We start from the raw sequence: 273,288 nt of genomic DNA, 5'->3' as shown, positions 1-273,288 counted from the left end.
ATGGGCTGTAAGGGTTTTTTTTTTCTTATTTTTAATTATTATTATCTTTTTTTGTATTATATATATATATATATATATATATATATTTATTTTTTTTTTAAATGGTTAGAGATCCTCCTAGGGACCTCTTGAACATGTTATTAATGCCAGTGATGTCACAATGACATCACCAGTGGCGGAACTACCGGGGTCGCGACTGCGACTGGGCCCTGGAGTTCTGCTAGTCACGGGGGCCCAAGGGGTGCCGAGCATTCGTTTTCAGCAACCGCACAGCGCCCTTCTGTCTCCTCTGCTCCCTGCCGTGCCACAGTGGTGGGAGCGTGAGGCGTCTGTCTCGAGTGCCGGAGCTTCACACTGAACGCCGGCATATGATGTAACAGGGTTTATTTTTGACCAGAAATTTAGAATTTATATTTTCATATAATTTGTCACTGCGTTTACTAATAGCAAGTAAAATGCCACTTACATGATGTGTCCCTGCCACTGCAAGAAGGGCAAGACGTACCGGTACGTCCGTAGGGGATTCTTGGGATGCATTTTTGGGATGTACCGGTACGTCCATAGGGGACTGAAGGGGTTAAAAGAAGATCTGTCACTTTTCCAAAATCTGCATGTTGTAGTTCTATACTCTAGTGGTGTTTACAGATTATATATAGTTCTGAAATCCCCTTTTTTTTGGGAGCAAAACCTTAACTAACTGTAATTTGGATTTGTATGATTAATCCATTATGTTATCTCACCGCTATGGTTAAGTTAAATGCGAAGGAGTGGGGTGAGGAGAAGGAAGATAACTTTGGGACAGAAAATTATTAATATCTCTCAGGGAAATCTGATAACTATCCTCAAAACAATTACACTACTTGATAAGCAAAACACTTATTGGTAGTTTTAATAACTGGGTTAAAAGTTGTGAAAGTGACAATTCCACTTCTAGACCACATTATCTTTTTGGTCCTTTACACACTCTAGAATATTGAGCCTACAAAAGAAAAAACATTTTATGTGTGTTGTATTAGGATACTCTAGGGACGTTTTTGTAAATGCAAAATTATGGTTAAACAAACATTTATGCTTAAAACCATAAAATGGTGTTGTGTTTAGCCTTTTACTCACTACACGTATTGGGCATAATGAGCATTATATAGAACGACTGAACCATTACTCTGTTTCAACAGAGCACAAATAATGTATAACATAACTATACACATCCAACAACCCATTGTTAATTTTATATATATATATATATATATATATATATATATCCCCTTTAAGACCCACACTCACTCCAAACCAGGAAAAAAAAAAAAAAAAAACCCTCCCAAAAAACAAAAGAGGATTGATATCCAATGATAGAGCACCAGCGTGACCTTCCGGTGCTCCTCCATAGAAGCCCCGGCAGATGTATCAGCCAGCACAGCGGAGGTGATCTGTGGCTTTGCGCAACGTTCGCCGGCTGCCAGAGAGGAAGATCCCCCGCAGCGCTGCAGAGGACCCGGATCATTCTCTCTGGCAGCCGGTGGGCATCTGTGCGATGCGCGGAGACAATCTCCGCTACTGCCGGCACTTCTACTGTGGCTTCTATGATGGAGCACTGGTGTCACATGACCTTCCGGTGCTCAGTCCTAGAAGCTCCAGCAAAAGTGCCAGCCAGAAGCAGAGGTTGCCTACGCACATCGCACAGACGTTCACCGCCCCTACTAGACACCAAGGAGTCGGGGGATAAGTCTGGGTGGGGGGCATATCAGGGGGGCAGAGTGGCATATGTGGGGGTATGTGGCATATGTGGGGAGAGCAGACTGGCATATGTGGGGGTATGTGGCACATCTGGGAGGCAGAGTGACAAGCCTGGGCTCAAATGTGCATAACTGGGGAGGGCAGGTTGGGAAATAAAAACAAGAAATGCATTTTTTCTAAGTTTTTTTTATTCTGCTGTTTGTTTTTTATGTCCTATGTTACTTTATTAAATTATTTTAAATAAATGAAAAATTTACATTTTTTTATCCGATTAATCGAAAAAATAATCGGCCAACTAATCGATTATGAAAATAATCGTTAGTTGCAGCCCTAGAGGAGAGACATTCCAGAGGTGGAATCCCTCTATGCTTGATTTAGTCTGAGCAAGCTGATTTGCTCAACTCCACGTGAGTGTAATATTATCCTGGGGGAACTTTAAACATATATTCATTACAAAATGGAAAGCACTATGATGTTTGTTTTTTAATTTTATTTTCACATGCCAATACGTTCACACTGTAAAACGGATGGACGTCAGATATACACAATTGGAAATATAAGTATATACCTTTTATTTTTTGTGGATTACACACTGTGTTCACATTTTTTGGTGGATTATATATCTTTTGGTGAAAATTATTCACATGGTTGATATATAATTTTAATATTGGTTCTTTTGGCAACACTTTATATATCTTCTATTCTGTTTCTTTGGTATAGGGGGTTATACATTTGCAGCATTTTTTCTGGAGCACTTTTTATGATATAATTTTTTGTTTGCACTAGCCAAAATATATTTTAGCGCCTGACCACTATTTAGATAATCATAAATTTCCACAGAAACACTCCGACTTTTGTGGAAAGCCTTCCAAGAAGTGTGGAGGCCATTTTAGCTGCAGAGGGGGGACCAACTACGTGTTAATATCTATGTATTTAGAATGGCCAGGTGTCCCAATGCATTTGTCCATATAGTGTACTTATCTAAGGTAATCCATGTATTAACCCCTTGATGACAATTGACAGTCCGGGCACGTCACGTGAAAACAAATGGTTACCGCAATTGACATGCCAGGACTGCCATGACTACGTTCTCTTTCTGCACCAAAATGTTGTTGCTGTAATGCCTCCATAGCGAGGCATTCAGCAACACCAAACACCGACCCCAGGACGTGCTGTGACCGCCCTGGAGAACAATCACAACTGCCACCGCAAGTGATTTTGCCACTGGCAAGATGGCAGCGTGTCCTGTAAACAAAATAAAGAAGTTGAAAAGAGTTCTCAGGAGGGTCTCTCCAGACCAAATGCTGGAAATGCTACTTGTACTTATTGCCCCATAACATGCAGAAAAAAGCAAAAAAACATAAATCTTTGGATATTTCTAAACTTAGGACAAATAGTAGAATCTACCGTATTGGCTCGGATATAGGCCGCCCCCGTATATAGGCCGCACCCTAAAAGTTTGGTGCTTTTTTAAAGAAAAAGTTTTTTTTCTTTAAAAAAGCACCAAAAAAAACATGCTGCCACTCTGTCCCCCCCCCCGAGATATGCTGCCGCTGTCCTCCCTCCCCGAGATACGCTGCCGCTGTCCTCCCTCCCCGCGATACGCTGCCGCTGTCCTCCCTCCCCGCGATCCGCTGCCGCTGTCCTCCCTCCCCGCGATCCGCTGCCGCTGTCCTCCCTCCCCGCGATCCGCTGCCGCTGTCCTCCCTCCCCGCGATACGCTGCCGCTGTCCTCCCTCCCCGCGATACGCTGCCGCTGTCCTCCTCTGCCCCCCCCTCCTCGACTTACCGGAGCAGACTCCCGGGTGTCTTGCGGGGCCGGCGAGGGACATCTACGCAATACGCGTATGCAACTTCCGGTACCGGTACCGGAAGTTGCATGCGCGTATTGCGTAAATGTCTCCCGCCGGCCCCGCAAGACACCCGGGAGTCTGCTCCGGTAAGTCGGGGGTGGGCAGAGGTAAAACGCTTAGATAACCTCCCGTGCCGGCACCCCCCCCCGTGGGAAGTGCTGGCAGGGGAGGCTGTCTGAGCATATCGGGGAGTAGGATGCAGGTCCCCTGCACCGCTGCGGGGGATCTGTATCTTAACCCCGTTGCCTGCCCGGCGCCCGGGACTGCATGTCCCGGGCGTCGGGCGCTAGAGCCCGAATATAGGCCGCACCCCCACTTTAAAAACTTAAAGTGGGGGAAAAAAGTGCGGCCTATATTCGAGCCAATACGGTATTTAGCAGGTTTTTTTATTAGCTTTTATAGATGAGTAAAAGATGTTTCAAGTAAAAGTCTGAAGAAGTCTCAATTTTTCACCATATTTTATTCTTTTTATAGTAAATGATATGCTATGATACAATCAAAATAATGACATCTAAAGAAAGCCATTCTTGTCCTGAAAAAAATATAACTTGGGTGGGTTCAGTAAACTGGAAAGAAGAAAATTCCACTAAATAGGAGCACCGAAATGTTAAAACAGCCATTGTCAAGAAGGGTACAAAAAATAAAGTCAGCCACTGTCACGAAGGGGTTAAAAAGGTTAAGTGGCACTAAATTGTGGATCAGGCGTTCTGTGTACGATGACTTATTTTGTGTGTACTGATGTGCTCCCAGTCAGGAAAAAATGGGCACGGATGGTGGGCTGATTTGGTGCTGCAATGGGCCACTTGACTAGACTTGCCCCCCCAGGTCTTAGGCTGCCAGCCCTCCACTTAAGGTGACCACATGTCCCAGATTGCCCGGTACAGTCCTGCAATGGGACTTTAAGTCCCGGGCAGCCTGAATCTGAGACAATGCCTTAAATCGCTGGATCTGTTGATGGCAGCTAAGGCGTAATGAGCAGTATGTATAGTTCAGAGTAGACAATAGCTCTCATAGCAGCAACCATGTGGCTTTTGGTTCTGCCCTACTGTGTGGGCCTGTTTGCGGTAAGGGGTCATTATGTAGACCATACAGTGTTGGTCATACATAGCTGGCACTTTAGGGGCTAATATGCCTTATGCTTTAGTAGGGGTGCCAGGGGCAGTAAAGTGTCCTTCTAAACGTATTCAGAAAACCCAGGTGTTTGAGGACAATAAAATTATGGATGTCTTGGAGCCAGCAATATACTATCTACATGTATTTTCAGACCCAAAATGGCCGCACTACTACATACCAAGCGATAAGCGGTTAACTCACGCTCTACGCCGGCATACCGTAATATTTACATGGGGAAACCAAAACAACGGCATGTGGACGATGTCACGTGAAGCCTTCGCTGTCATATCTCCTCCAATAGGAGAGGAATATTTGCGGTCGCTGGGTCAGTCATTTCTGTTCGACCAATCATGGAGCAGCAAGGCGTCCAGGTTAAGGCTCCATTTGCAAAAGTAAAATAAAACCTTTACTTCCGTCAACAAGAGACGAGCGGTTTCATGTAGCCTTGTAAGCTGACGGGTGACGCTCGTAGAGGAGGACTGGGGACGCGAGACGGACCGCACAAGTGGTTCCGAGAAAAGGCTGGGACGTATGCTGCCTTCTGTATAGTAGATATCAGTCGGGCCTGTGACAGGTATACGGAAAAGCGCGTCTAATGTTACGAAAACACTAAAAGGTTACGTAGCGCAAAAAAGCTTATGGAGTAAGCGGAAGGTTGGTATATGTTTAACCCTTTGAGTGTCAGGTTTCTTAACCCATATGCCCTGAAAGGTGAATAGGGCTAAGAGATGACATTACACAGCCCAGGGCAATACTGGAAAGATGGTTCAAAGAAGGCTTTTTGGTAAGACGTACAATACAGAATCCAGAGTGCCGCGCAGCCTTCTCTGTTTCTAAATGTCTTACAGTGAAAAATAAAGGCAAGTATGTTAACCCCTTGTACATTAAGGGTTTTTTTTAAGTGCATTTCAATCAAGTCGTTCTTTTTCTTCAGAGCGTACTGCAGTTACTTAAAGGGTTACTTGATATAGTTAATAGCATCTTATGTATAATGCATATAGTACATAATTCATGGAGTAGTCTGGGAAGGAATTATACAAATGTGCTGGCCTTTAGCCAGGTTTTTTGCAAAGGTGAAATTGTCTCTTATTAACTCCTCCAAGGGTAGAACATTTTTTTGTGTCTTTCTTCAACTGTACTTTCTGACAGATGTAAATTGTTCATATTAGTAAGGCATTATCTTTTATTGTGCAACATTTTTAAAAAGTGGGGAAAATGTATACCCCCCAGTGCATTTCACATCAATACTAATTATACACAGCTAGGGCAAATGAGAAATACCAAAAAAATACTAATTAGCTAGCCCTGATAAGCCTGTGATTTAACCACTTCAGTCCCGTATGGATGTACCTGTACGTCCTAAAAAGGCATTCAGGAAAGCTTGTTAGGATGTACAGGTACGTCGTGACTTTCTTGCAGAGACATCAGGCAGCCTGGACTCCCCTCTGTCATCAAAAGCCAGCATTGCTGGCTTCCCATTGACTGATCGGTTGTAATAGCTGCCTGCATGAGCACTGGTAGACAGTTACATAAGAAATGCCTGATGTTTATTTTGCTGCTTCTCCTGAGTGTAAAAAGTTCACACAGGTATTGAATTAAGCTTCTTATCACGACACACTAGCCACCGTTCGCCCTTGATCAATTTTTTTTGTTATATTTGAGAGAGAGCCTTTTAAATAGCTTATTCTTTACCAACGGAAACCTTTAACGCCCTTCAGAATTGTCTACACGAAGAAGTGTGTGCTAAATAGATTTTTTTTGTTACTTCAAGCTGAAAAGGCAAAAAAAAACAAAACAAAAAAAATATGTATTGTACGTGTTCCTGTTTTTGTCCGGCATGACTTACAGACAGTACAAACAGCGTAAGGTACTTTTTTGTGATTAGCCCTTGCCAGCTGTACTTTGAACAATATGGGGCAGTGCTACCTTAAGCTGATGGCAGTCACAGATATGGTGCCTTTTGCCATTCGTGCATAAGGTCGTCGTTTGTCGAAGTTTGAGGGTAATCAGTTATTTAGATTGTGCCTCTGTTTATGCGATCGTGTTGTGTGATGTGGCTTGCATGACTTAATTAAGTTCTGTGTTGGAATCTCCAGCATACTTTTAGATCCAAAAGATTAGCTTCTGAAAAACGTAAGAAGGTAAGTGAATATGCATGTGAAATGTAGTAACAGTTGAGTACCGCATTGCTAGTATACCACCTCCAGTGCGTCCCCCTTTTTTTTTTTTTCTTTCTTTCTTTCTCTAGAGGGCAACTGTGAGATTTATTAATGACCCCTGCATGTTAGCAGTGTTCAGGCTTCTGTTACCATAGTAGGCTGACTACTCCGTGTCCCAACCATTTGTATACTCACAGACAAGCTACAGATCACAGACCAATCATCAGATCTCTCTTCTTAAGAGTAAACACAAGATATTACTCTTTAAACCAGCAAGACTTCTGCTGACAAAGGTAGAAGAAGGCTGATCGTATCCGTAGCAGCTGACATATGGCTCAACTACACTTTTAGCAGTCACTGGGGCACTAAGTCAAGTTTACGTATTGCAAATTTTCTACATTATCGTAGAAGAGCCAGGGTTCCATTCTGAGCAGAGAAGGGCTGTAAAGCTCTGGAATCTGCTTTCTGTAGTACATAGGAGGTAAACACAGGTAATCTGGAGGCATTTGAGAATAATCTAGATTATTTTTTAGCATGAAAATAATTTTCACAAGTGCACCTTGTAATTTTAAAAGTTATTGATTCGGTGTTAAAGGGACACTTCAGCCATGTTATGCACATTATTGCATGTGATAGGTGCGTGGTCCGTTTTTAAATATTCACCCCCCTGCATTTGTCCCTTTGGTGATTTTTATTTTGGAAGAATCCTTTTGAAGCATTTGCTCTGAAAAAACCTTGACTTATATTTGATCCAGTACAGTAGTTTAATTTCCATTTCTACTATTATATTATTCTATAGTAGATGTATCAGGGACCATCTCTTTAATCTGGCTGCCCATTGAATCAATGCATTTAAGAGTTGCCTTCATTTGAATCAGTGCAGTTAGTGCTACTTAGGGTAGACTCAAGTCTGTTGACATGATTAATGGGTATAAGCTGTTTCAGCTAACATGAAATCATTAAGAAAATAAGTGCCATGATAACCGCACCGTCTCCTACCAGTGTGAAGGGGATGTGCCTTTTCACCATAAATGTGATTACCGTATTTATAGGAAAGCCATGCCGTTTCTGGGCCAGGACTGGCGTTCACCAGGCTGGAGCTGGATGAAAACAGAAGATGGGTGGAAAAGGTGTGAATTTGACTGTGAGGATCTTGAAAGAGATAACAACTTTAACCTTCAGGTGTAAGTATATTTTGATCTTGATACACCTTATTTTCATTATCACATTGACTGGACATATGTGAAAGCAAATGCAATAATTGAATGTAATGGGAAATCATCAATAATGGCCATGTTGCTGTTTGTACAGGTGATGTTCTTCAACATCAGTTTCCGCAATATTGATATTTACATGGCACTCCAATTAGCACATTCTGGGAGATAGCTCTGCCTATCCAGATGGAGCAGGAAAAAAAAAAAAAAACCCCGGAACACTACCCTTCAGTGTTTTTCTCCTGCCCTATGCTGGGTAGGGGGCAGTCATCTTCCTGTTTATTATTTTAACGCAAAAACATACACCCTACTAATTACCAGCACCAGTTTGCGGTGTGTACCTCGCCAAGTTCATTGTTATTATTTTTATTATATTTCTTACCATTTATAGTATATCCGGACCTTTTAGCCCTATTTTATTGTTATTTTATATAGGTGATACTTACAGTGGATATAAAAAGTCTACACACCCCTGTTAAAATGCCAGGTTCTTGTGATGTTAAAGAATGAGACAAAGATAAATCATTTTCCACCTTTAAACCCTTCCGGAACGGGACGTACCTGGTACGTCATCGCCAGTAAGCGGTCCTGCGTCGCACACAAAATACTGGGATCGCGAGGGGATGGCTGCTACTGACCGCTCGGAGACCCCAGCGATCGTGTAGCAGGCAATCTCCCGTCAATTCTGTGCACGTGATCGCTTTAAAAGCAAATCACGTGCATGCTGTTGAAAATTGACAGATACAATAAGAATGGGGAAGAAATAGCATTTAAGTGACTTCGAACATGGCATGTTTGTTGGTGCCAGACTGAGTATTTCAGAAACTGCTGGTCTTCTGGGATGGACCGAAAAAGAGAAAACATCCAGTTAGCGGATCTCTGAACGTACAACACGTCGAACATTGAAGCAGATGGGCTACAGCAGCAAAAGACCCCACCGGGTGCCACTCGTGTCAGCTAAGCACAGGAAACCAAGGCTACAATTTGCACAGGCTCACCAAAATTGGACAATGGAAGACCGGAAGAACGTTACCTGGTCTGATGAGTCTCAATTCCAGCTGCGTCATTCAGATGGCAGGGTCATACTTTTGCATAGCAGCATAAAAGCATGGATCCATCCTGCCTTGGCTGCACCCCCAGTTTAAAGATTTAAAGGGGGGCGTGCAGCCTATAATCGGGCCAATACAGTGATGCGCTACCTCAATAAAATGTTGAATGGATGGATATTTTTATGAAGGGAAGTTCCCAGCTCATCCTCACGATCCAAACATATATTTTTTTTCTTTTCTAGAATGAATGTTTGTAACCAAGAAGTATATACAGCTGAAAGGTGTGAATATCCAGCAAAAAAAAGTAAAAAAGAATACTTCAACAACACTACACGCTCACAATGTGAGTTCTTTTTTATTTAAATAAATACTGTACTTGACATTTCAGCTGCTGTTCACCTACAACTTCCATGAAGGCTATGGATCATATGAATTATTAATTATTAAGCAACAGCTGACAGTCTGCAATATAGCTCCTCTTTTAGCTGTACACCATGGTTAGAAACCATCATTAAGTTAGAGGATCTACTTTTTCTAGTAAGTATTTCCTCAAACCGTAGACTCCTTCCCATGCGAGTGCTTAACTAAACGCAGTGAACGTTTTTAATGTTTCTCTATGTATCTATATAGACTGGTATCGGGAAAAATGGATTTGTGTACAAAAAGAAAGTACAAGAGAAGTAAGTAAATCTTATTTTATGTTTCATACACTGATTGCAGTGTTGTGACACAAATAGATCTGTAGTGTGTCAGTAAAATCATAGTTGGCAGTGTATGTCCATTCTATGCATACTTGTATGATTCACAAATGTTAAGATATTATTTTTTTGCCTCCTACATTTGTTTTAAATAACAATCTTTTTTGGCTATGTTTCTCAGAGACATGGATATTGTACCTTGGGGGAAGCCTTTAATCGTTTAGACTTTTCAAGTGCAATTCAGGATGTCAGAAGATTCAATTATGTGGTGAAAGTAAGTCATTTTAAACCGTCAATGTTGATCTCGCTAAAAGTGTGTGTGCATACAAACAGGATCTTGTTCATTGATGACCAGACTCTGGGCTGTAGACATAGAGTTCACATTTGCTTAGCGACTGGTAGGAGAGATTTAGCGAAGAAGGGGCTAGCTACTTTTGGGAAACTATGCTTCTAAAGTTTGAATAATCCGGTTTAATAAACCTGCTCAGGGACCTCCCACAATTCCACCAAGGCGACCCAGGAAATAGCTTTCCCAGTCAATAAGAAATAATCAATTTAATGTAACCTACTCCTGGAACTGGGGCTGAGTGCCACCTTTAATTCTTTGATTCCTGGACTACTTTGCCATCTGCTATTACCGCACGAGTCAAATTACTCAGTCGTCCGAAACGTTTAGACGCCCTCCTCGAGACGATATGATCTGTATTCAAAGTTATAGCCAGTGATCGTAGCAATTATTATAGCAATCGCCCCATACCATGGGCTGAGGCCACATGTAGGAGTGCAAACCAGAAAATCAAGGACTCTTTATTACAGCCAGGGGTGGGCTATTTATTCCAGACAGCGGTCATTAAAATACAATAATATGAAGCGCATAAGATCACACACACAGGTGTATATACAGTATAAATGCGTTAGACATGCATGTTTAACTACGTAATATGTACTTATCTCTTTGTAAAGACTGTGATTGAAATATGATTTTAAAATAACAGCTGAACTGGCAGTTTCTTTAATATTAGCCCATGCTGCCAATATATATATTGGCATATCATGGGGCACAGTGGCATATAGAGGGTTAAAAGGCATATCATGGGGCACAGTGGCATATAGAGGGTTAAAAGGCATATCATGGGGCACAGTGGCATTTAGAGGGTTAAAAGGCATATCATGGGGCACAGTGGCATATAGGGGGTTTAAGGCATGTATGGGGCAGAGTGAAAAGCCTGGGGGCAGATGTGCATAATTGGGGGGGCAGGTTGGAAAATAAAAGGAATTAAAAACAAAACATAGCTTTTATTAAAAAAATAGTTTACATAAATTAACATTTACTGGTAAAACTATTTTCCTATAGGGTCGTCTTATATTCAGGTTTTTTTTTTTTTCCTAAATTAATATTCAGATTTTGGATGGGTCGTCTTATAATCAGGCAAACACGGAATATATATATATTAGTCCCTGCTGCCAGTACATTTTATACTGAAATAAATCGACCCTACGCAAGCATTTCCTTGGGCCCTGCTCCACGTTCCCTAGCATGCAATCACTCCCTCCGCTCCCGCACTAAACACAACAGCACTTGCATGTATAGATCAACTGAATAAGATATACAAACCAGGCATCATAGGATAATGACATTTGACCTGTATGGCTGTCAAAACTCCGTCCATCAGTTTAGCTTTTTGTCTTGTGCCCATAGATCCTTGTTAGTAATAGGTTTTCATCTTGCACCAGCAAAGCCCTCTTCTCCCTCTGTGCTAATTTATCTTAATGCCCCTTATTAATTGTTATTGTGACATGTCAATGTCTGCTTTCACTTCTTATTGAAGCGGTGTGTGCCTGTGTGTGAATCTGCCTATACGCTATAAGCACCATAGTATTTGCAGGTTTTAAGTGTTGTGTTCTAAAACAGCTTCTAGTGGTGTGGATGTAAATAGCTGGGTCGTGTAACATATCGTACATGTGAAAAACGAGTCCTTAAGCAATGTGGTTTTATTATGGAGCAAATTAAAGAAAAATGCAGATGATATGAACAACATTCACATACCTGGTGATAATTCTAGATGTCATTAGCAGCAGATGTCACAGGTGTGAGCTTTAAATGTCTATTTTGTGCATTGTAAAGGCAAGTATTATGCTCCTGTTTTTAGCCTTTTAAAGTACTTTTAAAGTACTTGTGGTACTGTTAAAAAACACAAATTTCTCTTTTATAGCTCTTGCAGTTGATTGCGACATCCCAACTCACATCACTGAGTGGAGCAGCACAGAAGAATTATTTTAATGTCCTCGAAAAGATTGTTAGAAAAGGTAACATACATTTGAACATGTGCAAAGACTGAAGCACTTTGTTACCAATAGAAAAGAATATTATTAATGGAGAACTAAGATGTCCACTGCATTTGAAGACATTTGCTTGCCAGGTCATGATACTATTATGTTGTCATATTGATCTTGACCACTGAATTCTACCTAGATCTCTCATGGGTTGAGATCTGCGCTAGATCTCCTGGTGCTTTTTGCTGGTTGTGAACTGAAGTGGAAGAAAATCATACTTTCTACTGACAAAAGTAGTATTCTACACTGAACACAGATGGTCACCCAAGACCATCGGAAAACACATATTTCACAATATATAATTACATAATTTTATGGTTGGGGGTCACCGCAACATGAGGAACTGTATAAAGGGTCGCAGCATTAGAAAGATTGAGAACCACTGCCTTAGATGGTCTGATAAGCCGTAACTAGTTTAAAAGAAAACATGTTATTTAAATGTAAATGATTCTTACTGGTAAAATGTCATTTTGTTTTATTTACCTGCTATGACTTACAATAATTCCCATTCAATTGTATTTTTTTCAGTTCTAGAGGATCAACATAACCCAAGGCTAATAAGAGAGCTTTTACAGGACCTGAGCTCTACTCTTTGCATTCTGATAAGGGAAGTTGGCAAATCTGTTTTGGTAGGCAATATCAATACTTGGATTTGTCGTTTAGACACTATCCTTTCATGGCAGCAACAACTGATGGACCTCCAGATAACCCAGGTATATGTTTTTGTCAGAAATGCACATGCATGCTTTATACCAGTGATTCAGAAAAAAATCCAGACCTTTACCCATTACCAGTGCTGTGGAATGACCCCCATAGAGCTGTTCACATCAGACATCCTAGGAATAAAGCTGAACTTAAGAAGCTCTGTCAGGAAGAATTGTGCTGGTCTGATCTGCGGCTACCGGAAAAAGGACATGAAAGATTAGCATCGTTTGTGTGTTATTAGCATAAGCACGTTCTGTCTGTCTGTCTGTCTATACTTGTGTCTTAGAAGTAGATCCGATCACATTTTATAAACAAGTAATTCAGAAAAACAGGTAATTTCATGAGTTGTTTACGTTTTCTTGCCAATGTATTTATATACAGTTGTGTGAAATAGAAAGTACATCCTCTTTGAATTCAATGGTTTTACTTACAAGGGCATAATAACATTGATCTGTTTCTTAGCATGTCTAAAAACTAGGTAAATTCAACCTTAGATGAACAACACATGATATATTACACCGTGCCATGATTTATTCAATAAATATAAAGCCATAATGGAGAAACCGAATGTGAAAAACACCTTATGATTCATACTATACCTTGTAGAACCACCTTAAGCAGCAATAACGTGAAGTAATCGGTTTCTGTATGACTTTATCAGTCTCTCGGATTGTTGTGGAGGAATTTTGGCCCACTCTTCTTCACAATGTTGCTTCAGTTCATTGAGGTTTGCAGGCATTTAGAACAGTGAATACACCAACATGTACATTTGTTTTTCACGTTCAGCTCAATCTTTTGTGAATATACACCACTTTAACTTGAACCTGTTATCTCTAATGAAATCAGCGGATCTGCATCAAACCACATTTTTTCCTGCTTCCCTTAACTGATTTTGTTTAATTTCAGGAATTTTGTGGGGACCTTTCCCTTTGTGATATCCCATTACAAATGCAAAACAATATACTGTACAGATTTTCAGATGCCTGGGATATAATCAACCTGGGCCAAGTAAGCCCAGCATTGCATGTGCTCAGTGAAGACCGCCACCTTTGGAAGAAGCTTTGCAAGTATCATTTTGCAGAAAAAATGGTAAACACGTGGGCCTCTTATGTTGGAGTATTTTTTTTTCCTTGCCTCATTAGCGTAAGCTATTGTAGAGATTACAATTCTTTAACATCTTTCCTTATTTCTAAACCATGTTATGGACCAAATATATTGCGATCTGTGGTTTTCCTAATTGATACTTAATCATTACTATAATGGATTTTTATTTTCTCTTTATCTAGTTCTGCCGACACTTGATCTTCTCTGAGAAAGGCCACATCGATTGGAAGTTGATGTTTTTTGCCCTTCAGAAATATTATCCAAAAAGGGAACAGTATGGTGATACACTGCATTTTTGTCGACATTGTAGCATTCTGTTTTGGAAGGTAAGGATGCCGTAACCCGGGAGTTCTATTTATTGGGCTCAAGTACATGAAAGGTGGCTACAAATGCAAAATTCCAGCTCACTAATCCACAAAATTCACTTGCATTTGCACTCTCAACTTGCATTTTGTTGACTCCAGGAGAGTCCAGTTGATACAAGGTTTAAAAAAAAATAATAATTAAGTGGACTTGTTTGCTCCCCTTCAGAACTCAGAGTGTAATCTTATGGGGAATAATTATTTTACATAACCTTTTCAGGGTCCATCTAACAATGATCAGCAATGCCATCAAGTCCTTGGGGGGGCAAAAGGGACCATCCAAAAAAATAAATACAAAGAACCCTGACACAAAAAAGAAAATAGCCCAAACAAAAAAAAATAAAAAAATGCAACTATTATGCACTATTTTCCATGCATCCATCAGCCATTTTACAATCCGCTGCCATAGGGCTTAAAATGGATTCATTTTATTTATTTATTTGCATTGGGCTTCTTTTTTGATGTGTTACGGTTTTGTCAGTGATTCAGTGTAATAATGTTCTCAATGCTTATGATACATTCTCACATGAAAACAGTGTACCAACAAATGCACCAAGTAATGCTCTGACTCCAAACTTTTAGAGCTCAACTGAATCAAAGAGTAAAATCAGACAACAGTATAATGGAAAATATACGTAGGAACCTATAAGTCGCTACTGTCCCTGTCTCCCTATTTATTGCCAATAAACAATAAAGGTACTAGCTGCCTGGTGTTTTTTTTTTTAAATGTGTATTCAGAGTCGATATGTTTATTATAGTGGACTTGATTGTATGTTCACCAGTGGATGTAACACATTTGCATTTAATATATTAGTGGTATGGTCAACAAGTTGAAGGACACTGAAATACATAGATAAATAGTTCAGAACAAGTGTAAAGAATAAAAGAATTAGTCTTGAATGTGAATTCGGGTTACTTCCGATGTACAAAAGGTGCCTTACTTTCACTATTCTGCTTTTCTGCTTCATTCTGTTTCCAAAGGACTACCAGCTTGCTCTTATATTTAAGGTATTTGATGCATGTTTAAATCCACAATCTGTCCTCTCTATAAGAATGTTATGTTTCTCTTTACAACGCATGCTATTCTGAATGGCACTTGCTATATTTCCCCAAATAACGCCTTTGTTTACATCTTCAATGTAGTTGTGTATCTTATCCATTGTTATCTAATACTGCGTGTACTTTTGAGAAGTGGTCTTATCACTTCAACAACTATTGGAAATGTAAAGTAGTGCTAAAACTACTTTTGAAATTTGGTACCAGCATAGCTCCCGACATTTGGGATGACCAGAGATAGTGTTTTTTATTAGTGGGTATGGTTTGAGATGTGGCTTATCGGTGACCAATTGATAGCTACATATGTAACTGAAAACAGCATTTAGAAGACAAATTAGTTTATCTCACACAATATGGTTTATAAGCTTGTTTTCTGCCATTTAAATGCAGATTATTTTGATTTCAGGACTAGAACACTGTAATGCACATACCCAGCAAGCATTCTGAAAAAAAAAAACATTAGAAAAAATTAATTGAAGCTGAAGTTAGAGTAAATGGCAATTTTTTTTTGGGGGGGGAAAGCTGTTTTTAAGCATTCTAGTAATAACATGTAACCTGGTTTCAATGGAGTCTGCTACCTTACCATTCAGTGGTCTTATAGCCCTTGTCATGTTTTATACAGCTAAAGTTTGAGTAATCTGAAAATAAAATCAAGTGCATGCTGGAAAATCTTCAGTGAGATGGTTTGTTTTTAAAACATTCACAATGTTCACATCTTATGCTGTAGAAAAAAAATCTTAGAACTCTTATGGAAGGACTCTGTGTTCTTATATACTAGTACAATATAACATCACTTCATGTCATTTTCTTTCTTCAGAAAATGTAAAAGATAGACTTTTTTTATACTAGACTTTTTGAATTAATTTATATTGTGTTCTTTAGCTGCTTGATTTTTTTTTTTTCTTTTGTATCACCGACTTAATTTTGATTTTCTTTCTCTTTTGTCAGGATTCAGGACATCCTTGCACAGCCAATGATCCATCAAGCTGCCTTGTCCCAGTGTCTCCTCAGCACTTTATTGACCTCTTCAGATTTTAAAAGCACTAAAGGCCATTTGTGGTGTTTTTTTTGTACTGTAGTATTGCCCCTTAAAATGTAGTGATTCATAAATAGTGTTGTGAACTTTTTTAAATTACATAATATTTATATATAAATTATATGTTGTGTTATTGGCTGAACTGCTGTTGTTTTTATTAACTTTTGCTCATTCCAAATGATTATCAATCTTGTGTGTTTTGAACCTTCAGCATATATTTCGTTTACAGCAGCAGGAAAGAAATTATTCCTAATGACTGCCTTGGTAGTCTTAAGACGTCCAAGTATAGTGCAAATCACTTAATACAATTTTGATGTCCAATGGTACAAGTTGGAGAGACCAAAATCCTTTTTTTTTTCTTCCTTTTTTTTCTTCCTTTTTTTTCTTCCTTTTTTTTCTAGGTAATCATTTCAACATATTTCATATTTTATGCTAAATTTATACATATATGTTGGTCAAAATAGTATATAATTTACATTCATTTGTTCTTCTTTTTCATGGTATTTCAGTATCACAATGGGGGTTATGTGTAAAAATAATTCTAGCGTGACGTTTTAATTATTTCATCGCCTTATCAACCAATGAAATTATCCAATTAGCAGGGACATTTCACGGGTTGCTGGGGTTTTAAGAGAGTTTCAAGTGGTCACTTTTTTATATATATTACTTTTAATGTCTTCACACAGCATCATTTTTATTGCATATGATTTTTTGTTTTATTCCACATAAACATACAGCCAGGTGGAAAGCATAAATGTTTTAGGAAACAACACATTTGCTGGTTCATATAGTGACACTGTGTATGATTTCCCCCCCCCCAATACTGACTATTATCGTGATTTCAGATATGAAAGTATGTATGCAAAAAACAGGTGATACTGTGAGAAGTTTGACTCCATATTACAACAGACCATTCTAGCGCTTGTCTAGTTTGGACCACAACTCCCATCTTGGGTGCCGCAATATGTCTTTCTATTCTATTCAACAATAAAACTCAATCTATTTTTAACTAATTTCGGTACGAAACAAGTGCACTTTAGCACTAAATGAGCTGCTAATACATTTGATGTATGTCTGATTTAGGTCTTCATTTGGTAATGTATTTAAAACCTGACAGCAGCTGAATCATTGATAATGGTAGGTGTGTGTGTGTGTGTGTGTATTAGGCATTTACAGAAAGATTGACCAAGCATTTTTTCATTTTTGTGTTAATCACCATGAAATGCATATTGTTTTGAAAGTAATGTCATCTTTTGCTGATAAATTGTACTGTTTAAGAACACTACATCACAGTATAAACGAGAATGCTTAACAACTTCAAAACTAATAGTAGCTTGTGAAACACATTTAAGAATGTATTGGGAATATAGATACTATAAGCTAAATTCTTGTCAACTGACAACCAAATGTAATTAAATAAGACATTAAATTTGACACTAAGAATTTCTGATTTCTTTGTTTCTTAAAGTTGGTTATTCTACTATATCATATGTCAAGAATGTGGAGCGAAGTTTTAATAGCAGTGTTTGAATAATGGTATTTTTTCCATAGCAACTAAATTCACTAAAGAAAAAAAAGAACTATAGGAATGTGTTTGCTAAGCTCAGTGACCCACCTTACATCAATCATTCTTTCTGTTGAAACCATTATTATAAACCGCATTGTATCTCATTAAAATCCCCAGATTCCCCAGAATAAAACACACAACACACCTGTTTGAAAGATTAGTGCAATGTCACCATTCTCATTACTCTAGTTTGGACCATCTAGTTCCCCCAAAACCCAATCAGTCATAAGTCCTGTCCCAGAGGCATGATAGCTTTATGCCTATTCCATGCATGTTCAAATTCCTTTACTGTATTAGCATCTTCTACTTCTACTGGGAAACTGTTTATCTACCACCATCTCTGTGAAGTAGAACTTCCTCATGTTACATATAAGCCTCTGAACCTCTAGTTTTTGACTATGACCTCTTGTTCTAACATTTCTCATCTTTTAAAATAAGGAAAGACCTAACCAGAGATCTGTAAAGTGGTAGAACCACCTCCCTCTAACTACTACTGCCTCTCGCTATACAACCCAGTGTCAGGGCTCTGGTAAGCGGGTCAGGTAGGAGCCCAGTTGCAGGGGATACCCCACTATGCATCATTACATGAAGGAAGGAACAAAGAAAATGAAAACACAAGAGCAGGCTGAATCTTAATATGAGATGGTCTGTATTGAAGAAGCTGGCAAGACAGGTAAGTACTGGCTGTAGACACGACCAAACAGGGCACAGGCACAAAGGCAGATGTACAGCACGAAAGCGCCCTAGTCAGGCACAAGATAGTACTAGAATGCTGGACTGGCGGGACCTGCTCTGTGCAACATGACTGAAAGCCCACAGACAGGTCACAGGGCTGGAACATGGCTGAAAGCCCTCAGGCAGGGCACATTGCTGGAACACGCTGGAAGTCCTCAGGCAGGGCACACGGCTGGAACCCCTCTGATCCTGCCCCTCCTCCTCTCTACCCCTTGTTCTCATCTAAAGCCTATCTCCTTGCTGTGCCATCTCTATTTTGTAGATTTCTGTATCCCCTCCAACCATCTAGCCATCCTGACCCCGAGCACAGCAGACCCCCTTCCACTTAGGTGCAGCCTATGACGGCTATGAAGATTGTACCCAAGGGCAAAATCAGCCCAGTGCTTCAAAAAGCCAAAACCCTCCTTCCTACAATATGACTTTAGCCACGCATTAACCTCACTAATCTCCTGCTGCCTTTCTACTGTCACATGCGGCATAGTATAATATTTCTGAGAATACTACCTTGAAGGCCCTTTTTCTTCCCTGAAATCATTCTTTAGGACCTTCCATTTTCCACTGATTTTGTCATTGATACCAATATGGACCATGACAGCTGGGTCATCCCCAGCCCATCCCAATAATCCATCCACTCTGTCAGTTACACGCCGGACCCAAGCCTTCCAAACCAGCTGCCACTGGCAAAGATTGTATTCATTTTAGTTTTTATTTTTTGGCATCACACACATACTTTGACAACCGTACACACAATTCAACACATATAATGTTACCTCATGTGGTGCCTGTCTTTATAGTAGACTGCACGCTGTGTGTGTGGTTGCACTATTACTGCTGGTTCATGTAACTGCTCTTAGCAGACTGGCACCTTACCTTCTCCAGGCAAAAGTATTGTGTTTCGTACAGTATAAACAACACTTTTGTTAAAGCGGTAATGCGCTCATTTATTGTTAAATGCGTTGGGTTTCTCTGACCAGAAGGGATAATTGTGGATTTGGAATACACAAATCGGCAACTTCTCTAACAACCTTTAGGCAGCAATCAGTCCATGAAGTCTAATATGGCTGCTTACTACCATGATAACCAATACAGACATCTTTTCAAAGTTAGATCACCTGGTTGCCATGATGGTAAAAAATCCAGATCCTGATTGTGGTGTTACAAGTGCCCCCCCAAAGAAAGAATTAGCCTTTGTGGATTATTATTCCTATCACCTCCAGCCACAATAATAACAAGGGTTATAGGAACTGAAGTCTTCACAGGTACACCAGCAAGTCTATGGGATTAAAGCTCTTCTTATGTGCGGCAAAACGTTTTTTTATTTTGTATTGCCACCTACTTGGGCAGCATCCAGGTGAGGGCTACCACCTTAAAGGCAAGTAAACCCCCCTATAATTAACAGATGCAATACCATTACATAAACTCACTCTGTTGGTCTGTTGGTGATATACATGATTAGACCACTGGATGATGGAGTTGACGGATGAGAACTAGATAAGCAATGACGTATGCTTTCCTAAGGCAGGATCCTACTTAATTTACCCACACACATCTATATTTCCCACTTGATATCGTTTAAGGGGACACTCCAGCCACCATATGCACTGGGACACCTGACTATTATACCAACATGGACTTTTATGACATCACATTCTAAAAACATAGACGATAATATGTAGTAGGTCCCCCCTTTGTAGCTTTAACAGCGTGCACTCTTCTCTGAAGGCTTTCCAAGAGGTTTTCAAATGTTTCCAAGGGAATTTTTGCTTATTCATAGAGCACAGCATTTGTGAGGTCAGGCAGTGATGTTGAACGAGAAGGCCTGGCTCGCAATCTCTGTTCCACTTCATCCCAAAGGTGTTCGATGGGGTTTAGGTCAGGGCTGTGTGCGGGTAGTCATGTTCTTCCACACCAAACTCATCCAATCATGTCTTTATGGACCTTGATCTGTGCACTGGCATACCAAGACATTTTGGACAATGATACACTTCCAACCTTGAGGGAACAGCTTGGGGAAGGCCCCTTTTTTATTACAGCATGACTGTGCCCCAACATGCATAAAAGTATGGAGCAGATCTTGCACTCACTTGTAAAATCTGGTGTGAGGTATGTTGTATGGGGAACAAACTTAAATACATTAATTTAAGGTGCTATGGCTTTGTAAATGATGTGGTCTGTTGACTTCTAAATCAATACCAGCAGAGGGCACTATTACATCAGAAACAAATTACCATGTGTTTGGGTAATGTGTGGTAGTTTTGTGTTTTGTTTAAATGTAGCTCAAATCCAAAGATCATTTAACATAAGTACCCACAAACTACAATAGGTTAAATTAACTAATGTAACCATGTTAAACAATATTGATGAAATGCTGCTTGAAAAGATTGTTACAGGAAAGGAAGGAGTAACAGGGTATATTTTGATTAGTATAAAAAGTAAAACATTACTAAAGAAGGCAAAAAAACCAGCAGTTTCTCTTTTTCTAATGTTACACAAACTAGGGGGAAAAATTCCTTCTTGACCACAGAATGGCAGTCAGATCTCTCATTGGATCAGCACAGATCAGAAATGAATTAACTATGATAAATGTCACTTTTTACATGGATTCAAATATAAATACTCTCAACAAAATGGTTTAGTAGCAGATTAATGCTTATATGTTGCAAAATATTTGACCCTATGTATTATTTGTCTCCTTGATCGGAAAGGGAATTATATTCCTGTATTCAATTTTCTCATCTCCATTCTGCTTTTATTCCACCCATCAATGTTCATTTGGTGATTTTTTTTTTTATCAAGGTATGTAGGTAAGAGATGAATGTTGATATTAGAAATTATTAGAAATTAATACAGGGCTGACTGAAGAGCTTGCTTTACAGGAATAATAATATAAATATATTGTTTTGTTTCTTGGCTACTCTATGTCCTCTGATGGCTAGAAACTATATGCCTGGCCCAGAGGTTTGGAACTCTTGGCATAAAGTTTAGGGCAGAATTCATCAATCTGCAGTCTATAAAAATATAATTGGTCTGAAGTACCTTTTCAAAGAGATCCCCGGAATCAGGGCCTTAACTTCCAAGATGGGCACCTATGCCATTTGCTCCTAGGTTAAAGCCATGCATGGGCGGCCAAAATACTAATCCATTCTCTTGTGATATTGCAACTCCTCACCAATCCCCCTCCCTCTCCTGCTTTCCACCACTCAAGTAATTTTCTTATTTCACCAAATAGATGGAATTCATCTCCTGCTCTACTATTGGCTACCCATACCCCCTAGAATAAAATATAAACTTCTGACTCTCCATAACCCAACACTTTGCTCTCTATATATATATATATCTTCTCTTGGTCCCCTTTTTTCTTCCCAAGACTTGGGTCTCTCTCTTGAACAGTCATTGTTTTTCCCACTTGCATTTCCAAAATTTTACAAAAGCTGTAGTTATTGTCGGGAATTCCTTATCCCATTCTGTAAGGCTCTCCCTGTTACTTACGTTAAATACTAATAATTCACCTATTCACAAAAATATACAACCTATTCTCCTAATACACACCACCTGTGTCATTAAGGAAACCGTCTGTTCTCCTTACGTTCAAGATCTCTGTGCCTCTTTATGCAGATATACTCTGTCAGCTATAATTTACATATAAATAACTATAACTGTTATATTTGCCGCTTGTAATACCAGGTTTAAGAAGAAACAAGCAAAGTAATGTGAGAGAGGATGTAGAAGGTGTGTTAATGCATACTAATTTACATTTAAAGTTATTGTACTCAATTAAACACCACTCACTAATTTAGAGAACATGGAAGATATTATGCCAAGCAGACAACTTAGGCTCCATATTGGCTAAGAAGTAACAAAATGTAAATTTAAATAAATGCAACGTTGATAGAAGAACATGTCACAGCAGAACCATCCATCCCTTGGAATGAGCTATAATGTGGAAGCCTGCAAACGGACTTGGCATGTAAAAAACAGATAAAAAAGCGATGAGTGAAATACCTATTGGTTTTCAGGGGTTAAACCGCACATTGCTTACATATCTGTGTGTTTCATAGACATCCTGGCACTGAAAGTGTTAAATCTGTAGATACAGCTATTGAGATTTGAAAACAAAAACACCAGAAAAAGGAAGCATAATGCATAGAAGGCATGCTACAAAAAAAAACATCATTTGACATCAGCATGGTTCACAGAGAAATGTTAACCCTAAAGCATTTCTTCTCACATCATTTTACATCTCAGCGTCTCGGACACAATAGGAACGCTCCATGGCAATGTTAAGTGAAAGAGAAATCTGCAGGCACATTGAGAAATGAACACTGTGTTTTTGTCTGCAATCTGAGCTGAAGTTAATGAGTTCCACTGGAAGAAAGTTATCATATCAGATTTGGCCTAACGTCCTTCAACTGGAAAATATAAATAAAGTCTCACAGTTAAAAAATCCAGTGATCTTTATGGGCCAAACCTTTGTGATAGAACAAACAATGAACATGTTTTATTGAAAAAAGTTTCTAAGATGAATCATACAAAATAAAAACCATGTCCCAAAGAATTTGTTTGCCTTACAAAGCTACTCACAAACTGTGGGCAAGGTGTGCCAATGACTATTCCTGGGGAAATATGTAACATGGCCAACATAATACCTGAAACAATATGCTGTGCTACTACAACACTAGAGTGTAAGATGGAGTAAAGAATACATTGGAGGGAATCTCACGGCACTACCAGTTAACAAATATCATTCAGATATGGCCAAATACTTATTGATACTGCGGCTCCAGAGAAAGGTCAGGTCACATGCTGGATACTAAAACTTCGTAGGAAACCCTGAAAACTAGGCCAGATCCCACATGAATCGGATGAAAACTAAGTAAAACGCTCAGAATTTTTGTCCAAAATTTACCCACACTCTCTCACACTCTCACTTACATTCTCTCTCATGGTCTTAATGTTTCCCTACCTTCTCTGCAGATCATTTCTACTTCTGCCGACCACCTCCGCTTCGCCATCTTCTGCATTTTCTTCTTCTTTTATCTTCTATCTGCTATATTCTGTCATTCTTTCATTGATGTCCTCTCCCTGATCCACCATATTGCATCAAGTTCAAGTAAGGTCAAAATGACAGCACTTTCAGTGACATCCTCTCCCCTGATTGGAGGATCAGGAAGAGGACATCATTGCAAGCACAACCATTTTGGTGGAAGTTCCAGTTAGGGCAAAATTACAATGCTTTCAGTGACATCTTCTTCCCCGAACTGAAGGATCCGGGAGAGGACATCACCACAAGCACCGCCATATTGCCCTCAGTTCATGTTAGGGCAAAATGATGGCACTTTCGGGGACCTCCTCTCCCCGATTGGAGGATCGTGGAGAGGATGTCACTGCAATCACCACCATTTTGGCATAAGTTCCTCACAGGCTATGCCCGCAGAGATGTGGACAAAGATAGAAAAAAGCAGATTGAAGATAGAAGAGAAAAGAGAAGGGAGAAGATAAAAGATAGAAGAACATTTAGAGAGTGTCAGAGGAGTGTGTAGAGTGTGAGAGAGTGAGTGAGAGTGAATGTGTGCACCAAATTAAAAAGGCCCCTGAATTGTTGGCCGCACCAAGTGGGCAGGGAACGAAATTTGTTGGGTTCATTGTTTTTGGCTGATTTGCACTTGTCTACTGGATATGTTTGCAAATTCACCATTTGCAGGTTGCTGGCCTTAAATAAGTGTCAGAGCCATTTAGTCATCTCCAATCTGATTTTTTTTTTAAAAAAAAAAACAGGACACAAAACACATTTCCATTTGTGTTTTAGTATGAGGAACATGTTTGTATACTTCATGGGGGAATTTCTACCTCTGTTTCCTGATATCTCAGTATATTCTTCTAATAGCTGTACAAATCTACAAAATTAATTTGACCATTCTGCTTGTTCACATAGCATTCGAAATCACTAGGTGTGAGGGGGGGGGCTGCATTGACAAAATAAAGTTGATTTTAACAGCATATACATGTGGAGGGTAAAATGTTATCTGTACTATGTGGAGATCTTCTTAAACCCAGACCAGCACAGGTTGGTGATGGAGCACAACTGAGAATAACCTTTACTCTTGTATACATCTTCCACCACCATCCACAATGTACCATTTCTTGACTAAAGAAAAGATCTTCAATTTATCTGAAGACCAGACGGTGGACAACAGCCAAAGCTGAGAACCAATCACTAAAACAGCCGTCCTGGGAATAGCAAAGTTTGCATGAATATAACAATATATTTCTTTCATTAAAAGACAGTCATACCTGGCTACAATAGAATGCATTGTGCTAATTCAACCATTCAAACATAATGGATACATTAATAAAAATTCGCATAATCAGAAAATGCCCTAGGGTTCTGGGTTTTTTTTTCTTGGGATTATATAGATGAGGATTTTCCTGTGTTAGTATAATTGTTGGCAGTCAAAGAAGATTTTGTTCTTGTATAAAATATTTTCCAGTTATTGTTACCAAAATGGTTTCATTACTTCAACAACCTTAACATTATCTTCTAGATGTGTATGAACATTACAGATACTTTTTTATATTTGCTGTTAAAAAGGAGGAATGGAATCATGTCTTTGTCCACCAGAAATTGGCATATGCAGTATTACAAGCTCATATCTTTTTATTTAATCAATACTGGAAACACTAACTATGGTACTGGCATAACTACAGGGTGCGACTCCTGTAGACTTCAAGATTGTTTAGAAAGGGACCTTCCTACCTGGACCTCACCGATCCAGGTCGGAAGGACTCTTTTTGAACTGTTGTGACCTGGCACGTGGAGACAAGAACAGCACGTGAACCCGTAGTGAAACTAAGTCTGCTTGCACACTGTGCGTGAGCAGCCAGAGAGAAAGCTGCAGGATCGGTGGATATGTACTTGTGTGTGTGTGCGAGCATGGATGTGTACTTGTGTGTGTGAGCATGGATGTGTAATTGTGTGTGAGCATGGATGTGTACTTGTGTGTGAGCATGGATCTGTAAGTCGGGTGAGATGGAGTGTGTGTAATTTGTGTGAGTGTGTTTACATATGTTGTATGTTGGGGGGCAAAGAAGGCACAGACATATTGTGTGGGGGCAATGCTGGCACAGACTAGCTGTTGAAGTGGGGGCCCTGGGGCAAGTTTCGACACCCGGCTCCTTGGTTTCTAGTTATGCCCCTGGTACTGTGGCTCACATAAAATATCGCACGTCTACTTTGTTCATCATAAGATGACTGGCATTTTTCATGAGCTACCTATGCTCTAGCGGAAATAATGAATGACTTTCTTGTTAATAACAGTGTACATTATGCTCACGGAAAAGAAAGAAAGAAAGAAAGAAAGACATAGAAAAGAGAGAGAGGAGATAGAGAAAAGGACTTAAGAAAGAAAGAGACAGAAAAGAAACAAAAAGAAAGAAGAAAAGAAGCGCATATCATTTTAATGATGAATATATACGCTGATATACATATTATATATATATACATTTTGAATATTTCAAAAAAAATATTTGCATTGAAGACCAAGCTAGGAAACACTGGCAGTCACATTAAATCTAAATCTCTAATCAGAGCCTCCTAAGAATTCAGTACATTGTAGTTCTTAATAACTTCCATTAACAACTGGGTAAGTATGAATAGGCAAGAAGGCTTCATTAACACAATAATGATCTCCTTTCAACTCATTAAAAATAGACAGAGATATGGAGCAGGAAAGGGTTTCAGAGCAGACCAGGAAAGCATAGAGTTGCTATTGATACAAAACAATATGTCTGCAGATCAACTTTAACAACTGGTTCATCCCAAATTGGTTACAAGAACTAAATTGCACCATTCATTAACCATGGAGATCTAAAGTAGGCCATTTAAAACTCACCAGTAGTAAAAGAATGAGCCTTTGAACTCATACAGTAGGAGGGCCAATTATACTCATTCATAAGCTACTGGGGAATGCTTTATTCCATATGCTGTACAAAGGCTCCTACCACATTAATGGAGGACAATATCCAAATTCAGTGCGTTGAGACATTCCACAAATGACAAGGAGGGGAAATATTCCAGTACCAGGGAATAAAGAAAACATCAAAAGTTCTTTTTTTATTTTTGATAGGGGAATAATAGTATTTTAACATCTGTTCTCTGCGCGCCTTCAGTTACTGCAAAGATGTCTTATTTCCACATGGGCTGGAAGCTATTACAAGGATACCGAAGTAATTAAATCTGTCAAGAACAAGGCTCGTGTGTTTAAACATCATTGGACGGGCAGTCTGCAAATAAAAAGTGAGGATGTGGTATAGACAGTTGTGCAATTAAAGTTTAAATGAGTTATATTGATGGGATGTATCCTGTACCGATCGTGTTGTTCATTAATATATAAAGGAGCTGGTTTAGAACTTTAATGCGGTAAAATGCACTTAACTGAAGTCAATATTTAGAATTATAGAGTTAATGGCTGAAGTGTTTCCTTAATTTTTCCGGTTTGTGTCATTGTCAATACATGACAAGAAGTGAAACAAATGGCATGCTTGCGTTGTCAAGGGAAATGTGCAATGTTGTATTTAGCTTATTTAGCACAGAGGTGATAATAACTATCATTATAGCTTATGAAGTTCCATAAAACCGATTTTTTTAAATCTAACAAAACCACCGGTAACTATGAACTGGTTTTAGTGCTTTGAGATAAACTGCTCAGTCATGAAAATGGAAGGCTGTTGGTGTCTACTGGCCTTGTTTCTTTATCTTTTCATTTACATGGGAGTTTATAGCTATATGTCACACCGATCAGAACTTTCGGATCCAAGCATTGCAATAATAATCAACTATCTCCAGAGCAGCGTACTACTTCTGTCATGGGTGTGCTCCGAAAGTTTTTCCGAGGGGGGGCAAAATACCAGCCCTGTGAAAGGGATGGGGCATAGGCAGGTCAAGGTGGAGCATGGGGGGGCATATGCCATACCCATTTCAATGCAGCATGGCATCATGATATGGAGTGTTGGCACAGCCAACATCGTTGATCGTCACAGTTGATGTACCGCACCTGTACAGTACACAGACGCAGTTTTACTTGTTATTCATGCCCAGGTTAGCCATGAGCGTGAATCCATCACTGCTCAGCGGTGATCTCCTTGAGCGGGACGTCCGTGCCCTATGGTTCTGCTCTGACTCTCAGCCGAACCGCACGATTCTGCAGGTGTGGACATGTGGCACTGGACCTGGTTTTTGAATGATTTTGAGGCAGGAGAGCTTGAAATACATTTATGCTTGCTGTTGTGCAGGTTGTTCATAAGGACAGACAATTTAATTATTCAAAGCGCCCTTGTCTTTTTTTAATAGATGGGTGAACTTGAAATCAGAAATTTCTTTGGGGGCTCATAATGATCATAATGTTATGGCTGATCCGTATATATATATATATATCTGGAAAGGCTTTCCACAATATTTTGGATTGTGTCTGTGGGGATTTATGTCCATTCATCTAAAAGAGCATTAACAAGGTCAGGCATTAATGTTGGACAAGAAGGCCTGGCTCGCAATCTGCATTACCCCAAAGGTGTACAATGGGGTTAAGGTCAGGGCTCTGTGCAGGCCACTAGAGTTCCTCCACACCAAACCCGTTGTCTTTTTATGCTGTAGCATTAAGTTTACCTTTCATTGGAATAAAGGGGCCTAGCACGAACCCTAACAAATAGCGACAGATCATTATCCTTCCTCTACCAAACGTTAGAGTAGGCACTATGCATTCCAGTAGATAATGTACTCTTCCAGACAGTGAAGCGTGATTCCTCACTCCAGAGAACATGTTTCCACTGCTCCAGAGTCCAGCTGCTCAGTCATGGAAATCCATTTCATGAAGTTCCTGACACCCAGTGCTTGCGCTCATGTTGCTTCCAAAGGCAGTTTGGTACTCTGTAGTGAGTGATACCACAGAGGACAGATTTGTACGTTTCAGCGCTCGGCAACCCCACTGTGAGTGTGTGCGGTCGAGTGATTCTTGGATGAGTTGCTGTTATATAACTCCACTTCACTCCACTTATTTGCTTCCACATCACAATAATATGACTTACAGTGGACTAGGTCAGATCTAGCAGGGCAGAATTTCATGACCTGACTCTCTTCAGTACGACCCAATGTTTGTCTATTCAGATGGCGTGACTTTATGCTTGATTTTATACAACATAAACGCAATAATTAGAAGGAGTGTCCACATAGTTTTGTTTGTATTGTGTATGTATGTACATACATGTGTGTGTGTGTGTGTATGTGTATATATATATAGATATATATATGTATAGTCTCTTTCTGACATTATACATTTTTTAGATTTAATTTTAGTGGTGTGCTTGAAAGCAATTATACAAGCATGATTCCATTTCACTACAGTTTGATCTCTATGTTATCTGATTAGCTGCTGCTCACAAAATAGAGAGATAAGGAAATAAGGCATTAGAAGATAAAATTAAATTTATCAGACACTGAGTTCAATCTCAATAATCTCTAATCTTATACAGAATTTATACACATGCTCTTGTAATGATTAATTGAAATATCTTCCTTATTTCTAAAATTTAATGTTGTAAAATGCAACGGTTTGTTCTTATCACAGTTCCTTAAAGAGAAAACCAGAACTGACATGCTACTTTACATTTATATCAGTTTTAATGTCTGATACAGATTCATTATTTACACAAATTGAGCCCCATGGATTAAGGAAATACTAAACGAGGTTCCTTTATGGGTGACTCGCCATCTATACAAATAAATTACTTATCTGGGTTGAACATGACCTATATTGGTATGATGGCAATGACTTCTAAAATTTTACTTTGACACCAAACCTTCTGTGTTCCTTTATATGAGAACCAAAGAAAAAGGAGTCCAAAAGAGATAATTTAAATATTTAAAAACATTAAATTTCAAGCATTAAAATAGGAATTGAGTCTAAAAAATACATTATAAACCAAAAAAATAAAAAACAATAACTAATTACTTGAGATAAATGAAAACTTGGGCAGATACCAGTAGACCATTCTAACCATTGTGATCTATTAACACTTCATTCCTCACATGTATATCTATTAATTAATTAATAGATAAAAGAACAGCCTCTCATCAGAAATGGTAAAGGCTAATACAGGAGTTTAATAGCATGGCGTGGGATAGACCCTGAATCTATTGATACAAAGATTTTCAAAATAGTAAATTGGCATCATTAGCAGACTATGAAAGTTTTATCCACACCACAATGTGCTAGTTGTGACACAGGTAAATCCTGTTTTAATTAGTCCATTAACCTTATAGCTTGCGAGCAGGGCTCTCTCCACCAAATGTATCGATTTGTCTCAGTCTGTCAATTCTCGTCTTGTCATATCCCTTGAATTTATGTATTGTATTAAGCGCTGCGTAAACTGTTGGCGCTATATAAATAAAATATAATAATAATATAATACCGTATTATTCCCTGTTCTCACGCATACATAATAAATCTTTATTCACACTATAAAGACATACATGATAATTGACACACACATCTTTATACTATAGTTTGTTGTTTGTAGAACAACCACTAAAATCAAGGCTTTATTTAATAATTAAATTAAAACATCACCAATGATGGGAAAAATATCTATGCCTAAAACACTAAGGTGATGGCAATCTCAGATAGGAGAAAGTCTCAAAACCTTTCTAAACTCCATATCGCTAGTAGAATAACATGGGGCTATTGATAGAATAACAAACAAACAAACAAAAAACAAAGAAGAAAGGAATACAGCATATTACCACGACCCAGTTCCAGTATGTATCACTACGCAGCAATTCCAGCATTATTGGATGTCAGTCAATTATTTCACTTGCGTTTACTCGTCTCAGTGGATCATGTAATTAAATCAAATCAAGATGCAAACATAAAATGTCAATCATGTATTTCACTTATATTTACACATCACAGTAAATCCTGGATATATCAATTCATGTCCTGTACTATGACAGCATCATCAAAATACAGAAAATACATATTTATGATTATTATTGTATGCATTAATTATTCCACTGTTTTAAAGGATTTTTTAATTTGAATTTTACTCAATTTGTTTGTTTATTGGTCTTGGAGATTATGTAATTTATTTATGTATTTATCATTATGGGAGAATATGCATAGTAGGGTAAAGTTATTTATCTGTTATCCCCAAGTGGGTATATTTTATTAGATTCAAGAGTGTATTCATTACTGGGAGGGTGCTCAGATATAAATGATTTTCTCCTATAAAGGGATTAAGCTGCAATAATAAAGGCAGTAATATTATTCACGTATTATTATTATTAGGTTTTGTTGAGGGCTATTTACCACAATAAAAAGGAGGTGTAATTAAATCGCTCATTTAGGCCCACAGGGGCTAATGTGTTTAGAATCTAGATCCAAAATGATTCTCTCTGAAGTAACCTAATATGCTAGTTAGCTCCCCTAGGGCCAGCTGTAACTGTTTCAATGCCTAGAAATGTTAAATACAGAGTGGAATGTTTAAATAAATAACATTTACTGAACAAATATGGTACAGCATAACTCCCATCACTACACTGAGCCAGGCATTGACAGTAGTGCAGCATAACCCCCATCAATATATAGCCAGACATTTATTTCGTAGGCCTCTGCCCTAAAAACAGCCTGCCTGTGCCAACTCTGCCCCTCAAGCAGCCTGCCTTTGCCCCATCTGCCCCCTCTAAACAGCCTGTCTGTGACACCTCTGCCCCCCCTAAACAGCCTGCCTGTGACACCTCTGCCCCCCCTGCCTGTCCTATTTCTGCCCTTAAACACTCACCCACTTATACATTTGCCCATTCAGCCTCCTGTGCCCCCTTACCTCTCTTGCAAAGTCCGGCTGAGCAGCACTGATGTTGCCGGGATGTCTTTGCGGCTCTACAAACACATCTTACTGCTGTGGCTCCTGAACACTGTATGAGGAAACTCTCTTTTCTCGCACAGAGGAAGCAGGAACCTGAGATGTGAGTGTACCTGCATGTCCCTGATATTACATCTCCTCTGTAAGATGATAACAGGTTTGTCCTGTAGTGTGTTGCTGAGTTCTGGGTCATATATTAATAAAGTTCCATGTTTCTCAAGAATCCTCTAAATCTGAGGCCATGCATTATCATATGTAACAATACATCTGGTTATTCGCTCTGAGGAATCTTTTTTGTGTCTTTAAAAAGGCTTTGTCTATCAGAGCGTTCTAGCTGTTTTTCTTATGAAACAGTGAAGTGTTCAGACTGCCAGACATGGTTTTTGTTATTATAAGGTCCAGAAATACCAACTAGTGGATGTCAATTACTGATGTCAGTTCGAGACCAATTGAATTAGAATTGAGAGTATTAAAAAAATCATAGATGGTTTCTACCGGACCTGTCAATACCAAAATTATATATATCAGTATATCTACCCCAAATGGGATATATTGTGTGAGATGTGAAAACAAGTGATTGTTCCCACCATCCCAGATATAAATTGGCATATATTGGACATGGCATGTACTCATTACCATCCTTTTCAGTTGGAGAAAGAACTAATTCATTGAACTGGGTATATCCCCCCCTTTCTGGTTCACAAAGTATGATACCCCTCCAAAGCCTTCTCCTAGGGAAGATTACTATAGAGGGAGACCACATCAAGGCTTGCCAGATATGCAGTGTGTGGGACAGTACATTTGCTCAAGATTGTTTCGTGTACCGAATATGTGAAGGTAATTGTAACACCAGAAGGTAAAGTATCTCATTTATACAGCGACTTAGGTTATCAGTTAGACTGTTTATCCTTGATATAATGAGTCTCCTCGGGGGTTGTCTTTATTCTTGTGCATCTTAAGTAGCTATTTGTGGGTTGCATGGTAGAAGAAATTTCTCTGGACAAGATGATCTTTTAGTTCCGACAGAAAGACATTTGTCGGATTCCCCTTAAGTTTCTTATAACGTCCTTCATTGTCTAAAATTTGATGACGCATCCTGATGTAATGGTCTTGTTCCATTAAGACCACATTGCTCCTTTTATCCACAGCTTTTATAACTATATCCTTTAGATAGTTCATTAAGGACTTTCCATTCTTTTTGGAATTGGTTAAAAGACATATTGTGATTATAAGGTGTGATCAGTTCTTCTCGATCTCTTGTTACTCGGTCCACAAAGAACTGTATTTTCGGAAAGTTTGAATAAGCATCGAGTAAAGGAACTTGGTGAATTAAGCCTTGTGGTTGGGGGGTAAAATTGGTCCACTTTTTTTTATCACCCCCTTCTCTGTTTCCTGCAGAGTTTTTAAGCATTCATGGTCTTCAGGAGATATGCCCCAGTCTCTAGTTTCTTTCATTTTTTTAGTTTCCTTGCAAATAGGTTAATATCCCCCACCCACGTAAAACAATTACGTTTGGGAGTAGGGACTAATGACAGGCCTTCTACTATTATTATTTCTACTTTCTTCATTGGAGGACAGACTGAAGTCTGATTCTCTCCTACTAAGGGAACTTGATTTTCTTCATTTGTAGATTATTTTCATTAATTTAAAAGAACAATTAAGTAGCACCTTATCCCATTTCTTCTGAAAATCAGGGGTAATTAGGTGATGAGCAGGACTTAATACTTAATTCTTAATACTCTAGTTTCTTATCAAGATATTGTTAGAGGCTAGTAATCTCCCACCAAAGTGTTATACATCTATTTAATTTGTTAATTTGTTTAAATTGTAATTTTATATTTTATGTAGTTTCTAATTCACCGTGGTCACTTTTATTACAAAAAATATATATTTTTTGTGGCTTTAAGCCACTAAACAGGGTTGCAAAAAACCCCAAAAAATAAAAATCGAACGCTAGCCCAGCTACCACCAAACCTATTCGTCAGGAAGCCGGCAGCAGGGTATTGTAACTGGGAACTAAATCCTTAGCACTAATAAACCTAAAGCACAACCACTAAAATTGAAGCTTTATTAAATAATTAAGTTAAAACATCACCAATGGTGGGAAAATATCGAAGAATTCAATCCTAGGGTGATCCCAATCTCAGATTGTCTCAGGTCTTAGACAAGCCTAGTAAATCTTCTGGTTTTTTTTTTAATAACTATTTCTTTGGCTTTCAGTGCATAAATTCAGTGCATCAGATTATTTTGACGCATTGTATGCCTAAAATAATACCGTAATATGACACCTATATCTTATAACCCAGCAATCCATGATTAATCTTCTCTATCCTGACACGAAGGGCAACATTTAGCTAGGAATCATGCTATATGACTTGACTTTTTCTTTCTATCACCAGTTGCCTCAAACATAATTCTTTCATGTAATAACAAACCTAAATGATCCTATTATCAGACAAGAGCAAGGAAAATATTTCATTTATGAAACATGACCTCACACTGCCAAGTTAATGAAATATTGATGGCTTCTGTGACAAAGGAGTAGTCCTTTGTCACAGCTTCTGACCTTTGTCAGGCTTCTGACATTTCCACTTTCTGCCTTCATCTTTATGAGATCATGTGAGGTTCTACTATAGAATATGACCTTTTGTTTGACATGTCAAATCACAACCATAGACCTCTTTGATTTTTGCAACAAAAAGAAGGTGAGTGAAACTCAGTCTGACATTGAAGACTAGGTGATGTCACCTGTACAAAAGTAAACTATAAAATATGACATATGTGCACTTTTATCATTGGTCTATATGCATGTAAATGTTCTGGCATACCCACACCTTCCAAAAATTAGAAACACTCAAAATGGTTAATGTTTAGCTAGAGTTTTATATGTAACATAATGCAGTGCTTTGAAAAAGTATCCCCCATCCCAATTTCTTTGATTTCTGCATATTTATCACACATATATGTTTTAGATCATTTAATTTTCATAATAGATAAAGACAACGGGAAGTCCCATGGTGCAGTATATGGTAATGAAAGGTAGCATTGATTAAAAAAAAAAAGCCAGGTTTTATCTAATTTTGTTGCAAGAAACTTTAATCTGACTTTTATCATTGTTATCAGGCATGTTATATTTTGGGTGACTTTTCCTACTCAAACACCACACGTTATCTGTGTTCTTAGAAATATATTTTCTCACCTCGTATGCTTTGATGTGACAGATGGACCTTTGTGCTTAAGGCAAAATACAGTTTTAAAGCCTAAAGCATAATTATTTAATGGATGTGTTGATTTGGTATTGGGTGTTGGTAATTTTTCTACTTGTTTGAGCATCATCCCTGTAACTGGAAGATCTGGGGCTTTGTTTATATTTTTTATTTTCTATTTGACAGAAATGCATTTCATAAATGTGCTTCTGTCTATATAGTCTAATAAATGATGCGCCATCTCTTTTTTTAAATAACGTAGCACTTAATACATTTCTGTGACTTCCATAAGCAATACATTTCCTTATAACCAATGCACTTAAACAAAATAACCTATGCTTGTGTATCTCTGAAATGAAAGACATGTGAAGGAAACACAGCAGCCCCTCTGATTGACCATTTGGTCTGCATGGTCCATCTACTGATTCCAAGAATGACTTGGGAGCTACTCCACTACATCAAAATTGAAAATATATTTAAATGTATTTACAGTATCGAAAAAATGGAGGTCAAATTCACCTCAGGTGAAAATTGATTTATCCTCCTCCCACACCTCATGCGGTAATGAAATAAAATCGGGGGTATGTTGCCCTATATAGCCCCTTCTCCTCATTCTTTGGTCAGGGTAATGGAAATTATATCTTAATAGCAAATATCCTATGGCTCCAAAGCCCCACCTCATGCCCCTTCCCCAATGACAGCCCATTGTACTTAGAGATGGAAATCAGTAGAACAACAGTTCAGATTTTTCTTATTAAAGTAATGATTACAGAAGTCTAAAGATAACCCAAATACTAAACTTTGTGATTTATTTGAGACCATAATGTAGTCTCTCAAAAGGCTTTTACTAAATCATGAAGTAGTTTGTTTTGTTTCTGATTATTTTATTTTACTGTTAGGTTTCTTGAATGTGATTCTTATAATTACTTCTTAAACATTGCTCCCACTCATGGAATCATCTTGAATGGACTAAAATAAATTAAATAAATGAATATTTTGTGTTACAATTGTACCTTAAAATTAATTTGTGTGACCTATATAAATAGGATGCTTACACTATTAACTATTTAAATGTTATTGTTTGATCACTAGGTGGCAGTAGTAAAGCAACACCACGAGTGCTTATCACTTTAACCAAGAAGTTTACCCTGATTAGCCAAGAATTTTAGCCTATAAATATTCTGAAGGCTAGCCCAAGTGAATATACACTTCCAGGGTTTGTATTTTAGAGGATTTGGATTTGGCATACTAGTCCTCCAACCCATAATTTAAAGTTGGCTGTTACATGACAGAAATGTGGATTCGGACCACTGGTCCTGGCCTCTGGTTACATGGAGTGCCTTCATTGTATATATTGTTGGGGCTCGCAATCCCAGCGCCACCAAGCCTCCCTCTGTGCTGGGCATACTGCAGGGACTTGTGAGTTGTGATCTCTCAGTCCCAGCATGCTGTATGAGCACCAGGATTTGATGTTATTTCCCGATGCTCAGACATAGGCAATGTGTGAGGACTGAAAAGGAACAGAAGACCCAACTTCCCTCCTAGGCCAACACAGATGGGTGTGTGTCTAAGTATGTTACTGAGTATGTGTGTAAGTATGGTAGTGTGTGTATGTGTGTAAGTATATTAGTATGTTAGTGATAACCCCTGATAGACAAAGTTGTTCAACGGGGTTGAGGTAAGGGCTCTGTGTGGGCCAAACTACACATTTATGTGAGTAAAACACTTGATAATAAAAATCTACACTGACCATTGTGTACACATTTCCATCTGAGAAACATCCAACATCCACAAGGATACTCACAGGATAAACATACAAAATCATACACAGAACAAAGATAGACTTTTGTATAGCAGATGAAATCACATAGAACTAAACACAAACAGCTCCATGCATTATGGACATTAACATAAAATGTGACTACTAAAAACAAAGTCTGTCTTTGTGACAGAGCAGTCGACAATCCTCTCAAAACTGATAGCTGACTACAGAAGGTGTCAGGGATCTCCCCCTTTGGGAACGGCCCCCGAATTTCATTCCAAATCAAAAAAGGCCCCTGAATTCTGTTGGAGCCAAACGCTCGGGAACCTAAATTCATTGCCCGAAAACAAATGCGACAAAAACTGATTGAAAATGTTTTCAGAATAAGTTTTGCCGTGCACATGTCTACTGCTTACTCAATGGGCCAGTTGGGGAGATATCAGATCTCCTTTACAACCAACTCATTTACTTTATGGGGGTCTGTGTCTAGACAGCAAAGCTTATGTAGTGTGTATCCACTGTGCTGCATTAGGGTCTAAGCAGAAGAGACAAATTATTTTTACTTAAATATGTCAAGTATCAATATAAAAATATAACACAAAAGTACATACGGTACCAAAAATGAGATCCCGCATTTAAGTAAATATAAGTTAAGCATATTTTTTCTTTCTCTCGCTCTCTTTTGGTGAGCATGCCTTAAACTTTATATGCTTATGATTTTGTTTGGTAGTTGGGGGGCAGCTACCCCTATTTCATTTCATGATTAAATGACCTGTCTGGTTTCAGGACTTTGGGGAAAAATAGATGAGTGCTAAATTGCTACCCACTTATCAGCGATTCAACTTCAAGTGCACGTACTCACGTAACATGCATTAATTACTCCACCTCATATTTACCAAATGTGAATTTGCTCACAATAAACACAGTTTTCAATTAGCAATCATTGCTTGTCTAAGCCAACCTCCAGGCAAACAATTCAGATGAGAGTAATTAAACTATTAGGTTCAAGTAATGGGGAACTCCCACCAATGTTTTATTACTAGTGTCAGATTTAAAATAGGTTTTCAAAAACATTACTTTTTTTTAGACATACATATTATGCCATATTTATCTAATAACTGTTTTGTATATATTTGTGAATGGGAAATGCTGTGTTTATAATTTAGTTTAGAAATAATAATAATTATAACAATAATAATAATAATAATAGTAAATTAATACCGGGGACAGGATCTATGAATAAGTAATGAAAGGGGCATTAAGTCAAAATCTTAATTTAATATTATAATCCACAATGCAAGTAGCTGTGCCTAGTGCTGGAGAAGCACATTGGAAAGCCTATCTTCAGTCGTGTACAGTTCTTGGTCAAACATCGTTACAGGCAAGAAGCTCCTTTGCCACCCCACAACATCATCTCCTACACATCTCCTACACAAGCTTCTACATTTTGGATGTGACTGTATGTGTCCCCTGGCCTTTAGTTTGATTTCCGATTTTTGCTTCTTTTAAAACTGTTTTACAGTGTTAGAATCTTTTTATCTTTCCATCTTCATTTCATTAATTTAAGAGTCTTTGAGGGTTGAAACATTGGTACCAAATTGTGGCATTTGGTTATTTAAAAGTATACATAATAGCAATGTTGGCACACAGAAAATAATAGACACTTCAAATAAGCTAAACCATACCCAGTTAATTATGCATATTAGATAGATAGATAGATAGATAGACAGATAGATAGATAGATAGATAGATAGATAGATAGATAGATAGATAGATAGATAGATCAATCGATCGATCGATCTAGAACTTAGTGCTTGTTCTGTACATTCTACCCCAGGGAATTTGATTTTGGACAAATCAATTATTTCTAAACCATGAGCTACTTGCTTTCAATAAAATCAATTAAGGGTTTTTCCATCAGGCCCAATATTTCCAATATTCATTGTGATTAAAAAATATTTGTAATGTAGTTGCAAAAATATAACTACATTTTTTTTTGTCTGTGAGAAAAATATATTTCATTTTTGTTAAATCTTGAAAGCATCGTGTCAGAATGTAAAGCAAGCAGAGAGCAGCCTAGTGAGTTTTCTGTTGTGAATTCCCTGTTGTATCAGTCTGGTCTCTTTCCTCTTGGCCACACTTGGCATAAGAAAGGGAAATTCCAGTGAGAAGATTTAACTAATTCACACGCTATACATTTCAAGAAAATAATATGTTCCTGTGAGGTATTAGAGCTGTCACCTTGATGTTCTACTTGCTCTGTTTTGTGTTTTTTAGTATAGCAGATATAATAGCTAAAAATAATGGCTTCCTCAGAAAAAAACACAGCTTTAGTAGAAGGCACTTGAAGGACTGTGATGACTGATCCTTCAAGTCAGAGCTTGCAGCCCGTCATGCCCTTGTTTGCGCCCTATGACAACGAGCAGGATAGGGAGCCGGGACGGGACAGTGCTGAGGGCAAACACCCCTGGGTGAGTCACTTACCCTGATTTCGCTGATGGTCACACATTGAGCAGCCATAGCAAAAGGCTCTGAACAAGTAGAGCTATGATGACAGAGTGAGGATATTTTAATATGAGTGTGTGTGAATGTGAGTATGGATTAGTGTGAGTGTATATGTTATATATACATAAGTGTGTTAATGTGGATTGCACAGCTTATATACAAAAAAGGAAATTATATATATATATATATATATATATATATATATATATATATATATATATATATATACTGATCAGCTGACCACTGACAGGTGAAGTGAATAACACTGGTAATCTTGTTATCATGGCACCTGTCAGTGGGTGAGATATATTTGCCAGCATGTAAACATTTCATCCTCAAAGATGATGTGATAGAAGCAGGAAAAATTGGGAAGCATAAGGATCTGAGCAAAAAGGGCAAAATTGTGATGGTCAGACGACTGGGTCTCCAAAATGCAGCTCTTGTGGGATGTTTCCGGTCTGCAGTGGACAGTACCTATCAAAGGTTGTGCAAGAAAGGGCTAGCGGTGAACCGGTGACAGGGTCATAAGCTGCCAAGGCTTGTGTAGGGGGAATGCTGGCCCATGTGGTCAAATCCAACAGACAAGCTACTGCAGCTCACATTGCTGAAAAAGCCAATGCTGGTTCTGATAGAAATGTGCAAAAGTACCTACAATGGGCACGTGAGCATGAGAACTGGAACACAGAGAAATGGAAGAAGGTAGCCTGGTCCAGGCATTTTCTTTTATATCACATGGATGGCTAGGTGTGTGTGTGTGTGTGTGTGTCGCTTACCTGGAGAACACATGGCACCAGGATGCATCCATGGAGGCCCCACCTTGCACCAGGACTTAAAGGACCTGCTGCTAATGTCAGATACCACAGCACACCTTCAGAGGTCTAGTGGAGTCCATGCCTAGAAGGCTCTGGGGTGTTCTGGTGGCAAAAGGTGTCATAGTAAGAATTAAAGTGTTACAATTCCAAAATATACATATAGGAATAATTTAATAAGAGCTAGACATAATCAACCTGATGTAGAAACCTTTGAGGTCTCAAAACTTATCTTGACACTTATGCTGACCTGCAGCTACAAAAAATCTTTATATCGCTCAATCCTAACAAAGGAAAGTGAGCTGAATGTCAGGCTCTGAAATGCATTTTAGCACACTTACTCAAGGACAGTGTTTTTTATCTTTCATTTTAATCACAAACTCAGGAACGGAAAATTGTATTTTTTTCTTTATGTTTAAACAGAACGTGTGATATATAATAAAGTGTATCTGTTTAAAATGATTAAACAGTGGCCAGACCACAACGCTGATAAGGAAGCATGGACTTCTGGTTATCTCAGATAAACTGCAGAGTAGATTATCATTTTACTCACACAGGCCTATTAAGCATCTCCAGATTGCAATCCTCGTGAGCGCACCCTATCTAACGATGCCAATTCCTGTTCTGTTAATTATGCTAAACTGATCGAAGATGTAAGATTTTAAATTAAATTTGTGGGGCCTTTATCAACAAAGAGGCAGTTTTTCACAGGCATGGACGTCAACCGGAGTATGTAAGGCTTTATAGTAATGTCGACAAAAATGTATTTGCGAGGCTTTGTTGTAATCGTTATTTTACACCGGTAAGGCAATGTGTTCCAACCAGGAGCGGCCCAGAAGGGCCAGAGTGAAAGGCCCATTTACTTAAAAACCTACGCCATTTTCTTTGGCTATTTCACTTCTCATTGCTCTATTTTAATTCCCGTGGTCGGACAAAGCCGCAGCTGTAAAGAAATGACACAACGTTTACCACAACTGAATTAATATATGAGAACTGACTGCAGCCTGTGCTTTTTTTTATTTAAGGTTCCATTAAAGGAGCTGTTATCGCTACCAAAAGGTGACACAGTTAGCATTTCTAATACGTTTCTCCCTCCTCTTAGCACCGCCCTTAAAAAGCTGCCCGACCAATCAACAACCATCAGTAACTTAACAAAGAGGGGCAGAAACTACATGGCGAATAATAATCATGATGGCTGGTCACATGATATGCATATAAGGTAGTTTTCTTATACACATATTGTATATTTTACCGTTCAAAGGTTTTGGGTCACTTTGCTGTTTAACAAGGACTTCACCTAACAATTTAATTTCTAGGGTTTTCGATCAGTGGGCCTTTGAAACTTAAACTTGGATGGGAGTGATACAGGGCTTCTGTACGTCTATGAATATATTTCATAAAAAAATTAGCCTTTTCCGGCTACAATAGTCATTTACAACATTAACAATGTCTGCGTTGTATTGCTGATCCATTTCATGTTACTTTAATGGAAAAAGAAGCACTTTTCTTTCAAAAGCAATGACATTTCTAAGTGACCCCAAACTTTTGAATGCTAGTGAACACTAGTGTGTATATACCGTATATATATATATATCGTATTTTCTCTTGTATGTGTTTGTTGTGTAAATAACTAAATGACGGCATTTTGCTGGTTAACCATAATCCTATTCTTCTAGTTGATGTCCATTCCAGCCTAAATGAAATACGGCCCGTTGACATATGTGTAAAACATCTGAAGACGCATAGCCATAAAATTAGACCAGTGCTGTTATTTGTTATTAGGAGGCAGACGTAGGTTCTCATTGCTGGGTGAATGATCAACTTTTTGTTTGGCCCCTTGCTTTGCATAAAATAAGAAAATTCACTCACATTTGTATGGCTCAGTTGAGATCTGTTTAAACAGCAGGGGCAGAGGTGCAGCATTTTTTTTTTTGTTGATTTACATTCTTTATCCTACTTATCTGGATTTGGCGTATTTCAATAATAGGTTAATCCCTTAATATACACGCAGAGTATATGAGCCTGTAACAAGCTTACCACCCTGAAATTTACTTTTTCTGTGCTTTTTTACCCCTGTTTTAGTATGATAGCAACGTTTGTGTTTTTCAGCTGAACTGAATTATGAGTTGAAACTTCAATATACTTAAACTGACTCAACATTATGGGTAGGTTTAAATCATGCTTAGGCCAAATAAAATAACCAAAACATAAAACACTTGTCCCCAGGCTCCGAGTGGCCATCTGGCACCCCGGCAAATGCATTCTGGGCCCCTGGCCGACAGCCACACACACTCACCCAATCTGCCTCTCCGGTAGTAGACCTTAAAGAGGTAGAGCCGTGGGCCATCATCGGTCCAGTCCTGCTTGTCCCTGTTTAGAAGGGATGATTCCTGTTTGGTACCCGAATACTTCTGTACCTGTAAGAATGTCAGAATATTTGGTGGACAATGTGGCGGAGTAAATATTAGTTTTACAGCTCTAAAAGTCACAATAATTTGCATAGAAACAGCAGAAACTTAAGTTTGTAAAATAAACCGTCAATAAAAGGCATGGACGGTGGATCACAAGGACAAAAACAGGGACCATGAAAAAAAAAAGAATGAAATAAATAATACTTTAATAGTGTGCTAATTTGTTTATAAATACACGACATTTAAATGTACTAATATACTCATAGCAATAAATGCACTAGGATATACTGCATATCATTTTGGGATTTTTTTGTTTTTTGAAATGTTTTTTATTTTCTGCAAAGCGACTAAACAGACGCATTGAAAAGCAAAGTGTCGCTGGTAGTTCAGATTCTTCACATCAGTGCACTCCTCAGGGGAAAATGTCCTTTCCCTTCTGTTAATAAGGGAAGCTTGCTACTGGATTTGGGACTAATGCATTATTAACAACTTCATGGTAATGCGTTTGCCAATAGTTCTCTTTGATGTGAAGTACAAAAAAAATATGAATATAGGGAAAACTCGAGAGAGTTTACCGTTTAGAGGAACTTTCATTGGGCTCTGTTGGCCACAACTTATTGGCCACATGAAATATTAAAATTTGCACCTAGAAAAGAAGGCTTTTTCACCTTTTTTCCAGGGAACTCCAGTTTCTACCGACCACATCCTGAAGTATTCTATGTGTAATGATGCCGTAGCCGATCACGTGACATATATGTCCTTATGCTTATGAAGTATACATCATCAGAAACTCATTGTCATTAGAAATGTTCATCGGCTGAAGGTTGAGTCCATGTATTGGTATCAATTCACACTAAAACACTAGATAACCTCTAAAACACTCGATTCACCAATTTATACATTGTATACTGCAATCTTCTATTCTTATATATTCCTGATCTCCTTGAATCGGGGCTGTCCACAATAGATTGAGAATTTCAGCCTCATTCGTCGTTCCCACCGTTCCAGAATACGCACTAATTGCCGGGAATCCAGTAAGTATTAATGTAACAGCACCTGCAGCTGCTGCGGCAACTTATTTAAAGAGACGACAGACAAAGCAATCTTCCTCTGGCCTGGAGCATGCATCAGACTTGCACGCAAGAAGCAAAAGAAAGAAGATGAGGTAACCTGGGAAACAAAGCATTTTTTAGGTGTTTCAGTATTTTCGCCTGAGGATTTGGGGTCCTACTCTCAGTGGAACGCCAGCGCAAGAAACCAGATAATTGCTTATTTCTGTCAGGGAAGTCTTTGGACATGTCCCATAAACATTTTAAAATCACCATATGGAAAAACGCGCGTGTGACTAAATCTATCACTGAAAGGGTCTAGGATTGATGCTCTTCTCAAAGGCAGTTATGCATCTTAGACTAGAAGATCTTAAATACTTCCTCAGGATATATGGGTGATGGATTTCTAAATTTAAATAAATTCCTTATAGATACAAGGAACTATTCTTGGCCAGAAAGTGCCCCAGGCCAGATGTCCTTCCGTCTCCCAAACTCATAGCCCATGCCTTATTTTAAATAGTTTTTTACATTTAGAATGTTAGTTTAGGGATACACCTTCCGCCATTGAGGACATTTTAGGAAGAGAAACCAGCGGCCCCTGCCCCTCGTCTAGCTGCCCCTACCCCTCCTCTAGCTGCCCTGCCCCTCGTCTAGCTGCCCCTGCCCCTCGTCTAGCTGCCCCTGACTCACTCGGCACTAAGACAGGCGCTGTATACTTGCATTAATTACACTCTGAAACACACAAATTATGTTTCTGTGTGTTTAATGCAATACTGAGAAAAGATAACAAAAACCTTCACTGTGCTGCATGGCATGTACAGCTGGGCCTTCCATGTCAAGGGTTGCAAAAGGGATTAGTAGCGCCAAATTAACACAGACGAACTTCATTCTGTCCCCTGTGTGCTTCTGTGCATTAAATTGGATTTTTTTCAATCTTCACTGTCTACATCAGCAAAGCTTTTCAGGCAAGTGTTTGATGCATGCCGTTCGGATTCGCCCGGTGCACAGATGCTTATGGGACGGATAAACTTCACTGGATGACATGATGCAAAATTTGAATTGAAAGTCAATCAAAATCATCCACCATCTCCAACTTGGCTAGGCTGGTTTTATTCACGGTAGAATGAATTCGTTATGTTATGGCATTGCTATTCAAAATGTAAGAAACCGCATAAGGAAATGTTTTGTGAACTGTATACTACTGTAAACTAATTATACCTGGAAATATTCAGCAATTTAAATAGATGCCTTTTTATTTTTTTTACATTGATTGGGGCAACGGAGGGCTGGGAGGTGGGTACTTACCCAAGGGCTTGCCTGGTTTGAAGATATGGGCCACTATTTTAATTTGTTTCTGTATTTGACTTATAATTAAAAATATAGTGACCAACATGGGATAGTAACCAAGTTTTCATGTACATTTATACAATTTTGTGTTCCTTTTACTGTATGTATTTGACGAGACAGGATATGTACATTGATTGTGTTGCCAGTCTATTGTGTGTTTGAGGTTGTTATGTTACATTTGGCTGGAATTGTTCCCTAATTCAATGGAGACCCTTTTTGGGACCGAAAACCTTCTGTCTCTCTTTTCTCCTTTGATGTCCCTCTTTTATCGGAGTTCAGTGGTGAGTATGAGTGTATCAAAGCGAACGCCAGAATAATATACATACAATGTACTGGTAAATACAGAAAATGTATATAAAATGTGTCAATTAAATGAATAATTCTTCTAAATCTCATACTCATATAATGGACATTGTCATAGAAAAGTTTTGGTAGAGCCCTATCCCCTAGCCTTGCCTCTGACAAAAAACAAAAGTGCCCTTCTTTGGTTACTGGTAATGTTGGGAGGAATAGTTATTATGTGATGAACAAATAAAAGGGTTTTACATAGAATAACATAATAGAATAACTTTGGTGCATATCTTCATCTCAATTACTGAGTCTGTTCATACTAAAAACCCTGTATATAAGGTATTTCATATATGAAGATAACATATTTAGAGTGGGACAAAGTGACAATACCTATTGGTGCATAAAACAACTGTGTTGCCTTAATTATATAGTTGGGAGAAGTTAAAGTAGCTGAAACCACACTCATGACCATCCCCTTGCTCAGCCCTGCTTGACCCGAGTGAACCATTTAGGAGGATCATCCTTTGGGCTTCGTTTGTTGTGAGCCTGTCTGGTTTGGCTCATGTGCAGTTAGATAAGTTGACATGAGCTCTGGTTCAATGGGCTTTGGAGAGATGGGCTCTGGGTCGATGGGCTCTGGGTCGATGGGCTCTGGGTCCATGGGCTCTGGTGAGCTGGGCTTTGGCGAGATGGGCTCTGGGTCGATGGGCTCATGCTACTGGCTGACACACCTATTCTATTTTTTTTCTAGAATTTTTATAAAATATCCAGCGATTTTGGTGATATTTACTAAAGGATTTTAAAATACCTGAAGTGGAGTTCAATATTAGAATTCGACAAATGCTTCTTTCCTCTGTGGAAATGTTGGTGTTTTAGGGGCCAGCTACCTTTTAATTACTAAATATAGACATTTTGCTTGTATGTATGTATGTATACAAAGAAAATTTTGCTTTTAATAATAATAAAGCATACAAAGGGTATTCATTTAACAACCGTTCTTCTTTTCGCTATTAGTTACGTAAACTTAAAAAGAGGAAAATAAACTGGTCAAATGAATGTTGGGAAATACTATGTTCTCGGCACAACCAGCTGCCATTGAACCAAATCGTGACCCAAATATCTTTGTATTATATTGATAACTGACCCTGAAATACAATGCAGGTTATCTATAAAGAGCAAATTCGAAATGAAGAGCAATCGCCATGGAATCCAATGCAATGTTTCCACTGAAAGTATAAAGTAGGATCCCTGGGCTTGATTTTGGTCTGGAATTTGGAATACAATAAATTCTGAGTGCAATCTGTTACTCAATTAAAGGTATGCAAGGGACACAATTACATTAACACACACAAACCTATTATGATACAAATCGGCAACCATAATGTAATTAGAATTTCAAATAGCATCTCGTTGCACTAACTCAGTTAAAACAAAACAAGCTGTGGTAAGTCTCCAACATAATAGACACAAACACACAACATTTATCCAAACAGAATTATAAGCAGCCGGACCTGATGTTCTTTGTGTTAAAACAAAACAAGTCTAGGTGACAATCTATTGTGACAAAGTTTACGGTAACATAAAATGGAGAGCTTCACATTGTTAGAATAATGTAACAAACAAGCATAGCTTAAGTAATTCGGTTTTAGAGTCGTACCTTCCTAGCGCAAAAGCACTGCAATCAAGGGAGGGATGGCACTATTTAGCCCAGGGGGCAAGTTGGGCTAATTGGCTTAATAATAAAGTGCCCCCAAAAAACAACTGATAGACATTATGGCATATGGTCATCATTTAGTCCTGCCACACACACATTTACAGAAGGACACAGAAGAGAGCACATAAATGATGCAGCCAATGCTTTAACAACCTCTAGAAACCATGTTGGCTTTATATGAAAACTCAAATCTTCAAGACAAAGCGGCCTGGGGGGCCATTGCCGACCCCCAACACAAGGCAAGAGAGCCTTGTGTTTGTTCACCGGTCAACTTGTCCATGGTGAGCCATACCAAAATAAAGCTCAGGTGGGGAGGGACAAATGAGCCTGTAGTCCAAAACATGGAATTTGTTGTTAAAAGGCAATACTGATATTGTAATTATATTATCAATATTAATAACAAGTAAATCATACAAAGATACATATTACAAGTGTGTGATATATATATATATATATATATATATATATTTTAAAACATTGTTTTGTAAAATTTCCTTATTTTAAAATATAATTGGGTTTCACAATTTATATGTTTTTCCTAGAGTTACCCTAAAAGGCTGTAGAATATTATTTAAGGAAATAAGAAAAAAAAATGTAAACCACCGCAACGTGATATTTAAGGGAATGTTTTGTACGTTAAACGTAGTGACGCGATTAAGCAGGTATCAGACTACAAGGCATACAAAAGAAAGAAAAAACTGCTGGGGCGGCCGATGGCAAACACAGAAATAAAAGAGCGAGCGAGTGTATGTAAATGGCATGTTGTAGTAGGAGCCGGCGCTGTGCATGCTGGGCTGTGATCATGGTGGTGTACGGACAGGAAGGAGGCTGGGAATCAGCCGGGAGCCCCAGATCTCTGTAGATCTCCTGGAGAACACAACTGGGAATAAATGGACGGCGGGTAAGGGGAAGCTGATCTCCGTGGGGACCTTGTTGTGAGAGAAGACCTGAATGATCCCCCGCTAGCTTCGTCTGTTCTCTCCTACCCTCCCTCTGCCTGCTGCATTGGCTACTTTGTAACCACCGGGAACACTTCGGGAGCCGATCGCATACGCTGCCCCTGGATCATAAGTCTGGGAACGCGTGAGCATTCGAGACGGTGGTTAATCGGTGGCCCCGCGCGCACCCACACCGACGGGAGGACTGCTGCCTGCTCGCCCTGGGAGATGGTGACATATGAAGTGTTTTGGAAGGACCATGGTTGAGAGGACCAGCAAATTTCTGCTGATCGTGGCTGGATCTGTGTTTTTCATGCTGATCTTGTACCAGTATGTGGGGCCAGTTATGAACTTTGGGTCACCCAGTAGATACTACCAGGAGGAACTAGATCTCTTCCCCACCCCAGATCCTCACTATGTCAAGAAGTACTTTTTCCCAGTGAGGGATCTTGATAGGACCCTCACCTTTGACATGAAGGGCGACGATGTGATCGTGTTTCTCCACATTCAGAAGACCGGGGGTACAACTTTTGGGAGGCATTTAGTCCAGAACGTGAGGCTCGAAGTGCCCTGCGATTGCAGACCTGGTCAGAAGAAGTGTACCTGCTATAGACCCAACAGGAAGGAGACCTGGCTCTTCTCTAGGTTCTCCACTGGCTGGAGCTGTGGACTACACGCCGACTGGACGGAGCTCACCAACTGTGTCCCAGGGGTCCTGGACAAGAAGGAGACATCAATGAAAATTAGAAGGTGGGTCATGTTACAATGTCATTAGAGCCAAGCTTTTTATTATTTATTGTTTTTATAGCGCCATCAAATTCTGTAGTGCTGTACAATGGGTGGACAGGACATAAGTAGTATGTAACATAACAATTTGACTTACAGGGACAACAGGTGAGGAGGGCCTTGCTCAAAGAACTCACAATCTAGTTTGTTTTCCAACATCCTTTCCCATAATTATTAAATATAATGACAACAATTTCTACTGCAATGTAACTATTTGTTGACTTATGTTGTAAAACTATCTTGTTGGATGTCTATAACAAGAGATACATAAGCTGAATATGTTGGCATTTACAATGACACCCACAAGCCCCTTTTGGAGAGCTCTCCACAGGTCCCATGCGTGTTGTCGGCATTCAAATCATGAATGTTTATTTGATCAGCAGGTATATGTAGAATGGGTGAAGTTTCTGGGACTGGGTACTTTCTCATCTCAATGTCATTTACAGGGTGCAAGTTATTGAGCATAGTTGGAATGAAAACAGGTGGCTTAAAAATCCTATTTATATTTCCCCATTAATAATAATAATTTAATCCTGAATTCCGACAGGCCTCCGCTCAATTCCTGCCAGCTATGTTCCACAGGAGAGTTCCACCAGTTAGACCATGTTGTGTAACCTTTGGTATGGAACCCTGCCACATGCATGTAAATTATCTTTGTGTCTGACTGACATGAGAAGTGGAGATAAAAAATGAAACATACTTTCGTTACCTCTTCTTGTTTCCTCCCATTGTGTAGCCTTTTTGTTAACAATGTATGCCTCTGTTTGCAGTAATAACTGAATATTGTGCACATGTATGACAAATGTCATATGTACTATATAACACATTGACGCAATGGGGGTCCTAGGGAACCACACTTCACTGACTGCTTTGTGTCTGTAAGTGAACACTAGATATGGTGAGTTGCTTCTAGCTGTCTGAATGTATTGGTTACCTCTATAGCAAAAACCCAGAAACTGCACCAGTTGAGAATGAATCAAAACCATCCACTATACAAAATAATCTATATTCATACCTATGTATGTGTGTGTGTATATGTATGTATGTATGTGTGTGTATGTGTATGTATGTATGTATATATATATATATATATATATATATGTGTGTGTATATATATATTTTAATGTATATAAATATTTCAGGTATGTTTTTATAATGAGTAATCTGATGTAAGTAACTGGGTAGATTTGTTTTATTATTTTCTTTAGAATACAGCATGCGCAAGAAGCCGGACAGAGCAAAAGTATTTTCCAGTACGTTAGGTGCCCGTTGCATAGAGATATTTCGAGTATTTCTGAATCTGATACCGATAGGTATAGCTTTGTGCAAATGATCTGGAAAGCACTGGTGTACATGTTGTGTGAGTTTTATCAATGGCTTGGGTGCAAACGTGCGTCTGACGCCGTCTCAGACCATACACTTCATAGGCGACCCATGGTGTGCTAGGATATGATATCTGCCTCCGGGATCGTAATATAGAAGTTCCAAGAAATGGCATGACGTCATGGCTAGCATAAAAATGTTAAGGGATGTGAGACTCCCCCAACAGGCTTATTAAGTCATTCTGATTAAGGTATACAGGTTTTCGGGTATATATACATGGACATCTATTATTAAGAACATTGGTTTTCGCCTGGGAAGGAGTACATAATGGTAGGGATGAATATAATTGGTAAGCAAGGTGATCTATTATTTATAAGTGTGCAGTTAGTATTCTCAGCGCAATGTAAAATGTATTCACTGGGAGTAAAGACATCATTAGAAATTGGAAGTGGAGATGTTGACGTTCTTGTTGACATGATATAGAAGTAAATTGGGCAGTAATGTATACTACGATCTGAAAAGTTTCAGTGATGCAGCTGAGATTCGCTGGTATTTTTGATCCTTGCAAAAACTCTGGCATTAAGTATTTCCTGATCCTGGATTACTAATTTTTATAAGGAAACAGGCACTACGTGAAGTATCTGGACACATGCTTATACATAAATTATGTTGATGGGGAGGTCAGCAGGTGTCGCTTACATAAAATGTCTTTTGCCATTATTTTTTAATCAAGCTGCTTGAGAATAATGGAAGTTATCGTTTAGCCACATCTGCTACCTGTTGACTTGGTGTCAAATAATTGATGTTGGGGCAAAATCACCCATATAGATATCAGCATTAATATGAAAAGCTCTTTTAATAATGAAAATATAAAGTATTTGACGCTAATAAGTGTTCTCACTATTTTTTTTTTAGTTTAAAAATATATTTTTTTTCTTTTGCCATGCTCCTATTTTGAAGCAGGCTCTTGTTACAAATGCCTGCATTAATTCTCCTGCCTTATTACCTTTTTTTACGAGTCCTTGGAGAACCCATTGACCTCTGTGCATTCACAGGACACTTTATCCCCGATGCTGTATGACGCCCCCAGGCCAATGTAATGAGAAGAGTGAAACTCTCCCTGATCTTTTGGGGCTGACCTCACGTACTACAGCTATGTATTCACACGCCGGGTTTCTAGAGATCACAATGTTATTTCAGTACTTCTAAATATGGTCTAATAATTTCATCCTACAAATGTTTATCGTACACGCGATTGTTTAGTCTGAGTGATGAAGACTTGTTGTCTCTTGGCGAGATGCTAAACCTAATCCACTTCTTAGGCTTCTGCTGTACATCAAATCCTTCTTGAAAGATGTAATCTCCAAATGTTACCACCAAAGAAACATTGGGCATGGTCTGAGCATCCCCTCTTAAAAAAGTAAAATATATATTTTTATATAGCAGTTTAAACAAAATCAAACAGTGTTATTTGTTCTGGTTTTTTTTTTAGCTAGCCAGAATCATACAGACCAAAATATCACTTAATAGATCTCCATATTTTTAATATACCTAAGTGCAGCTGAACATCTTGACTAAAATAATAATGAATTAAACTTTGTCGCAGGAGGCGTTTCAATATGTAATCATAAGATTTGGAAAAAGTCAAGCAAACTACTAGAAAGCAAATTGGGTTCATTAACACTGAATTGGCCTGAGTGCCCCAAGTAACCTGGACAGAGTCCAACAGAACCTTGGATGAAGCTGAAGTTGACGCAAAATGCAGTGGTTTGCTTAAGATAAACAAGTTGCTGACTTGTAAACTTTTCTTGTATTGTAAATCATTGTAAGCATCTCCGATATTATAAACTGGATACCTTTTTCAAGGCTTTAACTGTATAAAAACTCTTATTCTGCTGCCACCAAAAAAACTACGTCAGTGTACCTCACGATGATCAGCAAGAACTTGGCAGTGCATTTAAACCAGGAACTGAAATCCATGCAAAGTCCAATGGCTATTGAAGAGGTACATAAATAGTGCTCTATATCACATAACTAATCCAGGGCTTTTAGTCATGTAATTAGTAAACCTTCAATCTCGGTTTTCGGAACCTAAGGACCAGATTGTGTGTTTTTTTTTTTTTTTGTTTTTTTTTCTTTTCTTTTTTGTTTTTTCATTTTTACCAAATGTTTGTTTAAACCATGATTCACCCACTCAAATTAATTATACTTAATTTTGTTTAGGAGAAGTAAGGGCTTCTCTTAAAAGCATAGACGTACATAAAACATAGTTATTAGTGATTATTTGTTTTGTATTTATTTATTTATTTAAAAAACCCCTATACGTTCTAATGGATTTCTTGACTCGGGTCTTAAGGAGGTACTGCTACACCCTAAGTGGACTGAATGGCTTAAATGTGTAAGACAGAATTTTTTTTTTTTTTCTTTTTTTTACTTGTGTGTTTTCTTAACACTGATAAGAACCATTTGGTTTTCTTGGTAGAAACTTTTTATATGTATGCCGGCTGGAATATTAAATGGGTTAAAGGGGGTGATTAAATTAAGATGTACTTGATTTTATTTTTATTTGAGGCTTAATATTATTGTGCACAGATAATGTTTTGGTTTTTTTTTTCTTCTCCAAGAGGACTGCCTGGGCTCGACATTTCCACACCCATTAATATGCAGTCTCATAACATAATTGCTGTGTTTTGAGTCTTATGGGTTAGGTTTTCTAAGCAATGAATATTTACAGAGGTGTGTGAGCTTACAACCTCATATTCACTATTGACTAAGGTGATTAAAAAATCCAAGACGTGTATTACTTTTATAAATGTGTATCAAGCACCCACAATTTTAAAGTCAATACTTAAAAATTATTTTTTAGGAAAACATCCACAAATGTATCTTTTAATGCTTATGAATAAATCCAATATAAGCCCCCAACTGTGCTCATTGTCAGAAAAATGTAAAAAGTATTCAGCAAAGTGGAATACAATAACATTTATTTTTCATCAACCAAGATATTATTTTCATCATGCGCAGGAATTGACGGCAGATAAGAACCATTCCATTCACTGTAGATTACAAGCTCGTTTGAGCAGTGCCCTCCTCACCTGTTGTCACTGTTAGCAAGTAGTATATAACATAACAAATTGACTATGTCCTGTCTACTGTCTACCCATTGTACAGCGCTACGGAATTTGATGGCGCTATATAAAATAATAATAGTCTGCCCGCTTTGTCTTGGATTCGGGGTAGTTTGGTGCCTATCCCATGTATGTTTAAAATCTGTTGCTTTTTTGGCTGCTGGGATACTGTCCAATTATCTACCACCCTCTCAGTAAAGTGCATTTTTCATTTCTTCTTTTTAATGTTTTCTTTCTTTTTCTTCAACCTACTATACTCCACTAATAGTTACTCGCCCTCCAGTGCTGTGGTGTATTGCGGATTTGCTCAATACTCACATTATTGCTTCCCATGAGCATAACCGGCTTATCGGCCTGTGGCCTGATTCCGCATGCTTAAGGTGGGTCAAACTGCCAAAAGCCCTCCGCTCTACAGTGACTAGCAAATCAAATACTTATGTCAATATGTTCATGTATAACATTGAGACATGCACACCGTCTGTAGGTATTTCGCTTTTTGATTCTTTACCCATGGTTACATGGCCTCTCGTTTGAATATGCCGGCTGTGTTAGGGACACTGTCTTTAAGCACAGGTTAGGGCTGGAAATGCATGAGTTGAGCGTTCTGCCTACAGACAGACTGTTTCATCTTCTTAAATCCATAAATATGTGAATGTAAAAGTGTTCTTATCAACAGTGTTAATTAATCCTTGGAATATGCAAAGTCCCATCCCTTGCATGATTTTATGGGCTCCAAAGTCTATTGAAAGATTGTGAAACTGTAAATTACCAACAAACCCTTAACCCTTGATTAATGAGATGGGAGGTGGATATCCCTTTTCTTGAGAATGTGCTGGCATGTCGTTTTGCAACAGACTAAATTTATATGCTAATGGCGTCCTAATCTCTTACTGTAGAGATGTTCTTGTCTCAAGTAAACAAGTAGCTCTTTTGCACCTAATATTAAAAAAAAAAATCTATTAAATCAAATTATAATAAATTGCACAAAACAATTCCCTAGACTTCCAGGTTAAAAATATCATTGTGTTTATAGACACTTAGTAGGGCTGCCTATATATCTATCAACGGTAAATGTTTGCAAATAGTATAACTTCCAGCCATTTTGGAGGCTTTTTTATTTGGTTTTCCCTCTCTAAATCAGATTATGCCAAATGCCCAGACCTCTCGAAAATGTATCTTTTGCCCCTTCAGGTGTTTACAAAATATTGACCGCTTGATTGTCTCTGTAATTAAACATTGAATCGGCTTTGGCCTCGGAGTGTAAACCCCCCAAATACTACAGTTAAAGCAGGAATTGCAGGAACATAAAATTATTTAGAAAATAAGGTGGAAGTTCCACAGATGCTGATTCTTTAAGGCCTGTTCCTCCGTAGTTTATGGGTGGGTGTTTAGCACCGAGTCATTGTATTATTTACTACAGGCAGTATGATCGGATGTCGGGGTGTTTTGTCTAGTAGCTTGGGCTCAGATGACAGAATACGGTACATAGAAATCTGTTTTCCCTTTAAAGCTATTGAGCACCCCTGCTGTAATTACCATTAATGATGGGAGGCATTTCTGTAGCAAAATGATAGGAAGTTAAACATGTGCTTTGCACTTGATGTATGTTGTACTAAGCGATGTATATTACTCTAAATATTAGCATACAGTACACATGGCAGCAATCAACAGCCTTAGGCATAAATTAAAGCTTATAGTTCCCCTTTTATAGATTTCAATTGAGCTGAAAGGAGGTTTTTTTTTTTCTCGCTTCTGTCTGAACTTCGCAGTTTTGATGCGTAACACAAGTAATGTGTGTGTGATGGGAGCGTAAGGAGCATAGACTGTGGCTAAGAAGGAACTTGATATTTCCAAGGTCTTCTCAGGAACGCGTTTAGTTCTCATCCTTTTGAGAAGCTTAAACTTTTACAAGTAATGGAGCAGACCAGGCGCTCCGTGCCAACAACAAATCTCCGTCCAGACTGCAGGGCTCCTGCGCGTAACATGATTTTTACAGATACAGCCATAAGATAACTGTTGTTTGGCTTTCTTTATCTTCAAATGTCACTTATTTAAACAAAATCAAAATAATTCTGGAAATGATCCATACTCTGAGTAGATAGTTTACCTTCTGATCCACTAATAGAGCAGGGTTCTCTGTTTAGCTGATTAACAATGGTGTTTAATAAAATAAGTATAATAACAATACTAGCAAGAAGCTAACCGTGTCATTGAGATGTAATTCCACAACATGTTCCCGGCCTTGTTTCAGGAATTTGAGCTTCCTGTAGTTCTCTTACCTTTTATAATACCTTGTTGTATAGATGCGGTGATTTTGGCACCATTTGGCAGAACATGTCTCTATATGCTACGTTGAAATTATTTTTGAATGATGTATTTGGATATAGGGCACCATCAAATATCCAAAACAGTCCTAACCATCAAATATTACTATGGCGCTCGGGCAGGGTTGGTGAAACATGGTCTCTTAGAATGAAGCGAGCATTATGGTAAGTGTAGTCCACAGAATATTAATTGCGGGATATTTGCCACAACTACCTTTATGGCTTAACAAGTGCCAGTTAGAAATGTTGGGCATGTTAAGCGATATCCTAGATAATAAGTGTGGTTGCCGAGCACTCTTTAACCCAATGTATCGGTTTGCCTTAGTCTGTCCATTCTAGTTTTGTCGGATCCCTGGAATATATGTATTGTAAGAAGGCTGCGTAAATTGTTGGCTCTATATAAATAAAAGATGAGCAGCCTGGAAATCTAGTAATCAACTTTATGTATTCTTACTGTACTATCTTCAGCAATGAGGGAAGGGTTTGGATAATTCTTCTCTCAAAATACTCTCCTGATTATCTTTATTTGTTCATAGGATTTGGCTCGTTATCAGTCCTAAGGCAATAGGGATTTCGTTTCTGTAAAGGAATTTCAGACAGAATAAAAAAACAAACTGTTAATGGTGAGGAGAGGTTTCCTTTTTTCTGACAATGTAGATATTTGTTTTATATATATTCAAAATTTAAGAGCGTGAATATAATATATTACACACATAGTTTGGGCTGATGAGGTTGGACAGATGTAAGCTTGCCAGTTGTGCTGAGAAATGTCACTTGGGATCATCTTGTTACAGGGTGTTTTGGGTCTCTGTGCCATGGAAACTGGTTTATCAGAGCATTTACCAGATGGTTCCCAGTCTGTGGGGACAGCTCCATCTAAACGACTTAGATTTCAACTCCCTCTGCAGTACATTTTACCTTCCTGGAGGGGAATTTAATCTGCAGGCCTCAACAAGTCCTCTCACAAACATCGATTTCTCTTGTATTGTACTGAGGGTTCTAGAATGAACAAAGAAATTGCATCTCTCCCTCCAGAACCAGCAATGCCTACAATGTTAAGTGACCGCGCCAGCCTCCGTTTCCAGATGTCGGAGGAATATTCCACAGAGGGGTTCTGGGTCTGTGAACAAGGTGGATGACGTCCTTGGGGATATAAGGCCTGTAATGGAACATACGTTGTATGTAATAGAACATACATTGTGCCTCTGTGCTGTATTGTTCAGTTTTCTGTATGTTAATATGTTGGGGGTTAATGGGTCCAAGTGGAACAAGACTTGAAGTATCTGTTTGCTTCCTCATGAGAAGAAGGTTGTGTCTCTGCAGCTTTTATTCAATATACATTGCAAATATGTATGCGTGTGTATAATATATATATATATATATATATGTATTATTAATGCCCCAACATGCAGATTGATACCCAATCATCTTTCTGTGGCTTATATTTACTTTTAGCTTGAACAAACTGTGTTCTGCAGGCACCCTATGCGGTATTGTAAAGTAACAAAATGTATGTAGGGAAAATTGATATTGAATAAGTAAAAAGCTGAGAAAAGAATCGCTTGTATAAAAACAGGACACGTAGGGCTAGATTATTATTTTTTTTTTACATTTGGCCCTATGCCCTTTAGCAGTGTTTTTACACATTTTATCTGGATTCCACTAGGCAACACACGGAATGTCTAGGTCATTGGGCAGTTTTCATATATTTCCTGTGGCAACGTTACAATATCCCTTCATATCTGCTCTCCTTTTTGTGCATGCTACTTTATAGCATAAAGCGCCTACAATAATAGCAGAATCAAGGCATTGTTCTTAGCAATGAAAATAATGTGGGTTTACACATCTATGTGTATGTATACATTATATTTAACACACACATTTTAAAATGTATATTAGATACTTCTGATATATAGGGGTTCTCGTAAAATTATTGCTTCCCTACAGTTTGCTTGCATCCCATGGAGTGTAACCTCCAGCAGACGGATCACCTGTGGCCTTTTATGCTTTGCACCAGAAGAAGTAAACAATTATTTGACAACCAGAAGAACTCTGATAGGATGGCTTATTATAATATGGGACTCATGTCTGGATGACACAATAGTAGAGACAAATAAATCCTTTGGTTATTGTGCACTAGGTTATTTAGAGACATTACAAAAGACAGAAAATCATTTAAAAAAAAAAAAAAAAAAAATAGCAAACACATCCCGCTGCAGAAACGCTGCTTATCTCTACAAAGAGGAATTTTTGTTTTATGAAATCACCACAAATCTTTCCAAGCAATTCCACAAAAATAAGTTTACATTTTTTTTTAATTTTTTTTTTTTTGAATTTTGGGGGCTTCCAAAAGCACCAGATGCCCTAGTTGTGTGAATGACTTGTTCATTTGTTACTATACCTTAACGCATATAGTCGCTGAATGTTACAATGTAATTATTTCCACAGGTAACCTTTTCCCCTATGTTCTCTAATCTGGCATAATAACCTGTGAATGTCAGTAAAGTGGGTGCTAATAGATTAACTCTATATAGGTTTATGTGTTACAGAGGGAGGGAAGCAAGTCTACAATAATGAAATGTTACCAGGCTTTACCCATACTGGCATTTTATGAAAGACCTACTACTAGCCTCCTACTTGCTGCCTGTGATTATTTGAGGGCTACATTGTCTGCGGGTAACATCGTTCAAAAGAGGATAAGGAACTCCATCTTATAACGCTGCAGAATCCTTCCATATTCATTTGCCCCTTTTCCTACCCCATAGCTTTTTGCTGTGCAGGAAACGTGTTGGGCCAGACACATCTCCATGTACGTGATATGATGGCTCCGTTCAGCTCCAGTGCTGACTCAACGAGCATTGAGTTCAGACTCGCGTGCGCATGCATGGAGTGCACTCCTATTGATTTCACTTATCAGTGGCAAGAATCGCCTGACCATGGAGGAGGAGGCAGTTTCTATCTTCAGTGGTTTTGGGTCGCTTTCAAATTTTTTATTTTTTTCATGATGAAGGAGAGAGTGAGGAATAACATCTGTGTAATTAGAAAAGGCACATATTATTATTTCTTTTTCATAGAAATACTCGACAAGAGAATCCAAACAACTTTCCCCTTAAAGACTGGGTTCGGATTAACTAAAGCTTTGTACAACATGTGATGACTTAATATGTTGTGTGGTAGTTTACCTGTTTTGTTTTAACCAGGTAAAGTTGTGGTGTTTTTGGTTTTCTCGTACCTGTATGGGATTTTTTTATTATATGGTAATGTGATTCCTGTTCCCAAATGAGCCCATCTTGAAAACCTGAACATTTTGTGGTCACCAAGAATTATTTCCAGTTACTCTCCTAAAGAATACAATCCAATCCAGCAGTTTTAAATTGCATGGGAGAGGTTTTACTTGGGGTAAAAGAAACATGGCTTCTGGGCAGACATACTTGTTTGCACAGCCCATAATTAAATGCAGCTTGTCTAATACACAAGGTCAAAGTGTCAGGATGCTTGGGGCATCTCAGGGGTCCAAAGCTCCAAAGATCTGCATTTAATAAGATGCACAAAGCGCTATAGGTGAGTCTGCATCCAGCTCGAGAACCGCAACGTAACGAGATCCTGGTTAATCTCACAGCCGCCCTCTCCTGTCATGGTGCATAAAATTAAATGTTATAATTTTACTGCTTAAAATCTCCTCCACAATGTATTTTTAACTTACATTCCTAATGCTTATGTGTTGTGATTAAGCCAGCCATATATTATGCCGTTTTTAGGGGTGTCATCACTAATTATATAAAATTTCTTAAAAATTTTCCAACCACTTTAATGCGTATGTAATGCCCTGCATTTTCCCCTCCCCATTGCAAATGCAATCCCCCCCCTCCCCCATGAATTTTTCAGCTCACCCAGTTTATTGGCTTGCAAAACGCATATCTCTGCCTGTGTGCATGTACTCTATACTCTCCACTAGCCATCTCACACGAGAGGTCGTGGGGTTAATAAGTCCCCACATGCATACGCAGAAAGCACTCCATTTGATTTCAACAGGAGCACTATCTTGGCAGTCTATGGCTTTGACAGCAGTTTGGGCTGCCGCAGCAGATGGCGGCGGTGGGTTGTTGGGGCCCTGCACTATTTAAAGAAGGCGTTCTTCAAGTAAATAGTGCATATTAAAGAGCATACATTGGTACACCACTTTGGAATATTGGCTATGTTTTATGAAGGACATAAATCATAGGACTGCTATATTTATTCAATAAACTGGCTCCAAACTGGTACAGTGTTTGTGTTCGCAAGCAGAGGTAGAGGTTTGACCTCTGTAGAGATAGTGTAATCTGTATCACATAGACTTGGTGGCAGATGATAACGATCCAGGTCAAAAGTTGGGTCAAGACATGCAAATTAGAGTTGTTACCAAAGACACGCACACATGTAGGCACAAACCTTGGTTGTTCAAAGACCTAATGGAATGAAGCCCTTTACTAACTAACCCTGAGCACAGACTCCATCTATAGTTTCGGTAGTGTTGGCCTATGCCGGTATAAAATAAATCATTAATTTATCTGGTAAAACGGCGTCTCATGTTTGGTCAGAAGAAGCAATGCTGCATTATACTGTATAAAACTCACTTGGGAAACAATGCTGGATGTTAGCAATGCACAATGTTGTGTTTTGAGACATTTAAATGAGCATTTTCACTCAAAAGGTTATCTGGTTTTTAAGGCCCAAAATATTAACTTTGCTTATTACATTTGAAAAATTATCTGTAGTCTAAAACATGAATGTTGCTTTATGATAGAGTGAACTTTACATATACTAGATTTTTATCCTAATTATTTATATTCCAATTTTATTTTTTTAAATCTGTGGTGGAGACACTAATACTGTAAACCAATTTGATTGCCAACCTAAGCTTCTATCAGTAGACCTCCACCAGCCTTATCTCTCTGAAGAGATTGTTTCTTGTAGAGCGCAGAGAGCCTGATTTAATATCCACATCGTCTCTGTGTAGACGCAGTTTTCCTTATTGGTCTTGTTAAAGGGGAAATGTTGCCTGCGTTCTTTGGTTTTGTGTTTTTTATTTTTTACGTAGAGGTATTAAGGTCTTTTCGCTAAAGGGAGAGGTGGCTGAAGAGTTGTGGTTTCAACTGCCTCCTATTGCTATTTATTATGAAGTGCCAACAACAGCAACTTTCTAAAGAAAGATCAAGTCATAATTCAATGAATGAAGATCCTGAAATCCCACTGCCTTAGCTACACATTATATAGGGCCGGTCAAGCTCTTCTTGCATGAGAAGGTCCCTGGGGTTGTCCTTTTTATAATGAATAGTGAAGTAAAGGGGTTGAAACTAAACAACTCTTACATGAACTATAGCCTTGGTGAATGGCAGACCCATTTATTATAATTTTTAATGTAAATTATGTAAACGGCCCCAAAGATGGCTGCAAAAACCAGTATAGCACTTTCCTGAGCTCACACATCTCATCTCACAATTAAAATTGGATGCCAAAACCAGCTACCATCAACCGGACAGGAGTAAACATTCTGAGAAGAAAATCTCATGGCCTGAGAAACCCAAGATCGCATATCCTACTAGTGTTGACATATAAAATTGGTTGGATATGAATACATCATTCAATTTCTAATTACACGTACTAAACTGTAAAATGTAGGATTTGAGAGGGAAACATGGTTAAAAATAATAGCTGGTGTGATTTCAGGAAGAATCAAAGCATTTTTCCCCTGAATAAGCTGTATTGGTGAGGAGCAGATGCCAGCACTCCTGTCCCAGCTGCTGCCGAAACGAATGTATGGAAAATGTTCTCAGTTTGACACCTTGATGACAAATTGATGCAGCTGTCAGTGGTGTTATGATGATGCAGACTGCTATAAATCAGCTGCTCGATGGGAATTAATAAGTGCCAAAGTATACTGAGAGTTCAGGAGTCTGAACTATGTCCAGTTTATTGTTTTATGTTGAGGACAGGATCTACATTTTTCTTATTCTCACTTATCAACATTCTAAACCACTTACTCGAGTGTGTTAATGGTAGTAAGTTGCGTTTAAGGGGGCAAGAATTCCCCGAGAATAGCTGGATGTCCTAAAGTTCAAGGCAACTTGTCTCTCTCAACAATGATTGAATACATGTTCACAGTGAAGGATAATTTACTTGCCATACTCGGCTATGACCCCTATTTTAATTTCAGTGGCACTTTACATTATCCATACCAGTAAACCTTTCTAAAGGTCAAATAGGCCGAATCTACCCTGAGTTAGTTAGGAATTTGTATCCCTCTTTCATGCTTTCCCACAGGCCAAGTTTTGGCCATTGCTCGTGCGTAATTGGGCATTACATGGGTAGAGTATCTAGGCCAGAATTTCCATATGTTGGCAAGAAACTAAGTAGGGACAGCTGCTGGAAGCTGTAATCGTGGAATTTTTACCCTCTGTGCTCTGATAATGCACATTTAAAAAAAAAAATGCTAACCGGTCACGGGATTCTTGTTATATGGCTTCTAAGCAGAGCATAATGGCTACTTTCTTTCGATTAGTGTTCCTGCACCATGATGGATACCATTATTCTATGGGTGAGAATCCTCATATAGTTTGAGATTTACAATACATATGCTGTATAAACCAGAGCCTATTGTTTAAGGCTCTGGAGAATGTAAGTACAAGTCTTATGGGAATACAGGGGATATCTGCTTGTATTGTATGTTTTTTTATTTTTTATATGCTTTGAGAATTTCTCTGGAATTGCAACACAGGTTTTGTGGGAGACGAGTTCTAACAAATTGTTTTATGCGGAACACTTTTTGTCACTGTTTGCCCGGAAAAGGCTGCATTCCTATGCTGATTAGGTTCGTTTACCAGCCTGCAAACTTGGTATGGGAAACCATGCTAATGGAAGCTGAGATAGTTTTGTCTTTGAATTTAGAGATATATGGCCTTATCTTTTTTCACAGTGGTCCATGTTAATTTCTCCAATGTTCCAGATAACTTCCAAAATAGACACTTCTATCCCTGGCTCATAGCATGGTGACCTTGTAGAAGTAACTAAAAAGAATAGCATAATGTGTCCCTTTTTAAATATTGTTAGGCAGGCCACCATGTGGTAATATTATTGATTTCCTGGTTGCAGGGGTTCCTGGAAAATTGTGTCATTTGTGGATAACGTGGTTCACAGGATTTGCTTGATTATACCTCCTCATTACCTTATCTTATCCTTGTTGACTCCTTAAAACAGCTTTTGTAAGGACGAGGTGAAAAAAAGAGTAAGCTTAAGGGCGCGAAATCAGTTGCCTAATGCCAATACTGAAACCGAGAGCTCAGCCTCCATGAGGTTAGTTAGTTAGTTAGTCAGTTAGTGTCCTTTGGCCTAGACCGGCTCCCTGGTGCAACTCTAAAGGACCAGTTTGAGCTTCTTGCTGGCCCATTTACACTATGAAGGACTTCGCTTAACCATCATAGCTACCACAGCATGCTATATCATGATCTGCGTTTTCCTTTTGAGGTTGAGATCCGGAATATGATATCGGCGTTAGGATGGTAGCCATAAGGCTGGGTCAACCTAAACATTTCACCCATGGCTTTAACATCTAAACAGTATCTCCCAATCAATTTGGTCTGCTTGTTGCCAGCCTTCCGCTGCTTTATCAGGCATCGTCTCACCACCTATTTCTGGCTTCCTTCTCTGTAGGTCTTTGCAGAGAAGGAAGGTAAATAATTTGGTGTTTGCTGTAAATACCACAAGTATAATTATTTAACTGGCCAGGCTGAAGTATTCTTATAAATATATTGAAAACTTTTTTTTTTTTTTTTCTGGATTTTGGTGTCTGTAGAAATTGGATATCCTTTTTTAGCAGTGAAATACCTTTTTTTTTTTTTTAAATAGCCTATACATTTTAAAATGTCTTGCTGAATATAGCCTTAAACATAAAGCACCTTTTTAACGAAGTGCGCGATGTTCTCATACTGAAGTCATATTAATTATGCTGGAAATCATCTGCTATAACTTTATCATCATCCTGTACTTTTGGATAGATACTGGAGACTGTGTGACTGCAGCTTCAATTTAAACCACGATCCTGTCCCTTCAGGCACCTCTTCCCTATGAGCCACCTACCCTGACACTTGCAAAGCACCCCCCCAATGAGATACGCGATTGCTGCAAATGTTAAATTTAAAACATTGAATTAAAAAAGTAGCATTGAAGTGTAAAAAAAAAAAAAATCAAGGTGGAATGAAGTGTTTTTAGATATTGCCTGTGTTGCATGTTTTTTGGAATCGTTAATTTCATACTTTGCCTATAACACATAAGTGAAGTGTAAAGTCTCTTATAACAAAGGCTCCGTTTCTTGCCAAGACCTCAGGATTGATAGACATCCCCTTGAGGCCACTTCAGCCTTTGAAATTTCATCTTGTTCCATAATTCATGGAATTCCACCCCTCACAGCAACCTGTATTTGTAGCATTAGGAGATAGTGACACTTCCTAATTTTGTTTAAGAAAAAAAAAAGTTACACAATGAGTTGAGTAGAGTTGTTTTTAAATAATTATATTGGCCTGTTTTGACTGATTAAGTCTTTTACATCGGGAGAAACTAGCAGAATAGATGGCCCAATTGTTCTTATCTGCCTTCAAGTTCTATATTTCATAAGCTTCTTCAGTGAAATACAGAGGTGACATTTTCTAGAGCAGGCTAGTCTTTATATTCATTCCCACTTGTCTTGCTAGGCATCTGCCAATGTTTTCCATTCAAAAACGTAAAAATAAATACATCAGAAATCAAATTGTTTTTTTTTTTTTTTATTTTGGAGGATTGGACACTTTTCTTACAGTAATTATTTTGTTATATTAAAGTTTTTTTTTTTTTCGTTTTTTTTTTTTTCCTTCCCCATTTCCTTGCATTTTATTTCAATAAGGGATAATGTCATACATTCAGGTATGTTTTTGATACATTTTGTTGTTCTCTATAACATTACACAGTGTGTGGGTAAGAAAGGAATGAATAGAATAAGATTTAAATTTAAACACTTGTTTATTACATGTACCTTTTGGTCACTTGTTAGTCCTACCACTTCCATGCCGTTCCTTGACTACATATGTGCCTTTCTAATTACTAACCCGCTCCCCTGTACTGGACCCTTTTATATCTCATTTAATGCTTGCGCATACAGTATTTATTTTTCTGTCCGCAAGGGATATATTTAGTTTCCACCTCCATGGACTCTTGTGCACCCTGTCATGTCACACCATCTTTGAAGCATTGTTAATTGGTTTTGGCTTTTGGGCCCACTGTGGAATATATATATATACATATATATATATATATATATATATATATATATATATATATATATAATATAATATAATATAGGGTATGGTGTTTAGGAATCCATAATTTTAAATAAAAATCACCTAAAAGTCCTTTTGGCATGCAGTTCATTCATCATGTTACTCAGCAGAAACCGAGAGGGTACCAGGAAGATCAGAATAATAGGATATAAAGATGACAAGTCTGATTCATAGTTTCTAGCTGATGAGTTCTTGTGGATGAATGGCCATTTTTTTTTTTTTGTGCAGAACCATGTTTTTTGTGAAAGCTGCTTGTCCTTCCTTAAAACGTATTGAATGCACAGTTAAAAAAATTACATTTAGCACTGAAGCTTCTGGAAAGAGTACTACATGCTACGATCCTCTCTGCTTTTCCAATTTACACTTATCCCATGTGAATTTGCATTGAGATCCGTGTTCATTCGTTAATGGATATTTCATTTAGCCGAGCACTTAGAAGCTGGAAAGCTTCCTCTTTATATAAGAAGAGTTGATTAAACACCTTTTAGCAATCAGCTTTCACCTAAGGGGAGGAATAACTTAATGGGGAGAACTAATCGTGCAACTCCTGAAAACAAGAGATTAGGGTTACTGCTCCCATATTCATATCTGGTGGAGTTTTAATACATATTAATTATTTGCAAACTACAGTTTATTATTTCAGTTCCTCAGCTGCGATACATTTTTGGGGTCATCCCCCCACTATGCTATACAGTATTTGTGGTGTAAAGTGGCAAACGTGTAATATTGTGGACACATTATAACCTTGCCCCCCCTCCCGTCTCTGCTTTCGCCTTCACATTATGCACAGAATCCTTTTAACGGTCCCTCACTTTCATAATGCAGATTGAAAACTCCACTGATTAATTTAAACCTTGAGAATAAATCTAGTTTACTTTGTGTTGTTCGTATATAAAAGATCCAGCCTCTCTTTTGCTGAATGACGGCAAAATCAATGGAGCTGTTAAGGAGAGAGAATTAATTAGTCGTTTAGATTTTTTTTTCTTTCATCCCTCGTCGCCCTAAATTGAATTTTCATTCCGTATAACACTGACTTTCCACAGTTTATTGGAAAGAGATTTTAGCCTGACTTCCTAATCTGTCACTTGCTAATAGACCAGGCTCCCCGGATCCCCTTAGTAATTGATTCTGACACTACCTGCTAATGTGGGAAAAGTAATATGGTGATGCTCGGTGCACGTGTTTAGACCACCTGAAAATAACACAAAATATAGTGAGTATTGTTATCGGCACTATAGTTTATATAAACTTCTTCAGCAAAATTCAAAGATGACATTTCCTTGAGCAGGGGTTCCCAACCCAGTACATTGGACGCACCATTAGCCCAATAGTTTGGAATAACCATATTGAAGCAGACTGTGGTAATTAGGAAATCCTGCCTTGTTAGCGTGCTTTAAGGACTGGGATGGGAACCACTGCTATAGAGATCTACATTGGAGAAGGATGATCTTGGACTATACATCCCATGATGCTCAAGTTGTGTTTTAACCGCTTAGCATTCTGAGGGTTGCACTCCACGGATCTTTTGAAAATGTCGTCATTTAATGAAATCTTTATGGCTTGGTACATACCGAACTTTTTATTTATTTTTTTCCCTTCCTCGGGTGATGATCAACAAATGTACATGCTGCTGAGTTCGCAATATTAATGCTTCCAAGCTTTAGCCCCTTAATTCAAGTAATGTGATTCAGCCATTAATTGTTGAGTGGATAAGACTTCATAGCTTCGCACCATAGCATTACCCAGAAACCCCAATGTCTCAAAGCCAATAAAGGCAAATCCACCTTTTGGCACCCAGTGAAGCATAAACCAAAGCACTCGAGGGCCAGGATTACTTGAAGAGAAAACAAAAAAAAAAACATTTTTATCATGGTGTTAAAAGCATGCAGGGACACAAAAATCCAGGGAACAAATTGCATCACGAAGAAGCCTATTACTTCCCTCTGGACAAGTGCATCACGCTGTGTCCATAAAGTGCTTACTAGTTATTGGCATCTCTGTATGGTTTTAGTGTGCCTTAATAAATTAACGTTTTTTTTTTCAAGTAATCCTGGTTCACCTTCTCAGCGTGTTGAAGGTGGCTATTGTTTGTCCTCATCTTCCGTGATGTGGAGTTGCACAACTCCAGCGGGATTAATAAATAGTATGCTGTTTGAGACTTAGTGCATCGATTCTTTGATAAACCACTCAAACGCACCAATACTTCACATACGAAGTCAAGAAAAAGATCTCGCCTTTTGACCAGAGTTGGTGTAGGACATCTCCTGGAAATCGATTTATATCTTCTTTATGAGAAGCATTACACAACCTCTTTACTGCACTTCATTTTGGCGGGAAACGGCACATGAGGTCTATTAAGTGTACTTATCAAGGGTGCTCTGTTTTTATTACCGATTTCAATCCATATAGTTTCCTGTGAGACACTATTGCAGTCTTTGAAGGAGGTGTTTGAACAGAGGACAGACTTTTACATATGACTAGGTCTTGTTTTGAATCTCCAGATTATAAAATGCCAAGTACTATGCGGAATGATTATATAGAATGGCGTTTAAGTAGATCCGCCTAATAGATTTTTATACCACCTGTTTTTGGACAGTACCTATTTGGATTAAAAATTTTTATGAGAACGATACAGAACTGTACGATCCCAAGGAGGAAGTATAAAAGGACATTTAACCCCCCCCCTGGTTTAAATTGTCTGTTTTCTACCTGATTATTGGGTCAAGCCTTTATCTGTAATTATAATTCCCTGGAGATGATGTCCTTGGGGTACATGCTCACTAATACATATAGTTTTTTATTTTTCCATCTTCAGTTCAACCATATTCTGATCCCTAAAGTGGAATTGAGTGTCATGGGAGCCACTTAGGCATGTTGACACCTGTAGGCTCTTGAGATGCCTCATAGGCATTTGCGTCTTACTAATTCTCCCTTTGCCAAAATTTTGCAGATAGTTTGGCAGCGGGGCAAAGAAAGTGAAAACTTTACAAGGGAACTTTTTTTAAGAGGTTTTCATTCTCTGGCGGCTTTCTGCAGCTATTTTTCCCTGGCCATTGTTAAACATTTTATTCATATTTTTCTGTTTCATTTTCATTCCTCTATTCACTTCTTCTTACGTTTTTTTTTAAATTTTGTTCCATTTTACTTTGAATTTCACATGACGAAAGATAGATTAGTAATTCAATGCGTACTTCGTGTAGATAAAATCAGGAATGCTATTGAAATTCACTGAAATGAACTACCCCTCTTTCTGCCAGTATTCTAACAAGTTTCGGCATTGAGCGCTGGAAGTGTATTGATCTTTCATCGCAGACAAAAGGCATTGTCAGATGTTATTTATGACTCCAGTCTCTTAGTAGCCATGTAGACCCCTTCTGTAATATTTGCCTGTGGGGTTAGTCCACCATCTTGATCTGCTTTGCAAAGTTAATGATCCCACCTCGCTTAGTTCTTTTGCATCGCTCTCTAGAAGAAAGAAGTAAATTAATAACTCTTGCATCATATCTTGCATAAAAATATGACTTTGTATAGAAACCATTGGTTGTGTGTGTGTATAAATAAATTTTATATATATATATATATATATATATATATATATATATAAATATCACACAATTATTTGTTTCTCAACCACATTCTATGTGCAGAACTCTTATCAGGAGAAACAAGTTTCCACTTAAGTACTATGGATAGAGCTGAGTGGTTGAACGCTCCACACAAAGTAATCTCAGAAGTGCTCTTACGCCGATAAGAGGATGAGTGCAGAGTGTGTGATATGTTCAGTCAGTTGGCATAAAAAATAAATCCTCCATATAAAAATACATTTCGTATTTTAAATCGGGAAACATTCTTATGTAGAAAGGAAAAAAAATATCGAAATTCGGCGCACAGAAATATCTCTGAGTGGCTTGAGTATAAGGACAGCATCGGGAAGGAGGGAGGCATTTGGGTTGATGCAGAAACCAGTTATTGGATCATCTTCAACCTCTGCATGGAATATTTTACCAGTTAATGTCTTCGCTGATCCTAGAACTTCCAACAAGACACCGCCTCTTACTACACAAACTTGTTTTTTGTGTTATCTGTGGTTTGAGATTTTGTCAGGTATTTGGGGTTTCTAGTAATTTCACACAAAAAAAAATATTTAACCTTGTCCTGTGGATATGCAACAAAGTGAACACCCTACAGGCATACAAAGAAGGAAGGCCACAATAACCAGCAGGGTCCTCTTTACCTGATATATCCTTGTCCTCCTTTTTTCAAAACCATAATAAAGGATGGTAGTTTTAAAAGTGTAGAATTTGTTTAAAAACTTTGCAACGATACAGCTTTTATCTTGCTAATTTTTCATGGAGACTGAATGAAAGTAGTATGAATTAGCCTTGATCATAGATATCCCTAAATAGGAAATGTCATATATACTTATCAATTCTGTTGTAATGTTCCGGTTATTAAAACTTTATATTTTCCAGATGTCGTGGGGCATCCACTTGCATCGGTCATGCAAACTTTTTCCAGTTCTCATAAAAGTTAGATTAGTTTTGTGTCTTACTATCGGGTAATCGGCTAATTCAGGATGTTCTTGTGGTCTATGTGCATTATTCATGCATATTTTCACAAGCACCTCTAAAGTTAATTTACAAACTATTTCCGTATAATTCTAATAAGTGTCTGAGGGTCAGCTGTCTCGGCAAAACAGAAAATAATCAGATCTTTTTAAAACAAAACAAAAACTTTATGTAAAAAGAAAAACATGGTGGATATATTTGTAAAATTGGGATAATCTGGATAGTCGGGCGTGTATTTTTTTTTTTTTCTTTTTTTTTTAATTATGCCATCCAACAACCAAGTCTTGCCTCCCTGCGCATTTGCCACCTAAGCAGCACTCTCAGCACAAGCTTGTGTAGGAGGAGGGGCGTGAAAAGTAATAATCGTTAATGCTGTTACAGGATTTGAAGGTGAGAGAGTAGAATATCTACCTGTGGATGTTTTTCTGTATATTCAGTCCTGACCAGTTGGAAAATGTTTCTGGAAAGAATTTTCTCCCTTTATTGCAGTGAAATGTTTGGGCAGTCAAGGTCGCATTCCAGCTTTCTGAAAGTGCCAATCAGCATAACTTTACTATATGTGAAAGGGGACATAGTTCTAGCAAGCTGCCCGAATGCATGTGTGTTTCGAGGTTTTCGCAAAAGAAAACCTAAGTAAAAATGCTTATGAAGAATACGTTGCATGTGAAAGATAAGTCTAACCTTTGAATTTTCTTTTAATGCAAACTATAGGATTAATGAGAGTACTGTTTTTGCTCTTCTTTTGCATCCCCAGCTATTTATCTTGCTTAGCGATGTAGAGGCATGCTATACTCGGCGCTCGCTCACACACTGAGAATGCACTCCCCTTGGGAGCGCACTCCTGCTGGTCATTGGTAGCTTTAGGCACCCAAACTGGCATCAAATGGTGAATGCATTTTACCAAGGTACATCTATCCAAAGTTATAAAAATAGCTAAAATTTTTTTTTATTTAATAGCCAACCAAGTAAAGGTCCACTGAATGCAGAACTGTCTGGCTTGCATCATTGCTGAGGAAATTAACAGAACATAATGGGCCTATATACATACCTCTGCGTGCTTCATCAAGAAAATCAACCTGTAAACCAAACTAAAAACTGCTTTTTACTTTTCATTTTTAATGATTAATGTGATTTTGCTGTTAATTACTTGGTGATACATTCCCTTATTTTGCTCATGAATATAATTGAACCTCGTAAATAACTGGCCCTTAGGTTAAATCTTGAAGTTTTCCCTGCTATTCAGGAATCTTTCCAGCTCGTATATTATTCTGCCAAGCTTCTGAAAAGGTGACTTGAGTAGACTTCAAAGGACCTTCTCAGGGAAGCTTGGAGTGAGGCTCGGAACTCTTTGGACTGGGCAGAATCCTGCCCTAAATTTCGGGATTATTCCTCTTGGCTTGCTGCTCACTGAACCATGAATATACTCTTTTCTCCCTTCAGAATTCACAGCCAGCAGGTTAAGTGATATAATGAATCACCCATCTCCCCTTTCAGCCTCCAGGACTTGTAAATGCAGATTAGCAACCTCTAGTGGAATCGCCAGTTAAAGAAGCAAGCCATCGGGCACAGAATAGCCCCGGCTTTCTCCATTCATGAGCAGACTGTCTGCCATCCTTTAGTATGCATATGAGTTGGCTGTGAATAATGCAGTGTGCTACAGATGTCGGATCTCCCAATGGTCACATTCTAGACACCTCATTACACACTGGTTATAAAAAGTGCACCTCTTTTTGTCTCCCTCCCTTTTCACTAGAGAGGTGTGATGCCATTCTGTTTAGCGTGGTATGTGAACAGATTTAATAAATATGTATATATCACACTGTATATACTTGGAATACTTAAGGTGTCTTTGTATGTGAACTGCTTATTAGTTTTACCATTCAATTGCATATACATGTTAGTTTTTTTTTGTCTCGCTCTCTAACTCAACAGTTCTCGGCTACGTATGCTGGAACCACAGGTTCACCAAATCTAAGAAGTATTTAATATTAAGAAACTGTTAATTAAAATGTGCATATATGGTTTTATAATTATATAATAATGACTGTTCCATTAACCATATTTCTTCCATATTCCGAGACCTCGTCATATGACATCAGCTCCATAAAAGATGTCCTAACGCCTAGTTTACAACTGTGGTCATCTGGTAATGCTTATTTACTTAATAAACTGATGTCATGTATTGAAATGGTTAATATGTTAAATATGCAGTGAACATAACTACCTAATATGATGTCTCTCGTGGGCTGAACATCTCCTTTTTGTTATCCTAGAACCCACGGTTTATCCTTGGAAGGCTTACTGTTACGTTCGTGCCAAAGTCATGGTAATAGTTTGCTTTGGCCCATACTAATGATTTTTAGAATTTAATTTGACGTGATGCAATTCATTTTTTTTTCTCTTAAATTTTAGGTACATCTGTGAACAAGAGCTTTTTTTTATTTTTATTTATAGTAACACGATCCAAATATAATTCAAAGTATTATGCAGAATTATACGATCACCAAAAAATGCAGGAGGTTCAAACTTACCATTCAAACTTGCCGATCACAATTGTGGCTCTGTCAATCGGCATTCTAAACTGTGATTTGATAGTTTGATTTGATAGTTGGGTTGATGAAGGTCTGAACACCTTTTGATAGCACAACAAGAAGATATTGCTTGGTTTCAGGAGGTGAAACCTTTTTGAGGCAGAATTCATTGCTATTCATGGAAAGCATGCACAGATCTTGATGTCTAGTTCTTTTCTCCTGCTACACGAGAATAATGTTTTCAGATACCTTTTTGGCTCTGTTCCTGGGAAATACACACAAGTCTTTATTCTAGATACATTATTGTCCATTAATATTAAGCCCATTCTGACATCTGAAATGCTTATGTATTGATTCATTGGTGCTAAAGTTTATATGTGGATAACCAAAACACCTTCTAGTTATTCGAATCAATAGAAAACCTTTTACGTGATTCTTATTATGCTTTAAGTCATATATTTGGATATTATACATCATATAACTTGAGCAGCATTCATTGAAATCTTAAGGGATTTTCACTGTTTGCTAAACTCTTATTTCATATAGAAATATTTTTAACCCTTTACGAGGAGGTACTTTATAATAAATGTTATCATAAGGTTACGCTCAGATTTTGCACGTTTTTTGGGTTTTTTTTTGGCCGTGCAAATGTTTGGATTTGCCGGATCTCCTTATTTTACTACACTTTGCTCAGTTCTCCTACCCTCTCTATATAATGCATGATTTAGCATCAATAATTGAAATGAGAGGTGCACAGGGCTAAAATATAAATAGATACGGCGGTGAGGAGTAAACTGTTCTACATCCCTGTTAAATCTTCTATAGTGCAAGCCAGAGTTATCCTGTAAAGTGGTCGGAAATGAAACTAGATGGGTTCATTTTTTGGTCATGACCCACTTAGTATGAACGTGCGGTGCTGTCTTGGGAGCAATTAATGGAGTAAACCACAGGCCGGCTTTAAGATGTGTCGAAGCATCACTCTCTAAAAACACCGCAGATTATTTTCTTATAGTTTAACTTGGGTTAAAAAAACAGGTGGAAGTTGTTTTTTTTGTTTTTTATTTTGTTTTCTTGCGAAAGAGCGATGGGAACTTTTTTCTTTCTATCTTTCCTGTATTTGAGGTGTGTGTGTATGTGTATATGTAAATTTTTTATTGATGTTCCTTTATTCCAGTTTTCCCATTGTGATTTACATACAAATCTATTTTTACCAAAGTCAGCCAGGGTGGATTGTGTGCTAAACCAGGCCTCCACAAACCCTGGGTGCCTTATACTATTAAATGAATACACGGCATTGGACTAGTAAAGGCTGTTTAGTTGTGTGTGTGTGTGTGTGGAAAATATTTCACCGGACAGCTGGCAGAGATTAAAGAGTCTCTATCCAGTGGGGTTGTCTTTTTAATTCCAAACTCAATCCTATTTACACAAGAATATGTGAGAACAGGTGCAGTTTTAATTATAGTTGTATAGGATACTTGATAAAAATCCTCTATCCATGATGGGTGAGACCCGATTCTACTAGAATGTCAGTTCCATATAGGTCCATCTCTCCGAGTTGGTGTGGTTGTGGACATTAGTAATGTGGCTATGATGGTCCAAGGGAGAGTACGGGATTCATATGAACATGCCTACTCTGTACGGTCTGTGTCCTTAACACATGGGTTAGTCTAGAGAGAAGTAAGCGAGGGACATCTATCCCCATAATTACATAATTTCCTGCTCCCACACCCTCTGTAGACTGATGTTGCAGAGACCCGACATCCTTTGGTGGCAGCAACAGACTGGTGGCTGATGACCAGAACACAACCTGGATAAATTCATCCCTATCGAGAACCCAAGGCATTTAGGTCATGGGGAAATGGCTTCCTGTTTGTTATAAGCGTTTTACTATTGTATACTGACAGTTATTGACTTCTGTAGCTCCGCCATATTCCAGAGCACTGTACAATGGGTAAATAGGACATAGGAAGCAGGGCAGCACATAACATTTGATACCTACAGAAATAAAAGGACAGACGAGCCTTGCCCAAACGATCTTGTAGTTTAATGGATGTGGTTAGAGCGCTCTAAGTGAAACCACTGCCTGCATTTATTGGCTAAACAGCTTCCGTAATCATTTTTCAGATTGACTGGGTGAGAGTTCTGGGAGTTGTAGTCAAGCGACGGCTATAAGACTGCAGTTTGTCCAAACCAATGACATCATATAGCAGAGGGCAGCCAGAGGCCATCGCATCGTTCCAAGGTTCCACAGCAATGCTAAGTAACTACAGAACGTGAGGGGATGAGATTCTGGGTATTCTGAAAGAGCATTGCTTAGTATGTATGGACCACAGAGTGTGAGACTTTCCTTTACGTATGGGTGGTCCCTTTTCTCACTTTATATACACAAATCGGATAAAGCATCTTGGGCACTTTCCCATGATCGGAGCCTGAATTAAACAGAGAATAGTTGCACAATAAGACAGCAGGTGTCTCCATCTTGCTTCTGACACTTTAATGGGTTCAGTGCAGGATGCAAAATAAGTTCTGCTCAAAGCTGTTTATATCCGTGTTACTTGTTACACGTTGTCATTTTTCATGTGTTACACTTTTTTTTTTATTCTATGAAGAATGTCATCGCTTGCTATAAGCTATCTGCACATGCTTGTTTGCCCTTAAAAGCCTTAATAAACGTGTATATGATGGCATCGCTGTAATACTCATTCGGGCATGGGCTTATTTACTAAATAGTGAGAGAAGACATTTAAGCCCATGTTTCAACTCTTAACAGAATCACATTTTTCTCCATATAAACCACATTGGTTAAGATAATACGAGCAGACAGCGTGTAGACATTGTGACCATGTTCCTTTTTAATAGGATCGTGTTACTCCACCACAGCAATAGGAACTTAGACACTGGTTCAGGATTAATGAGATGAGTAATAATGTTTATGTTGTTGTCTTTTTGTGAGTTGTGATAGCCTTTAGAGGAAGCTTACCTGGATGCAGCTTTGAATTTAATACTGCAGAGGTCTTGTCATCTGCTGACATATCTGATATCTGAAACTTAAAAAGATGCCAATCAATGCTTGTTGTTCTAAAGTATATATTTGGCAGTTTATTATGTCTATTTTTTTCCCTTAAAATTCTAAAATGTTGTAGTTACAGCTCTGCCTTTTAAATCTTCACAGGGTCAAGCACATAAACAAGTTACCATATTATTAATGTCTTAGTAGAGCAGGGTTTTTTCTTTTTTTTTGGTTGCTTAAAGAAAGTGACCTTCAGCTTGCCCTTCTCAGCGTGAATCAGAGCTGTGAAAGCAGAGTCCCCGAGTAACTTTCTCTCTTTTCGCTTGCATTCTTCCCTTGATAAGCCTGGGCTTTCTCTGATCCTGACATTGTTCAAGATTCACTCCTGTGGCGTTCGATGGGGACTAAAGAGACATCCTGGTGATTTCACTCCTATGCAGGATGCTCAGTTTGCTGTGGCAACATGCTGATTACGCCATGGAAAAGCAACATTGTTCTATAGTCCTTCAGATGGGTTCTTCTAATTCCTGATTTCACATGCTTTACTTATTCTTTAGAGAAGTTGACCTTTTTATAGTTTTGGTCAATCCCATCATTATCACACTAGCGAATGTTTCCATCCTTGCCTCGCCGCAACCCATAGTTTCAAAAGCCGATTTCAGAATAACTGTTTCAGATGTCTCCAACCCAATTTTATAGCTCATTAGTGTAAGCCCACTGCCGCTTAGCAACTAGCGCTGGGCATCAGTGGGTGTTTGGCCAAAACATTCATCTGTAGTGCGCTGTTATGTGATGATCAGAGTGTCGCCACACACGGTAAGAAGTTGTGCTTTTTCAGGTGTGGCAACAAGATGTCCTTCGTGATGTATTCTAAAGTTGAAGGACATCTATTCGCTCTAAGAATCTCTGCCAAGTGTGTTATTCTTTCCAATGTTACTGTAGACGTAAGCAATGCAGTGCCCTCCTTTACGCTCACATCCTCCACTTCAGTCCTGCAGGGTTAAATCATAATTCTGTTGAATATATATCACCAGATGCCTCCTTGTGACCAATAAACCATAGAAACTTGATGGTAGTTAAGAACCATTTGACCCATCTAGTCTGCCCATTTTAAGGTCTTGTTTTATTTTCAGGATAGCCTTATGCCAATCCCATGTATCCACTATTTCTTTCAAGCTTGATCTTCTTCCGCCCCCCCAAATACTTTTTATCCTTAAAACCATTCACCATTTTAGTCGCCTTTCTCTGGACTCTCTCTAGGGAGTAATCCTGTGTGAAGCAGATAATAAAAAAAGCCCTGACCCCCGTGATCTGTTTCCATATACATATGCTGCATTGATTTGATTCTTTAAAGGCTGGTCTGTATGACAGCTGCATACATAGTGTCGAATTCCTGCCAGGGGACCCCTGGGAGGGTCATTCTTTTATTGGAACACATGCACTCTGTTCCTGCTGCTGCTGCTGCTTATACAGGTTTATTTTTACGGGGGTCTGTCTTGGAATTTCTGACTAATGCAAAGTGACATCTCATTGTGCGCTTTACTCTGAAGACTCCCAGCATCCCTGGCTGTAGCTCCGCCACCTGGACCAGATAGAACAGGTGTGGGATGTCCAATGACAATTCTTTTTTTTAATGGGCAACCAATTATGAAATAAGCCGCGTTTTGGGATATAGCACCTTCTTTTGTGGGAAACGTGAGAAAAGAATTTAATTGCAAATGTCTTATACCATATGGTGCGTTATCTACTGCCTAAAATGACTGCTAGTGCCGCACCAAAAAATATCTTCCCCTATAAAGGATATGCAAGAGCTCTATTTATTTTTAGTGAACCACAATGCAATATCAGAAGGCATGTCTGCCGCGGGCATCCTGGCTCTAGGTACTTTCTCCCATAGATGAAAACCCAACCCCGAGACCTGTAAACATCTGTCCAGTGAAGCGGCTATCTAGACCGGCTAACAGGCAATGATCAATCAAGTCACGGCATGTAAGATTCTGTGTGTATGTATATAGAATGTATATAAAAATATGAATGTGTTTAGAGTATCAGACTAATGTATGTTCTCCCAGTAAGCGTTAAGAGCCAGCTACCCCCTCAAACACCCTTTAAATCTCTTTGAATGTAATGTGGTTTGTGTCAAAATACATATCATACACATAGGCTACCTGCTATGACCCAAAGTACTCCTTCAGTCAGCTGCCGATTTCTTTTGCTGCTTTCACCATGGAGAAAACGGAGCTAGAAAATCAGCAGCAGGTTAATTACCATGGCTGTGTTTAGAAGAAGCCATCTGCTTGGTCATTAGTCCCGATCAGCAGTCATTAATTGAGTCATGTCTCATTAAGAATTCTCTATTATCTTTTCAGAGACCCCGATGGAAGAGTGGATTATTTTGCTGCCACAGTTGTGTTCTTTGAAATCTATAAGTCTACCGATATGTGGTTAATTGACTGAAGTTTAGGCATTCTTCATAATCTATTTTATATTGCCTTGCAGTTAAAAGAAAAATCTGCTTATGGCATCTTTATGACTAGGCGTGCGTGAAAATTTTTGAGAAATGTAAAATCTGGGTGCCAGAGATACCTAGTTTAAATAAGACATAAGATATAATATGACTACGGTGTCCATAATTTCCACGAGGAGGGGATGGCGTTCAGTCCAAGTGTATCCAACTTGTGTTGTATTAGGAAATCCAGCTCTTAAGTCGATGCCTTTTGCTGTAATTTAGTAGTGCGGTATGAGGCTGCCCGTGATGGAAGCTTCCAATCCATAATTCATATTCATGTGTTTGGTGCTCCCAGAGCTGACAATCTATAATGCGGAAGTGAAGAATAGGATTAAAGCAGTTGCATAAAACCGATTCAGATTAATCTGTAGAACCTTTAATATTGTCCGTGCGTATTACCAGACAAACTGCGTATATACGCACACTGGGGATACTTGCACGCTCTTGCTACTGCCTTTCCTTTATTGCTGTTGGGTTCATTAGGGAGTAGCAGGTGGGAATTTCCAACTAATTGAACAGGAACTAAATTGGGAAATAATTTTGTGGTAATTTTTTTTTTTTTTTTTTTTTTTATTCAAGAGCCAAATTTGTACTTCTCATTTCTTTGGAACCAAGTTTTTAATATTTTGTTGAAGCCTATGGTCACTTTTCTTAAATCCTAAACAACAAGTAAACGTACCCAATGGGCGTCTGTGCATACCATCGGGACATTCATCTTAATCTCCTTTTCTTAAGGTTTGCTGAATTATTGTTCCTTGTTGCTGGTTCTTCTGGACAGGACATTGATCAGATAGTGCTGGTCCTGCCGCTGTCTGCTGCAGCTTCCATGTGGTGAAATTTTAATCTAGATATCCCTGAAACAATTACATTGACTGCTAAACAAAAATGTCAGTCTGTACATCGTTTCATTAAATCAATTTATTTCAAAAGCGGTGGCACCGGCAGTTCCCCTTTTTAAGCTGTGGATCTTGAGTCTGGTAACATTCAGCAAAGGGTTAACCCGTGTAAAGTAGAGGAATGTACGCAGTAGTTTTTAAATGTTTGTTTTATTGTTGGCAAATACCTGCCCAAACATGCGACAGAGGGGGAAGGGGGGGGACATGTTTTGAATGTCTTTACAGGGTAAAAGGAAATGGGGTGAGCATGAGGAAAGGAAGGAAAGTCCGCGAGTCAAGCAGAGGTCAACGTAGATATCAAAGATTTGGTAGAATGGGTGTTGTCTGATTTCTAATTTCTTTTTGCCTGCTAAGGGTTGTACAGAATTTTGTTCTTCTAGGGGTCATGGTTTAGAAACCTCCTGTTATGTAGACTTATTTCCTCTGCAGTTGCACAGAGGTTAATTAATTGCAGACTAGTGTTTTTTCATCTGAACCGCTGACCTTCACAGATGACCTTGCAGAGAACTAATCCATTCAGGTTGTTAATAAGGTCAGTTGAAAGTTCGGCAGTAAAATGCCCACATTCCTGGCTGTTCATCACTCTGCTTGGGAGGAATTCTCATTGAGGAAATATGATCTCCAATGTGCTATAGCTTTGTACAAAGGAGTCCTGCTGATGTACAGTCTGGGGGGTGATGAAGAATTATTACAGGAATGCAGAGTCTCCTGATATAAAACTACAACTCCCAGAAGTCTCAGCGACACAAGTACAGGATTGAGTAGCCTCTAAAGCATTTGAGTGATGGAGATATTGTCTGACTTTGTTCTAAAGACTCTGCTGTCAGACAAACTGCGTCTCCATCCGTTTGCCATGTCGGCACAGTTATCCTCCTTAATCTATTTGTTTATATCTGGTTTTGTACAAATATTACTCTAGCTTCTATTCTGATACAAAATAGCCTAGAATTTGGCTAACTAAGAATATTGTCTACTATGTTCACTTCCAAGGGATGAAGTTATCTCCAAACAATAGGGTTTCTTTCTACTGAGGCTTGGCCAAGCTTTATTCCCCGTGTTTTCCCCTGCATCTAATGCATAGAGTGTATTGAAAGGCGTGCAGTCCGTTAAACATTGGCTAGGCCCGTCACACCTCAGACACAAACAGAAAGCACAATAGTCCTCTGCACTCACTGACAATAAGCATTGTTTGATCTGTAGGGAACTGAAGGCTGGACACAGAATCCGGGACTACGACGCTAATCTAAAAATAAAACTCTATGCATTCAATAAGTTGGTCTATAGGTGAGCGGAGGAGACGCGTATAGCCTGTTTAACCCTTTCAGTTTCAAAGGATAATACAATGCGCCTAAGCCCTCTTTGACCGGTTTTCGCATCCTTTCGTCTTCAACATCTTGTTACCTTAGCAGCCTTTGCCTTAAAGAAATCCCACGAAATTACACACTGGAACTGCAGACATGTGATCGCTTTAATATGATTATCTTTGGCACTAGGCCTGCTTACTTTAATCCCCAGTAAAAATACCAGCTAGGTAACAACCATGACTGTAAGCTGGTGTTACACAGGGCATCATGGGTAGTGTAGTCTGTAGAAGCTGGAGTACCAATAGAAGCCCATCACCTGTCTTCTCATTAAGGGAACCAGGTTCCCCACCGAAAAATCTCATATCGCTGTTCTTCTTTTCATGGTACCGTGGTGACATTCTCAAGTGATGATAAAGGTAATACCATGTGAAATAACTTCTGCAGGTACACATGCTTTAGCTTCAGAAGGTCCGTGGTTACTATAGCATATACACTTTAATGGAAGACAAGATTTATGTCTTCCCTCTAAACCAATACAGTCCTTTTTAACGGTGTCACCACCATCATTAAAGGGACTTCCCTCGTAAGTTTCTACTGTGTAAAAAGGAATTGTTGTTAATCGGTAAAGGAATATTGGGCTATAATGGCTTTTAACAAGCAGCAATAAAATCTTCCTCTGTAGTATATTTATGACTGTCCTTCTCAATGGTGAATAATTGATTGCTAGTGGAGAGGAGCGTTCATTAAGCTGGGTGCTCGGTTTTCGCATTGAGCAGCTGCATGCCATAAATACATATTTGAAATAAATAGGCATAAGGTCTGCATGCAAGTCATTCCAATGGCATTCAACATTAAAAGAATTTTAAAAACTTCTTTTTTTCTTTTTTTCTGTGATCGCTGAAACATCCAGTATATCAGAACGAGGAAAGAATGGCAGACATCACATGTTCTGGAGAATACCTTTCTCTTACTGCCTTGGTGTTCTGTTTGCAAACTAGGGTTGGAAAGATGAGCTGGAGTTCGGGAGAAATCATAGGGCCGGTACAGCTGGCCCAGTTATTATTTGTGGTATATTAATAAAAGAGCAAAAAATACTGAAAACAATTAAACCTGTCACCCTCGGGCACATCGGCGTGCTTCTCCGGGGAGGACTTACGATACAGACGGTCTGCATAGGATGCCAAGCCGCTGAGGAATGTGGCTGCAGATTCCATGCTAACAAGTGTAGACGTGCCGGACAAGGGGCAAATGCAAGGTCTCGCTAGGGTCCTGGTGCCACTGTTGTAAAGCACTACTACTTTCAATACTCCCAGATCTATGCTGTGTTACACACACACTATTGGAATGATTATGATTTCTGATGAACCATCTACGGTGCATTTAATTTCTTAAAATGCTATTTTCTAGCCATTCTCCCGTAACTATACTCTCCCTGCTTTGTTTTTTGAAACCGCAAACCTATATAAACAGCAGATATACATATATTGTAAATGCGCATTACCCTGGTTGTAATACATAGTACACGGCTGGGGTATTAAATCTATTCCTAATTCAGAGGTTGCAGTATATGAAACGGGAACATGTCCCAGTGAAAGGCTGAGCGTGAGGAAGGGGCAATAAATGGAGAAATACAATAAGTTACTTTAGTTTATCCAACAACTTACTATTTAAGTACTGAGTTATGTTTTGTTTAGTGGATAGCAATGTTAAACATCTTCTACACATGGCAGTAGCATTCTTTGTGTCTCTGTGGGTGGTATTTATATTATTCCACATCAGATGAAGCAAATTCTATATATGCGCTTGTGATGAAAAGGGTCATCATTCAGGAACACGGCTTTATGTGGAAAGAGCATGTAAGCAGAATCCATCATTAGCATTGCTGAATTAGTGTGTGTGTGTGTGTGTGTGTGTGTGTGTGTGTGTGTATATATAATATATATGTGTTTGTGTGTATAATTGTATGTATGTATGTATAAATTGTGACACTAATTCATTAACATATATACATATTTTTTCAATAAATCTCTGTATACGGATCCTTTACTTGACATGTTATGGTTGTTCTGATTTCACTATCCTAATGATCACTTTTCCCAAATTATACAGTTTTATAGACTAGTGATATGTGACCGTGTTTACAGGTTTAAATAGGCGGTATATGGATTGCAAACTTTGCATTATATGTATACCATGGGAACAGGCGTTTTAACGTACTGGTATTATGATCTGCGTGATTCTTCCACACTATTATGTTTTGTCTCGCCTATTAGGCTCCTGACTGTTGACTGGTACAGACAGTCTTTTGGCTTGTGGTGGGATTTTGATAATGCTACATATGCCACGTTAACACACAAATACTAGCTTCCCTAGGGAAAACCTTAAAAGGCAACTCATACCAAATGTTTTTAATAATTTCAAATTTTGTTTTTTAATTTTTGTTTTTTTTTGGTTACAATTCTAGTTTTTGCCTTATTTTTCCCCAGACAGCCACATGTTAGCCCTGTGTGTCTTCCAGTTGTTATTTTTAACCAAACCTACTAGACAAATACCCTGACCCCTTATTATACTGATTTGCAGAAAGCAATGGGATGGCTCAGTCTTAATCAACAAGCTGGTCACTCTGACTAATGAAGGTCTATAGAGGAACGGACTTCTATAAGCATTGCCATAAAGAATCAGCTCAGTGTGGTGCTGGAGCAAGGAAAGTCATGTGACTGATGGCAATGGCAGCCTCCACGTCTGCAGATAAAGGAATATATTGTAACAAAAGGAGATAAAATCAGTTTTTGTAGATGGTTTTTATGCTCGTTTCCATGGCATTTTAATACGGTTTCCGTTCCATTACAGTTCAGTTACTTACGGTTCTGTGCTGATACACTTTAAATAACAGTTGTACATTTTGCAGGGGGCAAGCTGCCAGAAGCTTTAGAAGAATTGCCACATTCCACTTGTTTTTCTTTTCGCTAACGTGCTCGGTTTATGCTTATAACCCAGGAGATATCCGCCGTAAATGCTTTTCATTGCGTAATACCCCCCCATGCTGTACGTTCGGAAAATGCAATGCTGGAACATTTATATTTGGAAAGTACTATTTCCACATTAATATCCAAGCATTGTTAATTAGCCAAAATATTTTATTTTAATTAGGAGGAAATTGTGTAGTGAAACGTTAATCTTTAATGGCAGAGCTTGCTTATTCTGGTTTCCTGTAAACACAGCTGTACATGGTATTAGATGGCTGCGGGGGATTATATGATGCTAATTTCAAGTGCAATATTTATTAACCCTTTCTGTGCTGAGGTTAATATGGTTTCCAAAGTGTGTGTGTGTGTGTGTGTGTATGCAGGTAGAACCTTTTGTTGAGCAAATCTAATTCAATTGTCAAAGCTGGTATTAAAGGTGCTGTTGCATTTGACGTGGTATCAATTGAGCTTCCCAAAAAAATGTTACACAAATAAACCTTAGCATAGCCATTTATTAGAACTTCTGCAAGCTTAACCACTTGAAACGAACACAAGACCTTTTAAGACTACTTGGTGTCTATGGCATCAAGATGTCACTGGCTAATTCTGTAAATAACCAGAATGAGGAATCTGCCTAATTTTATGTCATTCGAAAATTAAGCGTCCCCTGAAAATTGTGAATAAGCCCAATTTTACATGATTAAAAAGATATTTCTAGAAATAGTGTTGTCCCTAAATGCTTTAGTTGTAAGAGAGTAGAGCACATTTAAGCTGCTGTCATTTATTTCTTTATGGTGAAACGGCAAAACTTTTCAACTATTGCATACTTTAAAGATGTTTATTGATCGCAGCAAACTTCCTGAACACTTACCAAACACAGTCTAAGTACATAAAGCATTGCATTCTACTTGTTATGGGATGTTTAATAAGAGATGACTAAACTCGGGGCAGTTTCAATATGAGTAACCCTAAGAAATAATGCAAATATTTTGGACTGCGGCTATAAAACTAATCAATCGTGGTTAAATAAATGTTTTGCAATAGAAAGATATTTTGTAATGACTATTATAACACACTGATATTTTTTTGTTGAGGGTTGGGTAACCGCTGGCTCTTAAGCTTTCATCATAAATGTTCAGCTAAAACTTTAGATAATAGATTGTAGTTTTGCAAGAGCCAAGGCCTCTTCTTCTTCCATACCAGTCATGTTATATTTTGTATATTTGTTAGAATTGGTAGTATTTTTGTATTCTCCCTTATTGTAATGGCGGTTCTGAATCTGCCGGTGCTCTAAATATCCCCCCATGGATCCATTAATACCATTTGTCAGCATGGCCTATGTTGTGAATGAACAACTTAGTTCTCTTCGCATCCATGAGCATAACTAGAAACCACAGGGCTCAGATGTGAACCCCCCCACCAACTTCACCAAGCAACATGCCCCCCAGTGGTACCTTTTCCCCTCAAAAGCTTGTGAATGCCTTTGTACCCAAGCAGCTTATCAGTGCCATCCTAACCCCCAAACAGCTTGTCTGCCATCATTGTCCCCAAATAACTTGTCTGTGCCTTATTTGTTCCTTGCCTCCCCCTTTTGCAGCATACTCTCTGGCACACATACCGTATTGGCCCGAATATAGGCCGCACTTTTTTCCCCCACTTTAAGTCTTTAAAGTGGGGGTGCGGCCTATATTCGGGGTCTAGCGCCCGACGCCCGGGACATGCAGTCCCGGGCGCCGGGCAGGCAGCGGGGTTAGGATACAGATCCCCCGCAGCGGTGCAGGGGACCTGCATCCTACTGTCTGATACGCTCAGACAGCCTCCCCTGCCGGCACTTTCCACGGGGGGGAGTACCGGCACGGGAGGTTGTCTAAGCGCATCGCACGGACGTTCACCGGCAGCGGCGATGCGCCGTTGCCGGTGAACTGCGCACGATGCATTCTAACCCCCCGACATACCAGGGCAGACTCCCGGGTGTCTTGCAGGGCCGGCGGAAGACATCTACGCAATACGCGTATACAACTTCCGGTGCCGGCACTTCCGCTGAGTGCCGGCACCGGGAGTTGTATACACGATGTGCATAGATGTCCCCCTCCGGCCCCGTAAGACACCCGGGAGTCTGCTCTGGTAAGTCGGGGGGGGGGAGGACAGAGTGGCGGCGTATCTCGAGGGGGGGGGAGGACAGAGTGGCAGCGTATCTCGAGGGGGGGGGGGAGGACAGAGTGGCAGCGTATCTCGAGGGAGGGGGGGGACAGAGTGGCAGCGTATCTCGAGGGAGGGGGGGGACAGAGTGGCAGCGTATCTCGAGGGGGGGGGAGGACGGAGTGGCAGCGTATCTCGAGGGGGGGGGACAGAGTGGCAGCGTATCTCGGGGAGGGGGAGAGGACAGAGTGGCAGCATATCTCGGAGGGGGAGGACAGAGTGGCAGCATGTTTTTTGGTGCTTTTTTAAAGAAAAAAAATTTTTCTTTAAAAAAAGCACCAAACTTTTAGGGTGCGGCCTATATACGGGGGCGGCCTATATCCGAGCCAATACGGTATGTAAACACACATACACAAATTACACACACTTACTCATACTCGCTAACACACGTACACACACACACACGTACACACACACACGTACTCATTCATTCATACATTCATACATACATACATACATACATACATACTCCCCTACTTCCTGCCCTGCTTACGTTTCACCTCTCCTGCAGCTTGCTGTCCTGCTGCTCGACACTGCAGCCTAAGTTTCACCGCGGAGTCACGTGACACCATGTGACCCAGAGATGTTCCTGTCTCCTCGTGCCGGTTCAAAATAGTTTAGACCAGTGTGGTCCAGGTTGGAAGGGCCCTTTCAAAACTATTTTGAATCTGTATGAGGAGACCGGATTGAGGGGTTTCCCTGGGCCCCCTATAGGCTCGGGCCCTCTTGCAGTTACGCCACTGCTCTCATCATTAGAATATAGTCGGCACCCTTTGATTTTTGAGAATCGGAGGGTTTCACATCCTTTATTATAAATGTGCATCTTACGTTGTTTTTTAACTATATGATCTAGTGTATTTGCAAGAACTAATTGTCGAGCATTTGCTTCTGGTCTCCTGAAATGTAAATATGATCATCTGAGATTTGTGCTGAAGATGTTCAACAGTACAATACAGTATATGTGTGTGTGTGTGTATGTATATATATATATATGTATATATATATATATATATATATTAGAGCTGAAACAACGAATCGATAAAATCGATAATAATCGATAACGGAAATCATCGATAACGATTTCCGTTATCGATTAATCGAGTGATCAATTCGTTGTTGGAGCACTCGGCTCCTTTTACTTACCTCCGCGAGCGTTCCCCGCTTCTGCTACACGCTCTGCAGTCTCCGCCTTCTTTTAGCTACGTGACGGATGTGACGCGTTCCGGAGGTAAGTATTCTTCATGTCTATGTGCACGGATCGCACAGAGCCACTCGCACAGAGCGAATCGCTCTGTGCGAATGGAGCCACTCGCACAGAGCGGTTCGCTCTGTGCGAGTGGCTCCACTCGCACAGAGCGGTTCGCTCTGTGCGAGTGGCTCCATTCGCACAGAGCGGTTCGCTCTGTGCGAGTGGCTCCATTCGCACAGAGCGGTTCGCTCTGTGCGAGTGGCTCCATTCGCACAGAGCGGTTCGCTCTGTGCGAGTGGCTCCATTCGCACAGAGCGGTTCGCTCTGTGCGAGTGGCTCCATTCGCACAGAGCGGTTCGCTCTGTGCGAGTGGCTCCATTCGCACAGAGCGGTTCGCTCTGTGCGAGTGGCTCCATTCGCACAGAGCGGTTCGCTCTGTGCGAGTGGCTCCATTCGCACAGAGCGGTTCGCTCTGTGCGAGTGGCTCCATTCGCACAGAGCGGTTCGTGAGTGTGGGTGCAGGGCAGAGTGGGGGTGGGGGTGCAGGGCAGAGTGGGGGTGGGGGGTGCAGGGCAGGAGACTGGGTGCAGGGCAGAGTGGGGGTGGGGATGCAGGGTGTGAGTGTGGGTGCAGAGCAGAGTGGGAGACTGGGTGCAGGGCAGAGTGGGGGTGGGGATGCAGGGCAGAGTGGGGGTGGGGATGCAGGGCAGGGTGTGAGTGTGGGTGCAGGGCAGAGTGGGTGCAGGGCAGAGTGTGAGTGTGGGGGCAGGGCAGAATGTGGGGGCAGGGCTGGGTGCAGGGCAGAGTTAGAGACTGGGTGCAGGGGCACAGTGCAAAGTGCTGGGTGCAAAGTGCCAGTGCTGGGTGCAAAGTGCCAGGGCTGGGTGCAAAGTGCTGGGTGCAAAGTGCCAGGGCTGGGTGCAAAGTGCAAAGTGCTGGTGCAAAGTGCTGAATGCTGGGTGCAAAGTGCTGGATGCAAAGTGCCAGGGCTGGGGCAAAGTGCTGGGTGCAAAGTGCCAGGGCTGGGTGCAAAGTGCTGGGTGCAAAGTGCTGGGTGCAAAGTGCTGGGTGCAAAGTGCAAAGTGCTGGGGCAAAGTTTCTTGAACAGTAATAGTCCACCTCTTTTCAGAATGTTTGGGGTTATTTTGTTTCATAAATATTGTGTTTGGGTTCTTGTACTTTGAAAATATTGTTTTTTATTACATCATAACAAAATAAGAATGTTAATGTAAATTTTAAGTTGTTTTTTAACATCCAGTTCATTAAATTCTTTTAAATAAACGAAAAATTTGCATATTGTTTTTTTTTATCCGATTAATCGATTAATCGAAAAAATAATCGGCCGATTAATCGATTATTAAAATAATCGTTAGTTGCAGCCCTAATATATATATATATATATATATATATTTGCGTGCATGTATATAACCACTACAGTCATCATGCAGATTTTTTAAAAACATTATTTACTTGGATTTAAAACTTACCATGTGTACCTTCAACCCCTTGTTCAGCTGCACAAAAGGTCCTTGTATATTAACTTCTGTTTCATGTAGGTCATCCGTCAGTAAGTCTGTAATTCCAGATATAGAAACCTGTTTATTCATAGCTGTGATTTCCGTTTGCTCAATTTTGCACAATGCAATTATTGCGTTTGCCAGAATGCCTTTTCCACTATTGTTTATAGGACGGAGTGACTTTCACTTTTTACATTCATTAGCATAACTACACCTCTAATGCCCTTCACATGTTGATTCTTAGCTAACATTCAAAGTGAAAACGGATATTTTTTTTTTTTGGGGGGGGGCTGTATGTCTTTATTGATTTCCGGGAATTATCCATTGGCTATAAATAACATGGCCGTAAAGTGCTTCTGCATAAATATCCATTGTTGCTCAAGTCTTTCATAATCATCGTGCTTTTACGATTCAATGTCTTGTTAGGACATATTAACTAAATTATTTAAAATTATTTGCATTGTCTGCCTCATTAATGGAAAAGCTATCAAACAGTAAGGGTGTAAGTAGGATCTCTGAAATTTCTTAAGGTTTTTATTCTTGTCGTGTGTTTCAAGGGTCTCAATCTTCCCTTGACTTTGTCAATTTCATCATCCTATAATATAACGGCCCCACAACACGCTATGCATCAAACATTGTCCGGATCAATATTGTGCATTATATGCAGCTCATCAAACGCTGACTTGCCAAATCCTATAAGTCTTACAGGACTCTTCTAGTTCTATAAATATCACATTAGCTATGCAATGGATGACTAAAGGGATTTATTAAATGAAAATCCTAGGTAATGACCTTCATACAGGAAAACCCTATTTCATTTGTTTAATTTTTTTTTTTTCTCTGGTATTGACCCATTCTTTTAGTACTTTTAAACCACTCTGTCACCTCTGATATGGAAACTGCACAAGAGGAGGGCTACCGTTATTGTACACACCACAAACCTCCAACAACATCCATAGGTTCTTCTATTTTACATTATTAAATGACTTCCTAATCCCGTATATTTAGTCCTATATGTATCTAGCATCTATGAAGGTATTTATCACGGGAGGGATATGTGATGTTTGAATTTTTATTGTATACGCTTCAATAGCATTTTAATTAGATTAATTCAGTGTTAAGTTGTAGACATCACGCATTTAAGTATTTCCTCAACGACTAGTGCATCTCTCAGAACAATAGTTGCTATAATGTTACCGTATTTCAAATGGCAGTGTTTTACTTAAAAAAAAAAAATGTTTAAATAACTTCTGTGTCCTGCAGAGGATGTGGCTTGAATTCCAATGCTCTCAAAACCGAAACACTTAGTTCGATATAAAAACAAGGAGTGTTGTCCATTTAATTATGTAGCATGCGTGTGTTATGTGGGAGGTCGATGAGAGCGATCTGTAAATACATTCCAAAGCATGTTTCATCTCCAGCAAGTCTTAAAGTGCTGTCCTAGCGCTTTTCCAAAATGAACTAAATACAGAATTAGATGCGTTTCCTGAGAAAGGATCATGGGTACAGCTCTGCAGCCTTGAGTAGATGGAGTGGTTAGTTGAAGCTCATACCTTTCTGTAGGGCCAGCATAGAACGAGTCAGATAAGTGTCCAGGACCTCTGGATTCTGTCTAAAGAAGAAACCTCTGCGGTCCTGAACACTTAGATGGAATCCCAACGATTGCCATTGTGGTTCTGAATGCTTATTTAAGGTCTACATTTGTATTCCCTATGTTTCACCAATAAAAGATATCACCTTCAACTAAAGACTTCACAGGTGAACTGAATGGCCAAGCCATGTCCAGAAATAATTAGCAATTTTGTTGAACCTTGCCTCATTCCTATTTCTTTTCAGGAAAACTTAATTTGGTCTGTAGTCATGTGATCAAAGGGTGGCTTGGAAATGGTAACTTTTCTTAGTAACAACTTAAAAAAATGTTTTCAATATTATTGTGTGGTTTTCATACAATTACATACTAGTTCACGTACTGGTGTCTGTGCAGAAAATTACCTTTTTTAAAACGACTAGCATGTTGTAAGCACCGCCGGTTCATGCAGGTTAATAGTATTCTAGTGACGTTTAGCTCTTTAGTCTGTGGGAGAATAATAAGGCTGAAAGCATGCAAGAGTAATGTAATTATCATGCGATATGGCAATATAGGATGTATATGGTATAGCAGCGTTTCCAAAGCAGAATTAAAAACTGGAACCTTATTGAGATCAAATGACCAGAAAAAGGCAACTGGGTGTACTAAAAATTCTATTGGAACTTACAACTTGTGCAGAAAATTAGATGTAGAACTACAGTATGATGAAAAGAGAGAGGAAGAGAGATGTGGAGAAGGCATAGGAATGGTGTGTGTGTGTGTGTGTGTGTGTGTGTGTGTGTGTGTGTGGATTATTGGGAGTGAGGCAGGTAATGTGTGAGGAGGATGTAGTGCGTTTTCAGGATGAAATTGAGGTGGAAGGTATTTAATTTCTTGACGCAGAGCACTGGGAGACAGGGACCTTGGTAGATGAAGGTACTCTTCGTTAAAAACGCCAAGTCACTTATAACATCTCAGAAACAAACCAAGCAGTTACGCAGAAGGGTTTATGTATGCTTAATCATGTGAAATAAACTTCTTAATGTAAATGTTTCTTTTGTATGTGGTACTAGAATCCTCAGGAAGTCATACAAGCTTTAAATACAATAGGCATTCTCTGTTGTCCCCCATTCTCAGATATAATTTGGACACACAAAGCTACAATTTTATTGCACCCCAAATGGCCTCCAGCATTGACATGGCCTACTGCCTGGGCTCTGCAGTGGCGACCGTGTTTATTTCAGTGCATTCGTTCTCTTGCATTTGATATTTGGATTCTGAGTAGCAAGGGAGGCAATTCAGCATGGAGCTCAAGTGATACCGGAAAGCCTAACTTGTCATAAGCAGCTTTTTGTAGCAGTTCAATGTCTTGTGGAAACCATAAATAGTGACTTAATATCTTAGGTCAGGTAGGAATAAAACGGCTGCTCTGTGTTGAATGCATGTATACTCAATTCTCTGTAGTCAATACTCCATACACCGCTAAAAACTGGGCTTGAGTGACCTTGATCTGAGTTAGGCCGGTGGGAGTTGTGGTCCTGTCATACTGCAGCAGCAGATAGCTGAGGTTGGCAACTTTTTAGTTGTTTTTGTTTTTTTTTCTTCTATTGGAATGAGAAGCATTTGAAATATTTTTTGTCTAAATATGGATGTTTACACCTTTCCAGAACTGCCTGGCAATGCCAGCTCAGTGTGTCTCACATGGAGAATACTCCATACCTTATAATCAGATTAGAATGTCTGGGATTCCCTAAAGAAGATGGATGATACAATCATAGTTAGAATTCCTGAAGCTGCTAATTGATGGTGTGCATGCTTGGGCTTATTTACGCATATGCCTTAAGACCCCAATGTGCTCAGGATTAAGGAAAGCTTCTTGCGTTTCGGTATGTTCAGTTTGCATGTACACACAGACGGCAGACTGACTGTTCCTTTTGAGTCTTTGCACCCTGTCCACCATGTATATCTGCGAACATTCAAACATTCTTTTGAAGTGTGATCTAAGTTAATCCTTACTAGCGAAAAATATTTTCCCCGCAAAGGCTGCATAACAGTCTTCGTTGAAATTCTGTGTTCCTTCCTTATCTTGATACCACAGTAGCCGTGTATTTAACACTTTAATAGGTTAAGTCGTATAGCTGTCAGTTGGTATAACAGTAAAGACATGTTTTGTTCTTGTTACGCTATACTTTACAGGAGGTTAGGTGGCTTTTGGCAGCCACATCTTGGTCCCATGCATCATTTGCTGAATGTCATCTGCAGATCTTTGTTGGCCAAATAGCCCCTGGGATTATACTTTTAACACAATGGACTGAGATAAAGACTAGCAGGTTTTATTCTTCAGTTACTGAACGTAAGCACTATGTTAAGCTATGCAAATATGCAACTTAGTTTCTAAAAACAGTAGGACCAACTTGTATACAAAACTGCTGTCCCCTCTGCTTGGATTCCAACATGTGCTAACTGGGGATGGATTTACTCTGCAGACACATAACATGCACAAATCAAGCGAAGGAAGGACTAGGCAGGGTTAACTTGAAGCCTTTCTTATTTTTTCCTCCTGTGTCGCCCCTGAACACAAAAACGGGGTGCACTTGGCACATGCCTGAATCCCACCTTGTATGCTGAATATTCACCTTCCTCCAGAACCTCCTGTTCTCTATCGTTTTGTTCCTGTGTATGACAAACCTTTTCCTTCAAGCCATTTTGCCAACTGGCACAACATCAATTTATGTTAGAAAATATTTATTCCTGCTGAAATAATCTAATCTCAGAACTATGTTTGACATCTGGCTGCTGCTAAATCCATAATTAGGACTCTGGGTGTGAGCGTCTCCACGGGATCTTCCCCTATAAAACACTAAATGTCTTCTACTTGGCTGTGTTTCTGCTCATTCTTCATCATGTTTACACTTGCCCACATACGTGTATCTTTTTGCTTGACCACTTCATGCCACTGCCCAACCATTAATGCCTATGTTTGATGTGGTGTTGTACTATTAGGCACTGTAGGTGGTAAGCATGGTTTACTTATGCAGAGGGGCATCCTTTTTTTGTGTGGCTTGCTCGGTCTCTGTAACTAAGACAGACTCCCTTCTTGCCTCCTAGAAGGAGGGATCATTTCAGGGGCCAGCCCTAGGTCTTTCCATGGTATGTTCATAGTTTTGTGAATACTGTGCCAAGAACACTGCTGTCAGCCCAAGTTTTCATCAAGAGCTCCCTTGTCACTAAAATAAATGGTCTACTTTCTGTACAGAATCCACATGCTTCTCTACACGGGAAAAAAAGGGGAGAATGCCAATAATACACGTTTGGCTCCAAATTGAGCGGTCTTAGTCTTGTAAAGTGCAAGACTGTATGTTCCTATAAACCAAAGATCATTCAATTCTACTTTTAAACTTTTTTAGTTACGTCTACCCAGATGAATCTAAGACAAGGCTGTATGTATGATCAATGGAGGTGAAGATCTTGGCCTGCCTTTGCTTTTTTCATGTGGTGGTACATGTGATCTGTAGAACAAGAATATATGTGTCCCTTATTATGAAGTTCCTTATTTCTAAAACCAAAAAAAAGGAAAATTAAAATAGTGTATACACTAGGGCTGAAACAACGAATCGATAAAATCGATAATAATCGATAACGGAAATCGTTGTCGACGATTTCCGTTATCGATTAATCGAGTGATCGATTCGTTGTTGGAGCACTCGGCTCCTTTTACTTACCTCCGCGAGCGTTCCCCGCTTCTGCTACACGCTCTGCAGTCTCCGCCTTCTAGCTACGTGACGGATGTGACGCGTTCCGGAGGTAAGTATTCTTCATGTCTATGTGCACAGATCGCACAGAGCCACTCGCACAGAGCGGTTCGCTCTGTGCGAGTGGCTCCATTCGCACAGAGCGGTTCGCTCTGTGCGAGTGGCTCCATTCGCACAGAGCGGTTCGCGGGGGTGGGGGTCCACGGTGGGGTGGGGGTCCACGGTGGGGTGGGGGTGGGGTTTCAGGGGATGCAGGGTGTGAGTGTGGGTGCAGGGCAGAGTGGGGGTGCAGGGCAGAGTGGGGGTGGGGGGTGCAGGGCAGGAGACTGGGTGCAGGGCAGAGTGGGGGTGGGGATGCAGGGTGTGAGTGTGGGTGCAGGGCAGAGTGGGAGACTGGGTGCAGGGCAGAGTGGGGGTGGGGATGCAGGGCAGGGTGTGAGTGTGGGTGCAGGGCAGAGTGGGTGCAGGGCAGAGTGTGAGTGTGGGGGCAGGGCTGGGTGCAGGGCAGAGTTGGAGACTGGGTGCAGGGGCACAGTGCAAAGTGCTGGGTGCAAAGTGCCAGGGCTGGCTGCAAAGTGCCAGGGCTGGGTGCAAAGTGCTGGTGCAAAGTGCTGAGTGCTGTGTACAAAGTGCTTGCTGGGTGCAAAGTGCCAGGGCTGGGGCAAAGTGCTGGGTGCAAAGTGCCAGGGCTGGGGCAAAGTGCTGGGTGCAAAGTGCCAGGGCTGGGGCAAAGTGCTGGATACAAAGTGCTGGGTGCAAAGTGCCAGGGCTGGGTGCAAAGTGCTGAGTGCTGGGTGCAAAGTGCTGAGTGCTGGGTGCAAAGTGCCAGGGCTGGGTGCAAAGTGCCAGGGCTGGGTGCAAAGTGCTGGGTGCAAAGTGCTGGGTGCAAAGTGCCAGGGCTGGGGCAAAGTTTCTTGAACAGTAATAGTCCACCTCTTTTCAGAATGTTTGGGGTTATTTTGTTTCATAAATATTGTGTTTGGGTTCTTGTACTTTGAAAATATTGTTTTTTATTACATCATAACAAAATAAGAATGTTAATGTAAATTTTAAGTTGTTTTTTAACATCCAGTTCATTAAATTCTTTTAAATAAACAAAAAATTTGCATATTGTTTTTTTTTTATCCGATTAATCGATTAATCGAAAAAATAATCGGCCAACTAATCGATTATTAAAATAATCGTTAGTTGCAGCCCTAGTATACACTGATCAACCATAACAATATGAGCACTGACAGGTGACGTGAATAAGACCGAAAATCTTATCATGGCATGGTCAGCGGGTGGGATATATTGGGCATCAAGTAAACATTTCGGCCTCAAAGTTGATGTGTTAGAAGCAGGGAAAATGTGTAAGGCTCTGAGCGACTTTGACAAAGGACTGCAGCTCTCTCTGCAGTGGTCAGTACCTATCAAAAGTGGTCCAAGGAAGGAAAAGCAGTGTGGGGGGGGCTGGGGCACTTGAAGGCTGGCTTATGTGGTCAAATCCAACAGATGAGCTACCAAATCTCAGGTTGCTGAAAAAGTTAATGCTGGATCTGATAGAGTTCTGAACACACAGAGCAGTTTTTTGCATACGGGGCTGCATTGCCACAGACCAGTCAGGGTGGCAATGCTGACCCCTGTCCACTGCCGAAAGCGCCTACAATGAGCACCTGAGCATAAAAACTGGACCATGGAAGAAGGTGGCTCGTTTATCTGGAGAACACACTGCACCGGGATGCATGCATGGAGGCCCCACCTCGCAACATACATGACTTAATTAATTATCTGCTGCTAACGTTTTGGTGTCCGATAACACAGCACACCTTCAGACGTCTAGTTGAGTCTATGCCTTAACGGGTCAGGTTGTTTTGGTGGCAAAATGGGGACCTACTAAATATTAGGCATGTGGTGATGGCTGATCGTTGTATTTTAAGATGACTGGATGGACATCTAATGAATTTCATATATATATATAAAAGAAAAAATGAGAATTGAGACAAGTAAAAGGTCTAGTTCATGGTATTGTTACTATGGAATGAAGAGTGCTCAGCCCGGTAGCCTAAAAAGCGCCAATCTTCAAATTTATCAAGTAAAAGAACCAACTGACAAAAATGTAACAAAAACAATGTTTCAAAAGCTTGGCTGGACACGTTTAACGTGTAGTTAAGAACTGCAGTGTTGTCAACGGCTTTTCAGTTTTGTCTAAAAGATGATGAGATGATGATGCTAAAATATACAAACCGGGATAAGATCTCTAAGTGAGGAATAAAGCGCCTAATCTCTTCTGGCAAATTGAGTAAGCATAGTATCTTTATTGGCTAATGACATGCATTAGCTAGAGCGCTTCCAAGACTCGAGCTAAAATAGTTGTATAAAACAGAGCTTAAATACCAGGAGACAGGAAGCCGTGGCTCCTAGAACAGTTTCTCCCCGACGCCTGAATGTGTTGGTTGTTTTATATACAGATCAATAATCGCTCGTTACTTATATATACATTTACCAAGCCCGTGGTGAAACATGCCTTAAAAGAAGACCTTCATAGTCTAAAAGCTTGCACTTTAACGCCAGTTTACTAATAAACCTTTCATCTTTACTAGTTAGATAATTTTCATGTACTTTTATAAATTTTATTTTAAGTTAGAAAGTATTGAGCAACCAATTAGATGATATGCATGCGTTTGATGTTGCGATTCATACGATAGTATCACGTTCTAGAAGAACGACTTGCGGAAGTGAATCATATGAAGACAAACACACACACACACACGTTCTTAACGCCCTCTTTAACCCCTTAAGGACAATGGGCGGTCCCTAAACCCATTGAAAACAATGCGTTTTGAGCACGTACATGTACGGGCTTTGTCATTGAGGGGTTAAAGAAAATACAAAATCAATAGCATATAGTAAATATTTCAATTTTGGAAGTGGGTTTCAACATGCCTGAATGAAACATTGGGTGAGTCAGTCTGGGTGTGTATAGCTTGTTTTGAAACTGAATACAATTTGATCTTAAGAGAAAAAATGATAATGGGTTGTGGGAAAAAATAGTTTAGGAACCTGGGAAGTAGTGCTCCGTTTAATGACCGGAAATTCAGAAAATCAAAGAACAAGCGCTAAATTTATATATAGTTTCATCTCTATGAGTTCCATTTCAAATGTAGTATATATATCAACTGATTTGAGATGGATAACCTTCCTCATAATTTAACCTGGTAATCAATGAGGTTTTATTTCAGACTTGATAATGTGTATTTTTTGTATCCTATAGTTAGTTATGCATTATTGATCTCTTTAATGGGAGACGGCAGTAGAAAAAAAACACGTTAAAGAGCTTCACATCCATGTATTCCAATTGGATATCACAAGTGAAACATAATATGCTTCACCAATACCGGTAATTTAAAAACTCTTCTTTGCTGAATCCCTCAGAGACCTTATGGGTATCCTATGGCTTAAAGTGCACATGATGCCTGGAGAGTCCCAATGAGGTTTTTTTTTAATTTTTTTTTTTATTATTTTACAATTATAACATTTGAGAAGATTTTTTGTATAATTTCATTTTGAAGAGTATGGCAAGGACTGAGCCCTTCTACAGAATCATGTAACTTTAACCCCTTACGGACAATGGGTTGTCCTTAAACACATTGAAACCAATGCATTGTGAGCCCATACATGTATGGGCTTTGTCATCAAGGGGTTAATGAAATAAATCTCAGGGGTGTACAAATAACTAAAGCAGTTGTCTCCTCCCCTCCCCCCACACACGGTAACTTTGCAAAGAATTCAGGAGCAAAGTGTTATTAAAATGCCGTATGATAACAGTGTTTGAGTTCTTGGTCACTTCGGTTGGAACTTTCTGATGCCGTTTGTTCTTTACGCTTTTCGGTTATCATGTTTAATTTACTAAGTGCCAACAGATCTGTCTGCCAGATAAAATGATGCTTTTCATGCAGCTGGAAATCTCCGTGCCAAGTTCAGGGTGCTCTGACATTCTTTGTCAGAATGTTGACCTTGAATCTCTCCCAAGTCACCTTGCAGCTGTTTTCTGGCATGTGGAGAATAGTTTACTGGTTTTTATTCTGTTGAAGAGGACAGGTGTTCGCTAGGACCAGTTCCAAATGGCATTTGCAGGCTTTGGGAAATTCTAAGTCTGCCTATTTACTGCCCCCGTTAGTAACGATCATGGCATTTTTATTAAGAGATGCATTTCTAATTAAATGGACAGAAAGATATTTGTATATTGCCTACATTCTGTGTAACGCGAATGACCTTTGTGTATATACATGTGCAAGTCCCATTCCACGGTGAAACTTCTTAAGGGCAAAATAGGCCAATCGTGACTCTATCAGGATCCTCCAAATCCCCATTTTGAGCATACGGTCACCAAATTGGTACACTTAGTAGCTATATAAAATATTTATAAATATGCGCACGTATAAAATGGCACATTTGGGAAGTTCGGCTAAACGCTTAAAAGGGCTGGTTTTTATGTCATCATCTGAGTATTGTTCTGCCAAAAATGCCACGATGTTAATCTGCTTTACTAATCATGAAGTCTTTTCACACCCTGCTTACTCAATCTTACATGAAACGTTGTTTTTTTTTTTTTTTTTTGAGTGTTAAAAATAGTCATTTTTTGCCATCATACATTGGATGATTAAAAATGCGTGTGTCAGCGGTGCAGGACCGTGCCCTCCCTGATCCTAATGTTCCCTCCTCATAGGTTTCCTCCTGGAAGCCGATAAATGTGCGATCTCAGCCACTTATATGCTTTTTACCCCGGTCACACTTGAGGTAATGTGGAAATATGATAATTAACTCTTCAGTACTCCAGCATACTGTGCATTTGTATAAGTGGCATTTAGCTAGGCGACACTTATAGGCGATTGCTTTTCTTCATCTTCTTACTGAAGTGGCGTTTCTTGTTCAGTCTCCAGGCTAAAATAGTAGGTAGGTGCAGACGCAAACCTGACTCGTTTCTGGAGTTAACATAGAAACGTAATTTGAAGAACCATTTCGCCCACTTTGTCTTCCCGTTTGTTTATTGCTTTAAAACAATAAATAATATTGGGCATCAGGATAGCTTAATGCATATTCCATTCATTTCTAAATTCTCTGTTTTTAGCCTCTACCAGGTATTGAGATTTTTCATTATGTCCCCAGAAATCTGTACTTTTTGATATTCAAGTGTAATCTGGTATTTTGCTTTTTAATTCTTTAAACAGCAACTGCATTTACCAATAATTGTCATCAACCCCCCCCCCCCGAAGAGCTTGTTGTAGAAATACTGCCCCAAAGTGTCCTCCTATGCTATCCAAGAGGGGGTCCCAGGTATGGAAGGGTTTTTTGGGATGACTGTGCTCTAGATCTTTAGTCGCACATATAGAACGTTGTGCTTCACTTTCCTCTTGGATTCGGTTTGTGGAAATTTCCCATGTTGGCTAGATATGCGTTTGTTTTGGCGGCAGTAGATGCGTAAGGCTGTTTTTATTTTCGTTCATTTTGGTATACACACCCGCTTACGCTCAAACGTTTAGTTGTACAGAGACTGTGATTCACACAGAAACGAGCCGATACTGCATAGGCACAGAGACTCCGCAGTCACACACGCTAATAAATACACACGTTTATTCACTATGCTGTTTACAAATTGCCACAAATACTCTCGGAATCACTGAGACGCAAACATAGGCGTCCTGATCAAAATTGTAAATGCTTTGATAATCAAATGTATTACAAGAGATCAGCCTCCTTTGAAATAAAAACTATTGTTTTGCTTCAGATGTTTGCTGGGAGGAGATTTAAGAATAAGTTAAATATTTTTACTCAATGTATCTGGAAAGACCCTAAAACCTGTGTTCTAAAAGTACCAAAAACAGATGGAGCAGCAGAGATTTTTGTATTCCCACTGGGGTTTCATTACAGAATCCACAAAATCCTCACTGTATTTGTGTTCCATTGTTATGCTGTATTTCATGGCTCTTAAGAGGCAAGATGGTTCTGCTTATCATCACTAGGTAGTCATTTTGTATATTGTGTTTTTTCTTTTTTAAAAAAAAACAAACTTATTTTGTGTTTTTCCCCCTTATTTTTTAGGAAATTTTACTACATCACATTACTAAGAGATCCCGTCTCTCGGTACCTGAGTGAGTGGAGACATGTTCAGCGAGGTGCAACCTGGAAGACCTCGCTTCACATGTGTGATGGGAGGACACCTACACCCGATGAATTGCCCTCTTGTTATGAAGGCACTGACTGGTCTGGGTGCACATTGCAAGAATTTATGGAGTGTCCTTACAATTTGGCAAACAATCGGCAAGTTAGAATGTTGGCAGACCTCAGCCTGGTGGGATGCTACAATATGTCTTTTATCCAAGAGAAAAAGCGAGCTCAGGTCCTTCTGGAGAGTGCCAAGAAAAACTTAAAGGATATGGCCTTTTTTGGTCTCACAGAGTTCCAGAGAAAAACTCAGTATCTTTTTGAGCGGACTTTCCACCTCAAATTCATAAGACCTTTCATGCAATACAACAACACCAGGGCTGGTGGGGTTGACTTGGACAATGGCACTATCCAAAGGATTGAGGAGCTTAATGATTTGGACATGCAACTGTACGACTATGCAAAGGATCTTTTCCAACAGCGCTACCAATTTAAAAGGCAAATGGAAAGAATGGAGCAACGGAAGAAAAATCGCGAGGAAAGACTTCTTCAACGGTCCAATGAGGCATTTGCCAAAGAAGAGGCAGAGGACCAAGTGCGTTGGCCAACAGAAGACTACATGAGCCATATTATAGAGAAGTGGTGAAGCAAGATGGACTTTTATACTACTTTGGGAAACTGTGTTCACGTTTGTTTTTCTGTATTATATACAAAAATGAAATTTGACTTTTTTTATTTAAAGTTTGTAGCGCAGAGCTTTTAGTAACTTCATTCTTAAGTAGGATGAAAAGCTCTTATGTAAGATAGCGAGAAAGGGATTACAAACTTTACTGTGTAGAATGTTTTTGGCCTTCTTGAGTCAATGAGGGATATAAACTAGTGACAGTGGTATGCTTAATAATTAAAAACGACTATACATTCTATAGCAACACACGCCTAGAATAAAATTTTCACATAAATGTGTTTTTTATTTATTAGCGTTTTTTTTTTTTCTCAAAACATTTAACGGGTAAGCTATCACTTCAAACATGTGTAAATAATTTTGTAATATTCAATTCTATTTTGGTTAATCTAGTGTTAATAATATGTAGCTGTTTCCCTTTATATTATGAATGTCGATTCACTGTCTTATGGACCAAAACTCATGCTTGCTTAACCCATGTGTGATTTGGGGAGTTGTGAAAATTAGCTCCCCTGGTCCCACATACTGTTGCGTAATATAAACACACACACACACACACACACACACACACACACACACTACAATAAACCTAGTGAGAACATTACTGCTAGAGATCAAAGCCGGTTAATAACACGCATTTTGGTTCCTTTCCGTTTTTGAGGAAGCAGTTTTTCAGTGGGTAATCTGAGCACCTCTTGAGCAGGAGGTTGCTGTAAGGCTTGGCAAGAATTGGGGCAAAAAAAAATGTGAAGGAAAACTGCCTTCAACTGCATGGTAACAAAAGTGCATTTTAAGTCAGGTATCCGGTTTGGTTTAAGGAAGAATGCTTTTATGTATCATCTCTTTTAAGAAAGCATTTTGTTTTAAACATTTATGCTGTCATTGGTTTCACAGTAATATGTCACTTTTATTTTAAAGGAGAGTGAACTTGATATCTGTCTCTTTGCTTCATTTTGTTTTATTAAACATCTCACTGTTGCTAGTATTGCCTTAGCTGGTGCACACATTTATTTAAGCTGCATAGAAACTTGCAATGACTCCTAAACCTCAAGGGTGCAGCGCCTCCTAGTGGCATAGATTGGAATTGTAAAAGACTAAAGCACTTAATTTCTCTGGGATTTGGAAGTGTGTTTGCGTATTACTGTGCGTCTATCAAATACCGAACCAGCTGAACTCAGTTTAGCCAGACTAAACCAAAATCAATGGGCTTTGTTTAAAATCACATGCCTAATTTAATAGAAGGCTTAAATATTTGGCTCTATTTCATGTGATTTTGTTCATCTTGCTGTATTCAACAAGAAATGTGAGATTTGCTCATAATAAATAAAAATGTAATTTATTTAAATGAGCATGCAGAAATATTTAGATGTAGTTTAAGAACCTCGATTTCCATCAGCGTGTCTCCAAATGTTTTAGATTGTGTTTCTTTGGAGACACGTCAATCCTTTAACATCATGTCTTGTTCTGCTTCTCTGCCAACCCATTCCCACACCTACCCTGTACCTTATCCTCTTACCCTTCAACATTCAAAAGCAGTCTGCGGTGATTCGCTCTTCCCTACTTTTCTGATACCAAATTACCAATGACTCTGTCATACTCAGTACATTTTAAGCCATGTAAATCACTGTGAAACACTCTCCTCATATTGCTTTAATAAACTAAAACTTTATGCATATATGGTTTTAGTGTAGCTGAATTATTCATATTTTAGTGTTTTGTTTGGATGAATCCCTCCATTAATGGTGTATAAGTCCGGAAAGAGGAGGCACGGTACTAAGTACAGTAGTTATTATGAACTATGAATCCGTTGGGAATGGAGGTCCCTGTCCCACAGAAGGTATACATCTGTGTCTACAGGGATCCGTGTGCATGCTGTTCAACTACACATGTGAGTCTCAAAGCTATCATGATAGAATCCTTTTTATCGGGCCAACGTACCATGTCAAATGGTTAAATATACAACTTAACCTTTCAATGCCATTGCTGGGCAGGAACGCATGTAACGTATTTGTCATAGAAAAATGAATTAATGGGGTTTATTCATTATGAAGAGCCAACATTATCAATTTACTACAGGGTTAAGGGCTGAGCTGTCCCAAGGGGCCACCCCTTTGTGAAGACGAGACTTATTGGGGTCATTTACAATAGTCCTGTTGACAGGCCCACGCTCAAGGCGAGTAGTGTGTGTAAGTGTTTTGCGTGTGTGAATTCCTATGGGGATGAGGAGAGGACAGGGAGCCACTTGGATTTACATACCCTCCAGGCCAGAAGGTGCCAATTCAGTATAATTATCATCATCATGACAGACTAAGACCCTGCTTGCACACATACAATTTATTATGTATTATTCAGTGTTTTGCAACAAAATCATGCAGATTTAACTGTTTTACAGGATCAGCCAAGCTCTTTCTGAAACAGAAGCTCGCTGGTGTTGGCCCTTCTTAGTGAAGGAGCTGAAACGCAACACTCCTGTCACTTCCCCCTTCAGTGAATAAACTACAATGAGCCAAGAAGATATCTGCTCTCAAAATTCATTACCTATGGTTCAAATTTACTTTTTAGATCAAGCTGTGAATTAAAATTTTTTCCCTTTAATACAACAGTCTCTGTGCAGCCCCTTAAGGTTGTGAAGAGCCAAGCAGGTACAGAGCCGGGCAAACACACGTTATTAGTCTGAGCGGGGCTTCCAAAAATAAGCTCAATGTATTTATCCAGCCCAAAAGGGCAGAGGTGTGGGAAGCGCAAGAACAGCCGGCAGTCCAAGGGTTTGTTGCAACAGGGTTAGAATGCCTAGTTGCAATGGCTGGCCACATTCAAACTAAATGCAGTTTAAAAGGGGCATTCAGGCATAACCAGGGTCAAAACTGTGACTGCATGTTACATATCAGAGGACCGTAGGACATAATCACTACCCAGCATTGATAAATTAGGTGGGAGGTAATGGGACACCTGCCGCCAAGGTGCCAGATTATCCTAGATTTGTACATATCCCAATAACTTTTGTTATGTGGAAAGTAATGGAATTGATTTGACAATGCAGTCCCTTTTATACACAACAATTGCAGTACTCCCCAGAGTTTGCAAAAACAAGATTGTAATCACTTTTCAGTCTGTGATTTTGAAAGACAGTGAGTAGTAAATTCCCTGGGCATTGCATCTGGAGTTGGAAACGCATTCAGCTGGAATAAAAGGAAACAAGCAGAAAAACAGGGTCATTTCAAGAACTAGCAGAGCTGTTACGCTAAGGATTTCTATAGGGAGCTGCCATGCTGCTTATATCTTCATCCGAAAACAGCGGGTTTTTAGCCACATACCAAAGTAAATCTGGTGCTATAACCGTGCAAAGACCACAAGCAGACCAAGGACTTGTAAAACGGAATAATTACATAAAGGGCACGGATATTTGTATGGCACGATCCATTTACTAGCATTGTACACTAAATGGATTTTATGCTAGGGAGCATGGGGGGGCTTGAGAAAATGCAAGCCTAGGGTCCGATCAATATTAAAGACAGCCCTGCATTCTAATAGTTGAGTACTCCCATGATGCTTAGCATACCAGACTGACATCAGAAATGTAGTCTCAACAGCTGGAGTATTAACTAAGCTGCAATACATGTTTGAGATATACTACCTTGTGTCTGCAGCATGCAAACTGTGTCTCTTCCCAGGCGGTGGACTTTGTGTCTAGGAAGGAGACCAGCTAGAGGGTGAGGAAAAAAGCAGACCCAACCACTCTGTCAGCACTGGGGTGTACAGAATTAAAAGCTTATTTGCTACATTCCCATGACTACAAGGTGTTTTTTCTGCTCTATATGTCTAGTTAACCTACCCTTAAGAGCCTACTGTTTCTCCCTCCCCTGCTGCTACCCCACTGGGTAAGTGCCACTCCGGACATCATGGTTTTGAGATCTGTAAGTGCTATTGAAGTAAGGGACTCAAAATACCAAATTTTGAAAACATGGCAGTTTTGCCAACAAATATGTGCACCAATAACTGCCAAAATAAATTAAAATCCTAGACATATGAGGTATAACCAAACTCAGGACAAATATATCAATATTATTTTTCTTTGTTGTAAAAGAAAAAAACTTTTTCATATTAAGTTATTTTAAAGCATTATAAAGATAAATATGTTTAAAAAAGAAAAAACGCCCTATTTGTCCTGAAGAAGAAAAAAACCAACATTGAATTTGCGTGGGTTCATTAAATGAGGAAGAGGGAGATTAAAGTTGTACCAATGACATAGCCGAAATATAGGAGGGCGAATGATGCGGCAAGCTGTACCAAAAGTAGGTAGAAAACAATGCTGTGGAAGGGGACAAGCTTAGTATAGAGAGGCAGAACAGACTGATAGTGAAGAACATCTCTTATTGGGAGCAAGAGATTGGTGAGGACCAGACAGGAAAGGGTGGAAGGAGCTGGAGATGTGTATGGGGATTGAAATGTACGACTTGATGGCAAGAAACAGTGGGTAGGGAGTAGAATCACAAGACTGCTTGATACTACTCTATACCAGGCCTTAGAAACGGTTCTTCTTATTTCCAAAGATGTCTTCATGTTTATGTCACATCAAATTGTTGAACAGTTTTACCGGTCTGTCTTCAGCAGTTTCCTTCTGGTGTAACTTCTGTCTCTAAGGGCTTTTGCTTTTTCAGTACTGTGTTCTGCTGCATACCTTGATTTCTCTAGAGGAGCTTCCCTCCTGCTGATAAGTGCCTGTCTTTCCAACTCTTTATGCAGCACCGTCTAAGGACAAGAAGACTGAGCGGGTGCTACAGAAGGTGCAGAAACAATTTAGGGGCAATCTACAGCTTTAAGGGTGAATATGGGTGGTGGGGAAAACAAGGTGTTTTGTCTTCATTTGTATTTTGGTTTTCCTATAAATAAAAATGCAAAAGAGGCCGAGATCAGTAATTTAATCAGCATTCTGTAGTGGAAAAATACAATGTTTTATTTTAGAATAGCAGCTACAATTGATAGGAGTAGAGTAAAGTGAAAAGCAAAAGACTGGCAGGTGTTAGAGCTTTGTTGGGGAGATTATGGTGGGTAGGACAAGCCATCACTGTTGGCTTGTATTTCTACCTATGCACTACTCTTTTTCTTCCTTTCTGTCCCTATCTAAAACGTTACACTTTTCTGGTATATCTCTGCATCACTCTTCTGGTTAGCAGTTTTCTGGCAGCCCCCCAAAAATTTCCTCTCTCACTCCTGGTTTCATTCACCCCAATTTTTGTAGTATTTGGACCAGGCAAGAGGTATATCCACTGGGACTCCATGGCTGTCCATGTTACTAAACTTAAAGTGGACCCAGGAGCCCAGTGTCAAATTCTCTTATGGGGCAGTAATTAGAATTCTTTTTTAACTTGTAATCCACCTACCCCATATGTAAAATACATGTATAGTATGGTTGTTGTCTAGATATGTGTTCTTATTTTGGCACTTATGTTTACACCTGTGCACAGCCACTGAGCTGCAAGTTGTAAAGGATTTTCTTTATTTGTTACATAAAAGTTGTTTTTGGCAAGTACTTACAACTGCCACATAGTTTATACAACAACAAATCCATTACTTTTAGATTAAATAAAAGTAAGGAAAATGTGTAATGTGTTGGGGGAAATGAAAAGCTCCTTAAACTTTGTGTTGTTTTGACATTTAACCTTCATTAGAAATTAAGGATTAACATTCTGTAGAGTACAGTCCATGTTTAGTCTAAGTGGAACAACACCTTGAGCAGCAAAATTGTGTAAACTTAGACACATTAGGTATCTACTTCCTCCCCAATTTCCTTTTCTTCAATTTCCCTCCCACCCTTTCCTGATTTCCCATATTGTCCATTTCCTTCCGTAATGTCCTTCTGACCTTGCTTGTAAACGTCTGGGTCAAATATGAAATCACTCATATTTTGAAGCCAAAAAATAAAAACAGTTTGATAATTTTTCTTGGCAACTATATAAACCTACTTTTCAAATATATTAGTTAAGAATCTAGTAAATGAATGTGTATATGTACTTGTGTGGGCGTTTGTGTGTATTAGCAGGCCTGTGTAAGTGTTTGGGGGGCAAAGAAGGCACAGGCACGCTGTTTGGGAACAGAAATGGCACAAGCAGGCTTTTTGGTGGCAAAGATAGGCTGTTTGGTAGCAATGACAAGCTGTCAGGTGGCTCAGATGGCACAGGTAGGCTGTTTATGGGCAAAGACGGCGCAGGCAGGCTGTTTAGGGGCACTGACAAGTGGTTTGATGGTAACGATGGCACAGGTAGGCTGTTCGGGAGCAACAACAAGCTGTTGGGTGGCATAGATGGCACTGACAAGCTGTTGTCTGTGTTATCTTTACCACCCAACAGCTTGTCAGTGCCATCTTTGCCACCTAACAGCTTGCTGTTGCTCCCAAACAGCCTACCTGTGTCATTGTTGCATCCAAACCGCTTGTCAATGCCCCTAAGCAGCCTGCCTCTCATCAGGAGACCATTATGCTCCATCTAGTGAACTCATAGCCAAACACTGAAGAACACACATCCACTCCCCATACTCTCAAGAACACAACAAACAGAAATACACACACACACTCAAACCCTTACAAAACTCACAGCGCATGCAGACCCACAAGAACACAACTCACAGAGACAAGTACTCGCATAATTCACAGAACTTGCAAACACAACTCACAGGCCACCACTTGTACAACAACAGGCACTCACACAATTCACATACAGAAAGGAACACTCACTCTCAGAGACAGACACTAGCAACTCGGAGCAAATTGAACACCAGTCTATTTTCATAGTGCTATTATTGTGTAGCTCATATTTGTGGGTGACCACATTTTTTACAGCCCCCCATACTACATTAGATCCCCCAGTTACCACCAGCGTGCCCTTACTGTCTTCACCCCCCCATCTAGGGTGACCACATTGGTCATGTTTTCCAGATCATTTTCACATGTTGCTGACATGTAAAGTGCTGCACTGAAGCGTGTGGGATGTATAAACTCATGGAAAAGAAACAACGACTCGGTACTCATACATTTCACACGCAGACAAGTGGAACTTCACACATGCTGGTTAGCATCATGCTCAAATGATATATGTCCTGGAAAACATGTCCAGTGTGGCCACTCTACCCTAACCTTCCATAAACCTCACAACTTATTACAACGAACATTGATCACACTTCACCACACTGATGCAAACCCTCACCACCATCAACCACGTTTTCACAAATTCACACTGAGAACCACCCAAATACCGCATAAACACTCAGTATTGCATGCAGTATTCTCACTCACGCATCACACATCTCAGCGACATACACGCAGACTAAATTTGCATGTCATAGTGTGACTTCTCATCTCGCCGCCTTTCTGTAAATATTATATATATATTTGTTAATGTGATTCCTGTTGCAGTCAGTTTTGTGCTTTATAGTATGTGCTGTCAACTTCATGGACTGCATGTGCCATCTACACACATGTCATCTAATATTATTTATTCTTTTATATAGCGCCATACAATGGGTGAACACAACAAGTAGTATACAACATAACAATTTGACTCACAGAAACAACACAACGAGTATGCATGCGTCTGCACTAGATGATATGTAACATGGACTCCAAAAAAGATTTAAAATCAAGCTGGAATTTGTCTTTAATGGCTCGTTCTTCGGCTTTAGCAAACGCACCTCCACTTGGCTGTGCTGGTGTAACGCTGCATTGGTATGGCAATTAGGAGAAAACACTTTTGGAGAGCGCTTTCAGGAATGTAAGTCCTCCCCTTCTGTTGCTGCAGGTACTCGGAACAGAAGAAAATGAGCAAGAAACAGTGATGCTTTCAGTCAAAGATATTTTGGTTTATATACTAATGTAGTTAATGGTAACCCCCGGCCGTGAGCTGCATAAAATTCCCTACAGCAACTCTCGCTCGCAGCCAATTTCTGATTAGTGTCCAAAGGCACGATGTACGTTCAGATATACGCTGCCTACGGTACGGTGATGTGAGGGATAATGCTGAGCAGGGTGCGGCACAGGGAGACTTGTGAATCATACAGGTTCCTGTTAATTGAAGGACGGGCTTTATTGTACTTTATTGTCCTTCTGTTTGACCATTTTATATTTGCTCTTTATATGAATAGTCCGCATCCTTAAGAGCCATAAATGTAAGGGTGGGATATTTCTAAAATATATCTTCTGCCATTTCTCCCAAATCTTACATTTTACAATTAAATACACTAAATGAACCCATGGAATGACATTTAAAGATTGAAATACTATATATGGATTGGAAGCCCACTTTATCCTAATACTACAGGAGCAGTCACTTTACCTTCCTCTTCACATCATCATTATTTCTCTCCATAAAATTCTCTCTTCTCTGTTGTTGACTTTTTTCTGTGGGTGTCATATTTAAGTGGTCAGTGTTGTAAATACCGATTACGTAAATCAGAAAAGAATAAGCATACACGAGGTATTGGATTGTTGTCCTTAGTTTATGGTTTTCCTTTTGTGAATAACATGCAGTAAAGCCACTCTACACTTCAGTTGAATGTCACATTTCCAAGCACACTTATGCAACCAGGTTATTGTGAGGTTTTTTTGGCAATTAAATTGTTCACATTATAGGTCACATTAAAGGTGGAAAAAGTTCTGACATGATTTATCTTGGTCTCATTCTTTAACATCACAATAACCTGGCATTTTAACAAGGGTGTGTAGACTTTTTATATCCACTGTATCTTATTGGGGTACAAAGGATGTTTTAACTGTATAATGCTAAATGTATACATTTGATCATGATTGTTAGGTAAAGGAAAGGGAAGAAACATAATCATTATTTTCGACCCAAATTACAAGGTTTTCAATGTGAAACAGAGAAGGCAACATAGAGCATTATCATTATTATAAAATGAAATACTTGATCTCTATCGCCATCTGCTGATGAATTGCAAGTATTGCGTGCATTAATAGGATGCCCGGGACATTCCTAGTGTAAAGCAACTAAGACACAACACTCCTATCAACACTCACTTCACTGGGATGCGAACACTGCCACTGGATACACTCATGTTATCTGTAATATATTTCCTGGGAACAAAAAGTTTATTGGTTCAGATAATATCATGATTGGCACAAAGATATTCTTGGATAGCTCTGACTAGTCTTTGAATTTTCACAGTAAAGGGACACGTTATACATGTTTCCGTCCATCATTTATTATTCAAACTGTGTTCAAACTCACAAATAAAACTTTTGGGCCCCGTGGTCTCATCTGTCCTGCACCAAGGTTACTGAAGAGCCCAACGGGGTCAAGCAACCCACATTACATGACCCCACAGTCACAGATTCCGCAGCGCTGTACAAAGAAGAAAATGTTACAGGGCATTAAGCAAGTAAGATGGTTATGCAGGCATTGGAAACATTTCTTCTGCTTTTATTTTTGCCAGCTTCATTTTACATGAAAAATACCAATACAAAATGTACTAAATAATATGTCCAATTATATGCATATATACAAAAAAGAAATTGCATAAAAGGTTGGTCATTTTTTGGCATGAAGCAGTTAGTAGACTTGTATGAACCTTTAACACATTTTAAAGAAATTTGCGAATTTTATTAAAAATAGGAGGGGACGCCAACAAAACAAATGAAAATGAAGCAGAAAGCTCCAAATTTTTATTTGCTTTTTTCATTCACTCTCTGCCAGGCTCTCTCACTCACTCTCTTACTACCTTTTTTTTTCCCCATCTTGTTCTTCTTCAATTATTCTCCATCTTGTTCTGAGCTGCTTCTTTCATCTATGGTGATCTGCTGTGTTATCCTGGCCTCCTGGAGCACTTCCGCATTAGGACAGAACATCTGCGTGCACAACGGGCACAACGTCCCCTGATTGGGATAAGATTGCAGAAGTGCTCCAGGAGGCCACGATGTCTGTATTATTCTGGCCTCCTGGAGCACTTCTGCAACAGGGCGGAGCCCCGGCGCACACCGCAGCCTCTCCCCTTTTCTCCAATAGGGGAAAGGTTGTCCCCATAGTGAGCAGAAGCTCCTCACTGATGCAGAAGTGCTCCAGAAAGCCTGAGGTGACGCAGCGGATAACAGGAGGAGCGGATCACTGGAAAATAAATTACAATGAAGAAGAAAAAGAAGAGGAACAACAGCTGTGGAGATATTGAGAGAGATTGTGAGAGAGAGCGTGACAGAGCAGACATCCCAAGCTAAAAAAAAAATCATTTCAGGTGCCCCCACCGCCACCAAACATGTATTATGGTCCTCCGGCCCCTGGTACCTGTGCCCTGGTCAGTCTCTGTGGTAGACACCGGGAGAGCAAGTGGCACGGCATGCATCCTGATTGGTCTACTAACTAACCTATAAGTTTTTGGTAGGCGGGCTCTAAAGGGCCACAGAGGAGGACCAGAGCACAGACACGCCTGAGTGCAGATTTCCTCCTACCACCCCCCCCCCCCCCCCGAGTGAGTGTGAGAAAGAGTTCAATGGTCATAATGAACTCTCTCTCACACTCGCTCTATTTCCGGGATGTCTAATAACATGAGGGAGACTCCTGGAACTTCCAGAGAGTAAGTGTGAGCGAGCGACAATTAATTTCATTTGCGAGTGGAAAAAGCCCATAAAATCCCTTCTGAACCAAAAGGGCAGAAAAAAATTGTGCAAAAACGAATGGACCAAAAAGAAAATGAAAAATTTGTCTTAATCGTTTTTTGGCTACGTGCACAAGACTAGCAGTTACTAATGGGCTTTCGCCCAAGAGCTTTTCGGAACACAGGAACCCTGATTATTTCCTTCACAGCCTATAGGCATCACATCCATAACATAAATCATAGCAATAAGCATGATAAAAGCTAACACTACCCAGCAACAGATGACGCACTTAAACACGCCTTCTCCCGCTCATAGCCTAGTCACCATAACAGTATGTGTAGCACCATCTTAGATGTGGGCTGATGACGTGTCTCGTTTGTTTTAGACAATGACTAACAGACACATGACGGTACAATTCCATTGTTAAACTTGTCGCATCGTAAAGCGTTTGTTAAAGAAAGAACATTTTGCCCCGATCAAAAATGGCCGCTGCAGTATCGCGCGATAGCCTTCCGGCGCTAGCGGAAGCGGAACTGCTCAGTGGGAGGAGTGGTACGTGTTGGAGAAAAGAGCCGGTAGCCGTGAGTATTGTGTGTTTAGACAAGTAGCAGGTTAAAGTTCATAATGCTGGGGTTTGATAATGATGTAAGTGCGGTGTGCTCGTTCCCGGGCTGTACCGCTGGCAGCGTCTTACTGGGTTATACCGTGCAGGGCATTTCCGTGTAACGTCTGTCACTATCTGTGTAAAGAGAAAGTGCTTCTTGGTACAGTCATTATAGACCGGAAACCAAATGCTACTAGAAGCATCCTCTGCTTTGTAGGATATACATCCTTTCGGTTCAGTTACTCATTTAAGTGAGTAAATTCCAATCTGCACCTCATTTACGTGACTTTTTAAATTTTATTTATATGTTTGTTTTTGTGACCTTCAGTCTATTCCGCAGTTTTCACGGTACATTAAAGGCCTTCTGCATAGCATGTATTTTTCAATGAAGCGTGTCTGCGTTGTCGTGTTTTCCAAAACATTTTCGCTTGCTACTGACCAGAACATGTGCTTCTCTGCATTGTGCAAAAAGGGACACTCGTGTTCTACGCAGCCCCCCTGAGCATTTGTGCATTCAGATTCATTCGGTGGTTCTGCAAAAAGGAGGCCAGACACCCCCCGCCCCGGGCGCTGGTCCAATAAAAAAAATATAATAAAAATCACCAAAAGCTCCAGCTGCGTGCAATATGGTGGTTCGCGCATGAGGCAATGTCGTCTCCCAATCCTCTAATTGGGGGAGAGGATGTCACTGCAAGTGCCACCATATTGCCCTCTTCTGCTTGCTTTTGATGCAAATTATCTATTTTATATAGCACCATCAGATTCCACGGTGCTGTACAAAGGGTAGATAGGACATAACAATTAGTTTATAACATAACAAGATGACAGACAGAAACCGGTGAGGAGGCCCCTTACAATCCAGGGATCTGGTGCAGACAAGCCGTTTGGGCGTAAAGATGACATAGATAACCTGTTTGATCACCCAGACAAGCCATATGGGCTCAAAGATGGCACAGACAAGCCGTTAGGGGGAACTGACAAGCCATTTGGGGGCATAGACAAGCCATTTGCGTATAAGGATGGCACAGACTAGCCGTTTGGGGTCAAAGACGTTATCAAAGCTTTGCGGGAGGCTATTGACACCTCTACCAGAGAAGACGGGTGAACACATTTTATTTCTGCTATTCAGGGACACACTATGGAATGGATGAGATCACACACATATATATATATATATATATATATATATATATAATCACAATGATTCATAAATGCACACGCACCGTCACATACACATAACACACATGCTGATTTTAGATTTAATATATTTATCAGACATGAGCAGTCTCAATTAACCCCCTCCATTACTAAACATGAGCAGTTTTAGACAGTTAACCCCTTATCAGACTTTACACAAACAGTGGGTTTCTTACCTGAGTACCCCCTTGAAGAGAGTGTCAGCCAATCAGGAGAGTTAAGAAGTTTTTTGTTTGTTTTTTTTACTATTTTTAAACAGAAGGAGATTTTGTCTCCTTGAGCCGGACCTCCAGGGCAGATGGACCCCTTACAACTGTAATGGTTGTACCCCCCTAATGGCAGCCCTGCTTGTTAAGTCATGTTTACCCTTTGTATAGCCCTGTGGAATTCGATGATGCTATATAAAATAATAAAAAAAATATGTTTCAAGCATATGGTTGTTACATTTTCTCTATGGCTCGTAGGTGTTCCAAGCAAGACAGATTGTGCCCCTTCACTCTAATTCTCCTCTGTGTTTGTTTCCCATAGAAATGTCCTGGAAGATGGGAGCCATGACAGTTGTATACGTCTTGTGCCTGTACTTTGCCGTTGTATCTGCGGATTCGAAGGCTGTGACAATGTCTCTTACCACCAAGTGGCCCTCTACACCTTTATTACTGGAAGCCAGGTAGGACTTTCCTTTGTTTTTACATGTTGGTGAAGGACCAGCCTGGGTTTTTACATGTTGGTGAAGGACCAGCCTGGGTTTTTACATGTTGGCAGTGCTGAGGGCCAGTGGCTATAGAAAATGTATTAGAATTCTCTATTTTTCTTTCTGTGAAAATGTTTTGCATGGAACCTGTCACTTTTTTTTTTTTGCTGTTGGGGGATTTCTGTGTTGTCTATCCCCTTCATCTTATTCTGCACTTGTGTTTGGCATCTATAAATCCTGTTTCCTTCTCACTGTACATTTCATGCTCTAATTTAAACACTTTGGGAAATCTGTTCACCCATTCACGTTATCCATTCTCCATGATCCCGTGCTCGTTCAAGCAGTTGCATAATTTTCTGGCACTCTGAGCTTAATATGACTCCTATGCAACCTCCTCTAGCGTAATGTGTGCATTTGGTCTTACAAGGTCCCATCATGCGTAGAAAGCTCAGAGGTTTCCTTCTATTGTATCTTTATGTTATAACCATTCGCCTCCTAAAAAGGTCTAGTGAATCGTATAGAACTCGTGTTTCAGAATTACAGTCCAAATGATGACAGAGGCAGGCTGCACTACCAGACATACCAAACATCCATGTACGATGCTGTGTGTTCTGTGTTAAGCATGTGTGACCCCGTTGCAGTTGTGTTGCGCCCTAGTGGCACGATAAAGCCCTGCAGCTGTGTGGCCATTGGCACAGGGTAATGCCAGCTGGCTCTGCAGAGTATTTCACGCAGAGAATAGGAAGCCTGGGGGAATGTCTGTATTTTCAGTTGAATGAATAGACGTGTCAAAAAGGTTTTTCTGCCATACACTGTACAAAATAATAATCTAGAACAATTTGCAGTTGATCAAAGGTGATCCGCTTGGGCAATAAAGTCACATCCTGTGATATAACTGGCTTTATTTCGCTAGAGTTTCTCTACTCTTAAAGCCATGAGCTGCTCCTTGGGCCCGTACTCCATTATTTCTTGCCGTTGTCTCCATCCATCTGGTGTGGCTTTCTCTGTATTTCTGTGAGTTGGGCTCGCTTGGTGGCTTCATGCTTTATTAACCTCGATCTTGTTAGTGTTTTTTTAGTTTAGTAATCATATTGCCACATAATCTCTCTCTTTAATCAGAAGCCAGTGCCAGATGGTAAACATCAGTGACATTTTACGCACTCTTAATTTAAAGAAAACTAACATGGACTCTGTGGTGTGATTATTTCTGCTGTTAAATGCTGAAGATTTCTTTTAACATCTCCACTGTGACCCCATAGGATAGATCCCAATGTTTTTGGTAATTGTTTATTATGTTTTTCTTTTACAGTGAGTTTTTAGCTGAGGAAGGACAGGAACAATTCTGGAGCTTTGTGGAAGAAAATCAACAGTTGGATGATCAAGGTAGTATTAAAAGTGTGGCGTTAGTTGGCAATGAGATATTATCCTCCTGTCCCAAAATCCATGAGTGTCTGTCTTACCCTTTAACTCTTGACGTATTTTTCCCTCTGGGAAGTTTAAGCCAAACTGTGTATCACACGCAGTATAATCTGAGCCCAGTTTATCAACCACCTAACTTTTAAGCTCTGATCCTTACAAATATATATGATCGATATATTTCTATATATATCAGAATCTCGCTTACTAGGTGTTTTCATTGCTTCCAATTTTCATGAGCATGTTTAATTATTTCTCTTGTTGCAGGTTCTGATTTTTCAAACTACCAGCTAATGTTGAGTAGCGCTGTTAGACACCTATCGCCGTTCCAGCAGAACCTGCTGAGATTTGCCCTGTCTCTTCGATCTTACTCTGCTACTGTACAGGCGTTCCAACAGGTTTGTAAATACCCGATTCCTAGAACCAGCAGGGAATCACTAATCATACTATGGGACTGGACAGTAGTAGTAGTAGTAGTAGTAGTAGTAGTAGTAGTAGTAGTAGTAGTAGTAGTAGTAGTAGTAGTAGTATTATACACATCACATGTCTGGCATCCTTACAGAATATGCTGTTTTATTGTAGATTGCCTCTGACGAGCCTCCCCCTTTGGGCTGCAGTGCCTTCATTACAGTTCATGGAGAGAAAACTTGTAACTTGGACAACTTATCTTCCCTTTTAAAGTCTGCTGCGGAGAGGTATGTTACATAAGATTTCAAACATAATTCTGTGCTTGAATTCACTATTTGGGACTTCTTTCCGCTCACTACCATGAAAATATCACAATTTTCAACAAAATGTTTACGTTGGGTTGAATAATCGCTGTTTCTAATTAATTGGTAATGGGAATAAAGATCAATGTTTACTGGCTTGGAATAACACTGATACACAGAGACAGAAAAGAACCACTGGCCCACCTAATCTGCGTTTTTAAATCAAGAAGAATAAGTATTTAAGTATTTTGTGAGTTATTAAAAAATGCATTTTCGTGAGGTAGAAGCAGCAGCTGCTTGCAATGTCTGTCATCCAACAATTGCCTGCTTGAAGGGAAATTTAAAGGGACTTCTCAGCTATCATATCCATTAAAGTGCTTGTGATAGTTGGCATGTCCATTTAATTATCAGTTAGGATAGTGCTACATTCTAAGTGTTCTTGAATTCCTTTACTTGTTTCCTCTAGATATTTGCTACCAAAAAGATATGTTTGTTTCTTTGTTCATCAGGATCATTTACTTCTCAAAGCTTTCACATCTGCATTTCTTTACTCACGCAGTTGCATGGTTGCTGTGGTGTATTTATGGCTTCTCAAACCTTCCAGATCACTAAACTGTGACCCTACCCTGTATTATTTGCAAACAAAATAATAAAACAGATTAATCCAAGCTGTCCTGCTTTTCTATTCCCCTAACATAACCCTGGGATCCCAATGAAAGTCGCCAGGACATCCGGTTGCCGAGAGACTATATTTTAAAGACCACTGATTCTGTATAATAGGTTACCTCTTTTATTTGACCCCCCAGTATGCAAACACTGTAAACAAAACACATTTTCTGCCTCTGGTAAATTATTTTTATTTCCGATCATCTAGGCCCAAGCCATTCTTGTTCAAAGGAGATCACAGATATCCGGGTAAAACCTCTGACAGCACCGTGGTTATACTTTATGCTGAGATTGGCACCAAGGAATTTTCCGTCTTCCATCAGCTGCTTTCCGAGAGGGCCAGAGCGGGAGAAATCAACTATATACTGCGCCACTATGTTAGCGTATGTATCCTTAATAGCTTTTCTGTATATTAGACCAAGAGGCTACCATTTTAAAATGTTATGTATTTCAGACGTTCACATTTCTCTGTAATATATTATGTATGTGGAAAATCGTTGTGTAGTATTAATCTAGGCACACTTGGTATCGAGGTCCTATGATGTTTGTATGAGTCCTCCCTGCATGTTAACTTCTAACATACAATAAACATGATATGGAGTGTATTAATAAAAAGTGATTCTGGTGCAAAGATTGAAAAGTTATCTTCTCGCTAAAGCAAACAGTGTTCCTGCTGACTTCTTTCGCATGGGCTGCAATGAATATTCATTATTATAATGGCACACTTTCCCATATTTGCACCAAAGTTGCTGTGTGTAAATACAATTCCCAATATGCTCTTAATTATTATATTGTATGTAGCAAGTTATACATGTCTCATGTTTGATATCTAGCAAACTGTTACGTGAAGGTCAGTGCATATCACTTCCAGTGGCCGGAGAGTTGTGTGGGAGAGTTTTGCCGCTGTCATGTATTCCCTCTGATATCGTCCATATTAAAATGATAAAAAGGTTTTGTACCGTGTTAGCCATTGAGAAAACAGGAGAAAAGTATAGTTCAAATGATATGTCAAATGGTTTTATGGCCCCTCTAACCAGGAAGTAAACTGACCAAGGATGCTTTGTTTGAACCATATCCGTCCACTGGAACTGCTGAACAAATTCCCCTGTGTTTATCTAAAGTCTTTGTTAATGTGTGAATTGTGCTTTTGTATTTAGAAAAGTCTGTGTTAGCTTCATTAATGCCTGAGGAAGAGACCTAACAACTTGGTCTTGAAAGCTCGCAATTAAACTCTGTTAGCCAATACATGGTATCATTTTAACTATACTTTTCTCATGTATTCCCTCTGTGACTCTTATGTGATAAAACTACTTTAGTATTAATACTTGGAGTGCAGGGAGCTCATCCACAAACCTGTTACATCTCTCGATTTATTATATAAAATCATTGATTTCTGTGATGTCATTGCTCTGTAGTGCCTCATTTCGTAAATGGCATGAATCGTTTATTTCAGAGACCTGGAGCTGAAAAAGTTTTCCTTTCCGGCTATGGCGTGGAATTGGCAATCAAAAGCACTGAATACAAAGCGAAGGATGACACTCAGGTGAAAGGTAGCCTAAAGCTCATAATATTCATTATAGCGGACGTTTCTCTTTATTTTATTTAGATTATAATTCATTCAGAAAAGGTCATTATGAATGGTGGAGTAACTATTGAGATGGTTTACATACCTTTTGTTGAATTTGACCTGTTGTTTGAATTTGCTTTCTGGCTGATTTGAAATACTGAATGCACGTGTAGTCCATAATGTTTGGCCAAGCATGTCTGACTTTATCACAAACTGGAAAGTAAAATACGGTCATGGGATACATTAACTGCCCGGCTGCCGGGTGTTTCTGCTTTCCTTTTTTTTATGCTATATATTACTATACCTGGGTATAAAAAGAGACATTACTTTTCAATGTATTTAAAGTTTATTTAAGTTTTAGAATGTGTTATTGGCAACTTTTTTTATATATATATAAATCTGTATATTTGTATCTTTTTTAGGGAATGATGTAAATGCCACTGTGATGGGTGAGAATGATCCAGTTGATGAAGTGCAAGGATTCCTCTTTGGGAAACTAAGGTACAATGCCATTAACTCTTTATTTAATCTGAGCAGGAACAGAAAGGATTGATGAGAGAAGATTTTAAAACTTTGTGAACATTTAGTTCCCGTTAAGTGAAATCGTTCACGTCACGTATTCCAAAATCACGGCGTAGCAGGTGCAGTTTTTCCTAGTGTAGTATTTAATGTGTAATATCACAGTAATGCAGCCATTTCCTGGCCCGATTTATTTTTAAGTGTCGGTTGATGATGAGGGTGATCTTGCGCATGTTTGCATCTCCACAAGATGTTTATATCCAGTAGACTATTTTCCAGATGCAGTTTCTAACTAAATGAAAACTATATAAAATTAGTGTATTTTATCAAAATATTACTTCTTCAAAAGGAAAGCATCTTTGAGACTTGGATGTATTGTGCAGAGGCTTTTATTACTTGCAACTCCAGGTACCCATTGATTTTAATAGTACTGAACATGCGTTACCTGAATAGCAGCAGGATTTTGGTGTTGGAGAGAATAGGACAGAGCAAAATGCTTTTCTGTGGAGCTGTCTGGAGTCTGAGTTGGTGAAGAGATGCTGCTAGTTTCCCCTCTGAAAGGGTTTTTAGTGAATAGCAATAAATTTGAGTATAAAGAACGTGTAAAGTGAGATAAATAGGTTGAAGGCAGAATTGGAGTATTAGCAGCTCTAGAATGAGAGTCAACAGTAGCGCAAAGAAGACAGACCTGCAGCTCCTGCTGCTGATCACGGGGCCTGCTGCTGATCACGGGGCCTGTTGTACGTCTTTTTCACTTCCCTTGGAGCCTCCTGCAACTCTTGCCTGTCACGGCCCTAAACATGTTGTTGATCTTTATATTTGAAAATACATATGTTTTTTTATGCACTTCATTCCATCGTGAACTCTGTGGATGAGATGTAATATTTTTTTCCCTTATTTTCAGACAACTATATCCAGAACTGAAAGAGCAGCTAAAGGAATTGAGAAATCATTTGGTAGAAAGCACCAATGAAATGTCCCCCTTGAAGGTGTGGGAGCTGCAAGGTACACCACTTATAATCTTTCTAATAAAAGTACACATCAACTGCTAGTACTGGATAGTCAATGTATGTATTTACGTATTTTATATATATTTAAGTAAGTTAACAAATAGGGTGAGCCAGACACAGCCTTTTGGGGGTGATTAATACATTTCAGCATGTAACTGTATAATGCTGGTTGGTACTGTAAACCATTATGTAAGGTGGTGTAACATTATGGTTCATGCATCTTACATACATAAATACGTAACGGATACCCAGAAATATACACTCAATGTATAGAAACAAGTGCTGAGCTGCTTTGTTTCATTAATGAAATCCCCCGGTCTTGTATTAGAGGTAATATCACTGGTGGCTGTCTTGTGTATAGAAAGAAAACTATGATATTATGTAACAAGCCATTCTGGTGTATATAGGTGGAATTACTATAGCAATGGAATATTTCTGCTTTTTTCTACTTTTGCAAAAGCACGATTACTAATTAGTTTTTACCTTTTCAGATCTTAGTTTTCAAACAGCGGCACGGATTCTAGCTGCTCCATCCTCAGAGGCTCTGTTGGTTATGAAGGATTTGAGCCAGAACTTTCCCACTAAAGCCAGGTGATAAATCTGTTTGGATTTCTGCTTATCGTGTTATCAGTATGTCTTTTATTATAAGCTGGTCTTGGAAGATGCTATTTATCACAACCATACAGCCAAACCTTTGTGAGTAGATCATGTTCAGAATGGCCGCCGGACTGCCGTTTAAACGGTACAGCACTTTAAATTCAGTTTAAATCAGATGTTTAATCGTTCTTATAATGAGAATGCGTCAGTGTATTAATTTGTCCTTTTTTGTTAATCAGGTCATTAACCAGAACAGTAGTTGATCCTGCTCTTCGCATGGAAGTAGAAGAAAACCAGAAGGTGAGAGTTCGTGTTCCTATTATTTCATACAAATTCTTAACTTACAAAAGGAAAAGTTTTATAAACTATTCTGTATCAAGACATGTGGCAATATATTTTATACTTGGTGTTCATAGTACTTGACCACATAGATTAATAGTTTAGTTCATTCCAATTTCATGTGATGACAAATAAGGATTGTTCAGCCCTGATGGGTTCACTGTAAACTTTAAATGTAGAGGTCGATGGCAGAGAAGAACCATTTTCAGTATATAATGACTCAAACCTTAACCAGTCCTTGATCTTATCTATACGGCTATCCCATGCATATTTAAATTCCATTACTGTATTAGCCTTTACCACTACTGCAGGGAGGTATTTCTACTTATCTGCCACCTTCTCAGTACTCCCTGCCACTTATGTCTGGACCTCCTTTCTATTATAATAATAATATTAATATAATATCCTGTATATTATATTATATATAAACCAAGTACTTATATATGACGTGGTACTTTTGGTTGATCAGTTATAGGGGTGCGGATTAATCACCACTGAAATTGCCCTAATTGTGCATTAATACACAAGGAGGTAGCTGAGAAATATTTAGCCAGAAACCCATGTGGCCGGCATACAGGTATCACAGTATCTGAGGTTTCATGTGGCAGGTTTCACTTTGTATTTTACTTTTTTCCATTTTAAAGTTTTGAGGTCTTCTAGAAGCACATTTGGTTGGCATTAACCCCCATGGACTTCAGATGTACTTCCCTCCTCTGCTGTGAATGTTCTACCATCTCTCCTTTCTTTGACCTTTTATATGCTTTTGTCCTTTATAATAATTTAATCCAGTAATCCACGCGCAAATTTTGTTCGTCTTGCTTTCCTGCTTAGCGAGATAAATCGTTCTCAATCAACTGATAAAAAAGTGCTTTTTTTCACAGGCAATTTGTGATGTAATCAGAAAAATATTGAGACATACAAAGCTCACAAGTTATTTCTATTATTTTCTTGTGTATTTTCCCCACAGTATTTCAAAGGAACCTTAGGTCTGCAACCAGGAGAATCGGCTCTGTTTATCAACGGATTACACATCGATTTAGAAAGCGAAGATATCTTCAGGTAAGACAAGCATTGATTTTTGCAAGTACATTCAGAGCGACAGGACATGGCCGGCACGACTTCTCTAATATACCGTATTTGCTCGATTATAAGACAAGGTTTTTTCAGAGCAAGTATGTGTGATTAATGGAATGAATTAATATTTAAATGTTTGTGAATGAGTGTGTGTGTGATAGCATGGATGTGTAAGGGGGGTGGTGGTGGTGGCATGGCATAGGGAGGCTGTAATCACAGTCCTATCATCCCCAGGTTCCAGCATGTACTGGCTGCCTTGGCTTGATAGGAGTGTGATTGCTGTTAGCAATATATATATATATATATATATATATATATATATATATATATATATATATATATATATATATATATATATATATACCTCCAGAAATGCCTTTTAACCCCCTATATGCCACTCTGCCCCATGATATGCCTTTTAACCCCCTATATGCCAGAGTGGCATATAAGGGTATAAGGCATATCATGGGGCACAGTGGCAAATAGTGGGGTATAATGCATTTATGGGGGCAAAGTGGCAAGCCTGGGGCAGATGTGCATAACTGGGGGGCAGGTTGGCAAATAAAAGGAAATAAAAAAGTATATATTTTTTCTCAATCATAGCTTTTATTTAATATGAAAAAATTGTTTACATGAATTAACATTTACTAGTAAAACTTTTTTTCCTATAGGGTCGTCTTATATTCAGGCTTTTTGTTTTTTTCCTAAATTAATATTTAGATTTTGGGGGGTCGTCTTATAATCAGGGTCGTCTTATAATCAAGCAAATACGGTATTTAGAACAGACTTCTCTAATATATTTAGAACAGTTTGAAAAATGTTTGAGGGGGAGGCAAATGGTAAAAGTGTCTGCCGTTGGGGCAGTTTCTTTTATTTTAGTAAGCTTCATAGCCTAGGGGTTAGTGCTTAATAAAATATTTCCAATATAAAACCATTCATGTAAAAATAATAAATCTTGAGATCAGCATATTTTGGCAGACTGTGTCCTGGTTAAAGGAAAATGCATATAATAAAAACATTTTTCTTATTTGCCCCTTTACTATTTAAGGCTGTCTCCTGTTCACTATAGCTTCATCCTCCTCATGTGTCTGTTCTTATAACATCTTTTTCTTCTCTTCTTACACATAAGTTACATACTCTGTCACTTTATTCTCTTACAGTTTGTTTGATACATTGCGCAACGAAGCTCGAGTGATGGAAGGTCTTCATCTCTTAGGGATAGAAGGTGCTGCCCTGCATAATGTTCTAAAACTCAATGTTCAGCCCTCTAACTCGGACTATGCTGTGGATATCCGCACTCCTGCCATATCTGTGAGTTATTTATGACATCAGATCCGTTAACAAAGTATCAGAACCACCTTTTTTATACATACACTGTATGTAATGGCACAGAAGCATTGCTCTGTCCGCTGTAGGTCGGTCTTCACTATGAAATCATGCTAATTTTATTTCTGTTATTATTCTCTCGCGATGTGCAGTGGGTGAACAACTTGGAACTTGACAGTAAATACAATTCATGGCCGTCCAGCGTTCAGGAACTGCTACGCCCCACCTTCCCCGGTGTCATCCGACAGATCCGCAAGAACTTTCACAACTTGGTACGTAAAGTTCAATATTTACTTTTCTCATATTTGGTTTGCGTGTTCTCTTCGCTCATTTCAGCTTGAGTTAACGTTGTGGCAATACATCTACCGGATGAAAAGAAACATTGTCGCCTGATCACAGAATCTCACCATTAAGCATGCTTCCAAGACATTAAACACAAAACCATCATTCTGTTACTCTTCACTTCTTCTTCAAAGTGACCTTTTTTGGGCAAACCACTGGAACTTATTTTTCCATATTTAATCTTTCTTTATAGGTTCTTATTGTTGACCCTGTACACAAGTCCACCTCGGAGTTGATAAATGTGGCTGAAATGTTCCTCAGCAATCATATTCCTATCAGGTAAAGTGACCAGTTATTTGCCTTTTTTTTTAATATTTTCTTCCCTACTGATATTTAACACTTGCTATGAAGATGCATATTGAAGTTGATGACTTTTTCATACGTCTTAGCTGCAACACCTGTTTTCATAACAGATGTATGACCAAACCTGAGGTGCTATAGCCAGCGTTTCAGTCTAAAACATTGCTGAATGATCGCGCAACGCATTGGACGGAATGGCAATTACATATTATCCGCCATGCACAGAAGCATAAATACTATCAAACACCACATGAACCTAAAACTCATTCTGGTTTATTTTTCAGGCTTGGTTTGGTGTTTGTTGTAGATGACTCTGAAGATGTTGACGGCATGCAAGATGCGGGGGTTGCTCTTCTCAGAGCTTTCAACTATGTGGCTGATGAAATTGACAATTATCAGGCATTCCAGCTGGTCGTATCGGTAGGTTGTTACAAAAAAAAGCGGGAAAACACCATATTATTTAATTGCTTTTTGTTCAAATTAGTGCAGTGGTTTATTAGGTGTTTCATAATGCAGCAGAAACTTGGTATACAGAAAAATAGTTGGTGCTAAAGAGGTAGTCACATTTGTGATTCCAAGTACATAGTTGAGGAATTAAATGGTCTGGGAGAGTGGGGAGGCTGGGGGTTGGTGACTCACGTTTGTGTTAAAGGACCAGTTATGTAAGAAAGACTTATATGATGATCCTTGGGGTTTATGGGACTCCCTGATTGGTGAATATTCAGTATTCCGTGTCCAACTTTATAGTTTATCATCCTGTCGTTATTTGTTCGTGTAACAAGCAAAACAGAATCGAAATCCGAAGGCCTCCAAGAAACTTTATGCAGGTTGTACCTCCAATATAACAAAAAAAAACTCTAGAGTGTATTGCTCTTCATTGTCAGTAGAGCATTCTCTTGGCTCATCCCGCTGGCCTGTTATGTAATTTTATTTTTTGCCCTGGTGAAGGCCTAGTTCTTTATTCATGAGTTCTAAACCTTGGCTGTAAACTGGCATATTTGTAAATAAATATTGTAATTATCGCATTTGCAGAAATATTTCTTAGGCTGAATTCAGCTGACCTGCGCAGGGTAAAGAAAACCTGTATCGTTTACAACATCTTTTCTTATTTTTTGTTTTAATAATGCTGTTTTCAGATCTACAACAAAGTCCGTACTGGAGAAACACTAACTGTGAAACATGTAACCAGCGTCCTGGAGCAGAAGTATCCATATGTCGAGTTGAGCAGTATTATGGGTTCAGACTCTGCTTACGACCAAAACAGAAAGGTATTACTTGTGTTTGGTGTCTTGCTGTCAACCAATGACAACATTGTGATTTTCCAGTGATAAACCATATTTCATTACAGAGGTCTAGTTTTTCCATTACCCTAAATCAGGGATGGGGAACCTTTTTTCTGCCGAGGGCCATTTGCATATTTATGATGTGATCTGTGATGTCCTCAGCCAGCTCCACATTGTATATTTATCCCAGCACCCCTTTAGTATTGATTTATATGGTGCCCCCAGCCAGTCCCATATTGTGTATTTATGCCAACCAGCCAGCCACCCCCTTTAGTATCGTGTCAGCCCTGGCACCAATATTGCATCCACAGGACCTACCTAGCACCCAGACGGAAAGCATAGGACCACTCATCTTTGCCCTTAAACAGCATTCCTGTGCCACCCTTGCCTCAAAAAGCCACCATGTGTCATGCTTCCTTCCATGCTCACATCCATGCTATCACACACACATTAATTTGCTCATTTACAAATATACACTCATTCACAGATATCCATTCACAAATATTTCCTCATTCATTCACTCAATCACACATGCTCATTCATACACCCCCACCCCCTTACCTGAACTGCTGATCTCTTGGTGCCTCTTTTGCCCCACAAGACGGATGTTCCCACCCCTGCCCTAAATGATGACATTGATATAGAGTTCATTGATATTACATTTCTATTAACTATACTAATAATCACATCCTACCCACTCGATAGCCTTTTGACCTATCGCTAGTTCAGGCCTCTTTTGTTTGGATTTCGTTTTTATTTATTTTAACTACTAAAACATTACCTGAAATCCATTGTTATAGGATTAGCACACCAGAGGGCAAGTTAACTGTCTCTTAATTGCAACATATTATGTTAAAGGGGCAGTAATATCTATTCTCTTTAAGCCTTTATTTTAAAAAGTATTTTAGCATCCCTAGACATTGCCAGTGAATAGTGCTTTTATTTTACTGCTTGCATGCAACCCTGTTCTGAAGGCTAATCAACCAGAATCTCTGGGTTTGTTTCACAGTTCAGCTGCATGCAGTAAGTGCGTGCAGTCATATCCCATTGATAGGTATTATGTATATTATGATGTGTAATTATGTATTGATGTGTTATGAGTATATGCAACATTTACATTGAAATGGTTAAAATGTGATTGTGTCATATAGAATTTCAGTGTGCTGTAGGGTCAAGGGAATGTACCGTAAGTAGGATTTAGGAATTGTCAGGCTGGGTGCACTCTGAATGATGTAGATATGTGGTTGCCCATATCCACAAAGATCTGTCCGCGTATGGATTATCACTTTTTATTGTAATGAAAAATGCATTTTAAAACAATTGTATTTTTTCCTTTCCCGTTCTCCCAGTGGTAAAACGAGTTATTTTGCATTCAGAGTATAATAAAAAAAATTGAATAAACTGCACATTTACCTTTTTTTTTTTTTTTAAACTTAATTGGGCTTTCTATTCCAGGAAGGGAAGGAGTACTTTCTGCAAACAGGGCTGTCCCCTCTCCCAGTTGTGCTGTTCAATGGCATGCCATTTCCAAAGGACCAGCTAGAGTCTGATGAGCTGGAGACAGCGACAATGCATAAAATTCTGGAGACAACCAGCTTCTTTCAAAAGGCTGTGTATTTGGTGAGGAGTGTTAAGTGATGGTTTTACAAATATTAGTCTCAATTGTGACAGTGATTTTTTTATGTATCTTTTTTTTATTTTTTTTATTTAATTTGTTTTTAGTTTTATTACCTTGGAGATTGTGCTTATCCAGTGATACTTTAATCTCTTTATTCTACAACTATTTTGTATTGTTATTTCTGTTATCAGGGAGAACTAACCAATGACAATGATGTTGTGGATTACGTCATGAGCCAGCCCAGTGTAGTACCCAGAATCAACATGAGGATCCTTGAACCACAGCGGCATTACTTGGATTTCACTGCTACTAGTAAGTATTGTCCTGTCTATAGAAATTCTAATAGGATAGATGGATGGACCTCGCTCTGAACAAATGTTCCCAATTGATGTTTTGGTGAAATTGATATACATCCAAATGCACTGAGTATGCCTACAACGATTACTAATACTTTTCTTGCTGCTTTATATTTGCCTACTTAAGTTAATTTTTATTTGCTCCAACGCAGATAACTTCTTTGTGGATGATTATGCCAGATTCAGTGTTCTTGATACAGATGATAAGACCGCAGCAATAGCCAACAGCATGAATTACCTGACAAAGAAAGGTAAGAAAACCTAATGAAGGTGAAGAATTTGGCTCTATTAATCTTGGTGTGCTTTGTTTACGGACATTGGTCTTTGTTGGGGAAACGCTTTGAAAACATACCTGACTTCTCTAAATACAATCTTTTCTCATTTGTGGCAGCTGCTGTCAAACTGAACGTAGATTTATTTGTTTCTTTAAGTGTCGTATGCTGCTTTGATGAAGATAGATTCTAACAAAATCTATTTTAACATTGAAGGGAAACTCCAGCCATTTTGCAGAATCCCCTCATATGCAGGTGCCCCCCCCCCAACCATTTGCCATGCAGGATATACGTTCAGCGAAACATGCTTACTTGCATGGAATACAGTTACCTCCAGCCAGCTCCTGCAACGGCTCTGCAAATGCTAAATCCATGCCAGTGCATGAAAGATCAGGCCGTCAATTGAATTTATGGCCTCAAACTCGGCTATTTAATGTGGAAGGACTCAAAATGAGTGCGTCCACATTACAGGGGTTTAAATGCTCGAACTTCCGTTCAGGCGTCCCTAGGCATATGAGGTGTATGCAAATTCAGGAGAGGTATATCAATATATTTTTCATTTGTACAATTTAAAAGAGGTAAAAATATAGAAAAAAAACATATTAAATTATGGATTATATAGCTGATTGCTTTTTATTTTATTTATAAAAACGGGCCTATTTGTCCTGAAAATATATATAAAATTTGCAGTAACTGAGAAAGAGGGGAACGTAGAAAATACCTCTTTAAAGGGGTTAATATAACCTGTGTGTTATATGTTAATCAAGTCTTTATACACTAATAAAAACATTTGGGGTCGCTTAGCTTAGAAATTAGTAGCTGTGTAACATAATTGTTTAGCCTTTTAAACTTAAACTTGGATTAGCGAACACAACGTGCCATTGGAGTGATGGGAGTGATAAAGGGCTTCTGTACGGCTATGAAGATATTCCATTAAAAATCAGCCGTTTCCCGCTACAGTAGTCATTTATAACATTAACAACGTTTGTGCTGTATTTCTCATCCTTTTCATGTTATTTTAATGGGTAAAATTAGCGTTGCTTTCAGAAACAACTTTTCTACGTGACCCCAAACTTTTGAACAGTGGTGTGTTTTAAAGGGGATTGCATACGATTCAGAAACTATTTGATGAAGATGAATTTGCTCGTTTCCGTTATATGGCTTTAACAATTAGAAGAAGGTGGTACATGTAGGAGAGAGGTCTCTCCTTCAAATTAAAATTTGGGGGGAAGCCACCACTTTGGCAACGCTCCGTATTCTACTATTGTTTCACCGTGGTTAGTACCGTCACTGAGCAGGAGGAGTATAACCCATGCAATATCTGAGCGAGATACACACAAAACGTATGCTTCCTCTTTAATAAAAATCCACCTTGCTTATATTCTTACAGCTGTGTATGTTTTTCTTGTCCGTCTCGTGTCCTAATATGATTTTTTCTTTCTCTGCTTCTCTGCCATCCTTCCTTGCCCAGGAATGTCCTCCAGGGAGATTTATGGTAATCCGCGTTCTGGCATTGCCTCCAATACTTGCTTGCCTTATTTCGCCTGAAAGGTGCAATTCCTGGTTTTTGGGACTTGGTCTCCATGCAGCAGTTTGAGCTTTTCCATGTTACGTTTGACAAGAAACGCGTTTATCTTCCTCACATTCGGCGACGAACCTTGTCCGTGATGTCGCCGAAGTCAAAATGAAAGGCTTCATCTTAAAAGTATCAAATAATTAGCAAATAGATGACCTGGAGGTTAAATCAGTACTTTTTAATTGGACAACCACAAAATAAGGGAACTGCACCTATCACGCCTTTCTCACGGCTAACCAAGTGATAATTACGATGATCACACCATGTTAAATGCACGTAATTAGGTGTTTAGCTTGTTACCTTCATACTGTGTGAGCGTCCGACTGAGACGTCCTTTAAGGACACGTGTGTGTGTGTGTGTGTATCTATATATATTTAATATTGTACCCTACCATTTGCTATATATCAGTTTTATATTATACCCTACCTTTACATGTACCCATAGCTATCATACCCCGCCTCTCCACAGTTTTGTGTGTTAATGATATTAATAATACTTTATATCATTAGCTTTTCCTTTAAGTTAATCTTAGAAGGCGGTTTTAACATTATGCGACAGCTCTACTAGTTTTATAATAACATTGCATGTTATTTTTAGCATAATAATGAATAAATCTGTTATTTGTGCGCTGCTTCCCCTGTGTATTTCCCAGCATCCCACGATGCCTCCGTCACATTAACGTTAAATGCCAAGTCTGATATTTCCTTAAAATATGAATAATAATGAATAATAATTTTCTCTGCCAATGTGGCTTTTTACGATGATGAATCTTGCATTTCTGTTGTCATATTTTCAACATTCTCCCTACTCTGACCTAAACTGCATCAGAGTCGTTTCTTCTATTTAATTATGGGAAAAAAAAATTTTTTGGTTGCTGCAAAGCATTGTGGGAGTGTCAGTGCACATTTTTTTTCTTTAGTAATGTGTGATTCTGCAGTATGATTTTGTAGAGAAACCCCTTACATGTAATCATCCTTTTGTAGATGACTCCTTTGTGAGACCCGTCACCCTGTGGATCGTTGGAGATTTCGATACACCATCTGGACGTCAGCTTTTGTATGATGCAATTAAACATCAGGTAACAGTTCAGCCGCTACTAATGATGTATTAGGCCAGCTTACTTATGTGTACATTGCTCGCTTAACATTTCATGACGGTTCAGTTTCATTCTGCTGTCGGTTGAGATGCGCAAGCAATTAACATTACATGACTTTAATTTACTGGCTTGCACATGCTGCCGCTTTTCCCTCTATTCTGCCTATTATCCGAGCTGAACTGGTAATAATCTTTATAACAGTAATATATTCAGGTGTTTGGTTTTTTTTCGAGGGGGGGGTAGTTGTGGCCCTATTGCGTGACTGGGGCCAATCTGACCTGAGATCAGATGCAGTACTAAAGACTCAAGCAATGTCCTTGTCCAACATAAGGCAACACTGGTGCAATTACTTAAATACGTTTGCACAAAAAAGTGTATAATCGTGTTCGTTGATATAGAAGAATGTCTTTATGATGTTTTATTAGTATTATTCAATGTGTGTTTTCTGCAATGTTTTCACTCGTTTAGAAATCCAGCAACAACGTTAGAGTTGGTATGATTAACAACCCCGGTGAGGATCTGTCCGATGAAAACACTCGTTTCGGGAGAGCTATATGGGCTGCTCTTCAGACTCAAAACTCTAACAACGCCAAGAACTTTATCACCAAAATCGTTAAGGAAGAGAATGCCAGATTGATTGAAGGAGGACAGGACGTAGTGGAATTTTCCGTTGGGGTATGTGCTGTATTTTAGCGTTCATATAGCTCTTTATCTAGTAATGTACAGCCTTCCAAATCTTGCTGGTAAATCACTTGTTTAGCAGACAACGGTGATGTCACTTACTCTATTTCTTACATACTATACTATGGCACTTTGATGCATTATTATTATAAAAATAGTAAATAGACCAACAGGGAAATTATCAGATTACATATATTCTTTCTCAAATTAACCCCTTCATTCTTTTTTGTAGGCACTTAAACCAGTATCGCACTGGGTCGTCTTCTGTTTCACTTACTGCCCGCGCATTATTTTTTCTCATTTTAGGGAATGGATGTCAATCTCTTCCGTGAAGCTTACGAGTCTCCTAAAGTCGACTTCATTTTATCCCATGCGGCTTACTGTCGAGATGTGTTAAAGCTGAATAAAGGAGATAGGGCCATTATCAGCAACGGGAGGGTGAGTACAATCTTTTCTCTGTAGCTCCTGTAGCTATATTTGTTTAGAATTCTGTGTCCTTTCATACCAAAGCTGACACCCAACCTGTAGCACACTGGGGTTCTGACTTCAGGAAAAGAGCTTTTTGGCAATTTCTGGATAGCATATGTATAGATATATTGTCTTTTAGGTCTATGAAAATTATGGATTTTTTAGAGCGTTGTCTATATTGACATAAAGCTTAATTTTTTAATATGTAAAAATCCCTTTTTATATCTTTTTTTCCTCTTCTGTGCAGGTTATTGGACCTTTGCTAACGAATGAAGTCTTTAATCAGGATGACTTCCACCTACTGGAGAACCTAGTTCTCACAACTTCAGCGCAGAAGATCAAATCCCACATTCAACAACTAGGAGTGGAAGAAGACCAGTGAGTGAGCCTGTAGAAACATTGGAAATTTAAACCTATAGCCTTATCTGAACAAATAAAGTAATTAGTCACTTCTGGTTTCCAGTGTACATTGGGCCATTTCAGACATTTGTCCACGTTTCTTTTGTAGTGCCAGCGATCTGGTCATGCGAGTGGATTCTCTGTTATCCTCTCAGCCAAAGGGTGAAGCAAGAATTGAATACAAGTTAACAGAAGATCAGCACAGGTAAGCCTGGTTTAGCAATCCCTCGTCGTACCAAATTATCTCTGTCCTTTGAAACACTAGGCATTTTAGTGCAGTTTTGCTCTAATGGAAGATGTTCCTTTGACTGTTTCCTTAGTGCCATTAAACTGAGACCCAAGGAAGGGATGACTTATTTCGAAGTAGTGGCTGTCGTGGACCCTGTTACTAAAGCAGCACAGAAATTGTCTCCATTGCTCTTGGTATGTTCTGTATAACCTTTATTTTCTTTGGGCCATATACTTCCCGGCATCTCCAGCTTTTGTACAGGATCTCAGACACAATTATGTATAGTTGCCTAATGGGAATGTGGCCTGCCATGGGTCGAGTAATCTCCAGTTGAAGTTACCAATGGTTGTTGTTAACCTCTCTTGGTAACCAAGGCTTTATCCTTTTCAGGTTTTGAACCAAATCCTAAACATGAATTTACGAGTGTTCATGAACTGTCAGTCCAAGCTGTCAGAAATGCCTCTGAAGAGGTAAGGGCATCAGCAGCATAAACTTTGTCTATCTTCTCTTTCAAACATTAAATCCTTTTACTATGCAACCATATGCTGCAATCCCACACCAGACAATAAATATAAATGTGTCATTCTGATTTTCCAAAATAATACTTTTTTGTGTCTCTTAGCTTCTACCGATATGTACTGGAGCCGGAGATTTTGTTTACACCCGCAAAGAAAATAGCACCAGGTCCTATCGCCAGATTTCTCGATATGCCCCAGTCTCCTCTCTTCACTCTGAGCCCCAGCACTCCAGACAGTTGGATGGTGGAGTCGGTGCGGACGCCGTATGACTTGGATAACATCTACTTGGAAGAGGTAATATGTGCATCGTTAGCAGGTTAATGTTAACAGAGCTTTTTGCCCTGCAGGAACGTACAGTGATAGTGGCTCTCCTGAAATGTACAAATCTTAAATTTCATCGGGGACTACATTGAGAAAGACAAACAAACAAGTTTAATTTTATTAGTGCCTGTGTACTAAAGACAGTCCTTGTTCACTAACAAATATATAATGAACTTTTATGGGGCAAGCAGTGTGTAATTGGTGCATCGCTTGTTGTCAAACTGACACAAATTGGTGATGTCTCGTTCTATAATGTTGTTCTTGGCAACAGCCAAACCCAATTTTAAGCTAAACAGGCTTATTTTGCTTGTAACCTCTGACGTACACTAATGTATGTTTTTCTCCCACTTTCTGCCAGATTGAAAGTGTAGTAGCAGCTGAATTTGAACTCGAGAACCTGCTCTTAGAAGGTCATTGTTTTGATGTCTCTTCCGGGCAGCCGCCCCGTGGTCTTCAGTTTACTCTGGGGACCCCCACCAATCCTGTTGTTGTGGATACAATTGTCATGGCTAACCTAGTAAGTAAATGACGCTCAAGAGCTTTTACTGTTGTCATGCTTTCTCTTTTGCATGCTGAGTATGTACTTGTTCCACATTCATGCTTTCTTCCAGTCTGTCCTTATAATAAGCATCCTTTTGAGTTCATTCATTGGTAACATGACCTCCGAATAAGGGCCTAGATTCTCTTAAAATACCAAACAATACATGATGTATCATCTTCTAGCCATAAGTATATAGTATACAACGTGTTCTTTTTTTCTTCCAATTTTTAGGGTTATTTCCAGTTAAAAGCTAATCCTGGTGCTTGGTTACTTCGTCTAAGAGGAGGACGGTCCGAGGAAATATACAGCATTTATAGGTAAGACACTAAAATAATATCTGACAATATTCGCAGGGCTATTGTTTATTCCACCTAAAGATGTTCAGGATTATTGTCTCATATTCTTCATACTTTTATACCGCAAATGTCCTGTAGCACAGTGGTCGACAAACTTGATTTGGATCTAACACCATACACTAATACACACACTCTTAACACTATATGCTGACACACACACTCTTGCTAATGCCATACTGTAACATAAACAACATACACACTAGCACCACACTTGTATACACACACACACACACACACACACACACACACACACGCTAACGCTATACATACTGAACATATACACAGTGAATATGACAGTACAATACAGTAGGCATACTGACTATACCTTTACACACACACACACACAAACCTCTAGCAATATACATATAGCACTCATACACACTGATACTACAGTATACATACACTCACACACTTGCAAACTGACTCCAGCACTATACATATACACACTGACTCTGACACTATCCCTTTACACACACTGACTCTGACACTATCCCTTTACACACATACACTGACTCTAGTAATATACATATAGCACACATACACATTGATACTACAGTATACATACACTCATACACTGACTCCAGCACTATACATATACACACTGACTCTGACACTGTCCCTTTACACACACACTGACTCTAGCAACATACGTATAGCACACATACACATTGATACTACAGTATACATACACTCATACACTGACTCCAGCACTATACATATACACACTGACTCTGACACTATACCTACACACACACACACTGACTCTAGCAATATACATATAGCACACATACACATTGATACTACAGTATACATACACTCATACACTGACTCCAGCACTATACATATACACACTGACTCTGACACTATACCTATACACACACACACACTGACTCTAGCAATATACATGTAGCACACATTGATACTACACTATACATACACTCACACACTGACTGACACTATACCATACACCACTCCCACCTCCTCCTACCTTACCTCATGGTGAGTGGCCACGCCACTGCCATCCAGTAATGCTGTGCATTACATGACCCCGCTGGGAGCCTCACGGCACACGCTATACCACGTCCCCGGCGGGAAAGCATAGGGTTCCCTGATTCACAATGGCAACCCTGCAAAACTATGGGCACCAGAAAAGGATTTCTAGTCGAGCCCTGCTGTAGCACCCTAATTCATATTTTTGTGGTCGTGTGACATATATTATCTTTGTGTTTTGTATCATGCTGTCCAAGTGATTGCGGAAGTTCATGCACAAGTTAGTACCAGCTTCTTAATTACTCTTTTTGTGCTTTAACAGCCATGATGGAACAGACTCGCTTCCTGATTCCCCTGAGGTAGTGATTGTTTTACATGATTTTAGGAGCAAAATCATTAAAGTCAAGGTGAGTACATGGTAGTATATGTGCTTTATACATACATAAAGCATTTTTGCTCTAAGGAAGAAGTTGATAAACAGTCACAGTTAATCTGCTTTAATTGATATTTCTCCTTCCCTGCAGGTCCAGAAAAAGCCAGATAAAATGACTGAAGATCTTCTGACTGATGAGACTAACGAAAATGAATCAGGATTCTGGGAATCGATTAAACGGTAAGTGTGTTAGTGGTACGCCATGAGAGATTTGTGTTAACCAGTTTGTACATCTATAAATGCTGTACCAAGATGCCCCTTAGGACATATTACATCTTAAAGCAGGGGCGTCCAACCTGTGGCCCTCCAGCTGCTGCAGGACTACATCTCCCATACTTCCCAGCCAGCTCCCTTAGCTGAGAGAGCATTATGGGAGATGTAGTCCTGCAGCAGCTGGAGGGCCGCAGGTTGGACACCCTTGTCCTAAAGCTTTACAGAGTTCAGGCAGTTTACAGGCTGTCTTCTTGCCGACCAATCATGAAAAAGCCATGTTTCCGAAGGGTTTTAAGGTGCTTTTCCACTGGTCCTGGTATACGGTAATTATTTTTTGGGCTTACATGACCTCCTAAACGCAAGAAGATTTTGTTAATCTGCTGCTTTACACAATCTGCTTGTATTTCGTTGTTACGCTAGCGGGTGTCAAAGTGTAATACATCACAGCTCCCTCTGACATATATCCCCCTCTCTGATGATTTCATTTTACTGAATGCACTGTGCCTTACAGGGGTCTTTCTGGGAGTCAGAAAACAGAAGAAGTCAAACAAGACAAAGAGGATGTGCTTAATATATTTTCTGTAGCGTCTGGACACCTGTACGAGCGGTTCCTCAGGTGAGGTGGAAATGATGAGGTTCTGTAGAAGCTCTTATACGTTAACGCGCCGCAGCACTGTTTTACACGCTTGCCCCCTTTGAGTTGCTTTTAAACTGTGTCCTGTTCTACACATTTATTATTACTATTTATCGGCATTTATTATACCGCTGTAAACTGCACACACATAAATTATAGACAAATATTAGCAAAGCGTCTATCCCAACCTTTTAATGGATGTATTGGCGTGTGTAGTGTGTTAAAGTAACATGCTATCCGGAATACGATGTTAATGAGGAGCTCTCAGCAAATGTTTTATTACATTTCATTAAGTCACCTTACTTATCCCAACACCACTATACACGTTGCCTCCATATCATGCTTCTTTGTGATGAACAATAAAATGTCTCCGTTTTAATCATCCCGAGAGAGACTCCAATTCATCCAAGTCTATGGAGGAAAGGACTTTGCTAGGTAAACACAGCATTTGACGACCGATAAGAACCGTTTGGTCCATCTAATCTGCCCATTTTTCCTGATGTAAAGACTCAGACGTTAATCAGTCTTCACATGCATTTTTAAATTCATGGACTGCATCAGCCTCTACCATTGCTGCTTGGAGGCTGTTCCACTTACCAACCTCCTTCCCTGTACAGAAAAACTATTTTGCATTACATCTAAGCCTCTGACCCTCTAGTTTCAGGGTGATTTTTAGTAGCTCTTTTGAACACAATGAAATAAAGTCCACTTTTCTGCAACACATTAGTTTATTTAATCCTCAAGGAAAAATATTTATTTCTCTGTAAAATGCACATACGCTCGCTGCGCACGTTACAGATTTTAATTTAATGAGATTTAATAAGATTACCCAATGTACCCACAGCAGATGTTTTGTTCTTACGAAAAGCATGTGTTTTTATTTTCTTAGAATTATGATGTTATCCGTTTTGAAAAATACACAGACGCCAGTGAAATTTTGGTTCTTGAAGAATTACTTGTCCCCCACCTTTAAGGTTTGTATCTTGCTCATACCAACTTGTTTCTTCAAATATGTGCCATATAATTAGATCCACTATGTATGATATAAGGTAATATTTAACAGATGTAAAGCATCTATTATTGTTCCATTAATTAGTAGTCCTTTTGTATCAGAATACTTGTCTGCCCAAACGCTGTGTCCCTTCAAGTCTTATTTACTAAAGATCTAAAATATTTGCTACCAAGTCGCACGCATCAGTTTGTTTCCGGTAGTTTCATACTTTTTAATAACAGCCATGTTTATAAACAAAATCACGGCTGAGGTGCCAGTAGACAGCAACAAGGAACCTTATCCATTACATTTGGATAGTCTAGGGGAATATGGCGAGATGAAATTACCAGTAAACCACTAAACATTTTATAAACCTCTAAAAAAATAATTCTGGTAGGTAATAATTCGAGTTGCAAATACTATATTAAATGTTCTTCCATTTCAATGTCCAATAGTAATGTAGTAGCTATGCTGTAGCGTGTCTTTCCTATGTAGTTATGGGGTAGATCATGTGGCCTTGATCTGCTTTTGCGGAACCGTGAAGTCATCCACGCTTGCTTTAAACCAACCTCCTTTTTGCAGAACTTTATCCCCTACATGGCGGAGCAATACAACTTTCAGTACGAGCTCGTTCAGTACAAGTGGCCTCGCTGGCTCCACCAGCAAACCGAGAAACAGAGGATCATTTGGGGATACAAAATCCTCTTCTTGGATGTGCTTTTCCCCTTAGCTGTGGATAAATTTATCTTTGTGGATGCTGACCAAGTAAGTGAAAGCAGTTTTGTTGCTAACATGTCAAGACCAATATGCTGGCAACGACCATGAGCTTATTGCATCACATCATAACTCATGTTATAGCTAACATTGCCTGGGCTAGAGGACTTTTAGAAAAGCTGTTTTTTGAATAATGAAATAATGAATTAACCAAACTACGGGAATCATGCGCACGCCTGTTTAAAAGTGTAAACCGTGCCACCATTCACTGTACCGCAGAATAATATTTAGTATGAATAACCTTTAGTTTTGTTTAATAACTAACTTTTGTATTGTGTACACACAAACACACGTGAGATTTCTCCGTTTTTAGAATATTGTAATGTGAAACAAAGCATTAACCCTTTAATCCTCCCTTTCTAGATTGTCCGGACAGATCTCAAGGAGTTGAGGGACTTTAACCTAGACGGTGCTCCTTATGGATATACTCCGTTCTGTGACAGCAGGAGGGAGATGGATGGGTACCGCTTCTGGAGATCTGGATACTGGGCCAGTCACCTAGCGGGGAGGAAATACCATATCAGGTGAGTAACTCACAAGTCTGCATTGTCATTATAAGGACTAGCCTCTCAAATTAGTCGCTATGCTTTTTACCAGGAGTCTCTGTTAAGTCACCTGAAAAGTTAGATCAGATTACAATATTTGAGAAAAATCTGAGCGCCTAGGCTCTGAAAAGATTCCTCTAGTGCCACCGACTTTAATACTCTCGGAAAATGAGGCACTTCATTTAATAATTTATTTAACTTGTCATCATTTGCTTTCTTGTTCTACTTCCCAATATGCATATCTAATATTAAAACCTACTTATTGGGATGGATGTGTAGCTACAAAACATGGAAACATAGAATTCTACTTATCTATTGGACTTGTGAACATGGACCAAAAACGATTCAGACACATTTTTAGCTTTGTTTTTGATCCATTCTTTTTCGGCCAACAAATTTTTGTTGCCTGCGTTCTCGGTTTGGATGAAATTCAGAGGGCTTTTCCCATTTGGAAACTTTGTCACCCTCTTTGTTTGTTTTTGTTTGTTTTGTTTGGGCCCTCCTCATTTACAGACGAAATCGGCAAACTTAAATAAAATTCGCATCCAAACGGTCGATTATCAACCACCTTCTTAGTGAAGTAAAAATGACTGGCGGGTGCTTTTAGGGGCATAATTCGTTTTTTATGTTGCTTTTATAATATTTTGGAACGTAGATATTATTGTGTATCATATGTGGATTGTGAGAAATACAGAGTTTCTGCACAGTTATTTTCCAAGCTGGACCTTAAACCCAGTTATACACCCATTGCTCGAACACGCAGTCACGATGTTAAGAGTGTCATGCTCTACCAAATGAGCGAGCCAAGCTGGCTATAAAATAAACTAGCTTTCATAGTTCTTGCGGAATATCAATGCAATGAACGGACAGCTCCGTCCTTCAGGAGCAAGCTATGCAGATTTATAGGTGATGGTCTGACACATCTCTTCAGAATGTATTCTATTATGAAAGAGTTAATACAGAGTTATGCTTTCTTTCCAGTGCTCTGTATGTAGTTGACTTGAAGAAGTTCCGGAAAATAGCTGCCGGAGACAGACTACGAGGGCAGTATCAGGGTCTCAGCCAAGATCCCAACAGTCTATCCAACCTTGACCAGGTTTGCACTTTCTAAGTATGTTATTAAACAGGAGCCATTTTTAAGAAGGTGGACATCATTGGACTCAAAGAAGAGAACTATTGGTTATGGTTTAATAGAAAAGTTGCAGAGCAAATGCTTACTGTCTAAAACTATTTTTTTTTTGACATTTCAGAACTTTCTAGACATTTAATAGTAGGATAAATCCTACCTATCTATATCAGATTTTTAATCAAGGTATTATAATAAATATTTATATAATAGACTTCATCATGGTTATCTATTGAGCCCTGCATTCCTCAACAGATAAAAAGCGGATTCTGCCTTCACAACCAAACCAGAGGTTTTATGGAGCATTGGATATGTAGTTAAATCATTTTTAATCCAAACAAATATACATTTTAAGTAATTTTCCCTAAATTCCTTAGCATGTACAGAATGATTTTGTCTGCTTCACATTTAACAAACATTATTTCCTTTTGACTAGGACCTGCCGAATAACATGATCCACCAAGTGCCGATTAAATCGCTTCCGCAGGAGTGGCTCTGGTGTGAGACCTGGTGTGATGACACGTCCAAGAAACGGGCCAAAACTATCGATTTGGTAATCCATCATTTTGGCGTACTGCTTCTAGGGGGTGTATTGAGGGATCCACGGTCACTTTTGTTTTTCTTTTTTTGTGAGTAATACATACCATACGTTACCCAAAGCAGGAAGAGCACAGTTGCGTATAGACAAGAGTTTTCCTGAAAACTAAAGACATTTGTGAGTATTTGTGAGTAAAAGCATAGAGTGGAGCTGCCAAGAAGCCTCGCATCTTCTCAGTCTGTAATATGAAGACTTTTTCCCTGGCATTCTCATTTAAGGCAGGTGTAGTGTGCTGTTCGGCCACATTAGGGCTGGCCAGTTTCATCGAACAGGTAGTGTGCGCAGTACTTTAGTATCACTATAAAGGTTAGTGTGTTCCTGATCTTATAGGAGGCCATCTTTATCTGAGGACCTGCTTTTTGTTTGTTCTTCAGTGTAATAACCCAATGACCAAGGAGCCCAAGCTGGAAGCAGCCGTACGGATAGTGCCAGAGTGGCAGGATTATGACCAAGAAATCAAGAAACTCTATAGCCGATTCCTGGATCAGACTGCAAATCTATCGGCAAGTGGGTCTGACAGCCCGAGGCAGCAAGAAACCACAGGTAACGGTGACTCCGCTTGCATCTTTATTTGATTGCGGTACCTCAGTAACAGAGTTTCATGTCTCATTGATCCTTTTTTATTTCATTTCTGCAGATCACAATGCACACGTGGAATTATGATCTTCAGGGAAGTGGACTCATATTTTTCTTTTGTTATTTTTGTAAAAAAAAATCCAAAGCTATAGAAAATTTTTACTTTTGTCAGTTTTACTGAATGTCTGAAAAACTGCTGAATGGTGTGCTATTGAATTCTTGGGGTATTTATACTTAGGGGTGTGATTGAGGTTTTTAGGGGATTGCCATCCTCTGGCAGTCCTAAGGTGCTGTGAGCGTATTGTAAGACTCAAATTATCATTCTTTCTTCTCTAGACCTTTAAAATAATTAAAATGGCTAATCTGAAGGGTCGGCTGTATAAATGTTTGAAGCCACAAGGACAGTTACTTCAACAAATATTATGCCATTGAGTAACTTGAACAGCTGCCGCTGCTTCAATCAATACCCATAGGTGTCATCTAATCTGCGTGTGCCATGTAATTACAGGGCTTGTGATAAAACCAGCAGTTCGTAGCCAAAAAGTTCTGCAGTTTGAATGTGACCTTGTATAGGAAAAAGGAAAACAATGCCCGTCTTTTTACATCCTGAAGAAACTATTACTTAATGCTGCATGAAGACCTTCAAAATAACCATGCATTAATTCCATATAACCTTCATAAGCCCCACAATACAACATGAAGAAACGATGACGCCACTTTAGATATCGCTAGACATCAACTTGATTTCTCCTGCTTTTCTTTGGGGAAATAATGCCCTGCACTGATTTTTTTTCTTTTTCTTTTCTTTAAGCCCTAGAAAACCAGGCATCTGTACTTTCATTCTTGAGAACCCTTTACACATGAAGTCCGTAATGTCAAATGGTAAAAATAAAAATAGTCCAAAGTTTCCATTAGTCCCCCCCCATGTCCTCTTTTTCTTACTTGTATCGACTGTGATAAACCAATCCCCTACAAATGTTATTGGCCTTTACAGCTTGAGTTCTGTTGTGGGATTTGCTCCATTTCGTTATCAAAACAAAAATATACTGAAAAAAGAAAAAAAAACACACACGGTACCTTCTGTACAAAAATGCAGTTATCTAAAACACTCAACATTCATATTTCATGTATAAATATAATTATCTCCATACAACTTTCTCCAAAAGCATTGTGAGAGGAACAGAACGATCTTCTCTCTCTCTCTTTATATATATATATATATATATATATATATATATATATATATATATAGATATCTATATATATATACACACACACACACACACACACACACACACACGTGATGCCATTTTTTTCCAAGTTAGGAGTATGCTGCTTAATTTTAAAACCACTATAATTTGCAAACGCATTTACTACCATTGTGCCAACCATAGAGAGAGAGAATGAGAAATGGATCCTATGGTAACTATTGATTAGATGTATCGATGCCGAATGCATATTTTAAAGACTTGAGACTCTGCTCTCTTTTAGAGGTATTTTATACTAATTATACTAGTATATTTTTTAAGCCAGACCACAAGACACACATTGCCTTGAAAAATTACTTTCTAAATCAGTTCTGCTCCTAATAAAGTTACCATCATCATTCATATTTCTAAACCAGGGTATCAAAATCAGCGTAGCTTCTAAATCCATCATGGAGACTTCTTAGTAGGATTGATGATCTTGTATCTTTGAGATTACTGCAAGAAACAGTTTGACTATTTGTCCTGTTACATAGGCAGTATATACCATGCTACGTCTGTCTGTTGAAAGTGTTCACAGGCTTTATTTATACCTGATACCTATTCACATCCACGGGACACCAACGAGCTCTTGGTATGGGTAGGTAAATATGTATTTTATGAATGAGTAATATAGAAGGGCTTAAGGTATCCATAGATTTCCTTACAAACGGACACATGGGAAACTGTATTGCCATTTGATTTCCGGTCTCCATGCCCAAGATGTACTTTGGCTAGGCAAATGGCAAACAAGGGCTATGTATGCCATTTAAGTGTCACGGAGTCTTTGTCTGTTGTGGTTGTTATTGTCTAAATGTGTTTGCTTGGTCCTAATAAGATTTATAACTCATTTTTATAAATACTGTAACCGCATTCTCAACTCCAGCCCTCCAAGGGATGTGACGCTATGTCAAGATGCCCTTAGACCTGATAGAAACCTCCTGTGGATCTTTGATTAGAGTTTTGAAATTAAATCCCATCAGGGACTAAGTATGGGAAGCATCTTTTAAGAATAGAAAGCCAACCTAACATGTTGGTTTATAGAATATTTCCTAAACCGCTACTGGAATTTAAGATTGTTGAAGGCAGAACGTTAGCATTTGGTCTCTCTTGTCTGTCTCTCTTGTTTGAATCACAATTTCCGTAGGTTAGCTTTCTTGAATTCTTTTACTGCTCTTTAAGGTCTTTATAAATCCCTTACATTCTGCATTATGGAGATATTTGTGAAGGAACAGACAACTGCTGGTTTTTGCACAGACAATTGGTTTTCTGGTCAGGGTTACAGATTTTAGGTTGTTTGCTGTATTATCCAAAACAAGCCGTCCAGCTATTCATGGGGGATACTAAATGCTGTACACTGATTCCTGTATAAAAGCTTTATATTGATTTGTTTGATTTTTGTATTGCTTGAAATCAATTTGTCTTCATTTGATTAAAGAAATAAAAGATCTTTGTAATATTTGTGCCCGGTTTTCCTTTCTATCGTTTTGATCAGGACAAGTAGGGCCTTCTTTTAAAATAATATAAATACATAAAGCATAATTATTTAGTGATAATAGGTCAATAAAGCTTATACTAGCATACACACCAAACTCGGATGAAGTTCACGGCTCTATGCAGGCCACTCGAGTTTCTCCGGACCTCCTCATTTAACAGGGTTGACTATGTCTAAGGATATATGTATGAATTTAACAATATCGTCATCGCTTTAGTCCTCCTATCCCTCCACGTTCTTTTCACACCGACTAAATGAATTTACGACAACCTTAAACTCTTGCTTTTGCGTTTATAAAGGAAGGTTGATACTCTTGAAAGCTTGGTCGGAATGTTAGTCCAATGGAAAGGTATTATTCCATACAGCAATACTTATTGTTTTTTTACGTCTGATTTTAGGAAAATAAGTCAATTTAATAAACCGAGCGAGGGGAAGACCTCCTTTTTTATATAGTATGACCCGGTGCATAAGAAATTCCGAAAAAAATAAATAGATAGGGTAACCTTTTGTCTAGTATATATAAATTGCTGTTTTTTTTCTGAAGAATGAGTTGCATATATGATGTAATATTATTATTTATATATAGCGCCATCAAATGCCATAGCGCTGTACAATGGGTAGACAGGGCATAAGTAGTATATAACATAACAATTTGACTCACAGTAACAGGTGAGGAGGGCCCTGCTCATACGAGATTACAATGTAGGCACTGTCTCACCATTCATTGGTTGATGCCAGAGGAGCCCCCTTGCCGGCGACCAATAGAGTCTATCTTACGGACCTTTAAAATCCTGGCTGTTAACTGTTACAGCATTACCCCCGTATTAACCTCTGCTAGGAAACTGGCAGAAAACAGAGAGAAAAACGAACACAAAGAACGTATACGAATATTTGCAACACGGGAAAGGGCAAAAATATTCATGGAATATGAGCATGAAGACTTTTCTTACATTTTCTGCTATTTTGAACGCAGTCATCCACAGTATTACATTAAAAGCATCACACAACAAGCATTCTAATCAGAATACTGTATTTGTTCTCTACATATGTCAACATATCTTAAAAGAGGAGCCTATACTTATTTATACAGAAGAATTATCAGCCCCTGGGATGATTGACTTATAAGCACCAAAATCTGATGAACTTATTTCCTTGGCTGACTTCCATCCTTTCTTGCACTCAGAATTTTTGGTGAGGATGAGTGCATCGAAGTGTTCCCCAGCACTAAAAGTCACAAGTAGGCAAATAAAATGTATCAATAAATTGTGTATTCTTACCTGAGCGGTTATTTGGCGTAGGACTAACCTTGGCTGCCAGTTGTAACCCTTTCAGTCTGTTAATCCATGATTTCCTACTTCCGTACCCATGTAAATTAGGTCAGGACAAGTACTATATTAATAGTGATAAAAGGTCAATAAAACGTGTACTAACATACACACCAAAGTCAGGTAAAGTTCACGGCTCTATGCAGGCCACTTGAGTTTCTCCAGACCAAACTCATCCAGCAAAGTCTTTATGGACCTTGCTTTGTACTCTGCGACAGAGTATTGCTTCAATAGAAAAGGGTCTTCCCCAAACTGTTCCTGTAAAGTTGGAAGCATACAATTGTCTAAAATGTCTCTGTATGCTGGAGCTTTTACTCTTCACTGGAACCAAGGGGCCTAACCCATACCCTGAAAAACAGCCCCAGACTGTTATCCCTCCTCTACCAAACATTTCAGAAGACAATTTGCAATCCGACAGGTAGCGTCCTCCTGGCACCTGCGAAACCGTAATGCATCCACCAGACTTCCAGATATTGAAGCCTGACTCATCACTCCAGAGAACACATTTCCACCACTCCAGAGTCCAGTGGCGGTGGCTTTACACTACTCCAGCTGATGCTTGGCATTACGTTTGTGTGAAGCTGCTCGGCCATGGAAACCCATTTCACAAATCTCCAGACGAATGGTGCTTATGCTAATGTTGCTTCCAGAGGCAGATCCGAATTCTGTAGCGAGTGATGTTACAGAGAACGGGTGATTTTTTTATGTGCTTCAGCACTCGGCGGCCCGGCTCTGCGTGTATGCGTGGTCTACCGCTCCATACCCGAACTGTTGGTACTCCTATTCCGCTTCTCAACAATAGTACTTACAGTGAACCGGGCGGATCTAGCAGGGCAGAAGATTTACGAACAGTATTACGGAAAAGGCGATATCCTATGACACATTTACAGTCACCAAGCTTTTCAGTATGACCCAATGCCAATGTTTGTCTATGGAGATGGCCTATGAGCTTTGTTTTAAATACCTGTTAGTAATGGGGGAGGTTGAAACACTTAAAGTATGACTTAACATCAACTGTATGTAACGAAAATCTCTTATGAAACAATTAGAATAATACAAATATTTCCATTTTTATTCCATGGAATAATATTTGAAATACTAAACTAAATTCACTGTGTTTTTTTTCATCCAGGCCAGCTGGACTTTGCCTCGTATGATCATTTAGAACGCTATTCTTCCTAAGAGAATGAAACTGACAGATATAATAACATTACGCTGCATCCCTTTGTATTAAAAATTGCTTTTGCCTTTAATTAAAAAAAATAGCTAATTTATGTTTGGCCAAGATTAGTCGTGGTTTTCTGAAAAGTGCATTAAATGAAAATCCCATCAATATGCAATATAATAATGTACATGGTGAATATTAATTTATTTCTATGGAGATCCATGAGAAAATCAATGCTCCTGCTTCCTGTAAGAGTCTTCATAAAAAGAAGGGCGGAAACCCCTTTAGTTTCATTATTGTTCCAAGGTAATTATAACGAGATACAATATTCTAATGCAATTACTGGCTACGTGTGTAGATAATGAAATGGCTCTTTTATATTTGTTGCTGCCCCCCCCCTGAACATGCTTTAATGTGAAGGAGTAGCTTTAGTACATAGAGACGTGGAACAGTATTTACTTCAATTCCATTGCCTTGCATTCTGCGAACAGAGGACTAGGATCTGAAATTTAAATTAACCCTTTTTTGACTTCTCAACCCCTAATGCAAAAAAAAAAAAAAAAATCGTTTTTTATTCATTTTACATTTACATAGAAGTGTGCGCTATCCTCTAGATTGTAACCTTTTGTTTATGGAAGGGAAAAGTGTTATGTTATATACTATTTGTTATGATGCCCTTTGTACCTGTGGAATATGATTATTAAAAAATAATTTGACCATGTCTTTACGGCCAGGATCGTCAATGATATGATTAAATTTGATTAAATATTGCAATTCCAGACGTGCAGATCACCCAAGACGTAGACAGTTGACGGGGCATTTTTGAGATGCTATTGCATATGTTTTGTTGCGTTGGATAATTTATTATGTAGACGCATGCCTAGGGGCCTCGGCAGTAGCTGCTGTAGCTGGAAGGCGATTGCTCGGCGGGATCGTATAACATGATCCAGTAATTCTGGTGCAAGGAGAAATGGAGCCTGGCACCTGAAAGAGAGGTTTTAATCTGGCATTAGATCGGTGAGACCGGTAATGACATTTGGGGTGTAGGATAATTTCAAAAAGCTTGTATGGAAGTAATATTTAAGGGTATTGGATGAGTAATAATGTAATTAAGAGGGAATGTGTTGTTAGGGCTGGATATACTAAACTAAGCTCTGGTATTCTCCCTTTTTGTTAACACATGCCACGTCCCTTCTGCTTTAAATTAAATGTATAAAAAGCATACGGCCGGTCCTCTCTTCGGCCATTGATACTGCTAGTTCTGCTAATAAAAGAGCAGTTCGTGTTAGCAGTGTTTATTTCTTATCAGTGACACTGGGGGGCAACATAGCTGCACAGAAGCCCCCGAAACAACGCTCTCCAATTAAATCGAATAATATTTCACCCACATACACTAATAGTGGTTTTAATATTATTTTAAACAAAATATTACCGGTAATGCTGCACACCAATTAAAACGAAGAACGCTTATCTACTGAATGTTAAACAATATGTTGAAATGTTAAGAGAAGAGATTATATTCATGGCAACGGTTACTGGATATTTCACAAATGCTACACCATAAGGTTTTTTTTGTTCATTTGCTTCCATTTCAATTGAAAATACTTCATCTGTACCCAGAATAACATACTTGTGTGTATTAATATATTGATAAGTATATTTTATAAGCATGCATGTTATACCCCTTGTGGGTTAGATTTATTTTACTTTAAATGCAATAAACAGGAACTAGAAGAAACTGCCCTTAGTACATCTGTCCCTGATTGCTACCCAATAATTAGGACGACACAACCAGCAATTAAAAGGGTGGGCACGTGATGGGCTGTATTGGTGGTTTATTAAGGGTATCTGTAAGATGAAATATGCTCTGCTGCTATTTACATGGTGGAGATACACCTGCTTTGGATATCGAAGTGACCCTTTGGATAAAGGAACCAAGTGACACGGCTTTGGGATGTTGACTGGACTATATTATCCAATATTTCAATATTTTGGCACCTTATCCTACGGGTCACTCAGGTCTGGAATACTTGGGCTCCTCGCCTGTTCTTTGAAGCACACAGGACTCTGATGTCCTTCAGCTAAATCACATCGGTTTCCTAGACTGGTATTAAGTGTTTCCTTTTACCAGTATGGCGTACAACCCATGTCATTGCCCCAGTCTTAACTAATACAATCTCCCATCATAAGACACACACGTGCATGGGATGGCCCTGGAATTTCCTCTTCACGCACAACTGACTTTTTAGTAGAAAATCGATTGTGTTGCACGGTACAAGACACTCAGTGAACATGACCGTCTTTCTACAGGATTTGTCCTGTATAAGAAACCTTTTTTATAGACAAGCCTCTGTAATAATTGGCGTTACCCCTGTAATATGGACAGTCATTGTGTTTGGAAAGTGTTAGGATTCTAGGTTTTATGTCATAAATCATAATAAGCACAAAATACCATCTTGCCTTCTGCCTCTTCTTCTCTAAGTGTATCGTTTCTACAGGCTGAGCCGCTGTCAAGCAAACATGCCTACCCCGTCCGTACAAGAGCAACACTTAAATGATTGTGACTTTCATAAAATCACTTTCCAAGTAAATGACATGAAATGTGTAGAGTAGTGAAGACCAAGACGGTGCAGAAAGCCCTGAAGCAGTCACATTCTCCGAGTTAGCGATACACAAACTCACTTATTGTACGTAAAACGATAAGGACCTCAAGGGTAGTTTGGGATGTATCCCTGCTGTACCAATACACGTGTGGTTAACCAGGTTACTTTTATGAGCAATATCCTCTTCGAAGGGTGGGAATGTTAAGCGATAAAATGTATTATGTTTGAACACATCTTCTGCTTTTCTCACGACTGTCTCTAGAGTGTCTTTATTTCTCCCCTTCCTCCATTATTTCGTTCTCAATACAAGAAGCAATCTCCAAGGCTACGTCCAAAACAACCTAAAAATAAATTTTACAACCAAGCATCGTTACAGAAACAATGGAGAATGGTTAGGAACCTCCGTCTGCTGTTCTTCAGTGACGCATAACGCCTGTTGAGTGTTCTTGTATGGGATTCGACATAAACTTGTGTTTATCCATTTGTATTCTTAAAACCTACCCATTTCATCTCACACTCAAAAATAACAAGTTTTTAATTAAATATGTTTTACCTCAGATATTGGTTTCATACACTTCTCATTCACTGTATAGGTAAATGCACACTCACCTATATATATATATTGTGAAAATTAACAATAACATTAAATAACATTGCCACACATTAAGACATACTGATACAGACAGTACAGGCCCTAATCTTCTGAGCTTACAATCTATTAGGACGTTGAATGTGAGCATAAACAATTGAATTAAGGCTCTCACACATTGGCAGCATATATGATATCATTCACAAACATCAACACCTGTCACACATCTACTACTTTCCGAGGAAATTTCCAGCGTTTCTGACAAACTCACACATTTTGAAATGAAACCTCTTAAACTTTTGGAATGATTACAAAGTAGATAATGTATAACTTACAAATGGCCCAACATCATCCTGGCAAACCACCATAGCAGTTTAAAAAGGCCACTTATCGCTTAGGCAGACAAGAATGAGAAAAGAGAGAGATACTCTCTCGAATCACCAAGTTAATAAAAATCTAACTAAAGCATACAAAAAAAAAATCCCTTAAGCTATCAGTAAAATAATATAGTGAGAAGAGAGAAGTGTAATATGAATCAATAATACTGGAAATAGCTGATACTTCCAGAATATGCTACAAGGTAATGATCGGTTGTACTGGCCCTGAAAAGAAATTCTTTATTAAAAAAAGTGATCCCTCTTTATTATGAAAGTATTTCTAGATTATCTCCACAAATTATTGTAAAATATTTCTTGTATAGACCATCCTAACAATATGCCTGTATTGTTCGAGGACACCAATGACACACTGCATGGGCTCTTTAATACACAGAGGAACAAAATATTACAAATCAAAAAGTTAGACAAAATGTAAAAATAGTCTTCTAAAAGTCCAACTCCAACCAAGTTTAAATGGACAAACATCCCACAAACTCTGTATAACAAGATATTTCAGATTGCCCCCCCTCCTAAAAAAAGGTGGGAAAGATATTTTGCTCTCCCTGGAAAACCCTGCACATTGTATTATTGTGGACAAGGGAATGCGAGGCTTGTAATTCTGTCGACAATTTTTGATTACTACTCCCACCGGTAATATATCACAAACTGCTAGAGTTCTTTCTCTATGTATGTATTCTGTTACATGTCTCTGTCTTGCAAACATGTGACTGGTATATGTGTGAAACTGCCGCTCACCCGTGGTTATATGACTGAGCAAATATTCACACGATGCCGGTTCTGCACAAAAACCAGCTAGTGATATGTGAAAATAATGCTTGATAATAAATATCACCAAGGCCACACCATGGGTGCCAGCTTCAAATGTGTGCATCAAGGCCTTTTGGGGCCCCCACTGTACCACCGAGGCTGCCAAACCTACATGACACGCTCTAAGTCCAAATAACCAACCAGTATACAAGAAAAACTATAAGACTTATTTGCGTGGCCATGTGCTAATGTACTCGTGTACTTCTGTTAGAGTATACCAACAAATAAATACATAAACAATTCCCAATGTGCTGTTAATTTAGTCCACAGAGGCACATTATTAAACCTCAAGGAGGCTGCTGAAGCCTTTGAACTCATATCTCCCCCAGTGTGAATTTCCTAGAAAATGCAGAGAAAATCCATTTATAAAAAGTAATAAAATACATTGGAGAAGTCGGTAAAATTGCCATTTGTTTGAGAGGGATCTCATTTATCCAGCAGCTCACGCTACAACACACACACACACATCTTGTTTTCACATTAATTCAGGCAGCTCGGCTAAATAAATGGATAAATCAGAAGACGATTGTACTCCGAGGCAGATCAGAGTGCACCGACTGATGGGAATACATCCTGAGGCTGGGGGGGGGGTGGAAATCAGAAAAAGCCGGTGACCTTGAAATCGCTGCATTGACCTTCAGGTGATTCCTAGCCATCTCTGGATTAGAGTTATATAAACTTTCTAAGTAAAAAAAAATAAATCTCAGGTCTTTTGTCAATAACAGCTAATGAGACAGAGCTTAAACAAGCTTTGAACGCAAGGAAAACATATCGCTTCTGCGACACCACTCCTCTGTTATTCTACTTTCAACAGCAGGGGAAAAAAAAAGTCAGATTACCCCAGACCTGGGGGGAAAAAATAACACATAATGATAAGACACAGCACAGCGGTCACACAATTCTACTTTAATCTGAAATGAAATATGGATTTCTTTATGTCTCTGTCTGCACAGCTGCTCTGATGGACAGTGGTAACTGATACAGAAAAGGCACTTTATGTTTTTAACTATTTCATGGCAGTCTTCATCTTCTGCGAAATTAGGTGTACCAGCAGGTAGTGTGATGAAGAGTGAGTTGGGATTATTTAGTATCGTGTCACCTAGAAGAAAAAAAAAACAGGAGAGAAAATGGTATCTTGATAGTCTAACAAATTTGAATTTGAGTGCTAGCTTTGGGGACTTATCATACAATGTTATAATCAAATCTATATAAACTGTCCCCGTAACTCTAGGTATAAAGAGTGTGTAAATGCATCATTACTGTTTGGGCTTATCCCCAATCGGGGGCACCTACCATCTCAGCTGGAAGACATTTCCATATAAATGCTCCATTTAATTCTTACAGATGTTGTTAATATTATTTTAATTTGCTTTGATCTGATACAATATTACACCATATGTATATATGTTATGTGCTTTGGTAATCGTTGTTTTTAAGTAATCATTTAGCTAGTAGCATTGCTACTGGGATGCTATAGCATGAATCAAAGTGGTAGCATATATCCTCATATATTCGAATCCCAATCCTTCTGCCCCTCATTCCTCCCCTGCTGCCCCTTCTATCTAAGAAATGTGTTTATAAATGTAATTGCAATAACGTACAACACACAATGAAATTGTAACCTGATGAAAAATTGGAATAGAGAGCTTCACCAAAGAGCATTCTAGCCTGGGGTGTCCCTTGGTCTTGGACCAGCCCTGGATATGCTAGTTTGTTGGATATTCTAATGTGCCGTCTGCAGGGCAGAGGGAGACCGTGGAGCTTAGCACATAGCTTTCATTAAATAGTGCCAAGAATTCCGAGGCCATTCTATAAATACAATGTAATAATAATGATTTAAGGATACGGCCACGCTAAAAGAAAACAATTTTGCAGTGAGCTTTCCTATACAAAATGTATCATGTCTATGTCAAATTGTTTTTAATTTAAGCAGGATCATTGCGGATAACATGTCTTCTTATTGTGACATGAACAACGTATATTAAGGTTTATTACAAGAATATGTGTTTCTTGTTATTTTGTTTTTTACAATTCTATCAATATATCATTCACGTTAGTAAGTGGTGCTCCAACCTGAAAGAGCTCTTCTTATATGAATGCATGATGTTGTTCCCGAGGTTTTGTTTACACTGTAGATAATTCCATGTTCTATAGGTTGTTTTATCAGAGGTTGTTATAGAAGGTGTTTTTCACGGAATTAATTATTTTCCACAATTAACCACATGATTTCCACATCATACAACTGAGGCCTCTCTGTAGATTGGAATGGGGGGGGGGTCTACAAACACTTTTGTTGACTGCTTCTAAAATAATCTTAGCTGGCCTTGATGATAAGATGGACTTGTTGTTATAGACTGGGGTTGTGGGGGCTACTGTACCATAGGAATTGTAGACTGGGGCAGTTGTGGCTATTATTAACCACCGCGGCTATTGTAAACTAACGTTCTCATGTTTCGCAGGTGCATGCTGGTCTGTAGCTACTACTACCATGATCATGAACAAATTGTATTAGTATGTAACTAACATATGCCTCCCACCAGGAAACCACACTCTGGAGCCAACAAATAGGCAATGGGGAAGTGTTATGGTGTGAGAGGAGAAAAGTGGGGGCATATTTTGCCCCCCCTGGAAAAATCCTGCAGATGCCAACATCATTCCGCCGCCCGTGTATTTTGTTTGGACCTGTATGGGGCCTACAGTACTGAAGCCCACGGGGGCCAGAATGGACTAGAGTGGGCCCTGACAGAGTGCTGAGCAGGGCTAGGCTAAGGTAGGAATTGTGGATTTTAGGGGAGGAGTTTTGGTCGGAGGATATTTAAGTTTGGTGATCACAGGGGTAAGGATCCATTTTGTTTAACCTTCCCTGGTGGTGTTTGTCCCACCCTCCCTCCCCTTATGTGGTTGAGTTTGTGGAGTGGTGTTGCTGCATTAGTCACAGTTGTGGGCGGTAGCTTGCCAGGTATCCAAGGGGTTAATGTGATGGTATGATCCTTGGTGGTCATAACCGGTGGGAGGTTCCTTGCAAGGAGTGGTGCTCGGAACCTCAGGTCCGGGTTGGGGCATCCTGGTATGTCCCCTCCCAAAATTGGTGTGTGGTATGGTACCTGGATAACTTGGCAAGCTAGGTTGGTTTTGGTTACGTCATTGTCTCTGTTAACGCATCTATGTTTATTATTTCAGGTTTTACAGGACAATGACTGTTAAATAAAACGGCTGTGGCCTTTTCAAACCCATCTTGTGTGTTGGTGTTTTATTTAATTGAGCAACTGAGCCAAGCCTGGCCCGTGAGTCGAAGCTACATCTGTCATTGAAATCTGCTAAGTTTCTACTTATCCCAGGCACGTAGATTGTGTATTAGAATGTACCATAAAGCGCAGGTCAGGTTTACGTCAATGGAGCTAAGCGAGGTGGTTCACCTGGCCATCCTTATTTAACGCTAACCATAAAGCTTCCATGTGTTAAAAAAGAATATCATATTTTAATATCTATTATTTTTTCTTGTAAAACCTTTGCACAGAGCTACAGCGAATATTGAAACACTGCTTTTAAACCGTCTTAATAATTGAATGTTTTTGTTATTAGCGTGTAGCTGGCAATCTGCAAACAGAATACCAGTAATTGATAAAAGAAAACCCATTTGTTAAAAACCTTAGTTTTTTAGCTACAGTCAGTCATCTTTTTACACAGAAGGACATCTTTCTATTCCGATGCTCATGTACATGGTTGTGCCTGCTAAAAATGTGTACAAGACCGAATAAATAAAGGCAGATAGGCAGAGTAACCTCGTTGCTGTCAGAACGACCTGAAATATACATTCTAGGCATATGTTAATGGACAGGTTTATTTACATGCAAATGGCTCTTTTCACGCTTTTCAATGTTTTTTATTGCTTCTAACAAATTAATAGAGAAAGGCACTGTCAGGATTGAAACATACCACCTACCAGCTGTTGTTGGACACCAACATACATTTGGATGCAACCGCCTAGAGCTGCATTGACCGCTTGCCCGCCAACAGTCAGTAGTTAGAATGCCATAAGAGAACGTTTCTAGATTACAATTTTCACTTGTTCGGAGACTGAATCCATCATTGTCAGCCTATGCATTTCTCCTGCCTTACGATTGCCCTTTCTTTCAGTACTTGTTGCTTCACGCGTCGTTTCTTCTACCTTTACATTTATTAGAAAGGTTATCTTGATTCCATTCCTCATTTAAGATTCTTTACTTAGGGACATAATTAAGGATTATCTATTTACACCCTCAGATAAGGATTACACATTTATTTGTATCCTCTTTCTGCTTAAACGAGATTAGTATATAGAGAGAAGATGTATTTGATTTATGTCTCCCCTGGCCTTTTTAATTCCCATTAAGACATACAAACACTCTATTTGTAAATAATTTATTTTATATATTATTTTCTATAATATATATATATATATATTTAAATACATCAAACAAATTTTTTTTTTCAAATTTTTAAAAGTGGTATTAATGATTTGTGCACTGTATTTACTATAAGCACAGCTAAACCCACCCCTTAACAAAGCCCCTCCCCACTCCGCGCATATTTACGGACATTGGTTAATGCACAGAATCTCTGGGTCACGAGAGTGGTATTTAAGCACCCTTCACGTAAAATTTTTATGTGTTTGGGGCTAGCCCCGCCTGTAACGACATCAGCCCCACTCACTGATGACATCGAACCATGATGTCAGCAGACCCATCCATCCAGCCACATGCTGGAGAGGGAAGGCTTTGGGTAGCTGGAGCCTGGCTGTTCCCACGTATAGTTATTATATAATAAAATAGCAGTCGCTCTTATTGATCACAGGGAAACGCTGTTTTGCTTAATTGATTCCCAACTTTCAGTGAAACAAAACCTGAAAACGTTGCTGATGGAAAGAGCTGATGGATCTGCCACGTGTGTCAGTGCCACTCACACACCAGCCTGCTGAAGGAAGCAATGTGTTATCTTACCAAATGGTCCAGGGCTTGATTCTAGAGAAAGAATAGTAAAGTCACTTGGGTAGCTATATGTATCCACTGCATAGCTTTGGTGGGAAATTCTGTGTTTTACTTGCCATTCAGCCTAATACACTGTGTTGGAACTTGGAACCCTTACTTTACATAATTAAACATTTTGTTAAATTAAATAGCATAAAGCAAGAATGTAACATTTACTTTTTCTTGTAAGAAAAACACTGTTGGAGTATTTTCTATGTCTAAAATAATAGGATAGTGAAACAGTTAAATATTTACAGAGTTTACCGTTAATGTAATGAAATCTATTAATAAAAGAGTTGGAATGGTCACTGTGTGCAAAGCAGAAGGAAGACATCTAAGAGCAATTATTGAAGAGGAAATGTATATAGATTATGAACCACGGATGCAACTAATGAGTATTAAAGGAAATCAGAAACATATTAAGTTAGTATTAATGAAGTTCTGAAATACTTTCTTTATTCATGCATTATATACTACTTAGAAAATACTTGGAGTACTCATTATGTCCAGAGGTTACTGTGTCCGGAGGGGGATTTCTGTTCCGCAGCTCTGCTTCTTGTTTTGTCTCTTCTTGTTCTTGCCAAACCCAGGGAAGGACCTCATGAAAAAGAAGGGACTCCAGTACGTAGTATCCATCTTGATACGTACAAACAATTGAAAACGTAGCAGAAAATATCTGTTCCTGTTAGATTCATGGTTGAGGTGCTCCAACTACAAAAGTAACTGGGTTGTCTTTGAGATCCTTTGGTGATGTGGTTTTAAAAAATATATCATTTATGAAGGTTATTTTGTTTTTTAAGGAGTAGCTCATGCCCGAACATCATGAGGAGTGCCTTCCATGTTGAACGGTAAAAACATTGAAATCACTTTGTGATTGTGTAACACTGACATACCACACATCTGTGATATCTGTGCTCATGAGAAGTGTTTTTTATATCTTGTTCTAGCATGTAGCATCCATCCCAAAATCTGCCTGACATATGAAAAGGGAGATAAAAAAAACTAAGAAAAATTGGGTTTCCTGTTTGATTTGACAGATAGATAGTGATGTATGTGTAAGTGTTAGAAAGAGTTGGTGTTAGAGCAAGTTTTTGTGTCAGTATGTGTGTGTGTATTCATTATGGGGAAGGGGTACCAAAGAAATACCACAACCAGTTGCCACTAACCCTAAGCTCATCCCTGATTTTGATACAACATGGCAACTTGCTTTGGTTGTGTTCACCATGCAAAATATCGGCATACGTGCAAAGGAAGAGCAAATAGTATGAACAAGTTATGATTACTTTATTCTGATTCCCTTATATATATCATTTATAATCATTTCTGATGTGGCAAGGCTGAGCGGAGTGATGTTGGGGACAGGTGTATACCCATGTATATATATATATATATATATATATATATATATATATATATATGCTGGTCTCTCACCTTTGCCCATACCTCCCAAGTATCCCTTCTTTACACCTCTAACCACACCCACTAAAACTTAAGTGCCCCTCTTTACCTATTTGAAATGCTGAGAGTTTGTTTCTCAACAACATGCCGCAGCCAGAAGCTCCCTACCTGAACTTCAAACTGGAAGCTTCTGGCAGTTTAACGGGGGGTTCAAGGCGAGGCACATAAAATTCAGGTGGAGAGCGTCCCCCGGCCCCATAGAAATCTAAATCAGCAAAAATGATTTTGATTGTCTTGCAATTATTAATGAGAGCCATAAAGCTACTAATCAGCGAAATAAAGCATTTTTTTTTATTCTTTGCAGAAAGTTTATACAGGCCTATGAATTTTGAACAGATACCACCTAATTAAAGCTCTCTATTTTTGCTAAAGGTTATTCTATATAAAATATTGATCATACTTGTAAAAGGCGGAATGATAGAAGATAGAAATGATTTATTAGTTACAGAAAATAGCACAAAAAAGGACAAGATAATAAAACAAGATTTATTACACTGTTTTGCAATCGGTTATAGGTCATAGTAGAATGATTTGGGAAACTCTGAGATTCCTTCAATGTTATATGTAATGAGTATTTGCCATTCAACAATAACTATCAATTGATATAGAAATTTGATATAAATAACTTGGAATTAAATGCACAGATAAGTACAATATATATAAACGTGAATGTATTGAGCCTTTAAAGCATTTGTGAGGATGTCTAAGATAGACGCTGTGTTTACAGGGATGGAGACAGGTGGATGTGGGTAAATTGCTTTAATATTATTATATTTAGAGACATGGGAGGGTGAATGGGGTATTTATGCCTGAAGACGTATGGGAAATAAATATTGATTTACACTAAGATGACTAGAGACATTTATGATGCTTTGCATGATGCCAACAAGTTTTAGAGGAAGGAGCATGAAGTAGAGACATGTATGACTAATCATAAAGATGCAATAGATAATAATAGAATAATAGTGTTTTTATCACATTCAGTATCATTCATGTTTTATTATTTTATTTAGAATTTTTATATAATCTTTTCAGAATGAAATACAGCAGTTAGAGTTAACTCAATAAAACGATCCTTTTTGGTGGAAGTATCATTGTGGTTGCAATCACTACGTCATTGTCTTCTGTACTAAACTCCAGCCATGCTTACTCACTAATCATAGAAATATTAAAATGGTACATTTTAAACAAAATCTAAAGAAACAAATATTTACTACAAATGAAAAGCTTGTTAATTATAATTTAAAATTATATTTTTGTGCTAGTTACATGTGCCTCTGTGTCCTTTGGGATAGACTAACACACCTAAATGTCAATTAAAAACTTTAACCCCTTAATGATAAAGCCTGTACATGTGCGGGCTCAAAATGCATTGTTTTCAATGGGTTTAGGGACCGCCCATTGTCCTTAAGGGGTTAACAAGTGTGTATGTGTGTGTGTGTATTTATATATATACCCCCCCCCGGTCCTCTTCCTTGGTTACATATTTCTGCTTTACATGGGTATCCTCTGCTATAAAGGGAGTTGGGGTACAACGTGCTTCCAGAAGTTTACAGTAGTGTTATCAGAGAAGATTTAAATGGCTTCAGATAATTTTACAATAATATACACTATAACACAAGTCCAATTGGAGCAACCGCAATAGTTTCATGATATTGCCACATGGGCTTTGATTCTGTTCTTAAATCTGTCTTGAAAATAGTGGGCTTAAGATTTTTGAGGGATAATTGTAACAAAATAATGCTGGGCGTCTTCTTGTGTTTCATGCTGAAGTAAGCGGTGACATGGAGCCTTTAAGAGTTAAAACAGCAAACAAATGGAAGCTCTAATGTAATGTGTGTTTAGCTATTTATCCAGATTATTCTTACTGTGTGCACAACTCATGCAACTATTTGCATTACATTTTGCATAATTCTATTAAAAGTGAAAATTGGATTATGAATACAACCTCAGAGGAATAACCATGAATATTTTATCATAACCGTATAGGCTACATAGGATTTCAGGAACAATGAAAAACAAGCATTAAATATTTAACCGGTTGAAATAATTGCAATACCTGTATTAGACAAGAAAATCACTTATACTGAACAAATAGCTGGTATATATATCTAATAATGGACAATTATAATATATAACACATATCTCATGCTAATAATTTGTATCATATCAGAATAGGTCATCGATGCAAACACCTTTGTTGTACTTATTGTCCTCTGGGGATGCCACGGTTTAAAAAGAGGGGGGTTAAGTATTTCAGAGCTGGTCTGTTTAGAATTCTACTTTTATTTGCTTTGGCCACATGATGGCCATCATTAAAATGAACAAGCAAAATAAAATATGCCAATATATATATATTTCCAAGATACGCATATAAGTATGCCATTTTTGGATTTCTTAACCATTTCTTAACCATTGTTACATGGACTACATTAAATGCATATGGATGTTGTTTTATACACAGCTTTCATGTGCAGCCTAGGGTTTTGAACTCATGAGCCTGTACCTCGTATGGTCTTGTGGCTGCTGTGCGGCCCCCGCACCAGCCCCTAATTTACTTGGTTATAACTTACTTGGTTATACTTGTTTTGGTTTTTGTTTTGACGGTAATAAAGATGGTATTAAAGCTGTTTCGTTACTGTGTCAAAATGTGTTTGGCAAATAAATGGTTACAATTTATGTTAAACATTAATAAAGTTTGTTGAGTGTCGCGGTGCTGAGGTAATATGTGGTCCGCACCGCGGACAAAATTTATCCATAGCTGACGTTTAATAAAAGTTTTAAATAAAGAAATGTCTCTTGTGTTATTCGGGGGGCTGTGCTCAAAACTATGTGTAAAACAGCAGGAAACGTACATGAGTAAAGGGGCAAAAAGTGACACGCTTTGCCCAGTGTGTCAGATGGCCAGTCTGGGCCTGTTTACAATGTATTTATTAATACTATTTCCTGATACGTCTCACTTATTTGATGCTCAAGTGGCTGAAGTTTTCATGAAACTATGGTAACATGTTTTAACCACACAGGTAACAGCCAAGAGAATACGTATAAGAAATAGGGTCAATATTTCCTTATTTCCATATCTATGACTATTACTATTATCTGTACAGAACAAATGTTATGGTAATATTCAAAATGGCAGTTCAAAGCATGCATTGATTCGAACAGCAAATTGAGATAATTGTTACGTTTTCAAACACTTTTGGTAGAGTTAGATCTTTTATCTACACACGTAAATAGAATGTTTCTATGTCATATTGATGCATTTTAATAGTTCAACTTCGGGCTCCTTTCATTGAGGCACATGGTACAATTTTCTAGAATTCATTATCGTGATGTCAGCTGCATATGGAGGCGAGTTCCCTAAGAGAGAAAGTGCTTTCTGTAAATGAAAGCCTCCTTAATGAGATTACTATTGTCTGGCCTTAACATCTAAAGGTAGAGCGTGTGAGTTTCATCAAGATAAATCAAACACAATTCTCCAGATCAAAGGCGATTCTAAAAGATGAACATCAAAGTATTTATCGGCAGGCAGTTAACCTTGGGTCTGAGAGGATGGGTTTTAAACAAGATCCATTAGAGTTTTACTAGGTGAATACTAGAAGCTGATGCATGGCTTAGCCCATCACTCGAAATGCTGGGTGAGATTATGTATTGTAAAACTTCTCAGTAGTCCCTTTACCTTGATGATAAGCAAAGATACAGCACTGATTTCATCATTATAGATAAGAAAGCATAGAAACGGTAAGAGAAACACAAATGCTAAAATATATAAAAAAAATATATGGCAAACCAAGACATTATGTAGAACATTCACAGACAACCTGCCTCCACCTCTTTCATGGGTACTCAAGATTCCGTCATTATGTATTTGAAGCTACCAGCAGTCCTGAAAATAGGAATATCCAATAAACATAATTTGGTATCCTGGTCAGGACACAAAATAATCAGTCTAAGATAATAAATAATAAACATTTAAAGGAATACCTGTGATGCAGTCAGAAAATCAGGGTTCCATTTACATGAAAGAACCCAGGGATCTTCAAAGAGACATAGCAGGATTCCAGTCATGTTGCTCTCTAATACAACGCTGTGTAAAATAGGAGAATGAAAGAAATAAAACAATAAAAGAAATAAAAAAGTGAAAATAAATGAAAATAAAAAACATAAAAAGGCTCTGAACAGCCTGTGTCTGTCCCAGTTGACATATAAAATAAATAAGTAAATTGTTTTTTGCCTCTAAAGCATATAAACTAAACTTGTGAGGTGTTACCTAGATGCTGTTGGATGGGTGCTGTTGATCATAATTTGATTTTGTTGAACAGTTACTCCTGCAAAAGAAATCAGAAGCTTAACGGCAAAGAGTATGCAAACATGCACAGTTTTATTTTTTTGCCGCATATTTATATAGAGGTTGGCAGAGAAATGGCTGCGTGGAAAGCAGAACAATGAAATAATGTGATTTCTGATTTTCAGTAACATACGTTTGGAATCTGTAAACATTTATGCATGTCTTTCATATTTACCTTTTAATGACCAAAAATCATAGGCATGTCAAGTGTTTTGTTTTCAGAACCAGCACACGTGCTTGAATATGTTTTGGGTTTTTTTCTTTCCATTTGTAGTATTTATATAATATAGATCAAAAGTGTGTTTTTCTTTATTATTCATTTATGTTTTATGTATATGGTGCACCCAATTCACACCACACCACCTCTCATATATGTCCCTTATGTGTGAGGCATAGTAGGATATCTTCGGGTTGTTTTTAACCCTTAAGAACCCGATTATGGTATCAGGTGCTGAGCTGTTACAGGCCTTTTACAACAATGTAAAGAACCTGGTGCCCAGACTGGAGGAGCTGTGTCCCTTCCTGGGCCTATGTGGGATATATATATGGTGTAAGTTCCCAGCGGGAATTTCAATGAGGAAGGGTAGCCGGTGGTCCATCTTGGGAGGTGCAAACTAGTGGGCCAAGTTTTTGCATGAGTAAAATGGCAGAACTGTGTGGATAAAAAAGGTAGTCCCCAACATTGATTTGGAATTTTAGACGGATCCAGGTTATGTTGGAGCATATTTTGTAGTAGCATGGCTTGTGGTGTGGTGGCCACCAAGATTCGGAGAGATTGCCTCCAAAGCAAAAATGTTGCATTTTACAGTGATAATGTGAGTGTAGTCTCTTCCCTGCCAGTAATGCACTTGCTATGGTACTCATGTGTTTGCATTTAAACTTGTATATCCGGGCGCTCCGTGTTCCTGGGGTATCTAATTGCATGTCCATCAGTAGACCCCAGGGACATGGACATTCCAGAATGGAGTTTGTATTCCAGCATCTGATGGCACTCATAAGTGGCTTTGGTCCTGACGACGTGGTCAGATTATAGTCTGGTCGCAATGGTTGAGGTTATAAGCTTATGCAAGCATCCTGGAGTGGAAGTGAAGGTGGCCATTTCATTGGGGTCCATGAAAATATATACTAGTTTTTCTTGGATTTTGTTACCAAAAGCTCAGGTTTTCAAGGCATTTGCAATTTAGTGCCAGTGAGTGAATTGGTCATATATTCCCTTGGGCTAATTATATACTAAGACACCTATAATTAGGTAGATGCCGTGATATAACTTCTCTGATGACATGCATCTTGTAATATTGTCATTATTCCATGATTCCTGTCTTTGGGTTTCCAGTCATGAGTCCAGTGTCCTGCTTGAGTGCTTCCATCCGTGTCCCCTGTCCAAGGACTTTGAGCTATGTGTCCTGTTATTTACTTACTTGTCTTGCCAGCTTACTCCAATACAGAGTGTACCATATAAATATCCAACCTTCTGTGTGTTTCTATTTTCCTGTCTCTACCTACCTACCGGTCACTATCGTGGGGTACAAACAGAGCCCCCAGTATCTCTACAAATGGGCTCCTACCCGACCTGCTTACCCCTGTCCTGACATTTACACATACAGATCTCATGATGTTAATGTTTTATTTTAGTAGCACTCCCAATATGCCTTCACAAGTGACTATGACTTATCGCTTCATAGCCTTGTAATCTTTGCCAATTTATCCTCTAAATCCGTCAAGATCTTTCCCAGGATTCTTCAAAGAAAATGAAAGATTAGAATGCTCTATGGGTCCTGATCAGACTGATGGAGCTTTCATAACGTCTGCATTTCACTCGATTCTTCTTCATATTAGAAAAATGACAAATAGTGAAATAATTGTTTCACTCCACTGTTGAATTGTTTCAATGGTTATACTGCGAATATTATTTATTTAAAACCTGCAGACTCTGCTTAACTTTTTAAACTGCCTTTCGTGCATTAATAGTGTATACAATAATATTTTCAGTATTAAAGTCACTTTTTTAAAAGTATAAATATACATTTTTTTCAACACTTTATAGGAGCCAACGGGACATGTGTATGAGTAACACTCCCAACCAGAGCCACAAGGTGAGAAGGGTATCTGCTTCAGGCACCACAAGGTGAGAGGAGAGCTTACGCTACCCGGCAGCAATGCCTCTGCTTCTCCTTACACTTCTGGAAGCAGATGGAACGTCAGTATGGGACCCTGTAATTTAAATGCAGCGTTTATTATTATTATTTACACAGAGTTTTTTTTTTTACAGAGTCCTGTTTTTATCCTCCATCTAGTGTTGTTATCTCCTCTAATCCACTATAATTTGAAGTATATGCAGGGGGTGTGTATACATTTTCACAAATACAGTCTAACAGGGACTGTGCAAACATTATAGAACATATACTATATTATAATCTTTCCATCTCTAACAAAGTAAAGCCATGCGTAGCAAAAAGAAAAAACACTGAAATCGTTGTTAGATTTTAAAATGCATCCGCCGTTAAATGTCACAGCTTTGGATATCCCGTCCACTGTCCATGGTGCTGGCAGCGGACAGGTGACAGATCTGAATCACTAAAACATAGTAAACATCTAGATACCTGCTGATTAAATGATTGTTAATGCATAAACTAGGTGTATGCAGATACAGTCCTCTTGTGTCTCAATAAAGTAATCTTTGCACCATTAGAAAAGTGTAATTTTACTTCCCCTGTAACTGGGCTATGAGAGGTAATAGATGTGATCTTACGGTCCTTAAATGTGAACGTGGAAGCTCCATAATTCCATTGTCCATTGGTTCTGTCATTAGTGGATATTCTAGTAACATGGTAATGCACTTTTTATGTTTGCAAGCACTGTAGGGTAATGGTTCTTTTCAGGTGTATTAACACAAAAACCTTCAACTCAACTAAGGTATCTTAGAGGGTAAATTCAGATGCACAGATCCCGGGGTAAACTGTTGCTTCCCTAGGAATCTGGGACACTCTCCTCTTTTCCCAGGGTATGAGAGTGCTTACTTCCCACTAGACTTGGGCACTGACCAAGTCTTTGTGTTTGTCTTCGTATGCCACGAATATTCACACGTTCCTGTGTTGGATTCGGGTGAATATTTGTGTACACTCTTTGTGTTCATTTTTTTTCTTTGTTTTTTTTTTTTTTTAGAAGGGGTTAATACGGGCTTTACGCCGTACGCAGCAGCTTTGGTCGCCGGTAGGGGCCTCCTCTGCCATCAACCAAAGAAGTGCAGCCTATGGACCTTTAACTCCTGATGGCGAAACTCCGCCTGGGGAGACCGTTGATCTTCCTGCTCCAGGAGTTAAAGGTCCGTACAAGTGACCAATAGAGTCACTCGTACAGACCTTTAACTCTTGATGGTGGAGCTTTGCCTTCGGGGGTTCTAGGAGTTAAAGGTCTGGCTGAGGAGCTCCCGGCCGCCGACCAATAGAGTCACTCGTACAGACCTTTAACTTCTGCCGGCAGAACTTGGCATGGGGAGGGAACAGGAGTTAAAGGTCCATAAGAGTGACTCTATTGGTCACCGGCAGGGGCCTCCTCTAGCATCAACCAATCTAGCGTGATCCTATGAATTTCCGCCCCTTGCTATGCTGTGTAGATAAGGTAGGCTAGATGGGAAAGGGACCAGGGAGATTCTTTGTGTTGTGTGTCTTTGTCTTCGTGTATGTTTTGCTGCTGCAATGTTTGTATGTTTGGTATTCGGGCTGAAGAAAGAAAATGCACCCTTTGTGTTCACTTTCATGTTCGCCCGAATACAAATGCACAAGTCTACTTCCACCCCATTCCACCCCCTACTACCAGCCCTTTTAATTCTCTCTGGCATTAGTGCCGCTCTTGTAACCCAAAGAAGAGGCTTCTTCTTTCTGAAAGCTTGTGTAACTTTACTTTTTATTGGTTCACCATAGAAAACAATGTAGAGCTCTAATATAGCTGTGTCCATTTTTTGTAATGCAACACTCAGGAGGATCAACTGGTCTTTAGGTAGTGTTTGTAACCTAACTAATGTGTTCTATGTAGTACTGCTTAATGAATTGTCCTATGGTGTTTTGTCAAAGAATGTCTGCCATCCATTTAACTATTGGATAATGGAATTTTGAGCCACTATATTACTGCACCATGTATGAGGTCCTACTGCATGGGCCAATCATTATCATCTTTCACCTTTGATTTTCGTAACAGAAACAGTACAGCTTAGAAGCTTCTTCTATAAAACCAGATTTTACTGACAAATGAGACCCACATGAAATTTGGCTTTAACTTAGTCTTTTACTATATAACTTGCACCGTAGAGCTGTTTATCTGTTTTGCATTTTGATAGTATCCAATTTTTCATTCAACACCAGTGAATTTGAAATCCCTGACCTTTCAGTTTTGTTGATGCAGGAGCGTAAAACCCATAAAGCTATATGAAAGAAGTGTACAAGTTCAGTGTGGACCAAGCCATTTAAGAGCCAAAGCAGAATATGCAGATAGAAAAGGATTGATTTTCCTACCTGTCACATTTTCGCCATGCTAATTTCAAAGCGTGATGAAGAGGTAGGAATGACCTCATTTGTAAGCAATGAGTGATGCAGAACTGACTGGGTAAGATTTAATATTTCAGACATTCTCAGCTTCCTGCTTATCCATGAGTGTTATAATGTCAGACTAACTTTCCAAATATCCTTATTATGCTTCAAGGTATATTTAAACACAGGCTACAGAGAGTGATCGTAGTACATAGGTTTTGCCTGAGACAAAATATAATAGAATTAATTCTGCTGAATTGTAGAAACTGTAAAGGAACATGTATTGCATGTTTTAATTATTTTGTTTTGTAAATGTTTTGAATAAGCTCATCCCAGTGGCGGATCCAGAACCTGCTCTTGGTAGGTGCACTCACACCAACACACACCCAAACTCATGCTAATACATATAAAAACAGACACTCACACTTATACATTGCCAGGGCTCGAGTAAGCAGGTTAGGTAGGAGCCCAGTTGCAGGGGATACCAGAGGCTCAGTTTGTACCCCACCATGCATCATTAACAGAAGGAAGGTACAGACAGGCAAAATGAAACACAAAGCAGGCTGAATCTTAATATGAGATGGTCTGTATTGAAGAAGCTGGCAAGACAGGTAAGTACTGGCTGTAGTCACGACCAAATATAGAAAAGGCACAAAGGTAGATGTAGAGTACGATAGCCCCTAGTCGGGCACAAGATAGTACGCTGTATCTGGACTGGCGGGGTACGCTCTCTGGAACACGGCAGGAAGCCCTCAGTCAGGGTACACGGCTGGAAGCCCTCAGGAGGGTACACGGCTGGAAGCCCTCAGGCAGGGTACACGGCTGGAAGCCCTCAGGCAGGGTACACGGCTGGAAGCCCTCAGGCAGGGCACACGGCTGGACACATTGCTGGAAGCCCTCAGGCAGGGCACACGGCTGGAAGCCCTCAGGCTGGGCACACGGCTGGACACACGGCAGGGCACTGGACACACGGCATGGAACCCTCAGGCTGGGCAGACGTAGTCAGGCAGGCCGGCTCAGAACCAGAAGGACGGTATCGGTGCCAAATCGGAAGCCAAGAGGAGAGTCAGCACAAGCCAGGTCAACACGGTCAGTGGAAGAGCCAAATCAGGAACCAAGGAACAAAGTTGGAAGCAAGCTGGTCACAATGGGTTAATCCAAATCAGAATACTGCTAGCAGGAGAACAAGGCCAGATAAACTGCGATGCAAAGGCCCAGAATGGTGGAATCAGTCAGTATTTAAGAGGAAGGGCTGCAACCAGGTTAGCAGATGCAGCTGGTCAGGTTATTAGTCTACACAGTGCTGTGATCTCACAGGTGACCTCTGGAGGCTGCAATGAACAGAACACCTATTAACTAAATACAGAGTCCAGGCTGTCAGGGTGGAAATAAAAGACTTTTTTTTATATAGTTAATTGTTTAGGGCAAACTAAAAAAACCTGCAGATCAATTAAAGTGTATTTGCTTCACATACCAGAGGTGCCAGTTAACATGTTTTTTTTGTCTCTATAGAACATGACCTTTAACTGAACCCTGGAGTCACCTAGCTGGTGAGTAACCTAGCATTGCGTCTGATGGAAGTTGTATGGTTCTCAGTCAGACTTTGTCATTTAGAAACAAAAAAAACACAGTTGAATTAGTATGACCACATGTGGCATGTTTTCCAGGATACGAATACGTGTTTCATATTGATGACCAGCACATGTGAATTGTTAAGTGTGAAGTTAAATTCATGTGACTGTTTCTTTGAAATGTTGAGGGTAAAAAGATTATGCACACTCTGCTTTATAATACATGCTTGCACTCAGACGATTAATAGAATAATGTTAATTGAATTAATGTGCACCTGTATATACCAGGATGAGTATTTTATTACTTTGGTACCGACTAAGCAATGGAGTCACAATCCACAGTGTGAAATTGGTCCAGTTCCCTATAAACGCCGGTTAGAACTCCCTACAAGGTGAATGTGACTTACTCCCTTGTAATTTACTCTTTTTCCTGTTAATAGTTCTACAGGGAGCACATAAAACTCACTGGATAGCATCCACTACAGCTATTAAATAAAATTGGAGACGTATAAGATATTACAAATGAGTTGGTGTTTCTTTAGAATGACCAGTAAATCTTTCTTATGCATTGACAAAACCTCTTATCTAAAAATATCTACTCTCAGCCCATCATAGCCATGGCTGGGTGCCATGTGGAGATACCAGTGCTTTGTATTGTAAAATCAATTCTACTGTAGAATTGAAACCTCATTCCCCAGAAACCAAATACACACGTGGATACATTTGTTATTTGTACGTCACACACATAGAATCTATAATATCAACAGAAGACAAGGACCTTGTCAGCATGAAAGCTTGATTTAGAAAGAATATCAGGATACTTGATTTCACTCAAAAAGTTATCTTTTGGGTCTGTTCACTACTTTAGTTAAATCAACCTCCCTAGGACACCCTATTAGGCATGCCCCTGCCCACCTTCCTCATCTTATGTGGCCCAGGGTGGGTAATACAATAAACCTTTTTTACCACTCCTGCCAACTCAATGCCCTCCTCAGGGGGATAATTTGGCATTTAGTTAGGGCCTACACTGGTCCTATTAATAGTGAATTTGTAAAAATAGAAGAAATTGTTTAGATGTTAAAGTGTAACAGGTAATGATGACAAAAGAGATAGCATAACAAGTTTGAATAGTTTTGAATTATAATAATACTAATAAACAAATAAAACAAACAATTACTAGACTTGGAGTACATTTGGAGACTTGGAGCACAAAAAGAGATTGGATTCTTAATCAAATGCCACTTGTAAAACCAAAAATAGAATTTACAGAAGCACCTAACATAGACTTAAAGGTAACTTGTAATAGTCTCTCAAAGAAAAAGAAACGATTAATGGACAATATACTTTTTTTTAATTACATTTGTTAGGCTTTTATGAATGTAACAGTTGTCAAGTGTACGCTACTATTAGTAAGCAAGGCACAAAATGAATACAAAAAGTAACCAGTAACACCTCAGGAGATAAAAAAACCTAATATACCACCGAAAAAATGTTGTCTATACGTCAAATTTTTCTTGTGGTGTGCAATGCGCTGGGAGAACAGTAAGAACCACCATAAGTTAAAGAACCACCATAAAAATTGTCAGTCAGGCTTAAAGTTAGGCCTAACTAGAGTACAGGTGGTTAAGTGTGATAAGTCCTACTCAGTGAGAGTGGTAATTCCCAGAGTTAATGGCTTTGAAGGGTATGGGGAGGTAAATCGCGTGCATGGAAATGCAAAGAGGAGGCAGAACATGTGTGGAAAAGAGATTTTGGACTGATAGGGATGTGTTTAAGAAAGAGGTGCAGTGTCCTGGACAGAGGTATCAAATATTGTGTGGGGAATGTTTTGTGCGTGACCCATATATAGATCTGTTTATTAAAAAGTTGAGTGACCAGTTAAGGGTTAACTCAACTGATCGGACTCGACAGGGGTTGCCTGCTGTGGTAACGCTCAAAAAACAACTCATAGTCACCAATGTGCTTGCAATTTAATATTTTGTGAGTTTCAGGCAATGGCATGCAAGTTTAATGAACCCCCTTCCCCAACATTACATAATAATAATTAAATTATTATTTAATGTTAACCAAGAAGTTGTTGATTTCTCCTCTCCTGGGAGATAATTCTTCCCAAGTATACCCCACTTGCAAGCTCCCATGTTTTGCCAACTCGCAAACACTCCTGGTTTAGTGAGTAGACCCCACTATGTTTCTCACAATATGCAATAAGTGCCTCAGGGAGATGTGCTATCAAATACTAAGCACAGTTGTGGAAGGGTAGGGAAAATAGAATGTGTAGCAAATCTTGACCAATATTAAAAACGTATAATATACCTATTTTTGTTTTATCTTTTTTTTTTGTCTTACATGCCGAAGTGATAGCAGTGGACATAATGTCACTAGCGGTGGTTCAGGCTGTGGATCCACGCTGCAGTACCAGGAAAGACGCCCCCAAACGGTGATGACGAGCAGAGCAGGAACAACCAGATAGTACTAGGAGCTGGCAATCGGATAGTCGGGGTCACGAGCAGAGGTCAGGTCAGGCAGCAAACAACGGATAGCCGGGGTCACGAGCAGAGATCAGGACAGGCAGCAAACTATGGATAGTCGGGGTCACGAGCAGAGGTCAGGTCAGGCAGCAAACAACGGATGGTCAGGTTCAAGCAAAGGTCAGGCAACGAAAAGGCAAATAAGGTTCAGGAACGCTAGTGAAGGCAATAAAGGCACTATCACAGGCAAGGGGTACATGCAGACTGAGGGTTTAAATAGTCCTCTTGCTCAGGATCCTCCTACCCCCTAAATTAGGGGGAGGAGGAAAAAAGATAAATACCCCTTTAAGACGCGGCATGAATATTCATGAGATAGCCGTTCGCGCATGCGCGAACGGCTCTCATGCTGCAGAGACGCGCGCCCCGTCTAACTACAGATCACCACACGGGGGCGCGCGTCTAACGGCTAGACGGACCACATCGCGTCTTCCCGCGAGCAGGGGGCTGAACGCGCGGGCTGCGTCTCGGCTCCCCTGCTCGTGGCAACGCCGGGACCGCAGGTAAGGTAACACATAATGAATTTATAGCTGAGTCATAAAGCCTGACTTGCTGACTATAAGGATACAATTACAGAGGGACACACAAGTGGTTAAATACCTCATTCTCTTCCCAGTCTGCTCAGAGAAAGTCATGAAATATATGGGAAAGCCAATAAAAAGAATGAGAAGTTCTATTAGTCACTAGAGAAAGAAAAATAGGTATATTCACTCAATTAAGTGCAGAGAAATAATTACAAAGATGTGCCTACAGAACAGATCTAACAGTATCAATCACATTGACTAAAATGTTCTTTGCTGGAGCCAGATAAATCATGAACAGTCTTTTATTGTTTTAATCTGTATCTCATCAATGTTTCTTTAGCCAACAAGGAATTAAGTAAATTGGTAAGGATATAAAAAGTGACATCCAATCTATGAAAATTAATGTCTGGTTGCAGAGTGTCAGTATAGCAATATTTATTTGAATGAGATTGGTTTTAGTTACTATACATTGTAAATGTGGATCATAGGAAACCAAGCTTGATTACGATTACACGTGTCTAACTGGATCATTTTATGGTTAACATGATTTTTTTTTTACCAGAATTTTTCTGCTGCAATACTTATGCGGGAACTGTATTAGACAAAAGGGAATTGGGAGTATCTTGTATGCCTGACACTTGCATGACCACCATGAAATTAAATAGCTAAAGCAATGGCGACTCCATATCACCCAAGTTGGGTTGAGAACCGCCCCCCTATTTCTTTACCCTGTGCTTAGTGTAAACTTTATACTCAAATGCACTTATTGGTGCACAGACCGCATTGCGATTAGACCTTTGCAATAAGCCCTACTAAGTGTGAGTGGTAATTGCTAGAGGTAATGGCTATGAAGAGACAAGAGTATGGGGAGATAAACTGCAGGCATATAAATGCAAAAGAGAGACAGGAAAATGCTTGAGAAAGAGGGTTTGGGATGGCTAGGGGTGTGTTTAAGAAAGGTGCAGCTTTAACAAGTAGGAGAGAGGAAGGGAGAGTGGGAGAGAGAGAGAGAGAGAGAGAGAGAAAGAAAAGAGAGAAAGAAAAGAGAGATACAGAGATAAACAAGAGATAAAGAGATAAGAAAACGGTGGAGAAAAAGGAAAAGAGAGAGAGATATAGAAGAGGACTGTAAAGGGGAGAGAATGAAGAAAGGGGGATAGTGAAAAACACAGGGCAAGAGAAGAAAGAAATGCAGGCACATAGTGTATGGTAGTATATAAAATATATAATAGCCTTGTTACTGTGAGAATTGTCAGTCATGCTGGTCAGAATTTAAGGTGAAGATCCAATTAGAGAGCAAGTGCTAAGTTTGATTCACCTTCACGTTAAGCCCGTTTGGATTCTGATTGGAAATTCATGTTAAGTCCAACATGACCAGCAACTGCCGCAGTGAGTTGCTGTTCTGAAGTCATTTCTTCGTATTGGGATATGGGAGGTCTGCACATTCATACTGTGTGTAGAAGGGGCTGGAGTGAGGAAAGCTGCTAACTCATGCTATGTGTGGTGAGGGGAAGGCTTGGTTGTGGGTTACTGCTATGTCATAAAAAGAAGAAGAAAAAGAGGGGAAAGGAAAAATAAGAGAAGACGGGAAGTGGATGAGAGAAAAAGCACCAATGGGGAGAGAGAAGAGAGAAAGGAAGAAAGAGAAGGCAATAAGAAAGGTAGAGTAAATAAAATGGGATTAGGTAGAGATGAGAAAGAGGGAGGAAAAAGAGGAAGAGCAATAAAGAAAAGAAAGAGAGTGGAGATACTGGCATAAACACTAGTTTTTTTTTGGCCCAGTCGTTTTCGACGATCGAAATTCACTGGCTGGTGCCCACCAGCAGTGGCGTCGCCAGGGGGGGGCCAGAGGGGGCCATGGCCCCCCCTACATTATGCTGTGCCCCCCAGTGTGCCCCCCCAATTAAATCGCTATACCATTTTACCCGGTGTGCACAGCAAGCTCCAATTGCAGCCGATGCGGAAAGCAGCTTTAAAACTGCCTCCGCTGGCCGCTTAATGGATTGCCGGCATGCCAATCACTGACTGAGGCTCTTCGTCCCGCCCCTTTGAAGGGGGCGGGCTCTTACGGAGCAGTTGCTTGTCACTGCCTGACAGGGAGAAGAGCACAAGGGAGAAGAGCAGCTGTGTTACAGTGGAAGAATGAAGGCCAGCAAAAAAAAAAGTATTTTATTTTAAATAAATAGTGGATGTGACAGAAGGAGGGACATTAACAAGGGGGGGCTGCATTAGGAAAATTAAATAATACACAAAGGTTGGCTGGGGAAATAATTACACATCAGGGTGGTTAGAAGGATGTCACATATATCAATACACAAACGGGGGGGGTTTAATACACATGGGTATGGGGGCCATTAAATTAACCAGTACAAGGGGTTGGTGCATCAATACACAAGGGAGGGGGGCTGGCTGGGGGCATCAAATAAATCAATACTCAAAGGAGGGGGGCTGGCTGGGGGCATCAAATAAATCAATACACAAGGGAGGGGGGCTGGCTGGGGGCATCAAATAAATCAATACACAAGGGTGTATTGCAAAAATGCACAAAGGGGGGTGCCTGGGGGGGCACAAATACACAAGGGTCAATACACAAAAACAGCAAAGCAATGTGGAAGGTATTTTATATGGTTATCCCATCCTGATGTGGGGGTCCATGTGGCAGCAGAGCCTGCCCTGGGGTATGTGTTTGGGTGTCAGTGTTGCAGAGCCTGTCCTGATATGAGTTTGGTCATCTGTTTCCTGGCACTTTACTTGCTCTAGAGGGTTAAATAGAACTTTGTAATTTTTATTTATCCAGATTTTGTGGTCACTTTAGAGGACAAAACTTTCTAGGCCTAGAAATCAGAGGAAAAGTAAAGGTTTTGTGTTATTTACTCTTATTTCAATCTGAATATATTATTAAAAGTTAGATGTTGGTTCAGAGTTTGTGAAACTCAATTCTTGATTTCATTATACAGGACGCTATCCCCCTTTGGTTTCACAGGCCTTCACAGACCAAGTGCTACTCAGCTTAGTTATATGCAGCTGTATGCATTGTGTTATCTGTGATGAGGCGTTCATTTGGTGACGCAGCGCTAAGATGGTTGTGATGCATTAATGGCTAAAAGTTTTGTTGAAGTTTCCATTATGTCTAATCTCCTTAATTTATTTGGGCCTTTTAACTTTTTTGATTTCTGGGATTTTAATAATGTGATAAAAAAGAATGATTTATAGTTGTTTGGATGTCAAATAGTGTGTCAAATTCTGTTGATCTGTAACTGCTATGTTTCCATACATTAGTTATGTATACCTGCAAATACAGTTTTTTTTTTGTCTTATTCAGTTGCGTGTGCTGTTTCCATGTGTTGTTTATTTGATCTATACCTGAACTACAGGGAGAAAGTAAAAGAGCGGTATGGTTTAGTGAATGAGGGGACAAAGGGACTCTGGGGATGATTACAGGGGAGAGGACCTCTCAATGTCACGGTGCAGTCAGAAGGAGGGAACACTGCACTGACTCGCAGTCTTCCCCTGATCTGCAGTCAGTGTGGCAAATATATTGGCAGCAGGGTCTAATATTAATATATATCGGAAGCCGGGACTAATAATATATACCGGCTGCAGGGTCTAATATTAATATATATCAGCAGCAGGAGCTAATATTAACATATAATGACAGCAGGGTCTAATATTTATATATATCGGCAGCAGGGGCTAATATTAATATATATTGGCTGCATGGCCTCTTATCAATAAATATTGGCTGCAGGGGCTAATATTTATAATATATTGGCTGCAGGGACTAATAATTTATATATCGGCAGTAGGGGCTAATATTAATATATGTTGGCAGCAGGGTATAATTTTTATGTATATTCGCAGCAGGGTATAATATAAGTATATATCCGCAGCAGGGGCTAATATCAATATATATCCGCAGCAGGGGTTAATATTAATATATATCGGAAGCAGGGTGTAATATTTCTGTATATTGTCACCAGGGGCTAATATTAAAGAATGAAAAATAACTGTCACTTTAGCTGTTATTTTGAAATCATATTTTAATCACGGTCTTTACTTCAAAGAGATAAGTGCATATTATGTAGTTAAAAATGCACGTCTAACGTGTGTATGTATGTGTGTATATATATATATATATATATATATATATAGTGTATATGTACCGTTTTATAATTGGCCCCCCTACTTTGGTCTCTGGCCCCCCATGTGCCCCCCCTAAATATGAAAGCTGGAGACGCCACTGTGCCCACGTTCACTCTCTCTCACTCTCGTAGTCTCTCATACTCTCATTCTCAATGTTTCACTTGAACTGATGCTTGCATTGACGTCTTGTCCCAGATCCCAGGAGGAGGGCAGCGTCTGGTAAGTGTTAAAGCCACAGTCCTGGATTAAACCCACAGTATCTGGGGATACATCAGTTGCTGAGACAATACCTGAACTAGCAACGAACAAACAAGGAAGATCAAGTAGAGGAAGTACCATGGCAAGCCAAGACCCTGCATTGGATGTACCATTGAAAACTAGCTGAGATGGTTGACATTGGAAAATCCTACCAGTGGCTGGAAAAGGCTGGACTCAAAGACAGGACCGAGGCATTGATAATGGCAGGACAGGAGCAGGCACTAAGTGCAAGTACTAAGTACTCCATCGGGTTCCAGGGACAACATTAGGACGCTCTGCTCAGAATAGTGCAGTGCAACAGCTATGGTACTTTGCAGAACCCTCAAAATCTCAGAGGAGGTGAGGTTGGAGAAGACAGATACCACCCATTGGAGTGAGAAGGGAATTTTATATATATTTATAAAAACCGGCATAGACAATTAGATTGACCTTCTTCTACCGGGTCTAGGTGACTTTCTTAGTCCTTCCAAAGGAGTTAAACTTTTTGAGGATTGTCCTTACCATTTCCCATCCATTTCCATGTCGGTACACCTCCCATAATCTCAAGGGCCACAAGGACCCGCTATTAAAGGCCATTGTGGCAAGCTTGGAGCCATGGCAGCTGTCTCTTGCCTTGCCTTGCCTTGCTTAAAATGTCCCCAGTTGAAGGACTGCACGTTGCCATGGTTGCCTTGTTTTGCTGAGGAGAAAATCCCTCCAGTAAGAGGAATCATTCTGATTACCAACTATTCTATAAAATAATTCTGGAGACTTCTTAGTGCATTTCATAGATTGACGCAAGCACTGGAGATCTACGATCTAATCGAGTTTTTTTTTTTATTAGCAACAACTACTTTGGTAAAAACAAAACACAACTATGTATATAGTTGTAATAACATTACTATTATTAATATTCTGTACACATGATTTAAAAAAAAAAAATAAAAAAACCCCAACCATATAATTTTTAATAATATTCCAATTTTTGCATTGTCAGACCAAATTAGAAACAGGACTTTAAGAATAAGGCAGTGTGTCTGATCTTTAGATATTTAAAGGATATTACTAAAAAGAATGTAGATAGGCATAAGAAGGCATGATTTACAGCAGGTAACTAAATTAAAAAGCACGACCCCATCTTTGCTAAATTATGGCTTTGATTTATCGCATTTTCTAAATGTGAAATAAGGAATATTGTGAAATGATAGGTAGAGGTTATTGATTTTTTTCCCCGTAATATAACACACATATGGAGTAGCATATTTGCAAAGTGACATTATTTTTTTCAATGCACTGATGTCAAAAGCTGAAATCAATATTTCTGCAAGGATTCATGAAATTTTTTTGCATTCATATTTTTCTTTTGTGAGGGAAGTAACATTGTTATCTTTCCATTACTCTTAATTTGATTTTTCACAGATAAATACACCACATTATCACCTTATATAGCTATTCAATTGTACATTACAGTTAATGTAATATCTTGTTTCACACTCCTGGCATGATATATCGACTAATTTTGGTAATGGCGAAAATGATCTTATTTTGTTAGCGCTCACTATTACAGATATTTCTGTTCTACCTACAGTACTCTGAAGCACATATTCCATCTCTCATGTGTCTCAATATTTGTTCTCATTGATAGCTAAAAAGCATAAGGTTCCCTTTGACATGCTTTACCAAAAACCATACAATCTAGTGCTAGCAGAGCAGACTACATAAGAAATCAGTCTGAGTGTATCATTTCTAGATATAAATGTTGTTTAGGGAGTCATTCTGGCACACTCACATCAAGTAATTAGTTTCACATATATTAAGATATTAAGATAGAGGTGGGCAAGCTGTGCCAGTGCTGTTATCAAAGGCTTACTCATTGGTTACTGGAATTATCTGCATAAATCTGTATAGACATGTGCAGTGACCAAAATACCAAAATAGCCAGCTCGTACCCTCATACCTTCCCTTCTTGGGTAACTAAGCTGAGACATGCTTAAATGACTTCTCTCCATTGACACCCCGGTCCATGCTTGTGTCCAAATAGATGGTTGGGCTAACATGAGGCATCCAACATTTAAGTTGGGATATGCTCCAGGTCCAGCTTGCCAACAAACTATTGTTTTACCCTGTTGATTTTTTAACACCACAATTGTTATCAGTAGTCGTTTTGTAGTCCATAGTCAGAAACCTGTTACAGTTATGTTAAGTATCTCCTGTACTTGAGTATGGGCGGTATGTTCATAGGATACTATCATTACCACCAAGTTGAAGTCTGAACAGTGGACAGTTTTTATTATAAATGATAAAAACAATGTCCTCAATAGGGCACACATTTAAAAAGTTGTTGCTTGTTGTGATGGCTGTCAGGGATGGGTTGGCAACTTTTGGCCCAGGGGCAAGGAAGATTAAGAGCTCCCCCAGTCCCTTGCCACTTCCAATGTATGTATTGGGGTCCGGGGTCCTGTCTTGCTCCCTGCTCACATGAAATGCAAACAACTGAGCTGCTACTGCAGGGTCAAATAACACAATGGCCCTGTTTGAAGAATTTGGACTGCACCAGGGACAAATGCACCCCCTCGCCGCCGCCCAGCCTGGTCCAATTATTTCCTGGATATAGCAAATTAAGTTTTTTCAGTAAAGTAGGTATATGCCTTCAATACAAGGTTCCACATAACAAAAAGCGATGTTTAAGGGTAATAATACATTTTGTACAATGAAAATTATGAAGAATTTAATGAAAAAAGTTGCTTTTTGACCCAATAAAGGAACAATTTTTTTTAACCTCCTTTGGTTCAATAAATACTTGAAAAGGCTTGTCCTGATGCTTTCATGTGCAAGCTAAATTAATATGTATAATTGTAAATATGTCTGTAATATTTCAATCATGCCTCACACTTGATCAAGAGGAACAATTTATTCAGTTGTATTGAGTTAAATTCATACTGCTGTTCTACTTTTTTTTCTCTTCCCTTTTCCCAACATTCTGCACATCTAATTTTAACTATTTTTAACAGAGAATAAAATGTTATAAAAACAAGTGCTTTTTGAAGAAAATGATTTATTTTATAATCTGTTATACAACCTTTCACTGATTTCTTTTTATCACATACTGTAAAATCCATTCTACAAGACAGTTCAAATAACTTGCCATAAATGTCCATCAAATACATGTTTTTTATGGGAATATATAAAAACGGTGCCAATTCATTGCAAGTTAAGACATAACAAGCTCTTGGGATGGCTGTCAGAACGCCAGTCTGCCTGGGCTTTAAAGATATTGTGATCTATTGTCCTGGATGCACAAGTCATTAGGTGCCTATAGTATAGTAAGAAAAAAAAATGTCTTGATCAGGACAGACCGGGAACACACATAATCACACTATAATAATGACCGTAGACATCAAGACATGCTGATTGTGTACTAGGTATTCCTACCTATTGTACAAATCAAAATGTATATAGACTACTATACTTAATTAAACAATAAATCAGTGCAAACCAGACAAACACTATTTAAAAGCCCTTATCTGAGACATATATATATATGTATATATATATATATATATATATATATATATAAACGATATATAGGATTTTATCACACTATATGGCCATTTATTGCTTAACGCGCTACTACAGAACTATAGTTCCCCAATTCTGGTGAGTCCTATCCAAAGCTATACTGCTTTTCAAAGTACTTAATGACCGCGCTTAATGTACATCCCCCTTTATTATACTGTAAACTATAAGGCTAATAATATAATAACAATAATTTTCATTTTTTACAGCGCATTTCTCGCAGTGAGACTCAAAGCACTTTAGAAATACATAAACAGACATGTAAATTAAGGGTTTCTGAAGGTCAGATGAGCTGACTGAATACCTGATAAAATAGGTGGGTCTTTAGCTTTTTTAAAGTTTATAATGATGGTGCCTCTCTTGGTACGGTATAGAGTTCCAAAATGTGGGGGCAGCTGCCCGGTATTCTGACTTTGTCTTTATTCTGGGCGGTGACAGAAGGGATCAGGAGGGAGCGAGATGCAACATACAAGTGTGAGGAGCTCTTTCAGGTTCTGTAGACCTTGATTGTTGAAGGCTTTGAAGGTCAGCAGGCCAATTTCAATTCATCCTCTCTATGAGGTCTGCTAAGCAAATATTGATGAGGCATGTTGGGTCCTTGGTATCTGGGGTATAGTGTGTAGGCCATGTCGCCCAATGATGGTAGCAAGCAAAAAGCATGGGAGACAGGATTGTGGAACTCTGCAGGTTATTTGTGTTGGAGACTTTGAGTATGATCTCTTTGTGATCTACCAGTGAGGAAAGATGTAAACCAGATAAGGACTGTGCCTCCTAGACTACAGATGTGCTGTAAGCTCTCTATTAAAATCCCATGTCCAGTGGTGTCAAATGCAGCTGAGATATCCAGGAGCTGAGGTTCCCTGCCGGCAACCAATAGAGTCGCTCGCACGGACCTTTAATTCGTGGAACCTCCCCAGGCCACGTTCTGTTGTCAGGCGTTAAAAGCCTGTATGAGTTTCTGTATCTGAGTATCTGTTGGCGCATATTAAATAAAAATATACATACATATATATAGAATCACACAGAAAAATTGATTGATGTGTCACAAAGCATCTGTATTTTAATCTAAACTTTGAAGTAATCATGTGGGTTGTCTTACGTCCTACAGGATCACCTTGCTTTGACCTGTTGAATGAAAACAAAAAGCTGTATATTGTATAACCAGTAGCTACTCTTTCCCCTCTGGGCGCTCCAAATGAATATGTAATTTAGTCATTAGATACGTTTGGCTAACAGTTTAAAGCACTTAGAGCAGCATCATTTCCTTTCACAGGGCTGAAAAGAAGGGTAGGTGAATTATGAGATGCTTATTTAGAGATGCGGCAGATGTAAGACGGTTGTGGTTGCCGTTTATTGCATTGTAGGCATCTTTAGCAATGAAGCCGACCCCAGCACACAGAATATGTTTGCTAATGAAAAACAAGAGCGTGGCATTAATATTAGGACATTTATACCTGTCTGATGTCATGGACTATAACATCATATCAAACTAGCGTGCAACATAAAAAAGATTTGTTCCTTAAACATGGACTTTGCTTTTATTAAGTTGTCAATATAGTAAAATGTTCTGAAAACTAATATTAGTGAACTGTCATTGTGTATTTTCTGCCATGAATATCATGAAACTCTAGGTAAAAATGCACTGTAGCAGAGGTCATTTTTTTAAGAACTATTACTTACGGATTTCTTAGAAAAAAATCTGGGTATTGCGGCCTCCTTAAATGCCCCAATGAAGAGGGGCCCCACCTCAATGCTTCCATTTTCCCCTCTTTTCCCATCATCTTAATGCATTCTGTTACAACTATTCTCTCTTTTTCCTTTCTTCCACACCAAAATATTTGCCTTCCTCTCCCTCCACATGGACGACTGGTTGCAATGAGCTCCAAGCGGTTGTCCTTTTCCATTGATATAAACAAGGTTCACATAAGGGGAATCTCTCAGCACTCACATCTCCCTCCTTCTGCCTTCTCCTGGGTAATTATCAGAGAACGGGAAAACTATAGGATAGCAATGGGTTTTATGAAATTAACTTCACATATTCTTTTGGAGGGGAGAGTGGTAGAAGAATGAAGGCGTCACTTGGACCTCTTGTGTTTCCCTTGCTGCGGGTACATATGTATCTTATACAGTCTTGTTTTTATCTATTCAGACAAAGTATATGGAAAAGTTGTGGAGTGAAAGTATTTTGGAACCAGAATGCTTCGTAGCCTCTACCAACTCACCTGCTACCAATTAGTTGGGGCAACTTGCTTAAAATCGGAGGTTGTAGTAGTTGTTGGTCAGACCTGTTAGGAACAGGACAGTGCAGAGCAGCACAGCTGAGAGTGTGTTAAAGGCTGATGAAAGCTAGGTTTATCTTGTTGGGTTTTGATAGATTATTACCCCGGAATTAGAAAGGGGCATTTTTTGAGTAAGTGCTTAAATTAAGCCAGACATTTATTTGTAGATTTTCTTTTCTTTACTACTTGGTTCATGAAGGAACTAATTGTTCTTTGGAACATGTGCACAATTCAACTAAATTCAACTAAAGTCACAACTTTTATCATAAGAGACAACACCCAAGAGAATTGTGCTTTCTGCTCATGGAAGGAGCAACCCACTGACTTGCAAGACCACACTATACTTTTTTTAAAATCTATTCTGGAGCTATACCCACTTCATTCCTACTGCAAACACTGGAATCAATTAAGGGATGTTAATAGGAGAGCAGATCTAGCAGGGGTTAACAGTAAAGAGAAATACCCTCTCAGACATCAAAGATGCATGTCTGACAGAAGCAATGTTATCTTTGAGCAATGTGAGAATTAATCCCATGCATTACTGGAACGAGCCCTAGCTTGTTTGTTTTCCTTATTTTGATAGCCAAAAGAACAGTGTTTCATTTCATATGAGAGACCCACATACTGATCAATAAGCAATTATTCTTCTTGTATCACTGTGGCTATATAATCTTTAAAGTAGACATTGAAATTTAGGAATACCTCCATCTGTTTTGATTGTAAAACATTCTGACCTTACCATTTGTTGAGCTAGTGTGTTAATTGTGAATACTGTTATTATTACTAGTATTATTAATATTAATATTATAATTACTGATTTATAAAGCTCCATCCTGTCCCACAGCTCTATAGAAAGAATACATGGGAGAGCCTGATAACCCGGGTAGGGCATTCCAAAGGATAGGAGCAGAGCTTGAGATGTTTGGTATACGGGCATCAGAGGTAGGGGCTGAAGCAGAGGGAGGGCAAAAGATCATAAAAATAATAGACGGATGAGCAGATGTGCATCTGGAGATAAGTGTAACAATTTCAGTCTATATATAGACCCTTGGTCTGAGTTGACGGAGCAGTTCTTCTGCCAATAACCAGATACCATGACTTAGCAGCTGTGCCCAACAATCCAAGAGGTAAGGAAAACCGGAAGCAGAAACCAAGAGCAGATCAAAGAGTCAATGCAGGCGAAATACAAGCATAGTCCAGTTAAGAAGCCTAAAGGTTGGGAGAGATGGAATTCTAGCAGAGTTCAGATCTCAAGCTAAGAGACATGATAACTCCACACGTTAAGCGGAGATCACAAATACTGATAAATCAAAGCAATATTCCAAAAGACGCACTACACTGGCAATGCTCCAGATCTTGCATCCAGGTTTAACAGGCCTTTGTCTGTGAAAGACTGATGGAACCATGTTGTGATGTTGGGATGCTGGAACATGTGTAGGATGATGCATCAAGGTGCCATAAAAGACACCTGATGCATAAATTCGTGCATGACGACTTAATGCCGTGACATGCCTATCGACGCATCTAAGCATCTGGGAATGTGATAAAATACAATGTCGTACCCCAGAGAACAAAGATCAAGTAGCCAGAGGTAAGGCCCTGACACTACTACCTCCCGCGAGAGAAGACCTCTGGGCATTAAGGAGAATGCATGTCAGCAAAGGTTCTATGAAATATTTCTGATATTTTGGCTGGACCCCAAACACTCGTCAGGTCTATAAAAGCTACTGTACAAAGAAATGGTGCCAACATGAGCCCAGGATTACATAATACATTTTTCCTGACCCTGGACTATAACCAGAGGAGGACAATCAAATCATTTGTAAGACCAAAGTCAGTATGAAGTTTAGGCACATTAATAAAATGGTATTATTTAAAGAATCAATCAACAAGTATCACGGTAGAAGGGCTGCCATCCCCTTTGACCTGCCACCCTAGGCATAGTCAGCCTAGGCCAGAATATGCCACCGAACACACTGGGTTGCAAGATACATTCTTTGTGCACCATCAAAACATAGAGGTCACATCCTACACATTATCAGTTTGTTCTGATATGCAGGGTTAATTCATTTAGCATTCGCTTTAAATATGCCTTGTCTTTGTTCTGTCTGCACGGCTCTCAATAGCATCATATCACGCTGGGTTTTCACAGCATGAGAAACTGAAAATGGAATTGAGAGAACTGTTATCACATGGTAGCTCTGTGATCACGATGTATAATTATACTTGTCTGAATCGTCAGCACTTGAAACAAGATGTCTATAATTAAATGAACTGATGTATGTTAGCTGGCTCAGCAATCAGACAGGGACATTCTATAGGAATATTCAGCATGATGTGTTAGTCATACTGTCTACTATTTTGACAGAACTTTACAGCCCTGGTGCTAACCTGCCATTGGGTTAAACCTGTCATTCTGAGTTTCAACGAAACAATATATTTAAATATGTAATATAACAAGTGAAAAATATAGATGAATCCATTCATGGGATTATTTTAGCATTTTGACTTGAAAATCAAAATGACATTGCATGTTTGCTGCAAATCGATCTCCTACATGCAGGCCTGGACTGACCCTTGGCCAAATCTTAGTGTGGTGTCTGTGAGTGTCTGGGGATGTTAGTGTGGTGACTGTGAGTGTCTGGGGATGTAAGGGTGACTGTCTGGGTATATTAGTGTGGTGACTGTGAGTGTCTGGGTATATTAGTGTGGTGACTGTGAGTGTCTGGGTATATTAGTGTGGTGACTGTGAGTGTCTGGGTATGTTAGTGTGGTGACTGTGAGTGTCTGGGGATATTAGTGTGGTGACTGTGAGTGTCTGGGTATGTTAGTGCGGTGACTGTGAGTGTCTGGGGATGTTAGTGTGGTGACTGAGTGTCTGGGGATGTTAGTGTGGTGACTGTGAGTGTCTGGGTATGTTAGTGTGGTGACTGTGAGTGTCTGGGTATGTTAGTGTGGTGACTGATTGTCTGGGTATGTTAGTGTGGTGACTGTGTGTGTCTGGGTATGTTAGTGTGGTGACTGTGTATATTAGTGTGGTGACTGAGTGTCTGGGGATGTTAGTGTGGTGACTGTGTGTGTCTGGGGATGTTAGTGTGGTGACTGTGTGTGTCTGGGGATGTTAGTGTGGTGACTGTGTATATTAGTGTGGTGACTGAGTGTCTGGGGATGTTAGTGTGGTGACTGAGTGTCTGGGTATGTTAGTGTGGTGACTGAGTGTCTGGGTATGTTAGTGTGGTGACTGTGAGTGTCTGGGTATGTTAGTGTGGTGACTGAGTGTCTGGGTATGTTAGTGTGGTGACTGTGAGTGTCTGGGTATGTTAGTGTGGTGACTGAGTGTCTGGGTATGTTAGTGTGGTGACTGTGTATATTAGTGTGGTGACTGAGTGTCTGGGTATATTAGTGTGGTGACTGTGTGTGTCTGGGTATGTTAGTGTGGTGACTGAGTGTCTGGGTATGTTAGTGTGGTGACTGTGAGTGTCTGGGTATGTTAGTGTGGTGACTGAGTGTCTGGGTATGTTAGTGTGGTGACTGTGAGTGTCTGGGTATGTTAGTGTGGTGACTGTGTGTGTCTGGGTATATTAGTGTGGTGACTGTGAGTGTCTGGGTATGTTAGTGTGGTGACTGTGAGTGTCTGGGTATGTTAGTGTGGTGACTGAGTGTCTGGGTATGTTAGTGTGGTGACTGTGAGTGTCTGGGTATGTTAGTGTGGTGACTGTGTATATTAGTGTGGTGACTGAGTGTCTGGGTATGTTAGTGTGGTGACGGTGTGTGCCTGGGTATGTTAGTGTGGTGACTGAGTGTCTGGATATGTTAGTGTGGTGACTGAGTGTCTGGGTATGTTAGTGTGGTGACTGTGTGTCTGGGTATGTTAGTGTGGTGACTGTGAGTGTCTGGGTATATTAGTGTGGTGACTGTGTGTCTGGGTATGTTAGTGTGGTGACTGTGAGTGTCTGGGTATATTAGTGTGGTGACTGAGTGTCTGGGTATATTAGTGTGGTGACTGAGTGTCTGGGTATGTTAGTGTGGTGACTGTGTGTCTGGGTATGTTAGTGTGGTGACTGTGAGTGTCTGGGTATATTAGTGTGGTGACTGAGTGTCTGGATATGTTAGTGTGGTGACTGAGTGTCTGGGTATGTTAGTGTGGTGACTGTGTGTCTGGGTATGTTAGTGTGGTGACTGTGTGTGTCTGGGGATGTTAGTGTGGTGACTGTGTATATTAGTGTGGTGACTGAGTGTTAGCGTGGTTTTATAGCAGCAACCTGGGAATCTGAAAGTATATACCTTTATTCTTCTTAGGTTGTGAGCTACCCTATTTTGTGCATTTTTTGTGCTGTGCATACTTGCAGGTTGTGACAAAACTTTAGGAATAAGCAGCCCCTCCTGCCACACGGGTGTCTCATTAATGGTATCCAGAGAAGGCTTTAAGTTGCTTGAATTTCTTTTGTGTTAAAATGAAGAACTGTCCAACTGACTCAGGTCCTTGGTAAGCAATACAACTTAATGAACTTTGATGTAGTGGCAGGCTAAGAAATATATGCCCAAATAGTATGATGGAGTCCCCAATATTTACTCCTTGCATAGGTGTTTTTCTGAGTGGTATTCGTTAGGTATTATTCAAGAAGCAACCAGGAAATCTGAATGGTTTTTTAGGTTGTGCACTCCCCTATTTTGTATATTTATAAATTGAATTGGACAACATCAAAGATGCCCCAACTAGGTTATGGGGGCAGTATGACCAAATGCCAAAATCCCAGTTGAAATGTGCAGCTCCAAAATGTGGCCTTTTAGCCCCCAAACAACACGAAAACCCTATGCATGGGTTATATCACTGTACTCAAGAGATGTTATTTTGTATCTTTTTAAAAGGGAATGGCACACAGACTTTATCCAGCACAACATATGTGCAAATGTCCTTGAGGATTCTTTGGGGTCCATGATAACCAAATTTCATGCATCAAACTAGCTATCCCATTACTCCATGTAAATTTTTATGCAAGCAGTCATTTGCATGTCATTGCAGTAAATATTATTTAACCTTCTGTGGTACACAGCAAGGGTTGTGAAATTGACTTTAATTAAAAATGAGTCTAGAGATACCTAAATCAACAAAACTAGAACAACACCCCCCTCTCTCCTAATTAGGAAGATTAGAGCAGAAGGAAGATTGCAGGAAAGGAGATTAAAGGAGATTTATAACGTCCTGTAAGCACATAAGGGAAATCAATCTAACAAACCCAACAGAATACTTTACATGGGTCTATTTTATACTTTCTAATTTTTATTACATTTTTCTTTATTTTCAATGCAATATATATATATATATATATATATATAATTATACCTGAAACATACAAAGCTATTTTTAAATGGCTTGATTACAATTAATTAAAGGGGGAATCCAACCATACATTCATATGGTTACATACGGTACATTTGTTATTATCCTGTGGTTGTATGGTTGAAGATTTATTATTTGTTGCATCTATATTTGCAACAGCACGTGGGCTGTGCATGCAGTGCTTTGATGTCAGCTCAGACTAGTTCCCACATCTTAGTGTAAGAACTCCAGCTAGGAAGATGAAGAGAGAGAGAAGAAAGTGGGAGAGAGAGAGAAGAAAGTGGGAGAGAGAGAGAGAGAGAGAGAGAGAGAGAGAAGGGAGAGGGATGAAGATACAGAGAAAAGATTGAGCAGTGGCCTAGGTTGGTCTTCTGAATGTAATCCTGATTTTCTTCCAGAAAAAGGGTTCATTTCATGAGATCTACAGAAAAAAGGAAGACAATTTCTATGATTTTGGAAAAGGACCTATATGCCCTTTCTTTTTTTATTTTGTGGAGTACTGGACGTCAAGTTAACAGGAATATGTAATGTAAATGTTTCTAGTTCCTAGTACTGAAAAATCATTACTGTCGCAGTGTCACTCAGCCAAGTGAGTCAATTTATCTTAATCAATCAACCTATAGAGTGAAATCTTCACAACATATACCTTTTAAAAAAGTACCTTTGAAGGTTGGTCCGTCTTGTGGCAGTATTGCTTTTTCTTAGCAAATGTCTTATCCCAAAGGAATTGGCTCTAAATATTTCCACTCAAGCCTATGTCTTAATCAATTAGGTTTCCAGTGTTGGATCAACATAGGAGATAATACCTATTAGCAGATACTGGGTGACCCTTGTTACTGAGAGGGTATTCCTATTTCATACATGTCAACAAGTACATAGAGACAACTAAGTGTGCATGTAGGGAATGAACATATTTCTTGGAATAGATACATTTAAAATTTAGAATCAACTATTACTATTTTATGACCTGGATCTTGTGTAAAATAATACAGAAGTTGGATGGTGACGCACATGACATACCGTTTTCTGTGGTCAAATGTTTAAACTTGTTTTTTTACCCCAGACACTCTGCAAAGGGATTGTGAATATTAAGAAGGAGTTTATACGGGTTCTGCTTTATTTTTCTAGTTCTCAAAAATCATAAACCTTTAAACCACTGTTCTTAAATAATCTTAGTCATCCCTTAACACACCACCAAATGTATAGCTAATTTCCTTCTTAAACACAGAATGTCTAAATCTGATGACATCTTCACTCTCTTTCTCTCTCACACTCTCTAAATGTTTCCCTACCTTCCCTGCCGACCTCTTTTGCCGACCACTTCTGCTCTTCTCTCTTATCTATTCCATCTTCAATCTTGAATCCTTAATCTGGTAATTTCTTTCTTCTCTCGATCCCTGCGGACATAACCAGGCAACTTCCACCAAAATGGCAGCGCTTCGGTGACATCCACCCCTATCTTCCAATCGGGGAAGAGGCCCTCACCGAAAGCGCAAACTGAGAGCAATATGGTGCCATGGAGGTTGGGGTAAGACATCACCGAAGCTCTGCCATTTTGGCGGAAGTTAACGCTGGGTTATGGGTTATGTCCGTGGAGATGCAAACAAAGAAAGAAGATAGCATATTAGGAACTAAAGATAGAATAGAGAAGAGAAGGGAGAATATAGACGATGAAAGTGTGAAAGAGTGTGAGTGAATGTAGACCCACGAATTTCGGACAAAATTTCAGAGCTTCGTTTTAATACTATTCAAGGGGGCTCTGGCCTCGTTTTCAGGGATTCATATGAATTGCAGTATTTACCAAATTCTGTAAATTTGCAATTTGTATGAATCCGAATGCACAAATCTACTCTATACATCTAAAATGCTCTTACATACATATAAATTGCCTTTATATTCCTAAAATTGGAAGGTCCCTAACATAACAGCATTCCTTTTCTCCTTAAACTAATCTAAAATATAATGCTAAGATTAAGCTACGGTCAAATTCTAATTCAAAATGAGTCATATAAGTAATTATAAAAGTTAAATATAGAGATGTGTCTTATATTTAGAAAGTCCCCTCTAGATGAGTCTTACACTTTGAAATTATTTCTTGATTAGTCCGTGGGTATTTTAAGCAATTTTTATCTATCCTGCCATAGCGCTCTCTTTATTGCCTCACATTCCTCCCCAACTATTTTGAATACTGCATCATATTTAATTGTAACATTATCATATAGGTCTGCCAGGAAAACAATAGTTTTTTTTATACAGCTCTGGTTGACATGGAATATTAAGTAGATGTCTTACCTTCCCTAAAGTGTAAATGATGAGAAAGTTTGAGGATTAGGTACAGTCAGTGGATGCTGGTCTATTGGTGGGCACCAATTCCCTGCACGATCTAATGGACCTGGCATGGCCACTTGCTTTAATGGCAAAGTGGTTAATCCATACATTGGGGGTGCTGTTCTCTGTCTGGACCTCAAGCCATACTTAGGAGGGGTTGCCTGTGCAGCCCCCTCTACTTCACTTTCTGTTTGCCACTCATCTGAGTCCACATTGTTAGATGTTTTATTCACTGCTTTTTCTATTGTAGGAGTAGGGGTGAAAATCAGGGGGAGGAAGTGATGATAGCCAGCTGTCGGCCCCTTGTGATTGACTTGGGGGGAATATAATTGGGGTACTAGTCCCTGGGGTCACATCCTATATATATATATATATATATATATATATACATATATTATATCTAATCCTTAACAAATAAAGTATATGAAATAATTTAAATATTAAAGTAATAAAGTAAGAGTACCTGGCTCATGGGAAATACAGCACAGCGTTAGTCTCAGGTGAAGTGATCCGCACATGGAACGTCAGCAACAGTGGTGACCCCACGATCACTGCGATCGAGGAGTTTTCAGCAATAACCTACCAGGCATGTCATTGGTCCTCTAGGTACATCTTTTTGTGACATACCTAGTACATCATTGGTTGAGAAGGGATTAGACAGTGAATTTGTCAATGTAGCTTTAATATATATTTATTCACTGTACTTCCACACAAAATTGCGTCAGTTTACTTTGAAAAAAAGAACATATTAAATCATATTAAATATGCATTTTTCATGTTTTGGTATTGAAAAGTAATTGTTTCAGGGGAATCAATGCAAGTTTTTCCATACAGAGGTTTATTATATTAGAACGGATATTGACTTTGAAAATGAAAATGTTTTTTATTTTGTGAGCATTTTTTCATAGAGTTCATTTTTTAGAGTATTTTTTTGCAGTGATTTGTGCCTCCCAAATCAGCTCATGTTTTCATGTAATAGATTCCACAACTGGAAAGTAAATCTTATTTATTGGTCAGAGGGAACATCATAAAAATAGACAGAGCTGTATTATTTCAAAGTTTTATTAGACATCATAATCTTTTTAAGACTTCATTGCTAATAAAAAAAAATCTGCTAAAAGTTCTTATTCATACCCATTGTTTTACACAAAATGAAATTATGAAATATTTCACACCGTAAAGAAACAATTGGTTGTTTTTACTGAAAAATGTAAATAGCTTGCAAACACCTGCATAAAATGACATAAGCATCACGACTCACGTGATCTGACTTCAAAACCTATTGAGTGTATGTGTGGGTTTTTAATTTGCCTTCAGCAGAAGCATAGGTAGGCCGGTGGGGGTTTATCGTATGGAGAACTATGAAGTACTAAGGGATAAGGGGTGTTTAGGGATTTTTAATTTTATTTTATTTATATCTAACCCCTTTATCCCTCCGCAACAGGTCATGGAGGCTGTTGGGTATCATTAAGCTCCATTACTTCCCATAAAGTTATTCAATGTTTCTTCATGAGTTGAGTATAGTATAGATATATAAAGCCCTTGTAATGTCATAGTAATATCAATTTGAATGTCCATTGTTTTCCTTGTAATTAAATGATGTTTCACTGCAAGCATTTTCAGTAATTTCAGTAGGAAAATTGAACGCCAACTATGAGCGAAAGAAAGTAGTCATTTCACCTGTGCAGTCTTTTACTTATCTGGAGCACGTAATATATTTTAGAAACTCTGCACATCTTCCTCGGAGCTGCAGGGAGGTTTATTTTCTCTCTGAAGGTCAATCATGCCTAGATTGGAGGTCAATCAGGTCTATCTATCTGATACTTTCACAGAGGAATGAGTAGAAACCTATTTCTAGGTATTTTTTGTACTCTAATAATGAGAATGCTTTAAGTGGTAAATACGGTGGGGGAGATAATATCTCTCTGGATTTATGGTTTAATGTCCTCACATCTACAGCAATTCCAGAAAATGAACTCAGCCAGACACAGAAACTATTTTTTTAGTTTAACCTGCAAGTTTACCTCTTTGATTTTACATTTATTTAACATGCTCAAACTTGCCATTTAGTGCCCTCTGTGCTTATTTTTACATCACAGACAGCACAAAGCTCTGTTTGCTTCTAAGAGCCTTCTCAGTGGAATCTCTTCTCCTTGGCTTCCCTGATGCAACCTTTGAAGCTCAGCCATGGAAGAAACTTTACAGGTTCCTTTCGGAATCATTTCCAGGGCTATAAAAACATCAATTATTTTACTAGTACAGAAAATATATATATATAGCAGTTTGGTGAAGAAATTGTTATGATAAAACTCTGATTAACGTAAAGTTCATTTGTCTGTTCTTTTGCAATCGCAACCTGAACTGAAGGCTCTAAGATTAATGTATCAGTCTATACTGTTCCAGACCAATGTCTTCATGTAGTCAATGGAAATGCATTGTAATAATACATTTCAATCAGACTTTTCAAATGGTAATTACTTTACATCTGTCTGTGACCCGTCCAAAAATAGAGCGCATTTACACTTTTGTGTAGTTTTGATGAAAGTCACAATGAAGCAGGTCACTTGGTGGCTGTGTAGGACGCTAAAAATGTGTGCTAGCCTAGATATATTCATATAGATTTATGCGGGATTCTCTATGAAGGTAAAAGCATACTTGGTTCCAGGGTTGGCTTGCAAGGGGTAATTGGTCTTCTTGCTATGTTTTACTTGCATTTCCAAATATAGTCACTGGGGTGTAAAAGGTAGTAATGGTTCTAGATCATACTGTACTCCTTTTGTGGACTTGTTTTTGGCAAATAAATATTGGTCACAGATGGATAGCATATGTTGACCAAATGTCTTGGAACACTGTATAAATCTCCATTTCCTTGGCTGAATGTTGCCAACCCTCGCCTACATTCAGGTCTGCCACTAGCCCTACACTACGGTGCCAACCTTTCATGTTTTCTGCGGACACAATGTGTAGAGCTGTGCCAACAGCAGGAAACACAACATAACGCTTGTGACATGTGTGGGGTCTACAACAGCCTCGTGCTAAAGTCATGGCCTTCACCTTGTGCTTCTTGCCACTGGGCCCTACTGGACATACCAGGCTCGCGACCAGCAAGAAGGGTAGACACAGAAAGGTATGCACACAGGGATCGTACACTGGGGAGGGGGTTTGATAGAGACAAAGGGGTATAGACACTAAGGTGATGATGGAGGTACAGGGAGGTCCAGCTTGCATTGTTCCTTTGCACATTATAGTTAAAAACGCTCCATGCATCCATGTCAGCGATGTATCCTGGACCAGATCGACTAGGCCTAGGGTGACAGATCTATGTTTGTAGAAGTTCCCTCCTACAAATCCAAGCAGTGTATTATGTGCTCAATTAGTTGGTGACATGGGAGATCTCCAGTCTCCCCAATTGTCCCATCTACACTAAAGATGAACGTGCCTCCATAGACGGCTTTAAAAGGCGATGTGTCTAAGTGATGGACCACCGAGATGAAATTTGATTCTTGCGCTCCGCAATGAGGGCACAGTATTGGAGGGTCTCCATAATAATTTTGTAAATTTTAATAATGGGGTGTAACACAAAAAGATTCATATATTTGTAACATTTTACAAAGTCTTTCTTACTTAGTATGTTCATAAAAGCTGATTATATACAAAATGATTTTCCTTCTCAATGTTAAGGCCATCCTGAGAATACTGTCTTTTGTAGAAATATTCTAAAATGTTATTGAATGACATGAATTTTAGTGCTTTATAAAATAAATAATGAATGAATATCACGTTTTACACTGCGGTGTGCTTGCAGTACTTCATGTATATTTTTGGATTGTATGAGGTTACATGATACCATTAAAATTGTTTTAAATGCAAAAAAAATAATACTGTTATACTGTTTACACCATTAATTTTAAACCGACTCACCCACCTATGACATGTATATATATAAAAAAGCTTTACAGATCTGTTTTGTCCAACTAAAATATTACCTAAAAGCCAACAGATTAATTTAGCAGAAAATGGCTTGAGTAAGTAACATTTTTATGTAGTACCCATTATGCCCTTTACCTCTTCCCACTATTCCTAGGCTTGATAAGTCATGAAGTATCACATGCATAGTTGGTAAGCAGACATGCTTAGTATGAGCTACAAAACGGGAGTAAAATCTTGTCGGAAATAGCATTGAAGGCCACTTTTTTATATAACATAATAACAGACTATATATCCTTTTTTCATTTTCTGATAACCATATTGCCTAAGATAGAACACATCTCCTTGTTCCGTTAATATCACTAGATGAAAGGGCATACAGCTAAATCGAATTATTTTATACAATATGAATGATTACTCACAACATAAAATAGATACTTATTTGTAAGAAAATATCAAAGTAAAGCACACAACGAGGATAATGATAATGTTCCTCAATAAGAAATTTGTCTCAATGCCACAATATCCAGTAAATCTAAGAATTCAAGGTCATTAAAGATTCAGCATTGTATTCTAGATGGCAGAAGGTATAACTGTGGTATGGCGTTGTCGTAGCCTCTATTTGTAATTTTCAGCCATTGATTGCGAAGATAATTGACAATGTTCAAAGCATCTATTCTGTCACCTCTCTGATTGAAGGGCAAACACTCGGCTCCCAACAATCTCAAGTGTGTAGAAAAGAATATTAAAGGTTGAAATACAGTGCTGTTGTTGACCTGTTTAGAGGCATCTACCAAGTTTCTCGTTTTATTTATGGAAACAAATCATGTAACAGTTATTAATCAAAAAAAAAAAACAACAACATTTCATCACAGGAGAAATTTGCGCAGAATTAAATATGTAGTTTGGTAACAAAATAGGAAAATTCATTTTGTAAAATGTTCTGTAAATATCATCAGAACTGACATACATCGATAATTGATTAATACAGAAGTTACCATTGTTTTAGACTGTTTACAAACTAAAAACAGACTATAAAAGCTAAACTGTAATAAATGTAATAAATTATAGACATACTTTAAATCACGCTTATTTGCCTGTGATATGTTGTCAGCGATTTCTCTGGATAAGATGATACATTTCCTGAAGAAGGTTTCTTGTAGAAACTAGTGTTATTTAAATGCCCCTCCCTTACGAAAAATTACTGCAGTTTTTCTGAAGTAATACTGCTATTTTTTGGACATGAAAAAACTGCAATACTGCACTTTTACTGCAGTTTTACTGCATTTGTACTTCACTGTACTGCAGTATTACTGCACATTTACCGCACTTTTTTTTTTATATTGCAAACCTACAGTTGTACTTCAATGTACTGCAGCTTTATTGCATTTGTACTTCCGTACAAAATAACTGCAGTAAATGTGCAGTAATACTGCAGTAAAAGTGCAGTATTGCAGTTTTTTCATGTCCAAAAAATAGCAGTATTAGTTCAGAAAAACTGCAGTAATTTTTTGTAAGGGCTTGGAATGTTTAGTAAAATTTGCAGTTGCAGTAACATGATCTGATCCGTTCCGTGGTGATCTTGCAAAACGTCCTTATCTGCAGTCACTAGCTGTATACATTTTTACCTAAAAATATCTCCCAATAATTATTTGTAGATTTTTAAGACAATTGAACTTTATTTTAAACGTCTTTACTAGTTATTTACTTGGTAGCAAGTGAGAATGTAAACTGTATTTGATTCATTCTCACATTATAGTAATTGGAGTTTGGGTTTTACATAGAATCATGATGCTCGGACACGTTCTAGAGTCTTGACAATAGTAGATATGATATTGAAAGACAAGCCCTTGGGAAGTGTGAAATGTTATCATATGACCCTGGAAGAAATGTCATTGTGAGATATGACAAAATCAGACGTGACATGGTGAAAAAAACCCACATCTGGACTTAACATCAAACTCAGAATCATGACGTCTGAAGATAACATAATGACTTTAAAGTTGTCAATTAACAACTATTTCATGTCTTTTTATAAAATTAATTGAGGAATGATGTTGACCCTGAAATTCAGTTTGTCAATTATAATTGTGAGACCCACCAAAGAGAATTATGATACAAAGCTATGTTTATTTCACTCTTTTATGAAAACGAAACAATAGAACAGGTGTACGAATCATAGAAAAAATCAAACTACAGTCTTGTAGCGCAGGTGATGATCAGTCATGCATAATAAAACAAATTCAATAATTCAGTAACTTGCAGACATTGGTTTTATCTGTGAGACTCCTCAGATTTGGAGATGTTGATACAGAAAAATACTACTTTTAAGAAGATATTAGTAAAGGGAAAACCAGAAGTATGTGTATGTGGTCAGAGTAAGGGGTGGAACGTCGCACATAGAGGGGCATTCTCTAGTTGTGCTGATTTTAATGCTCATAATGAATTGACGTTCAAAGCACCGAATGTCCTTAACTCTGCTGAAGGTGACGAAAAGCTAATTTGATGAGCTTCTGCTGTGCAGCGCAAAGCTTTGGAGACTAACTCATCTCTTGTGTTGATTTCTCTAATGAAGAGGTTGGAGAATTGCCTTAATCATAACAGGGTACTTAATATTTTTCTTCTCGTAGTGGATCTGACTCGCAATGGAGTAAGTGCCCCCTTGAATCATCATTCCTTGTCTTTTTAGTTGATTGAGCATCTGAAATAAAACCTAGGTAAAAAAAAATATATATATATAAATATATTCTCTCAATATTGTATAAATGTACAATTTATTTTAGTTGCAAATTTATTTACATGAGTAGTTTAAGTGAGGGTTATTTTATGTTTTAATTTAATAGCTTTATATTGGGAAATGGTTTCTCAAAGATTTGCCATGATAAACATATTTGACCAAAGCCTGATAGTGTCATTAGACTTATTTTGCCACTAAACTCTCCAAAAGAGCTTCTTTTGAAAAAAGGTGAAGGTATTTTTCAGTTGTGCTTATGATTTTGAGGAGCAGCTTCCACTCAATAATATTTCTCTGGGGAAATAGCGAGAGAAAATGTCCTTAGTTAATTATTTAAGGTGTGTACTGATATCTAATCGGCAAAAATAACACTGATTTATGTACATTTGCCCCTTGATTTGAAAATAAGTCCAAGTCTATGTTTCCTATCTGCCTGTGAAAACCACCTCTGGAGAATCCCATCCTACTTGACCGGCATAGGAGAAAGCATGCTGTCAATGCTTCCTATCATCTCAGCCCCCCTAGCCAGTAGATTGGGAAAAAACTCAATAATTACTAAAATGATTGAGAAAGCCTAATCTTGAGTTTGTTTCAACTTGCATCAGCTCAACTGTTCGGCATGCTAGTTGACATTAACTACAACTTTCTGGCAAGTCTAAGTAAGAATTCTTAATAGTGTCATCTTACATTCTTCGGTGAAGAAGCAAGTGTTTCATATTAAATAAATATTTTGCAATTTAATAATCTCTGTAAAGGATACGCTCCAGAAAATTATGAATCTATATGCAGCAAAACCCCTAATTGTGGTCTCTCTTAACACTACTTATCGGATATCCTGTGGGAGTTGGTATACAAAAAAATTGCCTTGGATATTAAGCGATTATGGGAGATGTGTCAAACCAACAGGTTTTATAACCCCAAATGACATCACATGTTTACTTACTTCAAACTCAACATGGTAGTTTAAGCCTGCAACATATCTTACATATCATAAGAATCTTGGTGAATTTTTATTAGAGTTCAGATGCGTATTTGAACAGCACAAACTCCCAGTAACAATATCGCAGTATCACAGCTGAGATATTCCCTGGGTAAAAATAAGACCAGCACAGAGAAAATTCTTGTAAACAGCATTAGATGATTTGAAACATCTGCTGCCTTTCCTTACTAAACATTTTTGGCAGAACGCAAACAAGGATATTGAATGATCAGCAGAGAAATGTTATCACAGCTTCCTCATAACGATGAGAAGCGATAGAATGCCACCAGGTACTATCAATGCATCCCTGCGGGGATACAGAATCGCAGCAAAGTGTGAATACATTACAACACAAACACAATCACAAAAAGAGATGAGATCGGCCCCGGTAGATAATTATACAAGATCCTTCAAATCCATAGGCAAGGCGTTGTTGGTGGGGGAAATTTATATAGATGGATCTGATGGATAAACAGTAGATTAAGTGTGATGGGTGCCAAGTAGAAGATGAATTTAATAACAATCTTCATAGCAGTACCCCTAAATATGTTTTCATTACATGTCCGATTACACACCTATCAAGTCCCTCCTCTAAAATGATGATTTTCTCTTTTCTTCTGCCTATACAAGACTATCCATCTCCAAGAAAGCCTATTTACTGAGATATTACCTCTTCCTCAATTTCTTTACTCAAGAGCTGTTTAAAGAGAGATATATTTGTGTGGCTGGCCCGCTTCAACAATTAGCTTTTCTCCTCTTCTGAAATAAATCCATATTTGCCAAATTCAGGCAGAAAACATCTGGCCTCAACAACGACCCTCCGCCCCACCCCAGAGTTTGGCATATTGCGTATATATTGCCATCATACTCACAAAGCATTGAAAAGATTAAACACACTCTAAACATTGAAGAGATTGGATGATCGGGCGAGAGGATGTAACTGCAAGCGTTGCTATTTTGCGGACAAAGGTAGGAGGTAAAAGAGAGACGATAGAAGATGAAGAACAAGAAGATGGGAAAGGGGTCGGCAGGAGTGGAAGTGGTGAGCAGAGAAGGTAGAGACACATTTAGAGAGTGTCAGAGAGAGTTAGTTGCAATGCATCTGCTATATTGTATCCAGTTTGTTGAGGGGAGGCTGACTGCTCTTTGTGAGTCCGATTACACGGCATCTGCCAGCAGGAGCAGCCCCGACTGGAGCCACACACTCACATGATCTACACAAGTGTGGCCGGGTATATCCAGCTGCTGGTCACATGCCGCAGAGCCCAATCTGCAGCTGGAGTGTGTGCTGCTATCCGCCAACGGCCTTGGGGCATTTGCGTGGTGTGTCACATGGCTATTCCAGGTCCTGATGTACATTTAACAGGGTTAAATAAATTTTTTTTTTCCAAGGAAAAAGTAATGTACTGCCAACTTAAGTCAAACATATAGCTACCAAAGTTTCAAATTTGCTTTATTAATAAAATATATTAGCTTTAATAGATGAAGATAGCTACATTGACTCTACAAGGCCACTCATGGGGTGTCAGCACCGCCGACAATTCTAGTTCTTTTCTCCAATATTCATAATATTTAAATGAAAATTAAAATCCACTGTTTTCAGCTATAACACATCGTCTCAGTGTATTTTTCACTTTATGCTAGTAATTTTTTAATTTTAATTGGAAATTTACCTGTTGAGTAATTCTGTTTGTTTTGTGTTCTGCTCCCTTGACATACAATTTTCTAATTACTCACTTGGCAGAGCCTGATCTCAATCCAGTCACCTGCAGAGTTATCTATTACCAGAACTCTGAGGTGCAATTACCAGAATTTTAAGGTGCAATGAACATTAATTTAATACAGCTTCTGATGTGAGTATTAATGGCAGATGTGCTAGAGTTTTTGTTATTAAAAATGCAATCAAAACAAGGACATTTAAGGATTCACTTATATCTGCATCCGTAGGAGTTTTTTGGTTCTTTGGGTTGAAGGTATACAACAAGAATAGGCTTACAGAGGGGACAAGATTAAAGTTACCCCTTGGGGTATTTGTATTTTTTCACTTCCATGACATATCTGTCATTTTTTTTCCTTTCCTCTGAAGGTTAAACACCTTAAAATCCCATATTTCTATAAAACCGGTTTATCAATGACTACTTTTGTTTCACATGACTATTAAGATTCTCACCCGGTTCAATAACTGGGAGTAGCCTTGGATGAATTGGTGGTGGTTGGTAGTGTATACTTCATTTAAAGAGCACTTTCTTTTTTTTGCACGGTTGGCACTGTCATGGGTATTGCTTAGTCGCCATTGGACTAAGAATTTTTACCAATATAATTTATATGGTCCATTAACAAACTTGTGTAGTATGTTCCTTCATTTAAAGCTAATTGTCCATTTTTTCTCAATTGTACTAAAACACAGGCCCCTAAAACATTTTGCTTAGGGTCTTTTAAAAACGTGCGCCATCCTTGGACCCTGGTTATAATATAGACGACCTAGGCAGCAGCTGTTTGGTAAATGTAGTTGGTAGGTAATCTATATTTAAATGCTATGTTTAAATAGTATCCCCAATTAAGAATGGTAATATATGGGGTGCATCGTATGTGTTTTGGATCTGGGAGCAGATTAGCAAAATTACACAGCATGTCCTCAGTTTGTTGAGCCAGGAACCGGCATGGTGCTTGTAAAAATGTAAAATCAACAGCACTGAATGCACAGTAGAGACCTAAACTTGCCTCTGAACTACGTGGCGCCTGGATACCCATGACGGCATTTTCCTTGACAGCTTGTACAGTACCAAGAGTAATCTCCAATAAATTACAATGTGGTTGACATTTTATAGGTTACTACAGGAAATATTTACTATGTTAATATACCGGCAATGTTGCTGAGTTTATAACTATAATGAACTTTGGATTTCTAGAGATAAGGAAATATGGTGGCAAAATACAGCCTAGTGACTCAAAACAAACAAACCAACAAACTTGCAAAGCTTTTACTAGGAATCTTGGTGTTTGGGGCAAGGTCAGAGGTTGAGCACCAGCCTATAGAGCAACACAAGAATGCACAGCGCCCTTAGCCTTGTGCCACCTGGGGTAGCTGCCTTTCTTGCCTCAAGTTACTACCCTACCTATCATATTCTGTGTCATCTATGTATACTAACTATAATGGCTCCACAAGATGTACAGATAAATTGGGAGCAAGTGACAGTTCGATGTTAACATATTGCTATGGTATTCACTTGGCTTCTGGATGCCCTTCTAACTACCATCAATGTGTTTCATTCTGTATGCTGTTATCCAGCTAGTTATAATAACACAATTTCAATTTTTAAACATACAAAGACATTAATTATGCCGTTCTCGCACAAGTTATATCTCGTAGCATAAAAAAGTGACCAATTTGTCATTTACAATTTACTAATCTTCCACTGGACTTTATTTATTCATCCTAAACCCCTTGAATGGATCATGCACATCTCTTTCACACACATAGATAATTGACTATTCCTTGGGCTAGTTTAAGATAAAGTAGCCAATTTATGATGTGTATTTTGCTGTAATACACAAGAAACTATTAAGATTACATATGGCAGTATTACGTTCTTTCTACCAGCGCGTGTTTCAAAATAGTTTTACAGTCCTGACGTTCTAAGTAAATGGACCTTATAAATAAAGGAGGTTGTTTTATTTGGTTTGGCGCTGTGCATTAGAGCGTTAGAATAGGCTTGTATTAAATCATCTCTAACAAGACAGAGCTCTGTCAAAAACAGATTGGTTGCTTGTGTTTTGCAAAAGCAGATCCATAGTGCGTTAAACAGGAGAGAAATGGGAGCAAAATGAAGAGCATTTTAATATAGGAGCAGGATAAATAGGATTGTCACATCTACATTTGTTCCAAGACTGTCCCTAATGTATCATCTCTGTCCTGTGCCTGTCATTACTATGATAGGGACCCTCGTGATTTGCAGTTGCCCCTATGGCCCCGTAATACCAGTGGAACATCATGCAGAACATGCAGGACATAGCGTAGCAGAACATAAGAGAGGCTGCAGAGAATACAGGACGTTGTTCAGAGTTTAAAATGATATGTTAATGATTTTTACACATTTTCACTACAGATGTAACTAGCTCACCCAAGACTTTATAATATCACACTTACTGGAAAGAGAGAGAAAAAAAGATTTAGGGAGCTAAGCAATGGATTTAATCTTTCACAGAAAATGATATAATAAAAAGGTTTAAAATCTAAGTCTGCGTTTCGGTTGCAGATAGACCACTAACTTGATGATGGAGCCCTAGAAAGCAATCCTTGCAGGCATCATAACGTGTTGGGTCAGTCAACATTTCTAATGATGAAAGACACAGACCTTGGCTACCTGGAGTTTTAATAGCCTATTACTTAAATATAATATTAAACATATAAAAACAGTACATGCTCCAGGCAGAGTTGCAGGAAGTATGGCACTTGGAGGCACAACAAATAACACAATCTGAAATGAGACAGCAAAGAAAAAAGTATTAATCTTCCATAAAAATATGTAGTGCAGGAGAATGGCTAATGCTTTTTCTCACATCCGACATAAATAGGGGTCCCATGGGGATCCTTATAAAGGTAGATCAGGGAGGTATACTGTTTTTTCCTGATGTGGATTTGTGCAAATCCTTAAAGTGGAAATAATATAAAGAGATCTTTAGCCATCACATCTAAAAAAAAAATCCAATAATCCTTAATTTAAAACAAAAAAAAGTAACAGTAAAGATAGTAACAATAATAATGTCAATGGGTGTATATTATATAATGGCAAAATGGTAGGAAAAACATCACAAAGTAATCATTTGTATATTAAAAAAAAATATAGAATCTCTTGCTACATTATATGTTTCTCTGCGATCTATTAGGACACCAGCTGCTTAGCACGTTGATAGAGAACCCCGTTTCCTGCTGGCTATCCGGGATCAGGGACTGTGACATCACTACAGACTTTCTATAAAATATCCCCTCAACACTGGTCCGATGAGCCGTTTTAAAAAAAAAACAAAAAAAAAACATCACAAATCCCTTAATGCTCAGCTAGAAAACAGATGATGGTCATCGGAGTTGTAGTCAATATTACTATGTGCAATAATTGCGCAATATTTTGTGTACCGTGATATACATGGGATATGTGTGCAAGCCACATGCATGAACAACCACATACAGTGTATTACTTAAAAAAATGATATATGAGTTTTAAAATAATTAGGGAGAGGGAGTTGTTTTTGTCTGGAGGGGGGGTAGCATTTATTCTGTTAAGCTAGGTTTCTTGACTTGCACTGAAAAATTACAAGACTCCCTATTCACAAAGCAAGCTGTTTATAAGGTTGTCACCTTATGACTATAGTAAAAATACCAAGATTGGCGAGTGCTCCCACAGGGAAAAATGTGCCCCGACCTCAGGCACTCAGAGGGTTAATACATATATTGGCATAGACTAATGTTTCCCTGCCATGTATAAACTTAAGGGTTGCAATTTTAAAAACACTTGTTTCATATTGGTAAAATGAATTTGGTACTCGGAATAATGACTCTGTGAGGCCTTTTGTTAACATTAAAATATTAGCTCATTGTCCTCAGGCCTCACGTATTAAAGAGGTTAATTTTTTCCTTCAGAAAGACTTATCTATTTTAATTTTAAAACTAAGAGTGCGATCATTCTGCTTTGTTTGGCTTTGAAATGTTTCCAAAGAATTCAATCTATAAAATTGAAAATAACAAAGGCCATTAATCATTTACAACATAGGTCATATACAAAATGTTCTGTGCATGTTAATTTCATTTAATATAATCTAATTGCCTGCTATTGCTTAAATCCTTACTTAGAAGGCAGAACCATCCTAAGATCAATATTGTCAGTGCAGTAATATCATTACTTGGTATAGAAAGCTTTGCTACAAACTACTTTATGTAGAAACTTATCATGGGCATTTTTGTGATGTCAAATCATGCAAATTTGATGTTTCTGGATAAAATTAATGTTTATTTTCAAAGGTATCCTAGATATTGTATGAGTGCATTGCAATCTCGCTACATTCATTCAGAGGTCGTCATTGTCCTTGTGCGGGAGCAGCTTGCACCAGGACAGGCGTGGGTGCAGTTTCTTCCCAAAGATTTTATTGCAGATGAAGGTGCCAAAAGGGGTAATTGTCTCCTGGGTTGCATTTCTAAAGATGTTAGGACACTACCTAAAGCTGGGTAGTGTATTGTTCTTGTGCTCCTCGGATCATCTATCTATCTATCTATCCATCCATCCATCCACTGGAGTAACTACAGGGGCATCGGCCCTGCGACAGCTGCGACCCGGTTCAAAATAGTTTAGAAAGGGCCCTTTCAACCTGAACCGCACCGATAAACTATTTTAAACTGACACGGGTAGACAGGAGCATATCGGGGTCACGTGACGTCATGTGACCCTGTGGTGAAACCGAGACTGCATGCACAGTATGAGAGCAGCTGGATAGCAAGCTGTAGGAGCGGTGAGAGGTGATGGCGGGCGGGATGTATGTATATGTGTTTGTATATATGTTTGTATATATATGTATGTATATGATCATGGATGTGTAATTGTGTGTGTGAGCATGAATGTGTAATTGTGTGTGTGAGCATGAATGTGTAATTGTGTGTATGTGCGAACATGTATGTGTAGGTGTTTGTGTGTGAACATGTATGTGTAAGTAAGTGAGATGGAGTGTGTGTTAGAATGAATGTGTGCAAATTGGGGGGCCCCGGGGCAATCACACCAAGGCCCTCTACCGTCCACACACAGAAAACATAATCCACAAAGCGACAGTACAAAGGTATGAATTGACCATAAATTGATAAAACCTTAGGGCTTTCATAATTAAACATGAAAACATTTGCATACGTGGGGGCCATTGCTGCACCCATTTGTTGTAAATAATATATTTTTTCAAATGTAAAAAACTTACAGCTCAAGAAGTTGTGAAATAAACTCTATGGGGGGGCCCATGTAATGTTCCGAACTTTGGAGCACCTACCGCATTGCTTGTATTCCATCAGTATGTAGAATCACAGTATACAAACTTGTTACACCCATTTTAACTAAAAGTATCTCATTATTATCTAAATGTAAATCTCTTCTAAAAGTAAATCTGGTATATCCTTCAAGCATGTCGGTAAATGCATAACTGTTTCCGTCAATTGGAAATCAATCCATTGGGCTACCGGTGTATTTCAGGCAGACGGTATAGGACTGGACATCTTGGACATTTAACCTTCATAAATTCTGCAGTTAATTCATCGATATAACCCAGCAAAACTGACTTTTCCAGAACTTTTTCTAACTTCAAACTCATTTTCCAAATTTCTGTACTTTGAGATATATATTCCCATCAGCCAATTGTTGTAATACCTCTTTCCGATATATATCGTAATCCTGCACCGCTATTGCCCTGCCTTTGGCCGGGCAAATTATAATTGAGCCATCCGCATGACAGCGATCTCATTGCAACCAATTCCTCCTTCGTCAAATTGAACTTGTTGCACTGATGTTGCAAAAGTACTTCATGCGATTCGACTTGTAACATCTGTGCAACAGTTTTGAAAGCAGGATTATGTTGCTATGTTGTTGCTGTGGCATGCGGCTGGACAGAATCACTGGCTCTGTGCTGACAGCACCTATTGCAACAGCGATTGCTGCAAGCACCTGTAAACCTTCACTGCTTGAATGTCTGATCAAATGATTAAGCACTACCTTCAGACAAGTGTCAATGCTGAACCCTGCCGGAAGGGGTGACTGGAGGGATAGAAGGATGTCTACATCTTCCTAGAATCTTTTATCACCCGCTGGCAGATCACATACACTGCAATCACAAATTGTGACTAGCACACAGGGATATCATAATATAAAGAGGCAGAAAAGGTGTAGAAGGGAGAATGAATGAAAAAAAATTACCCAAATATGTTGAATGTTAATGTACGTGGGCGATGTTGCAGAAAATAAACATTTTTTTCTCCAGCAGTGGCACCCAACCTAGAAATCCTAGGTAAAACTACAAAACATTTCCCCATAGTCTCTTTTTTAATATATTAGTCATACTAAATAAAACACTATACATATAAAAATGGTCTTTCATATAGGACCTGGCCAATAAGAAGCCAAGTCTTGACTTACGTTTTCTTAGCTAATTAAATGGTGTATTTAGTTTTTTAGTATTGGTGTATCCGGGTTACATAAATATCTTTGTTACAAATATTTTACAATAGCATATATTTTCAGTGCTCAGTTTTAAAACATTTAGTATAAGCTATTATCTCCGTTTTTTCCTTAGCACATTGAATGTCGCCGTAGATAGTAATATTCCCGTTCTATATATATTACTAGCAGTCATACATGCCTGCGCTCTGCCTCCTTCTCAAGTGCTGGATTTTTTTCTCTTTTGGAAATGATCAGTTTGGGATTAATAAACAGATGAAGCATAACCTAGTTGTACCTACAGGCACGGTAGTAAATATTGTATATTTACAAGTGCAGCAAAGCAGCAGTTGGCATAACTCTTGCAATGTCCCTAGGTTATACTTTGTGTAATAAAAATTATGCATGTATGAGAATCCTGACATTTAAACAATAAAGGGCAAAGCAAATGTGATGCTGTTATTTTCTTTACTATGTCATTTGTGGAAAAGAAATATATCTCTGTTGTTGTTTCTAAGTGACTTGTAATATTTATTTACCATAATAATTTTGTTATTGGTAAATTTGTAATGGGGGCTGTTATCGCATGCTAATATAAAAATAATTCATGCTCATTCCCTCCCTTTTCTGATCCCCCTCCTAGAAACCCTTGCTCAATATCAACCCCCCCTGTCACTATAACTAGGAACTCTCCAGGTCACTCGGCTCTTTCTCCAGGGCAGGGCTTTGAACTGTAGCCACTCACACTTCCTACCCAATTCTCCTTCTACTTTCATCCAGTTTGATGTTATCCGGCCCTATCCTATGGCTACCTCACCCATATGTTGCTAGCCACCTTCCCTTGCACAGCCGCTGCGACAGAAAAGGGTGAGCACCGATGAGCCGGACCTGGCAAGTTCCCCGGTATGTCTGTCCCCTAGTTAGTCCTACTCATAGTCCCTAGTCACTGTTTAACAGTCATGCTGTTTAACATGGACAGTGTGACATCATGAAGGAATGTAGAGAAATCTGTAATACACTGGTTTTAATTTTATATATATTTTTTTTTCATATTTTGGAAATTATGGTTGAGTGCAAAAAAAAACAAAGACTTTAGGGCTTTAAAGTGCTATTTATTACACAAAAAAATTAGATCATAATTTTACCAATTTGTATCCAGAATGTACTCACATGTGACATGCATATCAGCATGTGTATGCTGGAATAACAATGTTTCCTTGAAATCATCAATGCTGAAATGGTTAAAGTCACAGGATTCAAGTTGTGTATTTTCTAACTCCAACTTTCCAACACTGGCGATAGGAATGAATTGGGATTGTAGCTTTTTTAATTGTTTTTCCTTTTGAGGATGGGAATCATTTGATACTAGACGTTGCTATGGAAACTTTAAATCCATTAGCAATCTGGACAGTATATGACTGAATAGTATGTTTTTGTTCATGCGAAGTACCACTTTACTTCACTCTAAGAAAGCTGAATGTCGTGCTGTAGAAGTAAGGACTCTGATTTTAAATGCTAATATAAAACACTGCTGTGGACATTTTGACACACACGAACACATTGGTATGTCCATACATGGATTTAATTAAAGCATATTCTCCCATCATGCATTATCACCAGATGTATTTAAAACATCAGTATACACTGATCAGCCATAACATTATGACCACTGACAGGTAGCACTTACAATCTTGTTATCATGGCACCTGTCTGTGTGTGAGATATTTTAGGCAGCAAGTGAAGATTCCATCCTCAATGTTGATGTGTTAGAAGAAAACTGCAGCTCTTGTGGGGTGTTCCCAGTCTGTAGTATCTGTCAGTATCAAAAGAGGTCCATAGAAGGAAAATCGGGCTGCAGGGTCATGGGTGGCCAAGGCTCATTGATGCACGTGACACGTCCACTATCGAAAGCGCCAACAATGGGCACGTGAGCATAAGAACTGGACCACAGAGCAATGGAAGAAGGTGACCTGGTCTGATGAATCACGTTTTATATCATGTGGATGGCCAGGTGTGATGCTTACCTGGAGAACACATGGCACCAGGATACAGCCATGGAGGCCTCACCTCGCAACTTACAGGTCTTAAAGGATCTGCTGCTAATGTCTTGGTGCCACATGCCACAACATACCTTCAGAAGTCTAGTGGAGTCCATGCCTCGAAGGGTCAGGGTTGTTCTGGCGGCAAAAGGGGGACCTAAACAGTATTAGGAAGGTGGTCATAATCTTATGGCTGATCAGTGTACAGTCACCCCTGTCCGTGATAATGGTTGTAAAAGTCATCGGTGCCATTTACTATAATGTTACAGCCTACCCTAGATTGTCCGCGGTAGGTAAAGTGTCTCTAACCAGCACTCTCATATCTGTCATGGCCTGCAGAGGTTCATGCAATTATTATTAAAATGTCCATAGTGTGGGAATTTTAGAATTTTTCAACTCGGACTAACGTTCATAAAATAAGGTATAGTGTAATTATATTACAGTTGTAAACTCACTTAATAATGAGCCCTTTTATCTCTATATAAATGCCACTGTGTCTGGTTAGAATTCAGTCACTGGAGTTGAACTAAAGACCCTCTGGTTCCATCCTGAACATATGGGTCTGGCTATTATAATCATGGTGCATGGACACATCTTAATAAAGGTGACTTGCGGCCTCATGAGAGGTACGCAGATATGATTGGCAATGAGTCTGTGTGAGAAGAGATACAAAAGTAAGGACAGGTGGGGCAGGGACAGAAAGAGAGGATCAACTAAAATGCTTTTTGCTTTTTTGGATGTAATTTTAATGACGGGACAATCCACTAGTAAAGGTAATCTAAATAATAGCCCATGCAGTCCACATATGTAGGACCTGTGGGATTTAGGTGTAAAGTCTCTGAAGCCTTACATTTCAACTGCACCACTTAGTAATATAGTTTATTTTTCCCAGCCTCCAGAGTCTATTGACAGGTGACCAAGAGCTGGAACATTTAATAATCAATGAAAGGAAAGCTGATAGCTTCTGATGGATGAGCAAATTAATGCCTTTCCACTAGAATGCTCATCAGCACAGCATTGATTAAAAGGGACGGAATATGCTACAAGCTTCATTTGCTCAATCACAATTGTCTCAGCTGTTCTCTGTTTTCTGATTCTATTAATTGCAAACAGCGACTTCGTCATTTTCTATTTTATTGTCTACGTAAAGAATTCATTCAGTCTCTACTTTAAATTTGAAATAGTAATTAATGTTTACATTATACCTCTCTACTAATTTAAGCTTTAAAGGTGTCCCTAACTAATGGATAGATACATATACTATTGAACGATGAGTGCTGGTTACTTATAGTCAATGAGCTAAAAGGGCTTGACTAGTGTGTTTGACACCATGGGGCTCACTTGGGCTTGAGCTAATGAATGTGCATCATTAGGCTATCATAGTTCATTTGGGGCAAGTGACCTATTTACCTTAAGTCATATACTTATGCCCAGTTGTTTTGAAGTTTGGCAAACATTTTCCTTCTGCTAGTTTCTTCGCAAAAACCTGTTGACTTTTTCATCATTTTGAGTCCCACCCGCGGACCTGGTGTGGAAATTTTGAATACACTCACAATGTCACAACTCACTACCACGTGCTTTCAGAGGCGTATCTACTGAAAATAGCACCTATGGCAAGCACTGAAATTGCGCCCCTGACCAAATATCTAAAACCCATTTACTAGCCCCTGCTGCCCATATATATATATATATATATATATATATATATATATATATATATATATATATATATATATATATATATATATATATCTATATTAGTCCCTGCTGCCAATAGCGGGTATAGATCAACACACAAACCCAGATCAATTGAAATTCGCTTGTGATCTCAGCACTGAAGGTATATATCAAATAAACAGAATCAGACATACAAGTCCTGTATTTGCAGGTATACAATAATAATATATGAAACGTAGCATCGCAGGTATAGATCAACTGAATAAGACATATTAACCCTGTATTTGCAGGTACACATAAATAATGTATGGAAACATAGCATAGCACATATGGATCTACAGAATAACACAAAAACCCAGCTTTGCACGTAAAGATCAATTAGAATTCACATGAAAACACGACATTAAAGGTATATTTAAAACCCCCTAAATTACAGGCATAGATCACAGGTTGCACACCCCAAAGCCGGCCCTGGCGTCCACACTGCCCACATAGAACCTGGCCAGCACATAAGATTTGCCATCTTTGTCCCCAAATAGCCCAGCACAAGTCAACTTTGTCCCCAAACAGTCCGGCCAGTGCCATCTTTGTCCCATATACACACTGCCTGTGCCATCTTGGTCCCCAAGGCTCAAACCTCCTGCTAGTGCCATCTTTGCCCTTCCACAATTATACATCTATGATACACAAACACTTTTACAGTCAGTCACTAATTCACACTTTAATTCAGACAACTCATCCACACATTAACTCATGCACTCCCTCATTCACTCAATACATCCACACATTAACTCATGCTCTCCCTCATTCAGACAATTCATCCACACATTAACTCATGCTCTCCCTCATTCACTCAATGCATCTACACATTAACTCATGCTCTCCCTCATTCAGACAATACATTCACATATTAACTCATGCTCTCCCTCATTCAGACAACTCATCCACACATTAACTCATGCTCTCCCTCATTCAGACAATACATTCACATATTAACTCATGCTCTCTCTCATTCACTCAATGCATCCACACATTAATGCACACTCTTTACTTATATCTACCCCCTCTCCCTCCCCTATCACTTTCTACCCCCTCCCCCTCCCCCCTATCACTTTCTACCCCCCTCCCCCTCCTCTATCACTTTTTAACCCCCTTCCTCCCTTATAACTTTTTAACCCCCTCCCTCCCTTATCACTTTTTAACCCACTCCCTTATCACTTTTTAACTCCCTCCCTCCCTTCCTTATCACTTTTTAACCCCCTCCCTCCCTTCCTTATCACTTTTTAACCCCCTCCCTTCCTTATCACTTTTTAACCCCCTCCCTCCCTTCCTTATCACTTTTTAACCCCCTCTCTCCCTTCCTTATCACTTTTTAACTCCCTCCCTCATCACTTTTTAACTCCCTCCCTCCCTTATCACTTTCTAACCCCTCCCCCCCCTCACCTTGAAGTCCAGCGACGGGAGGACGATGCTGCTGTCTTCCTGCACCGCTCGCTGGTGCCCGCTGCTTCACTGCTGAGCGCCGTAATATGACGTCATATTTCGGCGCCCAGCAGTTAAGCAGCGGGCACCAGCGAGCGGCTTTTAAACGCTGTCTTCTTTTTTTGATGCGGCGGAGAACGAGCTAGGCGCCCCTCTCTCTCCTCCGCATCAGTGTTTAAAAGCCGCTCGCTGGTGCCGGCATTTCATGCAGAGCGCCGCAATATGCCGGCATATTGCGGCGCTCTGCATGAAATCCAGGGACGGGGGTAGAGGGCTCGTGGAGGAGAATGAAGAACCGCTCGGCGCCCCTCTCTCTCCTCCGCATCAAAAAAAATGCCGGTGAGCGGCTTTTAAATGCCGCTCACCGGCGCCCCCCTTGAGGCACGTGCCATGGCTGCCGTACCCTATATACGCCTCTGCGTGCTTTGCAAACTATGTCATGTCATGATACATTAACCTCATGACACGTGACATAATTGTTTGCAGTAGGTCTGAATTTTTAAAAAAACAACTTGTTGCAACAATGTTTCCACAGGGCGATTTTCAGTACAACGTAGAAGGCATTTACTTGGCTATATCAGAGAGTGAGACTGTATCATCTACTCTAAACTAAATAATTCACATACTTACGTGATAAGGACAGGAATAGTGGAACACTATCATTGCTGAACCACACTAGTCATGCTAATTAGCCATCCGACCAAACATGGGCTGACTGCCAGCATTTTTTTTCTTCTATTATATGTTATATGGCAAATTTGTTAGTGAAAGGGATATGGTGGATATGTTATATAACCTAAATTCATGCAGGTATCTGAAGAAGAAGAAGAAGAAGAAGAAGAAGAAGACACAAAAGATTGGCAGAGATTAATCTATGTTGTGTTCCTAAAGCTAGGTATGTGGTCTAATTGAAGCCTCAAAAAAGCAGATCTTTTTTTTCTCCTGAAACTAAAGTGAAGTAATAGATAAAACAGAACTGGACTCTTCAGTCTGTTTCACAAACACTGTACATGTCAATTATATGTGGGCACTCCAGCAAAAAAAAAAAAAAACTATTAAGTCATTATCTAGCTTTGGTTTAATGAAATACACAGAAAAAACTGGCTGTGACATTTTAATTCAACAGTTCATTTGAACTTGGCTTCTCTCTTGAAAAGACACAATGTTATGTACAAATTAGAGATTTGAAGGCTGGTTCAAAAGCAGGTTTTATGTCATTATATGATCATATAGGCTTTAAAGCAAAGTAAAAATGTAGAAAAAGAACCGTTTGTTTGGGTTTGACGGACGTGTGCATGGACCAAAAGAGTTGTAAATATATGCCGAGACATTTTGGACAATGCTATGCTTCCAACTTTGTGGGAACAGTTTTAAGAAGCCTTTTTTTATCCAATCATGACTGTGCCCCAGAGCACAAAGCAAGGCCAAGACATGGTTGGATGAGTCTGGTATGGAAGAACTTGACTGAGTCAGGCCTTCTTGTCCAACATCAGTGCCTGACCTCACAAATGCTCTACTGGATGAATGGGAAAACATTTCCACAGAAACACCCCAAAATCTTGTGGAAAGCCTTCCCAGAAGAGTGGAACCTGTTATAACTGCAAAAGGGAGAACAACTACATATCAACGTCTTCATATTTGGAATGCAATGCCATAAAAGTCTCTGTTGGTGTAATGGCCAGGTGTCCCAATACTTTTGTCCGTATAGTGGATATATATCTGTTAAAATTAACAACACAATATAGCCCAGTCTTGCCTACAAAGGAAGCCACCTCATACATATTGAACGTTTTGAAGATATTTCAGTTCAAAGCAAGAGTTGTACCAAATACAAGCTTCTGTCATTGAGGAGTACTATCTTTCTGCATCTTATACAAATCCAATGTTTTTCCAATAAATATGCATCGCAGGGTATCCTCATTTCAATTCCGATGTAGTGAGTACATACATTCATTATCTAGCACAGAAAGCACACAGAGTAGAACGGACAGAACCTTGGATTTCTGGGAAAGTAAGGATATTACTGGTTGAGAAAAGTAAAGAGAGGAATCTAACTGGGGAGACCCAAGGGATGGGGTGCAGCGTGTGGAAGTATAAGTTATAAATATGCTACTGCCCTGCTTTTTGCTTGTTTGTACAGTGAGAGGGAGCAAGTGATGTATGCGAAGATTATGAATGGGAATTTTGGTAATTTGTTGTGATGACATCATAGTGACCAGGCGCAAACAATATGGACTCAATGTTCTCAAATGTTTTTAGAAGTGGTCAGGGAGGAAGTAATATAGCTTTATTTTATACAGAATGCTGCTTTAACCAAAGGTTGGAGATGCTGTGCTGAAAGCATATAGCATTATATCAATCCTCAAAGTACTCTGCATAGAGTTAGAGAATACAACAAATATCCAGGCTAAAACATTTCCATACACTTTGAGCTAGGCCAAGTGTTACAGAATTATTACGGCTAGAAAAAGACGTAAGGCCATTGAGTTTACTCTTCATAAAAAAACCCTAATTGCCCTGATCCAGTGGAAGACCCTTTTAAGCACATGCCGATGTTGCTCAGAAGGGAGAATAAATTGTCTTCATTCTCTGTGGTCAGTCAGAATATTTACTGGATCAATCGTTTTTAAAATGAATATGTGTACCCATTGTGACTAAAGTATTGCTTTGACTGATAGCAAACTAAATAAGTTTAAAACAAAATACAGAACACAAGCAGTATTCTCCTTGCTCTTCAGGGAACAAAATGGGATTGGATACATGTCTAGTATATAAAAGTCATTCGGAACCCATGGAGTACAGCACTGCACATTTAATGGAATATATACTGCTACTTCCTTAACTCAGATGCACCCTTAAAAGCCTTTCTTGCCAAAAAGTTAATTCTTAAAAGCCTGTCTAGTACCAGTAGTTACCACCTCTATAGGTAGCGCATTTCAGAGTGTTTTAGTCTTTGAAGGAGGTCTTTCTTTGTTTATAGTCATACCTAGGGTCTTCTAATCTTAAATGGCCTTTTGCTATAAGCTCTGTGTACGTTGTGAAGATTTCCCCCAATGGGCTTCACGTGAACCTTACACAAAATTATTCATTGTGCCGCTTCGTTTCAAGCAGAAGAAATCCAGTTTAGCTAAAGGCTCCTCATAACGAAAGCCCCCATTCTCTTTATTAATCACGGAGTTTGTCTTTGTTCTCTTTGTTACTTATGAACTGTGACCAAAAATGACCTACATATTCTAAATTAAGCCTAACTAATGGCTTGTATAGATGAGTAATTAGGGATTACTCTAGCCTTGGTGTAGAGCTAATCTAAATTTTATTAAAGACAGGAGGCGAATATTTGCATAACTTCTTTACTTCAAGACCTCCAGCAGCAAAGAAACAGTTAAAAAAACATAGAAACAAAAGGACCAATCAGAACATAATAGAGTCCATAAATAACAGTCCGAAACCTCCAACTTCCTCTTCTTTGATGTGCAAAAACAGGTAGCACTAAATAACGTCTCCGGCACTACTTCAGAGGAAAACTCGTAGACCGCCAAAGGTAGAGATCAGGAACTTCAACCGAACAGCACCAGCCTCAACGGAATCAAGCTGTAAATGGAACAAAAATATGTGAAAGTACACGGCATACACAGTATACATAGTATACCAGAAATAAAAACAGGTAAGTATGATCAAAACACTAAGTCATAGTAATCATAATATAAACATCCAACTAGGAAGAAACACAATAAAATAGAACAGTAACCCAGGGAGGGAAACACAGGGTGGGAAATATTCGCCTCCTGTCTTTAATAAAATTTAGATTAGCTCTACACCAAGGCTAGAGTAATCCCTAATTTTATGGCAAGACAGGAGGCTTCATATTTGCAATTTTAAAGCGTCCCCACAACAGCAAGAGACGGATGAATACGGGGACGATAATAAAACGTACGAAAGGTAGACTCCCTAGACCAATCGGCTGCGGAAAGGATGTCAGACAGAGAGCCACCCAAATCAAAAGCAGCGGAAGCAGCTGCTCCCCTAACCGAGTGAGCTCCAAAGGAACCGTCCACTCCTGCCAACCGCAGGATCCACTTAATCCATCTGGCAACCGTAGGAGATGACACCGGTTTAAAGGGAGAGACATAAGAGATCAACAGAGGGCCCGAAGAGACTGCCCTAAGAGACGCTGTGGAAAACAGATAAACACGAACACACCTAGCCACACACAGCCTAGGCCTGTCAGGAAAATAAGGATAAGACACCGAGGAAGAAAGACCTTTGGTCCTACGAGAAACGGACACAGAAACACCATCTGGGGTAAAGGAAAAAGAGTCAGTGTTAAACGCTCGAATGTCAGAAACCCTCCGGAAAGACACCAAACACAGGAGAAGGGCCAATTTCGCCGAGAGCTGACGTAATGATAGGCCCTCGTTATCCGGCCACGCTTCTAGGAACCGTAGAGCAATGGATACATCCCAAAACGCAACATACCTGGAAGGAGGGGGTCGAGCAAGACGAATCCCTCGAAGGAGACGACAAACAGTCGGATCCTTCCCGATACTAACCCCCGCGACAGGAACGTGAGCGGCCGAAATGGCCGACCGAAACAAATTTATCGTCCGATAAGACTTCCCCGACGCGAACAGATGAGCGAGAAAATTCAAGACGAGCACCACAGGTGCTGTAAAGGGATCCGCCTGTTGTTCCACACACCAGCTATACCAGGATCCCCACGCCTGAAGATAGGAGCGTCTGGTGCCCGGAGCCCAGGAATCCCAGAGGAGATCTCTAGCTGCGTCTGATAAGCCTGCCGTAGTCCAGGATCCCCTGAAATCGTCCAGGCCACCAATGACAACTGGTCTAGAAGCACCAGCGGATGAGGATTGCCCTCCGGATCCAGTAGGAGATCCTGAGACGAGGGAAGGAGCAGGGGATCGTCGCACGACAATTCCAACAGCAGGGGAAACCAGGGTTGTGTCTTCCAATAAGGGGCAATCAGCAGGATCGTGACCCGTTGTCTGTTCACCAGATGGAGTGTCCGGAGGATCATGGAGAAGGGTGGGAAGGCATACGCCCCTGACGTCGGCCACGTCTGAAGGAAGGCATCCACAGCCAGAGACAGGGGATCCGGGAGCCAGCTGAAGAACTCCGGTGTCTGCCGGTTCGTCCGGGATGCGAACAGATCCAAGGTGAACGGACCCCGAACCTGATCCAGAACTCTGAAAACGGTCGGTAGTAAACGCCAATCGCTGGCATCCCTCCAATGTCTGGAGAAATAGTCCGCCACGAGGTTCTCTTTCCCTGGAATGTACTCTGCCCTGATGGAGAGGTGGTTGTCCAGGCAATATTGATACAGATCTCTGGTGAGATCCGACAGAAGCTTGGATCTTGAGCCGCCTAGCCGATTGACATAACGAACGGCGGACACATTGTCCATCCTCAGGACCAGGGAACAATGGGTGACGTCCTTGGTAAAACTTCGTATGGCGAAGGATCCGGCGATTAGTTCCAAACAATTTATGTGGAAACCTCGTTCCTCTTCCGTCCAGAGTCCGCCCGTGGCTAAATCTCCGCAAGCTGCCCCCCAGCCAAGAAGGCTGGCATCCGACTCCAGATAGAAGTCCGGGGCTTGACCGAAAATGGCACGGCCATTCCAAGCTTCCATGTGCCGAAGCCACCAGTGAAGCTCTACGCGCACCTCGTCGGTCAACCGGATGGGTTGGTCGTAAGAAGTAGACCTTCGCAGGTAGGACGTCTTGAGACGTTGCATGGCGCGGTAATGCAGCGGACCCGGAAACACCGCCTGAATGGATGCGGACAGTAACCCCAGCATGCGAGCCAAATCCCTCAGGGAGACAACGTTGGACTGTAGGAGGCGACGGATGTTCTTTTTGATAGCTACTATCTTGGACGTCGGTAGTTTCAAGACCGCCTCCACCGAGTCCACGAGGAATCCAAGGAACTGGATCGATTGAGTAGGAGAAAGCTCTGACTTGGCCTCGTTGACAATGAATCCCAGGGACTGGAACAGATGAACGGTAAGCTGGGTGTCCTTCATCAGGGTTCCCCGATCCTGGGCCATCAGGAGCACGTCGTCCAGATAGATGATGGACCTCACTCCGCGTTCGCGCAGAAACTCCATAACCGGTTTGAGGAGTTTGGTGAAACACCACGGAGCCGAACTGAGGCCAAAGGGAAGGCAGGTGAACTGCCAGAGCTCGTCTTGCCACCAGAATTGGAGGAAACGTCTGTCTGCCGCGTGAATAGGTACCGTAAGGTAGGCATCCTTCAGGTCCAAGCGAGTGAACCAATCCCCGTCTCTCAGTAGATCCCGCAGAAGATGGATCCCTTCCATCTTGAAGTGATGGTAAGCAACGTGGGCGTTCAGCGCACGTAAATTGATCACCGGACGGAAATCTCCAGTCTTTTTCTTGACGAGGAAGATGTTGCTGACGAAGACTGGCACACCTGGGGCCCGTTCGATCGCGCGTTTCTCCCGAAGGGAAAAAAGCTCTGTATGAACCAAAGCTTGGGCGTCCCGTGACATACGGATAGGGGAAGGGGCCCTGTCCTGATAAGGATGGGAAACAAAGTCTATGCGAAACCCTGTGACACATTGAAGGATCCAAGGATCCTGAGTTAACTGTTCCCAACAATGAAGGAAATGAACGAGCCTGCCCGCTACAGGAATGTAAGGAAGAGAAATACAAGTCCTTACCTGATGTATGTCTGGCCCTGAAGGAGGAAGATGTCCCTCTGCCTCTGAACGAGCCTCTGAAGACCGGGTTTCGGTAATGGTAGCGTTGTGCCGCCGAACTGTCTGGAAACCGGGGCCTGTTGCCACGGAACGCGGCCCTGCTGGTGACTCGGCCCCTCTGTCGACCAGCCCGGGATAAAAAACGGTCTCCGCCACGGAAAACTCTGCGAAGTGAAGACTGAGCCTTATTCAGGGACGTGAATATCGTAACGTGTTGATTGAGTTCCTTCAGGAACTTGTCCCCAAACAGCAGACCTTTTGCCTCTGGGCCCAGCTCCTTAGTAGCCAGCTCCGCCAGCTTACTATCCAGCTTGTAAAGAGCCGCTTTCCTCCTCTCTGCAGAGATGGCCGCATTAGCGTCGCCTAGAAGACACACGGCGCGTTGCGCCCACTCTCTAACCAGGTAAGGATCCAACTGGGCACCATCAGTCAAAGCGTCATCCGCCATGGAGAGGACCTGAGTGAGGGGACCAGTCACGTCCAACAATTTGCCCTGCGCAGCACGAAGACCCTGTTCGAGACCTTTGCGTGGATCCTTCCCGTTCCTGGTCATGAAGGTGACGAACGAGCTGTCAAACTCGGGAGTGTTCGCCACCTTGTCCGGGACCGTAGGCCTAGGGCACTCTGCGCGCAGTTTCTGACGCGCCTCCTTCTCCAACGGGCGTCGAAGCCAAAAACGGAGAAACTCAGCAATGTGAGATGCGGGAGCCCACTCAGCAGACCTTGGGTGTCTAAGAGTGCGAGGATCAAACATGGGCAGGCCAGCCGCGTCCAGGATATCTGCTTCCACCGAAGTAGAGGGCTGGGGATCCGTGACCGTTTCCCTGATGTAAGAAGGGCCGGCCGTTGGGGAGGACGGTCTAGATGTCACAGCTGGACACTCGTCTACAGTCTCATAATCCCCCGTCAGATCCTCGGTTTCCACCGGAAGTGAAGACGGTTGGGAGTGGTCAAGAAGCGGGGCTTTAGACCTCTTCAGGGGAGCCTTGCCCTTGCGGGACACCTCACCTTCAGCCCACTGACGCTTGCGTGGGCGACTTGGCTCAACTGCGGACTGCGACTCCTCAGAGTCCGACATTCCTTCTCTTGAAGGCCGACTGATGGAAGGCGGCGCCGCCTGGGAAGGGATTGTACGATCCAAGGCAGCCAGGGCTGTAGGAAGGGATTCCTGTAATGCAGCCTTCAGCCATGCTTGAAGGGCCGATGACATGGGAAGGTCTGACTCAGACATGATGGATCGTGTAACTCGTATCTGCAATCGTATAGAAAGATAGATCAGTGAGACCAGACACAATCGCGGGGGTCATCCGCTGGCACCAAAGAGGGTCACTCAAAGGGCTGGGAAACAGGGCAAAGCCTGTCCCTTATAATGATAAGGGGGTTATCCCCTACATAAAGCAGTGACCAGGTACCGCACAAGGCTGGAGCAACAGCTCCTATATGTGTTGTCAGCTAGTGACAGATTCAGTGGCACATAAGTATAATCCAATCTCAAGTAGTACACAACAATGTGTTCAGTGCCTGTAAATCATTGTTTTTTTTTTTTTTTTTTTTTTTTTTTTTTTTTTTTTTATATCATTATTTATTTAGGACAGCAAGGCATGTGTCACTGTCTGGGCTAGAACCCAGGACCAAAGAAACCCTTCAGAGCACTGCACCAACAGGGTGAGCCACAGGGTGGTGCTGTATGAGCAGACAGCAATCAGATATATGAGGCAACGTGCCTGAATGCAATGAATAATTTTTTTTTTTTTTTTTTTTATTTTTTTTTTTTTTTTTTTTTATGAAACTTTAATGACCGCGTAAATTGAATAACCGTGTAAACGTAATGACGGCACGGTAGCGGTCCAGGCTGTATGGCGCGGCGGCCGCAGCACACGTGGTGGAGAGGCACTCACAGCAGCAGAGGGGGTCACCCTCTCCAGCGCGGAACGGCAACGTGTAGCCGAAACGCGGGAACGAAGGTAAGTTCTCACACTTGTTATGCGGCCGGAGCCGGGTAAAGCAGAATGCCGCACCTGAAAGGAAAAAAACGAAACCCCCCGTAACCGGACAAAACGGAGGTCCACCGATGGTCTGTAGGTAAGATTATTTATTAATTATTTATATGGGATAGAACCGCGGGGAAAAGGATAGGCAAGCCGCGGCGCGGGCTGCGCGGCGCAGAAGAAAGGCCGCAGATACGCAGATAGGCCGTAGTACGCAGAAAGAAAAAGGATACAGGGAAAAAGCTAGTGAGAAAACTAAAAGCAAACCCTGTGGAAGGAAATCACAGAAAATACACAGAAAACAAGGCTATACATTATAGAAAATAATGGGACAAGGCAAATAATGAAAAAAATATGAAATATGGTAAAAGAACAATAAATCAGTGTAGCACACTAGCATGGAGGGTGCTCACCTGGAGGTCAGCAGCAAAGAAGAGGAAGTTGGAGGTTTCGGACTGTTATTTATGGACTCTATTATGTTCTGATTGGTCCTTTTGTTTCTATGTTTTTTTAACTGTTTCTTTGCTGCTGGAGGTCTTGAAGTAAAGAAGTTATGCAAATATGAAGCCTCCTGTCTTGCCATAAAATTACATTTGCTGATTGCTATGAACCAAAGACTAGCTGATGTTAAAAGCTGTAGGCACTTTCCCAGATGTGCAGACTGTCATGCAAGTTGTATAACAGAAATGTGCTTTTATATAGCAGATAAGCACACAAAAAAGCCCCAAAAGAACAGCTTATATCAGGAAATGGAAGAGCTATCCGTAGTTAATGGTTAAGTCACCCAGTCCATTTCACCAAGAGGAGAGTTTGGACAGAAATTACCTTGGGTTAGGCCAACATAACATGAAAAACAGCTGTTACAAGGGTAAAAAGGTATATTCATGTCAAACATAAAGACAAAATGGTGACAGCAGTGTGTACAACATACCATTTTAATCCCATATTTTGCACCAAGTATACACATGATATACCCAAAAGATGTTCACAAATGAAAACAAAAATAACTATTAATAAATTAATATAAGAATACAAAATCTAACTGCCTACTTTACTGTGAATGTCAGAGAAGTCTAACATTAATTTCTGCTTGGCCCCATGGGATATGTCAATCAGCATCTTTCCCCCATGCTTTGACATTTAAAGTTCCAGTTTGAATATTTGCTGCTACCACCAAGATCTGCACCTGTGGCGGCTCCACTAGGGCCCAAGCTGTAAAAAAATGGATATATCCCTCTTTTTCTATAGTGGCTTTTCTTTTAGACAATATTTGATATGAACTTTAGCTGCAGTCCACGCGTAGATTGGTATTAGTGTACACCTGGATAGTAGCAGCTACTAATATTGGTGATAAAAGTATTATTTTGGTGCTTTGGGAATACTCCATTGGCACTCTTGCCATTTTTGGCTCTATTTCCCAAACCTTGCAGCCTTGCCTATTGACATCTCTAAGCCTCACTGGATAAGCACATGGCACTGGTAGTATTTCACAAAATAGCCTTAGAGCCCCTCTTTTTAATGAATCATCTTCTTATTCTTCTTATTGTTAACACCCTGTGGAGATAAACATATAGTTAGAAGCGACAGGAGATACATTATAAAGATGGTTGATGTTTTGGTGATTATTCATGATTCGGTAAATGACTTGCTCATCTGTGGGTGACACTAAACATGAGAAGCACCGATAAGTAGATTTAATTATCCTTGTTACAGATATTGCCTAGCAATAAAGACCATTGGAGGCCCCAGTGTTCTACAAAAATTAGACTAATAAAATATGTAATAATACAGATATAGGTTGGACAGAAACTAGAAAGAGATGGACAAAAAAAGACATTATATGATTGAAAGTGCCTAGTGTTCGTTGGGACAAATACTCACAATGATTTTCTCTGCTATCAACTTTATTTCTCTCAAGAAACGAGGACACTTATTAGTACAACATATACTAATTAGTAAAACATATACTAAGTAACCAAGAGTAGCACCATAAATATATTAAGTGATTCTATGGCCTAACCATCTAGTAAAACGTTGTCTCTAACAGAGGACAGTAAACAACAAAAAGTGCTTCATTGATTATTGGCTGCCATTGACCAGCCATACATTTCCCTAGCCAATTACTGATGTGGTTGCTGACATATGACAAATCAAATTATTGATGAAGTTCTGCAGAGAAGATGTATTGTCAGCTTAAATTACATACCTATACAAGTAATCAAACGTCGCTAATAGAACCAGCACCTACATCGAATGCGAGATGAAAATGAAATGTTCAACACCATGGCATTTGAGTCTCATGCTAATTCATTTTTATTAACCTTTTACACAGGAAGAATGGGATTTATTAGTTCTCTGAGTGCTTATTGATGCAAACACCATGAAAATCCATGCCGTAATATTTAAAAAGGAACATTTGTAGGTTGTTAGAGGATTATGCGTTAAAGTGCTGTGCTACTCTGCTTGCCTTTTTCATTATTCATTTTATCACTTCACACAAGGATATACAAACCGTGGCCTACTAATGGACTAAACGTGTTGTAGTCTACAGCACCTGGCATTCCAAAGGCTGACTGTTAAGTGGAATGCTATAATTTGTTAATCCTGTATTAAACCTATTTAAATGTTATTTTTTGTCTGAGGCAGGTGGTTAATGATTCCGTTTATGTCAGCTTATTATTTTTTTGTCTTAGGTGGGACATATGTGGGACTTCTCCAGATTTGGCTTGGAGTCCTCCTCTACTCACCTCCCATTTTCCCTCCGGATCCATACTGCCTGGGGCTGGCTCAGCCTCTATGTAAAACTGTTTCTTATTATTTTTTTTATTTTTTTTGCCAGTGACACGTCATTGCCATTTGACAAAATTATCCACCGATAATGTTTTTAAAGTGTTTCATTTTTATTATATTAAATCTAATAAAAAATCTGTTAAGGTTTATTTGGTTAGTAGAAAGCCTGCTGCAACTGGACCGCTAAGTTGCAACTCAAATTTACAATTTACAAGCAATTCAGGGTATATTAAATCCTTTTTTTTTTACTACTACCAAGTCCAATGTGCTGCAGTCAAAGTGAAGCAAAAACAAGTGGAAGTGCACAATAGTAATTAAATGCTCCAAACTACCATTGGCTGCTGCATCTCCTCAGCCTTTTGTGAATTAATCCAAAGGAATAAAACACATATAATAAATAAAATTATCTTGTAACTAATGTAAGTGAAAATCTCTAGGCTCATGTTCTTCTATTACTGCTCATCAACATCATACCTGGGAACATCCTAGAGGAGGCTACCCAGAAAGCTGGGTGTTGGGCTATCCCCAGATAGCTTTAAAGGGGTTGGGAGGGGAATTGAGTGAAGAGTATGAGTGGCTTAATTAGGTTCTTCTGCCCCAGAGAAAGAGGAGAGTGACCTGGAGACTTGGGAAAGCAACACTTCACCTGGAGTCTCCTGGTCAAACCTGGAGAGTTCCAAGGTACGCTCCTCACTACCATGAATCTATATACTACTGGGTATTATGTCAATAGACGTCATTCTTAATACATGTGCCCTACCTAACAAAACATGACATATCATAGGAAGTAAAAGATTTAATTTATACACCCCAATATATTGGGTGGCTGTTCCCCTCATCTCTGAAATAGACTTGGAACACAAAGGTTAGTAGGTTGTTATCTGCATTGCCAGTCCCGGGGTAAAACTGTTGGGACATTTTTTTGCTTATTATATAGGACTGGCCCTGCTTATTTTGATTTTATAACTTATTTGTGTAACATCACAAAATATACAACGGTATCTTCTTATGTTAAACATTAGCTTCAATATTTATAGGACATTGTTTATGAAAGATTTTCTGCTTAGAAAAATCAGATACCTCAAAATAGCCAGTCAACAAGCACCAAGAGAATGCAGAAGTCAATAATAGGTTATGGGGTTTTAGATAATAAATGTATTTGTTCTCAGATTCCACATGCTAAATGATCAGTCTGATACCTACAACCTATAATAATGATCATCATCAGCATGCACCATTCATTTTCTTATGCACCTGTTTAATTAAGTTCTCTTTCCTCAGATGGTCCATGAGACCAGTAAACCAAATGTTTCTTATTAAATATTGATTTGTCCTCATACAGGAGAAAACATGGGAATTTATTATCTCGCATTAAAAAATCCAATCTGGTTTCGGTGACAGGTGGAGAATGATTAACTATTAATCAAAGTTTAAATGGCGATAGGAATGGATTGGAGGCAACAAGTAAATCCAAATTCTACATTATGTTGAAATGTGTCAATGGATCTTTCATCAGAGACACACCAGACCAAACAAACAAATTAGTATAGACAAAGTACAATAAGATTAAGGCTGTACTGTACTCTCAGTCAAAACATGGTTAAAATATAAAAAAAATGAGCATTTATTTGGGGTCATGAATTTGGAAATATTAAAACTAAATGTCGCTTTATTCGAAGACCTTGCATTATCAAACTACTGGTTTTCTCCTTACCACCTAAGCTGATTTGGTCTACTTTATATTCGGGATTTAGCCATTATTTTTATTTGAAGGAATTTTCAATTTCCTTGCTATATTAGCCTCTTCCACCGCACATTACAAATCAACCTTTATTCATCTATATTCTTATCACAGTACGGAGATGAATCCTGGGAGTAATGACCTAGAATGCAGAATAATTTGTTAGACATAATTAGAAGAATTGAGATGCCAGGCCACTAGTCTATTACACAATTATTTTTCCTGTGAATATTCTCCATGAAATCCCTGTGATAGGTCTGTCACTATTAAATATACTTCACTCTGGGTTTTATATTCTCGTATTTCATAACCATATTCTGCACGTATGAATGTTCAAGTGATGTGTTCAGCGCCTGCAGTTAAAAGGGTTGCATGCTAAATAACAGTCTTACAATTTACTGATCTAACAGGTGTTTAAGAGTAGTATATAAGTCTTTGAGCACTCTCATTCCTACTTTAAAGAGACGCGTGAATTAAAGCCTCATCTGAACATAGGGAGAGCTGTTATAGTATAGTTTTGAGGGCTTCTGAATAGTAGTCAGCGCTAACACCGGTAGGGTTTGTTTATTCTTTACTCTTTACCTTCCTGCTTTTGATCCAAAATAACTCCAATTAAACTCGTTCTCCATGGATCGAGAAGCTCCTTTAATATTTTGAGAAATATATATCCATTGTGGTTTAAGTATTCTTTAGAAAAAGTTCCTAGATTATTTATATAATGGCCAATTTGTTTTGCTAATTGTGCTGTAAACATAGACATTCACTAAACCTGGAATTGCCAGATTTAACCCCCTAAAGACTGGTGACATAGGGGATACATCACAAACAAATGGTCCTTGACTGCCAATGACATATCTCCTACATCACTGGGTTTTGCCCCCAACCTATTGGATTGGATGTAACCGAGCTGTAATTGAGCTCTATTACATTCTACACGGATTTTCTTGCCTTCTATAGGGAAGCAGAATTTTGTACAAGGGAATACCACCGGGGAACCCGTTGATTGGAGTGCTGGGGAACCCTAACAGATGATGTCCCCTTCGCTAATAAAAATCCCAAAGTGGATTTTTTTCTGCAGTTGGTAATTTTCTGGGCAATAAATGAAGTGCAACACGCAATGCATGTGTAAAACACACACAAAATAAAATTATCACAAACTCTGGAAGATAAAATGTGCGATTTTTCCTGTAATGAAACATTTTTTTTTAATTAAAATAAAACCCTACTTGTGGTGAAAATCAGTGGGGACATTAATTGAGTAAGAGGGGCATTGAGGGTGAACAGAGACATTGTAAAAACATTAACTTTGCTCAGGTCCTGTAGTGTAATTTTTTTTAAGAGGTTAAAGAAATCCAAGCTATTATTTGGAGCTGAAGCTCAGTGGAGTTGGCCTTTATAATGTAAATTGTAGTCACTGATTAAACTACAACTCTTTTTCAACTCTTTTTTAGTGCATAAACCCTAAAGCTTGTTTAAGTCCCTGTCACAATCTGCAATCTAAAGAAATGAAACAGCCGAAGATTTGGGAACATTTCTGTACCGTGATGTCTCACGTCTCCAATCCATAACATCAGCAAGGAAATCAGTCAATGAACTGATGGGCGATGAAAGATTGAGCTTCAGCTCGCTAATTTATGACACCATCCAGGGCATTGTACAAGCCATCACTGCTAGTTAATTCCCGCAATTGTTCCTAGAAAGAAAGCTAGGACTGACCAGGAAAGTATGTGCAATTACGTAGGATCTATTCACTAAAATCTGAATTTGACTGAAATGCTAGTTTAAATTTAAACTCATAAAAAAATCACTTATATCTTGGATGCACTGGGTTACAGGAGAGCTGAGTTAATGCAAGTTGACGTGAGCTTCAAAAAAACAAGCAACTTACAGACCCACTCTGATGCTAAGCAGCCCGGCTAACTGGAACCCAAAAAAGGAGCTGCAGCTGGTAGAGACAATGCCTACAGCCTTTGGTACAAAGTGGGAAGGACATCTCCTATTTGAGACCAAATTCCTCTGTGTATTTTTTCTCTGATGTCTCTGATGTCTGTCTTTTCTGGCATTTGGTGGTTATGAGTGTATACAGGGCCGGCCTTAGGGGTGTACGACCTGTGCGGCCGCACAGGGCGCCATGGCAACAGAGGCGCCTGCCCGGGACTTAAATTAAAGCATCGTTTTTTTGTTTTGACTTTATTTAACATCCTCCATATTAAATAAAGTGAGAAGGGGCAGAGATAAGGGGATTGGGGGGGCGCCAGAGGAGTAGTCCGCACAGGGCGCCAGAACACTTAAGGCCGGCTCTGAGTGTATATGTTTTCTAGACACCAATAATTGCGTGTGCAGTAACAGCAGAAAATGTGTTCAGAAATTGAAGCTCTCACAACTCACAATCAGCTGGTCAATAAGGTAAATTAAGCCTTAGGATAGTCCTGGCCCTTACACATTAATATTAGTAGCGAGAGAGTATAAAAATGTATCCAGCCGGCGGCCATATGTACGTCATTAGGGGGTCGTTGGCCTTAAGGCGCCAGGGCAACTTGGTCATCCCCAGTTCCTCCCTGGTAGTAGCTGATTTTTTTTTCCCATTATATGTGAGCTTTTATTATTTGTTGATAGATTTTCATTGCCAGTGAGGTCTGACACTCAGAAGGCTGAACTTATGTGTATTGATCACTACAATCATATTTAGATTTAAATGGAAGGCTGGACAAATGATTCTTCACAAATTTAGATGACTCAACTAAGCAATCCCTTTGTGTCCTGGTGCCGATCTGAAAAATAAAGCTTAACAGAGCGATTTGTGCCTTTCATATTTTCTTAATGGAATGAATAAAACCCTGCTTTTTAACCTAGCTGTATCGGAGAGAAGATCCACTTAGGTTGTGCAATCTGGCAGGTATTCCGTGCACCACAACATGTCAGCTCAGTCATACTAAATCACGCATCCTGCCTTATTAAATATGTATGAATGCAAGAGGTAGTGAGACGGCCATACATTTATAGAATGGGATTACATTTGCATTTGGAGTGAAAAAAGGAGAGGAAAAAAAGATAAATAAGACCAATTCTACCAAGAAGAAGCCCCGAAAAAAAAGCTTAAATGTTTGCTAGTAGCATTTGATGATCTGCCTGTGTGTCTGCACTGAGCATTTCCAGAGTAAGATATTCATCTCACAGCATCGCAGAATTCCCACAAGGGTCTTAATATTGTATACATGGCAGGGGCTGTGCCTACATCAAAATGCAGAGCGTGATGATCGTGTCAGGCTAAGACAAAGAAGCAACGGCTTTTCCTGATCTGATGATAATGCAGCCCAATATCTGGATATTGCCTGAAATTATTTATGTTGCAGAATCATTCCAACCAAGGGCATCTTGTCCATTTGAATTTATATAAGTTGGTTACAATGTATGTTTTTTTTCTGTTTTATAAATTGAAGTGTTTTCAGATGTGACTTACAGCCTGAATTATAACAAAAAAAACAAGGACGTGCGCACTGTTTAAATGACACAGCCCACCGTGATAACGGAATGGACAAAAGCAATCAAGTCCGTTAACTAAGGAAAGTAGACATTGTGGTTTACTAAAGTATACCTTCTGGCCTCACATTGTCATAATTCGTCCATTAATGTAAAGTTGAATGTTAATAAAAATTGTAATGAAAATGATCCATGTGCGCAGCAAGCCAAATCGACTCAGACCAACTTTTCATTTTGTTTTTGCAGCATTCTTTTTCAGACAACAAATATTTGATTTCCGATTGTTCAGTTCAGGTGCAATTTTTAAGCTTTTTTTGATTCGGAAACAAAATTGGAGTGGGGGGATTTCAGAAGGGAGAGGTCCCTACCAGTTTCTGGACTCACCTTTCACTTACAGCAGCATCTCAAGGTTTGGGAAGAGATCCTCACTCAATTTTGCATTGTGGGACAACCACCACCAGCGATAACAGCATCACACCAATGGTTACACACAGCCAGAAGCATCCTAAGGGACTACATTTCTCCCCAAAGTGGACCATTTTGATGAATTGGTGCCTCAAAGTAAGTAAAGTGATAAAGCAGCATATCATCGGTAGTAGTAGGGCACTGGGAAGACACTGGCAGATAGACACATACAGCCCCATGGTACTGGACACTGAATTCCCCGTCAAATTAGAAACATATTAGAAAAATTGTTCCTCAGAGTATGGAAGGAGATTGAGCTGTTACATCATAGCCATGAGAGGGCATGGGGCAAGCATGGGCAGACAGACACATCCAGCTCCTGGGTACGGGATTGAATCTCCCAAATATTAGAAAAAATAAACTAACTGACGACTCCAGAGTAAAAAAGGAGATAGAGGAGCAACAGTACCAAAGCCTGTGGCCTGGGCAGACATCGGCATATAGGCATCTGCAGCCCCCTTAGTGCTAGTTTGCCCCTGAAACAAAGCTGTGCTGTGGTGTGTATGTAGATCTTGGTTGACACCAGAATTAGTGAGATGCGCCAACACCTTACCCAGGCTCTCGTCCTAATGATACAATTTGTAACTTGCAGTGTGCCCATCTCCTACACTCTCAAACTAGTCCCACACTTTAAAAAACTGTTTTTTCCTTAGATCTACTCTAAAATATGCAATATTAACAACCTTTATCAGGGGGGCTAACCCGTAGCCAGCCCCCCCTGAACAAAAATTTCAACAAACTGTACACAAAATAGGATTGTGAATACCGCCTCCTGAGTGATAGATCTAACGGGAAAAAAACCAGTTGATCTTACCGGATCTAACAAATATCTACCAAAACCAATTTAAAAAAATCCAAATTTCAGTTAGGGGGGCCAACCCGTATGTATTCCAATCCCCCGCACACAAAATAGGATTGTGAATACCACCTCCTGCGTGATATATCTAATGGGAAAAAAAATTTCAGTTGGGGGGGCCAACGGGAAAAAAAACAGTCAGTCTTACCGGATCTAACAAATATCTACCAAAATCAAATAAAAAAAATCCAAATTTCAGTTAGGGGGGGCCAACCCGTATGTATTCCAATCCCCGCACACAAAATAGGATTGTGAATACCGCCTCCTGCGTGATGTATCTAATAAAAAAAACTGTTGATCTTACTGGATCTAACGAATATATACGGAATATCTACTCATTAATTATGCAATGTCTCAGTAATTAGTTACCATTTGTACACAAAATAGGATTGTGAATACCGCCTCCTGCGTGATAGATCTAAAGAAAAACAGTTGTCATTGCCGAATCTAATGAATATCTACCAAAATCATTTTGAAAAATCCAAATTTTAGTTGAGGGGGTCCAACCCGTATGTATTCCCATCCCCCACATACAAAATAGGATTGTGAATACCGCCTCCTGCGTGATAAATCTAACAAAAAAAAACAGTTTTTACCGGATCTAACGAATATCTACCAAAATCAATAAAAAAAAAATCCAAATTTTAGTTGAGGGGGCAATAATTAGACTAGATCTAACAAAACGTGATCTAACACGGAGCTCTCATAATCGATAACAGTTTGTTGTTAATTTTTGTTAAAGGGGGCTGGCAACAGGTTAACCCACTGAAAAAGATTGTTAATATTGCATATTTTAGAGTAGATCCAACAAAAAAAACAGTTGATCTAACCTGATGTAACAAAGATCTAACAAATGGAATGGTCTTTTGTTAAAATTCTTGATATGGGGGGCTAACCTCCCAAAAACCGCTTAAGTCGGCTCTCTTGAGGTCATTCCACAGCTTCTCTAATGGGTTACGGTCTGGGATCTGACTGTGCCACTCCAAAAGACGGATTTTCTTTATTTAAGCCATTCTGTAGAAGACTTACTTAAGGGTTGTTAAAACAAACTTTTACATAAATGCTGGTAATTCTAAAGGATTAACTTTTTCTTGCCGCTGTATTATTTGTGTTGTCCAACATTAAGAAGTTTTGCTTGTAGTGTAAACGTGTAACTAAAACCCATTTTAAGTACAATATTTCACTTCACAGTCCCTTGCCCCGCCTAATTTGTCATCAATATTAATTATTTATTGTTTTGTATTTTCCAAATGCTAGAGGTTTTGCTGGTTGCATAGATGTGCAAATGTCTCAAAGTCAATTCAGGAGCAGCAGTTCAAGAAACAAAAGTGCCCTGTGCCCTGTGTCCTGTCCAGTGCCCTGCCTGCCTAATTTGTCACCAATATTAATGATCTCTCGTTTTGTGTTGTGCATTACCAAAGGCATTACTTAATACGAAAATTGCTAAATATTTGAAGAATTGGCTCCTAGAATTATTTTTACATTGAAAAATAGACTAAAAATAAATAAATCACATAAAACGAAAGAAATACCTCATTGCAGTAAATTTTCTCCACTACACTATTGACACTTCCAGTATGGTAGATGAGCCTCAATCTCAGCATCAATACCGTTACTAATTGTCTCACATCCTAAACTCTCATCATTCCGTGGCTGCTACTGACAAGTTAGAATTTGGTGAGCAGACTTATACGTCTATAGTGCTCAGCCAGCTGTTCTATCTCCTTGCTGTTGCTTCTTATCTTTCTCCTTGCATTACTGGTTTCTTGGCACACGGCCATAGTGTTTCGGAGAACACAGCGGTTGAGCACATCGCAGTCACTGCCCTATCTAGATCTGTTGCACAGTTATCCATTCAAAGCTCTACGGGAACATCTGCCTGCGTTTTCCTGTCATTCCGTGCTCGTGATCGTGGGTGTTGGCTGACTGTTGGATACACATAGAATTTGATGGCTGATAAGAACCATTCGGCCCATCTAGTCTGCCATGTTTTCCTAATCTAGAGAATCACACCTTAATCAGTTCTCGGTCTAATCTTAGATTCAGGATAGCTTTATGTCTGTCTGGTGCATATTTAACTTCCTTCACTGCCCAGGTCCCACTCCCATTATCCCAAAAAGTATGGTTTAGCTGCCGTTCGCTGAGACAGTATTAACTGTCTCGACGTCCCTTTGTCTTTCCTGATTTTTATCTTGCAAACAATTTACCAGTTTTCCAACTCTTTATTCTATTGAATTTGTTGTTTTAACAATTTTGATTGATACTGTTGAGATCAAAGTATGTTGAGAAATATTTGCATCTTTGTGATAGATGTTTCTAGATTTCCGTTCTTATACCCTCCTTTTTTGCCCGGAGACTCTGGCAGAAGTGCCGCATCTCTGGGTCTCTGGGTCAGCACTGTAAGACTCTGGGTCACGAGAACGATATTCTGACAGGCACCACTCGCCGCGCATTTCCCTCTTAAACAGCGGCATGATTTGCCTGCAACCTCAGCAGGACTGCCCACCGACGACAGCGTGACTGCGACCAACATCACCAAGGGAGGGCTTCGGGCAGCCGGGGCCATAAAGTTCCCAGGTATGCTTATGACGAGGCGGGTGAGCTTAATTATGCTTTGGCCAATTCATATAACCAAAACCTCTCATTTATATTATGTTTATATATTTGTTGCCAACTTTATTAGGGTGAGAAGCGCAGACAGTATTTTGTTTTTTGTATACATTGTACAGCCAACACACTGTATTTGCAGCATGCTCACACTGTTTGGTAGGCCTCATATTATACATTTGTATTATTTGAGCCTGAGACTAGCTTAGCGCACCGACATTTTTCCTTTTCCATGCTTATGACGAGAGTCTCTGGCCATTGAGCTTCATATTTGTGGCAAACTACATGCCAGATTTTCTATGTGTGACTTTTGAATCAAAGGAGAACCTCCATCAAAGTATCAGTCGATGTCCTGAATTGCAGCTCTGTCTTGTAGGTGCATGCGACCCTTTTCCTGCCTATATTGACTTTTTAAAATGCAGTGGAATAGAATGTAGATAATCTGCTATATTTCTCATAATTACTTTGTGCACATGTACCTATACAGCGTGAAATATGGTTCACACAAATATTATCCAACAACTGTATTATTTCACTGCCATGCTAAGGCCTGCTGCCAATAAAATGATTAATGGTGGTTTTCTTTGTTATTTTGGTTTGCATTACTTAACACTTAGACTGCAAAAGCCAGCTCCGTGTTCTATCATTTTTCATATTAGTCTAACATGTTGAAGCAGTAGATAGATGGATGGCTACTCTCATTTCAGCATAAAGAGCTGAAATCCGCTGTGCTTATACCTTACTGCTTGTCAGTTTGAGGAATAACCACTTTTAGAGTGTAATATCTGAGCTTGGATTTGATGTCCTGATTTTTTTTAAAAAACTAGACCTCTAGGCAGTTTCAGAGTTCTTTTATGCCTTTTCTACAAATTGAATTCAGACCAGTGAGATCTCATAGGGTTCGGGAGAACCACGGTGGTTGTTACTGTAGATCAAAAAAGTTCCACCCTCCATTATGTTGAAATAGTTTTTGAGCAAAAGAATCACCAGTCAAAAAGATACAAAACTTACAGAAGGTTGCTGTGATTTTAATTGACTTGTTTTGTGTTTGTAGCACATTAACGTCCTCCCATATTCCTTTAGCTCACCTTTCCTAGTCCCTCTCCTGCAATACGTATACTAGTATGGCTGGTCCAACCTTAACAACGGGACTTTTACCTATTGTGTAATACACCCTAACTCCCTCTAGACTGTAAGCTTGTTTGAGCAGGGCCCTCCTCACCTGTTGTCTCTGTAAGTGAAAATGTTATGTTACATACTACTTGTTATGTCCTGTCTACCCATTGTACAGCGCCACGGAATTTGATGGCGCTATATAAAACAATAAATAATAATAATAAGTAGAACTAAATCAATATGACTAGTTACAGGATCTCTTTGTTCTTATGTTTCTGTATAACATCTACATTTTTATTATTACCGTCTGGTTGCAAATATACACACAGCCCTATATGATCACCAGATATTAATGGGTAGCGAGATGAAGCCAACCCTAGGGTTCCTAGGAGTATTAACATACAAGAGAAGCTCATGGTCCTTTATTAGCTCAGTGTGCCTAGGCAACCACCTTGTTTGCCTATATGTTGCAACAGGTTGCGCATATAGATGTCGCCAGGTGTCTCTGCACAAATAGTATAAAAAGGGAAACATGGTAAAACGATGATCCTGCAATGATCATTTGATTTTGTCAACATTTTACAGGAACATACCCTTTAGGCTATTAACATTATTTTGGCTGCAAAGCTTTTTCCTTTCAATGTGTCATAATTCTTTCAACCTACAGATGTTTTAAAAAGTCTTTTTTATTGATTACCTTAATAAATAAAATATGCAAAAATAGCACAGTTTCAGTTACGTTATCTGTTTTTGTTAGATTTCCAGTGGGAACTTCGCTCCTTTACTTGCGACTGTCTTTTAATGTCTTTTGTAGCCATTTGTGTTAATCAGAATGTAGACAGTGAATATTATATCTTAGCTTAAGATACACAAAAGGTAAAGTTGAATTGTATGACTGAAGTTTTTTAGGTTGATAAATATACAGGATTTTCGAATAGATTTGCTTTGCAATATGTACAGTAAGCATGCTTAACTGCATTGTGTTTATTTACTAAAATGGGAGTTTGTAGGTGGATTGTAGTTTCCACCAACCTCACTAAGTCTACTCATCTGCAAGCTCCTCCTTTAGTGAATAAACCAGAATATGCATTGAGATCAGTGGGGTCGATTCACTGAAAATACATTGGTTTACTTGAAGTGTTTCCTTTGACTATATTTCCAATTTTTATGGCACTGAGTAAATTAAATTCACAGCACAAAAGTTGCCATCGGGTAGATATCATTGCTTTCAACTTTCATGAGACTTGATATGAGAGCTTGTAATTAGCTTGTCCGAATGCTTGCAAGTTGCTCTCGAGTACCGTGAAGAGCTTGTGAGTCACCATGTGAGGGGTTGGGAGTCCTCAAATAAGTTACCATATCATTACTTGTTGATTTCTAGACAAACCCGATGCTAATTTAAAGTTAATATGTAAAAAAATCTAACCAACAAACAGCTTCCTACATAAATGTACTACCTAAAAAGTTTGCATTATTTATTACATTTATTAAATTTGACCGCCAATCTCAGTAGACCTTTATTAGACAGGACTAGCTTAGATAACAGGGGTTCACCGTTAATAATATATAGTGATCATAAACATTTAACTCTCCTGCAAAGTCACAGGTTAGGCAATACACCTCTACATATTCACCAGCATAGCTGTGTATTTTTGTTTTGTATTTTTACGTTGATAAATGGTATTTTGTTAAATTGCATACGTATTATTTGACATTTTAATGGCTGATTTAAACAGTTTGGATGTTGCAAAACATATTTATCATTCAAAGGACTGTTCATTTTGAAAGTATTTATTACATTAATCATCCGAACTTAAATGGTGTTGCAATTTCCTCACCAAACAGCATTGTTAAAATTAAAGGAAGATACAAATGAAACATTATACAGATCCAATATATTGTCTATATGTAGGATCTTCTGAAATGGTACTGCAGAGTGCAGAGTGCGATTGTAAGCATGTTACATATATGCAACAACATATGTTACATATAACAACAAGCAAATACTCACAACAGGGTGATCCATCTCAGCTCCACTGAGTTCTTCAATTCTTAAGATACGTCAAAGAGACTCGGTTTATGAGCATTAAAAAGAAGAAACCATGGGTTAAGATACTGGGAGCCAACTGGAACCATGGAGTAAATTAAATTCTGAAGCTTGCTGCACATAGATGCTCAAAAGATAATTAGCAAATCCCAAAATAAGAATCACACCAAAGCTATTGTAATCATAATCCAAATATAATTAAGCATCTTCTTAACTTGTGTTTCATTGTATTTTATTTGGCAAGTGGATCATAATGATCTACAAGGTATCCTGCATTCTATCTGAATTATTTTATGTTATAATTCTGTATTAATTTTTGTGTTACATACTGTAACAAATATGTTTCTAAGTGAGAAACATATTACCGTATTTCTCCAATTATAAGATGCTCCCTTAATTTTGGGGCCCGAAAATATATATATATTAAAAATATATATAACATAAAGTTATTGTACTGGCTGCCTGGGCATGATATGAGTGTGATTGATGTTAGCTGCTAGCAATTACACTCCTATCATGCTCAGGCAGCCAGTACACGCACATCACTTTCAGCCTCCCTGTCCCCCCTCCCTGTGCCCCCTACACACTGATCCATGCTATCATACACACACACACATTCATTCATTTACTCCCCCACCGTACCTGAACTGCAGATCTTTTGGTGCTGCTCGCAGACTTCCATGGGGGCCGCTGTTTCCCTCTGCGTTGCTCGAACAGGAACGGAGCAGAGTCATGTGATGCGAGAGACTGCTGAGCAACACAGAGGTAAGCAGCAGGTCCCCTTTCCGGTAAAAAAAAAAAAATCTTCCACCACTGTATAAGACACCCAGTTATTAGACCCCATATTTTTCTAAAAAAAGGTGCGTCTTATACATGGGGAAATGCGGTAAGTTCCAGTCTACGTTATGATTATGTTTAAATAAAAGTTGATATATGCATACCATAGACAGAAACCAAGTGGAATAGTGCAAACATGTTTACAGCTGCATCCCTAAAAATTGAGCTCTAGGCTTATACATAGTGTGAATTATGGGAGTTTTCATCCGATAAGTGGAATGAAACTATAACATTTGTTCACAGAAAAGAAAAACAAAAAGTATCATGTTCCCAGACTGGACATTAAACTTAAATGTTTAATCCTTTAAATAACTAGATGCACCTTACTATGTCAATACCGCTTGTAAGTCCACTAGTACGTTTTTTTAAATAATATAATATGAATTTAAAGGTAAGTGCATATATTATACCATTGCATTTATTATACACAAACAATTCATTTCCAATGTACACTCTAGGCAGTATGGTCTATTCTATAATTAGAAGTCAGAAGTCAGAGGTTATACAAAGAGGTCTTTTGACCTTACACGAATGTGTAGTGTATTGTGTTTATTCATTAAATAGATTGATGTTATATAAATCTCTTGGTGATCATAACATGACCTTATTCATTTCTTTTGGTAGCATTAAATCAATGGGTTGTATAAAAATTAAAAATAAAATAATCAAGAAGCCTGCAGGACTTTCATTACAAAATTACAGTTCCCTAAACTGATACAGAAGAATAGTAAATATGTAAATGTGCGCAAAAGCGTTTTTCCTTACAGTTCCTTAGAATGAAGAAATAAGAGCAACGATCACTATGACTATGGTTGTAGGTTTTAAGTTGGTTGCCTTTGATATAAATTGCCGGTTTCAATACAGGTTTTCCCCTTTGGCATTGTTTGCCATGGTTTTTAGCAAGAAAAATGGCTTGTACAACCATAACCAACATTCTACACTCCTATGGCTGCGATTCATTACGTGTAACCCTGGTATCTATATACCTCCAGTTACCATAGATACAGACTTCCTGGGCAGAGAGAGTGATCACTGGAGCACTGGGCATGACTTGGGACCAATAGGAAGTGAGGAGCCTTCCCCCAGACTGCCTGGGGAGTAGAGAGAGAGAGACTGGAGGTGGCTGAGCTGGGGAAAAAGGAAGGGTGACTTGGTCTCTACAGAAAAGCAGCCCAAGAGATCTCTGTACCTTCCCTGTTGCTGAGGATCCCACAAGTCTCTGCTATGAGGAGCTGATTGATTCCTGTGTCAGGCTGCTAGGTGTCTGAAGGCAGATGTGCTGCAGTGAGCTTGCCATGTGGTTCCAGTTGGAATACTGAATCCAGTATACAGCAGAAGGCCTACAGAAGCTAAAGCTGCCAGACTGCACCAGATCCAGATATCAGAGGAAGGTACTCAGGATTAGTTACAGGCATTGAGACCATCACTACCCATTTCAAGGGAAGTATTACCTCCATCAAGGGCCCCAACATCTATGTGCACCAACGTTACCCCAGGGGACTGATAACTATACAAGGTTGGGTTCCTAATTATTTGGGGAGGCAGGTGATTTGGACTGGGCTTGATTCAGCTATATTTTGTTTGCTGTATACCTGTTGATATTATTGAAATGCTGTTGGTTCCTGATCTAAACTAATACATGAGTTCATCTGTTTGACAACTTTACATTCTTTGTGTTTGAGTTATATATGTGTCCTAGTACACTACACTCTAATTCCCTGGAGTAATTACTAGGTGGAGGCACTGCCAAACGGTCATATTAACCCCTAACTCTCCACTATGCAGAGGCCAGGATCTCCTGTAGGCGCCAGCCAGGGTGTACACACTATGATGGATGTCAGGCCCAAAGTAAAAAGTGTTACATACGTAAAGGGACAGGTTTCTCCCAAGCCCTGGTGACTGCTCAAAGATAAGATGAGTGTGGTACAAATGCATACATTTGCCATTTCCACATTTCTAACTCTCTATGGAAATCATTCGTCTATTTTTTGGCTAAGAAGAACTGAATTTAGAAAATACCATGTTCTACACTATGTTGTGTCTTTGCACCCTGAGATTTAGAAATATATAAGTTTAGTCTTCATCTTCACATTAAGATTATGGTATTATATTAAAAATTAAATAAATACCAACACATTATATTGGACCAAGTAACCCATAAACCTATACAACTGCTAAAAACATTGGTTTTCTAACAATGGAACAACACACAAGCACAATGTCATTTCAAGGTCACTTTCTCCTGAGATCCAATTCGTAATCCATTCCTGGAGGGTTGATTTCCTAGAAACTGCTGATCTACTGGGATTTCCAAGCACAACCATCTCTAGGGTTTACAGAGAACGGTCCGAAAACAGACGAAAATGCCTTGTTGATGTCAGAGGTCAGAGGAGAATAGGCAGACTGGTTCGAGATGACAGAAAGGCGACAGTAACCCAAATAACCAATTGTTATAACCAAGGCATGCAGAATACCATCTCTGAATGCACAATTGGTCGAACCTTGAAGCAGATGGGCTATAGCAGCAGAAGACCACACCGGGTGCCACTCCTGTCAGCTAAGAACAGGAAACTGAGACTACAATTTGCACAGGCTCACCAAAATTGGACAATGGAAGACTGGAAGAACGTTGCCTGATCTGATGAGTCTCGATTCCAGCTGGCAGGGTCAGAATTTGGCGTAAACAACATTAAAGCATGGATCCATCCTCCCTTGTATCAGATCTCTTTTGTCAGACAATGAAAAAGAACAGTGCTCATGAAAGGAGACCACAATAGAAGCCACTACTGTCCAAGAAAAATATTGCTGCATGTCTACATGTCACAGGGCACCTGGATGTTACACAGAACTACTAGCATAACATTCTGTGAACAGAGTAAACCAAACATGAACTGTTTGGAAGGAATACATAATCCTATGTGTCAAAAAAAATGGCAGAGCATACCAACATCAAACCTTCATCTCAACTGTATAGTATGGTGGAGTAGGTATCTTTGTTTGTCTTTGCTGTCTCAGGGCTTGGGCAGCTTCCTATCATCGATAGAAATATTAATTCCCAAGTTTATCAACTTTTGCAGAAGAATTTATGCCCATCTTTCCACCAGTTGAAGCTTAACAGAAGTTGGGTAATGCAACAGTGACCCAAAGTGCAGGAGTAAATCATCAACAGAATGGTTTCTAAAGAAGGACAGAATCCTTCTGAAGTGTCATTGACCTCAACCTGATTAAGATGCTGTGGCGTGACCTAAAAAGAGCGATTCGCCCCAGACATGTCAAGAATGATGCTGAACTAAGATGGTTTTAAAAAAAATCTAAATTCTAATTCCAAATTCCTCCTGATTTTGTGAAGATCTGATCCACAACTAGAGGGACCATATTGATGCCAAATGACGGTCAATCAGTTATTAAGCTTAAGGGTTCCCACCCTTCACTGTCAATATTTACATTGTATGTTTACTATGTACCAACATTAAACATATACTGGTAATTGTTGGTGTGTTATTAATTATAGCAAACTATGTCAATTGCTGAGACTTAGTTAAAGATCAGATTTAATGACCAATATATGCAGAAGACCAGATAATTCTAAAGAGTTAACACACTTTTAGTACCCCATGCAAGATAAATGGAAAATGCATCTGGTTTATTGTATGTCTTGATAGGTAAGAAATATACTGCTTGCATGTTGAAGCATTGACTACTGCCACTTGCCTTATAGATTGTATCACCCTGTGCTGAGAACCCATAATTCACCAACTCTAAAAGGAGATATGTGGTTCTATGGAATGATGTGTCCCTTGTAGACGTATAAAGGGTTGAATAAAATGAATGACTTTGTCATGCAGTTTGAATAATGGATACTTCTTGAAACCCCATTCCGGATCGTAATAGCAAGAGAAATGTGAGGTTATTTTCAGTTCATTGAGCAGTTGCAAAATGCTTTTAATCTGCATGAGGCTTAACATTACCAGAGCAGAACTCATTAACTAACCTCCAGGATATATAGACTACATGTGTCTGCAAATAATGGCTTTAACAGTTACAAGTCAGGTGTTTGGTATTCATCCACACAAAATTATGCTGGTAGCTCAAAGAAAGCATGATTGTGTATCATTATACACGTGCCTAACAAGTCTGATTAGCAAATATAAAGCACATGCATTTTACAAAATGTTGTCTGATTAAAGTATATTTCTAATTAAGCACACGGATGAGGAGTGCACTGTAACATATTGCTTCCGTAACAAAGACCATCAAAGGGGCACTCCAGCCATCATATGTACTTTAATGCTTATGATAGGTGCGTATGATAGGTGGTCCCATTATATTTTTGCGTGGTCCATTTCGCAAATGCATGGGAGGATCCTGCAGAATTTCCCCTAAATGCATTTGCCCCCCCACCCAGCTAAATGCCTTGCATGAGATGCATTCGGTTGGTCACCTCCGGTCATATCCAGTGATTGTTCTGCAGAATGCTGCATGCAGGGGTCCGTGTAAAGCTTCTCCTTGATTTCAATGGGAGCAGTTTCCTGCCACTGATTGGCTGCTTAAGGAATACCCCCATTGATTTTATTGGAAGTGCTGTACTGGCACTTAGTTACAACTTAAGCATATTAAAATACTATACTATCATATGCTAACGCTGTTAGACAGTGCTGGACTGCAGCAGGGAAATCTTAAGAGTCTTAAGGCCAGTATCTGATTAATCACAGACACACTTGGTACACTGTTACATCTTAAAGGTAGGGGGAGGAAGTGTTGGGCACCGACAGGCCGTCTTCATTGCTCTAGAGAAGGAAAGTCTCTTCTGTGTGTATCGACACAAAACTAACCTGCAACTTATTTGGTCAGGTCTGCACATGCACAACCTTATTACCACTGTGCGTTCACAGAGTTTATGACTCCTGTGCATTAGGCCTAGAGACCATGAAGCAAAACCCTTTCACCTATCCACCTTAAATAAAGACAAGAGCTGTTGTTGTCGGTAAGGGTGTTGGCCGCTGTTTTATTAACTACCTGTGCCAGATTACCCACATAATATTGACAATCCGCCAGGAAATTGTGTAACTGAAGAGTTCTGACCAGGCGAGTCGCCTTCCCAAACCTATTCAGGCGCTGTGACTATAAAAAAGAGAATGGCAGAATGGCTACAGCCAACAAATACGACTTACACATCACAAACGAGGGAGAGAGGGTGGGAAGTGGCTCTCCTTAAGATACAGATGGGACGGAGTGACTGCTTTCTCACCTTAGAAACTCTTTGCCTGCAACTTTGTTGCACCCACCCATCCAACAGGGGAACTGCTGGTATGTCCACACTATGGCCTAGGCCAGCAGTCATACAATTGTAACTTTATTAATTTTCCCTATTCTCTCAAGTGCCATGTAAAGCAGAACAATAGAGGGCAGGTCAAAAACGGCCAGGTCAACAAGGCCATTTGTGTGATATGCTGAGTGTGATACGACAACAAGAAATATGAGCATATCTGGGAACTCTCAGGGTATCACCCTGAGTCTCTGGGTTTTTGTCCCAATCTCAGGGTCTCTGGGTGAAATGACAAAATCTCAGGGTGACACAGTCTGTACTGACTCTTTTCAATTCTACTTGGATGTTGTTTTTGTTTATGAGTGCTGGATGAGTACTTCTATGGGTTGCTGTAGTACATTAGGGGAGTATTTATTGTATTAGATTTTTTTTCACTCGTGGTGCTGATTATTTAGGTGTTTCTTTCATATTCTAGACAGCTGTGATTGTATATGAGACTCCCATTTCGTGTTTTTGCTACCAATATGTTATGGTTGATATCCCTTCTTGAATGCAGGTGACTCAAATAAGTGTATCTTTAACCCCTTAATGACAAGTCAAGGATCATGAGAACTTAATGGGGTTCACAATAAGGAAACATTTAGTAGGTTTTGAAGACAGCCACAGACAGCACAACGGTGACAGGTGATTTTTAAATGAATTATCTGTATAATAAAAAAAAACACATAAGGTATGCATGTATTTTATGACGCTAAGGAGTGTATATGTGACAGAGTCACTTCAAATTTTCAAATGTGTTATTATAATCATCTTAGGTCTGCCCAATTCATTTTTACATGGAATTTTAATGGTAACGTCTTGAACTACTTTCCTTTTCACACTTTTCTATATTGTACCTGTAAGACTAGAGGTTTCCAGTATTATGTTTGGAGATATAAATGTACATTTTTATACTATTATATAAATATATTATTTCCTAAGCCTTTTATGCTGCTCCATATGGTTTTATATCGCACAGAAACCTGAGAATGTCCCATAATAAGTATGACTATAATGTTTTTCAATTTTCCGATTATCTCTCTATTTTTAATATAGAATCCTCATACACATTTTCTTTTTGGTTTTAAAAGGGAAAGGGATCGCATCGCCCTAATTAAATACATACATAGTGTATTTTTATTAGGTTTCTTGTAAAAACACTGTGATCAGAACATTAGGTAATATGTTTTATGAGATTACCACAAAAATGCATGATTACGAGGCAAGCAGCATGCCGGAGAGGAGTTATTAATGATTTAGAGACGTTAAACGCACATTTTAAAAAAAGAGATTTGTTTTTTCTTAAACGCAGCAGTCTTTTCACACACGCTGATAATCTGATTTCTGAAAAGAGTGTTAATCGTCACCTCATAATGAACTCATTCCTACAGTCGCAAGGAAAAAGCAGATGCTAATGTGTGAAGATTTCTCTTTCAATTTGTAATGTATTCCAGCAATATTTACCACCACAACACATGCTAGGCTGAATTTCTAAGAAAGGAAGCGGTGGTTTGAGGACACAGGATCGTAGACTTTTTAAGGAATTTTTCATAAGTAAAAAGTTTTATACACATCGGTTTTCTGGCTTTTCAGAAAGTCTGGTTCACTTCTATAATATCGGAATCGGGAACTATATAATTAGGTGTTTTTTGTTCCAGCTGGAGGGCTGAGTGGTCCCCCGAGGGAGTTTAGGTCTAGTTGTCGGTTTGGGTTGGTGCTAAACCTTGTTAGGGTTGTGTTGAGAGCTGATCTGAGCATGAAGTAAGTCTAAACAGGCCCTCTGAGCTGGTGGCTTGTGGCTAGGGGGCTAGGCTGTTTCTGGACCTGTCTGGGGTTACAGTATGTTTTGGGCCTACAGGCAGGGCTGTTTTCCGTAGCCAGAACAGTTACTGGAAGGTTATGGTTATCGACCACTCACTGTTCCTTTGTTTCATAATGTGGTTATTGTACTTAAAAAGCTGTGGTCATCACCATCAAAATACTTCTCTGGCCTTTGTTTTTTTGATAAGGGGTTTACAGGAAGAGGAGGGAGTGAGCTTAGTTAAGTAAATAGTTTGTTTGGGTAAGTAACCCACAGCAATGTGTTCTTCAATAACTTTGATAATCTTGACTTGACTCAACGTTTTGTCATAATATCCTTTATTTTTAACAGGGTGTAGGTTTTTTGTTCTCAAGCATCAACAGGAGCTCAATTACCTGTATAGAGGACATATAACCTTTCTTAGGAAAAAGCTTGACATTGTACAGTGGAATGAACTGGTTTTCAGGCTAGCCCTGAGGTTCATAGTTTTTGGGATTCATTTGATACACAACTATTATAATCTCTATTATAATCTCTCTGTTTTAATAAAGTACTGTAACTACACCTGCATTTTTCAGCAAATTGCTTCATACTTTACCATCTCGTATAACTATTATCATTTAGCGTTTCTTAATAGGTTTCGGAGCACCTGCAAACAGAGCTTTCATTATGTCCATCACGAAGCCCTTTCGAGAAATTCATACCAAAAAAATGGGGAGGGTTTTTTTTTTACAAATGAAAAATGCAACTGCTTTAAATTAAATTGCAATAGCACTTCTTAAGAGTGGGTAAATCCAGTTAGTCGGGTCATAGGAATTTAGAGGGATTAAGCTGTTGATTTCAAAGGTTAAAGTGTTACCATGGCCATACTAATTAGGTTAAGACATCAGACAGTTTGATGAACCTTTCCATAATGTTAAATCTTGTTGGTTATTATTGTGTGAAGCTTTTTGCTTGGCTATTGGTAACTTTCACCTCAATGTCAACCACATGCTATATTCTGACAGATAAACCACATCTGTTTCTTTCCATGTGAGAAGAAACCGGTGATCTTCGCTGTGTTATTTGGAAAATAAAGAGGACTGAACATTTCTATTTGATGCAACATCAGAGCATAAAAAGACCCATCTGTCACTATTTTGCCAACTGAGAAGAGGAGAACCCTTCCATACGCTTATATCAAACAGCCAAGACAATCTTGTAGCCACCATCCAAGGCCATGTGCTACAACGAAGAATAAACACATCTGCTGTATGTGATATTATAGTCTGAAAAACAAACCACAACACCTTGCCAACGGCAGTGTCAAATACACATATGCAAAGTAGGTCACTGTGTGTGTCAACAACATTTTGGTTGTGGTGAAGGAATATGTGTTTCTAGATAAACCTGGCCCATTGCACCGAAATGCGAATAGAAATCTTACCCTTTCAATTATAGTGGATGTGGTGCCAATCCAACGTGCCAGTCACCAATTAAAACATGATACTGAGCTCTCGGTACTTATTTCTCTGAATCGCAAACAGTCTGCGTGTTGCGTAGCAGCAGATGCTGCAAGATAACCTATGCAAACTCCCAGCTAACTAAGCTTTTCACCCGTCTTCTAATATAGATTTAGAAGGAAAGCCTCGATATTTTTCCCAAAAAGGGAAAGACTGATTTTCTGTTTCCAAAAGTTTAACAAAAACAAAATAAAAAAGCTGCGGGTCTTGTAAACAAGACCTACTTAGAGGAGTTTCTATGATTGTGAAATCAGAATTAAAGTTATTTGGTCTCAGTTCTACACATAATTGGATCTTTTTTCTTTTGTGATAAACAAAATTTAGTTTTTGTGATTTCTTTTTTCTTGCATTGTTATGAAGAATATTGAAGACCTTAAGCCGGCTTCACTTAAATTGTGACAAATTCACATACGCACATATATATATATATATATATATATATATATATATATATATATGCATTCCAAATAACCTAAAGAACACGTGGAACAAATGTGAATCATGACTGAATCATGACATGATTGGGAAGTGCTAAAAATCAACTTTGGGCAAGAATGCCTTATAGGGAAATGCAATACTAAATAAACATGTAGTTTCATATAAAGTGTAATTTTCAAGCTAAAAGGAAGAAAAAGTTGCAAAAGTGGGCTATTCTATCCAAACTGATGTGTTTACATCATTACTATTATTTATTGTTTTTTATAGCACCACCATATTCTGCAGCGCTATTGATAATGAGCTTTTGCTATGTTCTATTACGTTATTCCATGATGCAATTCCTTTGTACTGAAAGTATATTAAAGTTATACACATTCCCTAAACCTTTTTATTCTTTGACAAATCTCCAGAATACTTTGCAATATGTTGGTAGCATATGTATTTTTCATTACATATCTCTCGGGGCATCATTTGATCTGGATGATGGGAAATCACAGAAGAACAGCAAATCCTCTGAGTTTTTACACTGATAAAGAAAAATAACATACTATTAAAGCCAGGGGCTTGGAGTGACCCGAACACCGGAGAAAAACAAGCCCTGTTGTCTTTTTTATGTACTGGTATAGCTGCTTATACGCATCTTTATCATACATAATGGCTGGGAGAGACGAGCAGTAACAGTGTCGGTAAGTCACCCGGTACTTATGCTGTCCACATATGTAGAGCTACAACAGTAAAAGCTGCGGTTTTGCTTTCTACAAAATAATAATAAAGGTTTAGTATGTATGAGGGATTCATTCCCTAAACAGAGCATGGGGGTACCTATAGTATTTGGCACACAGCTAGGATCCTATATTTGGCACCCCCATACTTTAAAATGTAAAAACACCCACAAAAAATTCTATGTTTTCAAATAATAGATTTCCTAGGCTATCCCAGCATTTCTCATCCCTTTGTGCCCTCCCAGGACTTGCTAATTTGTTCCCTGGTGATCGAGTGGGGTGTTTTCACTAGGGGACACACAACGACACACTCCAGAGTCCAGCTAGCTAGCAGTGCACTTGAAGGAAAAGCTGAGTGCTGGCCACAAACTTGCCAGTGCTCTGCAGCGGACGCACACAGACCTGCAAGTCTGCAACACAACTGCAGGACTGGGGGTCATCATCTGGAGCCTGGAGGTCAGAGGCTTAGCTAGAAACCAGGGTCCCAGTGCAAATGTGCCCTGCCTCCCCACATTACCAAGCAACATGTTCCACAGTAACAGCTTTGCTTCCAAACAGCTTGAGAGTGCCAGCTTTGTGCCCAAACAGCTTATCAGTGCCATATGAGCCCCAAACAGCTTGTCAGTGCCCCCAGCTTGTCTGCACCATCTTTGCCCCAAACAACTGGTCAGTGCATTCTCACACATACATCCACACTTACACATAACACTCATGCTAGCACACATTTACACATATACTTATGCAAACACACGCATTTACACGTGCACACTCATGCTAATACATGCACACACAAGTCTTCCAAGTTTTCACTAGCTGCTAGCGTTGGGTATTACCTGAACCTAATGGCTTTTAAGGGACAGACAAGTGTTACGTGCTGGAGGTCTGTGCCTGTGTGACACTTCCCTGATCGCACCCTGTACGGACTGCACCCCACCCTCCTAAGTAAGCAACATCATACACACTCATGCTAACGCATGCACATTCACTGTTACATACATGCATGCACCCAGGGAATTGGGGTGAAATTAGGAATTTATAAACACGGAGAGTTCCCAGGTATCCATATATATATAGATAGATAGATAGAGAGAGAGAGAGAGAGAGAGAGAGAGAGAGAGAGAGAGAGAGAGAGAGAGAGAGAGAGAGAGATAGATAGATAGATAGACACACATATGCATTACATATTTTAAATCTCTTATAGCAATCAATTAAAGAAGGCTTTACATCTTATGGGGAGCATCTGGCCAATAGCAATTTGCTATTGATGCTGCAATTAATTTAATGCTAAAAGAGAGATATGTAAAATTAGTTAGAAGACCTGTTTGGCACTATTGCTGGTCAAGGGAGGTAAAAAAAAAAAACAGTATCACAGTTTGGAAATATAGGTTGTCATTCAATATTTTTTTGTAACAGCGCGTTGGTAACGGGCAAGTATGAGATAATGATTACGCTTTGTGTCTGTGTTAGGAATAATTTTAGGCTTCAGATGTGAGAAGGGGGAGAGAAAAGGCGATAATACGTGGGGGAGGGGGCAGGTACGGTGTCTTGGCAGATATCTCCTGGCACTATATGGCAGCTGCAGCCTTCGCCTGTGTGCTCCCACGGCACTTTGCTCATTTACACATCTCCTAACTGAGAAAACATCTAGACGATGAAGGGAAAGTCATATTTATCTAGTCACAGCAACTCCGCCACAGAAAGGATAATGGGGAAAATAATGGTGTAAAAATGATCGAAACATTAAAAAGCAGTACATCCATAATCCTATGTTTTCACTTAAAATACATACCATTTAGCACGGTGTCTGGTTAAGCTGTATACAGTAAACCATTTTATTCGTAGCCAAATGGATAGTTTAAACGTGTTGTCCTTCAATCCCACCGCTAAAAACTGTTTTGCCAGTGAAGAATCAGCAAAGCTAATATTGGCCAAATGAGCACTAAAACAAATACTACTTTAAGAAGGCCACTAACATGTATATTGTATACTGTATGTTCAAAAAGACTGATGTTTCTAATGCTCATTTTAGTTAACAGAAATATTACAGTCATTTTAGTAAACAGTTAAATTTCTATATGTACTATCGAGGTTTTCAGTAAAGCCATTCCAAGTTTTAAAAGGTTTAACACAGTGTAAACTACTAGCAGAAATGTTTGTGCCTTTACAGTTTCCAATGTGACCTTGAACTATTCTGATCAGCTATTTTGCTACAACATTTTCTAAATGCTTCGATGCCTCTTCACCCTGCTCATTCATCCTTATCGGAAAACACAAACATTGCTTCATTTCAATATGTGACAACCCATGAAATTTAATGTAACGGTTTGATAACATGGAAGCTTGCATGTATCCGCCGGCAAATGTGGGTAAACGTCATTATATGGATACCCAAAGCAGTTTCCAAAGAGCATTCGTTAGCAAGAGTAAAATGAATCACTTTGAAAACCGGTATATTTGGCCATTGGCGAATACGGCTTATCTTTTTTGTTTAAAGAGAAAAGTCATATTGAAAGATGTTCCTCCCGTGTATGTCCCAACCCACTGTGTCAACCATGTCCATTAAAACATTACCTTGTGTAGGAGGCACAAACCTACCTCCTTCCTTGTGTTAAATATAATAACATATTTTACTTACAAACTCAATGTAGGTCAACAACCCACTTGGCATTTATACATTAAACGCCAGTGCCACCTATGCCCCTAAAACAGCCTGCCTGTGCCACCTCCTCCCTGAAACTGCCTGCCTGTGCCACCTCCTCCCTGAAACAGCCTGCCGGTGCCCCCCCTGCCCTTGAAACTGCCTGCCTGTGCCACCTCTGCCCCTTAAACTGCCACCAGACAAGCCGGGCTCAGGAACCAAGACGGGTACTCAGACAAGCCAGGGTCAGGAATACGGAGATCGGCGGTGTCAGGGTACATTAGCCAGGAATCAGGAGCCAGCAGGGTTGTCACACGAAGCCAGCTCATACACAGGAAAATCAGGAACACGGAAATGCCCTTGGTAGCCAGAGCAAAACTCGAGGGCAAAGGAACCTAGCAGACTGCGACTTATATAGGCCAGAGGAAGGTGCAGCTTCAAAGAACCGCTCACGGCACACTGTTCATGGCTACTGTCTTTGTGACACCCGTACGCTGTGTGATGAAACTCTTTTTCCATGCAGGGGAAGTAGAAACCTGGACTGGGCAGCCAACCGGGAAATCTCCCGGTTTCTGGTAGGCCAGTCCGGCCCTGCGTGCTGCTCCAAAGGCTTTTTTTTTTATTACATTTTTACACTTCCCTCACACCAATGGTGGGGACAACGAAGCAAAGATCACTCCTATCCCACAGGGAATGGAATGGGTATAAGGGGAAGCGCAGCTTTTGGTCCGTGCCTCCCTTAGGTATTTTGTCATCGAAAGGGGAGCGATATAAAGGAGTATGTACCCCAGGGTTATTTAAAAGATTGTTTTTCTTTTTTTAGCTTTTTTTATATAATTTATTTCATTGTGTATTAAAACAATTTAATAGGCTATCTTGTGGGTTTAAGGCAATGACATACGAGTTAATGTTAAACTTGCATGCTCTTGTTTGTAAATCTAGACTCGGCCCTCAGAAAGAACTTGTTTTGCAAGTGTTAACCTTAATAGAGTCTGATCAGCTGAGTATACCTTTAACTAGACCACTCAACATCTTAGCGAGTATACACAAAACATGATGAACGTAACAGTGTGTTATGCTTATTTTAGTGCTGTTACGTATTATATTGGCTTGATATGTATTAACTGTAACTATATATACATATACATATATATATATATATATATATATATATAAAAATATATATTACCCGATATTTGCTAATATTGTCCTTAGTACCAGTTAATTTGTCTGTTATTTGCACAGTGAGACTTGATTATTATTATTATTGTTATTGTTGCTGTTGATACTAGTGTCTCTTCAAACAGCCCCAAACATGATTTCAAAAGAAAAAAAATCTAAAGCAAATCTCAGAGTGTTAGAGACTTCTTTCTAATTATAAAATAAAACCCAATATCTCTTGCTTCATATTTTCGATTGGGAGCCTGCAGCGATAAGCCATTCGTAGATAAATAATACTCTTGGCATATGTATACACATCCATTATACTCATAAATCTTTGAAATAAAGTCTCATCAGCACGGAACATAAATGGTGCTCCTCTGCAGCACAGAGGTACCTTTTCATGTTCTCTTCTATAACTGGTCCTTGACGGCTTTCGGTTTAATCATGAAACCGCTCCTGCTGGTTTCACGCAAGACTTACAGTTAAAAAATATGTGCCGTGTTAAGCAAACAAGAGACCATCTGGCTTCTCATTAACATCTAGACAGCATGAAACTGCTCCTTTAGGATATGTTCTGGAGGGGCAACCGACATGAGAAAAGATCATTTATTACATTCTCAATGGCATTGATGGACGTTTTTACCCACTAGTATCTACTTTTTATTTAGAATTTTGCTCTTCTGTTTAGCTTGTTAGGCGTCCACTTTATGGATTTTGCTAGCCAAATGTTAACACTATGAAAGGCTCAAAAGGAGGCGGATTAGGCAGCTAAATGCAATGCTTAATTGTGTACAAAAATATTTATAGCGCATAGCACACTGTGAGAAATAAGGGTCCCGTGTGGATAAAAAGCACACATAATGATAGTCGGCAACCAGATTTCAATATAAAATATATTTTTTTTAAAGAGCGGTTGAAATGCAAGGTTTAATGAAATTATAGAGAGGAATATAATCACATGGTTTAGGGGGAAGGAAAGTACATTCTTGATAAACACATTCTCAAAACAGAAATAGAATTCATTATTATTTTCACCATTGTTAAAGGTTAGCTTTAATCATGGCTCAAGTAAACCACCAGTATTATTTACTGATATTTCATTTATTAATCACATTAATGGAAGATGGATCAGAATTGACATTATTTCTGTGAACAAAGATAAACAACTTATTTCACCCCACTCTGCACAAACTATGAAATACAACTAAGACCTAAGAGTTCTGTTATTCTGTTTTTGTTGATGACGGTATAGAGATCTCGCTACGCTCCTGCTGATCCTTGTGTTAAGTATGGAGCCATGGCTTATAACATTGCGTCTTAAGCAGTTTATGATAGTCTTTAGCTGGGACACAGAACACAATGCAGAGTTACATAATGTGCCTTAACATGTGCATGCGCCCCACCTAGTCGGAGAAGCATACAATGTATCCTGCTAATGCTTGCACATTTCTCGTTGCAGGTCTCAGAACTTATGAATGGACTGTGGTACGCCTTGACATTTCCATTGATTCTGCCCTACTAGACATGCTAAATGTAGAGGTAAATGAGGTAAAGGAGTTACCTGCTTACAACTCCTCTTCTATTAAAGTCAACAGACCAACCCAAGCAATACTGGACTCTGAAGCCAGCAGGTGTTATATGGATACCTCTCTAATTTTCTTTCCTATTTCCACACCTTTGAAATCCAAGCCTCTGATGTTCAAGCTGTGGATGTTAGTCCATTAAGTTCTGATTAAAAAATCTGTTCCACTACTCAAAAAAAAAGTGGATCTTTACATAGTGAAACCCTGACTTTTAATTTGGTCAGCTCACCTGTTTCCTTTCATTCTGGGAATCCCTTTCATCTGGTACAAAACGTGCATTGTAGGAATGGCAACACTTATTGGAAGGAGAGCTACATCCCATAACGTTGTGATTGAACCTTGTTGTATTTTTTTTTACTCAATCCTCATATCTGTGTATCATTAGATCTACCTCAACCTCACTAGTGTGTTTTGTCAAAGTGGAGAAACCCCTACAATATTGCACACACAGGAACAGGTGTTTTTGGCACCTTGAGTGCAAAATGCTCCAACAATTCCAAGGTAAGTATTCTTGGAATAATGAATGGTGTTCGGCTGCGAACCTAAATCAGAAAGTCACATGCAATGGGACCCTGGTCTAAAATTACTGGAATGATGAAGCTTTTGCCTCACATGTTTCCCGATATCCCACATTAATGAGTATAAAATATAATTGAAACATAGAATATTCATCTCGAGCTATTAGATTAATTGAAGAGTTGTCATATGTAGCATACATAGGATACATATATAAATAGATAATATATATATATATATATTTATATATATATATATATATAAATACCCTTAAGTCATAAACACACCTCTGTGAATTGGTTTGTAAGAAATATATATATATTTATATAGAGATAGGACGAAGCTGGAGAACGTATGACATTGTCTATTTCCTGAATATCTCTAACAGCTCATGTTTAAATAATAAGAAACTCTGTTTGACCTTGAGAGTTTCTGAAATGCGTTCAGTCTGGGCAGTAATACTAAACAGAACCTGCTGCATCATTTATGGTGAATGCTAAATTCAGTAGCTTACCTAATGAGGTCACCCGTGCTTTCTTGCTAAGATGAAGAGAGACAGACATTGGGTTACCACTGTAGAACCGAGCACATGTAAGGCCTCACAATTAAAAGAACATAACCAAATAAGGAATAAGTCCCTCTAACATTATTTTTTTACCTTATTTTTGTTTACGTAATTAATTCTCTGTTTATTCATATGTCAAAAATACAATGTTTCATAAATATCTTGGAATGTTACAAAAAGCAGTGGAACAACTACATACAAGAAATAAATACAGCAACTATGATGGAGTAGAGAGGTGTACAATGAACATGACACTCCATAACGCAATCCAGAGATTATCTAAATATTACAATTGTTACATTGGTCTCATTATCTGAAAACAACCTACATTGGAGAATTGAGAACAAATTAACATATATATATAATAAACAAAACAAAATAATAGCTCCAGTATGAAAACATGGTTGCTAATAATCATTTAACTTTGTACCAATCCACTCGTGACCCTCATTCGAATCTCTGCATACTGGGTTCCTCACCTGATTCCATCGTAACACCTTATCACTATAATACAACTTTATCCGAAAATCCACCCAAAAAACACCCAGTCCGAAACACCTGATGTTTCCCTTATAACAGCCGCTTGTCATATAGGAAACTTGGCCATACCATGACGGTAAAACAAGTAGAAAGTCAATGTCTATGTTGCAAAAAAACACTGATACCTCTCTGACCAAACTTATTAAGGAATGATTGTCCATGTTGCAAATAAAAGGACCCAACATCATCAAAGAAGGCATTATAGGTGTTAAGAATATAGTCACATGATCACTCGCTAGATACTGCTCCCCTCTGTCAAAGCAGTCTAGTTTAATAAATGAATTCCAGCCTCATCTTGACCAGTTGTTTTAGTTATATTTCGTCTTAATTTTTCTAGTTAGTTTGACTTTATTCTATTGTACTCAGAATGTTAAGACAGGGCTATTGCACCAATGTCCCTCTATGTAGTGTTACATAGGGCTAGTATTCTTGCCATGGTTGCACCTCATTATGGGGAGACAGTATAGACATAATAGGTGATGATCAGATGTGGGGCTAATGGAACCAGTGATTACACTGGAGGAACAAGGTTCTCTTATGGGATCAGTAGCTCCCCTTTACTAATAACACAGAGGTATTAGATGTTTCAGCACAGTCACACCTCATTTGCCAGGGAATAAAAAAAATAAATCAAAACAATTTAATATCCTATATCACTTCTACGATGCATGAATATTTATAATAATGCACTATATAAATGATCTAATATCTAAATCAGTGTTTAACCCTCTTATCGCCATTGTTTCCAACCAGTGTATGCACTTGGCTTCTCTCTGGCACAGTACTTTTTATGCTTTACTTCCCTGTCTATATCTATAGACATATTCAGCTTTTGTTTTTGTACTTTATTTAGTATTTATGAAAGAATAGAACATGTCATATATGAATAAAGGAAAAAGGTTTAGTGGCATTAAAATACCATAGAATGAAAATACAGTAATTTAATCATTGTTTTTTTCTTTTCAATTTTCATTGCTTCACTATTTTGATGCTGTGGATACTGATTGATTTATGGATTTTGTCAAGAAGGCCTGAATTATTATTCTTGAAATCTGCACCGTGTCTATAAATAATCCACTTATATTAATATTGTGAAATGTATCTTTTCTTATTTGCATTGTAATATATTTGCACATTTCCAGCTCGGAATGATGACTTCCCTCCATCAGCGTTTGTAATGGTATGTCAGGAGGACTTAAAGCATATAAAAGATGCATTGGGCAAATAGGTATAGACACAGCGAGAAAAGAAAAAAACAGCCGGTGAAAGATGTTCAACCTGCAACGAGGGAGGAAGCAGTATTGCACCAGCGAAAATGTTATTTTTAAAGATTTAAAAGATCGCTTTGAAGTACTGATATAATGATTTTGCTGAAAGGGAAATATTTATTTATTTCACAGAAACATAGAATTTGCCAGCAGAATCTAGTTTTCCCATTATTCTTGCTGTAAAGTCCTTGGTCATTTATTATATTCACTCTATATATATATATATATATATATATATATATATATATATATACTCCCCCCAACAGGTGTCCAAATCTGTGATGGGGAATGTGGCAAGAGGTGGGGATGGACGGGGCTAGCATTGTGTCATTATATCACTAACATGGCTAACTAAAAATAAAGCAAACTAAACATGGACTAAAGTGTTATTATTCCACAATAGACAGGCAAAAGATTATATATTGAGCAATATCGTGTTATGGTAGAAGTAGCCAAAAGTAGCCAAGAAAACGATGGTCTCAAGGTGGTCTCATTGATGGTTATGGCAGTGATTGATGGTTCCAACAACCTGTAAGAGTTTTTCCTTACTTTTGTTTCACTCTGGCCAATCAGCATTCATAAGGGGAGGGACAAGCATCAGTTATATAAGTGTGCTGACGCCATTTTAACTTGTCGGCAGCAGCACTTACGGACTGATAGGAGTTGGAGTGTGAGACAGTGACAGCTGAGCAGAGGGTAAAACTGATGCTCATTACTCATATACATTTCTGCAAGTTAGTTAATAAATTAATAATAGTTTATTTTAGTGCAGAAAATGTACTGGCACTGTACTTTCAGTTGTTTAAATTTTAAAACCTGTTTCTGAGTAGTTTATGTTACCCGTTTACACTACCAGCCAAACCTCTCATTTGCGGACAAGTTAATTTTTTTTATTATCTTTCTATCATATGATATATACATGTTACAAAACCAGGCATCGTAATATATATAATATATGATATTGGGGAAATTCAGTCCTGCTCTTAGGTATTGCATGTGGCCTACTTCTGGGTGGTCATTTTTAATTTTTTTAACATGAGGGTGTCAGTCTTGTGGCCGGATGTGTCTGTCTGCCAGTGCCTGGCCTGCCCTGTTCCCTGCCTGTCAGACACCACTAGGTGTCTGTGTTCAGTTCAGAGAAGGAGCCCAATATGCAGGACGACCCAAGGAATAGGGACGCAAAAACAGGTGTAGTTCAGACTCACTTTACTAGGTACAGTCCAGGGTCTGAATCAAGCACAGGTACAGGTGACGGTACAGGCGCAGGCACAGGTGCAGGTGACGGTACAGGCACAGGTACAGGCACAGGTATAGGCGTAGGCACAGGTGCAGGTAACGATACAGGTGCAGGTATAGGCACTGGCAACGGTACAGGTGCAGGCACAGGCACGGTAGCAATACAGGTGCAGGTACAGGTGTGGGTAACGATACCGGTTCAGGCACAGGTTCAGGCGCAGGTACAGGTGCAGTAGCAATGCAGGTGCAGGCACAGGTATGGGTAACGATACCGGTTCAGGCACAGGTTCAGGCACAGGTATAAGCGCAGGTACAGGTGCAGTAGCAATGCAGGTGCAGGCACAGGTATGGGTAACGATACCGGTTCAGGCACTGGTTCAGGCACAGGCACAGGCACAGGTTCAGGTTCAGGTTCCAAATAGGGCAAGGAGCACAGCACTTGGGACGCTATGTAACATACAGAGCGTCTCAGAATATCTGAGCACTGCTGAGAGGGAGCTTGGGGCTTTTATAGGGATCACAGGTGTGATGTATGACGTCACACCTGTAGATCCAGCCCTAGTACCGCCTTCCACATTAACTCTAGAGGGAGACGGCGCTGGAAGCGCCGCCCCTCTAGCAATAGCCTCCACGTTATCACCTCCCACCCTCTCCTGCACACAGACAGCAGAAGGAGGAGGTGCCGGAGCGGCATGAAGAAGCGCCGCCCCTCTTCTGGCACCCGACGCCGCTCCGTCGCCATCTTCCCCAGCTCCCCACGTGGATGTGGGGAGCGAAGAAGCAGCCGACCGAGACGACGCCGGCACCAGGGATCCGGGAGAAAGCCGGCGCCGACCCTGCGTGCCGGTACGTGCGTGACACTGCCCCTGCGCGTCAATGACCTTTCTCACGCTGGAAATGAATATGGGGGGGCAGTTTTGGGGGTGGATGTGTCTGTCTGCCGGTGGCTGGCCTGTCCTGCCCTGTTCCCTGCCCCTGTGCCTTTCCTTACTCTGGGTAATCAATTCATATTTTTTAATATTATTGATCGTGCGGCTGGATGTGACTGTCTGCCAGTGCTGGGCCTGTCCTGCACTGAGCCCTGCCATGTGCCTCAATTCCCTTCGTTATTCTGGTGGATCAATTATTGTTCTTGTTTCTAATATGGGGGGGGGGCAGTCTATTTGGTCTATTTGCCAGTGCCTGTCCTTTGTCCTGCTCTGCTGCTGTAGCTCAATTTCCGTCTTTACTCTGAGGGATAATTATTTTTCTAATTTTAGGGGAAATTCAGTGTCCTGTATGGTGGGGCCGGATATCTGCCAATGTCAACCTACTTCCAGTCTTGGTTCACCCTTAATCTGAGCTCCACCTGTTCCTACCTAAGGTTTACAGCCTTATATGTAAGCAGATCTTATGGATCAAGATAAAAATAAAAATACATTGTGTTTTGTAGCAAACTATGAAAATAACTTGGAACAGTGCACCCAGTTACCTAAATAAAACATTCATTACAGGAGTGTCCAATAAGATCAGAAACCAGGGAGAATACATTGAAACAATATAATAATAAATGTCGAAAACAAAATATACCAAACAAAAAAAATACACAACTTTGTCAATATTTATTTTAAAACGTGTGCACTTCTTTTGGCCCACTCTTCTTTACAACATTGCTTCAGTTTATTGAGGTTTGCTGGCATTCGTTTATGCACAGCGCTCTTAAGGTCCTGCCATAGGATTTCAGGTTAAGCTCTGGGCTTTGACTGGGCCATTGCAACACCTTGATTCTTTTATTTTTCAGCCATTCTGTTGTAGATTTGCTGGTATGCTTGGTATGCTTGGGATCATTGTCCTGTTGCATAACCCAATGTTGGCCAAACTTTTGCTGTAAGACAGATGGTTTCATATTAGACTCTACAATACTTTGGTATAGAGAGTATATGTTTGACTCAATGACAACGAGGTTCCCTGGTCCCGTGGCTGCAAAACAAGCCCAAATCATCACCCCTCCCCCACAGTGCTAGACAGTTGGTATGAGGTGTTTGTGCTGTGTTTGCCCAACGTGGCGCTATGCATTATGGCCAAACATCTCCACTTTGGTCTTGTCTATCCAAAAGAAATTTTTCCAGAAGGCTTGTGGTTTGTTCAGATGCAACTTTGCAAACCTAAGCCTTGCTGTCATGTTCTTTTTAGAGGGAACCCTTTAGTCTTTTTATAATTGTACTGTCATGAACTTTACCATTTAACATGCTAAGGCCTGTAGAGTCTGAGATTTAACTCTTGGTTTTTGTGCAATTTCTCTGACTGGGGTGAATTTGCTGGGATGTCCACTCCTGGGAAAATTGACAAATGTCTTAAAGGTTTTCAACTTTTGCATAATCTTACTCACTTTAGAATGATGGACTTTAACTTTCTTGTTTAAATTGCTTCTGTAAGATCATTGCTAATGGCTTTTCTCATTATATTGCCACATATCTGAATTCTTCAGACAAGCAAACTGCTAAAACTTTGACTTTTATAGAGGTGGCCAAACTTGCTGATGATCAATTAATCAAAGGGCATTTGATTAGCACCACCTGTCTGCTACTTAGCCTCTTAATTTCTATGGAAGTTCACACAAGGCTTCTTCATTTTGGCTTGATTTTTGTTGACTAAAACAGATGATTGTTGTTATATCCTGATATGTAAACCATAGAATTCAAAAAGGGTGTACTTTCTTTTCCGCATGACTGTATATGTATATATGTTTGAAGTAGTAGAAATAACCTGTGAAATTGGAGTTTTAGGTGCATATTATACACAAGTACTTAATTTTTCCTAAAAATTTTTGTGTAAAGTTATACCTGCTTATTATACACAGACGCATATTATACCCAAGATGTTACGGTATGCCTGCAAAACAATAGATGCTATCAAACTATAGTGAGTTGCTAATTGTTTTTTGTTTTTTTTTTAAATAAAAGGCCAGCACTATAAATGGGAACTTTATAGCTTCTCAGCAATCAAGGTTTTCTTTTGATAAATATGTTCAGAATAAAAAAAAACATGTAATAAAATAATAAGAAATAATGTATCATTATGGTAGAAGAGGGAAATTATTACAAATGTGTAAGGCTGGCATTATCATAATTGGCAAGATTAAGCAGTAAAAAGTGAATTAAAATTGAAAACTGGTTCACCATAGGCAGTGTAGCATACTAATTCACAGGAAATTTACATAAAAGGAAAACAACAGAAATAAATGAAAAATGAATAAATAAATAAATTGAAACAAACAATTTAATAAAATCATTAATGATAACCAATCATAGAGTCAAAGATAGAAAGTAAATTAAATGCAAATGATGGCCTTTTAGGTGTCTTCAGGCTAAACAGCTTCAGACAGTTGTAGGACAGACATATTTCAAACAGTAAAGCAAGAAAAATAGGATGGCATAGGAAGGAGAACTTGCTATCCAATATATAGCAGGTTCTGAGGTAAAATTATGTCTCTGAACATAATAGAGTTCTGTGGAGGGCTGCAATCATTGTGGTTTTTCATCAAACATGATGGCTTTTTTCCCTTCAGATAGTAGTAGCATTTTCTAACCCCTTTCTGCTGAAGTAGTTCTTTATGTAGCCGGAGAGCAGCTTGGATAAATGCCTGAGGTACTTTGAGGAATTGTCCCCTATGTTGTTTTTCTCCTAAATCAATCAAACATCCCATGCCAAAAATATTGGTCCTACATAGCTTTCTTATTATTATTATTATTACTGTTACTATTATACATTGTTGCCTACATGAGTAGAACGTGTAACAAAGCAGGTAGAGTAATCATGTAAACGTAGGGATTCAACACAAGTCATTCAGTGTTTCTTGTGCTATAAGGTCTTTGTTAAAAGACAGCCAGTTCCCACAGCAATTGGTCTGGACCACCATCAGAAATGTTGGGGCTCCTTACAGAACACATGGTCTGCCCCTTCCTGCCAAATGACCCCCTCAAATTGTTTTCTCTTCTACTTATCGTTTTTGGCGGCAAAGATGGCACAGGCAAGCTGTTTGAAGGACAAAGATGACACAGACAAGCTATTTGGGGATAAAGATGACAGACAAGCTGTTTGGGACACAGATAAGCTGTATGGGACAAATATGGCACAGATAAGCCCAATGTTTTAGAATGAATGTTCCTTGAATACTGGATTGTAGCGCCACAGGCTTTGTAATATTTAATAATATTTAAATATAGTGGTGTCCAGTTGTAGCAAAGTGTGTGACAATGTTCACGTTGGACTATTAATAGCAGGGAATTAAAAATGTGTTGGACTGAAAGGGTTAAACTAAAGTAATGATCAAATAACTATAAAGAATACAGACTATAGCAATGGAATGATCATACATGCACATTGGCCTAGGAAGAACAGCACTGAGGTTCTACATTCCATCAATCTCATTTTAATTACATTCTATAAAACTGGAGTTCACAGTCAATTTAATATAAGGAAGAAATTGACTAAACAAGGTTATCAAAGGCCAGTCTGGGAGATCATTTGAATACGACTCTTTAAGATTTCAGACTAAATGAAAACCCACAACAAGTCGTTGCTTAAAATGACAAAATTTATCTCCAAGAATTAAATATGCGTACATTTTAACAACTTAACATTTAGATAAATGTTGTGGAATTAAAGTAGTGAGAATGCAGGTAATTAAAATACCAACTGGAACTTAGAAATGCTCAGTAATATATTGAGGTATAATATTCCTTCTCCTTACATCGGAGAACAAAGCGCTTTACTCCTTGGTTTATCTGAGATTGTTGCAATGTATATGTTACCGTTTTGGGGTTATTATCTTAACAATGTCACTGTTTGCAGTCGTAAATCCTGATGCTGGGCCTTTGTCCATTACATGTACATATCTTAAACTTTAATAAAATTAATAAAAAATGACAAACACAGTTTAAATTGGATAACAATTGTCCGTAGCTTTATTGAAGGGTATAAGAGGCATTAACAAACAAATAACCAATGTAAATAACAAACAAATAAACATTACATTATACAATCCGCCACAAACGCTCGTGCAAACGCTCCCGCTATAGTACAGCTGATTAACCAATTATTATCAGGTTTTTACATTTGCTGAACTTGCTCAACTGGCAAAATTTAAGCTTATGTTAACTGGCAAATAAATCATATATTGATGAAAAGAAGTACATTTTTCAGTTTGTCGTTACTTTTTATTGAATATCCCAATTTCTCCATACTTTCTTCTTGCAGACAATCTTCTGCTTTGTGTGCTTTCTTTTTCAAATAAAGGTGTATTGACTGCATAAAATGTTTCTATCCTAAATGCGGGCTTCCCGTTTGATGTAAATTTATATCTGACCCTCAGACAGTTACAATTCTCTGTTTGTCTGATCTCTGGCAGATGGCTTTCTGGAGAATTCAGTGAGTGTCCAAGCAGACAGAATGTCATCTATTATTTAACAAGTTCTGCCTTGATCATCTTCCTCCTTTACATGTACGAAAATAACATCTCACATATCTATGCGTCAAATGGTTATACTTTAAAATCAAGAAAAAAAAAACTATTGTTACCTTTGATTTGTTGTGATAGTGTTACTTAGTGGTCATTTTTTTCTGTGGAGTCAACCACTTACAGGAGATTGTGTCCCCAGACAGTTATTCGATATCTAGGTAGGATTAGCAGCAACCACAGCCAATAAAGATATAATTGCTCAGCCCTGAATTAACAATTACATGTTCTACATAGCAAATGCCATGCAGCTACATAATAATAATAATTGTAGAAGAGAGTAATATAATATCAATGACCCTCAGTGCTTCTAAAGAGCAAGGCTGGTGCAAACTGACAAAGGTATGGCAATCACCATATCAGCCAATAGGATGAATGTTCTCTTTTACCACTTCCTCTAGTTTATGTTAGCATATAAAACCCAACTGATCCATACGGTATGCACATTTATGATACTTCACCCTTATGTTAGTTGGTTAGCTTTACATATTACCCTCATTATCTTAAACTCTATTTCATGCATTCTCTTTTACAACACCAAAAGTCAACTGTAAGTAACTACTGCATTTCCTGTAAAACTCCTGAGCTTGTACTTTTCATCTTGTAACTTCATCATCCTGTTAATTAATTTGATCCTTAATGTCTTAAACGTTTCCAGGCATATGCAAATGGCGCAAAAACGATTGTCTGAAACCCACATTTACTCTCACATACTCTCACTTTCATTGACTCTCTCATGAACGCTGAAAGTCTCCCTATATTCCATGTCTCTCGTCTTCTGTCTTCTTTCTTTGTCCCATCCCCACAGACATAACCTCCCAGCGAACTTCCACCCGAATGGCGGAGCTTCCAGCGACATCCTCTCCCCTGATCATCTAATCGGGGAGAGAGCACACCACCAGAAGCTCTGGCATTTTGGTGAAAGTTTACACAAGGTTACCTTAGGGCAGAATGGCGATGCTTCTGGTACTGTCCTTTTCCACAATCCTCCAGTTTTGGCAAAAGTTTGCCAGGAGGTCATGTCTGCATAGATACAGATGAAGAGAGAAAATAGAAAATTAAGAGGATGCGAGACACATGAGCTGTGTCAAGTAGGGAGAGTTGTTTTAGCCCTGTTCTTTGTGATGCAGTTATGATACAGTTGGGTTACCTGTTCATTTTCTAATTTTAATTCGTATAGTAGATATAATTTATGGCCGTAAGATTCACATTGCATGGAAAAGGCTGATTGAATACATGTATATGGTAAAATTACAAAACATAATGATCTGTTAACACACTGAATTAATTCTACAGTGTAGGTATTCTCTGTAGACATCGTCCATTTAATAACAATTTGGAATGGTGTCCAATACCGTTAGGCCACAAAGGATATACGCATCAATGAAATGGATTTATACAGTGGATTAACACGGTACAGCACCACTCATTCCTGACATCAAATCTCACATAATATGTATTGCATAAATTAGTATGTGTACATATGGCAGGCACATCCCTACCATAACAGTTTAACACGCCGCACACTGCTACCTATAGAAATGACATGGAACAATCAAATTGACCAGGTTTTTAAAATGTAATTTATTTTTGAATCCAACAAGTTAAAAACAAAGGGGCAGGACATAAAATGTAAAAGTAAATGTTTTTGCAAAATTCTTTTTACTAGGAAATAAAAAACCACCACTAATCCTGATACATACTGATATCCAGAATTCCCAATGTAAGTGTTCTATCTTTCATAAAACAAAATATTTACATTAAAAGCCATCTTCATTTTAAACCCTTAATGATGCTGTTTGAAGTTGGATGATTTTGCACATAATACATCCATTATGTACCTTGATCTTTATTGAAAGATACATTTACATTGCCCTCCATTTCCATGTATTTGTAGTAGTCACTTTTTTATTATGTTCTGTTGCTTTAATGTAGAACACTATAGTATATGTTGTGTCTTTATAGCTAACTATATTATTGTTTGCTTTTGCATAAAGCTCATCCTATGAGGTTTTTAGTCTCCATATAGGAACATAATAAAAGTAAATTAAATTCTCCCTTCAAATAATTGCCTTTCAATGACCCTTGTGTCTGTTCCCTAGAAAATAATATTAGAATCAAAGCTACCGTATATTATAAATATAGTGCTGACTTTAAAAATGCCCTCTTTTGAGAAATAGTATAAGCTTCACTTTATTATACCAGTCTGGAAAACCTGTAATTATAAGCATAAAAGTTCTTCTAAGCTAAGAGCTCAAAACATTTTTGGCTCTGTACAAAATCATTATGATTCTTAAAAATGTTTATATATATAGACACGCACAGCGGGGTTAATCAATTAATTATGAGTATTTCAAAGCCATCTACTAAATATTTTCAAATATGTACATTTTACAGTAGATTATCAATTTCCCTGATACTGTTTTAAATATCAATTTACATGACATGCGATTAAGAATTAAAAGTAATTCTTGACCACAAATTAATATATAATTCATAGTGTTCAAGTCTTGTAATAATAGATTAAGTCTTATGTTTGAAAAATAAAAAAAATGTGGAGTCAGGTTTCTAAAATATTAAAACATTTAATGTTCGGTTACTAATGTTCTGAGAAAATATTTTAATGTTATTTCAGGTTAGGCATTCTATTTGGGGAGCTTAGTGATCTAGTTGCATGGGTCTTTCTTGCCCAAACAACCAATGAAACTTTTTTTGCATTATATACTGTGCAAAAGTTTTACACAGGTGTGAAAAAAATGCTTTCAAAAATAGACATGTTAATACTTTATGTTTATTATTTAACAAAATGCAAAGTAAGTGAACAGAAGAAAAATCTAAATCAAATCAATATTTGGTGTGACCACCATTTGCCTTCAAAACATCATCAATCCTAGGTATACTTGCACACAGTTTTTTAAGGAACTCCGCATGAAGGTTGTTCCACACATCTTGGAGAACTAACCACAGTTCTTCTGTAAATTTACGCCGACTCAGTCGCTTATCTCTCTTGATGTAATCCCAGACAGACTCCATTACGTTGAGATCAGGCCTCTGTAAGGGCCATACCACCACTTTCAGGACTCCTTTTTCTTCTGTCTGGGGTCATTGTCACGCTACAGGATAAAGCAGATGCCTCCCTAATGGCGTTGCATGATGGATAAGTATCTGCCTATACTTCTCACCATTGGCCATTCATTTTGACCAAATCCCAAACTGCATTTGCAGAAATGCAGCCCCACCATGATTCACTGTTGCCTGCTACTACAGCCTAATATTTCAAATTTTGATTCATCAGTCCAGAGCACCTGGTGCCATTTTTCTGCACCCCAGTACTTGTGTTTTCATGAATAGTTAAGTTGGTTGGCCTTGTGTCCACAGTCTTTCAGAAAGGCCCCTACTGATCAGACTTCTCTGGACAGTACATGGGTGTGTACCAGGATCCTACTGTACATCTCTCAGTTGGGCTGCGCTAAGTTTCCTTGGCTGACCTCTACATCTGTGGTCTTCAACATTTCTTGTTTCTTTGTGCTTCTTCAAAAGAGCTTGGGCAGCACACCTGGAAACGCCTCTCTGGCTTGAAATGCCTGCCTGGGAAACATCTTGCTGACAGTATACCTTGTGTGTTCTTACCATGGTGTGTGACCTGACATTAAACTGTCTTCAGCAGCATCACTTTGTTAGTGAGTTTGGTTGTTCCTCACCCAGCTTTTTCCCCCCTACACAACCATTTCTGTTTCAACCTACATATTAAATGTATGATTATTAACGCATGTTTGGTATAACTGTTTACTCATAAACCTAACTATATAGCTACAAATGCAAGTGTACATTGAAAATTTGATGCTATTTGGATGCAAAGGGTGGTCACACCAAATATTGATTTGATTTAGATATGTCTCCTGTTTACTCACTTTTCATTTGATTAAATTATAAAAATAAACTATTAACATTTCTATTTTTTTAAAGCATTCTAACAGTATTTTTTCGCGCCTGCCTAAAACATTTGCACGGTACTGTACCAACATCTTAATACGCTGTTCTATAGAAGAACACAGTGGTGTAATGGAAGAGTGATCTGTTGTCTGAAACATCACCATCAACTGTGACCATAAGACTTCCCCCATTTACTATGGTGGAATACATCCTGCGCCAAGTTATCAAAAAAACAAATACCACACAGTTTTTGAATGATAGTAATTACAGTAAGAAGTCCAGGAATACTGGTTTTTTTTCATTATTACAGGATGATAGTATGGCAGTGTTCTTCTTATCAACTCAGTAGCATAAACAGATGCCTATGGTAGGATAGGTCTTGTTTTTTTTCTGTTTTAAAGGTTTTTTTTCATAATATAATGTTTTCTTTGGCAAGTTTTCTTCAAAGCTAAACTACATTACTATGTTTTTTAAGATACAACTCTATATTTTAAAGAAAAGTAGATGGAACAGAACCTTTATATGGCAGGGTCAGTTCATGAATTATATATCACCACCATAAAGTCTAAACTGAGCTATAAAAAACCCAGAATAAACTATACTTGCAAAAGGTTTGGGCTAGCCAAAGCTAGATGGTGAAGCGCTTGGAATTTGATGATATTGTTGGGGAAGCAGTACTTTATCCAAAGAATCACCCTTAAATAAAGCCCTGTTAGTACGTATTTTGTCTTCATTATAATAAGCCTTCAAAACATGTCGCTTGATAACTTTCAAATCTGTGTTTAAAAGTGTTTGTTTATTTTGTCACTGTATTTATCCCATGTGAGAAAAGGGCTGACAACCTATGCAATTAAACTAAGCAAATAGAAACAGCAGCATCCAGAAAGACCTCATAGGCTAAACACCATTTTGTCCTTCTAGTGACCTTGTGAAAACTCGGCACCGTGATGGCATTTATAAGGTTGGTAAGATGGATGAATGGTCAGATAAGGTTTCATTGAGCTATATGGCAGATCTGAAGCTCACATATCATCTTGCAATAAAGCCAAAACGTACAGCATGAAAATTGGTTTTGTAGCTGAACAAATTGAATTTCACCCCTATACTCCAACACGGTATGCTTCCATAACAGCCTTGAAATGAGTTATCTTCTTAAGAAATGTAATAACTTCAATTTTTACACCTCCCACTCCATTGGAAATTTGAGGATTTTATTCTCTTTGTAAAGTACAAGGATATGGAAAATCAGTATTATGGGGAAAGACAGTTATGAATGTAATTTGGGCGTCTGTATCTCGTTGTCTTCATCAATTTGTTGTAACTGTTTTGGGGATGAAGAACATTACTATGAGCATATTGTCATTTGTTTAACTATGATTGGTGGCGACAACTCAAGTCTCTTCATCCTATAACTTTTTTTTACTTTAAAAACACAATGGTTTCCATCAACAGGCATAAATATACATGTATATATGAATATATAACATGAAACATGGAGTCTACCTGATATATTTTATAAAAAGTAGGCTCACTAAACCGAGTCAGTGCGAGGTGAGTGTTTCCATCCAACAGTATTAGCTATTCACCACAACATGCCAACCCTGCCAAGGCTGAGCATGGCCCTTCATAATGCATAGTTAATAATATTAAATATTCTGTCATATAATGCTTGGTGAATAAGGCCTACTAATCAGGGAAGAGCAGGCTCCACAGCAGGTGTATATTACCTGATTAATCCAGGGTAGAGCCAACTCCTATCTCCCAACATCCATCTGCACCAGGACAATAATGGTGGAATGGTTTTTAGACCACAGAATGGGCTCTGATTGGCTGTTGAGCCTTCTTTCCCTTTGCTTGTTAAAGAACTGCAGCCCCCTGAAAACATGGAAATATCTTCAAGTACAATGGTTGCTAGAAACATAGAGTCTTCAGTTTTGGTTCTTTTTGGCAACAATTAATCTCTGTTTTAGGCTAAAAAAATAAATGTCAATACAACTTCAAAGAGATGAGTTATATAATTTTATATTTGAAACCAGCTGGCATGAGCTAGAACATGGTGATTTTCTTAACAACAGTAGTGTGTGATTACATAAGGGATTTGACTAATAACTCTACTTTGTTCCTGTGCTAATGTTTCCATTAATCCTAATTGCTTCATTATTAGCCAACTATAAAGCAGAGAATTTAATACCCCATATATTCAAAGTACAAAATGTCCTACTGCCAGGTCAATGCTTTTTCATGCTCTGCAACAAAGCACCCACAAACGCAATTTTTTGTACATTGTCACAGATTAAAGTAACATATCTACAGTATATATATATATACATACATAAAGATACATCCATACATACACACACATTACACACACAAACAAACCCTATATGAATAAAAATCTTGGGACAGCTGACCATTACACCAACAGGGATTTTGATGATATCACATTCCAAACGCATAGATCTTCCACTCTTCTGGTAAGTCTTTCCACAAGATTCTGTAGTGTGTCTGAGGGACTTTTTGTCCATTCATCATCTAGTAGAGCATTCGCGAGGTCAGACACTGACGAGAAGGCTTGGCTCACAATCTCTGTTTCAGTTTATCACAAAGGTGTTTGATGGGGTGCTCTGTGCGGGCCAGTCATGTTCTTCCACGTAAAACTCATCCAACCATGTCTTTATGGACGTTGCATTGTGGACTGGGGCACAGTCAGGCTGGAATAGAAAAGGGCCTTCCCAAAACTGTTTCCACAAAGTTGGAAGCATAAGCATTGTCCAAAATGTCTTGGTATGCTGAAGGGGACTAACTACATATTAACGTCTATGTCTTTAGAATGCATGTCATGAAAGCCTCTGTTGGTGTAATGGTCAGGTGTCCCAATACTTTTGTCCATATGGTGTGTGTATATATATCAATATATATGTATAAGAGGAAATTATGATACTTTCTCCATAAAAATGATTTTCACAAGATATATACACATATCAGGACATAATAACAATCGTATGTTCCTTACCATGTCTAAAACTTAGGTAAATACTACCTGAGGTGAACAACAACACATGACTTATTACACCGTGTCATGATTTATTCAACAAAAAGAAAGCCAAAATGGAGAACCCATGTGTGAAAAACACCTTATGGTTCAAAAGCTTGTAGCAGCAATAACTTGAAGTAAATATTTTCTGTATGACCTTATCAGTCTCTCTCATCATTGTGGAGGAATTTTGGGCCACTATTCTTTACAATATTGCTTCAGTTCATTGAAGTTCAGGGGCATTTGTTTATGCACAGCCCTCTAAAAAGTCCCGCTAAAGAATTTCAATCAGGTTGAGGGCTGCACTTTGACTGGGCCATTGCAACACCTTGATTGTTTTAAGCCATTCAGAAGAGTTGCGAAAGTGTTGTATATGTGAAAAGCAATCACACTGAATTAATTATGCAGCAGGCATGGTCTTGTCTTCTTGTTCATTAAGGGCCTTTATTATGTATAGTTCAGTTGATAAAATCTTTACCCTCACCTTAACTGTCATGGCCACAGCTCCCTTACCTCAGTTGATGGAGAGAACACGCGAGTCCCGATGGGCTCCTAAACCTGAAGCAGCGATCTTGCCTAAAAACCTAGATGGGGGGCGCAACTACGCTTTAACAAATTTTGTTTCCAGCCCTTTCGATACATATTTTCATAGTCACTCATTCCCTCTCTCACACTCTCTCTCATGCTGTCTCTCAATGTCTCTCTATCTTCTCCGATAACCACATGTCCTTTTCCACAGCTCTACTTCTTGTCTAGCTTCTTCTTGTTCTTCAAAAGGTTGGAGCCTCTGTATAACCCTCTCCCCCAATTGGAGGGACAGAGGGGAGGCTGTCCAAGTGGGGTGCGCCGTGGCTCTGTTCTTTTGCGTAAGTACTCCAAGAGGCCGGAATAATACAGACAGATCCTCAGGGAAAGTGAAATGTAGAAACCTGCTAATCCGTCTCCATTATTATGGCCTGGGGTAGTACTTCTGCAACAGGGTGGTGAATTGTCAAATTACATTCAAAATAAAATTCTTACAAATTCAAATGCACATGCCTGCTGCAGTAAACCAATTATATCAACAAATAGGTCCTTCTTGTTGAACAATTTAGCAACAAAAAGACCTCTATTATAGGTGTTTTTCTGATGTTCGTACGCGAACCTTCTCCAATAAAGCTGCCAACCTGCTCTCGACATAATGTACCCCATCACAGTGATTTCATGCTCTTTTATGTAAGAAATGAAGTTAAAAAAAAGCCTACACTGTGCTCATCAGTTAATGAAATCTTTACATTGATTTTCAGAAACCTGACAAAAAATTACTGGAAGAGAGATTTTTCAAGTTCTCAAAAAAAAAGTACGGAACAGTATTAATGCTGAACTAATGGAAGGGATTTTTGCTAGTAAGACATATCCTGGAAAATAAGGGTTGTAATAGAAACAGAAAATAGTACATTGAAGGATAATGGCTTGTTCGTTCTGAATCTGCGAGGGCAAGACCTCTATCACGGTGGATATTAATATAGAGAAATAAAATGCAAGTCCATTTCATCCAGATTTCATGATTGACAAAGAAACTCAAATGCATGTAAATGTGAGCCATGCCAATAAAAAGTCTCATTTAGCTGAATGATTTAACCCTTTTGCAAGCCTTGATGCTAGGACTAGTGATAGTTGCTTGCTATTAAAGATCAACTCCTTCATCACTTGTGAAATGCTGCCTTCACCAGGTACGTTCAACTATGAAAGAACAAAATCCTGTAAAGGTTTATGACTTTTTTTTTAAAATTTACACAAAATTGTAATAAATGCCAACATCAAAAAAATATTTTATTTTTAGACGATGAAGCGAGCCAATATTTTTATACCTTCTATAATTTATGGGGCTCCTTCTGCTCTATAAATGTACTGAAGTTGGAACTTCTTGAAGCTGATTCAAGTAACTTTGCCTACTTACTGCTTTCCTCTGAAATTATTATCGTGGGTATTAAGATTCATTTATTTTCATTATTATTTTTTGCATACGTATGGCTATAGCAGATATTTTCTCATTCTTCAAAAGGTATATCATTGAATATGAATCTACCAAAGATCAAGATCTACTCTCAGTTTCCAGTCAACCTTCTTTACAGAACGGTCATCCTCTCATCCACGGTATTGACCTATCATTGACAAGTATTTCATAAACTAGCTTTACAACACAAGAGGGACTGAGATATTGACCTTTAAAGGTCAAGAAGACAGAGGAATTAATTAACATTTTCCAAAAGATTTTACTGTCTCCACTCGCATTAGCATTTTAGTAACTATCCTAAATTAAATTGCAAAGTATGTCTGGCAAAGAAAACGGATATTTATCTTTGTTTTGCAAGAATAAATTCTGATTAACATTTGGATTATTTTTACTGTAAGAAAGAAATAATAGGCTCAGGACATGTACATGACAATTTAAAAAAATAATAATGGAATTATTAACTTGTATGGTATCAGAAAATATAGCACACGGCCTATTGGTTATTTTTAATGTCTTAACAGGAAAAACAAGCATTATTAATGCTGAAGCCCCCTCAAAAGCTTTCTAGTGACCAAAAGAAGGAACTGAGATTCCTTTGATTGCAGATGCATCGTGTAATCCAGAGTATTGGACGGGAGCCTGATCCCCCTACAGGTTGATCTGAGCCCTGTAATGGTACACAGGGGCTGTCGCCTCCCTTGGACCTGCTGACCTAGGCCTGAATACAATTTTGTGAAAAACAAGATGGAAGCACGTACATAGAGTATAATAAAAATAGGAATGCCCTGAAGAAAAATACCCAATTTTGAGCCTAAATATACTTATAATTATAATAAAAGCCATTTTACTATTAACCTGTATAAAAGATAACACAATTAACCTTAATTGCCAAATCCTTACTAGCAAAACAAAGATTAGGGGAGGCTAGACTCCCAAGAGATTTTTTTCCTGAGTCAGTTAAATTCACCAACATCATCTGGCTACTACTCAGCTTTCCTGCTATTGTGACGATTGACCCTTAAAAAATGTCCCTCTATACAAGGTTCACACAACAAACTGAAACCGAGTGGGGGATTGTAACCAGTGTTGTGTTTTTGACCTAGGGCAGAAGCTTGCTGGTCTTCCATAGGCCATTTCAAGAGATTGGGGGCTTTGACAGCCTCTGTAGTTTCTCTTCTGAGATGGAGCACCGGCATGTGATGCAAAGTCACAGCACAGAGGGTATATGGTGTGAGGAAGAGACCCTCGTCGATGTAGGTCCAGGGGAGCCAAAATACACTATTGCCGGTGACTAGAATCTTCCATGTTAGGTGCCCGTTATTTGCTTGGCTGAAATCTCAACCTAACAAGCAATTTTTTTCTTCTAGTCTGTGCATTTCTTGTACAGACTCCAAACCAGACAGTACAGCAACAAGGTTTAAATAGATTTGTCTTTCATTATTTTTTAATCATAAAAATTTGCTAAATCCTTTAGATGCAGATGTGGCTTGTTCTGAATCAATATTTGATAATATTTAAATAACATATGTTATTCATTCTTCTTTGAGCTTCCTGTAAGCAACTCTGTTTCACTGTGTTTATTAAAGGAACTATATATATATATATATACCCTGGACTAGTACTGAATATTATATATATATATATACATACATACATACATGCACACACACACTTTACTCTATAAAACATATACCACGCAGGTGCCTCATTAATGGTGTCCAGGGAGGGCCTTTAAATAGCAGGAGAGACTAAGTAGCAGCCCCACTGATTCGGCTCCACGGTAAGCAATTTAGTAATGTTTGAATTAGATAGAACGCTTTCACATAGCAGTGGGCTAAACAATATATGTCCTTATAGCGTGACAGAATCAGACAGGTGCTTTCAAATATAATTCGCTTTGTACATGCTAATTTCTTGTTTTTTGTATTAACATACTGGCCATTTCATTAACGTCGCAAAATTTGGATTTCTACGCCTTTTACTGTATGGTAAGCAATGTATTCGTGTTCAGATTAGACCAAAACTGAGGCACTCTGATGTGGTGGGCTAGGCAATTTATGGCCATGTAGTGTTATGTAATATTTAGGCTTTTAATAGTATTTGCTGGGTCGTATATGTATGTATATGTATTCATATATATACCATATATGCATATAAAACCAGAAATATTAATTTGTGCACTTCATCAGTTAAATAAAATCACATCTATTATGGCAATGAGCATAAAAAATGTAATATTGTGCTAGAGTTTATTTTATCTTCCATATATATTGAAAGTAAGCATTTAAAGAGATTTGAAAGTGTGTGAATGGCTTTGATCAATGGACCTGAATGTACAATACAGTACCTAAATCTAATTAAAAAGGTAGCACTGTGTCAAAGTGTAATTAGTAATTTACACCTCAGTGGAAGGTGCAGCAGAGAACGCATTATCTTGATATAAACTCTTTTCATTTGCATTCCAAATGACTTCTGATCTCATGTAGGTTTCCATCATGTTTATCCGGCATGCACTTCCAGGCAGAATTTCTCACATGCCCCAACCTGCCCGTACTGACTGGGAATAAATCTTTATGCTTATGAAATGCTAATTGGAAATACGTCTCAGGGGTGTATCTGAGCTGACTTGTTTTTGTAAGTATCTACATTCAAACTAAACGAGCAAAAATACAGATTATGTGTCCATGGATTGGGTTGGTTTGTGGCTGGTGTGTAAGTGTGTAATGAGGATTAATAATATACCGTAATATTTAAATAATATACCATAATTCCCATTTAGTCTTTTAGGTTGCAAACAGTTCTATACAGGAAGAACTATACAGGCCATACCAGCCCTCCAGGAGCCACAGGAAGTGGCTACTGAGCGGTTAGGGAGTAAAAGGGCAAGAAAACCTAGGCCCAAAACAACCTCCCACCTAAACACACATAGGACAGCTGTGCCTGTCTACCAGGGGTCCTACAAATCTGAACGTTCAGAAACAAAGGAGGGCCATGCTCAAGTGAGTTTACCATGTATGGGGGTGTCAGTATATGGCGTTCATCATATACAAAAATATGTATTTTTAAAAACAATTGCCCTTTAAGCTGTGTCTTTGTGTGGTTTGAGCATAATATCTGATGCTTTGAAATTAAAGTAAGAGTTATTGCATCCTCAGCAACCAAATATCCAATTACATTTCCACGCAGTTTCTTTTGTGATCTGAACACGAGAAATAAATCAATGACATCTAATGGAGTAACATCACTTTGAACACTCTACAGTAAACCTTCTGACTGTATCGTATGCTATCGTCTGTCACCTTCCCTTCCATCCCATACTAAATGCACCGGAATCATTAGAATGTAACGGGTGGCTTCAGCAAATTTTAAGTCAATGCATTACAACACCTAAATTATTGATCAATTTGAGGGCCTCGTGGGAGAATCCGAAAACAAACACTGTTAAATACATCACAGTGTAAAATGTAGAAAACGAGGCGTGTGACCTGCGAGTATGATGTGAGATATCAATCCGAGATAATATTTGATTCATTTAATACTAACATGTCTGTATGTAAAAGGAGGCGGTGAAAATAGCAATTATTCCAAAACAGTCATATATAGTTTTACAGCATAAACAACATACCCTATCCAACACGCTTTTTTAAAATTAAATATTGAAAAAATAGCATATTTTCTCTTTTAAGCTTGTATAAAAAATATATTTACTCACAAATAAATATATATGGATTATTGTATTATTTCAGTTTACAAAAAATAATAAGTCTTTCCGAACCCTGCAGGGATTTATATGTTGCTTTTTCATAACATAGTGGTATTTGTAATGTGTTTGATAAAGCTATTAACTCATTTTTGTTCATTTTGATGGGTTTCATAAGCTTCATACCGATAGAACGTTGGGCCAATTATTGCTTATTTAACTTTATTAGAAGACTTGAGCCATAACTGTATATGTTTATGAGGACCACACCATTAAAGGCAGATATCATAGAGTATGATGACACTGAAATGTCCCATGATGTCTCAACTTTATGGAGCCAATAATGGAGAAAGAAGTAGTGGTCTCACGAGGTTATGTTAAGATTATCTATGCCTTTTAACAATCTTCTAATGTACCAAGGGTAAGAGAAAGGCCACCTGAGGATGAAGACAATATTTCTAGTTGCTGGATCATTCAGGCATGTTGTGTGCCAGCTAGGGTAGAAAAGATAGACCTTGCAGACACTAACAGTTCAACCTCTTGTTACCACAAGCCTTACTCTCCAAAGAGAAAAAAACCCTGGGTTAGTTCATCTTGTTTGTTCCTTCAATCCATTCATTGTATTATCATTAGAAAGCACCAGCATGCAGATGTATCCAGATACAAGGTCGCTGTTATACATTATTGTAATATTAACACTGTTTAAAAGTGAGATTTCTGAGAATTATCAGGAAAGCGCTGACTATGTATGCAATGTCAGGACGACTTAGAGACCATCTAATAAACAGAATTTTGTAAGCCCACATTTGTAAATTACTTGTATATATATAATATATATCTATATATCTCTATATCTATATATATATATATATATATATATATATATATATATAGATATAGAGATATATAGATAAATATCTAAGCTAGAATAATGGAATTTTCAAGGGCAGATGATAACACAAACCAAAAGTGTCTTTTTTTGTTTATGAAGGCTTAAGGATATGCACGATTGGACACAGTTGATATAATATGTGAATCACTTTGATTTACTTGGTTCTGTACGAGACGAGTAAATCCTAACAAATAAATGATCTTTGAGTGCTGGAATTGGCCATCTTTGTTCTAGAGCTACAATAATCCCCATTTCTCATAATCACAAAAAGTGTATAGCAGGATGCCAAATTGATGCCATTAAATTTAGCCGGCAGCTTTTTGGCTCTTTACTGCATAGATTTTCAGATTAATGTATGCATTCGTTTTCCTCAACAGCAGGTCAGCATATGTATGACTATTCGGAAGGAATACTTTAAATATTTTTAGTGTTGGTCATTTCTTAATGAGAATCCAAGTGTCAACCAATGAAATAATGTTCTGCTAATAGACTGGCTGAGAGCTCTGTATAAACAACAAATGTATCAATCCCAGCTTATACATTAGTGCTTCCGAATTTGTTCTACACAAAGAGCAGTAGAATTTGTGGATAATCAATATGTAAGCTGCAAATTATAGCACAAGCACCTTCCTGAAAATAAGAGTGAACTATTTAATCTAGCTCATGTAACTAAAATGCGCCATAAAATAAAATCCCATTTTATGGGTATAATTAGAAATGAAATCCAATGAACTCCCCCCCTATATTATTTACATGACTCATATAAACGCAGTCGTTTATTTTCGGCCGGGCATGCCACACTTACCTGTCTCTTATATGGTTACCACCTTGGCGCTCAAAGGGCGCTTAATGATTGTGGTCCCTTAAGCATTAGCAGTGTCTTCATCTGGTTAGGAACCTAGGTTATGTTCCCAACAAGCACCTTTATAATATTAATGACAAAAAATACAAAATAACCACATTAAAATCAGCTGTAGATTGTAAGGTCCTCACTGTTTCTGTAAGTCAAATTGGTATGTTATATTTTAATTGTTATGTTCTGTTCACCCATTGCAAGCACTGTGGACTATGATGGCACTATATAAAATAAATAATAATGATAATAATAACACACAAAATAGCAAAACTGTATATGTATATGATTACAGAGCCTCAAATTACCTTCCAAACAACCTCCACCTACCTCTAGCAACTCTAAGAGAATGGTTATGCGCATGGTGGGGACCTTTCAAGGAGGCCTTAACTAGTGTTAACGCTTTGAATGTGGTCCATTACAAAAGTGGTCCACCCGATCTAGGCCAAAAGCATGGTCCTCTAAGGTATTTACTAGACAAGGCAAGACTATTACATTTGCAGTAACCTCTCAAACCTCACAAAGCACAAACCTAGCTCCACCCAAGCACTAAAAAACATATATTATAAGGTCCCTTGTTACTCAAAGAGTAACTAACACAAGAAAAATAAGCAAAGTATTTTTACCAGCTTTCATGCAGACACCATTTTCTTTGTTGTCAGTGTGGACTGGTCTAGCTTTCAATGCTCTATCCAGAGGCTGTGGAGGACCTTGGGTCTTAAGTACCGGTCATCTATTGTGCTTCCATATACAATACACCCAGTGGAAGTACTTTGAGAGGCCAGAATAATGCAGGTAGATTCACGGAGAGAGGTGCAGAAATGATTCTCTTTCTCCACGTATCCATCTTCATTATTGTGGCTTCTCTGATTAATTCCACACAAGGGAGGAGGCATGGGGACAGAATCTCCCCCATACTCACTCACCATACCTTTTACCTTCCCAGAGGCTTCATTCAGCTGCTCCTTTCATCTGCAGATTTCACCGAGGGTCGCGTTATGTGACCTCGCCGCATTCCCCCTAGGCCAGCCCGCCACACCCCTGGATGGACGGCCTCAATACCGGCCCCAGGGCAGACGGACCAATGAGAAATTTCCGGGTATCCCTGTAGGCCAGTCCAGCCCTTGGTTTGTACATGTAGGTGGCCACATAAAAGATAATTATGAGTGGCTGCACACCATTTTTAATAACATAATAAAATCACTATATATTACATTGCTAATATTAAAATATTAAAATTACAATAAACAAATATTTATTTAATATTTTTATCATTTAAAGTAAAGTAAAGAAAGTTTCTTTTTATAGTTATGTTTACTATGATATAATATGACCATATAGAGCTTTAATGACATGAGAAGACGAATGACATAATATATGGTTAAGTTGCTATGTATATGTATGAGTACTTTGTTAATTTTTGATTGTTTGTTATATGTTGTATGAGTTGTGAAAAAAAAAATAAAAATAAATATGATTTAATCAAAAAAAAAATAAAGTAAAGAAAGTTATGCCAGATAACATAGTCAACATTTAATCAAGGTGGGAAGTGTGGTGAAGTAGGGTGGAGAGTCAGGTGTTAGTATTTTGTAGTGTAAGTATGTGGGTGTTAATGTGAGTGTATGGTATATGTGTATATGTTACTGGAAGAGGGTGATGGTCCAGGGAGACACTCAGTTTTTATTGCCTCTGGTGCCAGAAGGTGCTAATCCTCTCCTGCTGCTATCTATGGATGGATAAGGCATTGCCGTAAAACCAGAATGTGTATGAATTATGCATAGAACAAAATTTTATTTTTTTCTAAGCACCATTAGCAGTTAGATTATCGCTGAAAACTATTCTTGTAATTGCTGAACCATAGGACTCATTATTAGCTTTTGAAAACTATTTTTTCCACATAAATGTTAATAATCTTTGGATTATGCCTTGCTATTACTTAGAAATATATTTCTCATTTAAAAGTCAATTTAAATCTTTACTCTGAGGA

The 273,288-nt window shown here is 39.0% G+C and overlaps 3 protein-coding genes across 7 annotated transcripts; all 3 read left to right on the top strand.

Moving 5' to 3' along the window:
• Positions 1-5,041: 5,041 nt before the first annotated feature.
• FBXO25 (F-box protein 25) lies at positions 5,042-16,522 on the top strand. Of its 4 annotated transcripts, none has more exons than XM_053461016.1 (11): positions 5,042-5,354; positions 7,912-8,043; positions 9,365-9,465; positions 9,753-9,802; positions 10,002-10,094; positions 12,034-12,127; positions 12,683-12,867; positions 13,766-13,948; positions 14,146-14,289; positions 15,307-15,333; positions 16,330-16,522. In XM_053461016.1, exons 2-11 carry the CDS (start codon positions 7,919-7,921, stop codon positions 16,417-16,419), a joined length of 1,092 nt encoding a protein of 363 aa, XP_053316991.1. In that variant the 5' UTR covers positions 5,042-5,354; positions 7,912-7,918; the 3' UTR covers positions 16,420-16,522. The 4 variants fall into 4 exon arrangements, with proteins under 4 accessions (XP_053316991.1, XP_053316990.1, XP_053316993.1 ...); XM_053461015.1 differs by having other exon boundaries at positions 5,043-5,274; XM_053461017.1 differs by lacking the exon at positions 5,042-5,354 and adding an exon at positions 7,099-7,340.
• Positions 16,523-47,521: 30,999 nt separating this feature from the next.
• Positions 47,522-99,676, top strand: HS6ST1 (heparan sulfate 6-O-sulfotransferase 1). Its single transcript, XM_053461014.1, has 2 exons — positions 47,522-48,410; positions 98,655-99,676. The coding sequence occupies exons 1-2, from the start codon at positions 47,899-47,901 to the stop codon at positions 99,361-99,363; spliced, it is 1,221 nt and encodes a 406-aa protein (XP_053316989.1). The 5' UTR covers positions 47,522-47,898; the 3' UTR covers positions 99,364-99,676.
• A 10,859-nt stretch (positions 99,677-110,535) lies between these two features.
• UGGT1 (UDP-glucose glycoprotein glucosyltransferase 1) lies at positions 110,536-139,841 on the top strand. 2 transcript variants are annotated; one of them, XM_053459424.1, is made up of 41 exons: positions 110,536-110,574; positions 112,323-112,461; positions 113,795-113,868; positions 114,169-114,299; positions 114,484-114,596; positions 115,486-115,660; positions 116,731-116,827; positions 117,267-117,345; positions 118,268-118,368; positions 118,865-118,964; positions 119,210-119,270; positions 120,277-120,368; positions 121,544-121,694; positions 121,862-121,981; positions 122,245-122,330; positions 122,636-122,771; positions 123,488-123,619; positions 125,090-125,254; positions 125,444-125,564; positions 125,761-125,859; positions 127,352-127,375; positions 128,441-128,535; positions 129,022-129,228; positions 129,541-129,672; positions 129,950-130,080; positions 130,211-130,306; positions 130,422-130,524; positions 130,721-130,800; positions 130,953-131,142; positions 131,528-131,686; positions 131,942-132,027; positions 133,379-133,463; positions 133,581-133,669; positions 134,214-134,318; positions 135,226-135,310; positions 135,910-136,092; positions 136,465-136,625; positions 137,628-137,742; positions 138,209-138,325; positions 138,745-138,913; positions 139,008-139,841. In XM_053459424.1, the coding sequence occupies exons 2-41, from the start codon at positions 112,325-112,327 to the stop codon at positions 139,031-139,033; spliced, it is 4,608 nt and encodes a 1,535-aa protein (XP_053315399.1). In that variant the 5' UTR covers positions 110,536-110,574; positions 112,323-112,324; the 3' UTR covers positions 139,034-139,841. The 2 variants fall into 2 exon arrangements, with proteins under 2 accessions (XP_053315399.1, XP_053315400.1); XM_053459425.1 differs by lacking the exon at positions 127,352-127,375.
• The last annotated feature ends 133,447 nt before the right edge of the window (positions 139,842-273,288 follow it).

This window comes from Spea bombifrons, chromosome 3, assembly GCF_027358695.1.
Source record: "Spea bombifrons isolate aSpeBom1 chromosome 3, aSpeBom1.2.pri, whole genome shotgun sequence".
NCBI lineage: Eukaryota > Metazoa > Chordata > Amphibia > Anura > Pelobatidae > Spea > Spea bombifrons.
The sequence above is the reverse complement of the archived record's forward strand: the minus strand, read 5'-3'. Positions and strand labels throughout refer to the sequence as shown.

Excerpts from the sequence above, each read along its gene's own strand:
- UGGT1 (XM_053459424.1), top strand. The coding sequence starts at position 112,325 with ATGTCCTGGAAGATGGGAGCCATGACAGTTGTATACGTCTTGTGCCTG. Across the intron at positions 133,464-133,580 it reads GCAAAATCATTAAAGTCAAG|GTCCAGAAAAAGCCAGATAA; the intron begins GTGAGTACATGG and ends CCTTCCCTGCAG. Across the intron at positions 138,914-139,007 it reads GAGGCAGCAAGAAACCACAG|ATCACAATGCACACGTGGAA; the intron begins GTAACGGTGACT and ends TCATTTCTGCAG.
- HS6ST1 (XM_053461014.1), top strand. The coding sequence starts at position 47,899 with ATGAAGTGTTTTGGAAGGACCATGGTTGAGAGGACCAGCAAATTTCTG. Across the intron at positions 48,411-98,654 it reads ACATCAATGAAAATTAGAAG|GAAATTTTACTACATCACAT; the intron begins GTGGGTCATGTT and ends CTTATTTTTTAG.
- FBXO25 (XM_053461016.1), top strand. The coding sequence starts at position 7,919 with ATGCCGTTTCTGGGCCAGGACTGGCGTTCACCAGGCTGGAGCTGGATG. Across the intron at positions 12,868-13,765 it reads TGGACCTCCAGATAACCCAG|GAATTTTGTGGGGACCTTTC; the intron begins GTATATGTTTTT and ends GTTTAATTTCAG. Across the intron at positions 13,949-14,145 it reads ATCATTTTGCAGAAAAAATG|TTCTGCCGACACTTGATCTT; the intron begins GTAAACACGTGG and ends CTCTTTATCTAG.